Source organism: Mixophyes fleayi, chromosome 2 (assembly GCF_038048845.1).
Source record: "Mixophyes fleayi isolate aMixFle1 chromosome 2, aMixFle1.hap1, whole genome shotgun sequence".
Lineage (NCBI taxonomy): Eukaryota > Metazoa > Chordata > Amphibia > Anura > Limnodynastidae > Mixophyes > Mixophyes fleayi.
In genome coordinates this window covers 357,344,234-357,611,070 of record NC_134403.1, presented here as the reverse complement: position 1 = coordinate 357,611,070, position 266,837 = coordinate 357,344,234, and the positions used below count along the sequence as shown (strand labels likewise).

General features: G+C 41.7%; 5 protein-coding genes across 12 annotated transcripts; 4 read left to right on the top strand and 1 right to left on the bottom strand.

The window, feature by feature from the left end:
- Positions 1–72,501: 72,501 nt before the first annotated feature.
- On the top strand, positions 72,502–77,398 carry SMIM11 (small integral membrane protein 11). Its single transcript, XM_075197216.1, has 3 exons — positions 72,502–72,615; positions 75,631–75,814; positions 77,251–77,398. The coding sequence occupies exons 1-2, from the start codon at positions 72,595–72,597 to the stop codon at positions 75,811–75,813; spliced, it is 204 nt and encodes a 67-aa protein (XP_075053317.1). The 5' UTR covers positions 72,502–72,594; the 3' UTR covers position 75,814; positions 77,251–77,398.
- A 6,028-nt stretch (positions 77,399–83,426) lies between these two features.
- On the top strand, positions 83,427–92,299 carry ATP5PO (ATP synthase peripheral stalk subunit OSCP). Its single transcript, XM_075197215.1, has 7 exons — positions 83,427–83,549; positions 86,199–86,249; positions 87,652–87,762; positions 89,116–89,245; positions 90,569–90,681; positions 91,844–91,930; positions 92,122–92,299. Exons 1-7 carry the CDS (start codon positions 83,520–83,522, stop codon positions 92,233–92,235), a joined length of 636 nt encoding a protein of 211 aa, XP_075053316.1. The 5' UTR covers positions 83,427–83,519; the 3' UTR covers positions 92,236–92,299.
- Positions 92,300–108,443: 16,144 nt separating this feature from the next.
- On the top strand, positions 108,444–108,800 carry KCNE2 (potassium voltage-gated channel subfamily E regulatory subunit 2). Its single transcript, XM_075197839.1, has one exon. It carries the CDS (start codon positions 108,444–108,446, stop codon positions 108,798–108,800), a length of 357 nt encoding a protein of 118 aa, XP_075053940.1.
- A 29,361-nt stretch (positions 108,801–138,161) lies between these two features.
- ITSN1 (intersectin 1) lies at positions 138,162–246,433 on the bottom strand. Of its 7 annotated transcripts, none has more exons than XM_075197208.1 (41): positions 246,232–246,433; positions 218,251–218,313; positions 217,317–217,409; positions 213,089–213,152; positions 210,145–210,305; positions 209,154–209,333; positions 205,156–205,249; positions 204,466–204,566; positions 203,345–203,408; positions 202,766–202,903; positions 201,529–201,641; positions 200,903–201,165; positions 200,294–200,443; positions 200,061–200,201; positions 199,702–199,789; positions 198,855–198,994; positions 193,900–194,021; positions 190,993–191,124; positions 188,563–188,694; positions 186,825–187,039; positions 186,269–186,396; positions 184,978–185,216; positions 183,062–183,221; positions 182,428–182,633; positions 180,953–181,035; positions 180,177–180,343; positions 179,316–179,361; positions 171,767–171,888; positions 170,562–170,679; positions 169,867–170,058; positions 150,819–150,940; positions 149,253–149,359; positions 148,457–148,640; positions 147,529–147,627; positions 147,019–147,186; positions 145,424–145,636; positions 144,729–144,850; positions 142,444–142,526; positions 142,134–142,217; positions 141,763–141,936; positions 138,162–139,497 (listed from the first exon to the last, which is right to left on the bottom strand). In XM_075197208.1, the coding sequence occupies exons 2-41, from the start codon at positions 218,279–218,281 to the stop codon at positions 139,349–139,351; spliced, it is 5,388 nt and encodes a 1,795-aa protein (XP_075053309.1). In that variant the 5' UTR covers positions 218,282–218,313; positions 246,232–246,433; the 3' UTR covers positions 138,162–139,348. The 7 variants fall into 7 exon arrangements, with proteins under 7 accessions (XP_075053309.1, XP_075053308.1, XP_075053310.1 ...); XM_075197207.1 differs by having other exon boundaries at positions 246,272–246,433; XM_075197209.1 differs by lacking the exon at positions 209,154–209,333 and having other exon boundaries at positions 246,272–246,433.
- A 3,900-nt stretch (positions 246,434–250,333) lies between these two features.
- CRYZL1 (crystallin zeta like 1) lies at positions 250,334–265,190 on the top strand. 2 transcript variants are annotated; one of them, XM_075197206.1, is made up of 14 exons: positions 250,334–250,436; positions 251,226–251,297; positions 251,850–251,927; positions 252,552–252,624; positions 253,944–253,988; positions 254,449–254,517; positions 256,696–256,829; positions 259,830–259,941; positions 260,529–260,549; positions 261,109–261,207; positions 262,258–262,376; positions 263,116–263,228; positions 263,958–263,996; positions 264,767–265,190. In XM_075197206.1, the coding sequence occupies exons 2-14, from the start codon at positions 251,232–251,234 to the stop codon at positions 264,864–264,866; spliced, it is 1,068 nt and encodes a 355-aa protein (XP_075053307.1). In that variant the 5' UTR covers positions 250,334–250,436; positions 251,226–251,231; the 3' UTR covers positions 264,867–265,190. The 2 variants fall into 2 exon arrangements, with proteins under 2 accessions (XP_075053307.1, XP_075053306.1); XM_075197205.1 differs by having other exon boundaries at positions 250,335–250,592.
- Positions 265,191–266,837: the final 1,647 nt, after the last annotated feature.

The window sequence follows — 266,837 nt, the reverse complement described above, 5'->3', positions numbered from 1 at the left end:
CTATACTACACTGTACTACAGGGCATATATATTATATATACTATATATATCCATCCCTCTCTCTGCCTACACTGTACTACAGGGCATATATATTATATATACTTTATATATCCATCCCTCTGTCTGCACACTCCCATTGTACTACAGGGCATATATATTATATATACTGTATATATCCATCCCTCTCTCTGCCTACACTGTACTACAGGGCATATATATTATATATACTATATATATTCATCCCTCTCTCTGCCTACACTGTACTACAGGGCATATATATTATATATACTATATATATCCATCCCTCTCTGTGCCTACACTGTACTACAGGGCATATATATTATATATACTGTATATATCCATCCCTCCCTCTGCCTACACTGTACTACACTGTACTACAGGGCATATATATTATATATACTGTATATATCCGTCCCTCTGTCTGCCTACACTGTACTACACTGTACTACAGGGCATATATATTATATATACTGTATATATCCGTCCCTCCCTCCTGCACACTCCCACTGCCTACACACTTCTATACTACAGGACATATATATTATATATACATACTTTATATATCCGTCCCTCCCTCTGCACACTCCCACCTGCCTCATAGTACACACACTTCTATACTGTGCTACAGTACATTTATATATGTATATAATAATACAAGTTAACCCGTGCATGATACTCATGCATTCTAGTCAAATCAAGCTACTTAAGGTGTTAAAAAGGTTCTTGTCATGCATTTGGGGCTAGGCCAGGCCTCCTCAGGGGAAGAGCGTTACTTCCCGACGCAAGCGCCCTTTTTTAACGTGGTTTTGTCCACATGTCACCACCTCATCCTTCATCTTTATCGCCACATCCTTCATCTTTATCGCCACATCCTTCATCTTTATTGCCACATCTATCCAGATGTCTATCCAGACACAGGGATCTCTCTCTGCGGTCCTGAGTATCACACTCCTCTCGCTCTGTCACCCCTGGCAACAACCAACCACTCCCCACTGTCACCCCCGGCAACCACCAACCACTCCCAACTGTCACCCCCGGCAACCACCAACCACTCCCCACTGTCACCCCCGGCAACCACCAACCACTCCCAACTGTCACTTCTCCTTCAAGAAATATATATATATATTTTTAAAATCTTTATAAACACTTTTAACAATTAACAAATTAAATTAACAAATTAAAAAACATCTTAGTATACCAAATTTCAGCCCTTTCTGAGTTTTTTTTCCCCCACACACACTAAGAATTTAGTAGGTCAGTATATAACTCCGCCCAGCAGGTGGCGCTGCAGCTTGGTTTTTTTTTTTTTCACACACACACACAGACTAACACACCCTACCAGGCTTTTATATTATAGATATCCTCCCCTCCTGTTTGCACACTCCCATCTCACCATCTCATATAGTATACACACTTTTATACTATACTATATATAATATATATATACGGTATATATATATATATATATATATATATATATATAAATAATGCATATACATACTATATATATCCGTCCTTCCCTCCTGCACACTCCCACCTCACTGCCTCATAGTACACACACTTCTATACTGTACTACAGTACAGTTATATATGTATATAATATATGTATATATATATATATATATATATATATCCTTCCTAGTTAAGTGGGCAGAATTAGGTCCAAAACGCCCGCGATTCACCCGCTGTAAAATGTTGGGTTTTGCGTCATTACGTCACAGGGGTGGGGCCAAAATGCTGCGATTTTCGGAGCCCCGCCCCCTGCACACCCACCTTCCCCGGCAGGCTCCCGGATCATACTTGCCATAAGTTGGCAAGTATGAGCTGTGCCCCTCCCCGGTATCATTAGGTCTCCCACACTTTGGTAGTAATGCATTCCCCCCCCCCCATTCATACCATGAATGTTGTAGTTTGGACAATGTAAATAATGTAGACGTTCCAGTGGTTAGGCATTGGCATTGTTCAGTAATGTTCAGCTAGGAATGCACAGGTATGAGAGCTGCACAACTCTTTCTAGGTGAAAATCAAATATTGTGCAAGGATGATATGAAGGTTATTTATTTTTTGTGAAAAGAACAATGCTCAGTGTAAACATTTATTGCTGGAAAATATACCCATACATAATACATAATAATAAGTGTCCTTTTTCACTATACTGCAAATGTCAACAATTTATGTAGCACTGTGCAATTTATAATATAAACAATATACATTATAGCTGTAAACAAAGGAAAACCTGTATATCTAGCTTCTTTTCTGGATAAACAGGGAATGGTTATAGTACCATGGTCAAGTAGATTGACTTATGGGTATTATTACAATTTTCCATTATTGTTTTCCTTTATTCTACACAATTCGCTCAACCCTATATGACTCTTAACATCTACATATTGATAGCTTAATACACCAAATTAAAGATCTAGGTCTGTAGAGTTGAAAAATATTGACGTGTTAATTGGTTTGTCAGGCAAGGCCCTCGCCTACCAGCTGTGCAGCGGGGGCGGCCGCCTATCACTTCCTGCCGGGGGCGTCCTGTTGCCAGGATGCAGGGACATTTGAGCGTTGCTAGGCAACGAGGTGCTTCTCCCCCAGCTCCTATCAGCGGCCAGTTCCTCCTCTGATCATCCTCTTCCTCCTGCTCCTCCTATCAGCATTAGGCAGCCAGTGTTTAAACCAGGCCTATCCAACCTGCGGCTCTCCAGGTGTTGTGAAACTACAAGCCCCAGCATGCTTTGCCAGTAGACAACCTGTTGATAGCTGGAAGGGCATGCTGGGACTTGTAGTTTCACAAACATCTGGAGGGCCGCAGGTTGGACAGGCCTGGTTTAAACCTTCCTGCCTCCAGCGTTCCATTGCCTTGCTTCTAGTTACTGACCCGTTTTGCTATTTGACACTTCTCCTGGATTGTGCTTTATGCTTGCTCACCTGGTTCTGACTTCGGCTTCTCTGACCTCGCTATCTGGATCTCCCTCGGTACCACTTTGCCAGTTTTGGGCTGACTCGGATTGTTTGACCATTCTCACCACCACTACACTGGTAACTGTTCTGGAGAAACGCGACCTTGCAGCCAAGTCCAGACCTCCTTGCGGGGGACCCTGGTGAAAACCAGGGGTGCGTTAGACTCTGCGCCTCATTGTTTAATAGCCTCAGTACCAGTTAGTGGCTCCATCCTATTCGCATTCCTAACACGGTTGCATCGTTAATTTAGTCATTACATTTCAGTTTAATTTAAGGCGGCTACCGCCGGGTTTCTCTAGTTTATGTAAATACCATATAAGTGTACACTGTTAGTAAAAGGTGCATTTGACTGAGGTTGGAGCACCGATTATTATTATTCTTTATGTTCATTCATATGTGCATTTTTTATTTAGTGGCTGTTTGCAGTATTTCTTTATCCTTCATGGCAAGTTTCCTAAAATTAAAAAATCTATTGGTGTAAGCAAAAGTTAGCTCCCCTCCTCTGGTGACCAAGCACCAATCAATTCATTATCTTTTTTTTTTTCTTAAATGTACTAACTGCACAGCTGTTTATGGATAGGTAGAGTTATGTAATTCAGTATGCATTTTATTTTTGGAATGTAAATCTGCTTTAACCATGCATAAAAAGTGTGTTCAAAAACACTGTAAACATAATTTACTTTTTACAATTACGCATTACTACATCACTGGAATATATATATTTAGCCTTAAGATCAGGGGTAGTACAATTTTGAGCCGGGCTGACTACGGGCACACAGTTCCTGGCTGCAGCTTGCCAGGCAGGCAGAGGACGCTCTGCAGCCCTTCTGATTGTGTGTAAATCAGTAAACTCGTTCATCTTCAGTGCTGCTTGAGTCTGAGTTCCGGACATAAATTGAATAGTTTCCCCTATCGATAGGCAAAATTTAAAAATGTAACTTAAAAGCAAAGTAGATCTGGATATTCCCTAATCAACAACAATAACATAGCTGCCAAATGTTCCTAATTTTCAGGAACCATCCCAGGTTTTTAAGATTTTCTCCTGTAAATTTTGGTCCTTGAACTGTCACTGTATTTCAATTCTGACCAGCTGTCTATCCCAAGCATGTTTAAATTGCTCTACTGTATTAGCCTCAACCACCTCTGATGAGAGGCTATTCCACCTTTCCACTACCCTTTTGGCAAAGTAGTTTTTCCTTAAATTTCCTCTGAACCTGCTTCCCCCCAATATCAGTGCATGCCCTCATGTACTAATACTTTTCTTCCTTTGAAGAATGTTTCCCTCCTGTACCTTGTTATAACCCTGGATGTATTTGAAAGTTTCTATCAACCTCCCCATTCCCTTCTCTGCTCCAAACTATACATATTAAGATCTTTTAGTCTTTCCAGGTAAGTTTTGTGCTGTAGACCATGCACCATTTTAGTTGCCCTTCTTTGTACAGTCTGTAATGTATTTAAATCCTTCTGGAGATATGGCCTCCAGACCTGAATGCAGAATTCTAGATGAGGCCGTACCAATGACCTATACAGTGGTATTATTACTTCTATCTTTCTGCTACTGATTCCTCTCCCTATACAACCAAGCATCTGACTTGCCTTCCTCATTGCTTTGTTATATTGCTTACCTGCCTTTAAGTCACCTGAAATATTGTCTCCTAGATCCCTTTCCTCCTCAGTAGTTCCCATTATAGTGCCATTAATTGAATATTTAGCCTTTGGGTTCTTGAGACCCAGGTGCATGATTTAGCATTTTTTTGGCATTAAACTGTAGTTGTCACTCTCTTGACCATTCCTCTAGTCTACCTAGATCATCAATAATTTGTTTTACCCCTCCTGGTTTGTCTACCCATTATCTTTGTGTAATCTGCAAAAGGCATACTTTCCCTCCAATACCATTTGCAATGTCTCCAATAAAGATATTTAAGCACTGGTCCAAGTACAGATCCTTGGGGTACTCCACTGGTAACCTTTCCCTCCTGTGAATGTACTCCATTTACTGTAACTCTCTGTTTTCTATCCTGCAACCAAGATCTTATCAATTCTACCATCTTAGAATCCAATCCCAAGCTTTCGAGTTTATTCAACAGCGATGTGGGACAGTGTGAAAAGCCTTACTAAAATCTGTATAAGACAGATCTATGGCCCCCCTTGATCTATTACTTTAAAAAAGTCCATAAGATTTGTTTGACCTCCCCCCAATAAATCAATGCTGTTTGGGATCCTGTAAGTTACTGGATTTGAGATATTCTACAACTCTTTCTTTTAATGTTTCCATCAATTTCCCTACTAGTGATGTAAGGCTCACTGGTCGGTACTTACCTCTTCCTTGCTCCCACTTTTGTGCAGTGGGACTACATTTGCTCTTTTCTAGTCCTCTGGAATTACTTCTGTAACTAGTGGCTGATTGAATAATTCTGTTAATGGTGTTACCAACACCCCTTTAAGCTCTTTTAGTATCCTTGGATGTATCCCATCTGGCCGCATTGATCTATCCACTTTCAGTTTTGAGAGCTCTGTTAGGATCTTCTGCTCTGTAAACGTACTTTTATAAACCTTATTTTTATGAATATACTTGCAACTTAACAGTGGCCCCTTCCCCTCTCTTTCTGTCTGTATGTCTTTCTTTCTGAGCAAAAATAATTATTAAGATGATCTGCTATTTCCTTGTAAACCCCAACCTCACTCTCTGTCTTTAGTCTTATCATTCCTCCTTTTGTTTTTCTCCTTTCACTTGTATACCTAAAAAAAAAGTTTTGCCCCCTTTACCTACTGACTGGGCCATTTTCTCTTCAGCTTGTGGCTTTGCACATCCGATTACCTTCTTAGTCTTCTTCTGTCTAAGAAGATACACACTTCCTTGTCTTCGTTATTCTGAGTCTGCTTATATTTCCTAAAGGCCATCTATTTTGCTTTCACAATATTTGCTACTTCTTTTGCAAACCACACTGGCTTCCTTTTCCTTGTAATTTTCCTAACGCTTTTGATACAAAGGTCAGTTGCTTTTAATATTGCACTTTTTAATTTTTCACATCTCTCCTGCACTCCTTTCAAGTTCCTCCACTCTGCCAAAGAGTCACCCACACATTCTTCCATCTCTACCAAGTCAGGCTTTCTAAAGGTCAGGCTTTCTAAAGGTCAGGCTTTCTAAAATCTAACACCTTTGTTTTTGTGTCGTATGAGTCAGTCTCTGTCTTTATATTAAACCATAATGCTTGATGGTCACTGGATCCTAGGTTCACTCCCACATTTACATCAGATATTTTGTCTCCATTTGTAAGAAGAAAGTCTAACATTGCGCCCTTGGGAGTGGGCTCCCTCACCATTTGCTTGAGCCATACTCCCTGCTAGGAGATCAAAATGTCCTTACTTCTAGTGGAATTTGCAAAAGACCCCTCCCCGGTCACATCCAGTAGATTAAAGTCTCCTATGATTATTACCTCTCCTTTTAATGGCATTTTATTTATGTCCCGCAATAGGTCCCGGTCCAGTTCCTCTTCCTGACCTGGTGGTCTATAGATCACCCTAGTACGGAGAATAGGCTGTTCCCTCATTTCTATAGTCTCAGTTTTTTCTTCTCAATACTTTGTTTAAAGTTGTATTTATGCTTTTTTCGCATACATTGCACTCCTCCAATTCTCCCACTCTGTCTTTCCTAAATCATCAGCAGCATTAGCTATTATATATAGCGCCACTAATTCCGCAGCGATGTAGAGAGAATACGCTTACATCAGTCCTTGCCCCATTGGAGCTTACAGTCTAAATTCCTTAACACACACACTCACACAAACACACACACGGGTCAATTTGATAGCAACCAATTAACCTACTAGTATGAGTAACCCCTCTGCTAGTTTAAATAGTTCCTGATGAAGTTTCCAAACCGCTCACTTAGAATTCTGGTTCCCCTTGAAGATTGGGGCAAGCTGTCACTTTTGTATAAGCCCATATCATGCCAGATGACATGACTGTGGTCTATTAATCCAAATGTCTTCTCATAACACCACTTCTTTAATTCTTTAGCCATCCATTGAAGTTTCTGATGCAGCGAGTTCTGTCCTCACCTCTAAGCACTGACGTTACTGCTGAGAAAGTTACAATGGACAATGACATCCACCTCCCCATCTCATTCTTGCTGCTTTCACAATTCTTACCATGCACTCTTTATCCCTTGGGGCTGTGGGTTCAGGTAAGCACCTGACTTGTATCTCTACTTCAGTAGCTTTTCCCAAATGTATGCATCTTATAAATCAGTCCCCCAAGAGAAGTGTAGGCCTTTTTGGAGATTTAATTTTCCTGTCGCCATAATTAGTAGAAGTTCCCATATCCTCATGTTGTCTATTATCTATATTATTTGTACATTATAGCCTAGTTTAGTAAATATATTATCATGTGGATTGTGGTCCATGAGGCTCAGTACAATTTAATGTCCTTGGAATTTATTTTAAAATGTTGGCAAATATGCAACAAGTGATTATTACTTTATTGAGTCACTATTTAAATTATTACCCCAGCAAATCAGGAACCTTATATATTATATGGATTGATATATTGAATGATTGGTGGCACTGAAGGATTACAGTTATCAATAGTATCTCAGTGCTGAACTATGGTTTTAGAGACTTATATGTTTGGTCTTAAGACTCGGTACAAGACTTTCCTCAAGGTAGACTTTGCTGACGGTATAATTAGAAGTTCTAAAGTGTTTAGCACACCTGTGTTATCTATAGCAAATTATTTTAACCCTGCACTAGCCCCTGTGCAACATTAATATCCCCCACATCACATTAATCACCTAAAGACACATACGTATCCTTGAAAGCTGTGGGAGGTAGCCTGGTGAGCAGAGGGGAAAGGTGGAAAATACAGGACAGAGAAGGGTAATTATGAGGAAAGGGGTGTGGAGAAGATGAGAGAGGAGGAGAGGTCGGGAGAGAGTCAGGCCTGGGCTTAAATGGTTGGTACCAGAGGAGGGGCCAGTCACCAGGAAGTACGCAATGATGATAAGCCTAGGCGGTCCCAACCAGGACTCCCAGCCCGCCACACCTCGCAACATTTGCAGTAATTAATCACCAAGTACATTTCAAGGTACATGCCCACTCTTTCTTTCGTGTCCAACTGAAAATACGTAGGGTAGAAAATGTCGCTTCAAACCCAATCCTACTACCAGTTTAGGACCATCCCCATTATTAATATAAATGTTTATATTTTTCTACTAAATTACTGCTTGATCTGCCAGCATTTATGGCTTTAATTAATCATGAGAGTGACTGAACATTGAGACTTCTTTTATTATATGTCACTATCATAGATTTTAACGTTTTTATTGCATTGAAAATTATCTTACATTAAAATGCCTGCTGATATGTTATTATAGACAGGTGTCTCTTTCGTTAATTAAATGTATTGTTTTAACTGCGATTAAGGACAATGGGTGGCGCTTTGGAAGGGTAGTGGGACACCCATGTGGTCCATAAATTGTATCAGATTGCCCATCACAGCTTTAGCTACTATTGGCAGCAACAGTGATAGATGTCACCGCTACTGTCTCCTGGGTCTGTTTATTAAAGGGCGAAAAGCCCTATCTCTGGCGAAATGCATGGGGTAGTCCACATGTACTGCAGTGCTTCGTTTTTTAAAAAAGGATTTATTTAAATAAAGCCTTTTTTTTAATTGTGAACACTTTAAATATTAAAAATAAATATTTTTTTAAAAAAAATTCCTTCCACCAAGAGGGGCTCAAAGCCCAACTCTTTCAGTTCCGCTGCGCTTGTGTGAACCGGCTAGGCGGGTCATGCATGTACGTATCCCCTGGCTCAGCAAAGAGGTACATTAATTATACGTTAAATGATAAATTACAACTATAGGTGATCTTTTATCGCGGCAATAAGCTAACTAACTTTCGTCAGAAATGCGGCAAAAATAAAAATCGAAAACCTAGTCCTGCCAACTATCGCGTTTTGATCATTCCTTTAATTGTGACTGAAGAGGATCTGTAAACTACTGCTAAACCGGGAACATTTCCAAATATGCACACTCTCCACCTCTTGAAATTTATATGATTATTTGTTCCATAAAATAGAAATCTAATTTGAATTTGTGCGCGGACCCTGCTGCCATCCAGCGTTCTGTACTGAACGCCAAATCCACTAACATCCAACCAGCTCTACCCATCATAGGAGCAAAAATTGTCTGAAAATCATAATGTTTTGCTCCTCTAATCTATGGGCATGTGCATAGAACTGGATATAAAGATAATTACAAAAATTATTGTACTGTGCTTCTTTTCTGCTTTGTAAATACCCCTCTGAAGCTCCAAAGAAACAGAGCCCCTTGTGGACAAAATATCAGGGTAAAACTTCATGAGCGCTAGAAAAGATGTCCATGCATAGGAATACCCACACTTTCATAATTATGAGCTCTGCAAAACATATCCAAGAATGGTAATACCCACACTTTAATCATTGTGAACTCTATGAAACAGGTCCAGGCATGGGACTAACCAAACTTTAATCATTATGTGCTCTGCGAAACTATTCTCAGGCATGGGAATACCCACACTTTTATCATCATGAGCTCTACAAAACATGTCCAAGCATGGGAATACCCACACTTCAATTATCATAAGCTCTACAAAACAGACTTTTATGAAACATTTTATTTCAGTACAATGTCCCTCTACACTAAGATCTTGTTCATTCCCAATAAAAAGCAGACTTTTTTTGCAGCACTGTTTGAATGACATGATACTAAATATTTCTAGCCCAGATATGAGCTGTTTCCATTGTGTTTAAATTGCAATTTTTATTAAGTAAAATAAATATGTTGGGTTTTTTTATTCAGATAATTTGTATTTTATTAATTCCCAGAATGTTTAATGACTGAGCTGCAAGATGTATGCATGGCAGGATTAGCGAGTTGTGCGTCTTACTTTGTCTAACTTGGACAGATCATTTGATGGTTGGGCTGATGAACAAGATGAACTTGGCGTCTGACGTTACCAAACATCGACTGAGAGGATGTTCCGGGCTGTCGGTTCTGAATCTGAGCAGATTTTCATTACCCGTCACGGCGGCTGCTGCTCACTGAAGTGGCGCACACGGCGATGCCAGGCAATTTTTGGACAAAAGCTATCGAATAACACAGCAAGTAGCCAACTTTTACCGGTAGCCTACTATCTAACAGGAAAAATAGGTACAATTTACACTTACGACTCCTTACGCTTTGAGAGGTGGAATAGGCAAAGGGAAGGGATGGACAGGCACCAGTAATTGTGTGATCAGGTAATTGCTGCTCAAGTAGACCCGGTCGCGGAAGTAGATACTAGTAATTTCATTGTTTTTCCAATAAGCGTTGTCTTTGTGTGGTTCCAAAGCACAAGCAATTTATTTAGCAAAAAGCAAAAGTTTAGCAGTTCAATAAATAAGTACAGTACAGCCGATATCAAATACATACATACATACATAGGCACGATGATGATGATGATGACAGTCAGAGGCACAAGCTAGCCACTTCTGATTGGCTGATTGTGGATTAACCTCTCTAGTTCATGGTATTTAAATCTTTAATGTGGCTGCTATGTTTGATGAAGTCATGACCATTTATTCGCATTATTATATTGTTATTTCCATTTGCACTGCAGTCGGAAGGAAGATTTCCATTTAATTTAAAGGGGTAAAATAACAGATATTTGTATTTAGTTGAATGTGTATTTAAATACATTTTATATGGAGAATGCGACTTTCGCATATATTAATAACTGAGACACAATTCTCTCTTGTGTATATTATTATATTGTGTGCAAATGGTAATGCGAAAGTCACATTTACTAGTAATTGTCAAGCTGCATCTGACCTCTACCTGGAGTAAATGCTGGTTATCTACAGCTGGATGCGTGCGTCTATTTCTGTGTCCCGTCAGGGCGCAAGTGCAAACTACATGACCCCTTATATGTCTAGCCCCTGATTGGTTCTAATTAATCACATGAGGTAAGGTTTATTCCTTCATTGTTCAGATCTGTGGCATGAATATATGAATATACTGTGTTATAAGAAGCCTCTTATAGTATTACTTTTTCAATCTTCCATGGCAGGTACCATTTAAACCCTCATATTGTGCTTTTGAATGTTCACAGCCAATGAGGATGATTGGTCCTTTACATGTGGTTGGAAATTGTGACTGATGGTTTTGAATTATTTTACCCAACTATTGATAAGAGATGACTTACCCCAAAACTGGTACATTATTTTCTTCAGTAATTAAATTATTATTCAACGATCATATTGACATACCCTTCCTTCATAGACAATAATCTACTGGACAGACTAAGGATGGGTACACACTACAGAAAATTTCTCCCGATGCGATATCGTTAACGATTTTATCAGCGACTGAAAGTCCCGATCAGCATGACGATTCATGGGTGCATGCTGTACATAGTTTACAAGATTTAACTTCAGATCTGTGCTCTCATCAACCATTGGCTGAAAAGATTGTGACTCTGTAATCTCTGTATCATTTACACGTACTGCGCAGTGCTTTACTAGTGATCTATGGACACTGCTGGACGTGAGCGCATACACACTGCAGAATCGGAACGACATCTTTCCATCGTTTATAGAGATTTTTAGCCCGTTTCTAAAACCAAATCAATAGATACGATGTGCTTTGGGACGATAAAACATGATCATTGGAGCGTACACACTAATGCGATATCGATCCTAACGTTCGTTTATCGTGCGATAATTGGGTGAAAAACCTGTAGTGTGTACCCAGCCTTATTCCATTAATGAGTTTGGTTGACTTATTTGCTATACGGTCCAGGAAATTAATCTGTCCGGTATCCACTAGAAAGTGTGGATTAACTGCATACGTGCCGTGGAGACGAAGGTGTCCATTGCAGAAGCGTAAAAGGATCATTTTGGTGGCAGCTGAAGTGGTTCCTCATCTTTTTGGTGTTGTGACATGTCTGCTGGCTTGACTCTAGTTTTGTGATTTCAATCTTATTTTGTTTTAATAAATAAAACCAGAATTGGGAATTAACATGAGTATAGTTAAGAAACTAAGCAAAACCTAAATCCTTTCAATTGCAATTGATGTATACTTTGCATATAATCTATCACACATTTTACCCCTAAAGTCTTGTGATGCATACTGCCTGGTATCATAACCAAACAAATATACTAACTACAATATTGTATAAGGAATACAATGTATCGACACCCTGGTTGGGAATTACTGGGTTAAGGCAACAAGATGCATTAATGTTTTGTACGACTAACCTTTAAACAGGGTACAGCTGTACATATTTTTATGGTACAAGGAATTTTTAATCTTGAATTGTTATATATATATATTTTTTTTGTGTGAGTGTTGGGCCCAAAAATAATAAAAAGCACGTGTTGTTTAATCCTCTGTTGGCGTCTCTTCGCTGCAGGAGGTTAATAGTAGCAGACGTGCAGAGCCAGTCCGTGCCCCTACTGGCCCCCCTGCTGGGATTGGACTCAACTCCTGCGTCCAAGAACATCACACTTTACTTTCACAATCTTAATATATTGCTATAACACATATTTGATGCAAGAAATGTTCTGTGACTTTCTGCTCCATGGCAGCAGACTGAAAGAATCTATTGTATGCATGGCACATTCTTACAGCTCGGAACGCTGATTTCTGATGGAACATTATTTTGTATTCTACATATCCCTAGGCGCTAATTGACGTAGTCAGGGATTAAAAGCCAGGTACACAGACTGACAACCTGATTTTAAAGTAGACCCCTCAATTTACTAGGAACTGGGCATTTTCGGCATTATGCATTAGCAATGCCAAGTTGTCATTAACATTATCATTTACACGTACTGCGCAGTGCTTTACTAGTGAAATAATAGGCTGCATTCTCATAAAAATTGTTTCACCCCAAAAATGGCTGCCTCCAGTGTGTGTAGGTGGCAAGTAGATTTTAAGAAGGCTCTCCTTATTTTATTATATACAATGCTTTCAGTAACCTTCTATCCCAATACATTTTTCTTTTCTGCCTTAAGACTGTCCAAAATTAAACTAAACTTAAATTCCAGAATTAGGAATTCGCATCCCACGCTTAAAGATATGAGAAACAATTATTTAAATGTCTATAAAAATGTGTGTTTTACAGTCAGCAACTTAATTTTGCTGTGTGGGAATCATCATCATCATCACCATTTATTTATATAGCGCCACTGATTCCGCAGCGCTGTACAGAGAACTCATTCACATCAGTCCCTGCCCCATTGGAGCTTACAGTTTAAATTATCTAATATAGACACACACACACACACACACAGACTAGGGTCAATTTAGATATCAGCCAACTAACCTACCAGTATGTTTTTTGGAGTATGGGAGGAAACCGGAGCACCCGGAGGAAACTACAGAACTGGAAGTTCACATTAATACATTGACAGAACAGCATGCAACAGCAGCGCAAAACATTTACGCCTTTGGCACGATATTGTGGCACCTTCAGGCTACTTACCGGCACCAGCCAAAATGCCAGTCAGAGCCTGTCAGGATGAGAGCATAAATCAGATATGATGAAATAGAATATTGAATGTCAGGGCCCAAATAAAAAATTGCAGTGATACATAAATGAACCTGATTTTCAACTCAGATAAATGTTTGACCAAATGTTTTTTAAAAGGAAACAATTAGCCCAGTAGGAGGTAATTAGGTTGGAGAAACCCTTTGTGAGGAGATCAGCTTAAGATATGCAGATCACAGACATCCATTGTTTTTTATCATGTATTCCACTTCCTAATTGACTTCCTTTCAATAGGTAGTGTAAATGAGAGAGCCAGATGTCTAGGTGAGATTCTTGTAGACAAAGACAGCATTTGAAGACTGCCTATAAAGATATATAGAAATATGAGCTTCAAAGGAAAACATCCTTATAGTTCATATTTTGGGAAATATGGGTGGTACTTCATACTGAGGAGCAGAAATCACACCAGGGTTTTGAATGACATAACTGTGAGAAAGGTATGTCACATTGTCATAATTCCATCATATTTGGTATTTAAATGTGCGTGAAGTTATGACCAGTTTATTGAAGGAGAAGTTATGTCTCTGGGATATAGCTGAGAGAAGTTACCAAAGGTCAAAACTTTAGGAATCGTTTTGACCAAATCCTAAGTGCATACTTGCCAACTCTCCCGGAATGTCCGGGAGACTCCCGCATTTTGCGAGAGTCTCCCGGACTCCCGGGCGAGTGTGGCAATCTCCCGAATTCTGCCCACTTCACTAGGAATTGCCCACTTCCTAGTGAAGTGGGCAGAATTAGATCCCAAACGCTGCGATTCCCGATGAATCGCGGCGTTTAGCCCCACCACCCGCTGTCAAATGACGCAATTTGCATCATGATGTGACAGGTGGCAGGGCCGAAATGACGCGATTTTGGCCACCCCACCCCCTCATGCCCCCCTCCACTGGCTGGCTCCCGAAAGGGAGCTGAAGAAAGTAGGTAAGTATGCCTAAGTGACTCCTAGGGGACATCCCTGCCCCCATATTAGCATTTAACACTACCCCTATGAAGACTGTCCTATTTCATTTTGGTTAAAAAAAACTGTGTTGGGAAGAGCAGGTTATCATAATTTTTGGGAAATCAATTCACATTGATAAGCTGTCCATTTTCCAAGCCAATTTCCCTTGGCCAGAAAAGGCAATTTATCTAAGTGCTACTCTGAATTTAACCCCTTTTATTTTAAATTACTTTGCTTGTGTATGTTATCTTAATCTATTAATTGTTTATTAATTATTTTTGATATCTGTATGCCCTGTAATTTTGTATATTAAATGTATAATTTAATATATTGCGACCTTGATACTCTAACAAATCCATTAGCCTGTTGAGAAGAATATGGCTCATCCAAGTTAACCCTTTGAATGCCAGTGTGTGATTTGTTGATACATTTGATTAACAAGCTTACTGTGTGCTTGCATTTACATTTGTGTAACAGTCTGGAGGTGTGGAGAGTTAACCCTTTGTTCGCTGGTGTGGGTCTTGCTAGTCTTTGGGCAGCTAGAAGCTTTGGGTGCCAGTGTGGGACAGTATATTGGGGTCCTATTGCCCATATTCAATAGGTGGTGTCAAACATGAAGTGTGTGAGGTGTGAGCGCTGTTTGGGGGCGGTTCAGTAGGTCTATAACCTGTGTGATAGGTGGAGAGAGACTGTGGGCTGGAATCGTGTGTGACCTCATACAGCAAACACTCCCAAAGTCACGGCAGCTGGGAGCGTGTTCGTGACAGAGCCCCATTCAGCAACAGTGGGGCTGCAGACAATTTCTCGCCTCCTCCATTTTACTGAAGCTCACATCGTAGCTGTTGTCGTCGTAACCAAAGGAAGCCTGGGATTGGTTCAAAATCTGGGGTGCTTCCTATTGCTTACAATAACAGCAGTCACGGACTGATCAGTAAAGAGAGCTTTAGTAAGCCGTGGAGGTGAGGAATTATATATGGGGACTATTACATAATGTTGCTATGGGGCCCACTAATGTCTAATCACACCCATTATTTATTTATTTATTTGCAGATTTTCTGCCTCCAATATATGTCTATTTTTAATGCTCCTGTACAGCCGAAGTGTTTTTTGCTTGGTTATACAAGGTCCAGTGGTATTATTTCACAGTGGTTACCATGGTAGTTAAATTGTACAGTTTTACGAGGTGCAAAGCTAGCAATGGCAAAAGTCCCTGTACGGTGAACAGTTTTGCTTGAAACAAATATGCATGTTCTAAAATGATATTTAGAGTCAAGTGTTTTGATATTTTACTTTTTCTTGTACTTTCAGCTCTTTATGATGTATTTACTTTTGCTTTTGGATTGTTACAAAAAAATGTGATTATAAGGAAGATTAAAGGAAAGCACGGTGGTGTAGTGGTAAGCACTTCTGCCTTACAGCACTGGGGTCATGAGTTCAATTCCCGACCATGGCCTTATCTATGAAGAGTTTGTATGTTCTCCCGGTGTTTGCATGGGTGTCCTCCAGGTGCTCTGGTTTCCTCTCACTTTCCAAAAACATACTGGTAGGTAAATTGACCCGTGTGTGTGTGTGTGTGTGTGTGTGTGTGTGTGTGTGTGTCTATTTTAGGGAATTTAGACTGTAAGCCCCAATGGGTCAGGGAAGGATGTGAGTGAGTTCTCTGTACAGCGCTGCGGAATTAGTGGCGCTATATAAATAAATGGTGATGATGATGATGAAGTCCCACTTTTGGATACTTTCTGTCAGACTGAAGCTCTTACCCATTTATGCAGAACTATGGTGCTTGTATATAAAAGAGCAATCCAGTTCACCCAAATGATCTGACTGATCCTTATCTAATAGGTGTGGTCACATCATACAACCAATATGGGGATGATCAAAGGGATTAATTCAGGTATGAATAAGATTCCACAGTGAGACCCTCTGATTCTGTTAACTGGTTATCTATAAAATAGGGAAAAGGACATTTACATTTATATCCCTATGAACGTACCTATCAAACACACCATAAATTACTTCATCATAAAAATCATCATGGAAACTGTCAATTCTGGGTATCAGAAAACTTGTGGAGTTATTTATTAATAAAGAGCAATTCTGCAGTAACCAGGGGCAGATTGTCTATAGAAAGGGAGTGGAGGTCGTGGTCCCAGGGCTTTTTTCAGGACAGCCCGGCCTATTGAGACTAACCCCAGCATTGCTGTACCTCATTGTATGAGCTGCATTGAGGCTCAGCACCTTGCTTTGAGTGGCAGAGCGAGGGATTGATCCATTCCTACTTTCCCCCCTTCCTCCTAACTTTCATTCCCTCTCCACACCTCCCCTGCCCTCTACATACACGGGGACTGAATGGGAAACAGACAGAGGAGTCTGGCTCCCACACCATTCAAAAGCCTGTAAGTGGGTTGAGGGTGTACGATCTTGTGAGGACAGATAGGACATTATTATGTGGGGGCTGGAGGGAGTATTAATGTAATGTGGTGGCTGGTGGGTGTATTAATGTAATGTGGAGTTGGTAGGGTATTGTAATATATACAGTAGGGGCTATGAATGCAATGTGGTGGTATTTGTATTAAAAGTAGGGGGATATAATTTAATGTCAGGACTCATTGGAGAAATCAATTTAAATGCTATTATTTTGTTATTGGGGCTGGTCTGCTTGGGTGGAAAATGGGGGAGCTATTTAATAAGTGTACATTTTATTTAATTTAATGTTGGGGCTGGATGCAAGGACATAGTTTATTTATTAAATGTGTATTTGTTTATTTTCACTGCTGGTTGGATGGAAGGAGGCCGATTTATTCAATGTAAATGTTATTAATTTAATCATGGGGAATGAGGCCTAGAGTGTTTACTCATCGCTCGGTTTTCCAGTAGGCAAATAGTACCTGTTTCATCTGATCTAAACAAGCAGCAACTTGCTTAAGACACCAGCGGCAGCAGGTAGTCAAAGCTGACAACTGTCCTGATTCTGGTAGGACAGTCCCAAACTTTTTAGTGCTGACTGCAAGGACAGAAACAAGGTATATCCCACTCCACACTGCTATGCTCATAAAGGGGCAACCATGTCCTCTAACAGTGGTCCTTGCAGCATTGCCGATGTGTTTAAAGGGGAAAGGGTTGGAGGGCTACCTAGCACAGTCTCAAGTGGTGGCCTGGTCCCTTCTATGCTGGCCCCATTCCATGCCGATTTGACCCTGTCTACCAATAATTTAACCCCCTCCTACAACATGAAGCCATTTTCATAATATTTTCTAGGGCCCCTTTAAGTGTACAATCCGTCTCTGGCACTGCCCTATAGCAACAAGTCAGACATTTATTTTTACATTCTAATTTGCAGTGAATCAAGTGAGTTGTTGGCTATACGTTACTGCATATTTGCACTAGAGAATAAGGCTGGGTACACACTACAGTGTTTTCAGCCGATTATTGTTACAAAGCACATGATATCGTTTCATTTGATTTTTAACTGGACTAAAAATCTCGTTCAATGATGGAGCGATATTGTTCCAACCCTGCAGTGTGTATGCACTCAGGACCGGAAGTGTCCATAGATCTCTATGGAGTGTGCAGAGTCACCATCTATTCAGCCGATGGTTATGACAGATAAAGAGCACAGATCTGAAGGTAAATCGTGTACAATATGTTTAGTGTGTACACATGAATTAGCATGCATTGGGAGAAATTTTGTATAGTGTGTATTCAGCCTAACCCCCAAAGATTGATAAAATAATGGCCATACAACATTGCTATGCAGGCCATGCACAATAGTGAAATGCTGGGTATCTTTTCCTCTAAGAGGCAAATAATTACCAGCGCACTATGGACTTCTCATATCTAGGATTGCTACTGGTATCACTCTGCTACTGGTATCTTTCATATCTAGATCTACACCTCGGTCAGAAGACTAACTGAATGTATTTATCCAGACAAGCTCATGTGTAAGTTTCCCATTTCATACTGTATTCACCTACAGAATAAGCTTCAAGCTGTGCCACCTGCACTTGCTAATAATTGTCCTGGCTCTAAGAGACTTAGCAATTATACACAGGAAAGGTGAACATTAAACTTCATATTTTTGATGTCCAAACCACAGAAGTGCCATTGAAAGCCTGTTTCTCTGCATAAAGTATGATTCTATTAGTGGGCCGTATGTGCGGCCAGGGGATTCAGAAGCGTAAAATAGCTTCAGCCAGGGGCGTAACTGGACAATTGTGGGCCACATACCAAAATTTTGTAAGGGCCACCATTTACCGCCCAATGGTGAAAAGTCACACAGGATTTTGACAGGACTGGTGGGCCTCCCTCAGCTTTGAGCCACAAATCAGCCGCACCTCCTGCACCTATTGTAGTTACGTCCTTGGCCATGGTACAACGTGCCTGGCCACACCCAAGTACACCTGGACACGCCCTGATATAACAAAGACTCACTGCCCTGACCTAGTAGGCAGCCACACCCGTTTTGCTTGCCAGGAACCATGATTTTTCTGTTAAAACTGGGTCTATCAGTCTGTCTATATATCTATCATATTTATTTCTGAATTCAGAATCTATGGATTTTCTCCTGAATTTGGCATGCCCTAACTACAATGCCAATGATCTGTGCCTAGTTCCTTACTATATTGCTTGTCCTTATTTCTTGCTTGACTTATGACAACATCTTCATGCTGCCTAGGCTAAAAATTAGACATTTTAGTGCCCTAAGTGAGAGATTACACTGAAACAAATATACCAGTATCATGGCCACCGCCGTCCCACTGAGGCATGATTAGACCTTTACAAGCAGTAGACCACCATTCGAACCCTTCCCCATACCCCATCCTTTTTCCCTACTGCGGCTCTTTGCAGTCTCTGAGCTGAGGCCAGGGGGATGAGAAGGCAATCTAGCTAAACAGACTGCACAGCCGCACAGCTCAGTACTATAAATCATAATCATGCTAATTAAAAATATTAAGCAATTAATCCCACACTAGAACCTTGGCTTTGCGCTCTGGGCTTTAGTTCGTAGTTGCAAATGTGTCATTTGCACATCGACAGCCACTGTGTAAATGCAACAGGATCAGATCAAGCGCATCACAGATGTCTTTTTGACTTCCTACTTACTCAGTTGGAGCTTTTGCAATGGCTGATGTTGTAGTACCCTTATTGCCAACCGATGACTGTCCTGATATGAATTTAAAAACATATTGGGCTATGCTATAATAGTATTGTCCCCAGGGAGCCCTAACAGTGCAGGTTTTCCAGGTCACAAGTGATATAATTAGGACCACCTGTGGATCTGTTACAATGTGTCAGTCAGTAATGAACACACCTGTGCTCCAGCAAGGAGATATGGAAAACCTGCACTGTTAGAGGTCCTGAGGACCAGGTTTGGTAAACACTGTACTATAGTAAGTTGTGTTATTCGTCACTAGTTAATTCTATAGCTTTTCCCCCTCTCACTGACCTGCATTGAAACCAACTAAGCATCCTGCTTGAGATTACTTGTCTCATAATTGACTGCAGTGGGGAGTACTGTTCCTGATTCTTCACAGAAAATAATACCCACCATGCTGCTAATGGGAACAGCAAGACATTTCTTTTACGAGTAATTATTGAAATCAATTTTATATCTCAAATATTACATCTTTTTTTCATTTCATGATAATGATATATTTCAATAAACAGATATGGGCAGCTTGTTGGCAGCTATGAGAATACATCCTATCCATTCACTAGGAACTAGTGACATCATTAAAATATGAGACCTTATGTGGCTCATCCCTTAGTGATGTCCGTTGACCTAGTCCAGTGGTCAGGGAACAGGGGTAAATTACCCCAAATGGGGTAAAAATTAAATTCCTGGGGGTAATACTGGCGATTCACATGCTGTCAGTTGGATTGTAGACCCCTTTAAATGTGAAATTGCTGTTGTACCAGAAGAGCCTCCAGGGTTGGCAGAGGCACTTCTTGAGCTTCGATGCAATAATGAAGCACGTATTGCATTTGAAAACAAAGCAGATCTGTCATATTTTTGGATGTCAATAGCTGCAAAGGCATTCAAACTTGCACATGAGGAGGCAGTCAAAAAGTTGCTGCCTTTTGCTACAACCTACCTTTGTGAACAAGGATTTTCCACTCTCAGAAAAACAAAGCAGAGAAATCGATTGGACGCTGAAGACTGTATCCAAATTGCTCTGACATCAATATGCGCCAATATTGATGCTCTCGTATCAAAACTGAAGCAACATCATTTCTCCAAAACCTGAAGTTTTGAAGTTGAAGCTTTCAAAGAAATTTTGAATAGATTCAATAACATTTTGAATTCCAATAATTAATAATAAATGATTTCCTTCCTTTCAAATTAAGGGGGTAACGTCGGCGTATCTGAATATATTTGGGGGTAAAAGGTAAAAAAGTTCCCTGGCCCCTTGCCTAGTCCATTGGCAGGTTGAATACTTGTTCCGCCCATACAATGGTTGCCACGACTGCCTGTAGGTGACAAGTACACTTTAAGAAAACGTTTCCATTATTAAATCCCACGTGTCTATAATGGCTCATACAGCAGAATGGACTAAAATGCTGAAAAACAGGAACCTCACAGTTACTACATAATGTCTTATCTTTCATTTTCAGATTCAACAAAAGAGTTAATCCTCGGTGGATTGTAAATCTGTCAATGGCATGTGTTTCTTATCCAGAGCTCATTTATTTTACACTTACAATGGGTATCTGAATTTCAGTATTGCAGCACATCAGATTATTTGGCTCATGAGCATATTTGAAAGTCTAAACCCTAATAAATCCAGCTCTGTTTCTTGCTGTGACCAACTTACAATAGTTGGACAGACTTCTTGACGGAGACACAGTCGTGGACTTAGGTTATAAACAGCCCTGCGGCTTCTAAATGAATATTTTCTTTTCAGTAATAAATATCTTGGATTTATGTACAAGCCAGAGGGTAAGCTGCAACTGTCAAATAATAAATGAGTAAAGCCAATATATATATATATATATATATATATATATATATATTAATATATACTGAATTAAATCCGACTCTGGAGTATGTAAGGAGGACAGTACACAGAAGCCTAAAGTTGCAACGGTCTAACTGATTGGCTTGTAGTCACTTCTGTAACAGAAACACTGCACAGGTTGGTGGATTCTATTACAGGGGCGCTGTGGGCGCCGGTGCAAGGGGAATTGGCTATGTTTGTTTTTTTAAATGTTGGTAATCCCCAGCAGACAATGACAGCCACATCATCTGCATATTACGTTTGCTGTGGGCGCCAATGGGACCACCTCCATTCCTGTGCACAACTGGCCCCATGCTGCCTATTCTCATACAGAGGTAGCATACGGACCCTCTGTTACCAAGGGGGGCGCAGCATTTTCCTGTGTGCCCCCCTGACCTGTGCTCTTCCTGACCTCTCCTCCATTGGGTTCATTCCCCATTCTCATAGCTGTCTGCATCCCTCCTGCACCCCCCCCCCCCCAGTGTAGATGTCTCTATTGATAACCCTGACAGTGGTAAGATTACCCAGCTGTCACCTGCGAAGGCTTCCCCATGTGACCTGCACAAGTATTATGGCGAACTTGTACTGCCGCATCACCTGCTCTGTTAACAGATAACTGACTACAATCATTTACTCATTTGAAGAGTGCTTTATTCCTTTCTGTTATGTATAAAGATTTTTTAAATATCTCTAATTTTTTAAAATACATTTGAACTCATCTTAAAAACTTTTTTTTTGTTTAAATTCCAGTAAATAATTTTTTTAAATGTATTTCTTGTAACATGTGTTATTTTAGTATACTGAGAGACCGTAAAATATCATAACATATTTACTTTGTATAGCAATGCAAGCTTCCCACGCAGATGGCCTCCAGAGAAGCTAACGAGGAGTAACAGACAGGAAACAAGGCTAGCTTCCCACGTGGATGGCCTCCAGAGAAGCTAACGAGGAGTAACAGACAGGAAACAAGGCAAGCTTCCCACGTGGATGGCCTCCAGAGAAGCTAACGAGGAGTAACAGACAGGAAACAAGGCAAGCTTCCCACGTGGATGGCCTCCAGAGAAGCTAACGAGGAGTAACAGACAGGAAACAAGGCAAGCTTCCCACGTGGATGGCCTCCAGAGAAGCTAACGAGGAGTAACAGACAGGAAACAAGGCAAGCTTCCCACGTGGATGGCCTCCAGAGAAACTAACGAGGAGTAACAGACAGGAAACAAGGCTAGCTTCCCACGTGGATGGCCTCCAGAGAAGCTAACGAGGAGTAACAGACAGGAAACAAGGCAAACTTCCCACGTGGATGGCCTCCGCTCCCTGCACTGCTCCGGTGAAGCTACAGAGGATTGGCAGACAGGACACAATGCAAGCTGCAATGTAGGTAGGCCTTCAGTCAGTGACACTTTACCTTTATCAGCGCCTCTCGCTCTTCAGGTTTGTGAAACTACAAAGCCCAGCATGTCCTGCCGGAGGGCAAGCTGGAACTTGTCGTTCCGAAATAGCCGGAGAGCATAGTTTACACTGGCAGACAGCCAGCCCACATAATACACTTATAGTAGAACCTAAAAACACCGATGCTCATGCGCTATGGGCCAATGCTTTGCACCCAAAATTTGACAGTCCCTGAGAACACTATAGTTACGTAAATGCTGCCTGTCTTGTGTGCTTCCACATCCTCCGTGAGCAGGTCACAACCCCTCGGGTTGCTGGCCACACCTGTTCACTGGCACACACACTATTTTATTGACCCCTACATTTACAATCCACCAGTGGGCCCTTCAAGACCCAGTCCGACACTGCTCCCCACAATGTTTTGGTTTTTTTACTTCAACTTTTGCCCCCTCACCTGCCACACTTCAGTATTTGGGGGGAAGGGGAGACTTCTTAGCATGTGTTTACTACGGATGCCAGGGATTCACAATACGCCTCTAATCACAACAGTAACTTTAAAGGGCATGCTGTTTAAGCTTATAGGGGCACCTTAGAAGTATTTCTGTCATTGTTAAGATTTGGGATGTGTATTCTGCATTCAGGGCCGGTGCAAGGTCTGTAGGCGCTCTAGGCAAAGTTTCAGCCTACCCCCCCTTATTGGCATGAGGTGCCAATAAAATAATCTTTTTCTCCACCATAGTTTTAAAATCAAATAAAGAGCATGAGGTGCCAAATAATAATCAGTGATCATGTGTGAGTGCGGCGGGCGGAGCGGCCCAGGCGCATCCATTAAAAAAACACTCCGAAAAAGCAGGCGCCATTCCGCCACTGTACTCTGTCCCAAACACCGCTGACTAGATTAGAAAATCTAGTCAGCGGCGCCCTGCAGGTCCCGGCGCCCTAGGCAACTGCCTAAGGTTGCCTAATGGAAGCGCTGGGCCTGTCTGCATTAGATGTTTCACTACAAAACCAGAAACCTGCTCATTCCAGACACCAAATCTGTCACGTTTTTCCAGTCTGAGATGCCACCTCATAGACAAGATGGGTGACTTCTGGCAGGAAGCAGAGGAAAGCCAATCTTCGCATAGGGCAAATCTCACTCATTATAGGCAAGTAAATGGTTAAATTCCTGTAACAGAAACTGAAGATAAAGTAAACAGTACCTTGAAGATATATACAGTATGTAGCGGTCAGTTTTATGATCACCTAGTTACATACTTACCAACTTTTTTAAGTTGGTGTCCGGGAGACTCTCTGTAGCAGGTGGGCGTGCAGGGGGCGGGGCGCCAAAATGATGCCATTTCGTAATGATGCAAATCGCATCATTTGACAGTGGGGGGCGGGGCTAAACACCGCAATTCACCGGGAATCGCGGCGTTTGGGATCTAATTCTGCCCACTTCACTAGGAAGTGGGGCACTTCCTAGTGAAGTGGGCAGAATTCGGGAGATTGCCACACTCGCCCGGGAGTCCGGGAGACTCTCGCAAAATGTGGGAGTCTCCCGGACATTCCGGGAGAGTTGGCAAGTATGCCTAGTTATTCACAGTCAGGGAGTGGCTGGCAGATTTTAGCCCGTGGGGCAAGACTGTACTCAGCAGCCTATTAGGAACATTTTAAAGGGGGAAAAAAACAGGTGACCCGGCCCAAGGTAGCCCACTATGGGACCGCCCGGGGGGCAGATACCAGCCTGCCCCTGTTCACAGTACACTTATTTATCATAATTAACAGTATAAGGGAAAGTCAGTATTGCTGATCAGCTAAATTGCAGTGGTTTCCCTAAAAGCTGACGACTACACTCACAATACTGCTTGTTCTGTACTGCTATGTGCCTGTTAATAAATGACTCTGATGAACACTTCCCCAGCAGGATCTCACACAAGTCTCCTAACAGGCACTGGGCCTCTCCATGTTTATTGCAGAGTTTCTTCTTCTCCTTTCCAGCCTGTTGCTCTCTCCCGTCCTCTTCACCCACTTGCTCATGCATTATGGATGCAGGACTAGAGGAAATTTCCACTGCTGTTTCAGCTGTGCTTTCCCGTTCTCTGCTGCTTGTCACAGAACAGGAGCACTGAGAGCCTGGAAGAGACACTTCAGAAATGTCACACGCATAATGGAGAATCCTGGACCTTAATGAGACAAATGTTTTCTCCCCCGTCACCTATGAGCAGTGGAGGCAGCCATTTTCCGGGTTGAAACATTATTCATGAGAGCGCAGCTTATCAATTCACTAGGAAATAGTGACATCACTGAGGCGTGAGGTACTGTTGAGGCAAAGTGCCTCATGCCTCCTCAGTGATATCACTAAATCCTAGTTATAAAAGATCGAGTGAAAGAAAAAATGATGTCATCAATAAATAATTTTTTTCAGTTTCAGGTGAAACCGTCATGAGATGGCGTTAACAGAACAAGTAATGCCGATAGCAACATTATCGCTGGCAGTGATAACGGATGGCAGAGTTATACATGAAGCATAGGGAAAGTGGTTAGATACAAATACAAGGGGCTGGATGGGACAAAGATGACATAACAGTTTTATCTAACTAAGATTTCCCATTAATTTAGGGGATCCGAAATGCATCTACCCCCAGCTAATGCATTTTCCCCCTGGACTCTTGTCAGGTGAGCTGTTCCAGAGCCTATCTATCTTGCATTATAGAATCACAGCAGGTGTGTGGCTTAGCTTGTCCGTGGAGCAAAGCTATGAACATTTAACAAGTTTAGGATTCCAGTGGCTCCTATTATCCTTTATTAGATAAGTCTATCACCCTGTGAGACTCATATTTCAGTTTTACAAGATCGTGAAGTGGTATATCTGCTCATCGGACAACTGAGGCCTACGATCCTGTCACACAACCATGTGCCCTCTGCGGGGCGACTCTCTGGTGTTATATACCATAATTACAACGTTTTGTGTCCATACACATAGGCAAACCGAGGGGGGGGGTTCATAGTGCCTGGAAACCCCCCTCCAAGCCTGGTGCAGGGTCCAGTCACCTCAATTATAATTGAGGTGGCTGGACCCTGCCCCCCTTCACACGGCTCTGCTTGAAAAGGGAGAGCTGCGTGCACCTAACAGTAGTGCACGCAGCATTGCCCATGTATATTATGGGGATAGGAAGAGTTGGAGAGCAGCCAATCACTGTCTAATATTATAGCAACGCTCCCATGCATACTTGTCACGCCCACTGGCGGCGTGGTGTGGAAACCCCCCTCTACAAATCCTGCGTTTGCCTCTGATACACTCGTTACTGTTTATGACCATATGGTTCTTATATGCCTGTTGCCATTTTTACTTCTGTAGAGTTTTTGTCTTAATATCTGTTGCAAAGATTTCACTGCAATTCTCTCCATGACTAAATTAACTTTTCACAATCATTACCTAGTTCCTCCTCATACCACTGTACCTTTCTATTGATCAAAGTTTAGGTGAGCTGTTTGGGTTCAGGAGGAGTATACCCCATTCATTGTTAAAATAAGACCAAAGTCACACAAATAGGGTCCTTTCACCTATCCCCTTCCCCAATGGGTCTGATTCAAAGGGCAGGTTTTTATATTCCACCTAGCCTTTTTCATCTGTTCCCATGCTTCCTCACCTCTCCCATCGCCCTCTCCTTCCCTTAGCGCATGAAAAGTTGTTGTCTAGCTACCCAGTGGTTCTGATGGTCTTTTTTTGATAAGGGTATTACACCCCTTACTAGTACTTCTAATCATAGATAAATATCTATTAAAATTATGACACTTAATGTAAAAGGCCTAATCTGCCCACAAAAAAGGTGCTTCAAACCATAAAACAAATTAAAGCGAACATAATGTTTCATTGCTTTCCGCCACCTAGAGCTTAAATCTATGTTCTCCACCTCTCACCTACCAGCCACAAAAAGGAAGAGCATTGCTATTTTTTATTGCAAAGCAATTTACCATAATCCAAGACCCTGAGGGTATAGGCAGCACAGTGGCTCAGTGGTTAGCACTTCTGCCTCACAGCACTGGGATCATGAGTTCAATTCCCGACCATGGCCTTATCTGTGTGGAGTTTGTATGTTCTCCCCATGTTAGCGTGGGTTTCCTCAGGGTGCTCTGGTTTCCTCCCACACTCCAAAAACATACTGGTAGGTTAATTGGTTGCTATCAAAATTGACCCTAGTCTCTCTCTGTCTCTATCTATCTATCTGTCTGTGTGTGTGTGTGTGTGTGTGTGTGTGTGTGTGTGTGTGTGTGTGTGTGTGTGTGTGTTAGGAATTTAGACTGTAATCTCTAATGGGACAGGGACTGATGTGAGTGAGTTCTCTGTACAGCGCTGCAGAATCAGTGACGCTTTATAAATAAATAATGATGATGATGATACCTCATCCTGGTTGGGGAGCTAAAAAAAACCACCTTACACATTAGTTAAAATATTATGTAATGTTAGTATTATATTAATACCTTAATATATTAAATGTAATGTTATTTAGCACTGTACATAAATGACATTATATAAATATACATGGAACCTCAAATATTAATAAACCTAATTGAAAAATCTGCATAAGAGCCATGTATAATGCATCCATGTGAAAGTGATACAGGCAGTGAATAGTAATTGAAACACTTGGATGTGGATTGTGCAATAATTAAAAAAATAACATATAAGTATGGTCAGAGGAACAATGGTGGAGTGTCCTGTGGCCTAGAACTCTACAGATCTAAGAGCTACTGAGTGATCATTTTCATAATGTAATAATTTCCTAAATGACAGGAGGCGGTGGTAGTTATTACAAGCAAGGAGCCGCCGACTGTAGAATGTTTTTTTAGGAAGGCTTCTACATTCTACAGCTAGCGGCTCCTTGCATTGCCGACTTAACAGTAGGAATATAAGTGTCGGCCTTCAACATCTGTGTGCCATGATGGTTTCCTCCCGCAATCGTTGCCTGTCACCTTTTCAAGGAGTCTGTATTTGCAGTATGTCGGTAATGAGAGCCTTCGCGATCAGCATGTCGGGGTCTTGTCGGTTATTTCTTATTTGCTCTCTCATACCCCACCCACAGGAGGGGGGTCTTCCAGGATAACAATGCACCAATCCACAGAGCACGTGAGGTCGTCCAGTGGTTTGATGACCATGACTCTGCTGTGATCATATGTCATGGCTTTCTCAGTCACCAGATCTGAACCCAAATGGAACTGGAGTGACTCTGGAATCAGTGTGCAGTAAGGTGCTGCGTTCATCCTGCACAAATACAGTCATTTAATAGACTCAAAGCCATGGAGCAAATAGCAGCACACGGTGACCCAATATTCTATTAAGTGACTTTACATTGGTGTTTCCATTATTATTTTTTTTTGCAACTTCCTTTATACAGCATTTAATTAGTTCTACAGTCTTAGACTGGGAGACACAAAACAAGAGAGAGGGAGGAGTAAATGATCATAGGTTTTGAAGGGATTATATTCTCACTGTATTGACTGTCTGTTCCTGATTTACAACACTATACGCACAAGAAAGAAGCATTTTGCAATCCCACCTCCATGCTGGAGATCAACCTTACACTTGTATCTCTTTGATGGAAGGAGTAACCATAAGGCCAATGTTCAGGTTATAAATATTTAGTGCATAGCTCACAACAATGCAGAATGGAAAATAGTGATGTATTTGGCCACACCCCTGATTTACCCAACCCACACCTGATCTGCCTATACCACACCCATTCCATGCAAGACCACACCCATTTCATTATTTTATTGGTCTCTGGATTGTTGGTAGGTATGTTACATGATGTAGCAGATTGACATTTACCTTCAAAGGTGAGAAGGGCATATAACACAGGACTTGTGTGGTGACATCCCTCAAAATCTGACCCCAGTTGCACCTACAGCACAACCAAACCAAACGAGTGTGTTTTGTCCTTTTGTCTGATTTGACATAGTTCACCATGTGCTCCCACCCACCACAAAGTCGTGTGAAACGCTCTGCTGTAACAGACATTGCTGCTAACATTACAGTTTATTGATCTAAACCCATGATTGGGATGTGGTATGGGTTATTACAGAAATATGTCAATATGCAATGAGCAACGTCTCAATTATTTTCCAGTTCCGACATTCACAGCAAGGCAAGACAATAACATTCTCCTTTTTCTGCAGACTGTCAACACAAAATTTCATGTTTGGATCCCTTATTCTTACAAGATCTAATACCACAGATTTTTTCAATTCTCAAACCAATGAAAGAGAGGAGAGCATAAAACTTTCCAAGCAGATGACCCTCAGAATTTTCCATATACCAAAAGTTTGGACCTCATACAGTGTAGCGTACAACTGGGTAAAACCATAACTGTCTGCTTCAGAGGCCGATAACTGAACTGTTGGCAATATTAAAGTAATTTCATTGTTTTTCAATAATTGTCTAAGCGATTTATGTGGTTCCAAAGCACAAGCAATTTATTTAGCTAAAGCAAAGTTTAGCAGTTCAATAAACAAGTACAATACAGACGATACCAAATACATACATACATACATACATACATATGCTGTGCTCAGCTGGTACCAGCTACAGTTCTTCAGTCCAGAAGACTGTGGTCAGTGATGACTGTTTTAGCTGGTCCCAGGGAGCTGTATATATACATTCAGTGATTCAGAGAAAACAATACAGATGATGTGGCATGCTTCTATAGGTCCAGGCTTCAGGAGGGTCCAGTGTAGTGCAGGTCATAGGCCAGTTCAAATTAAAATATCCAAAGGTGGGGGTCTGCTCTCCAGATGATGACTCAGATTTTCCCGCCCAGAATCCAGTTGAAACTAGTCTATTTACACTACATAGACAATATCATTCTAATCATTTATTTCCTATAATCTATAACTACCATACGCAATGTGCGTTCTGTTTGGCGATTGCACCAGATGTCTGCGAATAAATTGGGGATTAGAATGATACTAAACATGACATACATCCCATGACCTGAACTTAAAATATCACTAAAGTGTATATATTACCTTATAATATATATGACTATAAACCAAATACCATCTGCTCATAAACGACTGTGGAATGTAATATGAAATATATAAATAAATGAATGTGAAAGTGCGAGTGTATGCATGCATGTTTTATCGTGCAATCACGCCATGACGCAAAACACGTGGCGTACTGATCGCAATCGCACGGTAAAACAATATTAATCAATATACTTTCTTTTATCCAGTTATATGACTTCGACAGCAAGCTGGTAAAACGTCTCTCTATAACAATGTTGAAGGTTATGAATGTTAATGATACAGCTGATTTAGGCATCAGGATTTGGAGGGCAGGAAAATGTAGCGTAAAATAAAAAATAATAATTAATTTCCTGACTGCTATAGTCTATACCAGTGGTTTCTACCTTACATTTAATTACTAAAGTTATACTGTATGTTTTTATAGGTTACCTTACACTGAAATGAATGTTTATGTGTTTTTCAGGAATGTGAGGGCACCAGCCCTGTTGTTGGCACAGTTAGCAGCAATCTCCCATCCACCCTGATTCTTGCATTGACCGATGTGAAGTCATCGTAGAACAAAAGTCATTTCCTTTTATTACCAATGTTTTCAAAGGCTTATACGGTCACAGACAAAGCTGTATATAGCAACAATGGACTGTGAACCTCCACATGGCTCGGTGGTAAAAATCAATTCTTAGGATAAAAATGTCAAATTGTAATCATCAACCTTCTCTAGTATCTGGGAAAAGACACGCCCTGCAATCCTAGCAATATACTAAATACACTAAGATACAGGCATATTTATAGTAAAGGTCTATCCTAGCCCCTTACAGGACATACAAATGGTGGCGATGTTTCTAAGCAGAATCTGTAGCAACTAAAGTTGCTTGCAAAGGAAAGAAACTGTTTCGCCCTCTGTAACCACAAGAGAGCGCTATGTACAGTTGGCATAATAAGAACAATACTAAATAAAACATCTAATAAAGTCTACTAGAAGGACTTCATTTGAGGAAGATGGCTGCTTATTCTAAACATAAGTCTATCTGGCAAGGTCGTAAAATATATCTGTATATTAAGGATAGACTACATGTTGTAATAATAACAGTATGGGATGTCATTAGTCATAATTAAAAATGCATTTGTTAGCCATCTTGAATAGTATTAAAAGATTGGCTCCAGCATCCTTAAAATAATACAAACATTTCAGTTAATTTTAGTCCAAAATGTTGCACAAGCCCTAATGTACATCTGAACGTCATCTGTAATTTAAAACACAGATGTCTCGTTAGTCAACCTTTGTGAATGCAATGCATTATGGGTGATCTTAAAAAAAAAAAAGGCTGCCATTTTTGCTTCTGCTTAAGATTCTATAACATTTTCCTGTCTTCAGTTATTACTAAACTAGTAGTAGTTAGGGGAAAAAAACTATTGAAGGTCGATTTATAATGCATTCCAATAATACATTTATTACAGGACAATATATACCTCCAAATTATCTTCTCCATACAAAAACAAACTCATTAGGTGCTGCGTTCCCACACAGTGCTGCCATTTTGTGGGCTGGGCCAGGATTCATGAGGATACTGCCCATCACTGAGTTGATAGCGAATCAATAAGCTGCTCTTTTTTTTATGTAAAACTTTGTTAGGCATAGGAAAAGGAAAACACATATAAAAGCACAATGGTCGAGCAACAACTGATTTGCAAATCAGTGTAGCAGTATATCGCCAGGACCGTAGACAATTTTTTTTACCTGAGCCAGGTTATGGGGAGCTAAAGTGGGTGGAAGGGACCAAGGTTATAGCCTCCGAGAGGCGGTATCTCAGTTAGGGGACAGGTGATCCCCGTCAGGTAGGAAGAAAGAAAAAAAAAAGTAGGGGGCAGGGTTAGGGGAAAGGAGGGAAAAAGGCACGTTGTCAAATAAATTTGGGAAGAAATGGTCTATCTAGTTAAAGTGTTCAAGCGGAGGTCAGAGGGGTCCACACCATCTTGAAAGTGTTACGGATAGTGGCTGTGATGCTTTCCATTCAATATGTGGACCATATAATTTGTATGGTTGCGGATATGGAAGGCGGGGAGGTGGTTTTCCAGTGGACGGCTACAAGGCAATTTCCTGCATTCAGAATGTACCAGATCAGTTTTTGTGTAGGACGAGGTATATTCAGGATAGGCCTGAGCAAAAGTGTGTATAGGGCCAAGAATACGGACTTCAGTGATCGATTCTATGAGCGAGTGATTGACTTGCCGGTAGGAGTGTATTTTCGGGCAATCCCACCATATGTGCATCAGGGTGCCCCGATGACCACACGCTCTCCAACAAAGGTCAGGGAACATTGAGCGGATAGAGGTGGGGACCCAATACCATCTATACAATATCTTATATGCATTTTCTCATATCCGACTGGATATTGAGGTTTCAGAGAGGTTGACTTTAATCTTGGTCCACTCTTTTAGATCCAGTGTCCCTTTCCCAGGCCAACTCATGGGGATCCTCGGGATGCTTATTGTGTAATAACAGGAGCTGATATAATAAGCTGCTCTTATGAACATTGTATTGACCTATAAAATCACTCCTGACAACGTCTACATTTTATTGTCATCATTGAACCTGAAGCGGTATATATAGTACAAAGCCGCAAATACAATTCATGCCGGTTCTCAAAAGTCCATAAGAAGAACACGCACACAGAAAATACTACAAATCCAAAAATTCCCACCCCCAACATTTGCAATGATAGCACAGGTCAAGGTTTCACTTAGTAAATGATTGTAACATCTCACCTCTCCCTCCGTACATCTATTTATTTATTTGTCTGCTGTTATAAGACTGGGTCGTGTGTTGGTTATCTTGTTGATAAGTTGTAATATTGTAGGTAGTCAGTTTGCTAATCTAGGAGGTATGATAATATGTCAGTATACTGAAAGTATGATTCATTGGTTTGGACTTTGAAGCTATCATGAGAAACTCCTTTTTCTTACAGTATTTGAGTGAATGGCTGATGCTGGCCACACGTGGGCCGAATGTTGGTCAACACGATGACCATGGCCAAGCTGACTGCTCAACCCAATGAGCGAATTGCTTTGAATGATTCTGACTGGACTATTATCGGGCATCAGGCTTGGCAATTGGTAAGGCAAACACGGCGGCTCAGTGGTTAGCATTGTTGCCTCACAGTGCTGGGGCCATGGGTTCGATTTCAAGCAGGTCTCCGTCTGTGTGGAGTTCATCATCATCATCATCCTCACCATTTATTTATTTAGCGCCACTAATTCCGCAGCGCTGTACAGAGAACTCACATCGGTCCCTGCCCCATTAGAGCTTACAATCTAAATTCCCTAACATACACACAGACACGCACACAGACAGACAGACACAGACTAGGGTCAATTTGATAGCAACCAATTAACCTACCAGTATGTTTTTGGAGTGTGGGAGGAAACCGGAGCACCCGGAGGAAACACACGCAAACACGGGGAGAACATACAAACTCCTCACAGATAAGACCATGGTCGGGAATGGAACTATTGACCCCAGTGCTGTAAGGCAGAAGTGCTAACCACTAAGCCACCATGCTGCCCAGTTTGTATGTTCTCCCTGTTATTACATGGTTAATTGGCTGCAGACAAAGATAGACCCTAGTGTGTGTGCGCTTGTGTGGTAGAACATTTAGACTGTAAGCTCCCATGGGGACTGAGGTATTCTCTGTACAGCAATATGGTGGCATTCTATAAACAATAATAAATAAATAATATTGCTGCTCATATCTCAGCGTGTGTGGACAGTATCATTATTTTATTAGATTCATTTTGCTCCAACTACATCTCTGTGTGAAAAATATATATAGTATATAATCATAGATATCTCCTGCATTAGGCTAAGTTTCACATTAAACCGCAGTCCCCATACTTTTCAATGGTGTGGACCAATTTAACAGGCTCCAAAAATTCCTTGCTTTTCGGAGCTTGACCTCAATGGCTAAGGTCATCTGCAGATGGCGTTATCCGTTCTACCCTATAAGGAGATCATCTCAGGATAGGGATCTTTATATCGACCTCCGGCATCCTTCCTGCTCTCTCGTCCGGTAACTACCACAAAATGGCTCTGCGCCTGCGCAACTTAAGTTCAGAACCCGGAGTCGTTGGGTAAGTAAAGTCATCGCCGCGACAGCCTCCTATCGGATGATATTTTAATAAATGGTCGCAGAATATCATTGCGATAAGGGATTATATTTAATGGGGGGGAATATGTGGCCATTAATAAATAAGCCCTGACACTGACATGGTCAGTGTTTATTCTATAGTTACTACAGACGCTCTGCTAAAAGTTTTATGAGGAGGGGAACGCCAGGGGCAGGGTGGGGGGATTTTTTTTTCAATGTGTTTAGAAGGTTTTATGCTCTGTGCTCCAAATGACAGAAACAGCACTTATCTGGAAACCCCGATCCCTAGGAATTCCACTCAATAGATGCCGCACCTGTCATTTAGAGGGATTGTACACACTGCGTTCTGCTAAAAGCAGGGATCGGCAGCAAAGCGCTGAAAACAGGAGGGACGTTTAGTCCTGTCCAGGACAACCTGTAGATGGTTGTGAGAGACTCGATGGCATTAAATACCTTCTCCGCTTTTAAACTATCAGCTGCCAATCCTGTCAAAAAATAGGGATTGTTTCATGCAGACTGAGGCTGTCATGATCCATACTTATATCTTCTTTCCTTCTCTACATAATAACAGACACTAATTGATCTATAATTAATAAGATTTTATATTTATGATCTTACAAAGTCTGCCACATAATTGTTTAGGGTGATTTGTCAGTTTAAGCCATATTTACAGTGTTTCAGAAGTCTGTCTGTCTGCACAAACCATGCATTAAACTGCCAAATTACCATAATTACCATATGTCAAATCATTTCAATGAAATCAATATTTGTATAAAATATTTCTTTTAAGTTACAAACTCCCTCTTTGTTCTGCTGCTGCACCCAGGCTGCCATAGAACATCACATCGGGCAGGTCGTCATATAGGCACAAGCTGACTTTTAAGGACAGCGAGTACCGGATGGACCATCTGAGAACAGGGGGTCCGCTGGGCCATCGTTAATCTAGCTCTGGGCTCCTCTAGTCCCCTCATTCTCTGTCCTTTGTAATTTCTGACATGTATTGGGCTTCATGCATTATCCACCCAAGTCATGACCACAAACCAAATGCCCAAAATTTGGGACCCTCCAGCAAAAAGCAAAACTGTTTCCACTTTGAAGGGCTTGTTCGGAATGTTTGAATAGAACTGTTCTGAATAGAACAGGCTGAGCAACAGAGGTGTTGAACTTGAACATCTTGAAATGCCTGCTTCAGGACGGGTCACCGTGGCAAGACCAGATAGGTATAGCCCAATAAACTGCTAGATTTACTGCAGATCGTCCACAACTCAGTTAACAGCTGAAAGCCAGCAGATCCGTTTAGAAAGTGACTTGAATGACAATGTGACTCACATGGTGTAAATATACTGATTTTCCCTGTTGCTAGGCAACATTGCAAGCTCTGCGTCAAGCCTCTCTACCTGTAGAGCCGCATTACCTTACACACAGCAATATAAATGACACACAGCTTCTTTCTTCCCCAATCCTAAAATTAAGAAGCAAAGCAGAGGGGCAAGGAGGAGGGGGCGGATATTTTATGTTTTTCTTTTCAGTGATTCATCAGCCTCAGAAGGCCATGGTCACGTGACTGATAGAGCAGTGGAATTTTACAAAATGCCTTGTGATTTAATCAACATCTCCAAATGCCTCACACCCCTTTATGTACAGAGAGAGAGAAAATCAGGGACAGCTGACTAATGACGAGACTTATCATATGCCAAACACATAACAAAACGGAGGAATAAAAGCCCACAGACAGCACTGAAATTCCAATTCAATTAATCAAAAAGAAACCTTTTATTTGGGCACATTTCTGCACTAGAAATAATGTGGCAGGGAAAGTCTGTGTGGCAATCCAGGGGTTAATATAAACCACTGTTAATAGCATGTGCAAAAATCTTTAGATTAATTAACCCATGCTGTTTTCGCTATTCCGCTAGGTGTTGGGTTTGTCCATTTTTGAATATTCACCCTTTCCTTTTGTACTTCCCCTCCTGGACCCACCATTGTTTATGTAAAAGGGGCTGTCCTGTGGGCTGAGTTGTCCCACTGCAGCGAATAGTGCGGGAGAACTCAACCAATAAAGTCATATTCAATAAAGGTGAAGGGAATGCATCTTTATTGAATAAGAACAGAACGAAACGAGTTCTCACATTGCAGTCCAGCTCCCTGCTACAGTAGGAACAGATGTCTCCTATTGGCTACAAGGACATTAAGTACGGATGGAAGGGGATTTCTCCAAACGTAGACAATCTTTTTGAAACTTCCACAGCCCGCAGTGTGGCTTAAGCCACGTCCATTCCACATGCTTTTCTCCTGCCTGGCCACAGACCGAAGTACTGATAATTCTTTAATATAAAATCCTGACCATGTTTGACCTACGATCCCTTTAGCTCTTGTCATGGTCATTCTTGAACCACTCTGTGTTGTTATTGGCCTGTGCTACCATCCCAAATTTCATTATTATAATCCATCACTCCAGCAGTTTGTTTGGGCAATTATATTTTGGCTCTAGTTCATTTGGGCAACAGTTTGTTTAGGCTCCGAGTTATTTCGAGCACCAACCTGTGGTTACAGATATTTGGGTGTTTTGTTTTGTTTTTCTTATTTTGCTCTCTTCGGCTGAGCTTCAATTTATTGGTATAGGCATTAAGGATTTGAGTCAGGGTTTGGGCACTGATTAGGTTGGGGATGAGGGGCCTGATTCATTAAGGATCTTAAATGAAGAGGATCCTTATTTCAGTCTCCTGGACAAAACCATGTTACAATGCAAGGGGTGCAAATGAGTGTTCTGTTTTGCACATAAGTTAAATACTGACTGTTTTTTCATGTAGCACACAAATACTTGATAGCTTATTTGTACACTGAAATTTAAAGTTGATATGTGTGAGTTACATGAAAAAACAGTCAGTATTTAACTTATGTGCAAAACAGAACACTCCTTTGCACCCCTTGCATTGTAACATGGATTTGTCCAGGAGACTGAAATAAGGATCCTTTTCATTTAAGATCCTTAATGAATCAGGCCCGAGGTTACAAAGTGGGGCCTGGATTAGATATCGGCAGGGCCAGATTTACATCATTAAAGCATATTCACTAACCATCTCCAAACTACACAGCACTGACACAGAGAATTATGTAGCTATATTTGACCAGTTACAGAGCAGAATATAATGGTCCTCTCGTCAGTTCATTCTTCTTGGTTTGTAAAACAAAAGGAAAAGTTTTATATACAAGCTGTGAAAAGAAAGAGCCTTATATTAAATCCGTACATGTCTTTTTCTTTATTAAATATAGTTTAGAGCATATGCTTAGATCAGAAATATTCCGCTTTTTTGTTATTGGAATAAGTTGATTTATAAAGAACAGACATACCTTCAAACAAGTATTATTGTTGAATTAAATATAGTTCAATTTATAACCTATTATTGCAATCCAGAGAGATATACATTAGATTAATTTTCCATTGAATGATGTTAATCTTCTTTATCAGTTGAAGGAGGATAATTTATCTTGTTTTAATAAAAACCTGGAATTCCTGATCTGTTAATCCTTTTTCCCTCTAAGCCTGCTTACATACAGCGTCCCTCAGTCTGTGGTATATATTTGAACTAAATTCAATCCATCACAGAACACATCTCACACCGGAAGTTGAATAGGACTAATTGTCCTCTAAGAAGAACTGCCCATGAGACGCTGTAACTTAGCGTTCCATGAAAGCTGAAGAGCACCGTGTGTACACAGCCTTGGGATATGTATATAATGGTATTTAGCCAGAGTATATCCTGCATTGTTTTGTGCTGTATTCTCTCTACTCTCAATCACTGACTTCCGTACGTCGTCCAATCGATTGTTGTCCTTCACTCACAAGTCTTCTTGTTCTCCACTAAAACCGTAACTTGTACTATGCAGATAACAGCTGATATCTGATTGGTTGTTATGGTTTTAGTTTACACCTTTGGGAAATGTTGATAAATAACCATCACTGTCTGGTGTTGTAATGCAGCTTCCACTTTTTCACTATTGTATAATCCCCCCATCATTCTTCTTGGCTGAAAGGGGTATGACCTTAACCCTCTGAGGTGGGTCATTGTCAGATATGGATGTGATTAGGGTACATCGGTGTGGCTTGGGCGGATTGGGTGGGTGTGGCCACTTTCTTCCCAATTTTGGACGGAAAATGTTAACAAGTCAAGATGTCTCGCTAGAATGTCCAAATAACATTTATGCTCTGTTTTATCGGTGTGTTTCTAACTTCCTTAGTGTTTACTATGTTTCACAGCTTGACCAGTGATCCCGAAACATACCAGGGCTTATTATCCAGTAAATGAATACTAATAAACGTTAATTTTTAGAAATACATATTAGTATTAACGTAATATAAGTAAGTCCTTAGATTTGTCTCTCACCATGAACTACAAAAAAAAGTGTCACAATCTGCTTCTGGCCGCAGTTCTGCATCTCCTCCCTAGATACTTCTGTGCCTTCTCCTGATCCTGCCTTAAGCGGTCATCAATGGATCCGGATCATGCTCACCTGTCTCTGGCCTTTAAAAGACTGCCTCTCCCAGCAATCTGGCCAGTTCATCAATTGTATTTGCAGCTGCTGCTTTCTCAGTGTAGTTCCTGTGTTTTAATCCTGACTGACTTCCTGGTATTGACTACTGCTTGTTCCTCTGTTTTGCACCTCAACATGTGACCCAGACCCCGGCTTCGTTTTGACTTTATTCCTCCCTGTTATCGTTGTGGACCATCTGGCTTCTGACCCCTGGCATGTCTGACCCTTTTTTTTGTCTGACTCTCTCTTGAGTCCTCCAGTGTCTCATGCCTCCTGGTTAACCTGGACATCCGTGCTACCTATGTCTGCAGACTATTGCTACTACCTGGTAAGCCTGTCTGTTTCTGCCTGCACTTCACCTGTAATATCTGCAATCCACCAGCTTATTTGCTATATCTGGCAAACCAGACATCCAGCATCTTCAGACCACAGTATAACTTGGAAAACCAGAGTCTTCATGTTCTCTGTTTTATCTGGCAAAACCAGACATCCAGCATCTACAGTCCACAGTATAACTTGGAATACCAGAGTCCCCAGCTTCCCAGTCTAACCTGCTTACTCTGTCTAACCCGTGCCTGCAGTTAACCTGTTGGGCCAGGTATCCAGTACTTCTGTCCCTTAGCTGCCTGGGTATCCTGGGATCCTGTTTTCACTGTTTCTATGGACTTGAGTTATTTGCCTTATCATTTATTGTATCACAGCTTTACCTGTATGACCTGTGTGGAAAATAAAATTTATTCCATTTCATATTTCTCTCTGTGGTGTTCATACTAGGAATCCTGACACAAACCCGTTAGAGAAACAATCAGCTGCTTAAGAAAGAGAGAGTGCAATTTGGGATTTCCTGTAGTGCGAATATGCAGCAACTAATCAGACTTGTGTTACATTACCTAACTTGTAGTCGATCAATAAAAGCTAATTGTTACTCAGTTTAAAGGATAAAGCACATCTTTATATTTGTTTTTAGTAACTAAACAACCTGCATGGACACCATACTTGCCTAATCTCACGGAATGTCCGGGAGATATATGAATTTCGAGAAGTCTCCCAGACTCCTGGAAGTGCGGGCCTCCGTCTTGGATCTCACACATTCACTACTGAAGTTGGCTAAGGTGGGGCCTGAATCATGTCATCATAGCCCCGCCTCCACCAGATGACGCCGCAGGTCGCAGCATTGCACAGAAGGGGCGGGGTCAGGCGGCCTTTGCCACTTCACCTCAAAGTTGGCAAGTATGACTGACGCAGTGCTAGCAGGGAGTGAGGGTGTTACCATTTATCAGGGCCTGATTATCCAATAGGCGGACTACGCTGCAACCTAGGCTACAGTTTTGGGGGGCTCACATTTTTGGAGTTGCAAAATTGTGAAAAGGGAGATATATAAACTGAAAACAGAAGAGAATATTTGTTCTTTAAAGTAAAAAGAAAATATGAAAGAAAAATGTAGTGAAGTTACAATATTGATATATTAAAAACGGATATAAATAATATCATCATCATCATCATTTATTTATATAGCGCCAACATATTTGGTAGCGCTTTACAATTAGGGACAAACATAGTAAACTAATAAACAAACTGGGTAAAACAGACAAAGGTGAGAAGGCCCTGCTCGCATGCTTACAATCTATGGGACAATGAGAGTTTGACACATGAGGTTAAGTCTACATTTTGCATTTCGGCCCAGCCAGACTGCAAAGGTAAAAGTGACTCATGAGCTAAATGATCCTGTCACACAACAATGTTGGTCAGGGGGTAGTTGTCTTGTGTGAAATTGTGTAACGGATGGTAATAGGGTAATGCAGTGAGGTTAAGAGGGTGGTTAAGGAATATTATAAGCTTGTCTGAAGAGGTAGCGCTCCAAATATGTGCAGCCTAGTCAATATAAAATAAGTCAAAGATATACACAGTATTATATGTAATTATATTATACGTACTTAGGGCGCACACATGTATATATAGGAGACACAGACAATCTTCAAGGGCAACTAGTTATTGCCCACTGGGAAAATGTGTTTCGCAACAAATCTTAGTAGGTGACGAACTAAGGCATAAACTCATAAATAAAAAACATAGTGTATAGTATGTCCATAATAAATTGCCCTTCACCAATGGAAATACAGTTATCCTAAAAAAAAAATTTTGTACAGAAACCAGTTTCCAGTTATATGTGTAGAACACACTTCAAACAAGTGAAACGCGTGAGGACTGTTGATCTTTCCCCCCATATTTAGCGTGCTTACTAAATACATTCTTGATTTATCGTAATGTATCCACCAAGTCAAACTTCATGTAGATTCTTTCCGAGATATGGACTCCACATATAGATAATCATAAAGGTATATCTAGTACATTACCTTTTATTGTTTCAGATAAAAATATGTAAACAAATACACTCACATAACAATGAATGACATATAAAAATTATCCTTAGAAAATCAACCATATAAATCTAGGTAGAATTCCCCTTCCAGAAAGCCCATCCAAGTGACCATGAAGGAGGGTACAACTGATAATGATACGAGCTCCTCGTTCCCTCAATGACCAAATAGACAGATCCCCTAGTCGGCGGGTAAACAAAGCTATTTTGCAACGCGTTTCAACTCATCCATAGAATCTTTAGATAAAAGGAGAACAATTAAGAACTGTATTAAGACCTCCTGGTGTTAAAGTCTTAAGTAGATAAATCCAGCACACTTCAACTTTGGCAAGTCTACTATTTGTATATATATTTCTCCAATGATTTTCAATTTTTTGAGTACCACTAAATTGTTTAATGTGTCCTACTCCACAAGCATGTTTGTCTACCAAAGTCTGTTCATTTCCCCTCTCTAGCAAAGATTCCTTAGTATCTTTAATCTGACACTTCAAAGTATCTTCTTCTGTACAATTCTTAAAATTACAAAACCCAGAGGAATATTTTTTAACCAATTTTGATGAGGGTTACTATTAAATTGGATATAGCTATTCGAATTTGCTGGGTCTTTTTGTATGTTTTTGTGTGGATATTGTTATCCTTAATGTAAATTATTATATCCAAAAAGTTAACCAAAGATTGACTATAGTCAAAGGTAAGTTGTATATGTGATTCATTGGCATTTAGATAATCACAAAACACAAGGAGGTAATCTTTCTCACCCTTCCATACAAAAAAGATGTCATCTATATATTGGTTCCAGGTCACCAGCTTCACCCCAAAGTCATGCTCTTGCCAAATCCATGATTCTTCCCAATGGGCCATGAGCAGATTAGCATTACTTAGTGCGAACCTAGCTCCCATGGCTGTACCAATATACTGTACATAATAAAATTCTTTAAAATAAAAATGATTATGATATAAAATAAACAAGATCCCATCAATAAAAACATCTTTCAAATATTATGAATATGTGGTGGTATTGAGACAATTCTTTATTGCCTCTAAGTTATGTCTAATAATGGTGTACAGCAAACTGACATCTGCTGTAACTAGAAAATTACCAGGTCGCCATTTAATCTTCAATAACTTATTAAGAAAATCCCTGGTGTCCTTCAAATAGGATCTAGTATTTTGAACTAAGGGTTGAAAATGATAGTCAATGAATTCAGAGAGTTGTAGTAATAGAAACTGTGCCTGCAATAATTGGTCTACGTGGCCGGTTGAGGAAAAGAGAAGAGACAAGGATGGCGACAGCGGCAGGTGTGACAGCCCCCTTCATATAATCACCTTCAGTAGTCCTCGTACATAACTCTGTTCTGCTCTACAGTTCTAATTTGGGCAGCATGGTGGCTTAGTGGTTAGCACTTCTGCCTGACAGCACTGTCATGAGTTTGATTCCCAACCATGGCCTCATCTGTGAGGAGTTTGTATGTTCTCCCCGTGTTTGCATGGGTTTCCTCCGGGTGCTCTGGTTTCCTCCCACACTCCAAAAACATACTGGTAGGTTAATTGGCCGCTATCAAATTGACCCTACTCTCTTTCTCTCTCTCTCTCTCTGTCTGTGTGTGTGTGTTAGGGAATTTAGACTGTAAGCTCCAATGGGGCAGGGACTGATGTGAGTGAGTTCTCTGTACAGTGTTGCAGAATCAGTGGCGCTATAAATGGGGGGGGCGAAGATTGCTGTGATCCTTTTAAAAAGTCAAGTGGAGCTGAGTTTCCAAAACACGGGAACATGAACATGGTGGGGGGGGGGGGGGTAAAGGAAGACGGATTTTAAATTAAGGACAAGTTCTTTTACCTACCGCTTATTAACCTAGCATGATAAGCGAAGGGGCACTACGAGCATATTAGCTTAGGACAGCCTGGACCCTTAATCAGGACCTGCCATCTATAATGAACACGAATGACAATCCTGATGTCAGCACATATTGTCTGGAAAGGAATATAAAAATAATGTAGGAGTAAAATAAGCAGCTGGATCATCTCATACTTACTATGAAAACATTGGTAAATTTTTGTTCCATTCTATCAAGAAAAAACAAACTTATCACATGCACATTATTACTCTAAAACACTAATATTGACACTGGCTTATTTTCCTCATTCTCTAAATCTCGCAGTCGCTTAACAGACACATTAATAACTTATTTATTTTTTCATTTTCAGAGCCAAGAATTTACAAGCAACAATGATAAAAAACAAACCTCAATAACCATAAACTGATTTCAGACATGTCCCCTACAAGATCTACAGCTTGGCTGCATTATGGGAATTAATTTATTACTTTGTAACTTCTAAGCCATGTTTTTCCTTATCAAAGAGAGCAATTGACCCTCAAATAAAAATTAAATCCGAAAACGAATTTGCCAACTCGGAAGTTTATGGGATCAGACAATAGTTGTGGTCACATAGGTTCTCTGCTCAAATTTCTTAATTGTGCTGCACATTTTATCCAGGCTACAGCAGATATCCGATGATAGAAAAGCGTGTTTTGTGATCTCAGTCATGCAGTTGTTGCCCAAATGCACCTGTTTATATGGTAACGGGCATGGATAAGTGAGCCAAGATAAAAACATCTTTTAATGGGAGAAGCCAGGTGGATCGGAATGTTCTTGCTTAGTGTGGGCTAGTATCACATGGGCACCTAGTATTATGTCCTGTGACAGGTCAAACAAAATGGCCGCTGAACTCCATTTTATTATTCTTGTACTATTATTGTTTTCCGGAATATGTCTATATACATATATCAGCTAGGCGTTGTCCCAGTGCTAATTGCGCATGTACTGAAAAGTCCCGTGTAACGTCACTGCTTTGCACCTACGTAGAATAAGTAAAACCATTTATTACTCAAAGCTGTACCAATAAGAAGTTCTTAATTCTGTTTATACCTTATAAGTTAGTAATATCCGGCACCCATAGTTTTCTCTCTATAAAAGCTGATTTTTGCTGCGACACAAATTGCCTCGTCCTGGACCGTCTGTAATGGTGCCCGACATTTGTCTATCCAACTCCAGAGAGATGAGAGTGGGGCCCTGGATAATTGTTGATTGAACAGATTTCTAAGAGAACTATGGAAGCTAGGTATATGATTATTATATTTTTACTAGTTTGCAACCTGAAAGAACCTGTCACCACAAACATGCCTACATGCAAAAACAAGATTTAAGTTTCCGTGAAGATATAGTTAAACAAGAGCACACATTTATGGGGGCACTCCCTGTTCAGCAAGGCACCCCACAGCCTTGTTAAGGTGTACTGGACTAGGTCCTCTTCACCTTATTGTATTCATTCCTCACCTCCTTCTTGTCTGGGATGTCCTCAATTTTTGAAGTGGCCGTAGATAGATAAACCTGTGGTCAATGCGATCATATGGAAATGCGAGGCCCTGTGCCATGTCCATGGCTGCCCCCATTCCAGTAGATGGGCTATTGTTACTGCCATTGTCACTTCTCATTGCCAACCACTCCAACCATCCTGATTCTTTCTCTGTCCTTGTTCCCAACTTTTACGTGTATTAGAGGTAATCTCTGACCTCCCACTATGCTTCCCACTCCTCACCCCCTCTAATTCCTCTCTAGCAGAGGCGGACCTAGACATTATTTTTAGCAGGGGTGATCTATCATAGGCACGCCCCCTCCATTCTAATTGGCTGGCTCCAGTTGGCCCCACCCCAATTGACCACGCCCCCTGGATCCGCCACTGCTCTCTAGTCGTCGCTGCCTCCTCCTCTCTCTGGTTGTCCCTCCTCTCCCCCTTCTATCTGGTTAAAGCTCCTATTTCCACCTGACTGGTTCTCCTTCATCTTCCACTCGATCTGGTCCATCCTCCTCCACTCCACAACCTAGTTGTCCTCCCCCCTCTCTCTGGTTCTCCCCCCAGTTCCCTCTCAGTCCATCTCCGGTTCTATCTTGCTCCTCTCCCTCTCATTCTTCTTTTTCTCTGCACACACCCATTGTCCTCCTCTCCCCAGTACCTCTCTTACCTTAACTCCAGGTAGCAGTCCCTCTCCTCTGGAAATCGGAGCTGCAGTTTCCATATTAAAAGGCCAGAGTGAGACGTATGCTCATTTGTGTAGCGTATCTTTGCGTTTTTCCACAACTGCGCATGCTTAGAAAATGAACTACGTTAGTGTGGCTAATCAGACCTGCAACTGTTTGGCATTTACCACTCTTTACGCCTGAAGAGGCATGATGGGGGAGGAAAGGGGTGTCCTAACGTAGACACTGTACAATAAGGACGTGTTTGAGCAATTACATGTGGATTCCGACTGGGACGAGGTCCCAAATGCGGCTGAAAAAGCGTCTTTACTTGCGGGTGGTCAGGAGCAGGTGTAAGTAGCGGATGATGATGACAAACATCCGAACTAGCGAACCGCTTGAGATAAGAGGTTTGAGAATGATTTGCAGATGCTTACTGATACTTTAGTAGCCGCTCGGCCATAGAATATGATTTGCCGTGCATGTTGTAGCAAAAATTAAAAAAATGTTCCTGGTCTATTAGCAAAGTCATTCAAGTTTAAATTATGCAACAAAGCAATTGCATACGTAACATATAAAATAAAAGTTTTTTTTGCAACTTGGACGCAAGTATCCGGCGGACACTCTGACACTCATTCAGTCCAGGACACAACTTCAAGCGAATACAACATACATACGCTTACATGTGTGTGTGACTTTTTCGATCATAAGTTACCCTTAAGCTTATGTTCCACTCTGAATCAGGTCTAGGACATAATGAGCCCAATACCCTTAAATGGGAAGCCGCGGTTCTGCCGATGGGACCACCAGAGCCGCTAAGCGTGTGGCCCAGTTAGTGAGGGCACGGCTGCAGGTGACAAGAAAAGTAGGACACGGATAAATATGTTCAGGTGCTAAATCTATAGAAAATCTGATCCAGGAGGAAACAATTTATCCTTAGCCAAGTCCTTGTATAAAAATATAAACAAATAGCAGCTGTTGAAATGTGGAAACAGGAAAAGTGTCATGATGCGAGGAGCAGGAATGGAGGCAGCAGGAAGCCACACACTGAGCGTTATATAGTGGAAGGAGCAGGGTCCCCCAGAACCACAGAGTATAGCAGGAGATAAGTGATGTGTTAGTGAGTACAGTGCTCAATGTGACAGGGACAGTGACATGATGTGAGGAGGGGAATGGAGGCAGCAGGAAGCCACAGACTGTGAGTTACATAGTGGAAGGAGCAGGGTCCCCAGCAGCACAGAATATATAGGGAAACAAGTGATGTGTCTATGAGGACAGTGCTGCATGTGACAGGGGCAGTGACATGATGTGAGGAGGGGAATAGAGGCAGCAGGAAGCCACAGACTAAGAGTTATATATTGGAAGGAGCAGGGTCCCCCAGCAGCACAGAGTACATCAGGAGATGAGTGATGTGTTAGTGAGGACAGGGCTGCATGTGACAGGGGCAGTGACATGATGTGAGGAGGGGAATAGAGGCAGCAGGAAGCCACAGACTGAGAGTTATATAGTGGAAGGAGTACTGTGTCCTAACATCACAGAACAATGAAGTTAAGACTCTTGATTCAGGAAGATTGTGGTGTCACCTCTATTTGAAATAAAGTTCACACATTTAACTTCTTTTTAGAGATGGGCGGGTCCGGTTCTCCGAGAACCGAACCCACCCGAACTTTGGGTATCCGAGTACCGAGCTGAGCAGCTCGGTACTCTCCCGCCCATTCCGAATCCAAATCGAGGCCGAACGTCATTGTGACGTCGTCGGATCTCGGGGCTCGGTTCTCGCGATACTTCAACTTTATAAATACACGCCTCCACAGCAATCCATCGCCATTTGACAGAGGGAGAGAGCAGGGTGTAGTCATAGGCTAATTAGAGCAGGGACAGAGAATACAATATTGTTCTTGCACTTGCTCTAACCAAAATCGCTAGTGCAGAGAGGAGGATAGAGGTTTATTATTTTTTCTTCATATTTGGCACTCCCCAGCGCTTTTGGGGTGTCCCCCATAATTGTGCATAAATATTTCTGGCTGTCAAAAGTCATATCTGTCAGCAGTATCTACTAAATAATTTTTAGCACTCCTCAGTGCTTTTGGGGTGTCCTCCCTAATTGTGCATTAATATTTCTGGCTGTCAAAAGTCATTTCTGTCAGCAGTATCTACTAAATAATTTTTAGCACTCCTCAGTGCTTTTGGGGTGTCCTCCCTAATTGTGCATTAATATTTCTGGCTGTCAAAAGTCATATCTGTCAGCAGTATCTACTAAATAATTTGTAGCACTCCTCAGTGCTTTTGGGGTGTCCTCCCTAATTGTGCATTAATATTTCTGGCTGTCAAAAGTCATAACTGTCAGCAGAATCTACTAAATAATTTTTAGCACTCCCCAGTGGTTTGCGCTCAGAATGGATTCAAAGCAGTCCACATATGATCTGAATGAGCAACCAGGTTCTGTCACCAGTCCTGATGTTAGTGTTCCCAGTACGTCATCTGGCCAAGGCGATGTCAAACAACAGAGTGTTTTCAAATTAGTGCAAAAAACAAAAACCAAAAAAAAATTTACTGTATTGAAGCGAAAAAGAAGTGTAACTGAGCAAAAGTTAAGTGACGATAAAAAAAAAATTGCAAGCATGCCATTCTACACACGCAGTGGCAAAGAGAGAATGAGGCCTTCACCTTTGGCTATTAGTGGCAGATCCCAAAAAGTTACCCAGCCTACAATTGGTGCACAACTACTGTTACGCGTCAAAGCCGAGCTGCAAGATAACAGTGAGGCATTACAGGAGAATATTTGCTCTGATTCACAAATGACAACAATCCCTGTGGAGAGTCCATCCAACAGTGGGATGTCTAATCGTGAGCATTCTGCTGATGTGTGCCTTAATAGCCCGAGTGTAGCCGGTGATACCCAAATTGAGGATGCCACTTTGGAATTAGAAGAGGATGAGGGGGAGATTTGTGTAGGCGACGAGGGCGCTAATGATGATGTTGATGATTATGATGCAGACAGATACCAAATTGCCTTTCTCAATTTCTATTTATATTCTAGATTATATAACGGCTGAATAGTTTTCTATTTTACTCCTAGTGGAGAGATCTGATGCAGACAGATACCAAACTGCCTTTGTCCATTTCAATTTATATTGTACAGTATATAACGGCTGAATTTATTAGTATTTTATACAAGTGGAGGGGGGCCTAGAGAGACAGAAACCAAACTGGCTTTCTCCATGTCAATTAATATTGTACAGTCTATAACGGCTGGATTTTTGGGTATTTTATACAAGTGGAGGGGGGCCTAGAGAGACAGAAACCAAACTGGCTTTCTCCATGTTAATTAATATTGTACAGTCTATAATGGCTGAATTTTTTGTTTTTTTAAAAAAGTGGAGGGGGCCTATAGAGACAGAAAGCAAACTGTCTTTTTCCATTTCTTTACATATTTAACTATAAGTGTAGGGTGTAATATAGATTCAAAGACGATGGCTGCATTGCCAATATGCATAGATGGAGAGGAAGACAATCTGTTTTGTGTGTAGAATAAACGAAGGCCTACCAACGAAGAATTAAACAGTTTTTTTGGATGATTTATTACCTCAACAATTAGATTACTTATCTCTAAAACAGTTGGAGCACTAAATTGGGTTATTTTAGGCACAAAAACATGTATTTTCCAACAAAATAGCAAAACAAAACCAAACAAAACCAAAACCAAAACACGCAATGGCGGTTTTGCAAAACCAAAACCAAAACCAAAACACAACGGTAATCCAGATCCAAAACCGAATCCAAAACCAAAACACGGGGGTCAGTGACCATCTCTACTTCTTTTTACACATCCTTGGAGGTCATGAATATGCTTCGGCCTATAATTTCAATGGGGGGCTTTTGCATCCTCCATACGCACTTTATGCAGGAAAATAACTTTTTAGGCACATTTTACAACAGATAAGAAATACAGCCCCAATGCCCCTAGGCCCAGATTTGTGGAAGGACCACATAAGCCTAGACCTATAGTGACAGAATTATCTTCCATCATCTCGCCACTTTTTTTTTTTTTAATCTATTTTATATGTATGTGTTAGCAATGGTCGGGCCACATAGAAATGTATTTTTTTAAAAAAAAATGGAATACAATTATGTCATTTTACATTTGTGATTTCTGTACGCTTCCTATGATACCTCGATAATTATTTGCATCTTTCTCACATTTTAATAATTAATAAGATGTATGTCTTTCCAATTGAAACAGACATTTCATGGGATGATTAATGGAGATTGGTCACTGGGCTGGTTGCTCCCAGAAGGGATCCACCAAGATTGGGTATCTATAATAGACAAACTATGACCGGTCAAGCCCCTTAGTTCTGAGAGGACAGGTTGTAACAGACAAAACCGAAGTCGATAAACAGGAAAACAAAACAGGACTCTTGAAGCACCAGCAGAGAAACGGAACTCCAACTTTGCTAGTGCAAAGACTGAGGGCTTTATAGAGGCTGCATACAGGTGAGATCTTGTTTCCGAATTGACTTGACCTTTAGCAGGAGTGCTGGTTGCAGTAAGTGATAAAGAATGTGTAGGTGTTATTATTAACGCTGCACTGCCACCTGTCAGCTGGAGCGAGCATTGCGGCTTATCCCCAAAATCATTGGTGTAATTTATAGCTGATATTAATTTCCTTATAAAAAGGCACCATAGATAACATTACCAGAAACTAGAGATGGTCACTGACCCCCGTGTTTTGGTTTTGTATTCGGTTTTGGATCTGGATTACCTTCGTGTTTTGGTTTTGGTTTTGCAAAACCGCCCTTGCGTGTTTTGCTTTTGGTTTTGGTTTTGTTTGGTTTTGTTATTTTTGAAAAAAATACAATTTTTGGGGTCTAAAATAACCTAATTTAGTGCTCCACCAGTTTCTTAGATAAGTGAGGTAATTCTAAAGCTAATAAATTATTAAAAAACAGTTGAATCCCTGGTAGGCCGTCCTTAATGCGAACACTTGTCTGCAAATTATACAGTCAAACCTGGTTGTCTACCTCCTCCATCTTTGATTATTGGCAATGTAGCCATCATCTTTGGGTGTATATTAGACCCTACACTTGTAGTTGAATATTAAAAAAGCAGCCTGCACAGACTGTGGAGCTAGAAAGTAGAATTAAATGGACCACGGTACTTTGGTGGCTATCTAAGGCCCCCCGCCTTCCACTTGAAGTTGAATATAAAAAAAGCAGCCTGCATAGATTGTAGAACTAGAAATTTGAATATACAAAGAAATGGACAAAGGCAGTTTGGTATCTGTCTGCATCAGATCCCCTCTCCACTAGGAATAAAATAGAAAACTATTCAGCCGTTGTATAATCTAGAATATAAATAGAAATTGAGAAAGGCAATTTGGTATCTGTCTGCATCATAATCATCAACATCCTCATTAGCGCCCTCGTCACCTCCATAAATCTCCCCCTCATCCTCTTCTATTTCCAAAGTGGCATCCTCAATTTGTGTATCAGCGGCTACACTCGGGCTGTTCAGGTACACATCAACAGAACTGCTGAAAGGGCCCTTCTTTATGGGTACACTAACAGAATGCTCACAATTAGACATACCACTGTTGGATGGACTCTCCACAGGGATCGGTGTCATTTCTGATTCAGAGCAAACATTATTCTCCAATGCCTTACTGTTATCTTGCAGCTCGGCTTTGACGCGTAACAGTAGTTGTGCACCACTTGTAGGGTCGGTAATATTTTTGGATCTGCCACTAATAGCCAAAGGTGAAGGCCTCATTCTCTCTTTGCCACTGCGTGTGTAGAATGGCATGTTGGTAATTATTTTTTTTTATCGCCACTTAACTTTTGCTCAGTAACCCTTTTTTTTCGCTTCAACACAGTAAATTTTTTGGGGGTTTTTGTTTTTTGCACTGATTTGGAAACACTCTGTTGTTTGACATCACCTTGGCCAGATGACGTACTGGGAACACTAACATCAGGACTGGTGACAGAACCTGGTTGCTCATTCTGATCATATGTGGACTGCTTTGAATCCATTCTGAGCGCAAAGCACTTGTAGTGGTAAAAATTATTTGGTAAGATGCTGCTGACAGATATGACTTTTGACAGCCAGAAATATTTATGCACAATTATGGGGGACACCCCAAAAGCACTGGGGAGTGCCAAATATTAACAAAAAATAATAAACCTCTATCCTCCTCTCTTCTCTAGCGATTTTTGTTAGAGCAATTGCAAGAAGAATATTGGATTCTCTGTCCCTGCTCTAATCAGCCTGTGACTACACCCTGCTCTCTCCCTCTGTCAAATGGCGATGGATTGCTGTGGAGGTGTGTATTTATAATGTTGAAGTATCGCGAGAACTGAGCCCCGAGATCCGACGACGTCACAATGACGTTCGGCCTCGATTTGGATTCGGAACGGGCGGGAGAGTACCGAGCTGCTCAGCTCGGTACTCGGATACCCAAAGTTCGGGTGGGTTCGGTTCTCGAGGAACCGGACCCGCCCATCTCTACCAGAAACACAATACAGCCAAACAACCAGCAAAGATGCAACAATAAAAAAGCACACAGGCTCTATAAGAGAGATGAAGCAGAAAGGCAGATGTGTGTACCACCTAGAGCAGGAACCCAGTCAAGCACAAGAATCAATTCGCCAGTCTATTATACAATTATAACAGTTTTGCTCCCTATGGTGCTGCATGTTCTAATACTGAAGGCTGAAATTAGCTGCTGCTATAACACTGGATAGTCATCTTACTTGACATTGCTTTGTCCGTTCGCCCATCTCCCAGAAGCCCTTGCTAAACCGATCACTTTGTGCTGCTGTTGAAAAGTTTTTGGACCTTTCTACGAAACATGTCAATGTTTTTATTATCTTCTGTGTTGTATGTACAGAGGAGATCTTGGAATATGACTTATTTCCACAATACATGCGTTGTGCTACTGCTGGAAATAATAGGCTCATCAGCTGTACTTGTACTGGGACTCCCAGTAATAAACTGCTGAAAACGTGTTTAAAGAATTATTTTCTACTTTATTTTTCCCCCCTGTTAAGCACTTCCAGAACACGGTCTGCACAACTAATTGAATCTAATTACAGCCTAAAATAGGGCCTCTATGGGGAGGTCTTGATGCAGATCCAAAACAGAAATCTGCAATTACAGAATGATTAGAGCATCGCTAGACACTTCTCTGCTTGCTGAAGCCTAGTTTATACCTGAAATAAGTCAGTAAGGAGACATCAGCGCTGTGTATTTGACGCGTCACATTTCTTGCTAATGTGATAGGTTTACTATTCTGTTTTTACTATGTTTCCGCTCACTCAACAACACACACACCCAGGGCCGCCATCAGGGGGGTAGAGGGAGTACAGCAGTATGGGGCCCAACAGCAGAGAGGGGCCCCACCGGCCCTAGGCCCAGACAAATTTATTTGGGGAGGGGACCTCCACAGTGAATTAAGAGAGGTAGCGGGCGCCATTTCTAAGCAGCCGCTGCTCCTGAGATGTGAGAGGTGGTGTGGGGAGAGACCTCTGAATGGAATTAAGGATGCGGCAGCGGGCCCCCTTATAGGCAGCGAGTCTTACTCCGCTCCCAAGATGTCGGGGCCCCACAACTGCCGCCATTTGCTCTAGTTCCAGCCGCCCAGGTACCCAGCTCCCGGACAGAGAGCCGCGACAAGGCAGGGGAGGCTCCCTGTAGCATCACTGATGTCATCTGATTAATGACGTCACAGCGCTGTCATTGGAGAAGAGACGAAAGGAGACAGCAAGAAGACGCAGAGGGGTAAGTAAACTACTGCAGGGATTAGATAGAACCGGGGATGGGGGGTGACTGTAGAGAATGGGGGCGGGAGGCAAATGTTAGGTAGAGAATAATTTATAAATGACGGTGGAGTAGGAGAACGATGGAGGGCAGGGCCATCTTTTCCATTGGGCATGATGGGCAGCTGTCTGGGGGCCCCACGGGCAAGGGGGCCCCATAGGCACGGCTCTTAATGAGAATAAATAATCCTGCAAAAGAAAAAAACCTGCAAAAAAAACCTACAAGGGTCACTGAGCAAGTACATCTATCTATCTCTATCTCTATATATCTATATCTATATCTGTATCTGTATACATCTATATATCTATATCTACATCTAGGGGCCCCGGTGCACTGCTTTGCCCGGGGGCCCATAATGTTGTTAAGATGGCCCTGATGGAGGGGGGCCCTTAAAAAGAGATCCGCCAAGGAAAGATCAATCTACCTGCTAAGGAGCTTCTACACCCAGGGGTCCAAAAATAGGATGAAAAGTCTAAACAAACCGTCTATCATGGCCAAATGATGAAGAACAAAAAGATTCGAAATATAATGTTATAGAATATGAAGTACAGACAGGGGCAGTCCTAAATACAAGTTAAGACAAAATGTCCATTACTTTTCTTTTATAAAAGATATCTCCTTAATATGGTAAAACCTTAAAATAAGAGGTATGCCAATATGTGTGTCCTGATTGACTGGCTGATTGGATAAATAGCTATTTAAAGCAGTAATAACACACAGGTTCTTTATCTTTTTTGAAATATCAAGTTAATTCACTTTGCAGCACTCATCTATTTTTTCTTTGCTGTCCTCCTACAAATCGTTAGCTCCTTTTCAAAATCTCTCTGGAGGGAGTATAACAATTTGACGGCAAGACACAGGCTCTCAGAATCTCACCATGTCCTGTGAAGGCAGAGAGGGAAGAAAGAGTTGGAGGATGTTACAGTAAAAATCGAGTTCATTGGGGTATTTCTAACCTCTATATACACTACATCATGTGCCATGTGACTGTGGTTGCCATGGTAGTCCCATAACACTGTGGAAAGTTTGCAGAATTATAAGTCTGAAGAAAAAAACCATGGGGAAAAGGTTCTGCTTCTTATAGCCTGCCACAGTAATGTATGTTAAAAAAAAAATTAAAACCAAAACTTATTTTTAATGGAATTGATGCTTAAACCATATAGGGCCTCATTTAGAGTTAAATTTGCACCTTGGCAAAATCATGCTGCACCACAAATTTAAAGTGAACATATTTAGGGGGGGAAACAATCAGGAGCGATGTGCCGCTGGACATCAACGCAATGTCAGAGGTTATAGTTTATTACAGTAAGGCGTGCAAGGAAAAATGAGCTGAGATTCATTGCAGCCTAGTGCCTTCACGGACCATTTCGAAGGCACGCCACGCCACGCCACGCCACGCCACGCCACTCCGAATTCAATTCCTCTCTTTGAATTGGGAGGTTGTATGTCTAACTGAGTTCTAACTGCAGTATGAAAATAAAGTTGTCCAGCATTTCTTATATTTATTTTTTAATAATATTGCTCCATTAGTACACATACTGATCAGTGTTTGCTATGTATTATACTAGCGTTTGTAGGCTTTCCGATGCGCTTCAACACAGAAACACATGAAAATGGAACTTCATCATCATCATCAACATTTATTTATATAGCGCCACTAATTCCGCAGCGCTGTACAGAGAACTCATTCACATCAGTCCCTGCCCCATTAGAGCTTACAGTCTAATTTCCCTAACATACACACACAGACAGACAGGGTCAATTTTTGATAGCAGCCAATTAACCTACTAGTATGTTTTTGGAGTGTGGGAGGAAACCAGAGCACCCGAAGGAAACCCACGCAAACATGGGGAGAGCATACAAACTCAACACAGATAAGAACATGCTGTGTTCCGAAAAACACCAATTCAACGGAAGGTGAGTGTCCCCTATCACGTTTTACATGTCTTTTTAAGTTTTTACCATAATATATTGGTTGTTTCTTGAAATTGTCTAATTTCTTTCATTAATATTTCACAAAAAGCAGTCGTGTGACTTCATCATAAACACTTAAATTACTAATTATTAAATGTTAACGCATTTTGTGCTCCAAATGTATGCGTAAAAATTCTGTCGCAAAAATGACAGACATACATGTGTATGTTCATCTATGTGCATCTCAGGATTTAGAGAAATATATAATACACCGCACCAAGTAGGTCATTATGACTCCCTAGATATGTACACTTAAAACACGTATTATCATATAATTTATATTGTGTACTAAGGGAGGGTGCTCTCTAACACTTATCTAGATCAAACATTAATAAAGAGAAGCGGAAAAGGAAGGTGTGTTTTTTATGAGGCACTCAAATGACAAAAATAATACATTTTAAATCTTAATCTTTATTAATTACCATTAAATACAAAATAATAAACATGTTGGAAAAACTTTGAAAGAAACTTGTAGCAAAATATTTAAAGATGATTATCGTTCTCCCTCGGATTGGGATAATCCTCTGGAGGCTATGCTTTCAAAACCTCCCTTAACTCACCAAGCCATCTCACAACATTACTCCTTGTTGCGAACTCAATTGCATTAAAATCATTCTAAAACTGGCCTTTCATTATGGCAGGAAAGGTTCCCTCATTTGACTCCAGAGGTTGTCTTAAAGGCACTGGCCAACTCCATTAAAATATTACCGGCCATGACCTACACAGAAATGTTTCTAAATATTTATCATAGAGCATATCTATCTCCATCTCGTCGGTTTCAGATAGGACTATCAGAGTCCCACTGTTGTCCGAAGTGTGGGTTTCCAAGAGCGGATCTGACACATTGCTTCTAGGAATGTCCCCCAATTAAAAGATTTTAGACTCAGATTTGGAGATTCTCTAATACACACTTAGTAAACTATGCACCTCTGTCTCCGGAATGGGCGATATTTGGTAGTTGCAAGGTTAGCAAGGGATGTAAGAAACTATTATTGGCAATTTCAGCCGCGACCAGAAAGAGCGTACTCCAAGTCTGGGCCCAAAATTCTACTCCTATGTTCTCTCTTTTTCAAAGAAAAACTCTATCATATATTTCGAGTGGACTGGATAGAGACTTCTTTACAAAAAGAGGTTGAGTTAAACAATTATTTGACACATGGGAGAGTTTTATAGCTCTTTTAACTCACATTATACGAACACAACTTTGGAACAGTTTCCATAATACGGAATGGTTTGAGTTAAGAATGGTCTCTGCAGATCCTCCAATAAATCTATCTATACCTACTGATAATTAGATCTTGTTTAAAGGGACATATGTGGAATAAATTGATATGGAATGTTGATTTCTCATTAGACTGTGTTACGAGCCGCGGCGGTGCCCAGCCGCCGCGACTCACTCACCCGCGTCCCGGCCGTCGCTATGGTGACCGGGACGTCACTTCCGGGGGTTGTCCCGGCCGTTGCCTCGGCAACGGCCGGGACAACATGTGCGCCGCGTCTCAGCATGGACAGCAGCTGGGCGCACGCGCTAAACCTACAGCCACACACCTGAACCTGGTTATGACAGCCTCTAGGGCTGATTACTGTTTGGCTGCTATTGGTCACTGCCTCTTTATACGGCAGGGAGGGCTTGGCCTCCCTGCCGGTTATAGTTCTGCCTGTCAGTGTTTAGCCTGCTCCTGTACCTTTGCTCCTGAATTACCTGTTGTTTGGATTACCCGTGTATGACCCCTGGCCTGTTTCTGGACTTCGCTGTCTTGCCTGTGACCCTGACCTTTTTGGCGTGTTGACTATTCTCTCCTGCTAGTGACCCCTGACCTTGGCCCGTTCTCTGGATTACGCTCTGTCGTTACTCTCCGCTCTGGGTTCCCCGCAGCCAGTACCCATCTCACGACCCTCAGCTGTCTGCGGCCAAGTCTGTCCCCACCACTAGGGGCTCCAGTGAATACCAGACTCCTGAGTAGACTCCGGGTTTTGTGGTGCTGACTGCTGGGGTTCCTAACAGATTGTAAGTGAATTGTGAAGACATAGGTGTATTTTATAATGCATTTAATTGTACTTGTCATATTTTTTATTACCTCAATAAAAAATTGAAAAGGAAAAAAGATGATTATCGAGTGAAAACCATATTATATCACTGTTAAGATAGGTAGCATAATACTACCTACGCTGTTCAGATAGATCTTATATATTATCCTTTAATAGACAAATATTATTTTTCAGACATCTTAGATATATAAATGAAAATTCAATCCATAATTCTTGCTGAGTCAGTCTTTCTATATTTTAAATTGAATAGTCTTCTTATATATGTAAAGACTGCATAGAGAGTTCCTAATCATGTGCTATGCTTTTAGTCCGCATATATAAAACCAAAAAAAACCCTCACAGTTAGTGAGTTAGCACCTATATAATTGGTATTCTCAAGTGCTTAATTATAATTCTGTGAGGGTAGGATTATTCCTCTTATACTTTGTTTCCCTTTCGAAAGCACTAGGGGCCTGATTCATTAAGGATCTTAACTTGAGAAACTTCTTATTTCAGTCTCCTGGACAAAACCATGTTACAATGCAAGGGATGCAAATTAGTGTTCTGTTTTGCACATAAGTTAAATACTGACTGTTTTTTCATGTAGCACACAAATACTTGATAGCTTATTTGTACACTGAAATTTAAAGTTGATATTTGTGTGCTACATGAAAAAACAATCAGTATTTAACTTATGTGCAAAACAGAATACTAATTTGCACCCTTGCATTGTAACATGGTTTTGTCCAGGAGACTGAAATAAGAAGTTTCTCAAGTTAAGATCCTTAATGAATCAGGCCCAAGGTTTTCTCAAAGTTATCCCCTTAATTGCTTGTATTATAAAGTATATTTTGTAGTATAGAGCTCCTATAATCTGATCAATTCGATAGATTAGTTCAATATGGTTCTAATAAAGCTTGAACGTTATTCACACTCCTATATGTCCATTAAAAGTCTATCGGGCTAATCTCCTTTATCATGAAATGTCACTCTATTAGCACTCTATTAAAGGTTTACTGGATGAATAAATGAACAAATATATAGGTCTGAATACATAGAACAGCGAGCGCGGCGTCCGACGATGCGCGTTTCGCTATAAGGCTTTTGCCTCGTTAAAGAGGTTCCATGACATCTCTAGGGGGTGGACTACACTAATGTGTACATACACACACTGAACACAACTATCGCTTGCCTGTCTCCGTTCTGCCTCTCCAGGCATAAGTATAAGATATCCACAGATCTAAATATGGACACAATTTGGTGCACAGGTTCATTATGCCCTTCAGTGACCACCTACATTTTTCCCAGCGGTGTCAAAATACTATATACCCAGATAGAGCACAGAGATTATGCTAGGAAATTATGACAGACTTTTCTCTCCAGCAGGGTGGAATACAACCTGGTGATTGCTACAAAAAGCCAAGCCTATTATTTACATTACTAACCATAAACCCAGCAGTCTGATCACCTTGACGCGTTTCTGTGTGATGTTATCAGCCTGCATTAGGAAAGGCTGATAGAGCTGTTTCCCGTTTTGTCAGAGAGAGTTCCGTGTAGGAGAGGCACCGGATTGGTTACAGCCAATGAAAGCACAGGCTTATAACAGCTCCCAGGACCTGACCAGTGTTGATGTCATCCTGACTGTACTGCCTGCTTCATGCTCATGTCTTTACAGGTAGCACAAAAAAAATGAGGAGGTGATCACTGCTTGCCAGGGGCGGAGGAGCAGGATACACAGTAGCCTGTGGTGCTTGGAGACCTATTCTAATCCAGCAGTTCCCAAAGTGTGCGCCGTGGCTCCCAGGGGTGTCGCGGCGCTGTCACAGGGGTGCTGCAGCCAGGAAGAGGGAAAAAAAGAACAAAAAAAAACAAAACTTACCAATCCGGCGGCATCCGGGAACCCAGCATCCTCCCTCCTCGCTTCTCATTGAATGTCGGGCGTGAAGTCATCACACCCCACATTCAGTGACAAGCGGCAGGAGAGAGGAGGATGATGGGTCCCGTGCGCCGCTGGATTGGTAAGTGTTTTGCTTGTTTTTTTTGTTCTTCTTTTCTCTTCCTGGCCCCTGGGAGGGGGCAGAGTGAGGGGATGCAGAGGGGGCACAGTGTGACTTAAATGTAAATTATTCTTTAATAGAAATATAAATGAAAAAATATATTAAAATATTCTTTTCCCTTGGATTTATGTGTATTATTTTTGCATACAACTAAATAAGTATTTTTGTCCTGACCTAAATACTTATTACGTTTTTTTGACCCAACTACTTCTAAAACAGGACTGCTCGGTCATTATTTTGGAGGGATGCCTTGAAAAAATGATGGAGACTCTAAGGGTGCCGTGAACTGCAAAAGTTTGGGAACCACTGCCCAGGGCCATCTTTTCCATTGGGCACGATGGGCAGCTGCCGGGGGGCCCCACGGGCAAGGGGGCCCCATAGGCACATCTATGATAACCTCTGACATCAGTAATGAAAGAGGATATCTTTCACTAGTGTCTATATTCCTCATCCATGCCAGTTACCGATAAAATGCTTCATATTCACCCATACACTGTGTTTCAACAATACTTGCACTTTCTCTCATTCATTCTCCTTCAAATTTACCTCAGCTAAACAATACACAGCATAATATACATAAAGCACGGGCTACTGAACCTAACCCAACCTCTCCCCCACGCTGGTCACATGTGGCTCTCCAGCCGTTGCTGAACTTGAAGTCCCAGCATGCCAGTAACTATAAAGCAAAAAAAAAAAAACCCTTGCACAGAAGAGCTTACAATCAACATGTCTAGATCACACATTGACAGCAGGATTTAAAACACATATCTACCTGTATCTTTAACTAGAATTTAACAGTAAATGCAAGTATGCAAACCTTAACAAAATGAATCAAATTGCAATTGTTATATAGTTCCAGTCGAAATTACGATTTGTCTACTACCATAATATAGGGGTAGACATTTCAATTTTATGGGAAAGAGAAAGTATTATTTGTGATGCAGCTCCCCCTAGTGGTAAAAATAAATGGTAGCACCTGATAAGACTAGAACAGAAAGGGGGTTAACCACTCAAAGAAAGTTGTTTATGTGATATACTCATGGCTACACAGAATCTAGTTTTGTCCTTAATATACACGTTCTGGTCCCTTGCAAAATCACATTCTGGACAGATCAAAATGATGCACAATGTTGTTTTCACAAACAAGAACAGTCAACTGTGAAGAGCAAATGAAATGTAATTTCCTCTTGGTAGCCGCAAAGTAACTGTTTATGCAGATTCATTCCTTTACTGTTTCCATGCAGTTTAGGTGGTGTTGTCCCTGCGTTTCACCACCCTTTATGTATTTTTCTTATCCAGATCCCTTATTATACTTATATTTTAACTGCTACTAGTTCTGCAATGATCCTGACTGTAAATAGTTATGATCACTGAGATCTGCTTCCCTGCCCTCTTCTGCCATAGCAGGTTTATTATATCTAAGACTATATTTTGCACATATATCACATTGAAGGTAAACAGAATTCTGGAACTCCATCAACCGCTTATCACCAGACCAGGGACTAGCTCACTACTAGAATACGGCAACCTTTTTCTATCAGTGCACCAGCAAAAAATCTTTTAAAGCCCAGGTGTGCCAGCTGTACATGTACATACATATATATATATATATATATATATATATATATATATATATATATATATATATATATATATATATATACACACACACACACACAGTGGGTGAAATAAGTATTGAACACATCAACATTTTTCTCCGTAAATATGATATTTAATGTGGCTATTGTAATGAAATTTACACCAAATGTCAGCAACAACCCTTGCAGTCCACACATGCAATGACATCAAACCCTAGTTGTCCATAAATTAAGTTTTGTGTAATAATGTGAAATGACAAAGGGAAAAAGTATTGAACACGCTTCCTGAAATTTATTTAATACTTTGTACAAAAGCCTTTGTTGGTAATGACAGCTTCAAGACACCTCCTGTATCGAGAAACTAGTTGCGTGCATTGCTCAGGTGTGATTTTGCCCCATTCGTCAACATAAACAGTCTTCGAATTTTGAAGATTTCGTGGGTTTCTTCTATTAACTCTGATCTTTAGTTCTTTCCATAGATTTTCAATTGGATTCAAGTCAGGTGATTGGCTGGGCCAGTCTAAGAGGGGTATTCAATTGTTAGCGAGATCCCTGGAAAACGAGCGCTCGAAAAATATTAGCGTTAATACGGTAATTACTCGCTGAATTTCATCTCGCAGCTCCCTGAAATTCAGCGAGTAAACTACCGTATTAATGGTATTTACGCGCATATTACCGTATTAACGCTAATATTTTTCGAGCACTCGTTTTTCCGGGGATCTCGTTAACAATTGAATACCACCAAGAGCATTATTTTCTTTCTCTGAAACCAATTGAGAGTGTCCTTGGCTGTGTGTTTGGGATCATTGTCTTGCTGCAATGTCCACCCTCGTTTCATCTTCAGCATCCTGGTAGATGGCAGAAGATTTTTATCAAGAATGTCTTGGTACATTTTTCCATTCATCCTTTTTTCAATCATATGCAGTATGCCAGTACCGTGTGCAGAAAAACAGCCCCACACCATGATGTTCCCACCTCCAGACTTCACTGTTGGTATGGTGTTTCTGGGGTGATGGGCAGTGCCATTTCTGCTCCAAACATGGTGTGTATTATGGCATCCAAAGAGTTCAATTTTGCTCTCATCTGACCACACTATATTCTCCCAGTATTGTTGTGCAGCAAACTTTAAACGAGCTTCAACATGTTTTTTCTTCAGCAAAGGAGTTTTGCGTGGGGAGCGTGCATACAGGCCATGGCGGTTGAGTGCATTCCTTATTGTTTTCTTTGAAACAATTGTACCTGCTAATTCCAGGTCTTTCTGAAGCTCTCCACAAGTGATCCTTGGTCCTTGGACAACTCTTCTAATATTTTTTTTTACTCTTCTGTCAGAAATCTTGCGTGGTGCTCCTGGTCGTGGCCGGTGTATGGTGAAATGATGTTCTTTCCACTTTCGGATTATGGCCCCAACAGTGCTCACTGGAACATTCAGCAGTTTAGAGATCCTTCTGTAACCAATGCCATCCGTATGTTTTTGGGTTTTTTTTTAACTCTTTATTTTCAACAACATGAGTTACAAACAATCCAAAGTGAGAATACAGAGGTACTGTATACAAAACAGAACATTAATCATAATTGGTATGATCCAAATGTAAGCCTTGGTAAGGCCCGTGAATAGGAAACCCTATGTTGTTGTGTTTTTCCTGAGTTTTATTGAAAAGAAAAAGGAGAAAGGGGGGAGATAGGGGGGAAGAAAGATAAAGAGAGAAAAAGGATAAGAGGGGAAAGGGACAGAGGGATAACTCGACATATACCTTCCGATGGGGGAAGAAGCTAGTCCGGCAACCCCCCGAGAGGAAACAGAGCCCACACTATAAAATGAATAGAAAATGCAATTCACTGGGTGGCGGGCATTGAAGTCAGACGGAAAGAATACCAGAAGTCCCACACCTTATGAAAATTTGGTATTTTGTCGTGAAGAAGGCTAGTAATGTATTCCATTGAGGCCATATACCAGACCCGGGAGACTATGCTGTGGAGACTTGGAGGGGAAAGGGATTTCCACTCCTTAGCTATTTGCAGACGGGTTGCTGCACAAATATGCTGCACAAGCTTATCTCCATGTTTGTTAAGGGACCGAACCCGAGAACACAGCAGCATAACCAGAGGGTCTGGCAAAACCTCAATCTCTAGTATTTTTGTGATAAGGTCAGCAACCTGGGACCAAAGATTAGAGATGCTGGGGCACAGCCACCAAATGTGATAGAATGAACCAACTTCCCCACATCCCCTCCAACAGAGATCAGAGCTTCCTGGGTAGATTATATGTAGTCTCGAAGGCACAAGGTACCATCTTGTGTACACTTTGAATGTGTTTTCCCTTATTGATGTGTTGATGGATATCTTGGCGATCCTAAGCCTGAGCTGGGAGCCAGTATCCCACTCCCAGGCCGTCTCAAATGGTTCAACGATATCAGTTCCTGGGTTCAGGTAGGCGTGGTAAATCAGAGACATCAATCCGGATGCTCCGGCACGGACCATACAACTCCTCTCAAATGGTGTGGGCAAACGTAACTTGGAAGTCCTACAAAGAGATTGTATAAAACTTCGTATTTGGATATACGCAAAGTGCAAGGAAGAGGGAAGACCCTTTTTTCTCTCAAAGCTGAAAAAGTCTGGGGAGCGTATACTCCTAGAATATGAGTGAACTGATTGATACCCGCCTCCTGCCAAGGACGCGCGAACGCCTTGTGGTTCCCTGCCAGGAAGTCTGGATGATGCCACAGCGGAGTGAGAGTTGAGGGGAACGAGGTGAGCTGCCATTTACTGTGCAGTTTGTCCCATATGTTAAGGGTGAACTGAATAGAGGGGTGGACATAGACTGAGGCCGGTCTCTGACTCCGAGGGAGCCAAGGAAGAGCATTCAAAACATAATCTGGAGTGAGTGCATTCTCCAGGTCGACCCACCTCTTAGTCCCCGGGGCAGACTGCCAGGAAATGACATGGCTAAGGTTAACTGCGTGGTAATAACGGTCAAAAAGCGGAAGCCCAAAGCCTCCCGAATGAGTAGACTTAGCTAAACATGAACGCTTAAGTCTCGACTTTTTCCCTTGCCAAATGAATTTACCACAGATTGTTTGCAGGTTAACTAGAAAAGTGCCTGGTACTGGTATGGGCAGTGTTTGAAACAGCTATAAAATTCGAGGTAAAACGTTCATTTTTATGACACTGATCCTACCGAACCAGGAGATAAAAAGCGGGTCCCATTTTATAAGATCTTTTTTTATGGATTCAAGAAGAGGAGTAAAGTTGGCATGAAATAACTGACTAACTTCCTTCGTGATCTGAACTCCTAAATAACGTTCCATCCGTATGTTTTGCAACAATAAGGTAGCGAAGGTCTTGAGAGAGCTCTTTGCTTTTACCCGTCATGAGATGTTTCTTGTGCGACACCTTCATAATGAGACACCTCTTTATAGACCATCAGTTGTGGCTGAACCAGCTGGCAGGATTGCTTTCTAATTACTGAGATTTCAGCTGGTGTCTTGGCTCTCCATGCCTTTTTGCACCTCCCTTTCTTCATGTGTTCAATACTTTTTCCGTGTCATTTCACATTATTACACAAAACTTAATGTTTGGACATCTATGGTTTGATTTCTTTGCACGTGTCAATTGCAAGGGTTGTTGCTAACATTTGGGGTAAATTTCATTACAATAGTCACATTAAATATATACACTTAATGTGGCTATTGTATTAATCCTTCATAGCTGTGCCCCCAGTACCTGTAATCCCTCGTAGCTGTGTCCCCAGTACATGTAATCCTCATAGTGGTGGCCCCAGTACATGTAACCCCTCATAGCTGTGTCCCCAGTACATGTAATCCTCATAGCTGTGCCCCCTAGTACATGTAATCCCTCGTAGCTGTGCCCCCAGTACATGTAATCCTCATAGCTGTGCCCCCAGTACATGTAATCCTCATAGCTGTGCCCCCAGTACATGTAATCCTCATAGCTGTGCCCCCAGTACATGTAATCCTCATAGCTGTGCCCCCAGTACATGTAATCCTCATAGCTGTACCCCAAGACAAGTAATCCTCATAGCTGTGCCCCCAGTACATGTAATCCTCATAGCTGTGCCCCCTAGTACATGTAATCCTCATAGCTGTGCCCCCAGTACATGTAATCCTCATAGTGGTGGCCCCAGTACATGTAACCCCTCATAGATGTGCCCCCAGTACATGTAATCCTCATAGCTGTGCCCCCAGTACATGTAATCCTCATAGCTGTGCCCCCTAGTACATGTAATCCTCATAGCTGTGCCCCCAGTACATGTAATCCTCATAGTGGTGGCCCCAGTACATGTAACCCCTCATAGCTGTGTCCCCAGTACATGTAATCCTCATAGCTGTGCCCCCAGTACATGTAATCCTCATAGCTGTGCCCCCTAGTACATGTAATCCTCATAACTGTGCCCCCAGTACATGTAATCCTCATAGCTGTGCCCCCAGTACATGTAATCCCTCGTAGCTGTACCCCCAGTACATGTAATCCTCATAGCTGTGCCCCCCAGTACATGTAATCCCTCGTAGCTGTACCCCCAGTACATGTAATCCCTCATAGCTGTGCCCCCGGTACATGTAATCCTCATAGCTGTGCCCCCAGTACATGTAATCCTCATAGCTGTGCCCCCAGTACATGTAATCCCTCGTAGCTGTGTCCCCAGTACATGTAATCCTCATAGCTGTGCCCCCAGTACATGTAATCCCTCGTAGCTGTGTCCCCAGTACATGTAATCCTCATAGCTGTGCCCCCAGTACATGTAATCCTCAAAGCTGTGCCCCTAGTACATGTAATCCTCATAGCTGTGTCCCCAGTACATGTAATCCTCATAGCTGTGTCCCCAGTACATGTAATCCCTCATAGCTGTGCCCCCAGTACATGTAATCCTCATAGCTGTGCTCCCAGTACATGTAATCCTCATAGCTGTGTCCCTAGTACATGTAATCCTCATAGCTGTGTCCCTAGTACATGTAATCCTCATAGCTGTGTCCCTAGTACATGTAATCCTCATAGCTGTGTCCCTAGTACATGTAATCCTCATAGCTGTGTCCCCAGTACATGTAATCCCTCATAGCTGTGTCCCTAGTACATGTAATCCTCATAGCTGTGCTCCCAGTACATGTAATCCTCATAGCTGTGTCCCTAGTACATGTAATCCTCATAGCTGTGTCCCCAGTACATGTAATCCCTCATAGCTGTGTCCCTAGTACATGTAATCCTCATAGCTGTGCCCCCGGTACATGTAATCCTCATAGCTGTGCCCCCAGTACATGTAATCCTCATAGCTGTGCCCCCAGTACATGTAATCCCTCGTAGCTGTGTCCCCAGTACATGTAATCCTCATAGCTGTGCCCCCAGTACATGTAATCCTCAAAGCTGTGCCCCTAGTACATGTAATCCTCATAGCTGTGTCCCCAGTACATGTAATCCTCATAGCTGTGTCCCCAGTACATGTAATCCCTCATAGCTGTGCCCCCAGTACATGTAATCCTCATAGCTGTGCTCCCAGTACATGTAATCCTCATAGCTGTGTCCCTAGTACATGTAATCCTCATAGCTGTGTCCCTAGTACATGTAATCCTCATAGCTGTGTCCCTAGTACATGTAATCCTCATAGCTGTGTCCCTAGTACATGTAATCCTCATAGCTGTGTCCCCAGTACATGTAATCCCTCATAGCTGTGTCCCTAGTACATGTAATCCTCATAGCTGTGCTCCCAGTACATGTAATCCTCATAGCTGTGTCCCTAGTACATGTAATCCTCATAGCTGTGTCCCCAGTACATGTAATCCCTCATAGCTGTGTCCCTAGTACATGTAATCCTCATAGCTGTGCTCCCAGTACATGTAATCCCTGAAGTCAGCATCATTCGTCCCACAATGGAACCTGAGAGCTGCTTCACTAAAGCAGCCGAAGATGAATGAAATTGAGCAACTTCGTTTCGGCCACCTTCATCTTCTACAGTGAGACAGGTCGGAGCTCCGGCGAGCTCAAGCGTGCCAGACAGAAGTGGTCCACATGCCATGTCTGGCATGCATGCCTGGGGTTGCTGAGTCCTAGAATATTTAAAAACATACACTCTTAGAGGGAATGAAAATAAATGTATTTTTGATGAAGCCCAGACCTGGACAATTCTACCCAAAATGTAGGAGCCAGCAATTTTTGCAATAAAAAATTTGTAAACTACATAAAAGTGATTAGGGTGAGGTTACTGACACACTGGCAGAAATTGGCATCATCGCCTTACAAAGACCAAAAAAGCATCGCTTGACAAGTCATATGGTAAACAGCCCAAATGCCCAACATATTATACACGGCGTGCGTCCAACACACTCTGTGTACGATCGTTGCTATTATTGGATTTGCCCAATCCAGTAGTACTACACAGCATTAAACATCATGGGCCTAATTCATTAAAGAAAGGAAAGCAAAGAAAGGAGTAACTTTGCACCTGGGCAAAACCATGTTGCATTGGAGGGGAGGTAAATATAAAATGTATTTATAGTTGGGGTAGGGCATGTCCTAGATCAACTTTAAATTTCAGTGTAAAAAAAAAGCTATCCAGTATTTGTGTGCTACATGAAACAACATCCTTTATTTAACATATGTGCTAAATAATAAACTAATTTGCACCCCTTGCATTGTAACATGGTTTGTCCAGGAGAAAATGTACCCCTTGTTTTGCTTTCCTTTCCTTAATTAATTAGGCCCTACGTCTGCTAAATTTCAATAGGCGATTGTAATTGTTCCTGGAGAAATCCAGACTTGGGCTTGATGTTCCTTGTTGGATCTAGGCGAAAATCTGAAGGCCCTAAAAATATAATTTGACTGTTCAATTCAACTGTGTAGATTACAGAGATGTGTGCACACATTTGCGTTCACAGAAAATGCACGCCTATACTCCAATATAGGTTTTAGTGTACCTCAATTACGGAGCACTCTGGGCAGAAACATGCTATTTTGCATGCACTTTTATTTATTTTTTTTCCTAGTTTTCTGTATTTGGAGCTCAACTCTAAGTTATATTTATAAAGTAGCAAAATGGTAGAGATTCTGCTAGTGACAGCTTACAATATAAAAGGTGCGATGAGATGGAAGAGACAATAACTCATTGAAGTGTATAAGGTACTGTATGAACATTGGTTCTATAGCGGTGGTACAAGGTAGGTGGAGAGATGAGAAGGATTCAAGGTCAGATTGATCTCCACTGATGTGGGTAACTAAAAACAAAACCACATAGGCATAAACGATTCAAAAATCTTTTCTCTTAACTATTACAGTTATTAATACCAGTATGAATTGAGCGGAAACGCTACGTCCTCCAATGGTTTGGACAACAGCAAGTCCAACACTTTCAGGAGGCAGCCATTTTGTGTGTGATGGACCAACATTCGTGTGAATGCAGTCTATCAATTTGCTGGAAACCAGTGACATCAGGTAAGGCACATTGCAAACAGACTGGGCACAGCCTAATAAATATTGTTTCGGGCCCACAAAACCGCTTCAATTTTAATATGGAGGTATATGACATGGTGGGCGATGTCAGAATAATGCTTATGTATGGACGTTCATGAATGCCGTGATTCTCCTCTACGGCCTAAATAAACTCCATGGGAATGAAACTGCTCCGTCATGTAATGCTTTCCTAATGAAATGCTGCCTTCGTTTTATGAGGTAAACTATTATTCCAATGTGATGGGGAACAGAGCTTCTCATTGGCTCTTAGTACTCTGACTGTGGAACAACGCTTTCCTCTAAGTATTCAGAAACACAGGTTTTACACCACCATTACCCTGACTTTTTGCTGAACTTTGTTAAAGTAAGATGAGGTGGGGGGTGAGGGATGTACAAGCACATCCAGGAACCGGTAGATACGCTCTCTGGCAGAGTGTATCTAACCAAGTGAATGCAAATAGGTAGGGACTTCTATTGGAAAATTAAGCCCCTTAGGATATGTTTATATTTGAATCTTGTACTGATCCAGGTCTAGCCTCTCACAAAGTTTTCCTTCTGTGTGGCCAACTGACATAATTATTACGCTTTTTATTCACACATTTTAAGTTTATTATATAAACAGAAACCTCATTTTCCATAGCACAGTACTATGGAGGCTGTCCTGGGCAATGTTACAGAACCATTTAACCACAAAACTGACATTTTCAGAAATATCCATGAAGGCAAAATACATTGCTCAGTGTTACCCTCCGAGTCATCACTATGCACACTACATTACAGACAGCTGAACATCCTCATATCTTCAGGACAGTGTCCTGAAGGGGTTAAACACAGGCCAAAAAGTGGATACTGCAGACAATCGCGTTGCTGTAACATCACTGATTTTGCCCCACGGTATTAGTCCACGAATCCATATGCTGTATTTCTGCTCAGCAGATCAACAAAGCTGTCAGTCACACTCTGCCTATTACAGGACTACATCCCTGCTAACATGACAACCTGTTATACAGGAGTGAGACAAAGTATGATGAGCGTATTTACAAAGTATAGTATAAACACTCCAGTTATTATACATATACACACTTGCTTCCAAACAGCTCTGACCAATTGAGACACGGACTACACAAGGCTTCTGAAAAGTGTCCTGTGGTATTTGGCACCAAGAAGTTAGCAGCAGATCCTTTAAGTCCTGTAACCTGTGAGGGGGGGCCTCCATGGCTCAGATTTGTTAGATGCTCCCATCAGATTGAGATTTGGAGGCCAAGTCCACGCATTGAATTCTCTGTCATGTTCCTTAAACCATTCCTGAACAATTTTTGCTGTGTTGCAGGGCGCATTATCCTGCTGAAAGAGGCCACTGCCATCAGGGAATACCGTTGCCTTGATAGGACGTACTTGATCTGCAACAACGTTCAGGCAGGTGGTACGTGTCAAAGTAACATCCACATGAATGCCAGGACCCAAGGTTTCACAGCAGGATATTGCCCACAACATCACACTGCTATCAGACCAGGCCACCTACTTCCATCGCTCCATGGTTAAGTTCTGGCACTCACATGCCCATTGTAGGCACTTTAGTTGGTGGACAGGGGTCAGCATGTGCACTCTGACCGGTCGGCAGCTACGCAGCATGCACTGTGAGCTCAGACACCTTGCTATCACCTAGCTTATACTTAGGGGCATATTTATCAAACCTTCTAATACATTATACAGGGATGGAACTAATTATCTTAGTACAGTACTTGTATTGGTGGGTAATAGCTTTACTTGAACAACACAATTTATATTAACTAAACACATCTATATCAACAATTAGGTTAGTAATGCTCATATCCATATAGAAGTGGGAATCACTTGTCATGTTAAAGTTGTATTAGTTTCGTTGGCTTTAGATTTTTTCATTCTGCCAGGGTATCTCTCCTTCAGGCGACACAAAATAGCTTGCAAAAGAATTTCTGACGAGCATGCCGCTGACAGGCCCCCGGACAGTGCTCCAAGATACGTCATGTAAGGGGTTGCTAAGTACATGCTCAAATACAAAACCGTCTCTTGAAAGCACCAGGTTGTGCAGAACGCAAGCTGCCTTTATAATACCTTCCACAAAGTTAGCTTCCAGTTGAATAGGAGCATGGAAGACGCGCCACTTGTTGGCCAGTATTCCGAAAGCGCTGTCAATCATCCGCCTTGCCCTAACTAGTCTGTAATTAAAGACCTTCCGTATGGGAGTTATGTTTCGGGTGGGGTAGGGTCTCAAAATGTTCTCAGACAGTCCAAATGCTTCGTCGGCAACAAAAACGAAGGGCATGGGCGGACCATTTGTGTTCGACAGGGCACTATAGTCTGGCAAATGTAATTTTCCGTCCTTCATCTTGCGACCCAAGACAGACTTCTTAAAAATACTACAGCATCCGGTAGTACCGTAGGCCCCAACATCTATGGCGATAAAGTTGTAGTTGCTGTCCACTAAGGCCAGCAGCACAAGAGAGTGCTTACTCGAATCCCAGTGCTTTGCGCCGCTGTTTGGCGGCATCTTCATTCGAATGTCTTTTGCGTCTAAAGCGCCGACGCAGTTTGGGAAACTGGTTGTGGCGTAGAAATCGTCAGCTATTTTCTTCCAAGACTCTGTAGTCGGCTCCGGCATGAAGACACCAAGCAGCGTGTCACATATAGCTTTACAGGTCTCTCGTACAATTAACCTGATGGTGGCTTTTCCGATGAGAAATCGAAAGTGCAGAGAGGTAAAACTATGTCCTGTGGCCAGGTATCTGGAGATTTAAACAGAAAACGGAAAGTCAATGGCTGAAACAACGTCATACACAACATGTAGTACCTTCTACATAAACCATACACTGATATATGAATGCCTTGATGGCACCCAGAATGTTGAGGAAGGAAAATATTAAAAGGTCAAACACTAAGAGAGGAAATGTCATCTTTTTTAGCTTCCAGGCAAATTTGCTCGTTTTCATTACCTCAGGTTACAACCACAGGTACCCTGAAATCTGAGCAATTGTATTTACATCATAGATCTGAATTTACATCCAATGCAAAAAAACAAATCTGCCTGTGACATTGTTTCTGAAGGTAGAGTTGCACTTTAAAGTGCACCTATTGTCTACATATAGTGGAGGCAGCCATGTTGTGGTGGAGTGAACCTATATTCAGCCTATCAATTCACTAGGAACTAACGGCATCACTGCAGCTACTGGCTCCTAGTGAATTAATAGGCTGAATATTGGTTCAGCAACATAAAATGGAAATCTTTATACTTCACATATTTTATTTAACTTTGGAAGTGTAACAGTGATTGAGACAGCAAGACTCAAAAAGACAATTACTGTACCTCTGGTTGAGTAAATGTCACAAGCAATCCAAAATATTGTATATTTACCACAGTACTGAAACAATTATACAGATAAAGGGCAACAGACTCTGAGCCGTCACCTGCTGTCTTCAGCTCCTTCTTGTTTTATTGTCATATTTGTTTGTTATAGCTTTTAACAAAATTATAAGGTATTACAGATGTGTCTTTCCTTGAATAAATGTATTGTTTTAACATATTACCTAGATTAGGGGTAATCTGCAGCACTTTTGAAGGATACAGGGTCACCCATTCAGTCACTGAAGTGTATCAGGTTTCCTATCACTGATCTATACTCATGAATGCTTTTGCATGCCTCTTTTTACAGTGGTTATTTTATATTTTATATATAAAAAAAAAACAAGGCGTTCATCATGAGGTAAACAGTATTTGTTGCCTGCAAACAGTACAGGGTGATGCTGTGCATTTTAAAAGAGGTAATAAGTTATTGGAACGTCAGCCCAAAAGCTCCAATTACCCGTGTCAATCACAAAATCCTACCAGCCCCATTTATTTATTTAGACTAGATAATATTATATAAGACCACCTACTTAATAGTTACACAAAGCCGCTCCTCAGGAGATATTGCCAGTCTCATCTTAGTGTCACTTCTAATGAGGGCCGGCCTCAAATACTCCAGCAGTTCATCAAACGTTCCCACTGACATTTTAAAATAGTTAAAGAATCTTTTCGGGCACTTCCGTAGGTCTCCGTAACGAAGGTGAAACTGTCCCTTAGAAAACCGCTGGCTGGTCAGTGGGTGCACCCAATAATTCCTGACCGTTTCTCTCCTACGTTTTTTCTTCTTGGACACGACATAACCAAGTACCAATAACCAAAACTGTATCTCGTGCTCCATTGTCATCTTGATGCCCAAAAATAGGGACAATGAGCAGAAAAATTCAAATGCAAGTACAAAACAAAGTGAAATCTCAATTCACTCAAAGCAGAGGCATTCTGTGGATATACCAGCAAAATGACTTAAGTTATACAATTGCAGTAAATATATAAATACAAAAACATGGGAAATTAGAACCCGTGTACAAATACTACATTTTTTTCTAAGTCATAAGAGTGTAATTCTACAGATATTATGTGCTTATTTTTGTCTCTTATTGCAGCTGGTCCAGTGACGTTGTGCTTGAAAGACCGAATAGAACTTGGGCACCTATAAAAATACTACTACATCTGCTGTCTCTGTCAATCTAGGACATGGCCTGAAGTTTCCAGAATAAACAGAGCTCCTCCCAGTGACAAGTACAGTTCCAGGACACATCAGAACCCTCCTGCAAGCAGCTACCACTTTACCAAGTCTTCCAAACTGCTGGGGTGACCCACTCACAGATATAGCAGGATGCCAGATGTCAATTGGAACGTGAGCAGAGATAGATACAGTTTGCTTTGTTGTAAATAACCATATAGGATGTTACTGGATTCTGGGGAAAGGTGCAGGGACTGGCTATGACATGGTTACATTCCTTTATTCCAGAAAAGCCACAGATTGCTGCTAGTATCATTATATGTGGCTGCAGTGTTGTGGACCCTGGTACAGAGCTTGGGGGATAGGTATTGTTGCACGGGTGTGATTATAATGATACAGCTTGGTCTTGCAGAAATGCACAGCAGGCTCTTACCAGTACCAAGGCCCAGGAAGCCTGGCTGCTGTCTGAAGAGCTGTCTTCACAGGCTCCACACTGAGCAAAATCAGGAGAAACAAATGCAAAAGAGAGAGTTGTCGCTATTTGCAATGCCCAACTTGGTTTTGTTGCATGCAGGCAGCAGTCATTACCAGACGACACATTTGCAGTCTCTATCTTCCTTTCTCTCTCTCGTCTCTCGAGTAGAACGTTGAAGAACAAGAAGAGAAGCTTTATGTTTGCAATCTTAATAAAGTGTCTGTAGTATAGTGGCCAAAGTTGTTGTGCGGCGGCCATTTTTCTGAAGCTCAAACTAATGTAACCATAAGCTATCGGCACAGAAGGAAGCGCTCCTGAGATGGAGACAAAATAGTAACAAGTACATGTCTTCCTCTAGTGCTTAGTACTCTGTGCTTGATTAAAAGCTAAAAGAATATTTTTTTAGAGTTAAAATTAACTGTGTTTTAACGTCATGTGTCTTACATGGCGTTAATTACACGTATTGTGGCCAGGTAAATGTGATAGGATATAGCAGAACAGTTTATTAACACAATGAAGTGGATGAGCAGTGTATTAAACACAATGAAATGGACTAGCTTTCTATGTTGTTAGTTTTATCTCTTTTTAAACTGAAATATTTTTGTGAAGAGATCTTATTTAATTAAATTGATACCCAGGGTTAAAATCATGTGCCCCTGAATTATTTCACTCCCACTGACAATGTGCTAATGATGGGAGATGAAGTTGTGGAAACAACTGAATTTAGGTTAAACTTAGAAATTACATTTGCAAAATTAAAAACTTTACATTGAGAAATAACAGCAGTTGACCATTCCAGGGTGAATTAATACAATATTTATCTACCTCTAGATGGTGTCCTTTACCCTATATTTGCATAATATAATAAGAGTTTTCAAATTTCTATGACCTCCCTTTAAATATGTCTCATGCATTGTAAACAAGTACAATGAATATCAATGTTAGACAGTAGTAAGAATCTGAATTATTAATAGTGCTGTAAATGTGAGTCGGATATCCGCTGTGCAGTAAAAAAAAAAATGTATTTGTTTTCCATATGATCACATTTGCAAATAAGTAGCCATTATTTGCAAATGTTAAAATAATGTGAAGAACCCTCTTCAGCCACCATTGTGCTTTATAAGCGAAGGTCCTTCTGCACTATAAATAAGCCAGCACCTGTGCTTTGAGGGCTGAGGAAAAATTATAAAGCAGCTGTAGCCTACGGCTTGTCAATGGCCCTTGTCTGAGAGGCAGCAGCTGGTTTGCAAAGGTCAGACCTTATAACGCCAAATAGCCTTCAGCTTTTTTTTTTTATTATTTACTCTCTCTAAATTTTAGGCGATTATGAACCACAATTTTAAGGGGCTATTTAATTAATTACATGGTAATCTTTTGCTCTAAAACGCATGGAGAGTTTATGGTAACATATATTGACCTTTTGTGAAATAGCTCCAAAAATGTTTGCAACTGTACCACTGTAATTGAATATTAAATTGCATGGATTCTTCTGCTGATTAAGACGAGAGTATTGTCATTGCTTTCAGATGCACCATTCAAAAGTTATGACCAGATGATAGTGTAGTACCCATGTATGACCTGCATTGTGGTTGCGGTCAGAGGATTTATTTGGAACCTCTACCCTATGCCCTCTGTATAAGCTTATCTGCTAAATAAATGGGTCAGTTGAATGAATCAATACAGCGCTGACAAAGAAATATAATCAGTAAATAAAATTTGGTTTTTTTAATACTTATTTATCAATTGTGACGTCCTAATAATTTATGACGATGCATAAGGCAGAAAATCCTGTGGCACCAGAGTTGTTAAAAAAAACAACAAATATTTATTGCACCAATATTACTAATACATAAAGAAACCTCCCATTAAAACGAATATAAAACATAACAACTGGCAGCACGGTGGCGTAGTGGTTAGCACTTCTGCCTTACAGCACTGGGGTCATGAGTGAGGAATTTGTATGTCCTCCCCGTGTTTGCGTGGGTTTCCTCCGGGTGCTCCGGTTTCCTCCCACACTCCAAAAACATGCTGGCAGGTTAATTGGCTGCTAACAAATTGACCCTAGTCTCTGTCTGTCTGTGTCTGTGTATCTGTCTGTGTCTCTCTCTCTGTCTGTGTGTGTTAGGGACTTTAGACTGTAAGCCCCAATGGGGAAGGGACTGACGTGAGTGAGTTCTGTGTACAGCGCTGCGGAATTAGTGACGCTATATAAATAAATGGTGATGATGATGATGAACTGTTGTTCACATGACACAAGTAATCATTATAAAAGGTGATTCGATTCCATAAGAATGCTCATATAAGTCACGTATAGAACACAGATGATGATCTAGTTGTTAATCTAACTTACCTTAATCAGTCAATACTTAAATAATATCTCTTCGATTTCTTACTAATCCTGGAGTTTGTGTTCATCCAAACTATCCAGAAATAAATGTTCAATTGACTACTTCCAGTAGCTACTGGTAAAAATTCATTAAGTGCACTTATTTGAGAATGGAGCAAAAACTCAGATCCTGACTGTATGTCCCGTTCAGTAGAGTCTAAAAAAATCCTTTAGATGATATCCTTTTAATACCAAATGTAATGTTTGTTTGGGCGTTTCTATAGCAACAATAAATATGCTGTCTATCAGACCTAAAATTGCACAGCACACTGATACAATTAAAGAAAACGTTTTCTTTATTGCTTAATTCATTATTTCCTGATTGCAGGTGTTGGACAATTTTCCACTGCTGATGTACATATTAGCAGCGAAGACTCTAATATTGTGTCTGGGGTTTGCTGGTGTTAAGATATACCAACGTAGAAGACTTGAAGCTAAAATGAAGCTTGAGGATGAAGCAAGGCTGAAACAGAAAGCAGAGAAAGACGAACTTGAGAAAAAAGATGACTGAGGTAAGGAAATGTTTTTGGACTAGACTTCATGATTAATTTTTTATTTTGTTTTACTATGAGCATTCATATGAGCTAATAATGAGAGATATATTGCAAGTGTGTGTGTAATTTTTCTACAGACAGAACACTCCCTTGGGTAAATGTATCAAGCTGCGGGCTTGAAAAAGCTGAGATGTTGCCTATAGAAACCAATCAGATTCTAGCTGTCATTTTGTAGAATGTACTAAATAAATGATAACTAGAATCTGATTGGTTGCTATAGGCAACATCTCCACTTTTTCCAACCCGCAGCTTGATAAATTTATCCCCCCTGTCAGTAATACTAAAAATGTCTGATAACAACAACTTGGAATCAACGGCACTGTAAATACACTGTCAATTGCCTCAAGTTCCATCAAGGTATGGAAACTAGAATCTGGATCCGTTTATATATCTAGTGCACTGAAGCTCGGAACTTTATTTACAATGTCAGATATATGGCCATTTTATTGTATTATATGATTTATTTAAAAAAAGAGAGATTACACACTCAAGTTTTTATTTTAGTTTTACCTGGAGATTAAGACCGGATGGTAAGAATTGAATCTCATATGCAAAAAATAGAAAGTTAATTTTATTGTGCAGTTGGCCACTTCCGGGGACCACGTTTACAAAGGCAAATGTTTAAAACCAAGGACTAACCATGGAAATGAGCGACAGCCTGTAAATCCACTGGAAAACAGGGACATCGCTGAAATGTGCCCATTTAATCTGCTTAGCCAATGAGGAGTTCACTAGGAACCAGTGGCATTACTAAAACAGTGGTTCTCAATGTTAAATTTTAAATTTTCCATGAAAAAAATTAGATTTGTTTTTCAACACAAATTACTGTGGCGGGCTGTAAAAAGTACCTTGGTAATTACCTTTTTCCCTTGGTTTGTTTCTTCAGCCTGTTAATGATTGATAATTCCGCAGAGTTTCCACAGTGTAATGTGACTATCATGGCAACCACAGTCACTTGACACATGATGCTGTAAGCAGAGAGGCTTTGGAATGCCCATCTGAGCTCTGATGTCACTGTGATATCCTTGCCCTCCTCCTCCCCTCTTTTTTCACGTGACATGCTAAGAGCAGGTGTCTTTATCTGGTAGCCATACTTGTTTTTCGCTCCAGAGAGATTATAAAAAGGAAATAATGATTTGTAGTAGGTTAGCTAAAAACAATGACTTAAAAGCATGCATCTGAGAGTCATTGTGGGATTGCTAATTTAATAGGCTTCATTCTCATGCTTGTTGGTTTGGCACACAAATGGCCGCCTCCACTGTGTGCACTTTAAAGACTTTTTTTATATTCTTTTGTTGCTTTTTTCAGTATACAGCCATTTACATGCATATAATATATATATATATCATTGGACATATGCCTAATTTAATGTAATTATTTATATTCCTATGCAGGTGATTTCATCCCTTGTGTGGGGGTACTTTCCGGTTTTCCTGGGATGGATTGAATACAGAATTGTGCACTGTTAAATTATTACTTTGTATGGAATATTAAGCAATATCATTTTGTATATAATAAATTGTAAAAAAAAAATGAAAAAAATTATTTGTATCTGTTATTATTAATATAGCTTATTTATATTGTGCCAATAATATTACACAGCGTTATTCATGTAGTAGATATGTAATCATTTCAGTCCCTGCCCCATTGGTGCTTACAGTCTAAATTCCCTGACACACACAATATGGATGTCAGAAGACAATTAACTGCCAGTATTTTTTTGGACTGTGGGAGGCAAGAGGAGCACCCATAGAAAACCCACACAAACACAGGGAGAACATATAAACTCCACACAGATAGGGCCCTGGTACAAACTCCACACCCAGGGCCGTGAGGCTGCAATGCTAACCACTGTGCTATTGTTATCTCAAATTAACCACAAATATACCCCAATCCAGTAGTCCTCTTATGCTATCTGTTATCATATCCAACAATGTCCATCTAAATGGCATTGCATGTGACACTTAATCGTTTGCTTTACAGCAACAGAGTGTCCCTGGAAATTGTATTAAAATGTTCGCTAATCTGCTTTGGGTGTACATCAGTATTGTTGCATGTTGTGCCTATACCATACTTGCCCAATCTCCCAGGAATGTCTGGGAGACTCCTGAATTCTGGGTAGAGCAGGCCATACTCCCGCATTCTTCCCACTTCCTAGTGAAGTGGGCAGGATAGGGGCCTACATGGCGCGATTCGCTGTGAATCGCAATATTGTGGAGTACTCTTCAGAGTACTCCATTGTGAGTACTCTGAAGATGTGATGGGGCAGTGCCTTGTAATACAGAGCTGGTCTGGAAACACTGGTGTGCAGAATAACTGCTGGGGGAGGGAATCTGTGCCGGATTTCAGTTTCCAAAGAACTAGATTTCTTGGGATCCTTGTCCATGGGGGCCAAAGCTGCAACCTTCTGAGAGTCTAACACGCCCCCCCGGCGTTCACCAGGGACCCCTGCAAGGAGGTATAGGGCTTAGCTCCGTGAGACGTGCAAGTAGCGGCCATCGTAGACAGTTCTTAGCGAGGTAACTGGTGAGTAAACAAAGAGGAGATAAGCAAGCCAGGTCAGAACCAGTGCAGAGAACAGAAGTACTGAAGGAGAATCCAAAGGGTTAGTCAGGAATAGCTGAGGTCGTACCAGAAGAGAGAATATAATCCAAAATCGTAAAAACAGAATGAAAGTCAGGAGACCGGTAAGAACCAGGGGCCTGATTCATTAAGCATCTTAACTTGAGAAACTTCTTATTTCAGTCTCCTGGACAAAACCATGTTACAATGCAAGGGGTGCAAATTAGATTTCTGTTTTGCACATAAGTTAAATACGGACTGTTTTTTCATGTAGCACACAAATACTTGATAGCTTATTTGTAAACACTGAAATTTAAAGTTGATATTTGTGTGCTACATGAAAAAACAGTCCGTATTTAACTTATGTGCAAAACAGAAATCTAATTTGCACCCCTTGCATTGTAACATGGTTTTGTCCAGGAGACTGAAATATGAAGTTTCTCAAGTTAAGATCCTTAATGAATCAGGTCCCAGAACAGCAATACCAATAGAAAGGAATATCCACAGGAGCCTAGAACCAACAACTAATATTCAGGCACTAGAGTGGGGATAGAGAGGGACTTAAATACGCAGCAAATGAGAAGGGACGGTCAGCAAAGAAGCTGAGTCCCCCAATTCCAATATCCAGCTGGCGTCCCATTGCTTGGCAATGAAGGGCACCGAAAGACTTAGCCGAAAGACGCTTCCCTTTGCCTGCCAACGGAAGACTCTGAAAGATTTAGCTGGAAGATTCATCGACATAGGAAGTAAGAGGAAGGAGTCTGTCCATGTGAGGATAGGGTGTCCCCCTGTGACTAGAGTCCCAAGGTTAACTAACGTTAGTCTTGGGACTTTTTTAGTTGCATAAACATAACCGTCTATTTGATTGGCAGATGGGTGAGATTGCCAGATGTAGGGCATATTGTCTTAAATCTACCTATTGGTGTTGAATTGCCTATTAACAACAGTATACCATCATGTTATTCGAATATATTGCTGTGTTTTGCAGAAGAAATCTGCAGAAATATTACCACCCTATACACCTTATGACTATCCTGTTGATCTATTACCTTGTCCCCCAGAGGCAACGTTCTGCGGGAATATATAGAGGACAATTTTTAAAGGTGATCTTATTTGTCCTTCCACTTCTCCTGCCGGAGAACGGATTTTAGTTGATAATAAAGATTGCGGTCTCTGCCCTTGTATTGATTATTGCAGTCCAAATAAAGCTGCAGTGAAGTTACTCCTTAAAAGTGATCTATTTAATTAAATGCAGGTAGCTAAAATCTTCTCTAAACCTAATTTAAGAGACACATATACTGATATGGACACGGGAATGAATGGTAAACAACCTTTATCAACAGAGAAGGGCAAGATGAATATTTTGTCATGCCATTTGATCTCTCTAAAGCTCTAGGTGTTTTTTCAGGATTTTGTCAATGACAGAGGCATTTATCTTGATGATATATTGATATTCTTTTCCTCCATAAAGGAACATCAACCACATCATCATCATCATCACCATTTATTTATATAGTGCCACTGATTCTGCAGCGCTGTACATTGGAGCTTACAATTCCTTAACATACACACACACAGACTAGGGTCAATTTTGCTAGCAGCCAATTAACCTACTAGTATGTTTTTGGAGTGTCGGAGGAAACCAGAGCACCAGGAGAAAACCCACGCAAACACGGGGAGAACATACAAACTTCACATAGATAAGGCCATGGTCGGGATTTGAACTAATGACCCCAGCGCTGTGAGGCAGAAGTGCTAACCACTGAGCCACCGTGCTCAATTAGTGTTGGCCAAGCTCAGGGAAAATTCTTTGTATGCTAAAATGTAATGTATTTCAAAACTATTAATGTCTCATTTCTTGGATACATAATATTTTTTAAGGTTGGTGCTGTTCTTTCTCAATACTTTGGAAACCCCCCAAAAAATCTTCACCCCTTATTTCTCCAGGAAATGTTCTTCTATAGAAAAGAATGACAATATAGGTAACCCAAGACTGCTAACAGACAAATGGGCATTTAAAGAACTGTGCAATTGTGGTTAGGATGTACTCTATATCCTGATATGTTATACTAATAATAAAAACTTAGAATACATTGAATTAGCTAAAAGATTGAATTCCAGGATGGATAGTTGGTCCTTGTTTTTCTCATGATTCAACTTTAACATTATTTTTAAGCTATGAACGAATGCTGATGCTCTGACCAAATCATCATTACTCTGTGTCTCAGATCTGTCAAATCCAACAAGCCCAGAGACTGCATTCGACAAACCTCCTAAATTACTGTATGTTCAAGCAAGTTTCCATCTATGCTGCCTAAAACATATATATGTATTATATATATATATATATATATATATATATATATATATATATATATATATATATATATATATATACACAAACACCCAGGTTTCAATTAGACTGTCCTGTTACTTTATAGCATAGTCTGATAATCTAGGTGTACAATAAATAAATAAATATTCTCTATGTAGCTGTGTCTGAAGGATTCAATGATATTTGGGTAAAAATTCATCTTTTGTTCTACTTACCTTCTACCAAAACAACTGGCCATGATATTTCTTGTCATCAATTAATTTTATTGAGATTTTTTTAAAAAAATTAAAGGGTAAAGAAGAAAGGGAGGGGAGGGGTGAGCATGGGAAAAGAATGGATACATGGGTGGGATAGATACAGCTTTATGACATATCCCATATATGATAAGACGTAACAACATTCCAACAATTGTAAAGGCCATGCTATTTCTAATCAAGTATCATGGAATTACCTCCAATACAATGTCTGACAGAGGATGTCAATTAATTTCTAAATTTTGGAGCGCATTCTGCATATTAGTGTGAAATTAATTGTGTTATTTTCCCTCCGACCATCATAAAATCAAAGACCAGGTGAAAGGACTAAACAATCCTTGGAACATTTTTTAAGATGTTACATATCTGATGCTCAGTTTGATTGGGACAAACATTTAGCATAGTTCATTCACAATAATTCACCTCATTGCTCTACTGGTAGTTTGTGTATATGCAGGGCCGGATTAAGGGAATGGAGGCCCCTGGGCCAAGGGGGCCTCCATTCCCCCCGTGAGGGCCCCCCCATGATCCGAGCCGCGCCCCGCTCTTTACTGAGGAGATCTCGTGAGAGTGAGACTCACGAGATCTCCTCAGTAAGGAGACTACAGCGCGCCGGGGAAGGACTGCAGTGAATGTGCTCAGCAGCACTGATTGCATCGGGGGCGCCCCCGCCCCCTGGCCGATCAATACTGCTGCTGAGCACTTTCAAGGGCCCCCTGGATGCCCGAGGCCCCTGGGCTGTAACCCAGTTATCCCTATGGTTAATCCGGCCCTGTGTATATGCCAAACATACTAAATCCATACTTGCTAACTCTCCCTGAATGTCAGGGAGACTCCCTGAAATAGGGGTGATCTCCCTCACTCTCTGAAGAGTCTGGCATTCTCCCTGATGCTGAGCCAGTACAAGACGTGGTTGGCTTCGCCATCTGTGGCATGATGACACAGTTCAGAAATTGTGTCCTATGTCCATGTATTGACGCCTATGGAGGTGGCCATTTTCATGGAGACCAAGATTTAATCAAAGACTGACAGGTAAGACAACATGATTTCAGTAATGGAGACAGAAATGTAAAAGACACTTCAGTCTCTAGAGATTTATTAGCTGCTTTTCTTTAACGCATAGTTGCCTATTATCCCGGAATGTCCGGGAGACTCCCGCATTTCTGGGAGACCTCCTGGGAGAGCAGGGCAACCTCCTGATTCTCGCCCCCGCAACAGATAAGTGGCGGCAGGGGGACCTAATGACACAAATATTGCGTCATATTAGCCCCGCCCCCTGCTGTAATTGGCCAAAATTGTGTCAATCGTCAATGATGCACCTCGTCAAGCCCCACCCGCCCCCACGCCCACTTCCCCTGGGAACTCCCTTAAGCCAATGAGGAAAAGTTAGCAAGTAGGACTAAATCAGTGTTAATTCTCCTCTCCCCTGAAGTACAAGTTCCATAGTTGAGCACGTCTGACAAATCTGAAAAGTGGTGTCACAAATTTAATACACACACATATATATCTGTACTGTTCCTGTCATACCCATAGATTGTAAGCTTGGGAGCAGGGCCTTCTCACCTCTTTGTCTGTTTTACCCAGTTTGTTTATTAGTTTATTATGTTTGTCCCCAATTGTAAAGCGCTACGGAATATGTTGGCGCTATATAAATAAATGATGATGATGATGATTCTACGTACATGAAGCGATTCTTACTGTCTATTATTATTTAATTATTCTCTGGGCTTTATAATATTATTAATATTATCTTTAAAATTTTAAAATGTAATCTCTGTTGAAGAGGGGTATTTAAAAAAAAAGAAAACATCATAGCACTGTAACCGAGTTCAGTGAAGTATCCCTGGAAATTTAATTTAAAATTGGCAACTATGGCCTAATTATAAAAGGGGGAGAGCCAGGTTGCCCACGAAAAAAACACCATTATCTTTATCACATTCCATCACACTGTATATCAAAGGGGGTTACCACGACAGTAACCTTGCAGCCATTAAGCGCGGTCAACGAAGGCTCTCGATGCTCATACATGGTTGAGCTTATTTACCAATTATTATGGTATTGTCAGAACAAAAGCAGTGTTTTTTAATACTTTATTCTTAAAGTATTTTATATTGCTTTTACATATTTAAATGATATTCATTATCCAAATAAGAAATAAGGTTTACTAATATATGTTAAGAAACAAAACAACATTGTAAGTGGATACATATAATATTATTTAAGTGTTTTTTGTTTAAAATGTATTTTATACCTAAATAAGCTGAAAGCACCAATGAGCGCAGTCAGTTCTTCTGAGCATGCGCACACGGCTGTTAATGGCAACGCGATTTGTCGCGGTGCCTCACACGCATACGTAGTATCATACCACCTTCCTCGTACTACATTAACCGGCAGGCATCGCGGGACGGCAGTGCATGACGTCCTTTATATTTACGTAAGTGACGCATGACGTCACCTGACTCGTGGGAGGCGCCGGTTTGACCTAGAGCAGCAGCAGCAGCAGGAGGAGAAGATGGCGGCGGCCGGCAGGATCTCCTTCAAGGTATAACCGGGTTAGGGGGGACCAGAGCTATACCTGGGGGGAGAGAGCAGAAAGCGCCGACTAAGGAGTGATATCCGTACACTATGCGCCGACTAAGGAATGATGGCGGCCTCCTGTGTGACCCCGGAGTAATATCCGTACACTGTGCTGACCCCTATGACTTGTACTGCCTGTCACACTGTCATTACTTGTCCCAGCACTGAGCATGTTCGGGGCCTATTATATAATATTATATAATTACTGTATTGTGTGTATATTATGTATGTAACACGACCATATGATGCATTCCATCTATTCCTCATTATATATATATATATATATATATATATATATATATATATATATCCTTTAGATTAGCAAATGCATTGGCATGCTACACCTGTATAAGCACGGGCAGTGCATTTCTTGCATCATTTTATAGAACTGTATTAAGTTTAAATAGGTTAATGAGTGTAAGTTGGCCCTGACATTCAGTGTTAATGGTAGGCATCCTTCCTACACTTAAATTACATTGACAGCCTAACCTAAGTCCAACACTCCTTGCATAATAATAATTACATGGCATGTTTTTGCTACATTGTGAAGCTGTGCATTGTTTTTTTTTTTCAAGCATTGTATCTGTTTAACAAAATTATAATAATAAAAAGTAACTAATGAAGACGAGGCTGATTCCCACTGTCAAATTGCTGGCCCAACAGTATTTAACCCTTGAAAAACTGCAGCTACTTATTCAAAATGATACAATATGGTGACTTTGACCCCTGATTTCATGCCCATAACCTTGTTGGGTCAGGCGAAATACTAATGCATTTTGTATAAGGGACCCCCTGTAGTGTTAATTTGATGTGAAATCAGTGAATCCAAATTGATTTAATCCTTTAAAAATAAGCTTTTATGAATAAGAAGCTGGAGCACGAATTAGAAACAAATAAGAAGCTAACTTCAACCTCATCTAATGAAGACTGTTCACTGCTTGTGAAATACATTTACTTGTACACATAGGTCACTGAAAAAGTGCCCTACAGTGCCAGTAGAGCTTTGGGTCTACCCTGCTCTTAGATTTTCACCAAGGAGCTTTGGTTTGCAGGGAAAGATGGCTGTGTTTTATGTAGGAGCAGCGGTTGACAGGCGTTGGGCATAGTGTAGGTGTTTATACTGAATTATGGAGTAGGTGCACCAATAGCCCTTGTTTTTCGGAAGGTGAATGAAGGGGTGGGAAGGGTGCACTTTTAGCGATGTTCCTTCACGTATGGAAGGACACCGGGCCCTTGCATTCTTTAAAAGACTTCTATGTTGCACAAGCTCAGAGCTTTGACTGCCTTCTGGTCTCGTGCTATAGTTTCAGTGGGACCTCATTTGAGCCTCCATGCTGCACTTAAAGCAATGTGATAAAAAGTTAAACACACAATTGCAGCAAGTAAAACAGTCCCAGTGTCCTCCTCTCATGATAAAGTAAGCTATAAATTAATATAAACCTAATAGTATTTGAGTGAAAAGTACAAAGGTTTGCTATTAAAAGGGATGGTGTTAAGGTGGTAGAAAGTTGGATTTTGATTGTGACGTTTAAAGTTGTTTCCTAATGTGGCGTCAGAATTTTCCATCTTCTCGCAGACCTTGGTGCATTTATAGATTGCAGTTTTGTCTCCTGAGAGCGAAGGGTAATTCATGCCTCTCTAATTGTGCTGGTAGACTATCTATTCTAGACATACCTATGCAAAACCAAGGTGTTTTGTTATGCACATGGGCTTCATAAATGACCTCTACAATGTTAATCTTATATGGTAGTTTATGCTTGGTGCTGTAGTTCAGTAGCTAGTAAACTGCAAGTTTATTCTATCAATACTACTTCAAAATGACTGGCTCACAATTGTCCATAATGAAAAATGTAAAACTAGAAGTGTTTTAATTGTTGATGAGCTATAATGATTGTTGCCAATAAACTTCGATTAAGTTTCCAAGATTCCGTACTTAATGTATGTTTTTAGATCTCTGGTGAACACCTTTGTCAAGGAGATTCTATGTGCCATTGTTCAAGATTATAAAGAGGTATACGAGACCCAAACCTTGACTTTAACTCCATGGTAGGCCAAGAAACTATTGAAGGGATTAACAGTGAGGCAGTATTATCCTTCAAATGACCCAGCAAATATGTTGATTCCCTGTGGTAATGAGTTAGTAACTGGGTGCCTACTTACTTTACAATAGGAAGTACTTTAAAGCCCGGTCAGATCATGACACTTGGCCTGAGTGGTAAATTGTAGGATAGTTTTTCGATATTGCCAAAGACTGGGGTAACCAAATCAAACCGTTCCAGCCATTCTGCTCTCAGGCTGATCGACCGGATCACATGGCCGCCTGTTAGTGTGATTGGCTGATAACTGTACACTGAGGCAGACAGTAGTAATCTGCCAGCTGGATTTATAGAAGTCCCTGAAAGTGAGCCAATCCATTTCTACTGGGCTTTATGACTTGCTGATCACTTTGGGGCCACACAACATTTTGGAAAACCAACTTGCTGATATCCACAGCAATATCTCTGTGTGGCCAGTGTGAATGGGAGAATTGAAAGCCAATTATCTCTGTAGCATAGTGTGTATAAATCTGTTCTACAGTTTGATCTTTAGGCTAACTGCAGCATTTCTGTTTTAGGTGCGCTCCTTCAGCACTAGTGTCTCCAGACCAGTTGCCAAGTTGGTCAGGGTAAGTCTGAAATCTGGTCAGTTTGTTTATAGTTAAATATTCCTCCTTGGGGCATCTACATGGGGATTTTACTTTAAAGGATAGATTGTATTCTTTAGTACAAAATCTGTGTAACAATCGTTCCATGTAATCGTAGTTTGTGATCGGGCAAAACAAACATCCGCAATGGGATAGCCAATACTGACTTGTAACATCTAGTGATACAGTGCTACGTCTTATTGTCTACGCAAAATACAGGCCAAAGCTGGGGTTGTGGCAATGGTGATTTTATAAAGAAGGTAACACAATGCAACTATAGCTTTTGACAGTACTGCAGAGGAAAGCCAAGTATTCCTCCCCTCCTTTAGACAGCTGTAACGTCTTGCACATATTTAGGACGGTGCCTGATTGAATCATATAAAATGTAGTAAGTTGCTGGGTCCTATCCCTGTGTATGAATCCACCTATCTACACTGTATTTCTGCATTGCATGTCTGCCTAGCTTTCTGGAGCAGTCAATAAAAACATCTATATTAAAGCGACACTACCACCTACATTTTGCAAACCCGCTAATTCTCCTGGTCCAGCCACGGTGCTGCTCCATGCAACTGTTTTTCCCAGGGCTCCTCTGGTTCTGTAATACAGAACCAGCAACTCCATTCAGTTTGTGAGTGGGAGGACCAATCAGAACAACCCCTTGAACACATCTGGGGCTGAGAGAACCACTGAGGTCTGGGGAAAAACTGCCCCGGGGCTCCAACTAGGGAAATAAGCAAGATAGTAATATATAGGAGATAATGCCAACCAAAGATAACTCCGATTTGGCTGTAAACTGTAATAATTAGTAATACTTATTTGGGTAAAACTTATTTGGGTTGTGGCACTCGGATTTCTGCAGCAGCCCAGTGACGCTCCTCTTCTTCAGTGGGTTTCAAACAGGGATCTGAGATATGGGAGTTTCTCCAGAGGTGAAGCATTGACATACCTGAAGTAAGGCCTGGTCCAGGAGGAGTGAGGAGAATGTAACAGACATTGGGTAGAGAGAGGGAATGTGCGTGTAATATTCAGTATCACTGAACTTACTCAATTAATCTCAAGCACACAGCTTCACTGGCTCCTTTTTAAAATGATCAGTTGGATCTTGGGATTGAGTAATGAGTCCTGACTTCTACTGTACGTGATACAAGTCTTCAGAGACTGCAATAGCATGTTATTATTATAGGTATGTGAAGACCAGGAGTGTTACTACCAAGGGTGCTCACCCAAAAGTGTCCATTCATCCATCCTGCTCTATACTAAGAACACTCCCTTATTGGATCAGGCAGCAATGTTCTTGTCGTCGTCCCCCCTCCCTCCCCTGTGGAATTCCCAGTGCATGTTAAAGGAAAGCTTTTGGATAATTATTACATTTCTTTTGTTTCAGCCCCCAATCCAGGTGTTTGGCTTGGAAGGCCGCTATTCCACCGCTCTCTACTCCGCTGCTTTCAAGGAGAAGAAACTGGATCAGGTTGAGAAGGACCTGACCAGAGTGTCGGTGAGTTAGAGGCTGTCCTCAAATAGAGAATAAATAAATGTGTGTCACTGGTTTGTAGCGAATAGACAGGCTGCATGTCTCAGCCCACAAACTATGCTTCCCGTGTGTGTAGGTGATTGGTCCACTTTAAAGTACACCAGTCACCTACATACAGAGGAGGCAGCCCTTTTGTGGGTAACACCAGTTTCTCCTTCAGCACTAGCTGCCACAGTTGGTTATGTTTCGCTTCATGGAGATAAGATCCTGTTTCCTGTTCCCCTGGCTTTTGCCCTTATTTGCACTGATTACTTTTTTTTGTCTTCTTTACTTAAACTAATATAATGGACTGTCTGACCCTCATTTCATACATGAATCTCTCATCTGCACCTCTGTCCCCAGCATTAGCTGCAGGTCGAGTGACCTAGGGTAAGAAGGGTCTAATAGTAGCTGTAGATCCCTCCAGCACTCACCAGAGGGATACTGGTACACACTGCAGTGCATTCCTGTTTGGGAGATGGTGGAATGCCTTCTTAGCCTTTTGAGGGGCAGCAGGTGGGTAATTCCTCTTTGACGGTGTAGGACCACTTGTGGCTGCAAGTTCATCTGCATTTGTGATCGGGACCTGCTCATAGGACTCTAGAGTAACAATAACTTATGTGTGGTCAGCGTGTCTTCAGTGTTTGAGTCCTGCCCCTGCTACATCCTAATGGGAGCCCCCTCGGGGACTATTTGGATGTAAGAATGGAAAATAGTCTGAAAAAAGTGTATATTACTGAATGCGCTGCACTGAATTATGGTGACTTTGGGACATCCCACCGACACTGTCCCCCTTACCCATCCAGGGCCACATGTCCTTTTTATTATGTTTTACTTTGCTTCTTTTTATCTCCTTGTTGGGCTTCTTAAGTCTGTATAATGTTACCAGTATAAACAGTCTATTAATTAGTTTTAAAAATATTCGCCTAGTCGTGATTATGAACCATATATCTCAATACAATCTGCTTATATTGTCCCTATGTTTTTTTATATTGATCTATATCTGTAACCACTGCTACACAACAGTTGCTTTTGCTCCTCTTAAAGGTGGAGATGAAGTGTCCCTGTTTCGTGCAAACAGTGGATGATGCCATGTTTGCTGAGCCAACATTCATACAAATGCAGCTGGTGCCTCATGAATATTGGTCATGAGGTGCCTTAGTGCTGCCGGTAGATCCTAGTGAATGGATTGAGGCTACATTATCATGGATAAGTGGTTCAGGCCATATCATGGCTACCTGCACAGTGTTTTATGGTAGAACCTCCTCTCTCGCTTGTTATAAGTTGCCTATTATCTCGCAATGTAGTTATGCACAAGCAACATATGTTGTCTTCTAGACGCTTCTTAAAGACCCCAAAATATCTGCAGTTATTACTAATCCCCATGTCAAACATGCTGTGAAGCAGAAGACCATCACTGATCTCTTGGCAAAGGAGAAGTTTTCCCTGGTCACCAACAACTTTGTCAGTGAGTATCCATGTTCTGTTTATGCACTCTTGGCTCCCCATTAAACTAACAATGTCAGGCTCTGAGAGCAATCCATTATACATTTTGGCGTAAGAGAGCGAGGACAGTCCAAGCTGCCAGCTAACCCCAACAAAATGCCATGAATACCAAGCAAAGATGAATTTTGGAAAAGGTCATTTGTTTGAGCGAAATGCGTTGGTGTGAAAGTCTGTCCTCAGGAGTGTAGATGTAAAAGAGTTGACATTAAGGGGTATATTTACTAAACTGCGGGTTTGAAAAAGTGGAGATGTTGCCTATAGCAACCAATCAGATTCTAGCTGTCATTTTGTAGAATGTACTAAATAAATGAGAACTAGGATCTGTTTGGTTGCTAAAGGCATCATCTCCACTTTTTCAAACCCGCAGTTTAAGAAATATATCTCTAAGGGTCGGTTTACTTCAAATAAGGGTTCTAATTGTTTCAAAGTGAAAGTTTATGACACCAATGCCCGGGAGTAAACATGTAGGTGGGCACCTCCTATGATCTGTTTGTCTGAGTCCAATATGACCACAACAGCAGGTATCGGTGTGGTGACCTTTTAGCTACGGTTATATCATTCTGCAATGTGGGACTAATTCCTTCCTGACACACACACAGGGCAGGTTGTGCAAGCGACACACTAGAGATACATTTATACATTTACTGGCACCTCTGTTTGAGCTCCATTAAGAGTTCTGTACATACAATTACATATGTTTTGAAGCTGTACTTTTTTCCTGTAACTTTAAGGTTTATTAACCTTTTGATCATCGGGAATAATAGTATGAATGAGGACGCCTTTTTAATTCTTCTCAAGCCAATTTGCCTTAATGGTGTCTGCCATTTGGTTATTGATTTAATTATCCTTTTTTTAATCAGACAAATTATAAGTGTGAGTGTTTTATGACTTGATCTATGACCCACCATTTGGTATTCCTTGCTCCCCATTTTATCAGTGGTTCTTGTTACCTCTGTTGCAATAATGATTTATAAACCAGGTATAAACTAGATCAGGGTTTCCCAGTCCTCAGGGCTCCCCAACAATGCAGGTTTTCTGGATCACATGTGACATAATTGGGACCACCTATGGATCTGTTACAATGTGTCAGTCAGTAATGAATACACCTGTGCTCCAGCAAGGAGATATGGAAAACCTGCACTGTTGGGGAGCCCTGAGGACTGGGTTTGGGAAACCCTGGACTAGATGACCACTTTTATTTTAACATCAGATAGCTATTTACATGAATTATAGGATTCTATTAGACATGACACTAATTCTGTCACTCCTCGCTTTTGTCTTGTAGATTTGCTGGCTGAAAACGGTCGTTTGCGTTTTACCGCAAATGTGATTGCCTCCTTCACAAAGATCATGAGTGCGCACCGGGGGGAGGTGGAGTGCTCTGTCATTTCCGCCTCGGTAAGTCAGACACGGTCTATTGTTGCTGATTGCGTTGGGGTTAGGGAATCTGTGACTTTGTCTTGCCTCAGCAGTTGTAGCAGCACACGTTGCTCAAATATGAATGTTACTTAGGATTTGAGTCTTAAGATTATAAATATTATATTATTATAAAATCCAGATTGTATTTATTAAATAAAATAGAATTAAATGGAACATGGTTTGACTGCCACCTAAGAGGGCCGGGAGTTCCTACAGCTCTGGGGATAGTCCATCTGGCTGAAATTTCTCCAGTCATGACTGATTTCAACTTTCTTTGTGCCCTCTGGTCATTAAGATCGACCTTTGGGGCAGTTTAGCCAGCCCGTCGGCAACTCCGAGACTTTCAGCAACATCCAGCTGGAGTAGCCGTGTGTGGCCTACCACCTGATCGTAGCCTGTGTCTTGTCCTGTAGGGCATCTATACATACAAGTACCACTATTGAATGCACAGGGTGAATGGTATACTGTCTCCCCTGGTGCCAAACTCCCCTCGCCAAGCTCATGAGAATCGGGACTCCACTCTGAGTTTGGCGGCAGCAGGCAGTCTGGTTCATTACTGCACACAAACTTTGATGGTGACATGGAAGATTAACCCCCCTTATGAAATACGCAAGTCTGCATCTATAATACGGCTTCATTGTAGGAGCCTTCCAGGTAATTTAATAATAGTGCTATATTCTCATATGTCATCCAGAGTGTCTGAATTTTGCCTTCTCAATCAAAGACCAGACCTCCATCCCATCAAGGATCTATGGAATGATTTAAAAATTGCTGTTGACCAGGAGACCCCAAATAGACTCTCCGCTGTGATTGCCACTAAAAGATTGTGCTGTCCTTTTGGTTTATATTTGACATTCAAAAGTATTTTGTTGATCAGTGAAGACCATTCCCAAATCCATTCTCATTCCGTGAGAAAGGGTGAATGACACCAGGAGGGTGAACACATTATAAAGCCACGTTTATTTGTAGAAGTTTATATGAACTTGCACATTCAAGGATTAGTATTGTAAATATTTTCTGCTACCTAAAACATGCAGTGCGCTCCCTGGATTATTGCACTAAAGAGCTCCTGTATTATTGTCTATATCTCTTCTGTACACTGTCACATGTTGGTTACATTTTATTTATTTTTGCATTTCAGCCTCTGGATGAAGCAAGTTTAACAGACTTAAAATCTGCCCTCAATGGCTTCCTGGCAAAGGGAGAATCGTTGAAACTGGAGACCAAGGTAAGCGTTTTATATGAGTGATTACACACGGTCCAGATCATAAGCCGTCACCTGTTCTCAAGCAGCGATTCTCTATCATGCACCTGGTATTAAATCTTTATATATTCTGCATGCTCTTTGTCTAATTAATTTTGTGACATGATGCACACCTCAGCATAGACATATTGATCATATGACAATCTTTATTTCAGGCGGACCCATCGCTCCTGGGAGGAATGGTTGTCAGCATTGGGGAGAAATTCATTGATATGTCTACAAAAACAAAGATTGACAAATTGAGCAAGATTATGAGAGATACTGTGTAAATGCTGCGGCTGACTCTGAATTGTTTCTGATGCCCAATAACTCAATAAATCATTTTACCAAGTATTATGTGATCCATCCTTCTTCCTTGTCATTAAAACACATCACCGTCACCAGTACTGCTTGCTAGCACGTGTAACTGAATATATATATATTATATATATACCATGCAGTAATTAGAGATGGCTTATTACACACAGGATGGACCAGGAGCTAAGAGGATGTAGGTGAGGAATGAGAGAACTAGCAACGCATGTGTGATAAGCAAATCCCGAACCACTCAGAAACCAGACACTCCAACCACTGATTGCAATTTTGGTTGATGTTCAGGAAAGTCTCTAAACCTAATTAGTAGTACCACCAAAAAAAGGATACAGCGCCTGTGTCTCACATCCATAGAAAATAAATATATTAAACGAAGACTGCGTATCAATAAAAATACAAGTAATACAGAAGCACATTAAAAACTGTGATATAAGTATGCATGTATGTGGTAAAACGGCAGATAGAACTGATGTTTAATAGATTCTATTGGTCTATATTGAAGGAGCTTGTTATTAACAGTTGCTTAGGTGAAAAAGCACAAAATGCAAATAGGAACGAAGTTCGTTCCACAGTTTAAACAATAGAGATACTGAATAAATCGGTTCTTATGTGAGTGCAAATACATGATGTATACTGGAATTCTGAGTCTTAACTGTGGATCTAAACGGTTCCACAGTTGTTGCACAAGGCCATAGTAATTAATATCCGGAAAGGCCGGTAAAGTTAGTTATCCAACTAACAAGATATTCTTCTTGTCGAGAATTCTCATCCATCATCTCAATGATCACGTTGCACTTACTGTATACCAGAGTCAGGCTTCTATTTAAGGTTCTATAAGGTCCACATAATGACACTGTTAACGCACTCAACTGTCTTCACTCCATAGGGAACCAAACGCCCCTAGACAGCCTATCTCGGACCACACCAACAGGGCATCTGTAAATAAAAATGTTTGGTACAATGGTTGCTTGTTATTACGCATCAAATCTACAGATTTTATTTCATGTCAATCATTTTTCCCTCAGCGTGAATCAAAAGAATATCAGACCTGATAAAATGAGTTTTGAAAGACCAAATCCTATCCAAGACTTTATTTTGTGGTAGGTAAATTAGGACAGTCGGTAGGATGGATGTTCCAGATAAAATTATTCCCCATATTGAATTGGCATACCCGATCTCTAGCCCAAAATAGAAAAGAATGACGGCTGAACCATACAGTTTTTAATCCTGAATTTGATAAAGATAGAGATTATTTGAACGATTAAATGGGACCTAACAAAAACTTGATAAAGAAACAATTAAACTTTGTTTTTTTTTCCCCAAAATAAATTCAAATAAACAAAATCTTTAATGGAACTGGTTAATAGAATATGCTAATCATGTTACTTAATACAGGATGGTGCCAGCGATTTAATAGAAATCCCTAACCATCAGCTGTAACCTTGTACCAAAAGCTACATATCCTAAAAGCCATTCAAGTGACTGCAACTCAATGCTTAAAAGCATGCAGGCATGGTCAAGAGGTTCAGTTGTTGTTCAGACCAAATACCAGAATAGGGAAGAGATGTGATCTACGAGAGACTTTTACCATGAAATGATTGTTGGTGCCAGCTGAAGAGATTTGAGTATATCAGAAACTGCTGATCTGGCATATTCACACACAACAGTCTGTAGAGTAAACAGAATGGGCCGCAGAACAAACACATTGAGCGATTGTTCTGTAGGCGAAAAGACTTTTAATGAAAGCTCAGAAGAGAATGGCCAGGCTGGTTCAAGCTGACTGGAAGGTGATAGTGACTCAAATAGCCATCCATAGTGATATGCAGAAGAGCACCTCTGAACACACAGCACGTCCAACCTTGTAGTGGATTGGCAACAACAGCAGAAAACCGCACTGGGTTCCGCTCCTGTCCGCTAAGAACAGGAAACAGCCAACAGTGGGCACAGACTCCCCAAAACTGAACAGCTGAAGACTGGGAAAATGTCTCCTGGTCTTCCAGCAGCATAACGCGTCATGACACAAAGCACTAGTCATATCAAGCTGGTTCCACAAACATAACAATGAGTTCAATGTACCGTGGTGGAACTAGATATTTGCAGTATGAATGCAGCCGACAAACCTGCAGCTACTGTGTGATGCTGTCATATTATTACCATGGACCGGAATCTCTAAGGAATGGTTTCAGCAGCTTGTTGAATCTATGCCACAAAGAATTTAGGCTGTTCTGGAGGAAAAGTGGGTCCTACCCAGTACTAGACAGGTGTACCTAATAAAGTGCCCACTGATTGTACTTTCATATATTAATCTATAGTAGTGGGTTTAGTTGCTATTCAAAGGAGAGATGTCACTTCCCAAACTATGCTGGGGAGAAGGGCTTAAAAGAAAATGATCACAAATATACACTTGTGTTTATAACCTATATGTATCCGTGGATCTACAAACCACAGAGGTCAACGACTGCTATGGCGCACATATTTGTAAATTCCATGTTGCATATTACTGGCCAAATTGTACACGACTAAATACATATCTTAAACAATTTTTTCAAAATTTCTATATTTTGTTTTTAATTTTGTTTTGATTCTTGAAAGAATAATATCTTTATGTACCCCAATAAAAGTTAAAATAAAATAGCCCTTTGATTTAATATAAATGGAAAGCGTAATTTTATGATGTGTCATATTGACCCAAACAGTACATCTGTAGACAGGAACAGAACAGCAGGGTTGAATGTTTCCACAGAAGCTTTAATCCTCTTTTCTGAATTTTGTGGGGGGGGGGGGGGGGGGTTCCAGTGCTCTGGTATCAAATAATTAGCTGCATTGTTGAGATGTTTAAGAAGAGAATTTTACAAAGATGATATTCGGATGTTCGACAAGGATAAAAAGCCATAAACCAGTCAGTCAGCTTTTTTTTTATTTTTTTTTTATGGTTTTCTAACATTTAGTTTGCACCTTGTATGACAAATTACTGAGCGCGTTTGTTTGTTTGAATGGATTTGGTGGTATTCTATCCGGTTTGTTCAAGGCTGCTGTGGTTGTTGAGGCGCCCTAGATTTAATTTTGTTTTGCTGAGATTTATTGTCATGTTGTCGACAAAAGTAGAACTGTCAGGTAGGTTACTTATGTTGGTGGGTGGAAATATTATTAACTCTGTTTTTAAAAGATTTTGAGTTGGCGAGAGGACATCCAAGGACCATCATCTTAATTTCCCTAGATTACCCTATTGCCATCCTCTACACTGCTAACGCAAGACAACAACCTTCTGACCAACATTGCAACACACATAGCCCACTCAGTACTTTTACCTTTGCAGTCTGGCTGGTCCATTGTGCAATATGATGTAGCACATGCCCTTGTGTTTCTAACTCCCATTGTCCTATAGATTGTAAGCTTTCGAGCAGGGTTCTCTTACCTCTCTGTCTGTATGTATTACCCAGTATTGTCTTATTAATGTTTGTTCCCAATTGTAAAGCGCTACGGAATTTGCTGGCGCTATATAAATAAATGTTGATGATGATGATGATGAAATGACAGAAAGACAGTCAGTGACACGGGACAACACAGATGGTGAGAGATCAGGAGAGGATAGATGGATTTGTGTATCATCCGCATAGAGATGATATTGAAATCCAAAGGAGCTTATTAGTTTTAATAGAGAAGTGGTGTAGATAGAGAATAGCAGAGGGCCTAGGACTGAGCCTTGTGGTGCTCCAACTGATAAAGGAAGCGGAGCAGAGGTGGATCCAGAGAAATTAAAACTGAAAGAGCCATATAATGCAGTTGGTATATGGTGGTGATTATTTAAAGTCTTGTTCATTTTGTGGATGAGAGTCTGTGATGGGCAACACACTTCAATGGACACATGGGCGGCCCTTTAACCTTCAAAAGGGCCACACGTTGCCCTTATTCTCAGTGATGTGCTAAAGCAATACATTTAAGCAAAGAAAGAGACCTATCAGTAATAACATCAGCAGGCGTTTTTAAACATCTACAAGTGAACCAGATATACAATTTAAAATACATCTTTTATATTGATGCAGAATAAAGTCCCATTCTACATCTGTATATGTCACACTGCTCTAAACCTGTTTCTTCATCCATATTTAATGATATTTCAGATTCATTCCTGTGAGGACACCGTGTGGTGACACACTGATATAACACTGTGTTGTGTTTATTCGGGGGAATTATTAAAAGCATGAATACTGCTTTATAAAAAGAAATTAAACAACAGACAGACAAGAGGACAACGACACAGTTTTGTAACTAGCTCTTCAGACAACTGCAGTGGTTCAGATGAGTCATCTGGAAATTGTACTATTAAAAATTAAACCTATTAGGAAAAGACTATTGCACAGGGTTACCCTGTACAGCAGGCTCTTAACGCAGGCTTTCTGTGGAGTTCTCTGTGAAAGGTTTTAACTAATCTAGATTCAACAGACTTCAATGGTTAATGGTTATATAAGTGCCCCTGCCTATAATGTTATAGGTTAGATACATCCTCTAGAAGAGTGTACCTAATGGTATCTGAGGCTGAAGACAGCGGCTGTGGGGTGGCATGCAGCACTTTACATATATTTGTCTCTCACAGCAGCGTTATCTGTTCAATTAAAAAAAATGACCATTTGCCTAGTTTAGTGACAAAAAGTCATGAAAAGTGGATTTATCTTTATATCTTATATATTTTAGCTATTTTATCATTTCCGGTTGATTTAGCTTAGAGGAAACATTGCAGACAGTGTAACTAGATTACACAATTGTAGGAAACACAAATGGATCATATGACATTAAACTCTGAGCCAGTATTGGTACATTGTTAAGGATATTTTCCTTTGTATCAAAATACTTTTCCATTTTATTTCTAATTTGGAGTCAATAAAAGGGGGTAATTTACAGGATTGTAGATATTGGATAAGTCAAATATTTTTATGTTACAAAATAAGGACAGCAAAATTTCTAGAACAAATGCAACATTTTTATAAATGTTACGTAGAAACAATGGTAAAAATAGTGTTCATTAGTTTCAGACTCACCAGACACTCTTAAGCTGGGTACACATCTATGTAATCATCATACAGATCACATGATTCATGACCATTTGTCCAGAAATTGCTGGAGTGTATACGCTAATACGATCATATTTTATCTTATCAAATCACACCATATCTCTCTATTGGTTTTATAAATATCCTGAAAATCACGTTCCAACAATGGAACGATGTCGGAGAAATGTGGAAGTGTGTACGCACTGACCACCAGCATTTTAGGTAAATTGTGTAGGTGTATACATATGAATCAGCATAATCATCGGGACTTTCAGTCGTTGGTGAAATTGGTACTGAAATCGCGTCTGAAGGAAATGCAATAGTGTGTACCCAGCTGTACTCTAAAGGTCATCCAGATAAATTGCAAATCACACTGTGGATTTGGTAAAATCCCACTAATTCAATAAAGAGATCAATACCATATTTAGTAAGTGTATATGTATGTGTATATATAGATATAGATATAGCATCATCATCATCATCATTTATTTATATAGCACCAACATATTCCGTAGCACTTTACAATTGGGAACAAACACAGTAAACTAATAAACAAACTGGGTAACAGAGGTGAGAAAGCCCTGCTCGCAAGCTTACAATCTATGGAACAATGGGAGTTTGATACATGAGGTTAAGTCTACATTTTGCATTTCGGCCCAGCCAGGCTGTAAAGGTAAAAGTGACTCATAAGCTAAATGATCCTGTCACACAACAATGTTGGTCAGGGGGTAGTTGTCTTGTGTGAAATTGTGTAACGGGTGATAATAAGGTAAGGTAGCGAGGTTAAGAGGGTGGTTGAGGAATATTATAAGCTTGTCTGAAGAGGTGGGTTTTCAGAGAACGCTTGAAAGCTTGTAGACCAGAGGAGAGTCTAATTGTGCAAGGGGGAGAATTCCATAGAGTGGGTGCAGCCCGAAAAAAGTCCTGTAACTGGAAATGGGAGGATGTAATGAGGGTGGAGGAGAGACGCAGATCTAGTGCAGAACGGAGTTGCCGAGTTGGGGGATATTTTGAGACAAGAGAGGAGATGTATGTTGGTGCAGCTTTGTTGATGGCCTTGTAGGCAGGGGAGGGCTGGGCTGGGGGGCAGGGGGGCATCTGCCCCCCAGGCCGGCCCCATAGAGGGCTATCTTGGGCCGGGGCAATGGGCCACCAGCATTTTTTGACCTTTAAATAGGTTGCTGAGTTGAGTCTTGCCCCCTGGGCTGAACTTTGCCAGCCCTCCCCTGCTTGTAGGTTAGTAAAGGTATTTTATATTGGATTAGGTTGAAAACAGGCAACCAGTGTAGAGACATACAGAGTGATTCAATAGAGGAATATATATATATATAATTATCTGTACAGCTCTAAGAATTTCTCCACCATTCTTATACCTGCATTGTGCAGTGTCGTCATGTGCAGGACATTTACCATCCTATAGTGGGACAATCTATGTAATATATGTACTTATATCGCTCTCCTGAGCTATGAAGCAGTTAGTGCTCTGTTACAGCGTTTTATTCAAATAGCATCGAGTGGGATTAGTTTTGTGAAGTGAGGATTAAATGTAATCCGAGAAATTCCCTTATTTTCAGCCGTGTACGTGCTATGGAGCCGCTGACATTCCCACAGCCGGCCAGAGAGAGATCAGACATCACTGCGCTCATTACAGGGTAAGTGCGTTTACTGGACGGTCGGATGTAATAAATGTTACTGAGGCCTTTAGTGCTTGTGACAGTAAGTCAGAGATCTGTTTCTTTCACTGTATAAAAAAATATCATTTTTCCAATGTTATGTCATATGTAGCTGAGGTTTTCTCTAATACATGATCCCTGGTCACTCTCATTACGAAGAAAATGTTGGTAATCCCATTTCTGAGGATATCACGTCGGCTTCTTCTGCATCTCAAGGTCACAGATTCAAGGTCACAAGAAGATCATTTAGGCAGCTGTTATTATTTGTGACATAACATAGTGATAGTGAAAATGTGCCTATTAACCATGAGGAGAAACACAGTGTATGCCAAAAATACCACTGATTTGCCATTAGGGGATATTTATTTACTAACATACAATAGGTGCAGCCTTGCACAGTGCCATATACTATAAGCATTACCTCACACCAATCAAAGCTAACTGCTGATTGGTTACTTTGGGTTATATGCAGAGCAAAATAAGACCTCTGACATGCGCAGCGACCACGCGGATTAAGCGACAGTTCCCGGTTTATAAATCTGTGTATAGTACGTGTGAGTACATTATAGCGCATGTTTAAAGCGTTTTTCTATTCTGGATCAGCAAATGCCAAAATCTCACTTTTACACGTGATGATTGTATGACGTTGTCAGATGCACTTTATTTATAACATGGGAATGTTTACCCATTATAGCTGTGTGCACCTGTTACAGTGCCCATCATTCCTAAACGTGTGTACTAAGGGGTTTGATGCAAATATTAAGTAAAAAAACAAAAACAGACTTGTGCAGATTTATTAAGGTAACAAAGCAACTCAAACAAATAAATACATGTAAATAATAGTAATGCTTTGTATAAACACTATTAGTGTAGATATTGTTATACAGATATAGTGTTCAGTGTAGATAGTTATATAGATACAAGTTAACCCGTGCATGATACTCATGCATTCTAGTCAAATCAAGCTACTTAAGGTGTTAAAAAGGTTCTTGTCATGCATTTGGGCCATAGCCCAGGCCTCCTCAGGGGAAGAGCGTTACTTCCCGACGTAAGCGCCCTTTTTTAAAGTGGTTTTGTCCACATGTCACCACCTCATCATTCTTCTCCATCACCTCATCCTTCATTTTCATCGCCACATCTATCCAGATGTCTATCCAGACACAGGGATCTCTCTCAGCGGTCCTGAGTATCACACTCCTCTCACTCTGTCACCCCCGGCAACCACCAACCACTCCCCACTGTCACCCCCGGCAACCACCAACCACTCCCAACTGTCACTTCTCCTTCAAGAAATATATATATATTTTTTTTAAATCTTTATATACACTTTTAACAATTAACAAATTCAATTAACAAATTAAAAACATCTTAGTATACCAAATTTCAGCCCTTTCTGAATTTTTTTCCCACACACACTAAGAATTTAGTAGGTCAGTGTATAACTCCGCCCAGCAGGTGGCACTGCAGCTTGGTTTTATTTTTTACACACACAGACAGACTAACACACGCCACTAGACATTTATATTATAGATATTATAGTGGTCAGTGTAGATAGTTATATAGATATATTATAGTGTTTAGTGTAGATATTGTTTTATAGATATATTATAGTGGTCAGAAGTATCTGCACACAACAAGCTCTTCGTGTGTAAGAATGTTAGAGGCTTCTGAAGTACGTGCTTGTAATTCATTCCTCAAATCCCGCTGTACACAAGATTATATGCAGTACAGGAAATAACAAACACAACGTAGTCTTATCCTACTTAAACTGGAATCTGCAGATGATAACGGGGCTGATTCATTAAGGCACGCAAGTGGAACGTAAACTGCGTTTTTTAAAACGCACCTAGTTCAGGCTCACGTCTGTCCGTACTCAGCAAGGAGCGGATCTGAAGAAACATCTCTTTGATCAATATGTTATTGATGTCTAACATACATAAAATGCATTTTTACAGTAGACACTGATTGCAAACACATGTTCTATGTCAGGCGCCGCTCGGCGGCCGCCCGCCCGTCCACACAGAGCGTCTGGTTGCCTAGCAACCAGACGCGTCACTTCCCCTTCCGCCCGGCCGGCCAGCTCAGACCTAGAAGCGTCCCCGTTGCTAGGCAACGGGACGCTGCATGAAGAGAGTGCTACGGCGCTGCAGGATGACTAGCGCTACGGCGCTACAGCTATGACAGCACTAGTGCTGAGGGCATTGGCTAGCAGCACTATTTAAGTCCCTCTGACCTCACCTCCTGTGCCAGAGTTTCAGGTCCTTTCCTGTCCTCCAGCGTTCCAGTGTTCCTGTGTTTATCTGTTTCCTGACCCTTGCCTTCCTCCAGTTTATTGCCGTTTGCCTGTGACCATTGTGACCCGGATTGCCTTGACTACCCCTTTTGGATCTCCCTTTTATACCTCGCTGTCAGAACGTTATCGACCCGGCTTGATTCACACCCCGTTCGGATTCTCCTTGTGTACCTGCATTGCCCGCACCGTTGCCGAACCTGCCTGTCTGACATTCCTCTCGTGCTTCGCTATCTGACTCGTGGAAGGACCGGGACCTGCGTGTTTCCTGCAGCTAAGTCCATACCTCCTTGCGGGGGTCCCTGGTGAACACCAGGGGCACGTTAGACTCCGCACCTTCCTCCGAGTAGTGCCAACGATAGCAGGTACGCTATACTAGTCGTGACATTCTAGCTGTATACACAGCCGTCATCACTAGTAATCAGCACTTACACCTGACCTGTAGCTGGTGCAAATGATAATACAGAAGATCACGTAACTAAGAGATGCTCAAAGCTTGAATTGGACGTAGCTGCATTTAGAGCTGTGAAACTTTGGGCTCATTAGGATAAAATTATCTAAAATGTTTTTCACCACCTTACAAAGGTGGCAGCCTTTTGTAGTCTGAAGCAGTATGTCTCTGTTTCTTAAAGAATCCATACGCTGCATTTTCATGAATACTGCTTTAGTCAACAAAATGGCTCCCTCCGTCCTGTAGACGAGCTGGGTATTCTTCCATTCGTAGTTCATATATACAAAATGGGGAAGTACACTAGGACTCAGGGCTTATAATAACGGGGCTGGCTAGGCCTCTGTCTAAGGTGAGCTGTCTTGATGGTGACCATACCTATTTTGACATCTGGACTAACAATTTTCTACACATAAATACACTCATATATCACATGCTCCGTTTTTATAATTGCATCTAGTTGTTAAACTTAATTTAGGAATATTTGGGACATCTGTACATCTGGCAACTTGCCGGCAACTTGACGTCATCGCTAGAGAGCTTTGTAAAGTCACTCTTGACGGTCTTTGAGGCGACTCATCAGAACATCACCCTGAGAGACGAGAGGTCACAGAAGACTATGAGCCAAGACGACATCATTGGAGCCGTCACCTTCATCATGGTTTTTATAGCCATTTTTTCCTTACTAATTGTTTCAGTCTTGGTGATCGCCGTCAGGTCCAGGTCATACGACCAGTTGGAAGAACAATATTTTAATAGCTGCAATATGGTGGAATCTGAGGCAACAGACTCCGAGTATTTCCAAGGTCCCTCGTGCCTGATCCATGAAAACAGAACAGCAGATTAACTCGGACTGTGCTGATATAACGATTGTTCTGTGATAAAACTGCCATGTTCAACACTCTAGAATGTATATTGTGATAGGAAGGAGAGGTCTGTGAGAGGCATTGAGACATTTCAATTCTTAATGTACAGAGCATGTATGAAGTAATAAGTCACATGATGTATGTCAATAAGACTCTTCATTTCAGGAGCACTGACTTCTGGGTAAACCATTCATGTGGCAGCCTGTCCTGTCTCCACACTACCTTGTGACCATGGCCAGTGGGTGAAGCATTGGCCACCATGAACATGGCTTACCCAGAAGTCAGTAGCAAAATAGGTTGATTTGCATACACGTCCCAGGGGAATTGGTTAATACTCTCCCTAACACGTTTTTTTATTGCTGCATCAGGACTATAGATATTACAGAAACATAAGGATTGGGGATAAAATGCATAAACTGTCCTTGTAATTTGGAAAAAATAAAATACTATTGAAGAAAAAAAAAATGCATAAACTGGAGGTACTACCATTGTTGGGAATTGCTCTACATGATTCTGAGAAGTCATTGTAGTATTTATATTTATTTGTATTTATAGATAAGAAGTATTATTAGAGATGAGTGATATTTTCATAATTGTTCCATGAAATATTCACCTCGTTCTGCGTTAGTCTGTGAGATTTAGCACGATTCACTGGTTGAATTTGGCCTTAAATGTTCCTATTCCTTCCTCCAATACACCACACGGGAGGATGAACTGTCATCATTCCAGCCATATTCACAGACTTTAAGCAAAAAGAAAATATGAATGTATAAATCCTGGACTGGTGGGATTAAACAGAATCTGAATAGGAAAACCCAAACTCACCAATTGTATCTCTGGAACGTTCAGCGTCTGTCAAATTGCAAAACCCGATGTTACAGTGTAACTTTAGTGATCTGCAGTCATTAGGTCTATTACATACAGATTGATGCATCACTGACACACTCTACAAGGCTGCTAATGTACAGTGCGAGGTTCTCCTTGTATTACTACCAGGGTGATGAGCAGGGCCGTAACTAGGGCTGTGCGATGGGAGGGGGGGGCAATTTAGGAATGTTTTAGGTTCATTTGGTCAAAATTGAGGACTAGGGGGGCGGCATTTGTCTTTCTCGCCCCGGGCGCTAGAATTCTAAGTGACGGCTCTGTGTTACAGCTCATCACTGATGAGCTGTGTATGTGATGTAACTCGTGCCAGTTACTGAATAAAGGGCATTTTATTATTAATAAAGTGTCAACATCATCCACAGATCTGATATGATAAATAATTAGGTTTAGAGGTTGTACAACAATACAGGAGAACCTTTATAATTAGAGGATCCTATTACCAATGACTAATGGGGCAGACAAGCAGCCTGGCTATATTGATTTCACCCTTTACGTCCATTGGCATGGGGAAGTCTATTTCACAAGTTTTGAAGTTCCTGTACTGCCGCAATGCCCATTCTGTGGTATTGCCATTCTAGAAAGGAAGGTGTCCTTCCAATAAAGTATTTTTTCATGAATTAATGCTTTTTAATGTTTTTCTTTTGTTCAATTTTTTAACATTTTGTGGCCTTTTTTCACCTTAAGTGGAACTGAAAGCCCCAATCTGGTCCTTCAAATATAACCCTTTCAGGGGTTGGCTGCTCTGGGGTGGTCATCTGCCCAAACGATTGGCCGGTGCTATATCTGGCATCATCGTGACCACTCCCCTCTGGGATCACTAGGACCTACCCCCATGGAGCAGGTCGAGGGAACCCCCACAGAAAGCAACCAAGTGCCAGGGTGCTTCGAAGGGGGTAGTGCCGTGCAGCCAATCAGCAATAGCACCGTGTGAATTAGCCACTGATTGCAAGAGCTCTCCCGCTAACTGTGCCTCCTCTGTCATAGGGAAAAGAAAATATTTGTTAAACAACAATGCAATAACTGGGAGGACGGGAGGGGTTTCGTGAAGTAAAGAGGGAAAATGACTAGTGGAGGAAGAATATATAGACTCAGCCTAGCCCCTCCCCCCTGCATCCCATAGGCTGCAGAATGTCACGTGACAAACAGATACGTTTATATACGTTCAGTTTAAGGCCACACTTGTCATTAATAAACTATCTCCAAGTTAGCATGTCTAACAGCATAGTAATACACAAGGTAGGCATAGCTCCCTCCCCAATAGGAAAACAGGGACAATATAACCCAGAAACATAATGGGAGGGAAATGCAGGGAATAAAAGCTAGAGATATAGATACAAAATACAGCTTAAGTGTAACCCTATGTGATACATAAGGAGGACGTCACACAGCTCCACATTGGTGTTTTACAGCTCTACATAGACTATAATGGAGAGGGATCAGTGTATAAATGCTGGCTATTACTAGAATGTGACATTATTCTAAGGGGCCTATTTATCCAGCCTTAAAGCCTGCGGAAACGGCTTTTTAAGTAAAGTGGTAATTTAACAAGAGCCTAATACAGAAGATATCAAGGTTATCTCCTGCATTAGTACCACACAGAACCGCAGTCCCCATAATACTTAATGGTTAATCCCATCTGAAGATACCATCTGAAGAATGTAGTCAAATGAAAAATTCAGAACCAAGTCAGTTACTGGAAATATAATTTGTGTCTCGCTTTTTTGTGGGATAGGAGGTCAAAAAATATTGTCCCAAAGATCATAGGAAAAAAATGGAATACAAATTTGCAATGCCACTTATAACCACCAGATGGCGATACAAATATTGATTGTACTGTAACTAGTAAACAACATTAGGGCAGGATTCGGATATACCATACCAAGGTGTATATTACATGAAGTGGAATGTCTCATTTTACCCCCTGCAATAGTTTCCATTTAATTGTACCTTTTGTATTGGGAAATCCCCTCCCCACTCTAAAACCCTGTCCTTGTCTCTGTAATCATGTCATTTTAAAACAAAGCTATTGGATATTTGCCCTCAGATTTATTTCCTTCTACTTGTGTCAAGTGAGCAGGGGACGTGCTAATGTCTGTGGTCTAATGTCGGAGGCAGGTAACATCATAGATATAACTATGGAAAGTAAGGATGACAGATCAATGGTTATATTGATGTACATAATACCAGAATGTTCTTTATTAATCACCACCCACTATAACTGGCCCCTATAGGTAACACACTCACAAGACAAGTCTTTCAGATTTCCACATGTAATCAACCTTTACAACTCTCTCAAACGCAGTTCCACATCAGGAAGAATGGGGGAAATTAACTCATCCCAATCAATAGTTTGGCACCACAAGAAAAAGAAAAACCGAAAATATCTAGTGCAGTATCTTAAACAATCCAGAAAATATTTTATTCATACACTTAACATAAACACATTAAAATGGTTAAAATTACTGAAACGTAAGCTGAGAAATACAGGTTCCCCTACCAGAAACATAGGGTGGTCACGCATGTACTGAAAAGATGTTGTAGTCCGCGGTATAATACAGATGACATCTCATGCAAATGATGGTATCGAGGAAGAGTAGTCTGTCCCAGGTGGGAATACACTTCACCAACGCGTTTCGACATATTTAAATGGTCTTTTTCAAGGTAGTGTCACTATCTTGACCATTTAAAGGGGCCATATGAGACTTTACATGTTTGTCTCTGGGCGAATTAAACATGCGTTGAGCTGTGGTGTATAATTTTGATCGCTGCTTCTTCCATTTAATCTGGTGCACATCAACACAATCGAAAACTACATATTCATCTCTAAAAATGCACTTCAACCATAAAAAAATAATAAGTATTAACAAGGCTTAACTACTTCAAACTTCAGTGGGTATGTAACTCAATAGCTGGGTTATTGTTGTAAATGTTTATTGCAAAACAATCTAAATAAGAAGTATTTCCCTACAGAAGAGAGTGTGGGGATTTTTTAAACCATCAAACAGGTAAATTACAAAAACAACTGCAATTTACAGGCTCCAAGGACATGGATAGGATATCGCATGACCAAAATAAACCGTTTCAGAAACTAGGAACAATGCATATTTATGTCCTATACTAATATTTGTGCGTATATTGTAGATAAGATAAAGCTGAGCAGTTTATATAGCGCAGGTTACATGTGACTGGGGGAAGAATGGAATGATCAGGAGAGAGGAATTCATCTTATTCCAATACTGTAAGTACTCACTATCCACCTGCATATCCATTCCTGTACATGATATAGTTGCCAAATCTAGTGGATATATTATTATAATATATTGAATATATTAATTTCTTTAGATATGGCTGTTACTATTAGAACTTTCTGGGACAAGTTCAAACTTTGCAATGGGAAATCCTTTATAGCACATTGGAATATATAGTATATGGTATCACAGTACAGTAGTATATAGTATTAAACATTAAGAGAAAATAAATACAGACAACATTTTTAGAATTATTATTGTAGCACAGAGAACACACGGGGTAACAAGTAATTTAAATAGCATCTTTTTATGCTAGTTTCGCACCAAACCAACAGAATGCAAACCGCCAAGTCTGTGACCTATACAAGTGGTGCAATGTATCATCATCATCATTTATTTATATAGTGCCACTGATTCCGCAGCGCTGTACAGAGAGCTCATTCACATCAGTCCCTGCCCCATTGGAGCTTACAGTCTAAATTCCCTACACACACACACACACACACACACACGTCAATTTTGATAGCAGCCAATTGACCTACTAGTATGTTTTTGGAGTGTGGGAGGAAACCCACGCAAACACGGGGAGAACATACAAATTTCACACAGATAAGGCCATTGTCGGGAATTGAACTCATGACCCCCAGCGCTGTGAGGCAGAAGTGCTAACCACTTAGCCACCGTGCTACCCCAATGTAGGAAGCAGGGGTTTGCAAAACTGCACAGAAAGGTGCAAATTATTTTAGATGTGGTTTTCATTGGCGATGTTGTGAAATCGCAGGCATATTGATTTACAAAGGTGCACGATTTACATTGATCACTAATATACAGCCACACACACAAAGTGGCCAGCAAAATACATTTAGAAACGTCTTATGATATGTACCACTGTAAACATGACACATAGATGCCTACAGAGCACAGATGTGGCAGTTATCAGTGTACACATGTAAACTTGCACCAGACCTATTAGTACACACAAAGATACATGTTAGTAATAATTGGATGCATTGCAAATGGTTAAATAAGGAGCGAGCGGGTTTTGCATAATGTGTAGTTTACAAACCACCTGCAGTTTGCATATTTTAAATCTGTGATTTTATGTAAACAGCAGATTCATGAATACTGTGTTTTAAAACTGCATCCAGATTTAACTATGACAAGAAAATCCCCCGCATGTTGATACATATCCCCCATAGACTTAGACCTCTAGAATAGATGGTACCTACAGGAGTCTGACCATCTGCCACTAAGGTGTTGGCTAAAATTTGGTTTCATTTAACATCAATAGAAGTCATACAATAGAATATAAAATGAACAGAGCATAATTGGGACAAGCGCACATACCATAAAATCCATTGATAAGAGACAACTATAGACTGAAACAAGTCCACTTAAATGTTTCAGATCACTCCACCCATAAAGGATAATCACAGGGTTTCTTTGTCCAAGAACCCCACAGTTCACCCAAGCCGCAGCTGGGAAAAGTCAGTTCTCCAGTGATTCACACCCTGGTGAACTTTGAATGACTATAGTGAGCAGTGTATGTGTATAGAGAACGCTGATATGGTGAAGGTTTACATACATGCCCTGCTATCCGTGTACACCTCTTGTGCAGTAACATGTATCACACATATGTGTCTTTTCCTACCTTTGACATGCTGTGTAATAACAAACGTTTTTGGGTTCCTCGCAGAATCATCAAACATGCCCAACCCAGGAAACTTTACAAAGACGCTGGAAGATGCCTTTAGGAAAGTCCTTGAAGATTACATGAATATCTGGCACAACAATGTGACCTTGGAGGACAACGAGCTGCAGGAAACACTGAATGCAGAGAACTTTGACTACGTCATCCTGTACCTGATGGTCATGATTGGGATGTTCTCCTTCATCATCGTGGCCATTCTGGTGAGCACCACACGGTCAAAGAGACATAAACACCTGGACGACCAAGATCCCTACAGCAAATACATTGCCAATGACTTCTCTGAGAGGAAGAACCAGGCAACTGTAGTGGAGAACCCAGGTGCCAAATCATTTAATGCCCCTATGTCACCATAATTAACTTTAAATGCCCTGGAAAGGGGCGGACTGAATATCTGCAAGATGAGCAGGAAAACTAACGCTCGGAGGTTGGGACCAGACTACGACTCTCCTAGATAATCATAGTTTGCAGTTTTCTGTCTGATATTGGACATGGTGACCAGACAGCTGTTTATTATTACATTGAAAGCAAAACAGCTGGTTTATCACTTTTTGTTTTCTTATTAAACTATGATATGCCTATAAGGATGGATACTAGTATTCATGAGAAGAGAATTTAATATATCCAGACTAATCTCTAATTATTCTCCCATGACTTCTTACTTAGCACACGGTTCCTCTTCTCATGCACTTCTCCAGAGCTGCCTCTCTTATCTAGTACTCTCTCCCTTCACCAGAATCTGCTCCAGTTTTTCAGATTACTGAAAACTTTTTGTGAGAATCCTGTTCCTATTTTTCTCTTGGATTCATGGCCTCTATTTGAGAGCTGTATAATCTGTGGGTCAACATGTAATCACCCCCATTGATGTTCCCTGACTGATAGACGGGCAAAATATTATTTTTGGAAGAGTCACTTTTGAGGTCCAAGAAAAATTATACGCTGATACTTGGGGGTCCCAGTACAATGACACACTGACACTTGGGGTCCCAGAACAATGACATACTGACACTTGGGGCCTCAGAACAATGACACACTGACACTTGGGGTCCCAGAACAATGACATACTGACACTTGGGGCCTCAGAACAATGACATACTGACATTTGGGGCCTCAGAACAATGACACACTGACACTTGGGGCCTCAGAACAATGACACACTGACACCTGGTGGTCTCAGAACAATGACACACTGACACTTGGGGCCTCAGAACAATGACACACTGACACTTGGAGGTCTCAGAACATGACACACTGACACTTGGAGGTCTCAGAACAATGACACACTGACACCTGGTGGTCTCAGAACAATGACACACTGACACTTGGAGGTCTCAGAACATGACACACTGACACTTGGAGGTCTCAGAACATGATACACTGACACTTGGAGGTCTCAGAACATGACACACTGACACTTGGAGGTCTCAGAACAATGACACACTGACACCTGGTGGTCTCAGAACAATGACACACTGACACTTGGAGGTCTCAGAACATGACACACTGACACTTGGAGGTCTCAGAACATGACACACTGACACTTGGGGTCCCAGAACATGACACACTGACACTTGGGGTCCCAGAACAATGACATAGTGACACTTGGAGGTCTCAGAACATGACACACTGACACTTGGGGATCTCAGAACATGACACACTGACACTTGGGGTCCCAGAACAATGCCATAGTGACACTTGGAGGTCTCAGAATATGACACACTGACACTTGGGGGTCCCAGAACATGACACACTGACACTTGGGGTCCCAGAACATGACACACGGACACTTGGGGTCTCAGAACATGATGTGCCCGCCTGTGCGCCCCCCGGGCTGACATCTGCCAGTCCGCGCCTGGTTAGAATGTATGGATTATATTGCTCAGCATTATGAGGCTTTTTGTGCAGAATATCTCATGTTCCAAATGCGTTACTGATTTTTTTTCTGTAAATAAAGAGGTAAATAAATTGACTGGTTATATTTTCCACTTTAAGATACAAGAGGCAGCCAGGTCCGCCATTAGGGGCATTACGGGGTTACGTTAAGGGTTCCGGACTGTCTAGGGGGCCCGCAGTGGCCTGCCCAGCCCAGCCCAGCCCCTTGAACTTTTTTTTTAACATTATATTTATTTTTTATTTCCGGCGACGAGGTGGACGTCATTTTCGGGCTGTGGGCGGAGACCTGTCTGTGTCATTTGTACTGGGCCCCACAATTTCTGGCAGGTTTCCATGAATTAGGCCACTGCTGGGGTCACTTTCTTTACTAGTAGAATCTGGAGAGATTACACAGCACGGCCCAAACATTGTTATTACTGCAATCAGGCCGAATTTATAATTTGCAAATTATTTCTTTACCCTTCCAGGTATATGTTAAAAAAAAAGTGATGAAAACACAGGGCACCCTGTGCCCCTTGTAATTCTGCCTCCCAAGGCCTGAGCCTATGTTACGTCCCATAAATCTGAGCCTGGCTTCAAGTTAGGTAACACAGAGGAATAGGTAGGTTGCTAAATCCAGTCTTTTGGCTATAGCACAAGGTGCAAGTAATGGAACGGGAGCAGATATCTTATTTGCAGAAATTACAAAGTATTAAAAATGACAAAGTTTACTTCCATTTTATAGGTGCCTCTACCAATAATGGCTCTAACTGCAAATCAGTGAGAATACCAACCACATGGGTCATTTACTAAACATTACATTTAGGTGCAGCATTTGCACTGATCCACCGCCACCAATGAGACATGCTCCTTCTTATCTAATTTGCATTAGACAGATAAAAGCTAATTGTGGATTGATACATGAGGTTCAGTACAAATTCTGCACGGTAACAGGAATTTAATAAATGAGCCCAACTGAGCTGCGCACAAACACTGCCATTGTCAGTGGATCATGGAAGGTTGGCATGTAATTATGAGTCTACAAAAACGTTTAAAAGACCATTTAAAGGTACACACACATACTCATTGACACCTGCATCACCCTATCCCCAATTATAGTAACCAGGTAGGACCCCTGGGTCACATTCGCTGTCATCGTGAGCATTATGAGTATGACACAAGTGCGAGGAACACTACAGTAGACTCTTCTGGTAATACTACATATAACAGCCTCTATAGTCAGTGCTGGAGAGCAGAGCATGGCTTGTTGGCATGGCAACCATAGGCTATCACAGGGCCGTAACTAGGGCTGTGTGATAGTGGCGACCGCCCAGGGCGCAACGCGGAAGGGGGGTGCAGTTTAGGAATATTTTAGGTTTATTTGGTTAAAATTGAGGGCTAGGGGGGCGGCATTTGTCTTTCTCGCCCCAGGCGCTAGAATTCTAAGTTACGGCTCTGGGCTATCACTTTACTTAGATGCAATGAACCAGAATGAAACTCACCTTAACTAGGGGTGGAAAAATGCACTGCCGGATCCCATCACAAGGTCTGGGTAGGGGTCCGGCGATGCCGAAGTAACTTCCTGGGCTCCCCGCTCTGCTCTGTGTAGAAAGGGGTTCTCTAATGAGCATGCTTGGTCAGCACATGCACCATTCAGAAGAGGACTCTGCTCTTTTAGAGCATATCGGCAGCCCTTGATGGGTGATGTAGGGGCCCCCCTCAGCTCTCCCCATAGCAGCGGAAACGCCTGCAACATATGATTCCTAAACCATATTAACTGCCCATAACGCTGGTCACTTATGGATACCCGTCCCGCTGCAGAACTCTGACCACTAATTCTTGTAATTTCTGCCCTTACTGACATGCGGAAAAGCGTACCTAGTACAGTGCAAAATAAATCACATGGAAACAATGGCCCATAAATACAGATATCAATCACCTTCATTGTTTACCTTGTTTCTTTGCTCACTATGGACGTTGTTTTACATGGCAAAGTTGCACTAAATACTTATCTCACACTGAGAACACAAACAGTGTGTAACCTTGTATAAACCACTTTCTTTGATATAAAATTATACATTTTCCCGGAGTGGAAAAAAATGAAACAAGAAACTTCATATACAAAATCTATGAAGTGATACAGATGTCAGCTGGGAGCACTGTGAACAGAATATTACCAAACATGTAAATGCCAGGATGATACTGAAATCACCAGGAGCTGTCTGGAGGTAGGTTTTAATAAGACCTCCATCCAGGATTACTTGCAGACCCGTGGGGGTCCAGTGACTGGATCCCCAACTTATGGAAGACGGATAACGCCTGGCCCATGGTCAACCATGAAATCCATGATCTTCAGCACCTTATGGGTCAAGCGATCTGATTGGATGGCCGTAGCTGCCAGCTGTCCCTAGTTTCCATAGAAAGTCCCAGTTTTTAATATTTTGCCTCTGGAAAATGTTGTTGATGGAAGTGTCTGTTCTCAGTATTGCCCAGCTACCCGTGGACATGTCAGATGTAATTCATACTTTCCAAGCTTTGAATGTTATTATTTATTGAAGAGGAGAATATAACATTCAGAAATCATGCAATCAGCTAAATATGACATCATGGGTATTGTAGTGTTCTGTGTCCGCTGAGACAGCTCAGTGACCCGCCAAGATGCACCGTCTCAGAAGCAAAAAGTCTCCTTGGACATTATTTTAAAATGTTGGCAGCTACGGACCTCTCTTCACATGGAGCGTTTCATTCCGCTGTCTTTACACAGCAAATTGATGAGGTGGCGGAATTTCAAACTTCCGAATTGTATGGTTATTATGGTTTATTATTATTGTTGATTTATATAGCGCCAATCGTATTACACAATGCTGTACAGATAATATGTAATCATTCATATAATTCCCTGCCCATTGGAACTTACAATCTAAATTCTTCCCTCTACACACACACACACACACTTTTATTGCATCGTGAGGACCAATGTGTGGAACATAGGGACACCCCTTTCCTTTTGCTTTGTTAACAGGACAATCATACGGGTGTATGTAAGAGCTGTGTGTCCCAGTTACCGCTTGAGAGTTTCCGTTTGACTTATATCAAAGAATTGACATGAACGGCCTTGTGGGGAAGGTTTTGTGTATTCCGTCCGTCTGAGGACATCCATACACCCGCATACAGCAACTACTAGCCCAGGTCAAATAGGTGACAGTCATGGTCAACCACTGTGTATCTGTAATTTTTATTCTCTTTTCAGCAGTTACATGTTTCCTTATGTAGAACTCTATGATAGAAACTCTTATTTCACAGTCACCATCACACAGAACCTACATTCTAGCTGTAACCAGCTGTCACCTCAGAGACATTCTCCATCTTGTGGTTGGCCTAGCAAAGTTGATTTTGACAAGCACAACTGATCGTTCAAATAGAAAGCAAAACAGTAATAGTTGTTTCAGATAACCCGTTGTGCAGAACTGTAAAAACTTGTTCAAATCCACTGTTCAATTCCCATAAACTGTCGGCAAAGCACTGAAAAACAATGAATACTGAGTTCAAAGATTTATTAAATAAGTTTAATTTATTGCAAGGGATGCTTAAATGGCTAAACAAACACCTAAGAACCAGCTGTAAAACTACTACTACAGAGTTATTAAAGAGACATTGCATCCTAAAGCTAAAGAGACCTTGCAACACACAAGCCACTTCAGTACTACACTGAGGGGTCTTTGCATATTTATTCACCGCTAAGATGCACCAACCTCAAGCCGTTTCCGCATCCTTTAAGTGGAAAATTAGCTTGATGCATAGACCCCTGAATGCGATAGATACAGCTGGAAAGTCATAGCAGCTTCTGCAACTAATAAGAGCTGATTAATAAATTGCTTATTAATAATATTTAATTGCCTCTTTGCTGGGGGGTAGTACTTCATTGCACATCCAGAAAACAGAACAAGAGGTCTCCCTTCACACTTGAGGTAATTTTAGTCTCAAGATACTTACCTGTGAGCCCACACAGACACACACAACACCGTCTCCAGCACAACACACATAGGTCAGATAAAAGATTTCCGACTTACCGTCTGGATCGACTTCCATCTTGTCCAAGTTCTTGCCCTTGTATTGATCCAGTCTTCTAATCTCGAGAGCCGATAACAGTTTGCTGATCTTGGTAAGTTGGAGGGTACCAACTGGGAGGGGGTAATACCGCTGGCGCACCCTGATGTCGTGGCCAAGGCAGTCTGACTATTGATCCAATTCTGTGTTTTTTAGGTTGAGAACCTTTGAGTGACAACATGCTTACAAAGCTCCGTGGAAGATAGTGTTTGGGGATTTTTAGGTCCACACTCTCGGGCAAAGAGGCGCATGCAATCAGGGCCTCAGAAAAATGACAACACAGAAGGTCTGGCACAAATATAGACATTTTCGGCAGCCACTCTAATTTCTTCAAGAAGTTCCATTGCACTTTGCATTGCTGGTGTCAGGGAGATTGCAACTTTTCTCCAACGTTTACCCCGGATTCTTTAACTAGACAGAAGCCTGAAATCACCACAGGTAAGTGCTTATTGTGAAGGCTAGACACTGCAGCATAGAAATAGGTTACGCACATATATTGGGGTACATTTAGAAATACCATGAAAAACAGACCGGCATTAATTAATGGACAAAAGTGTCCTGTCAGTGCAGTTTCTGTACATGTTTCTTGTAGGAAAAGTTCCACTTTATTGTCACAATTAACCAGGGTCTCATTATTCAATAGGCAGACAAGGCTGCAGCAAGATTTTTGGGGGTGCAAAACTGCAACAGGGAGGGGTATAAACTGTAATTCATTTTAAAATATAAGAGAATAATTGTTCTGCAAAGTAAAAACAAAACACAAAAGAAAAATATAGTAAACTCAACATATTCCTATAGATATAGGCTGAAGATAATGAGTCACCCTCAGACAGGTACTTAAGGATAAGTGGGAAGGAGAGACAAGGGTGGCGACAGGGATAGGTGCGGCTGCCCCCCTCTACCTTAACCCTCATTAGCGTGTAACGCCCCCTGCGGGGAAAGACAGGGACAGACACAACAGAAAAGAACTCACCTTGTAAACGATGGTCACCTCCAGTCCGCTTCCGATTTCCCAGCTGCGATCTAATCCCAGCAGATCCGCAGCCGCAGTCACCTCCAATCACGTCCCTCTAAGATAGAGGCAGAGATTACGGCCGTGCCTACCAGGTAAGGGCTGTCCGAGACTACGGCAAAGAACAAGGGCACAGTCAGTCCAAGCTCCTTGCCGCCTCCTCACTTTGTTCTTGCCAAGACGCGGGGAACTACAGGCACTGAAGGCCAAGACTAATCCGAGGACTAATCCCGCCTCAAGTACCTCACACACCTGCCGGTGAGGGCCTAACCGAAAGGGGGAATCGAGCGTGATACTCACCGGGACACTCCCACTTCCGATCCGGTTCTCCTACACCTTCCCGACTCCTGCGGATGACAAGAACACACAGCCTCCCTCTACGCTCTCCGTGAAACTAAGATGGCACCCACAAAACTGGACTAACTACAACGGCGATCCGACCCTAACAACGTTCTAATGGTCGGCAACGCAACTAAGTCAAACACTATGACTAACTAGATGAGGTGCACTAACGGAACTACTCAGTTACACGCTACGGGGAACACCAGCCGGTGTTCACAGCCTAAACCGGAGGGCGGTTCCTAACCCCCTCACCCAGGTCGTACCAAGAAGCTGCCTTCTTGCTATGGAGTCACACACAGGCCCTAAGTACGGGTTCTTTAAGCCCGGCTGAGGCTCAGTAGAACAGCACACTAACCCGCGGGCCGACTGCCGCACGGAACAGCCGATCGAACTGAACCGCCCGACTGCCTGTACTCGGGTATCTCACACGTGTCCCTACGTCCGGAACCACAGGTCCACCTGCACGGAACCGGCCTTGAGGACCCTTGATCAGAACCACGGCCGCCCCTGGAACTGCCTCAAGGTGTGCTGCACTGCCACCAACTCACTCAGCCACCCCCCTCTGGGTACCAGTGTGACCCCGGGGACCTAAGGGACAGGAAAACTACGTGTGTTCTCCCCTGACTATGTGTATGCTGGTACTTACACTTGTCCCCCACAGCACGGGTTAGCACAGGAAAACCACAGGAAACAAGAGCCTACCTTTAATGGGGGCCTGACGTCTTGCCCCTGGACACAGTTAGAAAGCACACCAAAATACTGTAATGTAAACTACACTCGCCACACAGACAGAATAAATAGATACAGTATACAGTACCTTGCCCGCTACTTACCCGAACACACCGCTGCTAGCCAACCAGCAGGTTGCTACAGCACCACAGGAGCCTACGCTCGACCGTACCTCCTAACCACGTGTGCTCACCTCACACAGGACCGCGCCTACTCTCACGAGGCTCCCACGCCTCTATCACACACCACCAGGGCCTTATGCCCTACACACCATGGGTCTCTGCCCAGCTACACACAGAGCCTTGTGCTCTGATTAATGGGCCTCAGCCCCCTCTCTACCTCAGGGCTCTGAGCCCACTCACTAGGGCCTTATGCCCTACTACCTAGGGGGTCCTAGCCCCTGCCTGAGGCCTGTGGCCTCCCTAACTAACTGAGGGCCTTGTGCCCTTAATAACCTACAGGCTACCAGCCTCTAACCAGGCCCTCTGGCCTTCCTATGGCCTCTAGGCCCCTAACTACCTAAGGGCCTTGTGCCCTTGTACCTGGGCTCTCACGCCCCTGTCTGTCTAATAGGGGCTTGTCCCCTTTATATATATATACTAATGGCCTACTGGCCCACTAACTCGTTGGGGCCTAGTGCCCAGGTCCCTGGGCCTTGTGCCCCTAATTTACAGTGCCACGGGCCTTGTGCCCGACTGTGCCCACGGGCCTAGTGCCCGAATTCAACGTTGAGTATACTTACCTGCTCTGCGCAGGATACTCAACTTGCCACGCCGTCTTCTTCCTTTCTTCTCCGGGTCTTCCAGACCCTCCAGCCGGCGGCGCCTCTTCTCCTCTTCGGCGCTGTTGAGGGCTGCTTGGCGGGGGCGCTCTCAGCCCTTACAAGGGCTCCCCGCCGACGATCTCCGCTCCGGCGGCTTGCTTGAAGTCTTCTGGCGGCAGGGTAGCTCACGGCCCTTACAAGGGCCCCCTGCCGCCGCTGCCGCTGGTCTTCTTGCTGGACGTCTTGCAGAGACGTCCTCTCTCTTCTCCGCCGACGGACTTCTGGCAAAATGGCGCCACCCGGCGACTTATATAGTCGCCGGCGTGACGTCATTAGCCGGCGCGAGCGCTGATTGGCTCGCGTCGGCGCCAATCTTTTGAATGGCCGGGCGCGAGCCGCGATTGGCTCGCGCATCCGGCCGCTGATTGGCCAGCGGGGAAAGATGAGCCCTGATTGGCTCATCCTTCCCCCGCGCACAGGACCTGCAAGAAAGAAGTTATACTCACCGCCGCTGGATCGATGGACGGGTGAGTACTTCTCCTCTTCTGTCTTCACCCACTTGCAGGGCTCAGCTACCGGGGGACTCTTCATCCCCTTCCCGGGCACCAGGCACATCTTCAGCCCCTCCAGGGGCATAGCGCTGCCGGATATCTTCGCCCTCTTCACGGGCACCGGCTCCGGCATCTTCTGTCCCTCCACAAGCGCTCGTTCACATCTCCGTTCCTCTAAACAGTTCTGATTTTAATGAATTGAAATGACTAACAAAGATTTCCCTAACCCGTTTAAAATGTGAAGTGGAACCGAGTTTCGAAAACATGTGAATGTAAACATTAGAAGGGGAAGCTAAGTTTTAAATTAAGGACGAGATCGTTTTTACCTTTAGCCTGGCGTGGAAGGTGAGGGGTGGCTATCAGCGTATTAGCCTAGGGCGACCTGAACCCTTCATCAAGCCTTGCAATTAATATTGCCTTTTGTAAATGCCAACCTGCAGTCCAGCCGATAAGCTCCGCCCCTTCATTTGTAAATCCCACAGAGGGGCACATGCACTGACTGTATTATAGGTACTGTACTCTACCCAGAAATATTTTGCAATGTACTTTTAGCAATGACCCCAATAGTAGCTGCGGCAAAACAATAACTACATATAGTAACGAGAGCCCTGAAGAACTTACCTAGAGGTCAATTGTCAGCTATTAATTGACTTTACCCAGCAGTGCTGAGGACACAGCGTTACCCTACTTTTGGCTTCATGACCAAGATGGATTCCATAGGTGTTATTTGTTGTTATATGCAAGGGGGAGGGTATAATTAAGATGGAATCGTTAAAAACTACTTAGCCTTGGCACCCTGGCCCACATCTGGTGGTCATGCCCCCTAGTGGGACAAATTCCACAAACTCTTGAACAGCCTATTGGAAGTCCCAGTAGTAAGGGACCCATTGATGGTTATTTTATGTTACCTTCCTTAGGACCTTAATGCGTTTTCCAAGAAACTAGCCTCGCATATGTTTTCCGCAGCCGAGTCTCCCCCCATCCTTCTCAACACTCAAAAAACAAAGCAGGCCCATAGTAGCCATGGAGAAAATTACTTATTACCTCCATAACAGAGGCCATGTATTTGCCAAGGTATTGGCCCTAAGGCTCCTTGCAGAGAGCCGATCTCAGCCCTCATCTTCATTTCCTCCCTGAGTATCCATCACCGATCCAGGTGTGGTAAGCAGACCCCATAGACACACTCACTCCTCCCTGAGGATCCGTCATCGATCCAGGTGTGGTGAACAGACCCCATAGATGCACTCACTCCTCCCTGAGTATCCTTCACCGATCCAGGTGTGGTGAGCAGACCCCATAGGCGCACTCACTCCTCCCTGAGTATCCTTCACCGATCCAGGTGTGGTGAGCAGACCCCATAGGCGCACTCACTCCTCCCCGAGTATCCGTCACCGATCCAGGTGTGGTGTGCAGACCCCATACAAGCACTCACTCCTCCCTGAGTATTCGTCACCGATCCAGGTGTGGTGAGCAGACCCCATACAAGCACTCACTCCTCCCTGAGTATTCGTCACCGATCCAGGTGTGGTGAGAAGTTCCCATACACGCACTCACTCCTCCCTGAGTATCTGTCACCGATCCAGGTGTGGTGAGAAGATCCCATACATGCATTCACTCCTCCCTGAGTACCTGTCACCGATCCAGGTGTGGTGAGCAGACCCCATACACGCACTCACTCCTCCCTGAGTATCCGTCACCGATCCAGGTGTGGTGAGCAGACCCCATACACGCACTCACTCCTCTCTGAGTATCCGTCCCCGATCCATGTGTGGTGAGCAGACCCCATACACGCACTCACTCCTCCCTGAGTATCCGTCACCGATCCAGGTGTGGTGAGAAGTTCCCATACACGCACTCACTCCTCCCTGAGTATCCGTCACTGATCCAGGTGTGGTGAGCAGACCCCACAGACGCACTCACTCCTCCCTGAGTATCCGTCACCGATCCAGGTGTGGTGAGCAGACCCCATACACGCACTCACTCCTCCCTTGCACCAAGTAGTTCATTCTCTTCTAGTTTAGCAATACGAGACACCTTACCAACTTTCAATCCCCTTAAGGTAATATATCAAGCATATCGCTCTCTCCCTACTAATGCTGTACCCCCTCCATCCCCTCCCTCCTAACCCTTCATTCCCTGTCCACCCTATAACCTATTGGTTTTCTGATTGTATTCTTAAAATCTTCATTTATCTGTTGTATGGTTATTGTTCCAGCAATCTTTTACCAGCTTTGTTACAACTACATTCTGGTCTGTGCAAACAGTTTTGGTTCTATTATACCAATATACGTATCTATATATTTGACCATACAAAATAAAGAATTGAAAAACCATTGATAGCCTTTATATGCTTTCTAAGTGTGTAACTGTGACAAATTTTTATTTTTTTAATTCTGACATCACTGCTAAGAATTTGTGGAACGTGTATATCTATTATATTTCCTTCTACATTGTGCAATCCTACTGTGGCATTCAATACATTGTTTTGTTTTGTTTTAATCCATGTTATCTATATGTCAATTAAAATTTGGTGCAAAGTGCGTATTTCCCAATGGCACACCCTTGTGTAATGAAATAATTTTTAAATAGACCAGGGTTTAATCACACCAGGGATGTTGTACTGCCCTCAGGGCTGGAGAATGGACAACGTTCGTCATAGTATCGATCTCCTCCATCCAGATTAGACAGAGGATAGCACTGACCCCCACTGTAAACGACAGGAGATCGTGAAGGAGCAGAGTTCCGTGCTTGACCCAAGCGCGATGAGTTTGATGACATCATGGGGACATTATTATTATTATTGTTTTTATGTCGTTGGAGAGTGATCTTGTACAGATTGGGAGGAGATTCGCATATGGCAATTATATAGGCGTTGTCTTCAGGCTTGTTTTCCACCATCGTAATTTTGGTCAAGAAAGATTTCAACAAGATTAAAATACAGATAAATCCAAAGATATAGAGCCAGTCTCCGATGGATAACCCCACCCCATAGTCACCAGTGGTCTTGTTTGGGAGATTGTGGGAATGTCGATCAACGCAGCTTATAGAAGATGGATGGACATTCGTTCTCGTTGACCACTCGATTTGGCTATAGTTGAAGTTGTCATCTTCCTAGAACAATAGAAAATAAACACTGGGCTTACCAACAGAACACATTGTGTTAGGGATGTTTCATACCTTCCTGGCTGTTAATGTGCTTCAAACTGCATTAATAGTTGGATGAATGATTTAGTACAGGTTCCCTCTCACCAGAAGCAGGCTTGCCACCCAGAGGTGTTAAACCAATATTAGTGATAGTTCTAGCAGTTGCAAAAAATGTAGTACAGAAATATACATCAACACCCTCGTTCCCGAGCAAGATTAAACACAAGTTACTTGAATACTTGAAGTTTTCTACTTTACTGTTCTAGATATTGAAAAAAGGGTTCATCTAAATAAATGATGCCAAATAGGGTGTATGTGTATATAATATATATATATATATATATATATATATATATATACACACACACACACATATATATATATATGTATATATATACACACATACATATACACACTCTGTGCGGCCACTTAGATACACCTGTACAACTGCTCGTTACTGCATCTAATCAGCCAATCATGTGGCAAAAACGCAATGTATAAAAACATGCAGAGATGGTCAAGAGGTTCAATTGTTGTTCAGACCAAACACCAGAATGGTGAAGAGATATGATCTAAGTGTCTTCTACCATGGAATGATTGTTGGTGCCATACGGGATAGTTTGAGTCTCTCAGAAACTGCTGATCTCCTGAAATTTTATCAACAGTGTTTTGAGTGTACAGAGAATGGTGTGTGAAACAAAAAACATCCGTTGAGCAACAGTTCTGTATTTGAAAACGGCTTTTCAATGAGAGAGGTCGCAGGAGAATGTCCAGCCTGTTTCAAGCTGACAGGAAGACGACAGCAATACAACTCACCATGCGTTACAAAAGAGGTATTCAGAAGAGCATCTCAATGCACAGCTCGTCCGAGGTTGAAGTGGATGGGCTCCAGCAGCAGAAAACTGCTCTGGGTTCCACTCCTGTCAGCTAAGAACAGGAAACAGAACACTGAGACTACAGTGGGCACAGGCTCACCAAAACTGGACAGTTAAAGATAGAATAAAATGTGAATCCATCCTGTCTTGTGTCAATGGTGCAGGGTGGAGGTGTAATTGGGTGGGGAATCATTTCTTGGCACACATTAGGCCCTTTAATACAAATTTGGCATCCTTTAAATATCACAGCCTACCAGAGTATTGTTGCTGACCATGTTCATCCCTTTATGGCCACATTCTACCCATCTTCTAATGGCTACTTCCAGCAGGATAACGCGCCATGTCACAAAGCAGACATCATCTCAAGAGGGTTCAACAACATGGCAATGAGTCCATTGTACTCCAATGGCCTCCACAGTTTCCATTCAAGATCATCATCATCAGCTATTTATATAGCGCCACTAATTCTGAAGCACTATACAGAGAACTTACATCAGTCCCTGCCCCATTGGAGCGGAGCACCCAGAAGAAACCCACCCAAACACAGGGAGAACATACAAAACTCCCATGGTTGGGAATCAAACTCATGACCCCAGTGGTGTGAGGCAGAGGTGCTAACCACTGAGCCACCGTGCTGCCCCTAGATTCACAGTATGAATGTGCAGCCGACAAATCTGCAGCAACTTTGTGATGATATCATGTCACCATGGACCTCTAAGTAATGTTACCAACATGCTGCTGCATCTGGAGGCATTGGCCAACCCATGGAACGTGTACAGTGCATGTTGACCAAGTGTATATACCACGTGTGAACCACATTTCACCATGTGAAAAAATATAAACATTCATATGAACCACAGTGAGATTTAAGCACAATTGTGTCTTTTAGTGTCTATACCTATATATCTTTCTCTCTCTGTATATATATATATATATATATATATATATATATATATATATATATATATATATATATTGAACAAATTATTGAAAATTACAACCAATGTAGAGCATATCACAATTTATATGTTTGTATATTTAATTTTTGCCATAAAAAAAATTCATGGTATAATTATTGACAATCTAACTTTAAGTACACACATAGAATCACTGACAACCAGCTCCTTGTTATCAACAATAATCCTATGCCTTACTCTTATGAATTTAATAACAGAATTGAGAAGCTCCATGTAGTGTTAAGCAGAGTGATAATTAAACATGCAGAGCTGGCCTTCGTTAACGCACCTGCCTTCCACTGAGGTTAGAGATAATCACAGACCTTTATATTCACAGATTTCTCCAAAAAGTTATACAGCAATGTCTACATGTTATTAAATAGGAGAATACCGCAACAAAAATGAACACTTCTGGAAATATTAAATACCCACCTGGTCTGGGTGCACTGATACAGCGGCCATCGTAATGAGAAGCGATTCTCTCAAAACAGTGCTAATAAGCAGCATTATTTGGACTTTATGGTGTAGTCTAACAATGTAACACATAACATTAAATGGTATTCCTAATATGTGTGTTTCCATTTCATACTCTGCAATGTGCCCAAATGCCTGCAGTGCACACTTCTCTTACAGGATGCTCTAAATTACTGGTTAAAGGTTAGTTCCATTCCCCCACCAGGCTCCTCCCCCAGCAGATCCAATCTGCACCTCCCATAATCCTTTTGGAAGAATATCTGGCTTGAAAAAAATACCTGGGCTAAGTGATGCAGGTCAGGGTGTAAGAAAAACCATAGCTGAGCTCAGGTGTCAGTGGATTTTATTTTGTCTTAGATGAAAATGGAGTAAAACTTCCTTTAAAAGTTACTATTGCTGAATATTTCTATAAGAAAAATCACCATTTCAACTTAAGTTTGTTTGCTAATTAAGCAAAATGGCAGTGGCTTAGAATAACACCAAAGAATAATTTTTATAAAATTGGCCACCGCCCTCCTCCCCCCTGCAAAAAAACAACAGCTAGGACTAAAACACCATAAATAAACTGGCTTTATGCTGAAAATGTTGATGAATGTGTTTTATTGTAGGAAGATGCTAAGAAACAAAGACTAGCAGTAACCTATCACTATTCTCAGTTAATCTAGTGTTTTTGTGTTGGACATCTTTTTTCCTCCCCCCATTTATGACTACACTGAAAAAAAAAAGATGAAGAGATGAAAAGAAGATTAAGTAACTGCAGTAGGGACAAGTGTTCCAGAGCAAGGCAGAAAACACACAGGGCACCACAAGCATAAAGCATCCAGAAGAAACCCATGCAAACACAGGGAGAACATACAAAACTCCCATGGTTGGGAACAGGGCCTGATTAGCCAACAGGCTGACCAGGCTGCAGCCTGGGGCGCTGGGTCAGGGGGGGGGCGCAGCGCTGGTAAAAGTAAAAGAAAATTTCCTTCTTTTTTTTTTCCACCCCTTTGTGGCCGATTCAACCCGTCCGCTTCCCCCCCCCCCCCCTGAAATTCCTACCTTATAGGGTCCGCTTCTGTGTATGTCCGCTTCTGTGTAGGTTAGCAGGCGGCAGCTGACAGCCTCTGCTTAGCTGTCAGTGCGGCCGCGGTGCGCTGTTTAGTGTGATCACGTGAGATGTTAACATCTCACGTGATCACACTAAGCAGACAGATCGCGCCCGCACTGCTAGAAGGAAGGAACATCGGAGCCTCGCACGGGACAGAAGAGGACCAGTCCGGCAATCTTCAGGGTAAGTTAAAGTCAAAAGCAGGCTGCAGGGGCATCGTTATTATTGTCCATGGGGGGGATTAATGACTCAGGGAGGGGGAATAGGCTGCAGGGCATCGTTATTATTGTCCATGGGGGGGGGATTAATGACTCAGGAAGGGGGGACAGGCTGCAGGGCATCATTATTATTGTCTATGTGGGGGGGGGATCATGACTCAGGGAGGGGGGAATAGGTTGCAGGGGCATCATTATTACTGTCTATGTGGGGGGGGGGATCATGACTCAGGGAGGGGGGAATAGGTTGCAGGGGCATCATTATTACTGTCTATGTGGGGGGGGGGATCATGACTCAGGGAGGGGGGAATAGGTTGCAGGGGCATCATTATTACTGTCTATGTGCGGGGGGGAATCATGACTCAGGGAGGGGGGAATAGGTTGCAGGGGCATCATTATTATTGTCTATGTGCGGGGGGGAATCATGACTCAGGGAGGGGGGAATAGGTTGCAGGGGCATCATTATTACTGTCTATGTGGGGGCGGGAATCATGACTCAAGGAGGGGGAATAGGTTGCTGGGGCATCATTATTATTTTATGTCTATGAGGGGGGGGAGATCATAACTCATGTTGGGGTGGAAAATAGACTACAGGGGCAACAATATTATTAATTGTCTAGGAGGTGGGGATCATGACTCAGGGGTGGGGGGGGGGATAGGCTGCAGGGGACATCAAAATTATTAATTGGCTAAGGGGATTAATTAGCTGACTGTCAGGGATTGGTAGATATCAGTATATGACTGCAAATAATTTTCATATATTTTATTGCCTATATGTGCCTGTACTAGGGGGTAGTTTTATTTTGTCCTAATGGAGTGTTGTGTTTGAATCATTCAGGGTTAGTTAACATTTTGCATTATAATAAAATTTTTGCACATTTTCAATACAGGACCCCAAGGTTCCAGAAGACAACTGACAACAACGCTTCAAGAACAAGCAAGGGCAAACATCAGGTAGTCTACGCTGCAAGATCAGGTAAGAGAGAACGGCACAATTTGTCTATCTTTGAATGTGTAATTTTACTGTCGTAACATTTTAATGTGTTTGCAGAGATTCATTAAGGAAAGTAAGTAAAAAAAATGAGTAAATTTTCTCCTGGGCAAAGCCATGTTCCAATGCAAGGGAGTTAAGTTAAATACTGGCTGTTTTTTCATGTAGCACACGGATACTTGTTAGCTTTATGTTTACACAGCACTTTAAAGTTGATCTAGGACATGCTCTACCCTAACTATAAGCCTGTCCCCACAATTTAACTTACATCCCTCTCCAATGCAACATGGTTTTGCTGACATGCAAAGTTAAAATTTTTTGGGGATTTCCTTTCCTCAATGAATCAGGGCCTGTGTGTTTTTATGTATTAATTAATATTTTACAATTTTTTGCATATATATATATATATATATATATATATATATATATAAAAACAGACACACACATGTATGTACACGCACACACATAGTGGTGAATTGGGCTGATAGGCTGTGGTATTCCATACATCCACTTCTACTGCCTTAAGTGTAAAACTGTTCTAAGTTTCCACTTTGAACACTGTGTATAAACATAGACATACAGGTATGGGTTGGGGCGGGAGACGCTCGCTCGTGCGGGAGGAGGGGGGCAACAGATGTGTTAGCCTGGGGCGGCTGGAACCCTTAATCAGGCCCTGGTTGGGAATCAAACTCATGACCCCAATGGTGGGAGGCAGAGGTGCTAACCACTGAGCCACCGTGCTGCCACTAGATTCACAGTATGAATGTGCAGCCGACAAATCTGCAGCAACTTTGTGATGATATCATGTCACCATGGACCTCTAAGGAATGTTACATGTATGTAGGAGATTAAAAAAAAGAAAAAGGGCTACACATCCCTTAGACAGAGCTGCAAGTCTCACATAGAGGGCTGTCTGTTTGGCAGAAATAGCTGCCAACCTTAAAGAGAAAGCTGCCAGTCTTGCTGAGAGAGCAGACAATCTATCAGGAAAAGCTGCCAGGTTACTAGCAAAAGCTGCCAGGACAGCATCATCATCATCATCTATTTATTTATTAATTATTTACAGCAATAAACTGCCAATTCCAGAGGGGAGTCTGTCATTGCCAGGGTACCTGTGCAAGCTGCCAGAGGTACCAAGGGAGTCCAGGTCCAGCAAAAAGGAACATAGAGAGCCAAGTCCAGCCCAGAGGTCAAGGGAGAGTCCAGATTTCTTCTAGTTGTTTGCAGAGAATCTTGTTCCTTTTTCATTGTTCCAGGTTCCTGCTAATACTGCTGTTACATTACTGTCTATAGAAAAGAGTCACTGGAGAACCAGCCAGGCCTATGACCGTATTTAAAAAGCCCTCCAGGATTACAGACCCGTTCAGTGTCTGCCACAAGCGCGAGTCACCCACCATATGCTGCACGGCACCACGGGGCTAGTTGCTGGCATTGCGGCCTATTTTAGCAGAGGCTGAGCTATGAACTGTCTTACACTGCTGGAATTACTCCTCCCTCTTATGTAGCATTTAACAGTGTTATTGTACAAGGGACCACTCATATGCATTTCACATATTGACATGTATTCTTGTTCCAGGGACAGTATGCCTTGGTGCTAGCAATTATTGCACTCGCTGGATATACCACTCACATCCTTATCTTCTTCCACAAACTAGTGGTTATTGGGACAACATCTCCCATTCTAACTATGTTGTGTAGAGTGAGAGTTATCACCTTCATAGTCTTTTATAATAAATGCAAAGGCCCTAATTCTGCATTGTTCTTGCCTTCCTCATCATAATTGTGTAAAGGTTTTTGATGTTGTATGTTACTTCCTATCAACCAATCTCTCTCACTGTCAATAACACCACAATTTCCTCAGTCTCCCAAACCCACTGCTTTGGTGTCACACTTAACTCCACCTTCTGCATTATTCATCACATACAGACTCTCTCCCGGTCCTGTCAACTACACTATAAAACATTGCCGGAATATGCCCTTTACTCAATACATGTTGAATATTCAACATGCTATCAAAACTCTCATCCATTCTCTCATCATCTCCCATCTTGACTACTGCAACCTCCTGCTATCTACACTTCAATCCATCATAAATGCTGCTGCAAGACTGATCTTCCTCTCTCACCGCTCCACATCTGCTGCACCACTTTGCAAATCCCTACACTGACTCCTTGTGTCCACAAATTCAAATTACTCACCCTTACCTACAAAGCCCTCAACACCACCACCCCTTCATACATCTCAAATCTCATATCAATATACTGTCCCTTCCACCATCTTAGATCTACCTCTGACCTGCGCCTTGTCTTGTCTCTGGTAACCACCTCTCACTCCCGTCTACAAGACTTCTCCCGTGCTGCTCCCCACTTATGGAATTCCCTACCACGCTCAATCAGACTTTCCCACAGCCTTCAAATCTTTAGACGCTCTCTAAAAACCCATCTTTTTTTAAACCTTACCTTTTCCCTGATCATACTATTCACACTAATGCACCCTCACAGCTGCCCAAATCTCCACTCTGAGCCACACTCGCTCCTCTTGTGTCAGCTGTGCCCTCTTCCACTTAGAATGTAAGCTCTCTAAAGAGCAGGATCCTCCATACCCTTTGTTTTCATGTCTGCATTTATTTTGTCTGCCTTGTATGTCCCTGTTTTATGTATGTATTGTTTTCCCTACTGTACAGCCCTGTGGCGTCTTACAAGTCTACGATAATTATTATAATAATAATACCTCATCTTTTGAAGCTTAGGGCATTAGTTATAGACCAGACTTAGCAAGTGTTACTTTTCCAATTCACCCGTCATCTGTGCTGTGACATACATTTCAGGTTGTGCACTAGTTGGTATATGTAGGATTGACTCTTTTTTAAGCCCACAATAGACTGTGATCTTAGCAAAGATTGTAACATTTCACATGATACTGATACACATTCTAGAAGTCTAGAATTTATTCCTGTTTATCACAGTGTGTTATGTAAAAGTATTGTAGATCTTCTAACTGACAATTGTTACTGTTCTTTTATTGAGAATTGTTATCAGATATTGTCATCATTGTATATTCTTTTGCACATCATTAACAAATGCCATTGTTCAATTAATCTTTGCCCAGAACAATATTGTAACCATGTCAGTGTATAGCTGTTCATCTTACAGTTCATAGAAGTCTACTATACTACCCTTATCAGAAATTAAACTTGTTATTTATTTATCACCCATTACTTATCAGGTTACAGGCCTTTGATTTAGACGACCTTTTAATAATGTATAAATTGACTTATCCCCTTTTCCTGGTGTATGTGTGAGTGGGTTGTCGCAAGTCATTTGCAGAGAGTCAGGCGGAGGTTTCCGGAGTCAACCCCTTGTGGACATCGTCTAGATCTACAACCCCCAAGACAGAGCATAACTCAGATGGAGGCACAGCAATTGAGAAATTGAAAAAGAGGTGGTGGGATTATCATGCCCGTGACATTTACCACCTCTCTTCCCACCAGGGGGAGATACCCTGCAGTGCATGAGCTACACAATGTACACGTTTTCAAAGTGTTTTGAACTAGAGTATGGAGCATGAGAGGAACTGGACAGGTGGTAACATTGTTGCAACAAAGTGAAAAACTAACAATAATTGTGGCCTCTGCCAAGTTCTTAATGAGGGAGAGGGGGTGAGAGCCCCGAGTACTAACTTTCCAAACTCGCATAATACATGTCATCTTGGGTGCATAGAAGCTTTAGCCAGTGGTCTGAACCAATTGTGTACATTGTGTATTTCTTGTGATGTAAAACGAGGAATAAAAGATCATGCGGTAGACTCAACCAACCTGCTAAACAGGAGAAGTGTAGGTGTTGCCTATAGCAACCAATCACTTTCCAGCAATCATGTGTCTAGTACATTCTAGAAAAAAATATAGAATCTGATGTCTTGCTATAGGCAACACCTATATACTTTACTATCTTGGAAGGTGTAATAAATCTACCCCCATGTATTCGTTACTTCCTTTCATCTAATCTGGGTTTACGGTTTTTCACTTTTCTTTGATAAGTCTCCCCTGACAGTGTGACCTCCTCACTCTATTACAGATAGCTAAATCGCCTCCCATCGCATTAGCACAACCTGTCCACCTATATTCATCTCATACAGGGTGACAAGCTGGTTCTGCTGGCAGTTGAGTTGCTGGGGCCCCACTACGTGTGCCCGTGTATAAATCCACATATATCACCCCTGTGTAATGAACAGTGGGTGTTACAATAACCCAGTTGAAATGCGATTTGGATGAAAAACAGAACAAAAAAAATAACCCACCTACATTTCTCAATCTACTCTCAATGTATTCTCTCCAGGAACTGAAGATGAAGTCTCTTCACTCATCTCATCATCTGACCCTACAATCTGTCCCCTCGATCCTATTTCCTCCCAACTTCTCTGCTCCCCTCTCCAACCGGTCTCTCTCCACTGGCACATTTCCAACCTCTTTAAAACATGCGCTCATCTCACCAATTCTAAAGAAACCATCTCTCGGTCCAGCCTCTCTCTCCAACTACCGCCCTATTCCTCTCCTCCCCTTTGCCTCCAGACTACTTGAGCGATTAGTGTACAAACACCTGTCTCTCACAAAAGTGTTCAATGATCTACTTACTGCAAAGTCTAAGGGTAATTTCTCCATTCTTATTCTCTTGCATCTCTCTGCTACTTTTGACACTGTTGATCACCCTCTTCTCCTTCACACCATTGGCCTCTGTGACAGTTCTTTCCTGGTTCACTTCTTACCAATCAAACCGCTCCTTTAGTGTTTCTACCACTGGTACATCCTCCCCTCCACTCCCACTATCTTTTGGGGTCCCACAAGGCTCTGTTCTTGGCCCTTTACTTTTCTCACAATACACCTTTACTTATGGGGAACTAATTCACTCCTTCAGCCTCCAATATCACCTGTATGCTGACGACACTCAAATCTATATCTCTTCCCCTTCTGTACTATCTTGTGTAACAAACTGTGTTTCTGCTATACCCACATGGATGTCCCAACTCTAGCTAAAGGCCAATATGTCCAAAAAAGAACTTATATTTCCTCCTTCGAGTCACCACATCCCCTCAAATCTCCAATAAACTTTTATTTCCTAACATGCTACCAAATCTATTATCTATTCTCTCATCATCTCCCATCTTGATTACTGCATTTTCTCTCACTGCTCCATGTCTGCTGCACCACTTTGCAAATCCCTACACTGACTCCCTGTGTCCTCCAGAATCCAATTCAAATTACTCACCCTTACCTATAATGCCCTCAACACCAGCACCCCTTCATACATCTCAAATCTCATATCAAAATACTCTCCCTCCCGTCCTCTTAGATCTACCTCTGACCTGCGCTTGTCTCGACCTCTCATTCCCGCCTACAAGACTTCTCCTGTGCTGCTCCCCACTTATGGAATTCCCTACCACGCCCAATCAGACTTTCCCACAGCCTTCAATTCTTTATACACTCTCTGAAAACCCATCTCTTTTTTTAAGCTGTGTGCACATAAATTTAAAATAAAATGTGTGGATTGTCATTTTTAGACATATTTTAACTTTTTTTGCTGGTTTATATGTTTTAAGGTCAGCAGTAAGTTTACACCAGCCGCTACATATATTCCCCAATTTATTTACTCCTCACATCCAGTCCTGTCACCTCCACTTTAGAAATATTGGCGGAATATGCGCCTTTGCTTACCCAAGATGGAACCAAAAACTCTTATCCAATCTTATCTTCTCCCACCTCTACTACTGCAACCACATCCTATCTGGAATTCCCCTCATCCATCTAGCCCCACTTCAATCCATCCTAAATGCCATGGCAAAACTCATCTCCCTCTCTCGCCTCTCCACTCTGCAAATCCCTACACCGGCTCCCCATATATTCCTGAACCAAATTCAAATGACTCAACCTCACCTAAAAAGCCCTCACACTAACCCTTCATACACTTCACACCTCATCTTGAAATACTCTCCCTTACACCTTATTAGATCTGCCTTGGACCTTCGTCACACTAGGATAACCACTTCTCACTCCTGGCTACAAGACTTCTACCATGTCACTATTTACTATGGAATTGGCCCTCGGCCTCAAATATTGAAGTGTTCTATAAAAATCCATCTCTTTACTAGAGTCTTCCTTATTTAAACCTATACTATTCCTGCTGGTACACCGTTACTCCGTCCTGGTGCTGGTGTCTCAATCTCCATCCTTAGCCTTTGTTTTCATGACTGTTTTTATTTTGTCTACCTTATATATCCCTTTTTTATTTATGTACTGTTTCCTCCACTATCCGGCGCTGTGGACCATTGTGGCATCTTACAAATCAATGACAATGACAATAATGCTTTGAAAGCTTTCCCATAACTTATCTAATGGCGTTACAAAGAAATATATATGTACAGAAAAGATATGAGGACGCTATGTGATGGTGTCTGTTACAAGCCGCAGTTAAACATCCCATTGGAAACACCACCACAGTTCTTGTTGTGGTCCATGATAACCTTCTCTTCATGCCTTCTCCCTCTCGATTTATAAATTGCAGATAGATTTATATTTTCTTAGCAGACATTTGTTTTGAGGGAAGGGTGGAGAGGCGGCAGAGAGGACTACTTAAGACCACCCGCGGAGAAAAAAATGAAAATGTTGAGGTTAGCGTCTCCGTAAGGACAAGACAATCATATTTTATTGTATAAACCCATGTGGAAATACTATTTAGAGATTATTTATTGTGTAATTACATTAAAGAAAACAGAGCCTCATAAATCTCCCAAAAACATTTTTAATATTTTGCCGCTAAAGAAGACACAGACACATTGAAATACTTCACTAATAGATTTAATAAACTTTTATTCCCAACCAAAACAACATGAAATTCATACACCACAGAATAGGCGATAAAATGTTTGATATGTCAACAGGACAGGTGAGGGTCTACAAGTTGCAGTACGGCTGACTTGGCTGTTTACGTAAGGTGCATAGCATGTTTGGCTATCGCATATGCGTTCAAGTTATACATGATGCCCAAGAGACATCCAGCTAGAGAATGCATTGCAGATTATAGAACCATTTAACCCACGCTACATTAATGCTTCTATCAATTTCCAAAAACCATTTCATGGAAATCTGAATGGTGTGCTACAACATGGAACAGTCTCGTTACACTGTCTCCGACAAAATGGCTGCCGGAGATGCCAAACGTATTTTCCCATCTGGCCCCCAAATGGTAAAACGTAGCCAAGAAAGCAGACCTGTAACTTTCACATTTAAACAAAATACTTTAAAGGTATAAACCTGAAATAGGCAACAAATACATGCTTAGTTGAAATAATTCCCTTAAACTTGACCAAACATATGACAAGAGGATTTCTTCTGGAGAAAAAAAGAAAATAACAAATAACTGCTTCTGGTGAGTGCAATATTCAACACCCTTCCTAATAAATAAACAAACACTAAAATATTTAAGTATGAAATGTAAACTCTGATGCTTTTGAAACCTGTCTATAATGTTTCAAAATACAATTATATTACAGTGATCTGTAGGAATGTCTCTCCCACACTTTCTATATTCACAGGCAGGTTGCCTGTGATTCCCCTTATGTTGCTGAACTACAATTCCCAGCATGCCCTGGGACTTGGATCTTAACAACATCTGCAGAGCCACAGGTTACCGAAGTCTGTTTTTAAATGTTAAGCGATTTGTGCAATGGTATGTGTCCATTTTGGACTATTATTAACAAAAGGTGGTATTGCCTATAGGCTAAAGGCATTTAAAAGGATTGCCGTAGTGGCATACGTACCATATTAAAACACACGTACCATATTAAATGTCAATACATTAAAACATCAGACTCTACGGCAGTATTCAGTAGTCTCGTCAATAAACACCGTCCATGCTCTAAGACCGGAGTCGACAGTTGTGGCAACCTAAGGTCCTCAGCAATGAAGCCACAACTAGGGCTCTGAGAGATGCTATAGCCTGAATTAATTAGCTGCTTTTAATCAATACATTTGCAGCTGGAAAGTTTCCTGTATATGGAGTCACTGAAAATTCCACCATATGTGTTAAATACCTACACACAATGGAGGCAGCCATTTTGTTGACTGAATCCAAAACTCATGAGAATGCAGATTTAATTCACTAGGAAACAGTGAGGCAGAAGGCATGACGGTCTCGGGGATGTTGCTAGTCCCTAGAGAACGGATAGGCTGGATTTCCACGATTCATGTTCACATCTACAAAATGGCTGCCGTCACTGTGTGTAGGTGGCGGGTACATTTGAATGACAAATCTATCAATATCCCTACAAAACAGCACAATTAATAAAAGATGTTTTGGCAGTGAAAAGAATAGACTCTTTGCTGACAAATCATGACCAAAATAGCAAAGACGAGATGGCTTATTATTTATCAAGGGCCAAATAATCTGTAACCCATGGCAACCAATCACATTTGCTTAAAATTCTAAAGTAGTATCTGGTTGGTTGATTATGACCTGTGTACTGTAATAATCACGAGGTAAAATACTAAAATAGCTTCTAAAGTGTGACAGGAATGATGTAGAAATAGTTATTACAGGGTACCGTGACATGTATTGCTGATATCTGTTGCAATAAGTAGTGCTCCGGCAACAAACAAAAAAAACGCAACACACGTATTAAATATATAAAGTACACTTTTTAAAAACCCCACATTAGACTCCCCTTGATAAATCTATTTCTTGATATAATTCAAGAGTAAAGTGCATCCCTGGCCTAAATCCGGTGGAGGTAGCCACTTTGTGGATAAAACATATATGAGAATGCAGCCTATTCAATAGGAACTAGTGACATCATTGATGAAGTAGTCTCTTTGTTCCACATGCCTCAGAGATGTCATTAATTAAAAGTGAATTTATAGGTTAATTCAATATTCAGCCGACAAAATGGCTGCCTCCACTGCATGCAGACAAACGGTACACTTTAAAAGCTCTAGGACTAGAAAGGAATTTAAAGTACATTGAGGGAAGGAGTGATAACTCTTCATACACACTGAGGTCTATTTCTTGAAATAGCCCCAGTTAAAGTTGTGCATAGTTTATACATATACTGTATATGTGCTTTTAAAATGGACCAGTCACCTACACACTGACTTGGCAGCCATCTTGTTGGATTTACCTATATTTCATACATGCCAACTCTCACGGAAAGTCCGGGAGATTCCCGAAATTCGGGTCAGTCTCCCGGGCAAGCTGGCATTTCTCCCGCATCCCAATCTCACACCGAGAATCGCGTCATTTTGGAGGACGGGAAGGGGCGGGACGAGGCCAATCGCGTCATTTTGGCCCCGCCCCGCGACACAAATTACGTTTTCGCGGGGGCGGGGCCGGGCCAAAATGACGCGACTGGCCTCGTCCCGCCCCCTCCTGCCCTCCAGTCACGCCCCCTCTCCCGGAAACAAGTTTGCGGGAGTTGGTAAGTATGCTATATTTATTATACTAAAACCCAGTCATTCACTAGGAACAAGTAACATCATGAGAGCACTAAGATGATAAAAGAAAGTGCTTTGTGCCTCAGTGATGTCACTGGTTCCTAATGCTCTCTCATGAAGCCGACAAAATGGCTGCATTTAGTGTGTGTATGCGAAAAGGAACACTTTATATACCAAAGAGTATAAAGTCTTTGTTCACCAAGGGCCACACTTGAATCCCACTCTAGATAACCATGTTTTTCCCCCATGGCTGGAAATTTCAGCCATGCCCTGAACATAAGTGTTTATCTCAATGATACGTTGCACCTAAATGTGATATATAAATATATACATACATACATACACACACACACACTCTATATGCAGGCCCGTGGTTTGGGGGAGGATGAGGTGTTGAGACGGTATAATGCTTTAAATCAACAGGGTGGATTTGGTACTGCAGCAGAATAAACTTCAACTAAATAATTTGAAGAAGTGACACTATACTCAGAGTCATATTTCTCAGTTATGCTGTGCTAGGAAACTATGAATAAACCCCTAATTTAGAAATGGTACGCTCCACATTAGCGGGCCAATGTCCCCTTTTTTGACTTGGAAAAAAAGTCTCACACTGATCAATCACAAAAAAAAGGAAGAAACTGAATAGAAGAATGTATATGAAATGAATACAAAGGTACTTTTCAGCTGCCCCTTGGAACAGTGCTGCCCTATCCAACTGCCTCTAGTTCAGCTTTACACATCGGAGGAAATGGTTAATTTTTACGATTCAGAAACTGTTCAATTTGCAGGAGTTGCATTTAATCCTATGTTGCAATTAGGACAAGTGTGCTGTGAATCCCATTGCAGTCAGCCAGATATATACTAGCGATATTCATTCTAGAGCTCAAACATATCAAATGTGAATATAGCTGGTAAATGGGACATTACTGATTCCACCTTTTGCGTGATCCCTAAAGACAGGATTCAGAAACACTAATCTAGTGTCCTGATTTCTCACCCCTGATATACCTCCTACAGGACATAATTTTCAGATATCTCAGATAATTGCTATTTCTCTCATAATTAAATTAATTCAACTATGCATGGCTAAGCCTCAGTGGTAGTAACGAATGTCCACTTTTAATTTTCTTTATATTATTAAAACACTCAGACCCTACGTTTCTTTCTATGTAACTGAATCCTGTATTTGGTGAGTTTAGTCCAGAAGATACCCTATTAAGTTTGGGTTTATGATATTTCTGGTCACGGTTCCTTTGGCAACAAACGGAAGAAAGCGATGGTCAGAAACGCCACCATTCTCTAAAAAGAGCGCTTAGTCTCTTACGATAGGTCACTGCACACTTGTGATAACTGCTCCATGTTAGTCATTATAAAGATCCCTGCCCACGAGGAATAAGAGATGTTTTCTGCAGCTCTTTCCATTGCCCCTTTTTAATCAGAAGGGTGTTGGAGGAGAGAAGCACTTTGACGGATCTTTCCTGAGCTACACAACAAGTTCCATATAAACCTTTAGAGACCTTCCTAGTGGAATTCAGAAGTTGTTTTAACTCTTAAATAAAGACCAATTGTGAGACGCGTCTATTTAAGAGGGGAACTACCTTCAGAGAAGGACAACAAAATAGATCTGCCTGGAAGACAATTCTCTGAAGGCAGAGTTCCCCTTTAAGACCACAACATCATACTGTATATAGGACGTTTTGTGATAAAGCATCTCTAAGTGTATTAAACTTGATGCTGTTTTCCTGCTGATAAAGCTACAGACTGTCACATTTTCACTGATAAACAAAAGGCTTTTACTGCGATTCCAGATCTGTTCTAAAGCACCAGGGTAATTAGGTAATAATAGTACAATTGGATTCTAGTTGGACTCTTAGCGCAGGTTGTGTGTTCAAGAAGAACTTGTTTAAGGCTGATGAACAAGAATATACACAGGGACTATATAACGATAATAATACAGGCACATATACAACACAGTATTAATCAGAGTTAGCTTACGTTGATAGGAGGGGACAATACTGAACAGCATTGATAAACGAAACCATTATTGTAGAACAGGCTCGGGTAATGTGTGGCTTTCTAGAATGCTGGGACTTGTAGTTCCACCTTCCCAAAGAGCCACAAGTTGTCCAGGCCTATTCTAGAAAAATATATGCGTAATATGTGACTCGTTTCCAATTACCATACATGGACACCTGGTATTATGTTTATTTATATAAATACAAGTGTGTATATCCTTATACCATTTATTTTGGAGGGGGAAGTTCTGTTCGTACAGCACTCTTATTTATGAATCATTATCTTTAAATAAGGATGTACCACATTGAGTCAAACGGCTTAACCCTAAGTACCGCTAAATGCTCAACAATACCATCTACAAGAGGTTAGAATGCCTATAAAAAGGCGAAACGCTGTATATTGTTCATTGTTCAGCTTAATTTCGTACCACAATACAGGGAAAATTCTGCAGAAAAATAAATTGTACAGATCTCCCACATAAATTAAACATTTTACTGTTAAACTCAGACAGGGTTATGTATTAATGTCACAGAGTAGGCAGAGATCTTTGCCCCTAATGTGTAAATTCAAATAGGCATAAAAGACTTTCTGCACAAAATAAATTTTGTCACTATGTTTACAGCCTGCCCAAGGGGAAATAATATATACAGAGCAGAACCGCCTCTTAAGAAAGTGCTAACAAATACATGAGACACAGGAAATTTAGACAGTGTCTGCGACTTCAGATTGCCGGAGAGTTTCATTAGTAAAACTTCCGGGTACAATAATCAAAAAAAACAAAAAAAACCAACAAAATAGGATACATAGCTCAGAGGTCAAATACTAAAAAATATGTCTACAATCTATTGGCGGCTGGTTTAGAATGACTAAAGATGAAATATAAAAGGAATAGGAACCTAAATTTTTAAATTATATCCTTCAATTAATAATCATAATTTTTTCTGCTGCCGTTTGGCAGAAATAAAACACTTGCTAAAGCTGTTTTCACACATCATCTTGTCTATCCAGCCAAAGGTTATAAAATGATTTAGTAAATATACACACATTTGGCTATCACAGCCCCGTCCCCCTTCCTTGACTCATTAATTATAACAAGACATTGCAGAAAGCCTGACTTTACAAATCCGTTAGGTGCGTCAAACTTCTGTTACATTACCAAACAGGTAATTCTCTAGTCTACCATTGTTATCTAATGTAAGACAGCAGAAGATAAACAAATATGACTGAGTAGAAAATTATCTTATTATCAATATAGGAATATAATAGATTAACGTTTGGAGAAACATCTTTAAGGTAAGCCTGATGCAAATATCAAGACAACTAAGGTGCTTATTTAGGACAGCACAATCTAGTGTTGATACCTGATTAGTTATTATAAACCATTCTACTCGCACTCGATTCATTAAATTTGTTTTAGGTGGAGGTTCATGAGATAAGTTTAACCCCCCCCCCACAAATGTTTACTTATTAAACCTTCCACGTGATATTTACAGCAGGGGACCTGTTTGCTCCAACAGCCCCACATTACAACTTTTCTTCCCCCTCGGCCGGACCCAACCACCAGCGTTTTGGACAACGCAAGAATTGGCGGACGCAGGAACAGAGAGCGCTGACGGTAAGTAAACATTTGGGGTTTTTTTTCTCACTGTACTCCTGTGTAGTAAATGAATTACAGTCCTTTCCCACCACCAGAAAAAGACTATAACTGAACCGAACGTATTTCTAAGACGTCTTGGAAAAGAACAACGTACATACAAATAGTTCTTGGCTATTTGGATTAGTTGAATGTTTCTTATCTGTCCTTGGTCTCTGATTTATTTTGGTCAAAATATCCTCTATTTGTATTAGGCAACTCATGACTCCCCAGCTTTTGTGGAACTACAAGATCCAGCATGCCTTGCCAGCTGTCGGAAAGGCTTGTTGGGACTGAGAGTTCATAATGACATGAGTAGCGGAAACCCTGAAAGTAAACCACCCCCTCCCCATACTAGAATGTAATAATTTATTTTAAAACTACACACTGAGTTAGCGATGCCGAGGAATTTACAACATCTCCTAAATATTTATGTCACAGCAAAGGTCATTTGTATTCAGAAACGAAAAAACTATATTCTAAAATCTAACATGAAGTCCCACATATAAAACACAGAAATTTTCTTAGAAAATGGCAATTCCAATTAAAAATCTCTGATGATAAAACGGAGATCCAGATATGGCGACAAACCATTGTGAAAAGGCCCGAGGGCAGGAGCGGAGGAGGACGACATGGGGCTTGTGCGATTCTTCCTAGGGTTCGTCAAATAACTGCAAGTCCAGACGGACGACTATCTCCCCTGTTGGGACTTCATGTAATAGCAGACACTTAGTAACCGGACCCTTTGAGCCTTGGTCTTTCTTTATGTCTGCCACTCGGATTTCCGTTCGCCCCAGAAAATCTGAAACAGCGAAATGCGTCACATTTAGTAATATCACACATTAGGATTATTTGTCTTTAGAAGACCTTAAAATAAACCTGATATCTTAAATTAAGAGTACTATTGGTGAACCTACATTTAGACCAGTGATTCATCAGACTACAAATGGTCATGTGTTTTTTGTTTTTTTTGTAGGAGTTTCGATAAAAAGGACATTAATGAGATGGTTTTGCTGGTTATCAAATCAGGTGAGATTAAGTGAGATTTTCTTTGAAAAGAGGTGATTAGAGCTAGTATTAGGTAGGATAAAATTGTGTCAGTAGAAAGAGAAAAATGAATATGATGATCTAACAATTTTATTAGTGAGGTCGCTATAGACTGGAAGGTGTGTGAGTAACAGGGTCAAGAGGATAGGTGGATGAGCAAGAGCAAAATGATTAGCTTATTACATGGTAGTGCGCAATAAGTTTACAAAGAGAGGCTCATGGAGACACACACAGGATGGTACAGGACCAATGTCACGACTAATAGGTGAAGAAATGATGATTTACAATCAATGAAAAATATTTCCTCATTACTTGTGTCTGACTGAGATTAGGAGTATGTGATGCATATAATACTTTGTTTACATGGATTTGTACATATAGGTGTCCTTACTGAGCCCACTATGTTGTAAGGAGTTATTATAATTATCAGCATATATTTATAGAGTGCCAACATGGACTATATACACCAGATAATAGTGCACGCTGCATCTGGGGTCTGTCCTGCTGTCACAGTCCGTGTTTACGTGCATTGTATGGATATTCTTCATAGAGATCAATGGTCCCTATCCTTAGGTGTTCTGTGACGTACAGAATGACTATAACCAGCAGGGCAGACAAGGCCCCTGCTTCACTAAGTCATTATTCTGCTCACTGTGATCCTACGTTCATTCTCCATAACTTCAGTACAGAGGGGACGTGCGGGGGACCTAGGGCCAAATATAGGAGCGAGGGGTTAATGGCAGCCAGACTAGGAGTGAGAATGATAGAGGAGAAAAGCACATGGTAAGATACACGTACACGTACATGTATGATTACATACAGCGAGACACACACACACACACAGACACTATACATGTATACTTTTATGCAGGTTACAGAAGTCAAAGGTGACTTTTAATAGCTGTAATAATGTACAGCAGGCCATGTATTATTCCTGATGACATCACAACTAATGGATTATAAGCAATGACATCAAAACTCACTGTTTATACAGATATTATTTGCACAGGCTTACACATATATTATGTATGGTTTTGCGTGCGAATAGGTGCTGGGAACGACACTGATACACAGTATATATGGCCCAGTGAGTGTATCGCTCCCAGTAAGTATATCTGTGTCCCAGTATATATATCCCATTGCTGGGTATATATGTCCCAGTATATATGTACCATTGCTGGGTATATATGTCCCAGTATATATATCCCATTGCTGGGTATATATGTCCCAGTATATATGTACCATTGCTGGGTATATATGTCCCAGTATGTATGTACCATTGCTGGGTATATATGTCCCAGTATATATATCCCATTGCTGGGTATATATGTCCCAGTATATATGTACCATTGCTGGGTATATATGTTCCAGTACATATGTACTATTGCTGGGTATATATGTCCCAGTACATATGTACTATTGCTGGGTATATATGTCCCAGTATATATGTACCATTGCTGGGTATATATGTCCCAGTATATATGTACCATTTCTGGGTATATATGTCCCAGTATATATGTACCATTGCTGGGTATATATGTCCCAGTATATATATCCCATTGCTGTGTATATATTTCCCAGTATATATGTACCTTTGCTGGGTATATATGTCCCAGTATATATATCCCATTGCTGGGTATATATGTCCCAGTATATATGAACCATATGGGCAGCACAGTGGCCTAGTGGTTAGCACTTCTGCTTCACAGCACTGGGGTCATGAGTTTGGCCTTATCTGTGTGGAGTTTGTATGTTCTCCCTGTGTTTGCGTGGGTTTCCTCCGGGTGCTCCAGTTTCCTCCCACACTCCAAAAACATACTGATAGTTTAATTGGCTGCTATCAAAATTGACCCTAGTCTGTGTCTGACTGTCTCCCTCTCTGTCTGTGTGTGTATGTTATGGAATTTAGACTGTAAGCTTCAATGGGGCAGATGTGAGTGAGTTCTCTGTACAGCGCTGCAGAATTAGTGGCGCTATATAAATAAATGATGATGATGATGAACCATTGCTGGGTACTGACCGTCTGGAGAGAACTGGTCCCTTTCGAACACTGTGATGCACAGGACGTCCTGCTCCAGGTCCTTGATGAAGAACTGGCAGTTAGAATTCCACTTGGGGTTCAATGTGTCCTGGATGGTCTTCGTGATATGACACTGGGAGCCCATAGTGATCTCACAGTATGGATTACTCTTCCCTGGACAGGATAATAAACACAATTTACAGATACACTGAGAATCTGCAGCCCTGGTAGATATCTCATGCTCAGATCTAATCCCCATGAGGTGTACTGCTGCCTACATAATACATCCATAGACATCTGTTATTCAGTACATTCTCCTATCCACAGACACAACCACCAAGCTCTCTTCCGTGGGAGTACAGCGTTCTTACCATGTGACCTGCAGGGCTTTAACTCGATGCCTTCTACAATGTTCACCATCAGTCTACCAATTCCTGTAGCCCTCTGAGATCGCACTGTTAGACAAGAATAAATAAGTGTTTCTGCCCCATCCATCGACTGCTGATTCCCATATATTGATAATAGTTATAATTCCATAAAGTTATAATTAGTCATATAAGGCTCATGCCATTACTCATATCATGTTTTTAACGGTAAAAACCACTGGGAGCATGGATCAGGGGATCCTACTGGAACATAAATCCATATTTATTACATGAGTAATAAATATAAGAGCTTTACCCAAATACGCTTTCTCCCTTTTCTTCTTCTCTGTCTCTATGTATAACTCTGAGGCGGCTTTAATTTTCTGCACCCATGCTGTCCTGCAGGAAAGAAACACAAGCACCGCTTACATTATTATATATTCACATTGTGATAAAATACATATTGTATCAACCCTGTTCTATTATACTGCGTTCTATAGAGACAAGGTCCAGGCTGAGGTGCATCATGGGATATCTGGGCCCGGCAGAGTTCCCTGTGATTCTGTGTATATCAAATAGCACAGAGTAGACAGTACACTACTGGTAGATGCACAGATCATAGGAATCTCCAACCTCCTAGTCCAGTGATGGCTAACCTGTGACACTACAGGTATTGTGAAACTACAAGCCCCAGCATGCTTTGCCAGCTATCAGCTAGTTATCTACTGGCAAAGCATGCTGGGGCTTGTAGTTTCACAACACCTGGGGGTAAATGTATGAATCCGGGTTCTTCAACACCTGCGAGTTCAGCGTCTTCAGCGCTTAAATTTAAAGCGGCGCTGCCTTGTAAAGGGAAGTTTCCCTTTACAAGGCAGCGCCGCTTTAAATTTAAGCGCTGAAGACGCCGAACTCGCGGGTGTTAAAGAACCCGGAGCTTCATACATTTACCCCCTGGAGTGTCACAGGTTAGCCATCACTGTCCTAGTCATATATACAGATATCTATGTAAGGTGATATTAAAAACACCCATTGGTCCCATTTTTTGGCAGCTGCTAAATCCTTAATAGCAAAGCACTGGAAGGACCCTAGGGCTCCCTCTATGCAAGAGTTACGGTCCTACATAAGACATGTCGCAAGCATGGAGAGTATAACGTGCTACCTTCATGATAAATCATACAATTTCGATAGGGTGTGGGCCCCGTGGTATTTACTAGAGAGCCGTAGCTGCCTATCCAATACGGCTCCTCCTCCTGCAGATGGAATTTAGTTCTTGGGCCGCCTCCGGACCCCCCAGGCTGGATATGGTGCGCTGCTGGTAAGTAATGTTTGTATGCTATTTTTCTTTTTGGTAGTTAATGTAATTGTGTGGCTTAGCTTTTTCTAGCAACGTTCCAACTTTGTTTGCTTATTTATTTATTAGCTATATTGTTATCAAAATTTGTGCCTTCCTACCCCCCACCCTTTCTCTTTCCCCCTCCCCACCAATATAAAAATATAAAACATAGAGGAGAAAGAAAAAAACACCCATTGGTGTACTGAAAGAAGTTCTGCAGATGGTATATGAGTATGAATCCCAGGTTATCTGATTTTTATAGACTGGTACTAAAAACTGCCACTGGATATCCTTTCAGTGTTCCTGTCACTATACACAGTGGAGGCAGCCATTTTGTGTACTGAGTCAATAATCATAAGAGTGCCACAATGTCACTAGGAACCAGTGTCATTCTTATCATGAATGTCTACCTCTGACCTGCGCCTTGTCTTGTCTCTGGTAACCACCTCTCACTCCTGCCTACAAGACTTCTCCCGTGCTGCTCCCCACTTATGGAATTCCCTACCACGCCCAATCAGACTTTCTCACAGCCTTCAAATCTTTAGACGTTCTCTAAAAAAAACCATCTCTTTTTTAGAGGCGACTGTATCCCTGATAATACTATTCACACTAATGCACACTCACAACTGTCCCAATCTCCACTCTGAGCCAGACTCCTTTTGTCTCGGCTGTGCCCTCTTTCACTTATAATGTAAGCTCTCTAATGAGCAGGGTCCTTCATACCCTTTGTTTTCATATCTGAGGTTATTTTGTCTGTTTTTTATGCCCCGTTTCCCTACTGTACGGCGCTGTGGAGCACTGAGGCGCCTTACACATCTACGATGATAATAATATATGTCAGTTCTGTCCACATAATAGCTCCCTGCAGGTATACATTCAATAATTTGTTTATCAGATATAAGGTAATAGGATCCCTACTGAATGATTAAATATACTATCTAAAATGAGGTGTAGTATGGATTGTAAGCTTGTGAGCAGGGCTTCTTACCTCTCTGTCTGTATTACCCAGTATTGTTTTATTACGGTGTTTGCTCTCAATTGTAAAGTGCTATGGGATTTGCTGGCGCTATATAAATAAACAATGATGATAATTATGATGATGATGATGATGATAGTGTTTACAGACCAGGAAAATGTAATAATTTAACTCATTTTAAACTGTGACCCTCTCTTTGCTGAATCTGCTCTGTCTTTATGAAATAAGCATCAATTGCTATCATTGTACAAGAGCCGGTCTCTCTCCACGTTCATGTATGTGTTATTCTCACCTCTCATTTATACTCTCCGCACGAAGCGTGTACACCCGATCAATGTGAGAAATGTGGAAGATAGGCTCATCCCCCGAGGGGTCTGTGGGAAGTTTCACCAGTACTTCATTCAGGAAGATAGGCTGCAGTAATGGTATAGAATGGCGTGTTTAGCATATGCATCTCTTATAACACTATAACATGGGAAGATAGAGTACCACTTAGGACCATTACATAGGTATTGATGGTATGAATGTAGAGCTGTTGGACATGAATATCAGTACACTATCGCAATGATCACTGTATCATATGGCACAGAACTGTGGAAACGTTAATATATGTAATATCTGTGCAACGTGACGTCATCTCTTGGGCGAGTTCTGGAATGATCACATGACTTTCAGTAAAGTACTGTAGTCTGTGCAGAGCTCAAAAAGGTATGACACAGTACACACACTGCATAGGGACATTTAGATAAGGAGCAATTAGCAAACTTTAGTGCAAAATAATTACAGTACAGTAGGACAAATGGGAGTAAAAAAAAAGGGTAGTTATTTAGGAAGAAAATGTTATATGTAGTAGTACTGTATTGTAGCGCCCTCTAGTGGATTAATCTCAGTACAACCGTACCACTCACATCTACCTAGAAAAAGCCTAGAGTTCACAAAGAAATAATAAATAAAAATAAAGCTTTTCCTTTCAATGTCCTCACTCACCGTCTTGTACATTTTGTACTGCAGGTTGGACTTGGGGCTGAACACTTTGTCAGTGCCCGACGAGCCCAGAGGTTTAATGACCTGGGTCAGCAGTAGGAAGTCATTAAACAGAAAACCATACAACTCCTTGTTGCTCTTTGCCTTGTAAAGTTTCCCGCTGTGCAGGAACTTGCGTGGTCCCAAGCAGTTTGTCACAGAGTTAAAGACCAGTTGCTGAATGGAAAAAGGGAGACAAGATCCCATTAGCCACTGAATACCCGATACTAAATAAGTAATATTTTACACCAGTTTCATGGGATAAAGCGCCCTTTATTGGTTGTAAAACATCATCATCACCATTTATTTATATAGCGCCACTGATTCCGCAGCGCTATTCAGAGAACTCATTCACATCATTCCCTGCCCCATTGGAGCTTACAGTCTAAATTCCCTAACACACACACACAGACAGAGAGAGACTAGGGTCAATTTTGATAGCAGCCAATTAACCTACTAGTACGTTTTTTGGAGTGTGGGAGGAAACCGGAGCACCCAGAGGAAACTCACGCAAACACGGGGAGAACATACAAGCTCCACACAGATAAGGCCATGGTCGGGAATTGAACTCATGACCCCAGCGCTGTGAGGCAGAAGTGCTAACCACTTAGCCACTGTGCTGCCCAAACATGGCAGGGCATGCTGAGACCGGTAGTTCCACAACACCTGGAGAGTCACATGGCACCTACCTACCTGGTTTTAACTTAATATCATAACCTAGCGGCATAGAGAGTACATGAATTTTCAGATCCTTGATTCAACAGTATTTAAAGATAACATGTAATTACTGCACTGTCCACATCTACTTCTTTTATTCAATTATATTTGCAAATGGCATGTTGCATGTGAATCCTCCGTCTATACCTAGTAGAGGGCATACATTGTTGAAGCATTCTCTCGTTTCAATCTATGTTATCAGACATTTTTAGCTCCACAATGGTTGCCAACCTTACTGATCTCCCCCTTAGCTCTGTATATTACCAACATGAGTCCATTGAAATCCTTACACAGGCTTCGGTTACAGAGTTATAAATAGTAATGAAAGCTGTACAGCAGGAATATTTTAAGGGAAATATTTCAAAACACCATTTGAGAATACTTATGAAAAAATAAAACATGGTTTAAAGTGCCTTTCACATAAAAATATGTGGGACCTTTGATGGCTTAGGGCCAAGCACGTGACACTTAGGGCCAAAACAACACACATTAGAGGAAGCTGCGTTAGTGCAATTTGTCACATCCTGTGCAGCAAAACTAGGAATAATATCACTGTTAAATATCCTAACATCGTCCCATGTGGATAACATAACATTGACCTGTAAAAGACAACCTCAGATTTTTTAAAACATAGCATATCTTTATTTTTCACTACTAATTATGATTTCAGTAAAGCCTAGAGAACCACAGAACAGTGCACGGTTACACTGAGACAAACACATATTGATATATTTTGTAGAGCGTCTTATACACCCCACAAGTTTACTATGACCCCTTATTCCCTGGAAAATGTTCTGTTCCTGCCTGCGATTTATTATTCTGTTCCTCTGGTGGGGACTCACCTCGGATAATCCCTCACACTGCACGTGAGCCTGAATCCACTCCAGCCGGTCGGAGTTTTCCTTCTCCCTGACGCCCTCGTTGACCTGGGAACAGAGCTCCTCTGCTTTCTCCAGAGCGTGCTTCAAGTGACTGTGGTCTGGGTGATTTTCTGGTGTATTTTCTATAATCTAAATATAAATATGGAAAGTTAAGAGTTCCAGTGAACTGTGACAATTATATTAAATGACATGTCCAAGCATATTAAACGTTCAATGTTAACCATCCTTCCCCCATAAAGGTTTGGTAGAGGTGCCACGTCAGAGACACTTGCTGTTTGGGAGATACCCAGCAGTGTCAGAACAGACTGACACTGCTGCAAGCACCATCTACAATGAATATCTCAGAAAATATAAAATGTTATATAAATAACTATTTCTTTCCACGTGGATGCCTATAGTCACGACCACAGACAGTTCCAGTATAAAGAATAATAAAAATAGTACAGTTGTATCTTGCAACACATTACGTACATTTTTGATGATAAGGGGATATCTTGTCACTCTCTGCATAGGTTTCAGAATGAAGCTGGACAGCGGCATTCCTTTACACCGAGGGTCCATCGCTAACCTCTGAAGGAAAATAGAATATTACAATTTAAAAATAAATATGCAAAACACATTTCCTATGATCACCACAACACAATATTCAATTAATTTTATTTTTAAAAACCTGTTAGCGATCCTTATTATAACACATACTTGCCAACTCTCCATGAATGTCAGAGAGACTCCCTGAAATAGGGGTGATCTCCCTCACTCCCTGAAGAGTCTGGCATTCTCCCTGGTGCTGAGCCAGCACAAGACGTAGTTGGCTTCGCCATCTGTGGCATGATGACACAGTTCAGAAATTGTGTCCTATGTCCATGTATTGATGCCTATGGAGGTGGCCATTTTCATGGAGACCAAGATTTACTCAAACACTGACAGGTAAGACAACATGACTTCAGTAATGGAGACAGAAATGTAAAAGACACTTCAGTCTCTAGAGATTCATGAACTGCTTTTCTTTAACGCATAGTGGCCTACTCTCCAGGAGACTCCAGCATTTCTGGGAGGCCTACCGGATGAGCAGGGCAACCTCCCAGTTCTCGCCCCCGCAATAGATAAGTGTCGGGGCTTAATGAGGCAAATACTGCAAAATCTTAGCCCCGCCCCCTGCTGTAATTGGCCAAAATTGTGCCAATCCTTTAGGGGGCGGCACCAAAATGATGCGATTCACCAAGCCATGCCCCTGTCCCCGGGATCTCCCTGAAGCCAACAAGGAAAAGTTGGCAAGTATGTTATAACACAGATTGCTCTGTAGCCAAGATAGTATTTTTAAAACATTAGAACCACTAACAATCTTGCTGATGGTGTTGGTGCGAGATATCTGTTGATGAGGGTGATCTATAGAACGTACTTTAACAAAGTCTTTAAACTCGGGCACTTCATCGGTTTTCTGTTGGATGAGGGCGGCACCGTTAAGTTGGCAGCTACAGAAGCGGATATACGGTTGCATGTGTGGCAACTGAGCCGTCAAGATGTCGCCTATCATCTTGACGGGCATTTTTTCACCGGACATCTTTTTACGAACACGCAGTGCCCTATGTACAAAGACAACAAGTTAAAGTTACAAGAAGTTATATTCTCACTATGGACGAGGCACCAGCAGGAATTGTTATATCGTCATATTTATTATTAAGACTTGCGCTATGTGACATCTATCGGATCAGCCATTGGCTAACACCACGTTTCCTCTGCAGTTTTCAGATCTATGCTGATGACAATACAATTATATATGCTGATTTGGAATAACGTTTCCATATGTCCAATCAATGGGCGTCTATGCATTTCACATGGCCAATTATGAAATCAAGTACACCGTTTGTGAACAGGGAATCCTAGTCAAATAATGTCTAAAGTCAGCTCCGATTGTTACATGAACAGTTTAATGTTGAACTGTTCCAAAATGTTCTAGGTGAAAAATGGAACCCAGCAGTGATTGGATAGTTTATGATACCAATACAATATACCAGTATGGACAACATCACCCATCTCAATCTTTCATCATGTACCACCAAATTTCAATGGCATATTGCCACCAACAGTATCCTATTCAATGGTGATTTCTACAATTAAAATACAGTCCTTCCCTTGTATTAATCCCATCCATATACAGGAGCACCAGCACCATTGACTGTTGAAATCACCCTTACTTCAGTAGTTTAATATTGCACATGATCAGCTCCTTCCAGTTGACAAATATCATTGCCAATTCTTTCTCCGTCAGTAGCTCAGATTCCAACAAGGGCTTCTGAAAAGTCTGAGAGATAAAGAGAAAGAAGATTCATAGTCAACATCATGGGTGGTGAGTGAGGACAGATGTCTGGAGTCCTCACTAAGAAAGAAAAATTGCTCAGAGATGTTTTTAAATACATCTCTAACCTATATAGTGGAGCAACCATACAGGTAGGTGATGACGGGCCTTCATACTTTTCAAGTTATTTATTGATAATCCCAAAAATATCATCACCCGCCCTGCCAAAACATTTACAAAATTAGTTCTCTAGCTATGGTCTTAGTGGAAGTATTGTGTAGTGTTTAGGCTTCTGGGTATCGTGTGGTGTAGTCCATTATAACTAGAATATATAGATGACCCCGGGAAGACTTTATCAGAGGCCCAATTGATTCATGGATATTCATTCAAAGGGGATTTCTAGAATAGGCACTGGGAGCAAAGGACTCCTAAAATGTACAAGTGGGTGTGCAATATTCAGACATATAGTCAGAAATAAATGTGTGTCTGGCCCTTATAATTATAAACAGTGTATAAAAACTTACATGGCGATGAGTATCCCTTGGGGTATTTTGATGTAGATATTAAAGGAAAGATTTTGTTTAAACACCCCTATTATTGATATTCAGTATAGTATTTCCCATAACCAATCATAAATAACTCTCTACATAATGGTTTTACATCTCAGGTTACAGGTAATCTCCATGACAACCGGGAAGAAACACCATATTCTGTGCTGCAAATTCCTGATACCCCATTGACCTGATGTCACGCTAATTAAATTAAGAGATACCGGACATCAGTTGGTGATATTATATGTGATAGCGGGAAGCAGCAGTCCAGTCTATGGCCACCACCAAGACATGGGACACTTGGAAAGGAGGTGGTTATGGGGGAATCTATACTGAAAGGTAGCAAAAAAAAAAAAGTGGAGTTTAGACTTATACAATAAAAGAGGGGCGAGGAGAGATTGGACATTCTGGGTGGGATATTATATATAGGGGGAATGGAAATTTTGCCTTAACTAGTCTTCAGGATTGTCCTTCTTTGTATCTCATATTCTATAACATTAAAGTAGGAAATGATCTGGAACATCTACTGTTCTAGGACCGAACAGAAAACATTTTTAAGGAATAAAAAAAGGAAAAGAATAGAAATATTTACATCCTAAATACTTCTTAATAGAACATGATGTGAAGTCGTTCCAAAACATTTCTAGATTCCGACACATTCTAGGACTAGAGGGTGTCCTAGACCTAAACCATGGAGCAGATTTGTAACTACAAACCCCACCATACCCCACTGCCAGGCATGTTATGACCAGTAGCTCCACAAAGCCTCGAGAGCCATAGGCAGTCTAAGCCTGGCCGAAGAAATATTGTAGGTACAGTGCGGGAACAAAGACGTGTCTGTGGGTATTGTCAGTGAGTTTCCCATACTAGGACACAGCTTACAAAACTGCAACCCTACGGTCTGTGCAACTCACCTCTGTAACCAGCTGGAGGTCATTCACATAGTTCTCTTCAGTCACTATCAGCTCGTGGATGTAACCCTGTCTCTTTCTTTCTATAGGACTCAGCATGTCCAGGAGATGTAAATCCGCACACCCTGAAATACAGAGAGGAGAGGAAGAAGCTTAACCTTGTGTGTTTCTCATGGTTCACAGTTGTACCGATGAAACAGCAGCAAAGTATTTGGCTGGTTAGTTATATTTTGATTCCATATATTATATATATATATATATATATATATATATATATATATATATATATATATATATATATGTGTATAAGATTCCCACTATAGCTGCGTGAACCAGGATCTTGCAAGAAATATTCATATATTTGCAAACTCACAGCTTGATAAATTTACCCCTTGGACTTTTCTTACACTTACCTGCTTTCGATTATATACAGACAATGATCATTCAGCACAAACAGCTTTGATCAAGACACGTCAGTTATTCAATCCTAAACTGAAAGGCTTTTGTGCAGACCTGGCCAACCTGTGGCTCTTCAAGTGTTGTGAAACTACAAGTCTCAGCATGTTTTGCAGGTAGATAGCCAGCCGATAACTGTCAGGGCATGCTGGGACATGTAGTTTCACGACACCTGGATAGCCCCAGATTGGCCAGGCTTGCTTTAGGGAGACCCTTGAGTATGCATTTGTTTGTGTCATGATCCGCACAATGTACAGCACTGCGTAATATCAGCACTTTATAAATTATAATAGTTTGCACACAACTTAAAAAAGTACAATAGCTAAGACAGGGAAAACCATTTGCGATAGTCTTATTGTGTTTCCATGTTTTAGGCTATTAGTGACAGTTATGAAAACTGGTACAGTAACCCACAGCAACTAATCAGATGCCATTTTTCTAGTAGTTTAGAAAATGAAAACAACCATGGGTCTGGTTGCTGTGGGTTTACATCACCTTTTCTATGTACCACCAAATTTCATAAATACCTTGAGGGATAAAGATACTGGTTTGTGATTGGAGGAAGGGGGGGATGTGTGTGTGTGTGAATGTTTGATAAGAATCCAAAGATGTCGGCATGTAACATTGGTAGAACATCATCCCCTGTGCTTGTCAAAGTCTAACGTTGGTCGTCAGAAGTGGGATTATTGTCACCTGATATTTTCCTCTATAGTTGGGGATGAAAGATCCTTTTGCATACCAAATCTCAAATTTATTTTATACTTGCATAGTGCACTAGGCAATGTGTAAGTAACTATTGTGCTCAAACTGTTCTTTGAGTATGGCCACCTGCAACTTTTCCTAAATACATTGCTTTTCTTTAAAGGTTCTTTTCATCTATGTATTTAAATTATCAGTCAGTTATTATTTCTTTGCTCATACATATATAGGAACACACACACAGCCCTGCAAGTATTATGATAGTAATAGTGAGTCACTCTGAAGTTCAGCGCCCTATACTATTTAATATAGACACAAACCTCTCTGTGACTTTTAATTTAGGCCTTATATGCAGGGGTGCCGAGAGGGGGATGGGAGTACAAATACAAAGTATCTGGGCTCGGGCCGGCCTGTGTAGTGGGAGGAGCCATCAAGCTGGTGTGGCCCCACCCCCTTTGGCAGCTATGGAAGGGGCCCCAAAGAAGTTACTGTACCTGGGCCCAAATACCTCTTGGCAGCCTTGCTCATACTCACTGGAGTCTATTACAAGCATTTTACTAGTGTCTGAATGCTAGTCAGACACTAGAATTCATTGTGTCACCATGAAGACTAGTAGTCTGCAAGCATTGCTGTTGTGTTCCAGTTTTATAATTCGCATTACATCTATTTTTGAAAATTACAGCTGGTAAACACATTGGTGAAGCCTGCAAAGCACTCCTGAAAGCTAGTAAAAAACGGGATATACACTCCTTAACCATGGGGTTAAGTCGGGGGGAGTAGTCTGGCACCCAAAGAGTTAACTTTTTTCAGCTGACAGCATATCACCCCCACCAATTCCCACATACCTCAGTTTGATTACAAAAGCCATTAGGAAGATATGCCAATCAACCAAGACACACCACTCAACAGAGGGGGGAGTGGAGACAAAACAACGAAAAGACGGGGGGGATCGGAGTGTCCCCCAGATGGACTCAGAGAAAAAGATTTATCGTAAGTATAAATCCCGTTTTCTCTTTCATCCATCTGGGGGACACTCCTTAACCATGGGGACTTACAAAAGCAATCCCTCTGAAGGGTGGGACCGCTCTGATCTCCTTGCACGCAGAACACTACGGCCAAAGGAGGCGTCCCCAGATGCAAATATATTAAATTGGTAGAATTTCGTAAAGGTATGGACCGAGGACCAGGTGGCTGCTCTGCACAGCTGGTCCGCCGTGGCTCCATAACGAGCCGCCCAAGATGCCCCAACCGACCGGGTAGAATGGGCAACAATACGTTTCGGCACAGGGAGATTAATACGGACATAAGCCTCCCTGATAGTCAGGGTAAGCCATCTGGCAATAGTTTGCTTAGATGCTGGCCATCCCCGTTTGGAAAAGTCAAACAACACAAATAGAGACTCTGTCTTACGTATCTTTGCAGATCTCTTAACATATATACGTAATGCCCTCACTACGTCCAAATATTTATTTGTCTTTGTTCCAGGAGTCTGAGTGTCCTCTCTCTACGGGACCCTGTAGGTCAGGTTTTACCTGCAGCCCCAAGGCCTTGCTAGGATGCCCCGTACCAGTGGATCCCTTGTTCTTGCGCAGAACTCTGGGATTTCCCTGTCTTTTGTTCCGTTCTTGTCCAGCAACCACCAGCTGAGGACCTACCTCCTCCACTGGTACCTCGAACACGGGAATGCTCCTCTGGGATGGGACCCTGCCCAGGGTAAGGTCGCGAAAGATGTCACCATCTTTCCCAGCAGCTTCAAAGACCTGGCTACTGACAGCCTCTTGTCTGACAGGATCCTGCCTGTCCACTCCATCTAGGACCTCAACTTGTCCTGTGGAGACAACCTTCTGCTGCGTACCAAGTCCCTCACTAGTCTCAAGAAACTCATTCTTAGACAAGGGATTCTCTGTGACCCTTTCAGACTCTAGAAGTTCGGTCATAGACTGAACAACTCGTCTAGCCTTAGCACCCTGAATGGGTGTGACTAAAACCTTTTCCCTTACTGGAAATTCTAAGCCTGTATAGCTTCGTCTGAAGGAAGCAAATCGACAGCCCTGAGCTCTTTCTGATTTGACAGAAGCCAGCGAGGTAATTTTTTCCAAAACCTGAGGTGAGCTGGTCCCATGAATTCTATCACGATATTCTGGACCTACTCGTCTACTGAGGACCCTGTCTGCTGCCGGGCAAACCCAAGCAGCCGTCCTCCCACCCCACCCTCTGGAACCAGAGGTGGGTGGTAGTCATGCTGCTGGTCTATCCGGCAGCTTGGCGGAAGAAGCTCTCCGCACCACAGGGGCAAAGGATGACCTTCCCCTACGGGACTGTCTCCTGGATTTTAACGGCCCCTGGATTGGTAGTCTGGCCTCTGCCAGACCCGCCCCCGTAAGGAGGCTGTCTGAAAGAACTAAACCTAGGCCTAGCCCTAGGTGTTGGAGTATTTACAGGCAAGGACGTCTTCTTGCCCCCTGAAGCCTGTCAAATCCAAGAGTCTAATTCTGGACCAAATAACATCCCACCCGTATACGGGATGGATTCTAATGATCGTTTAGACTCTGAATCCGCATTCCAAGCCCTTAACCATAACGCCCTTCTAGCTACTACAGCTGTAGCTGAAATAGACGAAGCTATGGAGGCTGAATTATGGGCCGCTTCATATGCATAGCCTGCTGCCTCCCTTAGCTGCATGGCCAGAGGCAGTAAATCTGAATCCTGCAATGCAGACTAACTGCCCTGCCCAGACTTCCATGGCCCTAGCTACCCAGGTAGAGGACAATGCTGGTCTGAGGCTAATACCGGCGGCCGAGAAGATTGACTTCAGCAGGGATTCTAATTTCTTGTCAGTCGCGTCCTGTAAGGTCGCTGACCCGGGTACAGGTAGTGTAGTCTGACGAACCAATCTCACCACAGGTGTATCTACCTTTGCCACCTGTTCCCAACGGGTCATATCCTCCTCCTGAAGGGGATACAATACGCCAAACTTCCTTGGCATAGAGAACCTTTTATCTGGATATTTCCAAGAGGCCTCTACAATATCCCTCAACTCAACTGAGGGAGGGAACCTGACCACCTGCTTAGAAGCCTTCTTAAAGAGGGAGCGGTCCAAGGACTTCGTCTCCTCTACTTCAGCAAACCCCAGGGTCTGACGAACTGCTCTTACCAGGTCGTCCATACCCTGGTGCCTAGAGTTTCCTTCTGACTCTATAATGGACACATCTGAATCGTCCAACAATTCCCCCTCCTCCTCTGAGGAACTCTCAGAGTCTGACACTGACCACAGCGCTTTAGCTGTTTGTCTACGTCTTTTAACACTACGCTTGTGTCTGGGGTTCTCCAGTAGATGGGTAAGCCAGTCCAGGCATTTAGCCACTGCTGACCAACCCACCTCTCCCATCTGGGAAACCCCCGGGAGGGCTGGGGAGAGAAATACACCGACCCCTGGGGAAAATGACTTATACCCTGAGAAACCACAGATGTAGCTGGGATCTCAACTGGTTTAGATAACAGATTTACAAGGGTATTAACTCCCTGTGTTAAGGCAGCCGCCCACTCAGGAGGATCTACCGTTACGGTGGAGGTGTCTATAGGCTGTTTCACAGGAGCCACAGTGCAGGCTGCACAGAGCCCCCCCTGATCCAGCAGTTCACTTGTTAGTTTAACATTACATTTTGAACAGACATTATGTTTGGTATGTGTTTTGCTTTTATCTGCCATCACAAGATAAGAAAAACTAAATCACGTTTCAAAATTCACAAACACTTCTCCAATTTATCAGAAAATACAGATTAGGTTATATTAACATATCATAGTATTTCTGATTTAAATAAGACAGGCTTGGAGAACTTTATAGTTTTCTCATAAACAACAGTTCTCTCAACACATCATTGTCTTATAATATACATGTCTACACATGCACACACATACACACAGAAGAAATAAAAGTGATACTCAGCGGGGAAGATATGTGTCAACAGTGCACTTCTCTTCAAATGACTGCTGCAACTGTCCTCCTTTTGAAGCTTGGCGCCAAAAAGGGATCTTCCCCGTGCTCACTCAGCGGGGGAGAGGAAGAGGTGCTTCTCAACACATTCCCCTACCACTGGAATCTCCTTCTGTGTCTCTGCTAACAGTGATTTCCCCAATCTACTTAGGTGAAATCCTGTTGCTTATCTTTCTCACATTTTGCTACCACACCGCAAAATACAGGTACATATTTATCTATGAACCAGTCAAAAGATAGTATTTCTGTTCCCTTTCCTCTATATAGAGAGTATAAGGTATAATTGGTCAAGCTGAAAGGCTGCAGCAGGTTTTTCAGTAATGACTGCAATTAGCACAGAACACCTGGGCCCATTTAGCATTACATTTGGAACAGACAATATGTTTGGCACGCCCAAACACTTCCACAACCTTTATCAGAAAATACAGACTAGGTTATTTAACATATCATAGTATTTCTGATTAAATAAGACAGGTTTGGAAAACGTTATAGTTTTCCTTAAACACAGTTCTCTCAACACCTCATAGTCTTATAATACACATGCATATACAGAAGAAACAAAGTGATACTTAGCGTGGAAGATATGTGTCAACAGTGCACTTCTCTTCAAATGACTGCTACAACTGTCCTCCTTTTGAAGCTTGGCGCCAAAAAAGGGATCTTCCACGTGCTCACTCAGCAGGGGGGGGGGGAAGCGGTGTTCCTCAAACACATTCCCCTTCCACTGGTTCTCCTTCTGTGTTGTTTACTTTAACAGCGTTTTGCCCTTTCTCTTATATTAGGGGAAAACCTGTTAGAATGTGTTCCCCACTAGCGCTACTCAAAGCGCGCCATCCTCATGAATTCACTGCCATCCCCATGGGAGGAGGAACTTGGTATACTCCAGCTGGCTTCCGGGGAACCTCAGCAGTAAAGGCGCTCTCTGCCTAATGGCAGCGCCCGTCCTGCATCAGCGGGGAGAGTTTCTTACCGACTGCTTCCCGCTGTGAAAAGCGCTTCTTACCTCTCTGTCAGCGGGGCCGCCCCCCCCGACAGGCGCTTCTCCCACGAGTCAGCTCCGTTTGCACGGAGCCTCTCGCCACTGTCAAAAGAAAAAAACTGCAAAAGAAAAGGAAAAACCTATAACCAGTGAACCCTGTTCATTGTGTCTCTTGGAGCTCTTCAGGTGCAACCTTCTTCCAAGGGCACCCAATTCAAACTGAGGTATGTGGGAATTGGCGGGGGTGATATGCTGTCAGCTGAAAAAAGTTAACTCTTTGGGTGCCAGACTCCTCCCCCGACTCAACCCCATGGTTAAGGAGTGTCCCCCAGATGGATGAAAGAGAAATATAAATAAAAATAAGTAGTCATGCTTTTTTCTTTTACCAACACAGATGGCCTCCTCCAAAATCTCTGGTGCCAATTAAATGCAGACACCAATGGTTTACGTACTGCTCCTGGCTCTCTATGACATGATGCTTTGGCTGTGGTGGGAAGTGGTCAAACTCGCTAGACAGATTCTGATACTATGATTGGTAGATAACACTGGCCATTCACCAATCAGATTGCTTGGAGCTCCCAGTATGACATCAGCAATGGGTGGGAGGAATTTGCCCTCAAGTCTCCTGAACTCTGGAAAACCATGAAATTGGGAGACTGGAAACTGGAGGTTAAATTCATGAGACTTTACAGGTCTGCAGTAGCCATCATAGTGGAGGTCTGCTACACATAATAGCCACAAGACTGGATGATGTACGCTTTATATACTACCCATACAGTTGCCACTAGGATTTCTCTTTGTGGTGCTGATTGCACCTTAATTATTGAAAAGATAGGGGTTCCAAGCTTTTTCATAGGATTGTAGGTATTAATCCTACAAATCAGGCCAATTTATAGCAATAGATTTACATATTTAAAATTATTTGAAATCACGTCCAGGATTGGCGATACATTTGGAATAAATACTTTAGCGCGTCAAAAACAACAGGCCAGTAGTACAATACCTGAAATTCAAAACAACATTTCAGTGTATAAAACACAGGCTGCGGCTATTCAGTCTAAGTGGAGAGAAGTGCATAATGATCATAATATGGTAGTACATTAGCAGCTCACAAGAGTATAGCACATTAAAAAATGAAAACCAAAACATTGTAAGTTGTATTTAAAATTTTATTGGTTCAATACCGCTCAGAGTGACAAAAAAAACACAAAATAATGTCTGTGAACTCCTCATTCACCATGAATATGGAAACAAGTAAGGGATACTGTACCATTACTGGAAATTATTAGAGGTGCCAGAAGAGTGATTTTTGTACAGGTCAGAAATGTGATGAGACTTCTAATATCTGCAATAATTTACAGCATGGGGTGGTTATTATAATGCACAAGTTTTCCTAATGAAGACTGACATAATGACATCAGAACTCACAATTTCTACAGGTATTAACTCGAGCATTTACATAAATTGTCATTAATTATAGGCATCCCGGATGGGAAGTCAAGTGGCAAGAGGGGAGGAGCAACATACTGTGTCATAATGGTCACTCCCTTAGCGCTGTGATTGCGGCATCACGCCACAGGGCCAAAATGACGCGATTCACCACAAAACACTTAATTGAGGCCCCAGATGCTACCACTTCACTAGAAAGTGGCGATGGGCGGGATCCTGCTCTCCTGGGGGTCTGGGGGAACCACCCGAAATACGCGTGTCCCAAACATTCCGGGAAGGTTGGCAAGTGTATGCTTATAGGTTGATGAATTATGGGCATAAATGCTATTAATGTATCCCAAAACCATCCATAATAAGACAATGCAGTCGCCATTATTATTAATAATAAAAAATTAGACAACTGCAAAAAAAATCATGTAAACCTGGTACTTCTAACAATACCCAAATCCAACAATGGCTAAACCGAAATGACATAAATCGCAGTCAATGTATCCCATATGCACAATGCAACAGACAGTTTATACTGTTAATTGATTATGGGACTTACAAACCAGAGTGGTGGAGTTTTGAGAACACCAGTAGGTGCTGTTGTATATTAAGGTCTCACCTAGGTTGGAGTGTTGTGGTCATTACTGCACTAGTGAGGAATCCATCATATTTATCAGCAAAGCAACAGTGCGTGCTCACTTCTGTACACTGGGTCAGAGAAGGGATACAACCAAGCTTAAGGCTTTCAGTGCATCTCATGGAACTGCTCTGGTGGTGTTTTTGGCAATGGCTTTCATTAACTACTAGATATAACTTCAATATTATAAATAAATTGCATTACAGCATGGAGACATAGCAGTGGTACAGCCTGGGATGATGGATTACCAATGCTGGCTTCAAAATAATTTGTGCGTGGCTTTACAGCTTTATGTGGTGATTCACAGCGTTGTGTAATCACATAAAGCTGTAAAGTCACGCACCATGTATGATCTACAAGTTTTACATTTGGTGGGTTGCAAACTAATTCCACAGGTAGCAAAATGGTCGTGGTGGAGTAAAAAAGAGTTTCAAGCTCTTAAAGCCGAGGGCAAGAAGTCTTCGTAAAGAATCGTATTACTAAATAATTAACCCAATTTTCTTTGCCAGTGTATAGGTGCGATGCAAGAGAAGACTGTAATAGTATTGCAGTAACTTACATAGTAGGCAAACGAGAGGCAGTCAAGAGTCTACTCCCAGCCTACACAGATAGTCAACATAAAACAAACATATACACTGATCAGTCACAACTTTAAAACCACAGACAAGTGAAGTGAATAACATTATCTTGTTACAATGGCACCTGCCAAGGGGTGGGATATATTAGGCAGCAAGTGAACAGTCAGCTCTTGAAAATTGTGAGCTGGAAACAGGAAAAACAGACAAGCGTAAGGATCTGAGCGACTTCAACAAGGTCCAAACTGTGATGGCTAGTAGAGTGGGTCAGAGCATCTCCAAAATGGCAGGCCTTGTGGGGTGTTTCCACTGTGCAATGGTTAGTACCTACCAAAAATTGTCCAAAGAAGGACAACCGGTGAACTGGCAACAAGGTCATGAGCGCCCAAGGCTCAACGATTTTCGTGGGGAGCAAAGGCTTGTCTGTCTGGTCCAATCCCACAGAAGAGCTATTGTAGCACAAATTGCTGACAAAGTTAATACTGGCTATGATAGAAAGGTGTCGGAACACACAGTGCATCGCAGATTGCTGCGTATGGGGGTGCAAAGTCGCATATCAGTCAGAGTGCCCATGCTGACCTCCTGTTCACCGCCAAAAGTGTCTACAATGGGCACATGAGCGCCAGAACTGGACCATGGACCAATGGAAGAAGGTTGTCTATTCTGACGAATCCCACTTTCTTTTACATTATGTGTGCAGCCGGGTGTCATTTACCTGGGGAAGAGATGGCACCAGGATGCACTATGGGAATAAGACATCTGGTGGAGGCAATGTGATGCTCTGGGCAATGTGCGGCCGAGAAATGTTAGGTCCTGGTATTCATGTGAATGTTACATTGACACGTACCACCTACCTAAACATTGTCGCAGTCATACCTTCAAAGCAATGGTATTCCCTGACAGCAGTGGCCTCTTTCAGCAGTATAATGTGCCCTGCCACACTGCAAAAATTGTTCAGGAATGGTTTGAGGAACATGACAAAGAGTTCAAGGTGTTGATTTGGCCTTCAAATTCCCCAGATCTCAATCCGATCGAGCATCTGTGGGATGTGCTAGAAAAACAAGTCGGAGCCATGGAGGTCCCACCTCGTAACTTACAGGACTTAAAGGATCTGCTGCAAACGTCTTGGTGCCAAACACTACAGGACATCTTTGTGGAGTCCATATCTCGACGGGTCAGAGCTATTTTGGCAGCGAGGGGGACCCACACAATATTAGGCAGGTGGTTTTAATCTGGTGGTTGATCGGTGTGTATATTCACCTGTTGTAAACACAGCTAATTAAGAAAACTTGCAAGGATGGAGTACCTGTAATTCACATCCTTGCAAAAAAAGGTAGAGAACTGCAATTAGTTGCTGCTGATGCCAACTGACAGACTATATACTCTACTACAGCATTGTACAAAAGACCTACTATATCATAGCAAAGCTTTGGCTGTAAACAGACCTGAGCCAAACATACCCATCTTCAAATCGCAGAACACCAGAGCTCCTTAGACCTCAGCCTCCCCAAACTCTCTCACTGTAATCACTCCTCTAAAACCTTGTCCTTCCTCAACCTTCCTACAAACCCTGCTCCCAAATATTAGCCAGGTAATACTAAATTAGGATGAGGATTGGGCCTACCCACCAGCGATTTAAGTGAACAGGGTTTTAATACAATTTTAGCACAAGGTTTTGGCCTACTAAACAGCACTCTATAGTAGGCTCAATACATGGCCAAAATTAGCAACAACAACCAGGTGTTCCTACTAATTGATACCATGGAATTGTCATAGCCAGTTCCATTTCTTGTTCAAGAACCGGTCATCAGCAAGCTGGATTTTAGTACTGTAAACTAAATTTATTCCCATAGCTGTCCTTGGGGAACAAAGAACTACAATATGCTTTTCAATCCTCCATGGCAGCCATTACAATGGGTCAGCTCCCATCTAGATTAGATAGAGACAGGTTAAACAGAAATGCCCTCAGATAGTATATAATGCAGCTCCTCCTCTTCCTATAGGTCTTTTCCTGCCTCTATTATTGGTAGGTCAGGTAGTGTTTTGTTATTTTCTGTAGTACGGGGGGGAGCTTACCTTCTTTGTAGCCCCAGCGATGCACCATCCATGGTAAAAACTAAGGAATGAGATGGCTACGCATGGAACACAAGTCTACTACTTCCAGGAGCATAACACCAGAGTAGTAGTTGAAATCTTGCACTAGATCATGGACATAGGCGGTGCACATTCTAAGTTATAGGTCATAGGTTACAGGGCACTAAGAAGGAGGACCAAGAACGACTCCCTATGCTAGAGGAGAAAGGATTACCATCTTCATTTTAACTGTACAGCAGCTGGAGTTCTGCAGTAGAATGGAGCTGGAGTCCAAGCCCAAACAGCAGAAGACCACCCACTCTAGGTAAGTTCCTAAGTTACAGGTGCTTTGCTTAAATTAGTTATAGTTATAGCGGTTAGTAAAGCAAAGTACAACAGCATAGTGTTTGTAGAGTCTGTGATAAATGTTCAACAACCGAATCTGAAAGGACCCTTTGTACTTCGTGACTAAAGAGGATCTGTCTGCTTTGTAAAACATAAAAAAAAAGAGCAAGGTCTCACACAAGTATGGATTTTGTAGAAGGGAATTTAGAATACTCCAGTAATTAATAGGGGGGGAGATTAAAGTAACACCTAGGATGTTTAATCTTGATAATGTGGACATTTTGCTCAAGTACATATACAAGCCTATGGGTAGGGATGAAGACGTTAAAGTTACAGCGTCTTAGAATTCATTTTTGAGGATCGCAGTAAAAAGTGTAAAGTTTTACTGCTACATTAGGTTGTGTACATTATTCATAAGGAACTGATGCAGGTGGAAAAGTATCAGTCTAACTCTAAGAGATTAGAAAATATTTATCTGTTCAGAGATGAAGAAGCACATAAGTGGCTTTTTGTTGCAAAAGTGGATGCAACTGTAGCTAGTATGTCGGCCAGAGCTACAATCTATCTTGAAGATAAGGACCCTCATGGTTAGAAAGATTTAAAAAGACACATATTTCATCTGGAATCACATTGAAGTAAGGCATAGGCAGGACCTCAGTGGCGAACACACTTAGACTGTGGGGAGAAACATTCTATACAGATGTCTAGAGAAAGTGAGCAATACATGTTGATAAGATTGAGGCTATGCATAGAGGCATATAATGTGTGTGTGAAGCATCTTCGGGCACCATTGCTTTTTCAGCAATGTTGATGGCATCAGCATCGGTGGCCAAGAGAAAGTTCTGGCTGTGCCCTTGGGCAGACAGTCAAAAAATAGTCTAGCCAATATCCCAGTTGTAAAAGAAGTGTTCTGAAGGGTAAATCTAACAGTTTGCCACAGGATCGACGGGTAAAATAACGCTACTCTTCCCTGTCTTGTCAACACTTCAAAGAAGTGAGAAGTTAAAAGCCAGGAAGACATACGACAGAATATTCCTACTACATTCAAAGAGCACTTTGGGCATTCAAACGTAAAGAAGGGAGGACAAATCACAGAACTTCGCAATGAATAATGCCAGGATCAGTGTCCATTAAAACCATTAGGGGACAGAATGGCACAATTTGCAGATATAAGGACCCACTCCTTAGTTTTGGACATTATAATAAATGGATACAAGATTGAGTTCCATCAGTAGCCTAGAGGGCACTTCTTGGTCCAATCCAGGGGATAAATGTATTAACTTTCGATTTTTTAAACTCCCCGCTATTCGGCGAGTTTGCAGTGAAAATTTGAAGCAGGAATAGCTTTAAAGGCATTGTTTTGCCTAAAAGTACCCCCAGGACTCCATCAACCCTATCAGATTTGGAAGCCTTACAGGGAAGCCAACAAAGTTAAATAGAACCTCAGGCAATTTAATTTGTTCCTTTAGGCGATATGGACACAGGTTTTTAATAAACTCTTCCTTGTCAGAAAATCATCACAAGCCTTTTGCACTATCCTCAACTTGAAGGCTCAACGGATTTGACCACGTCAAACACTTTCGTATTAAATTTGTGAATGTTATCCTCACTGCTATCAGCAAAATTAATTTTTTAACATCTGCCGAATTCCTATTTTCACAGGAAATTCCTCAGGTTCTAGGTCAATAGTCACCACCTTCAGTTCACCCGTCTGCCCTACGACCTTGCAACATCTCCGAGAACAACTATTATCAAGGTACGAATCACTTTGGTAGCAGAATTAAGAAAGCAAGGTGACATGATATGGCCCTATTTGGACAAAATCCTTGTGGTAGGGAGCTCAAAAGAGAAAGGAGTTCATAGAACATCTCAAGCAATAACTTTACTGCAGGGACATGGCTGGATTATAACCAGGACAAAAAGTGACCCATCACAACAAAGAGTTTTGGGGGTCCAGATGAACACCATACAAAAACAAGGTATCTCTGACAGAAGAATGGGGCCTTCCGCTTAGGTAAGATCTCCTGCACCAATGCCCAGTTTTTCTTCTAAATCTAGAGCGACTAGCTTTGATGACATGGAGGTTGAGTAGAAGATGCTCACAGGGAAAGTCTCAGAACCATGGATTAAGATAGTTTTACAAGAACTCTGCAATAATCGATCATCGAATTTGTAAACCTTTTATCACATGAAAGTTCAATCCAACTACAGCAACTATCAGACATATCATTGGCTTCCGTCAGGATGGATCTGGCCTGATCTACCCTAAGTATTCGAATACCAAAATAGATTTAGAGGAATTGGTTCTTCCCAGCAGTGAAGAGGATCCTATCCCTCTATTAGGTTGTTTGTGGTTCTGTGGGACACCAATTTAGTGCTCAACACACTGATGTCTGACCATTTTGAACCACTGCATGAGGTTTCTCTAAGACACAGGACACTAATAGCGGTGCTACTGCAATTACTTCTGTAAGTTGAATGGGAGAATTACAGGTAGTGTGGTGTAAGGAACCCCTTTCTGAATATCTACGCTGAACGATGGAACTATATCATCAGGAAGTCAGGCTGCCAGCCTTTTGTCCACTACCTAGTGATGAAAAGGAAAGAAAGCTACACGCGTTGAACTTGGTCAGAGCAATTAACATTTATTTATCCAGGACGGAAGGATTTAAAAGCACAGAACAGCTTTTCATGATTCATACAGGGTCCAAGAAAAGGTATCCTACTAAACAAGCCATTTCCAGGTGGATGAGAGAAATTATTATACAGGAATACAAGAGAAATGTGCATAAAGTTCCAGAGATCCTGAGGGTCCACTAAACATGAGCAGTGGCAACGTCTTGGACAAGGTGGTCTCAGGCTTCAGTGACAGCAGGTCTGCAAAGCAGCTGGATGGACACCTATCCATATCTTTGCTAGTCATTATCATCTGGATATCTTGTCATCTATTGCCTCTCAGTTTGGGAGACATTCTCAACAAAGCCATTGAATAAATTATTTGCAGCATACGTGGCGAATCTGCTCTTTTGTAGCCCTCCCTGTATTGCTGGGATGCATCCCATTTTAACAAATGCCAGTGAATTATATTTACTGTTAATCCCAGTTTCTCAACACACTGAATAGCATCTGTTTTCCAGCCATGCTCGTTAGGTTTATGCTTTTCAGAGACAGATTGGGAAGTCGACTCAAAGACGTAGATGAAGAGGAGACGCTGCATTATATATACTGTCTGTCTGCATTTCTATTTAACCTGTCTCTACTTAATCTAACCGGATGTTACCTATTGTAATAGTCAACATGGAGTATTTAGAGGAAAAGGAATTAACGGTAACTATAATTTTCTATTTTTCTTTAGCCACAATTCTGTGAGATAAAACAGAAGAATGTGGTTTTAGAACTTACAAAAAAAGCTGATATTGTAATAATGCCAAACAAGCTGGTAACTGGTAAAACGCTAATCCAATGATCAAAACTCATTCAATTCAGAAGTTCATAGATTTTGTAGATTGCAGTTTATTATTATTTTTTTAAAATAGACTGCAGTAAATCAGTAAGTTATTCTTTACGCCCTCATTTTGAGCCTTCCAGAAGTCCAAATGGATGATTTTTCTAGTATGAGGCCCAGTGCTTGTCTCCAAAGTGTTACTAAGTGTTATCTAAAACCCAGGTCCATTACTTTGCAGTGGAATTTGGAAGAACAATCTTAAAATGTGTTTTACCATTTCAGCATATGCAAATAGAAGCCTCTTACATGCCGTTTTATTAAGTATTAATTTTCGGTTTTCATTTTAGTTCGTACTACAGACGTAGCACAATGTGGCCAAATATCTCCAAAACTACTTCGGATTTGTCTGTAAATTGGAGCACAATGGCTATAACATACAAGACACCTTAAATCAGGCCTGTCCAACCTGCAGCCCTCCAGATGTTGTGAAACTACAAGTCCCAGCATGCCCTTCCAGCTATCAACTGGTTGTCTACCAGCAAAGCATGCTGGGGTTTGTAGTTTCACAACACCTGGAGGGCCGTAGGTTGGACAGGCCTGCCTTAAATGATTCCACGTCTTTCATCTCCTAATGACACTTTAAATTGCTCCTCACAGGGACTGTAGGTAGAAACTTGGCATGAAATAGCCCAAAAAAAAACCAACAACTGAAAAGCAGAAAATATTAATTTTCTCCCCTTCTAATTTCCATTAACTTTTTGGATAAAGTGGTTCCAAATAACCGAACCCATTACCAATATCACTTTTAGAAATGTAGGTAACAGCTTATGGGTCATTTTGCAAGCTCACCAAAAATCAGCTACCGTTTATATCAGCGACAGGACTACTGTATTATTTATATAGCGCCAAACATATTATATGTTGCTTTACAGAAAATGTTTAATCATTCACTTGAATCCCTGGCCCAAAAGGAGCTTATAATCTAAATTCTCACTGAGGTCAATTTTCAGCTAAGTCCAGTTAACCCAGCAGAATGTTTTCGGACCTCTGTGGGGAATAAACGGAGCACCCACAGGAAACCCAAGTGTGCGCCTTGTGAGGGCAGCAATGCTAATGATTGTGTATCAAAGTGTATTTACTGAATGGTGCCACATGGCAGTATGGGTTAGAAAAAAAACCATTTCTAAAAGGGATTCTGCAAGGAGAATAATTACACAACACTCACACTAAAAACTGACTTTTTCCAAAATAACAAACAAGGACAACTCTAAAGCAAAACACACACAGTGAAGTTCATCTTTTATAAGAAGGATTTAATTATCTATACATGTAGTTGATTGTAAAGGCTGTGTTACAGTTGTTAAAGCTGTAGTTTTTTTTATATATTTATATATATTTTACATTCATATCCATGAAAATACTGAAGTGTGGTTGAAGAGGGAGCTTCAGTTACGCCAAGTAAATGGTTGAGGGGCGTTTTGTAACATTTTGAGCAATGGTAGGAAAAGGGGATCAAATACATAATGAAAAGAAAACCGCTACAGCCATCAGTACAAACCACTACATTCCATTTTCCTTTCTCCCCCCCCCATCTCTAGACGAGGCGTTAAAGCAGACGCTAGTGTTCAAATAGTTAATGAGGTGTACAGGACAATATAACATTGTAAGCTTCTAAAAAAAAAAAAAAAAAAAGACAAATTCCACAGTCTAGTTAAAACAAGAATAATACAAAATATGTAAACATTGCAATTAATTCCAGGTTAAAATATTGTATACATTCTTTGTCTCGATCGTACGTGAATAGCGAATGAACCCCTTTCACTCACAGGGTGTGCAGGGGTGACATTCCTTCCTGACCACAAACAATTTAACTTAATTTTGTAAATTGGAACAAGTGGAGAAACACTATATGTATAGTACACTGGACAACTTATCCCTGGTAAATGTAGAAAAAAAATAAAATAAAACGTTATATATAACAGTACAAAATAGAGTTGCGTGTAATCAACTAAAATGTGCAAAATAGGCTGACACTTTTAACACATTCAATGCCGGAAACTGTCATCCATTGAAAATGTTGGGCTGAGAAACCATTGCACGTGACGATAAACTGTCTTTTTTTTGTTTGTTTGTTTTTTTATATCGGTATATAAAATGTATTAATTCTCCACAAATACTGTCTAATACAAGTTAGCTGTATATACCTTCAATATAACTGGGCACATCTAACTACAAGGAACCCTTACGGTCACCTTTCTTGTGCGATTTAAAAAAACAAAACAAAAACACAAAGAAATAAAACTAAAAACACTGGACACATGAAAATAAAAAAAATAATATAGAAAAAGAAAGAACAAAAAAACATTTCATATTTATGGACACAATATTCATAGTACATGCAGCATTCCTTGATAGTGGGTCTTTTTGCAAAATAACATAAAAACAATAATGAAACTGCTCAGTCTGGTATTTATTGTGACTTTTTCCTCTCCGAAGATTAAACACGTGTTCTAGAATGCCGAATTGAAAAGCACGTTTTATGAAAATGTGACTTATTTTATTTTGTCGTAATGGAGAAAGCCGCAAAAGGACCCACTATCCTCTGTACTCAGTGTCAATTTTGCTTCAGGATCTGCGGATACAACGTAATGGTCACATGCATCTAAATGGAAAATGAGGTAAAAATTTCGGTGCAGCGGTCTTCTAGTCAGAAGGCAGTAGATGATCATGCTGGAAGTCACATGATCAAGGCTGCATCTCCCATCATCCCTCTGGGCAGTGATATGGGGATAGTGGGTCTCTTTGAGGACTTTCAAGCCTGAGTAGGGGGATGGACAACATATGATTCCTGGAAAAAGGAGGAAAACAACACATAAGCAAAACCAAAAGAAAAAAAAAAAACTAAAAAAATCTAAAAACAAAATAAACCACTGTACACTACAATAATGACTCTGTATGGTGCAAAATAAACCGAATAAAACAAAACGGGTAGCATGCTACACAAAGGGAATGATGTGGCATATATATATATGGATTACAGGACTACTAAAGAAAACTAATTACTTTAGACCAAAAAAATATTTATGCCACCCCACCCAAATCTCCAACAATCCGTCATTTTAACCTAAGGATTACTAGGTATTCCAGAAATAAATGCATGGCCAAAACTTTAGCAATTAAAGGGAAAGTATCAAGTTTTAATGTACTATATGCCGTAATAACCAAACACTTGGTGGCCTGAACCTATATGTGTGAGAATGTGGGGCTAACTATTCAGTAGGAACTAGACATCAATGAGCTGCCTCCATTGTGTTTAGGCGACAGATGCATTGTAATTTTGCCTTATATGAACCCCCAATCCCATCAACCTTTAGCACGGTGTGGGTTCCAAGACACTAACTTCTGAGGCTACACTTTACTGCATTCATTGTAGGGTTGTCGATGAATCTGATTGGATAGTCCCCACAACATGTCTAACGAGCCTAATTTCCAACGATACAACGCAGGAAAATAACTTGTAAAAGTCTTGGGACTCTTGGGCTGGGCGCGTTGTCAGGTGGGTGATGGTACATACCAAACAGTTTGGTGCCAAAGCACACAACCCCAATGGTTCTAATAGGCAGGGGTTCATCGGATTAAAATAAGGGGAGTTTATCTTTAAAAATAGGTATTTATTTTACAAATGCTTGCCAATTAAATTAGTTATCCATAATTAAAGATACCAATTTTTTGCATTTGTTTTTCTGTTTTATACTACAAAGTAGTTAAAGTACCTAACACACTACGCTATAAACTAAAGGAAACAGAAGAGAACTTTGGCATTCATTTCATTAGAAAAACAGGCAGAATCTTTAAATCTTTATTGAGATGCTTAAACTCTTCCATTTGTAATGCAAGACCCTTAATTCTTTGCCACTAATCGCACTGCAGTGAAGATGATAGTCACTGGCTTTCAGCTACTACTAAAGTCTCTACAAATAAACAAATAAAGTCTCTAACTGGCCAAATCAAAAAAGTACTACATAATTCAAATGCTCACAAAAAATGTACTTGTCTTTTAATACACATTTTATTTACCACTGAAAAAGTAGATCTTGAAGTAGATGATGTAAATAATGATTAGAATAACCAAGCATAACATCTGCCACGTTTCCTACAGTAGTCCAGTTTAATCAGTGAATGGTCACGTGATGTAGGGTGTAAGGTTGGTGATTGGACAGCTGCACTGCGGTCATTTCGGTGCTGTAATGACCGGACAGAGTCCCTTTATATGGTAATGCGGAAGGTCTTCATAGAGACAGGTGTAAGGCAGCAGTGGGCAAAGCTTTGACTTCTGCAAAGAGCCGCAGAATCACAGCAATGCTGCATGTCATTAAAGAGGTTCATTGAATAAGCCCTGCCATTTACTTACATTGTTGGCTGGGGTCCATATCTGTGGTCAGCTTGACGTAGTTGGAGGGGAAGAGACCCACTTGGCCATTCAGTTCCCCTTTCCACCAGTCTGGATCCTCTTTGTTCAGCACGTTGAGGACTTGACCTTTGGAGAAAGCCAGCTCGTCGTCGTTCTGTGCGATGTAATCGTACATCCCGATAACCTGGCATGCTAAAGAAGGACAATGCCCAATCAGATCACTGAATGCTCTGCTCATGAAACATGATCTGATGTTTTATAAGCACTTTTAAAGCCACCCATTGGTTTGGACCTACTCCTTGGGAATTATTTATTATTCGTATTATCTTCACCTTAAACTTATAAAAAAGAAAAAAATAATTTAAAGTAATCCCATTAAAATAGTAAGTTTTTTTTAAAGCCTTTAAAAGTACTGGTGGTGGTGTTTTTTCCCCCTTTTTTCTTCAAGGCGTTATTAACATCTTTCAGTTTGTTATAGGTTTGTGACTACCGGGGTAACCACAGTCACATGACATAAGATGCTGTTAAAAAAAAGTCTATGGGATTGCTGCTTAATATAATAGCGTTGTATTGGCAGATTATGGTGAGGGAAGTTGCAGAGCTCAATGTTTAGCGACACAGATATCAAACATACATACAAGAACTAATACATAATCAACGTGATTTGCACCAAAAGAATATGGCATTATACTTACTTGGTGGTAACACTGCTGGCTTAGGTGGCTCTGTTGGTGTACTTTTATTTGTACCAGGGCTTAACAGTTTAACGTAATTGGCAGGAAACCATCCAATCTGTCTCTTCTTCCCACGAGCCTATACAGAGAGCGGATATAAAAACAGTAATAATCTACAGTAATCCACACTCTGTATACACAAAGCAGCCGTGTCCTGTAGAAACTGATGATTGTTTGCAGGTGATCAGTCAATCATCTCTCAGGATGAGACAGGATCAATAAACCAAAGCAGGGCCGCCATCAGGGGGGTACTGGGAGCACATTAGTATGGGGCCCAACATCAGTGTGGGGCCCCACCACCCCTGGGCCCAAACAAATTTATTAGGGGAGGGCACCTTTGCAGTGAATAAAGGGAGGTAACGGGCGCTATTTCTAGGCAGCAGCTGCTCCTGAGATGTGGGAGGTGGTATGGGGAGAGACCTTGGTGCGTACTTAAGGATGCAGCAACGGGCCCCCCTTATTGGCAGTGCTTCCACCTCCACTCCCAAGGTCTCCGGGTCCCACAGCTGCCGCCATTTGCTGTAGAGAATTGAGAGGGGGGGAGATTAGGAGGCAAACGATGGATAGAGAATAATTAAAAAAATGACTAGGAAACTAGGAAGCCACAATTTCAGGTGGCAGCCCTGAACCTAAGACACGCTGTCCAGCATAATCTTGTTGGTGAATAATTGTTTAGGGGAAAGCGTGCGTATTGCAGCTTTGTTTCCACAGTCAAAACGTTTCCTGCAATATAAATCAAAATACCACTAACCCTTAAATTAATGTTGGTCTAATATTACTAATACACACACACGCACATATATGAATGTTATTAGTATGTGTCACACCATATTATGATACATAGTAGTTTGAATAGTAATGTTGAAAGATCTCCAAGCTCAGACCCTTCTCTAACGTTAGAGGCAGTTTGTAAATAGAAGTTAGTGATATACATGTATACCCCGGTTTTACTATGACTATAACATATATTTACAATAATATATGCCCTTGCTAAACAATGAAATAGAAGCTAGTGCTATCTGTTAGCAGCTACTGTAGACTCAATATGCTGCTAGAGATTCATCTGATGAGCAGAGAGAAATATATTTCCCTTGACACTTCTATATATAGTTATGGTCCAATAGACCGATTGAAGGCACATTGTACATGTCAATAAAAGCACGGACCTGTAGCTCTCCTTCCCACCAGCCTCCAGTGTTCTTCTTCCTGATAAGAATCAGTTGTCCAGGAGCCAATGTCAACTGTTCAGGGCCGGTGGCTGTATAGGGGGCAATAACCTGGGCAATTTCTGTGGGGAAAACAGAAGACTTGTATAGTGCACTCAATAGTAACAAACAAATACTTATTCTATAAAATGCATTTTCAATATCCTAAATAAAAAATGTTTACAGCAGAAGTTTACAAATAAATAATTTTATTTACAAATAAATTATATATATATAAAATTTGTTTTATAGAACTCCAAGAAAAACAATCTGGGTCGGGTTATTAATTAACAGCAAAAAGTTGAAGACGCAAAATGCTTTTTTTATATGGTCGAGTGTCGCCTTGTTCGCCTAACACAGGGGTGGGCAAACCAGTCCTCAAGGGCCATATAACAGTTCATGTTTTTAGGATTTCTGTCTGTAGAAACAGCTGGGATAATTACTGACCCAGCCAAATAGATTAACTCAGCTGTGCATGATTAAAGAAATCCTAAAAACATGAACTGTTATATGGCCCTTAAGGACTGGTTTGCCCACCCCTGGCCTAACACATTCTAGGTCAATACCCACTATACTGGGAACTGCTCCCAGAAAAACACATCTGCACCTACATCTGTGAATCTACCCGACAAGTCCAAACTACCAAACCCTTTATTCCTTTACAAAGTTTCTCTTTTATTCGTAAAATACGGGTTATCTTCATTTATAATTAATTTAATCATGAGAATGAAGGACCTTGAAGCTGTGAGATTGAAGGTGTTAATCGACACACACAAAAAAAAACCATTTCTACTACAGAAGGTGCAAAACATGTCCCACTAGAAGTATAGAAGGAGACCTGATCTGTGGTAGCTCATACAGCCCAGTAAATGTGTCCTCTCGCATCTAAGTCGTAGACAGCAAGGAACACCCCAAACCTGTCAATCCCACCCTCTGATGCCTGGTGCCAACTTCTGCACGCCCGCTTGACCCACAAATGCATACTCTTCCCTAAAACAAGTGCAACTGCGTAAAAGTGCATGAATTCACAAAAAATGCTTTGTGTTGCATTTCTGTAAGTCCGGAGCAGGCCAGACAAGCTGTTATTTTTTTTTGAGTCCCATACTCCCAGTACAGCACCCTCTATACCCAAAGGTGAGCAGTGTCCCCTAAATTGAATGAATGAGAAAATAAGATTTACAGCAAATTAGTGCACTTAGGTAAAACATACACTTATAATGGTGAATAATTACAAAGTAAGCAATATGAACACAGCAAATACAGAGAACAACGCCACATTAAACGAGACACACACAAGGAAATCTTGTTAGCCCATATGTCCGTTTTAGATGCAGAAGGTTATAAATCAACGTGTTTGTAGATCCAAAGCAACCCAGCACATGCGACAGCTTAAGAGGCATCTAGTCATGCATGTCCGTGTGATGAATGGGTATCCCAATTTATGCTATGTTCTCCTTTACCTTTGACACTTTCAAGATTTGATGCCCTTATTACAATAATTAGATGAGAGCGTGTGTGTGTGGTTAGTTGCTGCTGACTGATGAGAGTGGTAACGAGAGCAAAGATAATTCTGTGATCATAAAAACGTGTTCTGGCTGAATTGATCAGTGATCAGATGTAGGATAGACTTTTCTAAAAATACGGCAGGACATTGAAGAACTTACATCCAACTCCAATGTTTTAATGGTAACCAGCTCAATCACCACTTGTATGCAAGGGCAAAAGATTTAGTTTTTTCAGGGATTGTTCTACATAATAGGCAAGAGGATATTTATACTTACGATAAATCCGTTTCTCCGATTCCGTCTGGGGACACTGTTACTATGGGTTGTGGAGGGGAGCGAGGGAGTTGACACTTAGCTAGTTAACTTGTTTAATGTATCCTTGCTGACAGACCCTTCCCCTCTACAATCCCCTGCATCTCCTCAGTTTAATTATAAAGCCCCAAGGAATATTGGCCTATCAACCAAAGAACATACAGCAGAAGAGCAGAAGGGAGGGAACGCAGTGTCCCCCAGATGGAATCAGAGAAACGGATTTATCGCAAGTATAAAAATCCTCTTTTCTCTTTCATCCTATCTGGGGGACACTGCTAACATGGGGACATTCTAAAGCAGCACCCCTAAGGGTGGGACCGCTCTGAAAGCCCGGAACGTAGAGCACTAAGGCCAAAATTGGCTTTGGACGCAAAGAAATTGAATTGGTACAATTTTGTAAAAGTATGGACCGAGGACCAGGTGGCTGCTCTGCAAAGTTGGTCCACTGAAGACCCATTTCTAGCTGCCCAAGATGCCCCCTACGGACCGGGTGGAATGGGCAGTAAGTCTACCTGGCAAACGACGGTTAGCACCGATGTAAGCCTGCCCAATGGTTGCAGTAATCCACCTTGCAATGGATTGCTTCGAGGCTGGCCAACCTCTTATGTGAATCAAAAAGGACAAATAAGAATTTGTGCGACGAATGTGGGAGGTCCTCCTTACATAAATTCGGAGAGCCCTGACAACATCTAAACTTTCCATCGAATTCTGGTCAGAAGACGATGCCCCCCACCTGAAACACTGGAACCACAAATTTCTTTGATCATGTGAAAAGCTGAAATCACCTTCGGTCTGAACAAAGGAATAGTACGTAGAACCGCTCTGTCGTGAAAAACCAAATATGGCTCATGACAAGAAGGGAGATCCTTTAAGCATATCGAGTACCAGGTTGAGCTCCCACGGTGCTGTCGGCGGGGCATAAGGAGGCTAGATATGCAAGACTCCCTGTAGAAACGTCTTAATATCCGGCATGTCCGCCAACCGAAGATGAAAGAAAACTGAAAGGGCCGATATTTGCACTTTTAAGGAGCCCAACCTAAGACCTGCATCCAGGCCATCCTGGAAGAATGGCAAGAACCGGGAAAGACGAAATGACGATGTAGGACAAGGCCGATTTTCACACCATCTGATATATGTACGCCAGATGTGGTGGTAGATATGAGCAGAGACTGGCTTACGAGCTCGTAATAGTGTGTTCACGACCCTAGGAGAGAATCCACTAGACAGCCAAAGGCTGGCTTCAACAGCCATGCCGCTAAAGTCAGCTGAGGCAAGTCCTGGTGTCGGAATGGTCCTTGGAGAAGGAGGTTGTCTCGTAGTGGAAGATGTACTCCTTGATCCACCGCTATCGAAATGTCTGCATACCATACTCTCCTTGGCCAGGGGGGAGCCACCAGTATCACTGGGAGTCCCCCTTGCCTTACTCATCTGAGAACGCAGTGAGTCATGGGTATAGGGGGAAACAGATATCCCAACCGGAAGACCCAGGGCATGACATAGATGGCTACTGCCATGGGGTCCTTTGCCCTTGCGCAGAATCTTGGGACCTTCCTGTTGTGCCTTGATGCCATGAGATCCAGGTCCGTGAGACCCCATCTCCGGATCAGTGACTGGAATACCTCCGGATGGAGTGACCACTCCTCAGACATGACTGCATGGCGGTTTAGATAATCTGCTTCCCAGTTCTGGATGCCTGGGATGAATACAGCAGAGATTGTGGGCACGTTCTGTTCCGCCCAGGCGAATATTTGCGCTGCCATTGCCATTACACCTGCACTTCTGGTTCTTCCCTGTCTGTTGACATACGCCACTGCTGTGGCATTGTCAGATTGTATCCTGACTGGAAAATCCCGAAGTATGGTCTTGGCCCCCCAAAGGGCCATTAACATGGCCTTCAAATCCAGAATGTTTATAGACATGGAAGACTCCTGATTCGACCAAAGGCCTTGAAGCCGTAAATGCAGGGCCACAGCCCCCCAGCTCCTCCGGATGGCGTCTGTGGTCACTATGATCCAAGACCACGGGGCAAAGGACCTGTCTACTGCCAGGTGATCCTGGAACAACCACCACTGAAGAGACACTGTCGCCTTGGAGAACAAGCGGATTTTCTGGCGTTCCAAGTGCAGATGGGAACCTGACCACTTTGTTAAAAGGTCCCACTGGAATTAGCGGGAATGTAAACGACCGTAAGGAATAGTCTCGAAGGTCGACACCATCTTCCTTAGGAGACGCATGCATAAGTGAACGGTTGGACTGTGAGTGACCAAGACTTGTGTAGTTACTTCTCGTAACGACCTGGTCTTCTCCTCCGGGAGAAACACCTTTTGTTCCCTGGTGTCCATGAGGAGCCCAGGAAGATCATCCGCTGATAGGGAATCAATTGAGATTTCTTTAGGTTTACTAACCATCAGTGATCCTCAAGAATCCCGATGGTCAGGATCAGGTGTTGTAACAAATTCGGTGATGTGGCCTTGATGAGGCGGTCGTCTAAATATGGTACTATTTTGACCCCTCTGGAACGAAGACATGCCGCCATCACGGACATGATTTTTGTGAATACTCTGGGTGCTGTGGAAATTGGTAGTGGGCTAACCCCACTGTAAATCGGAGAAGTGACTGATGTCCCTCCCAAATGGGGACGTGGAGGTACACGTCCTTTATATGTATTGATGCTGAAAATTCGTTTGCCTCTAGTCCGTTGATCACTGATCGGAGGGACACCATACGAAATCTGTCCACCCTTAGGTGTAGATTTAACATTTTTAAATTTAAAATGGGTCGGAATGATCCATCCGGCTTTGTGACCAAAAACAAGTTTGAATAAAAACCCTGTCTTTTCTGTCTGTCTAGCACCGAGCAAGTGACTCCTGCAGAAAGAAGAGAAGCGGCACTTAGCCGCATCGCCTGTCTCCTTTCTGGGTCATGGGGTAACGATGTTGCAAAGAAGCGATGTGGGGCTGGACCTGACAGGTCTATCATGTACCCTCTCGTCATGATCCCGCGAATCCAAAAGGTCTTGGGAGGACGGTCAATCATTCCCCCCACACACACACACACGCTCTTGCTGTAGCAAGAAAGGGTGAACAACAGTCAGGATGCCGGTTTTTCAGGAACTTTGGCTGACTGGCGTCTTGAAGAAAAGGACCGACCTCTGTAATAGAGTCCCCTGCTACCTGTCAGTCTGCCCCTAGCCGTTTGACCTCTAACAAAGGGCCCTTGGCCCCCCGAAAGGGCTGCCGAAAGGAGACAAAACAGGGCGGCTTAGACTTGGTAACATTCATTGGGCGAAAGGTGCTTTTACCACTGGTGGCCTGGCAAATCATATTGCCTAATTCAGGGCCAAACAAAGTTGCGCCTGAGTAAGGCAACACTTCAAGAGATTTTTTAGACTCTGTATCCGCGTCCCAGGACCTCAGCCATAGGGTCCTTCTTGCTGTCACCGCGGAAGCGTATATAGAAGAGGAAATAGAGGCTGCATTTTGGGCCCCGTCATAAGTATCCAGAAGCTTCCTTTAGATGCAAGGCAAGGGGAAGTAATTCTGAATCCTGCAGTCCCTCAGCCAACTGTTCTGTCCATGCTTCCATTGCACTGACAACCCACGCCGATGAAAACATGGGTCTGAAAGAGGCGCCTGTCGCTACAAAGATTGATTTTAAATGAGTCTCGACCTTGCGGTCAGTGGCATCTTGCAGGGCTGCTGCACCCGGCACCGAAAGCGTAGTGTGGCGAGCTAAACGAGCCACCGTAGTGTACACCTTTGGGATCTGTTCCAAGCGGGCCAGGTCCTCTTCCTGTAGCGGGTACAAGTTAAGGAATCTTCTTGGAATCGTAAGCTTCCGGTCTGCTTGTTTCCAAGTTGCTTCTGCTATGTCTCTTGATTCCACTGATGGTGGAAAATGGATACCGTGTCTTCTCATGTTTTTGATAAGACCCTGATCCGAAGATTTTGGTTCATCCAAATTTATAAGGTTCAAGGCTGGCCTTACTGCCAAGACCAGATCGTCAATACCCTGATATTTAGAGAATTCTTCCGGATCCGTGACCTGCGCAGAATCAGAGTCAAAAATGGGTTCGCTCTCCTCTTCTGAAGACCCCTCAGAATCAGAAAGGGATAGAAGAGGATTTGTAGACCGAAGACTCTTATTTCTAGAGAATCCCAATTTTGGAGACTCTAGTAAACGGCTTGATCTATCCAGGCCTCTGACCAATGATAAGGACCAAGCTGGTTTTCCAGAGGTAAGGCCTGGGTTTGTGACATGATGAACCTGCCCCAGCTACTTCCGATGTCCCTGCGGACACTAGCATCCCCAAAGCCACAGGAAGGGCAATTTGCTCTGAATCGGTGGGGAGAACAGCAGAAACTGCTGTTAACCCCGTAGGCTTAGAAAGTAGTTGGACCAGAGATGTAACCGACTGCTCCAGGGAAGATGCCCATGCCGGTTCCTCCGATAGTGGTAGTACATTGGACCGGGCCTGCGTAATGAGCGACCCAGCGTCACATTCAGTACAAAGTGCCCCCAGGTCCTTTTGTCCAATAGGTAACTTAACCATGCATTTTGAACAACTGAAATATTTTGTAAGAGGTGCTTTTCCCTTATCCGACATATTGATAAAGAGGAAAACACAGCAGGGCAGTAGAAATACAGTCAGACAAGATATAGATTGAATAAATATAAGTATAGCAACTAATCTATAACAGTAAAAGCTGTATCTTTTAAGCAGCAAATAAAAAAGCATGTAAGTTGGTCAAGTAGAATACAAAAAGATATTACTACTGTCACACATAACAATATAACCCTCTATCCAATATGAATAGAAAGGTATAAAATAATGGTACTTGGCCTTTAAGCTAAGCACGTTATGCAGGAGTGGAGTCAGTCAGCAGTGTCCCCTGGAGATAGTGTCAGGCTTAAGAAGTCTGCTTCCCCGGGCTTCCTTCGGTGCGCAGATGGGTTCAACCATGTATCTGGAATAGGTGGGGGAGCTCTATATTATTTAGCTCAACCCCCCTCCCCCCGGCATTTCCTGCTGCTGTCCTTTGAATCGCCAACATCCACTGTGACAGGCGCCGCATGTAGAAACACTCTTCTACAGAGAGAAACAGATCCGGCAGCTGAAGCCAAGATTCCCCCGTCCGTTCTCTGAAGAGGGAACTTTGTTTGCCCCGGCAAGATGGCGGCCGCCACCGCTCAGAGTACCAGTGCTCTATGCCTGTAAAGGCAGCGCCGGTTTTCAGGAGACGGTCAGTGTAACAGCGGCTGTCCATAGGAGTGTGTTCTCTATGTGTAGAACACATTCCTTCGATCCAATATAAACAGAAAATCATACCTCTAAAAAAAATAAAGTAAAATAAAGGTGAAAACAAATGAAAAAAATACTAGCACAAAAAAATAAGCCCAACTCCGTGGGCACTTAATCTAAACCGAGGAGCTACAGGGGATTGTAGAGGGGAGGGGTCTGTCAGCAATTATACATTAAACAAGTTAACTAGCTAAGTGCCAACTCCCTCGCTCCCCTCCACAACCCATTGTAGCAGAGTCCCCCAGATAGGATGAAAGAGAAATATAATATAGGGGGAGTTAACAGTCTCTAGCCTTATTCATTCCCCTTTACTGCATAAAACACCTGATATACACTGAACGTACATTTATCTATCAGTCACTGTTCAAGATAAAAATACTGATACACACACCTGGTTTCTTTCCAAGGCTTCCTGTTTTTCCTGCTGTCCCCAATCCCTTCAAAGAAACCAATTGTATATTAGGATTAAAGAATTCAAAAAAGGCAAAACATTCTTTTAATTATGAGACAGAGCTACGGAGTGATAGGTCCTGTTTGAAAACTTTACTTTGCAAGAACAAAGCAAATAAATCCCACATTTCAATGAACATATGCATCAGGACATACAGTGTAGGGGGCTGCAGTTTCTCACACAGTCTATTTTCTAGCCCCTAAATACAATGCTCAGCCTGTTTCAAACAGACCGAATGGAAGGTGGCATTGGACTATTACAGTGAATCCCGCAAACTACAGGAAATAGTTTTATTTTATATTCACTCATTTAATTCCTCCACTCAACACAAAATGTTTAGATATGGGCAGAAATATTGTTTAATTGCATGTTGCCTATTCAGGTATCTGTTTAATGTGCACGTGACAGGGTCACTTTAAATATAATGCTCTCTTTATTCCAAAAACTTTGAAAAGAGGATACTGAAGACATTGCAGCAAGGGTGGCGTCATAAAGAGGGTGTTATAATAAAACAAATACATTTTATTGTAGGGATATTCTGCTAAGGCTCTATAAGGGGCAGTGTTATAAATATTTATAATAGTTTATATAAATAAGAGTAAGGAGAGGTTTGAACGAGGGGGGAGAGAGGATAATAGTGGCAGAGGTCGGACAGAAGGATACACACCCGTCAGCTATGTTGGAGATATCGGAGGACTGGTACAGAGATGTCATCCATAAACTTTTTACTTATAATGAAATTATATTCCCGTTTCCTTACATTACAATGTACAGAAACTATGGAGAATTTTGTTGTTTTACCTCTGAATCTTTGAGTCTGACATAGTTGGAGGGGAAGACTCCAGTTTTATCTGCTACTGTCCCCGTCCACCAGTCTCCATCTTTTTTAATGACTACAATCATATCGCCTTGCTGGAAGGTCAGGTCGCCTTGTTCATTGCTCTCATATGTGTACATTGCTATGTATTCTGCAAACAAGCATCTTGTTAGTGATTATACAGCACATAGAGTTGACTTACAGACAGCATTAATGATGTGTAAACATAACATTGCGGGTCACACGAGATTACTATTGTGCAGTTTGTCAGCCTTAACATTCACACAGCTCCAGGGTGCATCTATCATGCCAGTTACAGCAGACCAGGATAACCGGAGAGTTACACATTTTGGATTTTATACAATAGGATTTGATTTGAACAGACAAGTTGCCCACAGTTGGCTGTACAGAAGCTTGCTCTAGATGAAGCTAATCCCCAGTTATTTTCCAGTGCCGGCTCAGGTTATAATGGGGCCCCTGTCATGCGGGCCAGTAGATAGCACAGATGTATTCTGCTCCCCAGCCAAACGCCAAGGAACCTCTTAATATCTACATTTCACCACTGGGTTCCTCCATGTGGAACACATGTTCAACATTAGTGGAGGTGGCTGTTCTATTAATATATTGCAGGTAACGTTGAAGTTGGGAAGGAAAGGGAGTAACGTCACAGTGTGGAAGAGACAGACCGGCTTCACCTCTCGCTGTGGAGAGATGGGACGGTGTATAGAAACGTATCAGTGATCGTCTAGCCTGGCCTTACCTTCTCCTGGGACGGCAGGTTTGAATGCTGGTGATGAGATTCTCTTTAAGCTAGCCGGGCTTTCTGAAGATGTTGAATCAATGCTGTGGTAATAAGAGAAGTTAGAGATGAGATGAGACAAGACATCAAACAGCTGACTGCACAACGTAAACCAAGACCATCAGCAGCAACGAAATGACAATATATGCAAAAACACTATTAAATATCAGACACATGAGTGTCTTTCTACAGGCAGAATCAAGCCAAGATCAGAGCCTATTCCCTTTATCAGTATTTGCCTATGGGCAGCACAAGTCATTTGTGCTTGTGGATTGTCAGGTACTTCTAAGAAATTGCTAAAATAAGACCATTTAAGCTATTTATCACTCTGTATTCCCATGCTAGTGAGCCGATTGCTAGCACTGGTTTTCCTTTACAAGGGACTTCTTCCTACCACATTTTTTTGCACACTCTCAAATGGACATGGTCTAAAAACAGGTAAAAAACAAATTCCCCCCAGGAACACATTTACACAAAATCTGTGATCCAGCTTCATGTATAGCCACGTAACACATCATGTAGTGCAGACAGTGAGGCCAAAGCAAAACAAAACACACACTCCCCTCTACAAATATTAGAAAGAATTTATACTTAAGACATGCCTATATTTTGTCTTCAAGTGCAACGGCAGAGGTGATCTTTTTCCCAGATTCTAAACCCTTGGTTTAATATTCTGCAATGGGCCAGGGACAAGTAAAGGACAGTGCACCTTACAAAACCCTCACAGCCACTCTTGTGCTTGTGGTTTTAACCATATTTGAGCACTATGTGCGTCTTTGGTCACACATGACGTACCCCAATGAAAGAAAGAAAACATAACGGCTCCAGTCTAGGAAATGCTGCGAGGCAATATTACTGGTGACCAGAGTTAATAAAATGCCACCACATTATTCTTACCGGTACGTCTGGAAACCACTGGAAACAGCATTCCACTTACAATGTAACACAGCATATTGTGGTTGGGGGGTAGAATACTATTCAACACATGTTGTAATCCTCCAGAGTAAATACAGCTGGTGTTCAACAGCAAATAAAGAGGCCCGTATCCCTTTCCCACAGGCCTACGTTTGTTCAGCCTTCATTTAACAGAACATCGAAATGCTTAGAAAATGGTGAAATACATTTTAAAATAAATACGTTCAGCCCTACCACTTAGACTTGTACTAACGCTTACATTGTGATCTCACTGTAGTGCAATGTGTCACAAGAAAATGTGGAGGTAAAAAGTTAACACCACGTGATTCAGGTGACGAAATGCCCAGGTAGAACATATATTTATGGTACACACTCTCTCCCTAGTACTTGTGTCGCCAGCAGCTGATTATATGGCTGCCGCTTGGCTGTAAAGAGCTTGGCTTACCCTTAAGCTTAATCATTTTTGTAACTAAATTCCAAACATTAACTAGATATAAAGCCTTAACATGTGTCATACGAACCTCGTGGACTTCCTTAGAGGACCTGAAATGAGCTTCACATATGATTTGGGGAACCAGCCCTTGTGTCCCTGGACCTCACCGAACCACCACATATCCTGCTGCTCCAAAACGGTGATGATGTCACTTTTATTGAAGTTTAGGTGGTTGTCCTTCTTGGCCCTCCAAGGATACAAGGCTTGTGCTTGAAGGCCTTCTACTTTTTCACCCTTTAAATAGAACAAATGCATCTAGCAAAAAATGTGCTACAAATAAAACAAAGAAAAGAAGAAGAACTCTATTGGCCAATTTAACAACCTGGCGCTATGTGCACATGTGCTGTAACCCATAGCAACCAGACACAGGCATACATTTTCGCAATGGCTTAAAGCGCAGTTGTGAACATCTCACCCAGTTAACAAATAGGCCCCAATTATTGAAAAGGTGTAAAATTAAAGGTTTAATGTTGATTCATCACATGCACCATTTTGCGGATTTTGAGCCAATTTACTAGGAACTGGTAAAAAACGCGAGAAATGTGGCTTTAAAAGAACATTTTATCAATCTGGTATATGATAACTATTCCAAGTGACTAGATTCATGGTACATAGGTAGGTGGAATGAATGCGCTTCTGTAGTTTATGGAGCAGTGGCATACCTGCCCTAGTACGGGGGAAGGAGAAGAGCCCGTTACGGTAGCTGGGGTAAAGGCAGAACGCTGCCGGAGCTGGCCAGCACTGGGCACAGACAGCGAAGGCTGAGCGGCCCATGTCTCCCAGTTATCATTTTCTGCCTTCTCGTTGTTATTCGTTGGCCACCTAATGGATATAGAGGAAAGTCATATACCTTACATAAACAAAAGAACACACAATGAACGCAAGCAAACATTTTCACATTCACAGGAATTAAAGTGCACTTATCACCCGCATACCATCCATGTCTTTCCTTCGGTGAGGTCACCGATTCAGAGTGACTTGATAGGCTGTATTCTCATGAACTGAGGTCCAGCCCAAAACTGAGAGTGTGTCTAGGTGACCTCCACACTTTAAAAAATGTCATGGAAAGGAATATCTGTACTTTCACATATGCCGGACAGTCTAAGGGGCATATTCAATTGTTGACTATCCCCGCGGCGTTAAAACTATTACCGTTATTACGCTCAGGGAGCTGCAAGCTGAAATCCAGCGAGAAAACTACCGTAATAACTGTTTTTACGCACACTATTACCGTAATAATGGTAACAGTGCACGGAGCGCGAAATTTTTGGCGTTTCCGCCAATTGAATATGCCCCTTACGGTTAGAAAAAAAAAAAAAATCCCCAAAATAACCAGCAGAATAAGCCTGTAGATTTTGTCATCGTATTATGTAACAGCATTGGTTTCCGAGCTAAATGTCTGAAGAATATAATAATTACATCCTCCAAAGACAGCAGTAAAAATAAAACTTTAAAAAAGCAGAGGGGTCATGAGCTCAATTCCCGACCATGGCCCCTATCTGTGTGGAGTTTGTATGTTCTCCCCGTGTTTGCATGGGTTTCCTCCGGGTGCTCCGGTTTCCTCCCACACTCCAAAAACATACTGGTAGGTTAATTGGCTGCTATCAAAATTGACCCGTTTGTGTGTGTGTGTTAAGGAATTTAGACTGTAAGCTCCAATGGGGCAGGGATTGATGTGAATGAGTTCTCTGTACAGCGCTGCGGAATCAGTGGCGCTATATAAATAAATGTTGATGATGGTGATGAAGACCTAGCAACAAAATGTACTTCAATGTTGGACTCCGTGACATGAAGGGGACTATTTACTAAGAACAAAAGTGCAAAGTAAAGTTACCATGGCAAACAGCCTATAGTGTAAGTTATAAAATGAATGCAAATCTCCGATTGGTTGCTATGGAGACAGTTGTGTAGAATGAAAAAAAAAAAAAAAAAAAAAAAAAAAAAAAGATCCACCAAGTTTATCCCTTCTTCCTCACAATCCTGGTTGGTCCAAGGAAAGGTTAAAAAAAACAAAAAAAAAAAAAAACACACACCACAAAACATAGTTCAATTTGCATTGAAGGAGAAACCAATAGCTTGACCACCACTTTTCTTACATTCTCTAGTGCAGGGTTTCCCAAACCCAGTCCTCAGGGCTCCCCAACAGTGCAGGTTTTCTGGATCACATGTGACATAATTAGGACCACCTGTGGATCTGTTACAATGTGTCACTCAGTAATGAATACACCTGTGCTCCAGCAAGGAGATATGGAAAACATGCACTGTTGGGGAGCCCTGAGGACTGGGTTTGGGTTAGGGTTAGGGTTATATAACCAACCACCCCTGATAGATTTCAGACAGAGTGTTGGAAGAGATTATATTTGTATATAATAGTTTGGAATTCCCCCCCTCAACAGGGGTGAACAGGTATCACTGCAAGTTTTCCTGATGTTAAAATAGAGGACCTGTCTGACATGGATCTGGTATGAGCATTTGTACAACAAAGAATTGTCAATTTCCCGGTGCAAGAGCCGATGCCCCTGAATACCAGTCTGATTGTAAAGAGCTTTGGACGATGCTGGAGCATCTGAGTACTTACGTTGAACTGAAGTCTGCCCAGTTGTTGGCATTTGTAGAGGAGTCAGTAAAAGCTACCGATGTGGCTGTGGACGGTGTCACGTGGACAGTGGTTTTGGCTGTAGTGTCTTCTACTGGTTTTGCTGTACTTGGAAACTCGCTCTCAGGCAGTCGCTCGGCGTAATTGGCAGGAAACCAGCCCGTTTTCCCTTTCAGTTCACCCCCAAGCCACCCAGGCTCCCCCGTTTGGCTCTCATCCACCTGTGGATAGAGAGAGAAATGAGCTCACGGTACAATTACTTTGGAAAACGTCTGTGTGAATGTTCTGCCAGCTCACCGCTACATACACCGAAGCACGTAACAAATCTGTAGAGCTGGATCCAATCCTGTGTGAAGTATACAACATTCTACTATACAACCTGTATAAGATGGCTTTAATATGTGTCTCCGGTGAAATGACTAAATTGGTAAACACACTGAGCGAGAGGAAAACACAGAAGAGAAGCAAGAAAGCATAAACATTTTAAAGACATTGATAAAGCTGTTAAACCCAATATTATACAATGATAAATTCATATTCAGTATGTGAATCGTTCATACGTCTATTAAACTGTTCCTTCCCTTTGCAGAGAGCTGGCATTTTTTTTTAAAAAAAAACAAACCCCAATTTCTTAGATGAAAGGTTCTCCATCTGCCGCTCTGAAAAGGGGAAGAGTCAGAGGGACAGCGCAAAGCTTCTTGGGTCCGAGTTAGTGGCTTGCAGTCTCCTCGGTAAGAGACATACTTATTAAAGATTGGTGGATTCAAACACAAGGGCGTGACCTGAGAGATCTGAAAATAAACAACTGAAGCGACTTTGAACTATTTGAACTTTGTAATCTCAGCAGCAGTTTAGACTCTGGGGAAAAGAGAAGAGACTTTCCATGATCCTAAAACTACACCTGCAGTGTAAAGTGCGGCTAAGAATGAACACTGCATATATGTTTGATTGCTCAGATGGCAAACTGAAAGTCATATGAAATACACATGAAGAAAATGAATGTAACAAAAATGTCTGTCCATCTGTTTTATACAGTTACTGACATTATATAAGTGATGTAACCATAGCAATATACCAATAAGGTACATCTATTAAAAGGCTAAATCCATCAATTTCTGGGCTTCAGTACCAGCCTGGTTGCACGGTGTAACGGCAGCTCTTGACCTGAGCTATCCTAGGAACGGTTCAGTTTCCTGTCCACCATTTCCGCTACTGCCCGCTTCCTATCCGCTATTTCTGCAGATAATTCCATATTGTTCGCCTCCATTCTCACCATGATAATATCCCCAGGCTGGATAGTGATCTCATCATGACTTCTTGCATCGAAAGGATAGAGGGCCCGGTAATACACCACCTTCACATCCCCCTGAGAGATCGTTAGTGGTCCTTTTTCTGAAAAGACTAAAAGAACACAAAAAGGCATTCAATGTAATTCAGAGCTATGTAATGCAGGCTGCACACTGGTCAGACGTGGCCCATACGTGGTACTTCAGTTATATAACATGTAATCTGTCTGACTCGCTAACATCCACATTGTGTATTGTGGCACCTGTCTTACCACTAACATAGCACGTTCCTCTTTAAGAGGGAGGAAGATTCTCAGGGGCTGTTCTTTTGTGCATTTAGTTGGGAAGCAAATAACCGCTTACAGTAATCTTTTTGGGGGAAAACAAAAGAAAGCCTCCTACTGTATTCCCCACAGGACAGCATAATGCCTGGGCTGAGCAGTAATACTGTGATAAAGCTGCATCCATACCAACACAGTCATCAGCTCACGTCTCACACTACAGAACATTGTAAGAGATGCCCACAAGCCCACCCCCCTGTACCTGTCCATGGCGCCCGTCCTCCAGGCTTCAACGGCTCGGGAGGCTGCTGGAAAGGTTTGCTGGGTTTTTCCAGGATCTCCGGCTTCTGTTCCTCCTCCGGCTTCTTTACAGGTTCTTCTCCTTTCTGCTTCTCCTCATCTTGCAGTAGTTTGTGCCGTGCGGGCTCCTCCTGCTTCACGCGGTCCTGCCATTGTTTCTCCTGCTCGTGGGCCTTCCTGAGTGCATAGGGGAAGGTAATATAGCCATGATTTACTTCCAGATCCACACGTGTAAGGGCTCATTATGCTCTATTGGCCTCCAATGTCCGTTACTATTCTAACGTGTAACACCTACTGTACATGGATTGCCGTCTTGGACCAGCGTCCCTGTATAGCAGGGTTTAATGCAGATCAATAGTGGAGCAAATCACGCGTGTGTACATGAGCCCATACTTCAGTGACGGGCAACGGGTGGCCCTCTGGGCCTTCCCCTGCGGCCCCCAGCTCCTTCCTGCTTAACGGTCACATTTGTTTGTTATAGCTTGTAACGCTTCATTATAATGTTATTACAGACAGGTGTCTCTATGATTAAACGTATTGTTTTATCTTATTACAGGGATTAAGGGAAATGTGAGGAACTTTTGAAGGTTAGAGGGACGCCCATATAGCGGGTGAAGTGCATCAGGCTGCCCATCACTGTCTTACTTGGTTAATTAATGAACTTTCAGGTACTTAATCCAAACTCTGAAAGCAGTGGTGTGCACAGGGTCTCTCTAATTTACACTTCATGTTTTAATGTACATTTGTCATGAGTCAGAAATCTATGAAGACACCAGATCATATGATGAAAGACGGGAGTGGGGAACATGTTCCACCTGAGACTGCTCTACATTCCACAGTCCACTTACTGACTTTCCAAACACTCTCCACAGTTAGTTACACCAAATGTTTCCCTTGTTTTACATTTAACACACCACCTATTTACTGCAAGCCAAGATTAATTTGTTAAAAAGTTACGACTTTACTGGCAAGTATTATGCAGTTTATATAATTAAACACAGATGCAATTTACAGATCAAGGTTAGGCAATCCTCGTCATTCTAGCTTTTGTGGAACTACAAGTCCCAGCCCGTCTCCACTCTTATACTGTGCATTAGTTACCCATACCTCACTCTTCATGCAAGGCAATGAGCACAGCGATTGTGCAATCAACTGCAGCCTTTCCTTTCACACCTGTGCAACAGATCTCCAGCAACATTTCCTTAATGGCTGAGACTGGCAGGGCACAGCTGAAGCGCTAAAGGATGCCTTAACCCGTTTATTTTTCTAGATTGCTGAAACATAAATGAATGGAACAGGCAACACATGCTGCTACATCGCTCAAGATACTGCCAAACTGACCCAAAATTTTACTTTGTGGCAATGCTCAAAAACGATCCGACTGAAATCGGTTGGCCCATTTCTCGAGCATACACAATTAATCCATTACCCAGCAGCTTGTGTGCGCCTTCATCTGCCAACTGCACGAAGATTCGCCTGTGAGATCTGGTCATTCCGCTTGAGTTCCGAATAGCTGAAGATCTAGTAAAGTCCTCTAGTGACCAACCTGCAAACAGACCATCTTGTCGTAGCTCACGGCCCAATGACCAGGATCGACCCGTATGGGATCAGCATTAAACTTTTACACAATCTTACCCTAAACCTGCAAATAATTAGGATGTGGAGAGATTCCTGTCCCTTCCTCCAGGAAACACATGTACCTAAATAAGCTGAACATGCTTTTGATGTAGGTTAAGCTAACTCCTTCTAGTACACGTGCTTCAAACAGCTGTCCTTTCTCTCTGTCTGGCCTGACAAGTGCTGCACGGTCATTACTCGTCTCAGGTAAAACCCTAAACAACAAATACATACACAGTTACATACCAAGCGGTGGCGTGTTACCTTATACAGTACAATCAGTTACATTCATAAGACTTCCAATAATGACTGGTCGGAATATAAGTGTAATACAGAAGGATAGAACTATTCTTAGCTTCAAATGTGTCTATAACTTCAATTGTACATCTCCGCCTGCAACATTTACTAAACGCATTGCTTGATCTTTGTAGCTTCTGTTTAGCAATGTGTTTATATCATCTTGCAGAGTGTTTACATTTGTTGTCCTGGGGCACCACACAAAGCTACTCTCTGGAAACAACTGTATCCAAGGCAAAGAACAGCAGCCAAGCTGTATCGAAGAGCAAGGACCTAAACAACTCTGCTCAGTGATATAAACAAATGGCTGAAAAGCAGAGAGTAGACAGAAAGATGAATAGGACAGGTAGGAAAAGAATGAAACATTTTTTTGCTGCTGCTGCAAAGCGATTTTGTCCCACACACAGACATGATCACCAAGTAATCCTTCCAACATACCACTGCGAGGAGCGCTGCTACACAATGTACTAAGGAAAGAAATGCCACAGGGAAGAGTTCATTTTTAAGTGTGTTTTAGTAGATTTTAAGCATAAATAACAGAAAAGCCCTTATCAAAAAAATCCAAATAATGCTGGTTAAAAGATCCCATACTGTGATTTAAAAAACAAAAAGTTGCAGGAGGCACATATATACTATATAAATAAATTGGTGCAAAAGTGAAAAACTCCTTTAATACATACATTGTTCGGCACTGTCTGCTGTCCTGTAAGTCACAGTTACTCAGACTTACAAAAGGGTTGAAGCAGACAAAGCAGAACTAGAACGTGGCCAAACTCTATGGGGGAGATTTAACTCCGCGTGATGTGTTTCATTAACATCCACGGAGACACACTACCACGATGTTCTGGCTGGAATCTTTGCTCATTTTTCTTGCACCAAAAGGAGTAGAGATTCCCTACCATGGCTGCCAGTGTGCGCAGCCTGATATTGCGGTGATTTCCGGCGGCACATGGAGGGCAATTAAATCCCCCCCCTATGAATTACCCACAAGACATTAGTATGTATTATGATCATAAGGCAAAGGAAAATGCCTTTTACTAACCAATGCCCTCATTTACAAAGGGTAAAATTATAGGCTCATTAACTGATGCTGAAGAGGACTCATTAATATGGTGCTACACTGCTGTAACTGAAAGTACAATACACAATCATAGGTGTTTCTATGATTAAACGTATTGTTTTACCTTATTACAGGGATTAAAGGGTAATATGGGGCCCATTTGAAGGTTAGAGGGCCGCCCATACAGCCTGTGAAGTGCATCAGGCTGCCCATCACTGTCTTACTTGGGTAATTAATGAACTTTCAGGTACTTAATCCAAACTCTGAAAGCAGTGGTGTGCACAGGGTCTCTCAGTTTTACACTTCATGTTTTAATGTACATTTGTCCTGAGGCAGAACTCCAGGAAGACAACTGAACATATGATGCCAGACGGGAGAGTGGAAAATGTTCCACCTGAGACTGCTCTACGTTCCACAGTCCACTTACTGACCTTCCAAACACTCTCCACAGTTGCACCAAATGTTTCCCTTGTTTTATGTTTAACACATCACCTTTTTACAGCAAGCCAAGGTTAATTTGCTAAAAAGTTACTACTTCACTGGAAGTTTATATAATTTGAACACAGATGCACTGACCATTTCCAATTTACAGGTCAAGGTTAGGCAATCCTCGTCATTCTAGCTTTTGTGGAACTACAAGTCCCAGTCCGTCTCCACTCTTATACTGTGCATTAGTTACCCCCATAGCTCACTCTTCATACAAGGCAATTAGCGCAGCGATTGTGCAACTGCTGGAACATAAATGAATGGAAGAGGCAACACATGCTGCTACATCGCTCAAGATACTGCCAAACTGGCCCAATATTCTACTTTGTGGCAATGCTAAAAAACGATCCGACTGAAATCGGTTGGCCCATTTTCGAGCATACACAATTAATCCATTACGCAGCAGCTTGTGTGCGCCTTCATCTGCCAACTGCACAAAGATTCAGCTGTGAGATCTGGTCATTCCGCTTGAGTTCCGAATAGCTGAAGATCTAGTAAAGTCCTCTAGTGACCAACCTGCAAACAGACCATCTTGTCGTAGCTCACGGCCAAATGACCAGGATCGACCCGTATGGGGTCAGCATTAAACTTTTACACAATCTTACCCTAAACCTGCAAATAATTAGGATGCAGAGAGATTCCTGTCCCTTCCTCCAGGAAACACATGTACCTAAATAAGCAGAACATGCTTTTGATGTAGGTTAAGCTAACTCCTTCTAGTACACGTGCTTCAAACAGCTGTCCTCTCTCTCTGTCTGGCCTGACAAGTGCTGCACCGTCATTACTCGTCTCAGGTAAAACCCTAAACAACAAATACATACACAGTTACATACCAAGCGGTGGTGTGTTACCTTACACAGTACAATCATCTACATTTATAACACTTCCAATAATGACTGGTCGGAGTATAAGTGTAAAACAGAAGGATAGAACTATTCTTAGCTTCAAATGTGTCTATAACTTCAATTGTGCATCTCTTCCTGCAACATTTACTAAATTCATTGCTTGATTTCTGTAGCTCCTTTTTAGCAATGTGTTTATATCATCTTGCAAAGCATTTACATTTGTTGTCCTAGAGCACCACACAAAGCTAAACTCTGGAAAGAACTGTATGCAGAGCAAAGAAAACAGCAGCCATGCTGTATCGAAGAGCAAGGACCTAAACAATTCTGCTCAGTGATATAAACAAATGGCTGAAAAGCAGAGAGTAGACGGAAAGATGGATAGGACAGGTAGGGAATCTATTATCCAGAAAATTCCAAAAAACGGGGGAAAATAATAATAGTAATTATTTTATTTTTCGCTGCTGCTGTAAGGTGATCACCAAGTAGTCCTTCCAACAGTCACTGTGAGGAGCTCTGCTACACAATGTACTAAAGGAGAGAAATGCCACGGGGAAGAGTTCATTTTTAAGTGTGTTTTAGTAGATTTTAAGCTCTTATACCAAAAAATCCAAATCATTCTGGTTAATAGATCCCATGCAGTTATTTAAAAGACATAAATTTGCAGGAGGGCACAGGTGTGAGCGGGGTGTGGGGTGCTGTGGCGGGGAGAGGTGGGAGCGGGGTGTGGGGTGCTGTGGCAGGGAGAGGTGGGAGCGGGGTGCTGTGGCAGGGAGAGGTGGGAGCGGGGTGTGCGGTGCTGTGGCGGGGAGAGGTGGGAGCGGGGTGTGCGGTGCTGTGGCGGGGAGAGGTGGGAGCGGGGTGTGCGGTGCTGTGGCGAGGAGAGGTGGGAGCGGGGTGTGCGGTGCTGTGGCGGGGAGGTGGGAGCGGGATGTGCGGAGATGTGGGAGCGGGATGTGCGGTGCTGTGGCGGGGAGAGGTGGGAGCGGGGTGTGCGGTGCTGTGGCGGGGAGAGGTGGGAGCGGGGTGTGCGGTGCTGTGGCGGGGAGAGGTGGGAGCGGGGTGTGCGGTGCTGTGGCGGGGAGAGGTGGGAGCGGGATGTGCGGAGATGTGGGAGCGGGATGTGCGGTGCTGTGGTGGGGAGAGGTGGGAGCGGGGTGTGCGGTGCTGTGGCGGGGAGAGGTGGGAGCGGGGTGTGCGGTGCTGTGGCGGGGAGAGGTGGGAGCGGGATGTGCGGTGCTGTGGCGGGGAGAGGTGGGAGCGGGATGTGCGGAGATGTGGGAGCGGGATGTGCGGTGCTGTGGTGGGGAGAGGTGGGAGCGGGATGTGCGGAGATGTGGGAGCGGGATGTGCGGAGATGTGGGAGCGGGATGTGCGGAGATGTGTGTGGGAGTATAGTGAGAGTAGTGTATGATTGTCAGTGAAAAGAGACATGAAAAGTGTGTGAATGATCAGTAACAATGGTTGAAGTCTTGGTGTGGTGTAACTTTTCTTTTCTTTCTTAACGCCAATTTTTCTCCACTTATGTCTGACCTTTACCTCTCCTATCTCTTCCTTCAGTGTCCAGGCCATTTCTATTGTGTTTTCTCTTTATTCCCACATGTCTCTACCTTCTTCTTACTCTTATCTCTGTGCAGCTGCTCAGACCCCCCTCTCCGTTACCTGAGCTGCAGATGTATGGTCTAATTAGCCGATTACATATGTATTGCCCCCCTCCTCCGCCATTTTACTTTTCTACCATTCCCCACCCTCCTCCTTTTCACCATTTTCTTCTCCTTCATGCCCCTACTCGATCTTGCCCAGATCCGTTCATTTTCACACGCTCCCGTCTTTGGATGGCTCCCTTCCCTGCCGGGGGTATCCCCCTCCTGGTCAGCAGCGCTGGCTAGCACTTGTTAATATCCAGCGACGGCAGGGATTTTACCCCCTTCCCCCTCCCCCCCCCTCATTCACATACCTGCCAGAATATTAGTTTATCCTGCGCCCGGCCGCATGCCCTGGCATAGACCATATTATTTAAATTTTAATAACAGATGTGCAATATCCATGGCCATCTGCTCATATAAATAGCATTTTTAAAGTGGACTTAAATAGCCCACACGTGTGAAGCAGCTGGTCATACATGTGAAATGACTACAGACTGCAATATAACAGTTTTGTAATTGCAGCCTTTACCGACAGCTTCCAGAATAATCTGCCTGGAATAGGACAATAATGTAATGTATGTATATATGGAGAGAAAACACAATAATGATGGAGATTGTTCTGCTGTGGGGACAGTTTGTTCATATACATTTGTGTGCACTGGTGTGGATATATCATGTGTGCAAGTCTACATTTACAACTGCAGAAACAGATAAATACATTGTATATGGTGTGTGTAGCGATAAATGGATAATATTAACAACTGGCGGCGCAGATAGACTTCATTAAACCTTTTGAAGAATATTCTGAAAGAACATGCAAGCGATTTCTTAGCACTTGCTTCATAGGGTTTAATAGCCCTTCGTTCTGGTTGAGTTGCATTCACCACAGCTGCAGGGATCAACTTGTGGTTTAACAACGGTTACTGAACTTCACCATCTAGAGCTTAACGTTCGGAGAGCCTCTGGCTCCCACTCACTGATCTAGGACGTGGTTCATGGATGGGATTATTTCTACAAGCGACGGCAGCACATTTATGTACATGCAAGCCATTATTGCACTATACATGGAGTAAGTCCAGTGTAAATCACCTCTGGGCCTCCTCCTTCTGCTTCTCCAGCTCCATGATTTTCCGCTCCTGCTCCTTCATCTTCTCAGCCTCAATGTCTTTTTGCTTTTCCAGCTGCTGTTTACTGTGCATTTCTCGCAGTTCCTAAAAGAGATATTTGCGTTGTTACTACAAGTCGAAGGTGTCGGTAATTAGTTTTATTGTTCAAAAACCAACACCCAGGCTGATCTGGTGACCTCTACTGTCTAAAAATACTTGATTTGGGAAGAGGAGAAAGGTGCAGCATAAGAAGCTTGCTATAAGGCCAGTAAGTTTTGAGAACTCAATAACGGAAGCTTTTAAAAAATTAAACACTAATTCGCAAAACATGCAAATAAAAAAAATAAAATAAAAAGAGTAAAATCTATTAATATCTGTAATAGTTAAAGAAACCATACAAAATGTGTTAATGCAATAAATTCCCTTTCTATATTAGAGCACGATGTCTGTTTTATTTAGATCATTATTGTACACTTATAGTATCTTAGAGTTATATATACTAACTAAAGGACTGTGCCCAAGTTTATGCAAAGGAAACAATGGGCAAATTGTAAACTTAAACTCTTATCACAGTCAGAGATTGTATGAAAATCAAGCACCTCAAAAGAGTATGTCTCAAAGTGGGAGAAAATAATTTGTACACGACTTTTTGATTTCTATCCATTTTAAAAACAAAAAAAAAAATTATTTTATAAATTGGATAAAAACGGCACCAACTCTTCAAGCAAAGCTTATTTAAATGAAATAAAGTAAAAATAAAATAAATACTTAAGAGAAAAGCAAATTAGTGGATAAGAAGTTTATGGATTCAAAGATTCTAGTTTCTTCTAGAAAATGCAAAAAACATATATTGGTAGTGATTAATATACACAAATGAGAGAATTTCCATGCACTTCTTGCATCATTAAGAACAAATTAATCAAATCTAAATGTGCATCCACCATCACTAGCAAAGAGTTAGTCATTTGTTAGGCTCATTAGCTACCTGGGAATCTTTTAACTGAAGACGAAGTCTCTGCACTCATCTTATCTTACCCCACAACCTGTCCACTCGACCCTATTCCCTCCCAACTTCTCCGCTCCCTCTCCTCCTCTGCATGTCCACCTCTAACTCAACTCTTCAACCGGTCTCTCTCCACTGACACATTTCCATCCTCCTTTAAACATGCGCTCATCTCACCAATTCTAAAGAAACCATCTCTCTCCAACTATCGCCCTATTTCTCTCCTCCCCTTTGCCTCCAAACTACTTGAGTGATTAGTGTACAGACGCCTGTCTCACTTTCTCTCCTCTCATTCCATTCTCGACTCCCTGCAATCAGGCTTCTGCCCCCAACATTCCACTGAAACTGCTCTCAGAAGTTACTGCAAAATCTAAGGGTAATTTATCCACACTCATTCTCCTGGACCTCTCTGCTGCTTTTGATACTGTTGATCACCCTCTTCTCCTACACACCCTTCATTCCATTGGCCTTCATGACAGTCCTTTCCTGGTTCACTTCCTAACTACTGAACAGCTCCTTTAGTGTTTATGCCTCTGGCACATCCTCCCCTCTCTATCTGTTGGGGTCCCACAAGGCTCTGTTCTTGGCCCTTCCTTTTGTTCATTGTACACCTCTTCTCTTGGGGCACTAATTTGCTCATTCAGCCTCCAATACCTCCTCTACGCTGAGTACACCCAAATCTATATCTCTTCCCATGACCTCTCTCCTTCTGTACTATCTCCTGTAACCAACTGTCTTTCTGCTATCTCCACATGGATGTCCCAACGCTACCTAAAGCTCAACATGTCCAAAACAGAACTTATTATCTTCCCTCCTGCCATAATCATCTTCCCTCAAATCTGCCTCACCGCCAATAACACTACAATTTCCTCAGTCTCCCGCTGCCTTGGTGTCACACTTGATTCCACCCTCTGCTTTTTTTCCTCACATCCAGACTCTCTCCCAATCTTATCGACTTCACCTTAAAAACATTCCCAGAATACACCCTTTTCTAACTCAACATGCTACCAAAACTCTTATCCATTCTTATCATCTCCCATCTTGACTATTGCAACCTCCTGCTATCTGGTATTCCTGACACCCATATATCCACACTGCAATCCATCCTAAATGCTGCTGCAAGACCGATTTTCCTCTTTCACCGCTCCACATCTGCTGCACCACTTTGCAAATCCCTATTCTGGCTCCCTGTGTCCTCCAGAATCAAATTCAAATTACTCACCCTTACCTACAAAGCCCTCAACTACACTACCCCTGCATACATCTCAAATATCATATCAAAATACTCTCCCTCCTGTCCTCTTAGATCTACCTCTGACCTGTGCCTTGTCTTGTCTCTGGTAACCACCTCTCATTCCCGCCTACAAGACTTCTCCTGTGCTGCTCCCCACATATAGAATTCCCTACCATGCTCAATCAGACTTTCTCACAGCCTTCAAATCTTTAGATCCTCTTTGAAAACCTATCTCTTTTTTAGAGGTAACCTTATCCACAATAACACTATTCACACTAATGCACCCTCACAATTATCCCAATCTCCACTCAGACATATTTACTCATCATGTTTCAGCTGTGCCCTCTTCTATTTAGAATGTAAGCTCTCTAATGAGCAGGGTCCTTCATACACTTTGTTTTCATGTCTGCATTTTTTTTTTAAATTGTTTTTATCTACCTTGTATGTCCCTGTTTCATGTACTGTTTTCCCTACTGTATGGCGCTGCGGAGCACTGTGGTGCCTTACAAATAAGATGATAATTCTTTTTTACGTATAGGTAGTTATTAACAAAATGTGAATAGTGCACATGAACGGTTGTCAACTGCAACCAACTGGCTTCCACCAACGTAACTCTACTGCTCAAAGACAGACAGCATTCAGAGACTATTATACGACTGTTTCCTCTTGCACTGTGAGCTGCAGCACTAGCTACATATAGGTATCACTGTCTAGCTTCCAAATGCAGGTAACTGCATGGTCCTGAGAGAGCCCCTTTAATTAAGCAATCATCTTCTATGTAAAACTACTTGAACACCAACAATGCACAATCATTCACCACAAAGTCACACTTTTGAAAACTGTGCTTGGGTTGCAAAAGATCCAGTTTATTCATTGGCCAGTTTTCCAGATCCACGTTCCTAGTTCCACTCACAAACACTGTCCTGTCTCAGAATTCAGTTACGTCATACTTCAGCCAAGTATTCATCATACTGTAGGACACAACGCTGGCAAACAGCCTACACTAAAAGCAACGTCCCAAACACAACAGGCCAAAACTAGAGCCGCCTATCAAACAATGACATGCTGGAAAGGAGATGAATATGGTGACAATTACACAGCCTGCACATACCTGCAGTAATCATGGCAAGACCCAAGTAATATTATAAATCACATAAATGGCAGTAATAACCTTTATTCACTTAGCAACTGCATGTAGCATCCACCAGTCACATAATGTAATCTACTGAACAATACACTACATTTATACTGAGTAAGCAAAATGGAAATTGCACAGAATTAATGATTTTGAATGATTCACCTGTTTACATTAAATACTGACTCTTCACCACCTATTTATAGTACCCCCATAACGGTTCCCATTTCCGTATTAAGTAGATACCAAACCAGTAATTCCAGTAATGACTGAGCAGTGTACAGTATCTCTGCCTCCCTGCTATGCAATAATATGCTATATGTCATAGTTATGTTCTACACATTACAATGTCACCATACTGCTTGATTACTTTAATAGAGAGAAATGTTACAGAAGATTGTTCAGCAATACAGGACCACAGCCAGCGGGTCATGCTTCTCCCGTAAGAGGCCAAGCGCTAGATGACAAGAACGCACTCCTAGATTCTCTTCCCGATAACGCCCTGCATATGACAGAGCTCATTGAGTGGCTTAATACAGCATTAATACAAGCTATGCCAACATTAAATTCCCATCATAACGGATACGGTTAGTCACGTTTCCCATACAGAACAAGAATCATCTCACGGATAAAGAAGGTGCGTTCTCAGATGATACAGTGGAGAATGAAGGGACATTCCCTGTGCTATGACCGTAAAAGCTGTAGATCATCTCCTTTGGGAATATGAACTTCCAACTACCCAATACCCCCAGTCTCGGAACTGGCTCTCTGGAAAGGCCAAAACAAAAACAATGCACTTTTCCCATCCACTTGGAAGTCAATTGCGTTATTAAATCAGAGTAGAGTAACCCTAACAAAAGTCACAATTCCCAAGAAGTTTCCTGACCATGTACTAGTTTCAAGACGAATCTAAAGCCAACGGTCTCAACAGGGCAGCAAAATCCAACCGAACCTTTTCCTCATTGCACTTGTTTCTTGCGTAATATATACTGTTGTATCTGAGCTGCTGTGTACACTGTGTGGCCATACAAATCATCTTATACTTAATACAATGCTACAAAAAAACAGCATTAGAGAATACATTCTATTAGCGGGTTCTATGTGATTGTTGGATTTGTAAAGCAGTGCTAAGGAACAGTAAACCTTTCACAGAGGACTAGCTTTTGCTAATGACAACTGGAGTATGAAAAGAAAGAAAACAAAAGTCAGCGTTTGGTAGATCTAGTAATTAGTGCTCACTAAAGAGAAGATTCACTGGCAAAAACAAACTTATTTTCTTTTCTTTGTTGGATGTCAACAGATGTCTGTTCAAAGTGCCTGGTAAAATCTCAAAATAAATACAAACTAATCAGACTTTAATAGTCATCAATTGTATCCCAACAGCTATAATTAGTTGAAGGGAGGCAGCTATATGCAACCTTCACTTATTTTTATTAATCATGAAGACAATCCTTTAATCACATCATGGCCATTGATAAGCGACACTTAGAGTAGAGACTTTGTAGACAAACTGATGTCATTCTCCTAAGGGGAGAAGAAAGCAGAAGTAGTATTTTTCTCTATTACCTTTAGCTGGTTATTAAAGACATCAATCTCCTGAAGTTTTGCCCGAGTTTCTTTTTCTACTTCATCCAGCTGGTCTATGAGCTGCTGACGACCGATTCCCTTGGCTTCTAGCGCTCTTTTTAGTGTAAGGAGAGAGTCTCCTGGGGATAGATGATAACACACATTACCACCCCGCAAGCAAGTTATAAAGCCAGACAGCACAATCAACTGAAAGATGTGCACATTTGCCCAATATAATAGAAATTTCTTATTGCAGTTTAGAAAGATTAGCGATTGCCAACCCATTAATTAACATTTCTATACTCTGTTAAAGGGAAAGCATTAACATTTTAAAAATATATAGCATATGTCTTGTTCAGTCATTTAACTGTAAGCACCTAGAAACAGATGCCAAGAGACCTCACGGTTTAGCAGCTACTTAACCCCAACAGCTTTACTTTCCCAATCTGCACTTAATGGTTACCAACCATTCCGATTGGTTGGCTGCTGTTGAATGGTCATCAACCATCAAGTTGCAGCAGCCAACCAATCAGCTGCATGGTCACCTGTCCAGTGCAGACCAATATACATATAAACTTAGGAAAGCCTGGGGAAAAAAACAATACAGGAGCGAGAAGCCATCCTCCTGCAGGGTCCCGGATACTGGTCACGTGTGGGGTATATAGGTCAGACAGTAAGATCACATTATTCCCTAGCTGCCCTTACAGCTGCTGGGAGAACATTCGGGGAGTTAATTAATAAGAGCGAGGAATAGAATATTGCAGGTCGTCAACCAAGATTAAATCGCCGCCAGACTGAAGACCGTGCACTGAACAAATCTACATAAAGATATATAGACCAGACTTACTGTGCAAACTGTTTTGTTGAACCTGTTTTAATTGGTCATTTAGTGATTGTTTTTCAGGAATCAGTTTTCCAAGCAGTTGCTGAGACTCCTATAAGCAAAAACAAGACCACCGACATTGTTTATTTGCAGCAGAGGATATTCAGGGAATCGTCCAATGAAAGTGGATGCAGAGTGGCTGAATTGTGGCGCCTGCAAAATTACGTTTCATACCGATTTGTGTGTTAAAGAAATAATTAAAAGCCATTACTAATTGACTGGAAGCATGGCTGGTATCTAGTGCACCAGTACACTGCGTGCAGGTGATGGGTGCACTTATAGCACAGGGACAACGGTATATATGGATAAGAACATGCAGTGACCTGAAGCTGCTGCTGTAAATGTGTGATTTCTGCGATCCTCAGCTCTCGGGACTTGTTTGTACTTTCTATCTCCTGCCGCTGTGTTGTCAGACGATACCGGATGTCCTGAAGTTTACCTTCCAGTTGATGCTTTTTGTCGTTCTTTAGGTTGGATGAAAAAAATAAATAAATGCATTTTTAACCTTATTATTATATTTGGCCTGTGAAATGCCAAATTATTTGCCGCAACTTACCAAAGCTTCCAGCTCAAACTCAAGGGTCTTTTTCTTTGCCTTCAAAATAACAATATCCTCTTGTTCCTTATTCCTTTGGTTCAGGAGCTCCTGGCGCCGATTCCGCTCCCACTCTAGTTGCCGATGACGTTCAAGTTCTCGCTTTGCGGCCTGAAGAATAGGTTTTTATATGGAGAATTCATAAATCGTCATCAGCTATTTATATAGCTCCACTAATTCCGCAGCGCTGTACAGAGAACTCATTCACATCAGTCCCTGCCCCATTGGGGCTTACAGTCTAAATTCCCTAACACACACACACAGACAGACTAGGGTCAATTTAATAGCAGCCAATAAACCTACCAATATGTTTTTGGAGTGTGGGAGGAAACCTGTGCAAACACGGGGAGAACATACAAACTTCACACAGATAAGGCCATGGTCGGGAATTGAACTCATGACCCCAGTGCTGTGAGGCAGACGTGCTAACCACTGAGCCACCGTGTAGTATTTTATTAACAAGCTAATATCTGCTGACGCTGCTCTGATATTATTGGTAAAATATGTTAAAATACATGTAATTTACTTGTGATTACAAAGAGAAAAGCCCATTAGATAATCGGCAACTACCTCTCTCCTTTCTATTTCTTTCCTCCGTTCCTCTTCTCGCTGACGTTCCAGCTCTCGCTGTTTTTCCAACTGCTTCTCCAGCTCCTGTTGCCGCTTCCGCTCTTGTTCCTGGCGCTCTCGTTCCTTCCTCTCCTGCTCGGCCCGTTCCAGCTGGGCCAGCCTCTCCTGCTCTTTACGCTGCTGCTCTAACAGGGCCTGCCTCCGCTTCTCTAATTCAAGGTTCCCACGCTCAAAGTTCTCCCGCTTTTTATCTTCAAAACTCACTGGGAAAGTAAACATGGCGGTAATGTATGGCCCACTTTTATATTATACATTTTACTATATTTTCCGGCTGTTAAATATTTCTCTCACACACACACACACACACACACACACACACACACACACACACACACACGAGAGGGTCTCAAACCACTAAGTGCGACCTCCCTAGATAATGTGGGGAGAAGGAGGTGGGTACGAACAGGGGAATGGGTTACTTCCGATCCTCCAAGGGAATAGGGGGGGGGAAGGGGAAGAGGGGAGCTGAAAGAGAGGGCGGGGGGGGGGGGGGGGCAGAGGGGAGCTGAAAGAGAGAGAGAGAGGGGGGATTCTTCTACATAGAAAAATACTAGACATATTTTTACCTGGCAGCTTTTTGTCCACTGGTTGAGGCTCCTCCTCTGCTGGTTCTTCGGGTAAACGCTGATCGACAGACACAGAGCTCATCAGGGATATGCCGCTACCAGAGCGAACTCTTCTGTAATATTCAAAGAGAATGTGGTCAACAATCTCTTCTGCAAATTTATACAGGAAAAAAAGATTACACATTAACGTACGCAAGTTTAATATAATGCGGAAAGCACAAGATCACTACTAATATCTCCAAACAGATGGATTTTATTTTCTACTGTGTACAGCTCTCTATAGTAGACTTCAGTAGCGCACAGAGTTCGGACTATTTTTTTTCTTGTTCAATGTTATAAGCAGAAGCCATTAAAAAAATCCAGACTACCTGGGAGGTCCACGGGTCAGATGTAGCCCTTCGTGGATTTCCAGTAGCCTTCTTCTTCCCCAACACCCTCAAACTATTGCATCAAATGATTTAATTTTTTTATAGCAGTATTCAGCCAGCGACCACATAGTTCTAACTTAACTGCAACCATGTCCACATCCACACTTGGACAGCAGTGCCCCCTACAGGACAGAAGAAACCATACATTTCACACCTCCTGCACAAAGCAACCAAGGCTTTATCCTCAGTCCTGGCACAACTCAACAGGGTGATTTGGAAATATGTTTTTACCAACTTATCCCCCATTCATGGTAATAACTTAGAATGCCTGTAACATTCTGAAGAACTAGGACACTTGGTTGTCACATGTAAAATAAAAAAGTATATACAGCTGTTTTATAGATTCCAAGAAGTTTGACAGACCACATATAAAGAATGGAAGCCAGTTACATTATAATTAGTAACCATTATGCAATGTTCGCATTCCTCAACCATCGGCTCCCTGTATTCCCCCCTAATTCCCCTAAGAGCATTAAGGGGAGAATAGAAAAGAACCACAAATATAGCATGGGCCCTGCTAAATAACAGCAGTTCGTTTAAACCTCTAAGAACAAAGAAAAGGCAAGCTTCTGGCTCGAAGGCCGCTGTGGAACTACAAGAGCCAGCATGTGCTGCCAGTTTTTAAACTGCAAGTTCCAGTACCCCTTGGGTTCCCTCTGCACTACAATTCCCATCTATTTACATGTATGAAATATATAAAATATGAATATTCTATACCTAAACACACTAGAAATGCCCAAGATGTGCCAGTTTCAGTGCGACCCACATAAATCATGTCCCATGCTGAAGGAAACTACTGTGCTCCTCACCTAAACGATGGAGGGATGTAGTCTGCGGGCAGAACGGGAGGCAGCGTCTGACCAGACATGGCAACGTCTATTAAGTGCATGGCCAAGATGAACTCTTCAGCGGTTAGCTTCCCGTCTTGATCTATGTCCGAGAGATTCCTGGGAAACAGTGGACACATTAGCTTAGAATGTACAATAACACTGGCAGTTATACCAGGTATAATAATAAGGTAATCGCCATAAATAGCGACAGCCGATAGATATAGAGATTCGCGCAGCACTTCCATAAAGGGCAGACATTAAACTCTGATTATAGAAAGCTCTCAATATGGAAAAGACGCTACAATCTTCACACGAACTACAATTCAATTATTGTTTTACACCCATTCATCAAAAAGTTGTCATTGGGTCTGTTGAAGTATAAAGTCAACGCTCTGTGTGAACAAGCATTTTATAGAGACCAGTTTCGTTTATGCTCCGCAAATTATTCTACTGGTTGCTCAGTCGATAGCTGCATAAACACTACAACCTCGGTATCAAAGGTGCACAGTTTAACCACATGTGTAACACAAAACAAATATATATATTCTATATGCTTACCATATAGAAGCCAGCTGGGCTTGTGGTAAACTAGATTGCATAAGTATAGTTCTTGCCTGAGGACCTGAAGAAAAAAAAAAAAGGTCAAAGGTGAAATATATTATTGTGGGTATACATATATTAATATACCATTAAAACAATATATTATATATACATACACACACACACACATCATGAAGTGCCGTGTGTGCTATTAATGTAAGCATACACACAGATGGGGGGGGGTATAAAGAGACTATCCCTGTTTATAACCCGTTGGGCTCTTGGTGTGTGCATGTTGGTGAAGGAATACCATGGAACATATGGTCTCCCAGTCTTTATATGACATACTTCACCACAGAGAATTATTGCATCAACTAGAGAATCTTCTGCAATAAAAAACCCAAAACCCAGCTACAGATGAACATTTAGGGGCATATTGAATTGGCCGCGGTTTGCGCCATGGAAAAGCTATTACCAGTATTACGGTAATAGTAAGCTGGATTTCAGCTCGCAGCTCCCTGAGCCGCGAGCTGAAATCCAGCGAGAAAAGGACCATAATACCGGTATTCACACGCACTATTACTGTAATGACGGTAATAGTGCGCGCACCGCAAGAATTTTGGCTATAACGCCAACAATTGAATATGCCCCCTGGAATTTATGGGACAAACTGACCCCAGAATAAAAGGTGGAGTGTTTTAGACATTTATGCACATTTAGAACTACCTGTATGAGAGTTCCAGCTCCTATTTTCTCCTCTTTATGTACTGAACAATACCACCCATTGCCCCAGAATATGTTGCAAGCCCGACACTTGCGTGCTCCTTGTTGTGTGAAAGATTGTGCAGTGAGGGTAGTTAGTAATGCCCCCTCTATACCCAGCTGGGTGAATAGTCCAGCACAGCAAAGAAGAGAGCATCACTTTCCAGCACAGGGGGAGGACATAGTCCATTTTTACGTTATTGTAGACAACAAACGCTTAGAATATTTTAATTTATAACTATTTCAAATTAGCAAGGACTAGATGGAAAGAGATTACATTCTTTGTTTACTGACACTTTCATAAGTTTCACCAATTAATTTAATTTCGGGAGGAGAAGGAGGGTGGCAGCTATGGCCAGTGACACAATGGTTGTTACCTGTTAAATGACCGCTCATGGTTTTGTCATGGCTGTTGAACAACTGTCTATACTTGAGCCTTGAGGACTGTGGTACAGCCCACTCTGCCACGGGAGGGGGGCTGCGGGAACAAATGTTACATCATAAAAATGTGATGTCCACCACAGCTACACGGAAATACTACACAAACTGTCACACAATTCACATCACATCCACAATTTCACAATTAGATGGTAAATATATAATTAAAGATTTTGACTACAGTTATATAATTCCACCCAAAACTAAATATTCTAAGTAAAGCGGAATCCCGACAGGCTACTTACCTGGGGTCCAGTGTTGTCGTGGGCAACATAAATGTCAGTCTTAGAACACACTAGGTTGGCAGGAGCAAGAAGAAGATTTCAGTGTTGTCTGCCGCACTCTCCTCACTCCTGCTGACCCGGTATTTCTTCAGACATGTAGTACGTTGTTGGGGGGGTGGGGGGTGTGATGGGGCAGGAAGAGGTACAGCGGGTGTGCACAAGAACTCAGGGAACAAAACAGCCCGATTGCTGGACCCCAGGTAAGAAACCTTTTGGGATCGGATTTTACTTAGGATATTCCACCCAAAAGTAAAAATGGATTTGATAACTTGTGCTTTGTGACTGTAGCTGTAATGCTGGCACATCAGCCTAATAAAGGTTTAGCCGAGACACATTCTTACTTACATAGCCACATCAAACGACTGGGCTTTCTGAAGTTTAGTGCTTAATTGGGTGCCGGCACTGGACCGGCCGAATGACGAACTCTTTGGCAATGTGGCTGCAAGGGCAGAAAACTAAACATTACTCTCAACTCTTATTTATGGACCTTTTCAATATTTTCGTTTCTATATCAATGCAAAATACAAGTTACTGATAGGATATTACAGCATGCAGCTTAAGTCAGGCTTCGTTAACAACTCTTCACAGCTATTGAATGGACAAAAGGGTTAATCAGAAGCCAACTACCCGGTTTGTCTAAAAATTACTCTCACACTCACTATTTAACTACCTTCTGCCACCAGCAAGGCTTGTTTTGAGAGCGGACATTCTTAAAGGAGGTCTTTGTTTACTGCTTATCTTATCTCACTCTATACTCAATGTAAATTAATCAATTAATGAAAACAAAACTATTCTCTGTATCCAGCTATGAAGCATTTATAAAGAACTGAACTTGTCTAGTACTTTAAGAACACACAGACAGAACGTTATTAAATTAAGTGTAATATGATGAAAAAAGTCACAATGCATAATGGGATAGATATATATATATCTCAATCAAACAAAATCACATAGTATATAAATCGCAAAACAGTTCAATAAACAGAAGTAAAATAAAAGAAAAAAAGAACACTCACATATCATTTAATCTATGTCACGGTACCGGCAATAAAGGGGACAGCTTCTCAGTAGTAGACTAAGATTTGGGGGCTCGATCTTAACATGAATTTCCTGATTATTAAAGCCAGGTGTATGCCAATAGGTTTTACAACATCTTTTATGACTGGTTTTCCAAAACCATTAAATAGCCAGAGATTCTATAACTACCATATCTTTCCTCAGGAAGATACCAGAGAAAAATATTTTGTACACTATTTGGAGCAATACTTAATGTCTAAGTCTTCTGTAGGAGGCTGGCATTTCTGCTTGACCCAATCTGGTGCACGTAGTGCCTAGAAAAAAACACTTTATTATAATATCTCTCTCTCAAAATACCTATTTGAGAGGATAACATTATCTCTCAATCTATATATACCCACTCAAATAGGTACTGCTTTGATGCATTAGGTTTTCCTCTAGGAGTATATCACAAGGCACTTGTGATGCCTGTATTCTGGTCTCCAGACCAAGCATCTAGTAATGCCGTAAACCTTATGTTACAGATCTGTAGTATTGTGTCCCGCCTCTGAAGAATCAGCACCCAGCTATGAGACAGACTTTAGAGGACACTAATGTCTCCAAAAAACACAAAAACTAATTTCCCAGGCTTTTTGGAGTAGATTTAGTATTTAACCCTTAACTTCTGCACACACAGTGACTTCACGGGACCAAACAGTTGATATTATTAGGAGCAAGCAGGACCACATTTATATATTTAGGTTATTAACTCGTGATCAGGCCATAATCAACACTTGCTCTTAGAGCCTCTCTTCTCTACCTAACTCTTCTCTTAAAAAACTAAAAAGCTCACTTGGGTTTCCGCATCACCGCAATGCGGGCGACACCTATATTATTCTATCCTCATCTTTTACCATCTGTGTACAAAGCACTAAATAAGAGGTAGAAAAGAAGAAAAAAATCCTACAACATATCATTAATAGAACGTCAAAAACTGTTAATAAAAACCTAAAAACTTATTTAAAGCAAGGCCAGACCAATGTGAAGCCAGCTCTCACTTCCAGCAACTCCTTCAGATTTTGCCAGACAATGACAGTGAGGAGCAGCTTCATGCTAATTGCTGGGGCACAGGTCATTTGTGGCGCTCCCAGGTCAAGGGGCTGTACTAAATTTGTGACTGTCCTCAAACTGCTATACTAAAAGCCAAATTATTCTGAAAAAAAATAAATGCTTAGACTTAACCTTTGAATAGGATTACTTTTGTTTTAAGAATCACATACAGATCTATCTACACACCATCATACATGTTTCAATACCTGGTCTCTTTAAAGCCTACTAGAGCAGTCTTCGGACATCTTTGATAGAAAGCATACAAACTCAAACACTTCTATAGGAACACGAGCAACCACAAGATCTTGGGTGGAAGTTCCAAAAGGTAAGACATAGTAGAATACGTGTTAATGGGAAGTACCACAAGGCAGTAACTAGTCAGCATTCTACACCTCTCATATCCTCAACCTTCCATTTAATAGGCACAACGGTATAGGTTATATGGTATACAAGCGCTAGGCTAGACTACACACTTCAATGGTCAATAAATAGATGGTTTCAATGGAATTTTAAGACTGTTGAAATTCTAGGCACCTGTACTTCTTCCTAAAGAAGAAGTACAGTCAACGAGTCAAATCAAGACATTATCATGGAATGGTTGATTTATTTTGTGTTTCGTCTTTAAGGTGTCTTTCCTACGAGTAACATAGCTCCTAAAGAACGGACAACCAGCAGTCTGACGAATAACTGTTCAGGCCACAAATGGCCGCCACCGCTGTATGAGATGACAAACATGTTAATGCTCAAAGCTTACAGCTAAATAATCCCAGAAAATCAATGAGCTAATAAACTCCCAATAAACTTCCAAATCCCATATGTTTTGTCAAACACTTTCTTCTCCGCTGTGTAATCTACAAAGTGCTCTATTTAAGCGATAAGTGTTACTGACAAAATAACAAACACAGATACTCCTCCGTAAACAAACAGATGCTTAATAGCTCATTTAAACAATGTGTTTTGTATAAAACAGCAAGCCTGTTCTGTGCAATAATGCCAATCCCAGATGACATGGTATGGTGAGGCAAGGTGGAGGGCACAGGAATAAAGACTAAAATCAGACTGTTCTTTAACCCCCTTCAAGACCAAATGATATTTTACAGTTTTGCGCTGTGTCAAATCTTTATATATGCGTGTGTTTTGTTTTGGAGTGGGATTTTTTTATTATTTTTTTTAAACGTTGCCTGTGTACCCTGTACATGCAACATCATTTACCCTGTTACCTTTTTCCCCTGGTTAAAGACAACAAAATGGTATTGCCAGCACTGGTAGATTCAGTGTAACCCGTCAGCCATGGTTAGATCGAGGTTACACTGGGTCTACATGCACTGACATGCAGAAGAGTTTTAAGCAGAACTCCCCTGCAGAGAAATCACCAATAAGATCCCGATTGTGGTCATTAATTGAGTCATTAAGGAGAGCAAGAAAAAAAAAAAAAAAGTAAATTTGATCCGGGACAAACCATGTTACAATGCAAGGGGTGCAAATTAGTTTACCATTTTGCATACAAGTTAAAGATTGACTGTTTTTGCATTCCGCACACAACTATTTGATAGCTTTATTTTTACATTGAAATTTAAAGTTGATATAAGACATGCACTACCCTAACTAGAAATCTGTCACCACATTTTTAATTATTACCCCCCCCCCCCCCCCACCCCTCCAATGTAACATGGTTTTGCCAAGGTGTAAAGTTACTCCTTTTTTTGCTTTGCTCTTCTTAATGTCTGCAGAGCTGTACATGACGTTCAATCTATGTATTGTGACGGGTCCTGACCACATCCCAGGGACACCAAGACTGCCAGATGCCTGGTACGGGGCCACAAGCTGCTGTACACGGCCACCATGTTAACCTGACATTTATTAACGTCTGATAGGGGTGAAGAACGAAATGCACAAACAGCATGTAGGAATTGGTTACAAATGCGCTTCTAATACAGTCAAATAACTCACATAGCAAAGTTCAATTTGACATTACTAACATCACTGTACGAGATTCTAAAAATAAACAAGAGCAAGTTGAAAACAGATTAAACTGGTATTCTAAGCGGCTTCATTGTGAATAACAGCGCAAGATACAGTCAAAAGCATTACTGCAATGAACTATCGCTCACTGAAGAAACAGGTTTAAAGGTCTCCCCCCGATATACAAAGAAAGGTACAAGTAAAGCCGTCTAGGATACAGTCTGGCAGGTGTTAATCTAGAGTGTTGCAGTAAGGTTTAGTGTAAAGCAGCATACCCGAGTGAGCAAAAGCAGGAAGAGACTGGATTACGGCTGGCGCTCCATTAGCCAGGGGTGGTACTGCTGTGGCAGGAACAGAGGACACTAAAGGAGGAGACATCCCTACTACTGGAATAGGAGGCATTGGCACAGGGGATACAGCTGCAAGGGGAGGCATGCCAGCAATACCACTCATACCTGGAAAAGACAAAACAGTGCACCGTGTAGATACTTGTACAAACAAAGTCAGACATCCCCTCCGTCTTGCACACAACTGCTTATAAAACAACTGGGGAAAGAGAACCTGTCGTCTGCACACAATGGAAGCAGCTGTTTTGTGGGATGAATTAGTAGTGGTGAGAATGAGGCCAATCCACTCATTAGAAACCAGTGACATTACGGAGTCATGCTTATTAATGTAATGTGCACCAATCAGATTCAGTTTTTTGTAACATTTAGAAGATAAGCGGAACCCCAATTGGCTGCTAGCAGATAAAGGACACAGCACACATAGAACAATGTTATCATAGGTCCCGCACACCATCCGCAACAGAGCCCATTCTGTATAATGTCAGTGTACAACAAATGCGTGGATGACCCTCTTAGCATTAATGGCAAAACAAGACGTGCTTAATACCTGGTAAAGAGAAGTCTAATGTGGACATCCTACATCAGTGCATGGTCTGGTGAGGATCATCGGTGCTCACCAGCACCCTGAGGCCTCCTTTGTAACCTTACAGGGCTCACTGGGTCCCAATACAATTTCCATAGATAGTCGCCAATTGTTGGTGAGCATGCAGGCCATGCACAATAAGCAGGGAAGACCAATATGGGAATCTTCTCTATACAAACATTGAAAGCTGACAGACTAATGGGTCCTGTGTTCAGCCGCAAGGTACAAGACACCATCATACTATTATTTTTAAGCGATGCCACGCAGACGCCAAGTTTTTTTCTCAACATTTTTTTTTTTAATGCAACAAGCAAACAGTCTCTGGTGGATACTAACCAAATCCTGCAGGATTGGGTATGGCGACTAGCGGCTTCAACATGGCAGCAGGGAGTGTGGAGGGCAGGGGGTAACCTTGTAGCTTCAGTTTGATCAGTTTCATAGCTATGGAGAATTCCAGCTGATCCATTCGACCATCATTGTTCATGTCAGCCAAGGCCCTATAGAAAAACACAAACATGATGGAGTTTACAGCTTTACATTCGTTCATTTCTAGGATTACAGAAATAATTATGTGATAAGGCCTTGTAGCACAAACACTGTAGGGATCGCTCACTTTATGTCTGTTGAAAAAGAAAATCAAAGTCTGATCGTTAACAGCAGCTGGAGTACCACCAACGCCAACACACGTGAGCAACAGCCAGCAGCTGGAGTACCACCAACACACGGAGAGATACAACCAGCAGCTGGAGTGCCACCAACACCAACACACGGAGAGATACAACCAGCAGCTGGAGTGCCACCAACGCCAACACACGGAGAGATACAGCCAGCAGCTGGAGTGCCACAAACGCCAACACATGGAGAGATACAACCAGCAGCTGGAGTGCCACCAACACAGAGCAACAGCCAGCAGCTGGAGTGCCACCAACGCCAACACACGCAGAGAAACAACCAGCAGCTGGAGTACCACCAACGCCAACACACGGAGAGATACAACCAGCAGCTGGAGTGCCACCAACACAGAGCAACAGCCAGCAGCTGGAGTGCCACCAACGCCAACACACGCAGAGAAACAACCAGCAGCTGGAGTACCACCAACGCCAACACACGGAGAGATACAGCCAGCAGCTGGAGTACAACCAGTGCCAACACACGGTGAGCAACAGCCAGCAACTGGAGTGCCACAAACGCCAACACATGGAGAGATACAACCAGCAGCTGGAGTGCCACCAATGCCAACACACGGAGAGATACAACCAGCAGCTGGAGTGCCACCAACACAGAGCAACAGCCAGCAGCTGGAGTGCCACCAACGCCAACACACGCAGAGAAACAACCAGCAGCTGGAGTACCACCAACGCCAACACACGGAGAGATACAGCCAGCAGCTGGAGTACCACCAATGCCAACACACGGAGAGATACAGCCAGCAGCTGGAGTACCACCAACGCCAACACACGGAGAGATACAGCCAGCAGCTGGAGTACCACCAACGCCAACACATGGAGAGCAACAGCCAGCAGCTGGAGTACCACCAATGCCAACACACGGAGAGATACAGCCAGCAGCTGGAGTACCACCAATACCAACACACGGTGAGCAACAGTGAGGCTTTTTAAGGCATTTTCCCTGTATTGCGCTCTCACCGCATGAGGAAAAGGAGGTGCCGTGTCCTAAAATTTTAGGACAGGATGGGAGGATTCTATTTGTAATGTTCTTATCTTTAATAACTTGTTAGAAGCATATAAAAAAAATGGTGTGAACGAGGCCTCGATCAGCACACCACTCAGCATAGGAGATCTAGATCTGACAGCCTCCTCTCCAGTGCAGCCACCTCAATCCATTAAGATCTGATGAATACCTATATAGCTCCCAAGCACCATGGGTATCATTTACAGTTAAAAGTAAATCCACCAATTCTTGTACCTTGACAAAACCATGGTGCACTGCGGGGAGGGGAAACTTAAAATGTACAAACAGATTTTTTTAGTTGCGAGGGGGCATGTCCTAGCTCAACCGCAAGACTTGGGAACCCTGGGCGATCTACTATATTCATCTGCCTCTGACACACTAACTTCACTTTATCTCAACCACTCCCTCCCCCAACCTACTGACCATAAAGCTTTTTAAAATTTGTTTAAGCCTGTACAAATTTTTATAACACTTTGGCAGCAGAGGTCACATAAAAATGATATGGTCTATTAATAAATAGTAATTATTTCCATTTAGGGCTTATGTGTATAATATACTGTGCCCATAGATGCAAACACAATGTAAGCAGAAAAAGAACAAACATCTGTAAAGCTTAGCCTATTTTATATTCCTGGAGAGGTTAATAGTTAAGCAACATATAAAACAGATAAGGAGATTGATAAATGCACTAAACACACCAACAGATAATATCTAAATAACAGGTACACTGACACATAAAAAGGCTGCTTACAATCTACATTGTGCAGGAAGTGTGAATGTCCAACTCAGAAATGACTAACACTGCAGGGATTATCCATATAAATGTAATACATTACCACCATCCCCCATTCAGCTGCGCTCACAGATATTACAGTTTGCTAACAAGAATCATTTTATCAGAGGTTGTAATTCCAACGCTGATTTCAATAGATATTTTGGCCGGGTTCCCAGTAAATGGGTCAAACCACAATTTCAATGAGAGCAGAGAAGCGGATTCATGAGCAAATGGGTTTCTTCACACAAAAAAACTGCAAATGTAAATCCTTGTAAGAGGGAAAGACAATTCTCCTCTTATCTCTAGGGGAAAATAGAGGGGAACGGAGGGTTAGGACCACTGGACCCACGGGGGACACCAGCAGGTCCGGCAAACACATTGTAGCAAGTAGGTGATTTATTTACCTCTTTGTACTATACCAAAAATGACATTTACGGTTTTTGGCAGAGTTCTCCCTTATGAAGAATACCCAGGAGGCTATACATTGCATGGCTACAATGCATATTACAGGAGTTCTCTACAAGAACAAAGTGACTGGATACTGCCCATGCACAGTACATAGCGAGATAGCAATACTCCAGCAGCCCGCGCTATGTCGTGTCTGTGCCTGTGCCTAGGGTGTAGCACGATACAGCATACACTACACTGTATTCCGTTACTCTGTACTAGTCAACAAACAGCAGGTTGCAGGGAGAACATCGTCACCACATAGAGAAACCCTTCAGATGCTCGGAGAGCTGGGTGCTTAAGGTCACTTTCCAAGTCACCAAATTGCACTAAGCTTTCCAGAACCCCTTCCTCTAGGATACTCACCATATCTGTGCAAGAACCGGTTGGTGTAGCCCAGACTGGAGGAAAAAATTTCTGGCCTGGTCTCCTGCAGCGAGTAAAATAGAGGGGTCAGAAGACAAAGAAATGCAAAAAACATAAAACAAAATACAGTAAGGTTTAGGCAACGATATGGTAAACATACAACTGCCCTGTACAAACAGTAATACAATCAGGTTTGTGCTTTAATCAGCAGCTGTAGCTAACCTGTGACTCTCCAGCATTATGAATGGCATGCTGAGACCTGTAGTTCCACAGTTGCCGGAGAGCCACAGGTTGCCTAGCTAGTTCAAGTCAAAGGCACCTTGGTGATGTTTACTCTGTGCTATTAAACCAGTCTTCTCTTATCAAAGCTCTCCTCCATTCAACTCACATTTACGTGTTATAGATCAGCGAAACTAAATTCAATGAATGGCAGATAACCATTGACGCAAGCACATAAAACAGACAAGAGCAAGGAAAGAAACGTGCAGTAAGTTAATAGCTAAAGAAAAAGAAGTTCCGCAAATAAAATATATTGCTCAATATAAGGGCTTGGAAAATATCTATTTAACAGAACTTGCGCTGTCTGACATTTTATTTACATATGTTGTGCAGCTGTAACAATTCAGAGGACCCCCAAGACTAGAGAGTTACAGACAGGAAGAAGATTTCCCTATGAACACAGCAACATTTGGCAATCTGGAATAATGCCCGTACTATGGCAAAACTCTCAAGGAATGTTGGCAGTTATGTTATGCAAGTCAAACACCTAACGGAAAATAGGCAGCACCCTGAATGTGCCCAATCCATGCACAGACCAGCCAAAACATGTGGTCGACGTGTGACGACACCCCTTTTATGGCGTAGGGGATGTGGGAGATGGCAGGACTGTTGGTATCGACAAAAGCAGGGGAGGATTACAAGATGTCAATGATACTCCTGAAATACTGAATAGACTGGTTTTCTGTGCACTAACAAACATGGCGTACACCACCACCATTTATATAGCGCCACTGATTCCGCAGCGCTGTACAGAGAATTCATTCACATCAGTCCCTGCCCCATTGGAGCTTACAGTCTAAATTCCCTAACACAGACAGACAGACAGACAGACAGACAGACAGAGACGTCAATTTTGATAGCAGCCAATTAACCTACCAGTATGTTTTTGGAGTATGGGAGGGAACCGGAGCACCCGGAGGAAACCCACGCAAACACAGGTAGAACAAAAACTCCTCACAGATAAGGCCATGGTCGGGAATTGAACTCATGACCACAGTGCTGTGAGGCAGAAGTGTTAATCACTTAGCCACCGTGTTGCCCACAAGATATACATGAACACTAGTGGCAGCGCCCAGGTATTGATTGCTTATGCCCACAGCACTGTCACAAGCAACTCGTCTTGTCTTCCACAACCCCTATGTGATCAGCTACAACCGTGCAAGTTGTCAGTGTCTTATGACAGTCACAGGTAAAGCCTAATATGGAGCTGGCAGCTTCAAGAGAGTGATAATGCGGAGCTGTTGCATGCCATCGATCACACGCCATTGTAGCAAGAAAGAAACGGCTGCCATAACAAAACTATACAAGGAGGCATTCCAATCTTACAATAGATGCTTCAAGAAAATAAAAATACTTTGGATTATAGAACCATTAAACTAATCCATAGATTTTTCTGGGGAAAATAAAAAAAAAATAGCAGCAACTACCTTAAAATGAGGGGAGAGTACTGATCACATTTGAGCAATGATAATTCTCTTTGGCAACAAAAACAAACAAACCATTAGCCAGGATGTCACTACAGATGGGGAGGGGAAGAAGCCTGGAATCTATACGTCAGGTTGCAATTGTCGCGTTAATGCAATTAAGAGTCTGTGAGCTCGGCATGAACTTGCCAAAATAAATTACTGAGGGTAGGAGGAGCGAGCGATATTCGGAAATAGTGCAGCAATTCCTCAGAATTAATCAGATTCTGAGCGAGATTAGCAGGAGCAGATCCCATTAACAGGAGGATGCAAAAGACAGGACAGTATTTCACAATTCCTGCCCACTGACAATGCAATTTCTACACTGATCACATCTCAGCAGGGGTGCAAGGACTGAGGGCAGAGAAATAATAATAATAAAAATAATCTAGCAGTTTATGGCACTCGGGTAAGATCAGTCTTTGCTCTGTAGTCAGTTACATCATTTCATTGCAAAGCGGATTGCTGTTACACCCTGCTTCCAGAATGCGAAGCAACGTAATGCTGGCAGAGAACTTTAACTACCCATGATGGTAGTTAGGCTACAAGTGGCTTTACAGCTCTTGTGGAACTACAAGTCCCATCAGGTGCTGTCAGGAGGCTGGCAGGGCAGGCTGGGGGTCCAAGTTCTGGATAACAGGACACAGTGCAAGCATCAACACTGCAGCTTCAGAGACGCTGTAAACTAGCCTGGAGCCAGTAAGAGACTGAACCACCTCCGTGTTTATGGTTAATATTGTATCAGTTACGCAATATATTATATACTTATTTTTTCAGACGACAGCTTGCAGAGGTTTGGTTGACATGGTCGGATTAGATGCATTTTTAGCGATAACTGGACAGACTGTGTGTCTATGTGTAAGAAGGGCCAAACAAAGTAAGTTGAATGTGAAATTTAGGATGTTCCTACATTCCTTTAAAAATTGTTTATCTGTGTGTTCAGCTGGGTCCACACTACAGATTGTTCAACCAACAATAAACGACTATAAGGTCCGATATCGCATTAGTGTGTACGATCCCACAAACATGTTTTAACGTTCCAAAGCTCATTCTATCGTTTCACTTAGTTTTAGAAACTTCCTAAAAATCATTATGAACGATGTTGTGCAAATGTGGAAGTGTGTACGCACTCACGCCCAGCAGTGTCCATAGATCTCTATGGAGTGTGCAGAGTCACAATCTTTTCAGGCAATGGTTAGGACAGATGAAGAGAACAGATAAATCATGTACATATACATACTGGTAGGTTAATTGGCTGCTTTCAAAATTGACCCTAGCCTCTCCTTCTCTGTCTGTGTGTGAGTGTGTGTGTCTATATTAGGGAATTTAGATTGTAAGCTCCAATGGGGCAGGGACTGATGTGAGCGAGTTCTCTGTAGAGCGCTGCGGAATTAGTGGCGCTATATCAATAAATGATGATGATCCTATGTACACATGAATCTGCATGTTCATTAGGACTAAGTTGTTGTTAAAATAGTTACAGAAATCGCATCTGCAGTAATTCTCTGTAATGTGCTCCCAGCTTTATTCTTCGTCTTAAGACAGCCAGTGTGAATTAGTAACTTGCTAACCATACAGGGAAACTGTAAAATTAGAGTAAAGGTCACTATGCTCTGTAATGTGTTTGTTAGAAGGTATACAAGCTTGTGCTTGTCTGTATAAAGGACACATTACTCCCTACTTCAGAAATGTCCACATCTGGGGGTAAATGTATCAAGCTGAGAGTTTTCCGGTGGGTTTGAAAAGTGGAGATGTTGCCTATAGCAACCAATCAGATTCTAACTATCATTTTGTAGAATGTACTAAATTAATGATAGCTAGAATCTGATTGGTTTTTCAAACCCGCCGGAAAACTCTCAGCTTGATACATTTACCCCTGATGTGTATTAAACAAACAACTTCATATTTACTTCAGAAGACTTTAAAAGACCAGATCCCAAACTACAAATAGGAGCTTGTCCTGGCCACCAAAATCAGTCTTCAATTAAGTCCATCCTCAGTCAGGCCCTGGCACCCGGGATTGTCAAAATATAAAGCGGTCAGTGGCAATCTGATCATGAACGGGAAGATTCCTGGGGACACACAGGCACCGATACTGTCCCAACGTGATTAAACCACATATGCGGCCAGTTAAATAATGCATCATCAAGTTAAAAAACCTTCTATAGCCACTTTATTGTATATACACATTTATATTTCCAATCTACTACATTTTTAGCCAATGAAATACATGCTAAATAAAGTCATACAGATCAATATTGTATGAGCCACATTTAAGTGAACCTTGAAGCAGAGTCTAAGAGCAGTAACATGAGAGGTAGAGGTGCACAAGCAGGCCTCAAAACACCAGTCTGACACACCCGAATTAAGGTAACAAGGGTCTGCAAGACCACATGACCATGAATATAATCCACAAACATACATTACTAGCTGGGCCTGAGGGCAGATTTGGGAGCCTCAGACATAAGTTTATTAAAGATAATTACCGGTGATATACCCCCCGGTTGGCTTGAGTCCGTGGAATTGCTGGTCATGTTTCGCTCTCTCCTCCACAGTTATTGCCCAGATGTCCAAATTCCCTGTTTGGGGGAATAAAGAGATATATACATAATAAAAGTAAAAACTGCACGTTAACAATAATGAGGGATGCTAAACAACTTGCTGAAGATCAATGATAAGGATATGCAAGAAGTCCTACAGGACTGTGATAATGATCTGTGCAGTACGATCCTGTCTAGGACTCTCACATATCACAGACTGATGTACAGTAAACGCACCCAACCGGTCGTCTGTACATTCCTCAGCCATCATTTACACCATGAGTCACACAAGCAATAGTATAGACACAGGTTGATTCAATGCTGTGAACCTACACACATACATTTACAAACCAAATCTTAATATTCAGTTGTAGATTGAATCAATTAACTTATAAATTCACTGTACTGCTGGAGAAATTTTAAGACAATCTAGTCTATCAGAAATAAATTGGACTGAATCTGAAAAAATAAAGCTTCAGCCGCAAATGCGGTTTTTCTGTTTATCTTTAGAAGACAAGAAGCTTTTATTGTACAACACAGTGAAACATTGTGGAACACACTATAATACAATGGCATTTTCCTCAACCCATCCAATCTGAATTGTAACAATCTGATTAAATAATTTGCATTGGAATTCAATACAGGGATTTCACACACACACACACACGGGAAGATTTCCATGCAAATCAATACAAATAAAATTGTATGGCAGCATCGTAATCTGTGTGGGTGCCTTAACCAATCAGACATCAGATTTCATGATGCTGGTCCTAGAAGGATAAAGCCAATAGCTGATACATATCGGAGTTCTTTAATTTCTTATGCACATGTAAAAAGGAATGGTCACGTTTATAAGGGGTATACAAAGTACCCGTCTTACCCCCAAATGGCGCAGCGGCAAATTGAGCCATGGTTGTGCCCCGTTTAGCTTGCTAGATGGTGCCTGCAAAGAAGAAAAGAAAAATGTTCATCTAGTACGAACTGGAGTTTAAATTAATCAAAGTTCATTGAAAACACAAAAACAATGGCAGCGTTACAAAGAAGCAAGAGACACACTGTTTGGTCAGCAGCCAATTACCCTACTAGTATGCTTTGGGAGTGTGGGGGGAACTCGGAGTACCCAGAGGAAACCCACGTAAACACGGGGAGAACATACAACCTCCATACAGATAAGGCCATGGGCAGTAATCAAACTCATGACCCTAGCATTATACAAGAGGTCTCTCAGGCATACTCATGACTATCCAGTCGTTGCAGAACTACAAGTTCTAGCACTGTAGTAGATACATCTCAGAAAGTCCACGCCGACATCAGTATCATGCAGAGAACATATATTCACAGTAGATATGCTAGGAATCGGCATACACAAGGTTAGAGCTGGATGTTTCTAGGCTGTCAGAACACATTCTTAGACAAACAGCACTATACAAAGTAACGCTATTTTGTGCAATTTGCTTCCCATCAACCCACAAGAGACCTTGTTTCAGGATTATCCCAGACTGCACATATTAATTAAGATCTAGTTTTGGACATCTACTGCGTCATGACAAGCTCGTTTTAAATATTACATCAATCGACAATGGTGGAATTCAGTTAACCTGTAAACGTACTCAGGTCTGCCATCAGGGGATGGAGAGGACACGTCTGTAGGGTGCATACATCCCTTCCTTAAGGCATATGCTGATCTGTGTAATGCCGAGACTGTAATTACCAGGGGCTGCCTGGCCAGCCCCAGCACTCCATACAGTGGCAGCAGATTTATGGCATCCAGTTACAGATTACTTTTATTGTCTTCCCAGCTCTCTAGACACCCAAGGTGTAGGGTGAGTGTGTAAGTAAATACAAGTATTACTGGGAGACAACACACTCAGTGCTGCGCCTTACCCCTCCCTCTTAGGGTCCAAGACACTTTAAATCTGTCACTTCCTTACTCCCACAGCTGATCTGTTATCACTGGTTATCTGCCTAGCCTGTCCCTCCTCACTCTCACCGCATCCCACCGCAGACACCACGAGCAGGAAGGCTAAAAGCAGGAGATCCTGCAGATTTACTCTATGTTCTAATTTACACTGGATTTTAAGCTTAAATCTGCAATATCTGCATTAGCTCTGTCACATACTTGAGCCCAAAACTTGCACTTAATGATCTGGACCTTGCAACTACTTCACATAGTTCTACAGTACCTGATCTCCCATTTCTTCCAAAAATGCCAGTATGGATATACTCCTTTAATGCGCGTTTTGTTCCTACATATCATGTGTTAATAGTGCAATACAGAGCATGTGTGTGTGGCTGGATCACTTATAAATAACTTCTTGTATAAATGTATTTCAATTAGTTGTGGAGTGCATCAATGTATATCATTGCAAGTCTACTGATTTTTGCATTACAAATGTTTTGCTCTCTGGCGCAGTCGGAGGAAATTTGTTTTTGTAAGAATGGAAGAAAGGAAGTCCTATGCCAATTTGGCCTTTTCATTAGACCAAGAAAGGAGGAGGTTGTTACCCTTTCATCCTGTGTGTTAGAGAGATAGGGAACAGCAAGTAATTTAGGAAATCACTGATTGATGTAAATTTTGTTAAGTTTAAATTGCCTTTAAATCCAAGTTTAGAGAACATATTGTATCCTGATGCTAATCGCTAAATGTAGTATCTCAGGCTTTGTGGTGCCAGGTAGGAAAGGGGGCTGGTTCACCCCTTGCCAACACGTGTGTCAGAAACAATATATAGAGAGCTCTGTTTGACCATGTAATGTATTATACCATCTGTACTTCTGGACGATCACTATTAACTCCAACTAGTTTGTAATGGTCCTTGCAAGTTCCCTTTGAGCAAATAGCGCAACAGTTGGTTACGGACGATGAGAAATAAAACAAAAAAAAAACAGGGTAAACTTTGAAACATCCCTTCATGCTTCTTCCCCCGACAGACCGGTGGCACAGTAAGCCCATCTGGTCACAATATGTGCATAGAAAGCGGAAATTTATAATCATTTTTCTACAAACACGAGTACACCAACTAGAAATGTACATTTAAAAAACACAAACTTCTACCGACAGCTCTGCATGTAGTTATGCACCTACTGAGACGGAGATGTGATCTGATTATTATGGGTCAGGCCTCGGTGCAGCTAATCTTACTGCATTAGAAAACATGACTGATCCTATACTTAGGAAGTATAAACCAATCAGATTAAGGGTTGTGTCAATTCCCTCCTGTTCCATGAACGGAGGCGACACAGAGCCGCACACAGAGATCATTGATATCTACAGAAGACATTCTCAGAGCACACACACGAGACTTACAGAAGCCGAGGATTAAACCGGGTCGGGGGAAAGTAGCCCACGCTCTCTCTTACCCATTGCTTGTTCATCACACTCTGCTGTACAGCCCCCGTGTCTGTACTTATGGCTCAGTGTGTATTCAGCTCTCCTTCATTCATAAAACAGATGGAAGGGAGATGGATAGAAGATGTGACTTACACATTACTGATCCTCCTCATGTCTTCAAAGTACTATAATTATCCTTCACGTACAAAGAATAGTCACACATTGCAGCACTGTACAATAAGGAAATCATGTTAAAGACAATTCCATATAATGATGTAGAGAGCTCTACATATACAAGCTTACTATGTATGACTAACATGCACTTCAGTGGCAGAGAGGTATATACAGTACGGTCAACTTTATCAAGACATACTATCGCTATTCGATATTAAGGGAAGAAAATACAACAACATTCCTGGTGCGGGACTTTACCTAGCTTCTACTGCTTGAAGACCTCGGTTTGCCTGGATATTAATTTTGTCCAAGTCCTATTATCTTATGTAAATCTTAGTGTGATATTTCATATACAGTGGTTTGGGGATAAGGCCTAATGGCACAAAATCGGGACGGACATCACTGGAAGGTCTGGTCGAACATAAAGATGACAGATACAACCCCCAACTTGGATCATAGTCTATAGAGAGACAACATAAATCTGTGTCTATTGTATGCATTCACCTGCAATAGGCGCAAGATGTTAAGAAAACATCTGAGGTCTGAGTGACCTTAACCTGGCAGAAGTTACATCACCGAGAATATGTACATTTCACCTCTCACAATGATCTGCTCCAGTTTTTCTCACTTAATTTCCAAATGCAGAATTTGGAGCAAATTCAACAACGAAAAGATTTTATTTTTTTAAATCAAACTGGTGAACCATCGTCAGGGTGATGGGTGCCCAGGGCTCTCTGACATGCAGAGTGGGTGAAGGGTAGCCCGTCTGGCCCAATTCCACAGAAGATCTACTGTAGCACACATTGCTGAAAAGGTTATGGGGCTCAGTAGCCGCAGACAGGTCAGAGTGCCCATGCAGACACCTGTCAAATGCCGAAAACACCTACAATGAGCATGTGAGCGTCAGAAGCGGACAATGGAAAAAGGTGGGCTGGTCTGAGGAATCACATTTTATATTATGTGGACGACAGAGTGTGTGTGCGTCATTTACCTGGGGAAAAGATGGCACCAGGATGAACTATGGGAAGAAGACAAGCCGGCGGAGGCAATGTGATGCTCTGGGCAATGTTCTGCTGGTAAACCTTGGGTCCTGGCATTCATGTGGGTGTTACTATGACACGTACCACCTACCTGAACATTGTTGCAGGCCAAGTTCACCCCTTCAAGGCAACGGTATTCCCTGATGGTAGTGGCCTCTTTCAGCAGGATAACGCACTCTGCCACACTGCAAAAATTGTTCAGGAATGGCTTCAGGAACATGACAAAGAGTTCAAGGTGGGACTTAGCTTCCAAATTCCCCAGATCTCAATCTGATCGAGCATCTGTGGGATGTGCTGGAAAAACAAATCTGAGCCATGGAGGTCCCACCTCGCCACTTACAAGACTTAAACGGTCTGCTGCTAACGTCTTGGTGCCAGATACCCCAGGACACCTTCAGAGGTCTTGTGGAGTCCATGCTTCGACGGGTCAAAGCTGTTATGGCAGATCGAGGGGGGACCTACACAATATTAGGCAAGTGATTTTAATGTTGTGGCTGATCAGAGTATATACATACATACGTACATATACACATTAGCCATTAAGCCCAATGCTACAGAGAGCTACACCAACATCAACACGTTGGCTATATCCTTGCAGTACCTATACTGGAAATAGGCAACCTGTGGCTCTCACAATCATGCCAAAATAACTATTTTTTTTTATTAAAGAGATTTGTCTGGTCAGGTACTAACCGCTGATTTTTTTACTTCATTAACCCACGTTCAATGAATAAAGCCCACATTAAGTCAGTAAATAAATGGAATATATTATACAAAACATTCTGTCTCAGGAAATGGGTTATGCTGACAAGATTGCTACGCTGCTATTGTGGAACTATTTTTGAGGTCTCAGAATGTTCAACCAACCATAAGGTGCCCAATACAGGCAGTGATTTGGATTGCAAATTTTATAGTAACTTTTTGACCACACTAACCAGTTCCCCCCAAAAAAGTATTACCTATATTACCCAAAACTAATAATGATATTGATCAGCACTGCTGGAAAACCTGTTCGGCCGATGATAGTCATCGGTGACCACAGAACCTTCGTCCTTCCTTAACAATGCCTTAATCTCCACTCTGGGGGTTTCCCTGCCTTCCGTGCCCTCTTGGGCTCCGCCGTATGCGGGACCTTCCCCTCTCCCCTCCCCCGCCCCTCTAGCTGTGCTTTGAGATCTCGGAGTTACTGTGCATTTTGTTTACTGTATCGTGCTGTCTCACCTTTGTATTGTCACTTTGTTTGTCCCTGTACGGCGCTACGGATACCTAGTGGCGCCCTATAAATAAAAATTATTATTAATTATTATTATTATTATTATTATTATTATTATTATTAATAATAATAATAATAATAATAATAATAATAATAATAATAATAATAATAATAATAATTGCACACATTGGTTGCCAAACTGGGCATAAAAACAGGTAGGTTGGCAGCTTTGAGAGAGAGGGGAGAATCAGGAGATCCAATATACAAAATTAAAACCACAGCCGGCTCCCGATTGGATGGCAAAAAGCACTTGACCAATCAGAAGCCAGTTGATTTTTTTAGTCAGTGTGTCAGACTTGAATAAACCTTCCCCTCTGTCTCTTCATGGGAAGTTTGTTACAGGAGTGATAAGATCATCATTACCAAACTTCAGTCAATTAAACTTCCTGACATAACGGCTTTGTCATAAGGTCAAGCATCATCCTAGATTAGTCCAATATGGAGTACGATGCCCAAACTGCAGATTTTCTGATTAAACAAATTAAACCAAATATTCCTTTATGTCCAGCTTTAAAAACACCGGTAAGACAAACCGCTACCAAACCATAAAATCAGAACAGCTCACAATCCAGTAACTTTTAGGCAAAACTGCTGGGTTCAAACTCTGACATTTTCTATATCACCACAGATGTATCACATTCATTGTTCATACTGACCCCTAAATTCATCATAATGCACTCCACCCCTGCCTAAAATAATACTTCACCTCATTGACTATTATGTAGAAAGCCGATAGAAGAGTCAGCTTAATTTACAAAAGACGAAAGAAAAGAATCGGACACAAAAAGGTTCAAACAAAAGCATTGTGTCCAAGACAAGGAGTCACTGGGAAGATGCCAACGCGCCATGTGTGAGATGTACACTCTGTAGAAGAGGAGAAAGGTCTCCGCTAGCTTCGTATATAAAGGTCTGGTCCAGCTGATACTGCCAAGAAAGGATGGTATTATCCAGAAAAACGCTACAGTTTCAAACCATAATTGGAGACATTGACGGAAACTGGTTCAAAGGGACAAAGTGTTATTGTTGCCCAATGCCACCCAGATACTTGCAGTTCTACAGTGCACTGAACCGTGGAATCACATCCTGCAATAATGCCAAGTAATATGTCACCATGTGACGTGTATTAGTACAGGGCACTGCAGCTTTAACAGCAAATGGTCAAGGGGAATAATTTTTCTTGACATTACAATTGCTGTATGAATGCAAATTATCCTTCTGCAATCCACAAATAGCCGACTTTTGCAGCATCTCTACTCTTCTGTTCTAATCAAAAATTAAAGTTGATCTTCTACATCAGGGGTGAGCAACAGACGGCCAGGAGTGCATTTACCTGCACCCCCCATACAGGGCTTATTCTTTGCTTTGTGGGGTAAGGTCTGATGGACATGGGTGTCTGAGAGCATGTGTGCGCCTTTTGTGTGCAAATGAAGGTTTGAAGGCATGTGGGGCTATTTTGGAGCAAGTGAAAGGTCTGAGGATAATGTGCCGCCCGTGGGGCAGTTGGCGGGAATGTGCTGCCCTTGAGATGTATATCAGGTTGCCCATCACTGTTCTACATTAACATAACAGCACATAAAATAGTATTTAGACAGCATAGGTTAAGCTGTATGCAGTTAGTCATTTTCTAGGGAACTAGGATTATTCCAGGGTATTAATAATTGGAAAGATACCATAAACTGGCAGGAAATTACTCACTGTATTGAGAAACGTTCTGGGACCTGTAGGAAGTCCGCCAGCTTTCAAACAGGGATCCCTCGGTTGGATCTAAGACAGACCCTGTATATTAACGGTTAAGCCATTATTGCAACAAGCAGAAGACAGAGGGAAGGGCCCAATTCTACAGCTTTTCTTTTTCTCATTGTACGTGCGCCAATAACTGTATATTGCAACTAGGCATTTAAACATGTAGTACTATTGATGCTAGATTTTTTTTTAATTATTATTATTATTATTTTTAAAAAAACCAAAACAGACAACAGGTCCAAATTAATGTATAATCGGTATAAATTAAACATGTCCTAATCTGCAAAATGCCTAAAAATGATCAATACTGCCCAATGTCTGTTTGCGATTTAAAAAAAAAAAAAGGTTAAATTATATTGCAAGCATGAAAAGCATTTTTCAGACCAGGAGTGTTAGGTATATAAAATCCATGCAGTTTTGCTTAGGATCGGCTGATTTTGTATAGTTGAGCAAAATTCTGGTGAAATGACAACAGGCGGAACTGGATGTGTTCTGCGCTATGACTGTACAGTATTTCTAAAATTCACATGTTGCTGTTTATGTAGCCTACATATAGCGCTAGGAATTCTCATTCAAACAGGTCTAATCCCTGCTACAATCGGTTATACCAAAGATGTCTGCAGACATCTGGCCCTATAGCTCCTTCATGTTCTCCCTGTATTGGAATGATATTTAATGTTACTGTGCTACAAAAAGAAAGCTCCATTTGTCTCGGAAACAAAAAAACCACAAAAACAATGTGCAATTTACTATGGAACACAAAGCAGCTAAAACAAAATACTTTCAGTTTAATAAACACCAAGCAAAACTGTGAAATGTGGTCAGGTCATGACATATGGAAAAACACCAACAGCAAAGGGTTAAATAAAACAGTGTATAGAGCAGACATACATAGTAATGAATAGGACAACACATTGGCTGTGGACATAATTTCATTTTAACGTCTCTGCGAGAAGACCGTGTACCTTTATTTCTGTGTAGCAAAAAAAAAATAAAAAAAAATAGGAAGACATTCATTCCCCTTCTTTGGTGGTCTGGAGGTAAAAGCCCTTAATAATACTGAAACTCCGACAATTCAACAGCTTTCAGGCCTTGGAAGGCGGTGAATACAAATCAGACATTAAACCAATAGCAATCACTATCCAGGAAGCAGAGAGTCAGAAATGACACACAGTGAACTGCGAACATCTGAAACCAGTTACACAGACAACTTTTACTTTCAGAGAGCCCTTTCATTGGGGAGCACGGATGGGGGGGTTTGGGGACAATAAAAACTAACAAACTAAAAAAACCTAAAATTAAGCATGTAATATAACTAAACAAAACAGAATGAAAAAGTTTTCGGCTCCAGTTTATGTTCAGTTTTCGAGTTATTTGCCAGGAGATATTTTTAATAATAGACTATCAGGAGTGTCCAACCTTTTAGCTTCCCTGGGCCACATTGGAAGACGACGAGTTGGTTTGGGCCGCACATAAGATACACTAACAATAACGATAGCTGATCATCCCAAAAACCGTAGAAAACATAGTTAACATATATATATATGAGAAAAAAGTGATTAATATATATATATATATATATATATCACTTTTTTTTCAAATCCCCCTATACTTACCTTTCAATCGCCCTGTTCAAAAAATCCTCTCTAGTTATTATAGTATAATCAGTTTTTGTATTTTTTCAAAGCAATATCAATAAAGTGCATTTAAGCCAGGCATTGTATATCAGGGTGCCCTGACCAGGCCTGCGGTACCTGACATATACATCACTGTGACCCCAAATTGTGACCTGTTTTGCTAATTACACCCCTATGTTAGTTAAGGGATAACAACTTATAATGGGCCAAAGATAATAATATATAATGCCCCATTAGTATTACAAGTAGAAGTATGTAGCAGGGAGATAAGGTCCATGATGCTCCAGGACCAGGTGACTTTTATTCACTGGTCAGCGTCCCTTGAAATAATAAAAAAAAATCTCCCTTAACTTACCTGTTAATCGGCTTGTTCTCCTGTCCTCTTCTCTTCTCCAATTCTGTGCTGCTGATTGTTCTTCTCGCGCGGGTGACTCCTCTGTGCTGCGCTCCGCAATGGATGTTGGGCGTGATGACATCACGCCCGACATTCACTGCGAGCACCGCACGGAGGAGGAGACAAGGGAGGGAGCCGGAGTACCAGCTGACGTGACCGCGTGACCGCAAGGTAAGTATTTTCTTTTCTTTTTTTGCAGGATTTTCTTTTCCATTAACAGTGCTGCCCCCTTGCCACAACCAAAACTCCTTCTGGGCCACATTTACAGGCGTGCTGGGCCGCATGCGGCCCGCGGGTTGGACAACCCTGCACTAGATCATTAAACAGGTCCTAAATGTAGGAGTCAGCTGCAAACGTTAAAGAAAAATTGTAGGAAAATAATAATAATGTCCACATTCTAATTTTCATCATCGGAGAATGTGACTGTGCAAATGTTTGGTCACCTTTCTCTTCATTTGTTAATACTTTAAAAACAAACAATTTCACTAACTCGGTAGACCTTAAATGAAGCCACAAAGACCTTCAGGAACTGAAGAACTATGGGCTCCTTTAAGCAGCTGATCAAGAACATTAAAAGATAAAAGGATTACTAAAAAGCTGGGGAACCGTATAAAACACTATCTAAACACGTCCACCTTGGAATTTCCACCATCAGAAACATTAAGAAATGGAAGTTAATGGGAACTGTTAAAGTCAAGGGCCAGATCTGACCCAAAAAATCTCCGATACAACTCTGTCACTTAATTATTGTGTTCATTATCACACGTTTTCCCAGTGTATGTGTGTGAACGAGCCCTCTGTGATTCCTAAAGAGTTCAATTGGTGCCCATCTTCCATGGCTCATTACAAGTCTAACAGATAAGGCTACCTCGCTCCTTGATCCCACCTTATTCCGCTGACCTCTGTGGAGATGAAGTTGAATACAGCATTGACAAGTTCATCACCTAGACCTTTATACCAGTGTAGGGAGGTCTGGTAACGACAACATGCTGAATCAATAGACTGTTCTCAAGATCCATCATCATCATCATTTATTTATATAGCGCCACTGATTCCGCAGCGCTGTACATAGAACTCATTCACATCAGTCCCTGTCCCATTGGAGCTTACAGTCTAAATTCCCAGACAGACAGACAGACAGACAGACAGACAGACAGACAGACAGACACTAGGGTCAATTTTGATAGCATCCGATTAACCTACCAGTATGTTTTTGGAGTGTGGGAGGAAACCTACACAAACATGGGGAGAACATACAAACTCCACACAGATAAGGCCATGGTCGGGAATTGAACTCATGACCCCAGTGTTGTGAGGCAGAAGTGCTAACCACTTAGCCACTGTGCTGTCACTTGGAGAGATATGTAAAGCACAATCTGCACATCACATGCAAAAAGTCGTACCCGACAGCAAAGGTCGTCCATCGGCCTCCTCACAGCATTCAAACTCTGAAGTAGGCAAAACAATATACCAAGATAAGCCAGAAACTTAATGGAACAAAGTACTCTGTATATGGGCAGCACAGTGGCTCACTGGTTAGCACTTCTGCCTAACAGCGTTGGGGTCATGAGTTCAATTCCCGACTATGGCCTTATCTGTGTGGAGTTTGTATGTTCTCCCTGTGTTTGCGTGTGTTTCCTCCCAAAATCAGATCAAATTGACCCTAGTCTGTGTCTGTGTGTGTTAGGGAATTTAGACTGTAAGCTCTATTGGGACAGGGACTCGTGTGGTTGTGTTCTCTGTACAGCGCTGCGGAATTAGTAGCGCTATATAAATGATGATCATGGATGAAACAAAATGTAACTTTTTGACCTCAAAGTTAAATTTGGATACAAAACAAATGAAGCATTTGAAGAAAAGACCACCTTGTTGACAGTTAAGAATGGGGGTGGATGTATTATATGTGGGAGTAGTGTGGCAGCAAGTGGCATAGGAGATATTATAAAGAAAGAATCCTAGAAGTCAATGACCCAAATTTAGTTAAGAAATTGAATCCAGAAAGAGGTTGGATATTTCAGCAACGAAACCATCCAAAATATACCTCAAAATCAATCATGGAGCAGGCCTACTAACAGGGAGGAAAGATGAAGGATTTGGAACAACCAGACTTGAATATTATTTTTAAAAAAAACCTGTGGGGAGATCTCAACCATGAGATAAGAATATCTCAGTCAGAATAGTTCTGCATACAAGAGGGGGAAATCCTAAAGAAACAACAGAAAGTATCTCAGCTGGTTACAAGAAACACTCTTACTGGACAGAGTTACCCGTACTAGCCTACTCTCCCAAATGTCCGGGAGTCTCCCGAATTTGAGAAAGTTCTCCCGGACGAGCACTCACCTGGATCCCGGATGGGGCTGAATGCAAGAGTCGGCAAGTACGGAGTAACCAAACTTATGCACTTGCCATATTCATCTTTTATTCCACAAATAAATAGTAATTGTGTATTACATTGCTCACATGTGTGTTGTGTTTACATTTGTACCCAATTTAGATCCCAAAATCTGTTTCTGGGGTTCCCCAATTGTTAAATATGCAATACATTCTACTGGGAACTGGCTTTTAGTGTCACAGAAAAATGGCTCAACGACACCTGAGGTTCCAGAAAGAGAGGAAAAAAAAAAGCAGAGTAACATTGCCCTATACCATGCTGCCTATGCTGTTCAAACCAATGGCAATTAAGCACATGTCCAATTGGTGTCTGCACCACAATGAATAGAGCCCCAGATCGTGCTTAGGACACAACATGAGCAATTCCTGAAGAGGCGCTATCTAGATGGAATGCGCACGTCACCTGCTCCTTAGACCTGTTCCTCTTAGTGGTGATATTCGCCTGTTTAAAATCTGTGGCACTGTCAACACACAGAAGCAGTAAAAGGGAAAGGTCATGTAGACTCAGACAGCTCAACCCTGGTTTCCATTAACAAGCGTGTTCAGGATTGTTACAGGATGGGCTAAAGCAGCACATCCTTGCACTCCTGAGCATGTATATTACTGAGACAAAAACTTGCATGAGCCACCAGAACCGAATAGTAGGAAAAAAATAAAAATATACAAATGGTAAGAGCAAACAGAGCAGATGTGAGTGAATAAAAGCAGATTACTTACAGCTCAATATGCAGTAACGTTTCAATGCTCCCATCCTTTTTAAGGAACCTCCCTTGTATCAATGCCAAACATATTACTTCTTGAGAACGTTCTTGCACATAATCTTACTATGCAAAACTCGCCTTTGCCAAACTAATCATGTTTGACTCAGCTGCCTGCACAAGCTGACTCAAGCACAGAGAATCTGTATCCAACTCACTTCATGTACAGCTCCACCCAGTAAGATGTGACCTCAATATGTATATGTAATAACGCAAGATGACCTGTACAACCTTCCCATGCTTGGCAGAATACGGCAAATCATGTAACAGTTTTACCCAATATCTTTTTGCATACTGTTATATTCTTCTAAGGCCCTTTCACTCAAGTCATTGGGGAGATTCCGTGCAAGGTGCCTCCGGAATGTCCACAGAGACACCTCGCCCCCCCTCCCCCCCCGATGCTACTGCAGGAGTCTCCGCTCATTTCTCCCCTCGCACCCCACAGAGATGTGCAGAAATTTGTATTTCTACAGAGTCTTGATTTATGATTTATAGAATTATGTGAAGGGTCTATGGGGAATATGGGTGGGGGGCAGGTATGAGGAGCAACTTGTAGACTAAAAGGAAAGAATATTCACTTTAAAATTAAAACAGTTTTAGTGCGGATTCCAATGTTGCAGACAAAAAAACTTTCCGTTTGCTTTTCAATATTCAAGACCACAGAGATATAATTAGGGAGGACTTAGGGATGCTGAGTTATACGTAATCCACGGTTCTCATACTTCATCAAAAAAGGTCAATGTTTTGTTTAGAATAGCCCGGAGGCCGATATTTTCCGGCCTCAACAGATGCTCAAAAAGAATCCAGCCTAGGATCACTAGGAACTAAAAGGATACTGAAGAGGCGTAAGGTGCCTCATTCCTCGGCGTGTGACTAGTTCTATTAATGAATAGACCTCATGCTAAAAAGTGTTTTCACATACAAAAATGGCTGCGTCCACTGTGTGAAGTTGGCAGGCACAAGATAATATTGCTTATTCTGCAACCAAACTAATCATAAAACCTACCTAATGGGGGTATTCAATTGACCGCAAGATTTTTTTATTTCTCGCACGGCGTAAAAAAAAAAAAAAAACACCCCCGGGTTTTTAACTGGTATACTGACCGTTTTTAGCTAACGCAGCGTGAAAACTTGTGCAATTCAATTAAAAGAGGGAACGCTGCTCCCGCGCGTTAATCATTGTGTTTGCGAGTTTTTACGCGGTCATGTATAACACAAAAAAAAGGACTGACATACATTTTCATACATTAGATTGCATTACACAACCATTCTAGTTGATAATATCTACGTTACAGTACTTTCTTGAGCATATTTTTTTATTTAACTATTTTTTACTATAGAATCATCTATACCATGTCAAAACACATTAGTACAAACATATTTGTACCAAAAACATACATAAATATATTTAATTATTGATTTTTATTTAATTATTTTGTGTTTTTTTTTCATTTCATTAATTTTCACAAGAAAATCAACTTTTACATCTTAGGCAATAGTGATAAACATAGTTTATTTTTTACTTTTTTTTCTAATTTTGACATGATTTCAAACAGTTTTCACGTTTTTAATTTTTATCACACCCCAAATAGGTGCGAGATAAAACATATTGGCCTGTTTAATGCGCTGCGTTAAAAAACAATTGAGTAGCGGCTGCCTCTCGCACACCCTATACTTTCAATAGACCTTCTACTGGAGCGCGAGAGGACCGCTTGATGGGGAAAAAAAAATGGAGCGTTAAAAATAGAATTGCGGGTAAAGTTAACCTGCTCGAAAATAATAAAAAACAGCATTAAGTCATTTTTAACGCGGTCAAAATAAAAACCAAAACAACTCGCTGACAATTGAAAGTTTCCTTTACCACAGAAATGTTGTAATACAAATGCTACAAAAGCAAATAACCTCAGAAATAAACCACAGTTCTCATTCATTGGGGTAAATGTATCAAGCGGAGATGTTGCCTATAGCAACCACTCGAATCCAATCAGATTCTGAGTGGTTGCTATAGGCAACATCTCCATTTTCAAACCCGCCGAACACACGCAGCTTGATACATTTACCCCATGGACTCAGTTTCATATGGAATGTGTAAAGATCAGACCTTTCAGAAAGGATCTTCGCTTTGTGGCTAGATCTATAGCTTCTCATTAGTGAACTACCATAATTTATACAGACATTGTATGCTCCGTTATCCTGTAAGATATAAATCATAAGCACAAAAGTTATTTTCTACAAAAGAGCTACTAACACCACTTACAACATTAAAATTCTGATATTTGTACATCTGTATTTAGAACGGAGATCTCTGCAACAGACTTCCTGTCAGTAATCCAACTACACAACCGGGATCAGCAACTTTTGGCCTGCAATGGCTGATCACACAATAACTTGTACTTCCCTAATGGAAATACAATGTCAAACAGCTCAAATTCTGGAAATTATATTTATTATATATATATATATATATATATATATATATATATATATATATATATATATATATATATATGCAAATGTTATTGGTATGTCTAATGTAATGCAAAATGTATTTAGGGTTTCAGTGTCAGAAAAGCTCGCAAATAAGTGTCATTAACAGTCATAACCGTGGTTGACTTTCTATGCAAACCCGACTACCTCATTCCTGGACACCAGTTGCCAGTGACAACACAGAGATCAGTGTGCCAGAGCCAAGACATCCAGGGTAAACACAGCTGCTGCCTCTCCCATGGATCTGCTCAGAATGCAGACAAACCTCTCATGTGGGTCTCTGCAGCCCTATAGAGAGGCAATAGGTCAGAGGTCAACTGCTTATCGACACTCAAAGGGTTAAGCGGCAGGCGTGAGAAGAGGATGCTGACTCAGACAGAAATGTAAAAGTATCTTTTGATGGTACAGTTCATTGAAAATTTGTGTTATAAATAATATTAGAGACCTCTACTAGTGTCATATTTGCAGCGAATGGGGATATTTACACATACAGTAGAGGTAGGCACCATGTGACTTTCCAGCTGGTGTGCAACTACAAAACCCAGCATGTCCTGGCAGCCAAATTTCAACAGAGAAGAACCAAGCCTGTTGCATACTAATTGTGAGCCACTAGGAGAAATCAGTGGTCCTATAGAATATACAGGGAACAAGCTGGCAAGTAGGTGAAGTTGCTGACTATGGGCAGCAAGGTGGCACAGTGGTTAGCACTTCTGCCTCACAGCGCTGGGGTCATGAGTTCAATTCCCAACCATGGCCTTATCTGTGTGGAGTTTGTATATTCTCCCCGTGTTTGTGTGGGTTTCCTCCAGGAGCTCCAGTGCCCTTCCACACTCCAAACACATACTGATCAGCTAATTGACTGCTATTAAATTGACTTTTGTCTCTGTGTGTGTGTATGTTAGGGAATTTAGACTAAGCTTCAATGGGGCAGCGACTGATGTGAGCGAGTTCTCTGTAGAATCAGTGGCGCTGTATAAATAAGTGATGATGACTATTGCTAAAGGTTGTCCATTTGCAATTGTGTATATATGCGACTGTACACTTACGCCCCCCCACGTCTGTATTTTAGGCTACACGCATCTTAATGTAACCTTAAATCTAGAGTACAGATGCGCCTGGAGAAACGATACAGCAACCATCGTCAACTGGACAACTGCCCGTCTTGTGTAGGCGCATAGTTAATGTATGGTAAGGAACAGGTTTCAAGGGTACCAAAATAAGATGCATTTCAAATGGGTGCGCTTAACTCCTGTATGTACACACTCACAGTACAGCACATTTTATGTTATGTGCGAAATTATAACGCACAAACATGGCCAACTGTAAATCGCCCACTTTAAGCGTATCTCATCACCAAAATATTACTAAAATTTTTTCTCCTGGGAACGCCAATGGTTCTGGGGGTACCTGTGGTGATATGGGGTCAATATACTAATAGTGCGTGTGGGCATTACAAGCCTCTGACTAAATACCATCCGTGTCTCTGCCGCATAAAGCGCTATTTGTTAATGTTCATTTAAAATGACCACATTCTTTTCCGTTGAAAGCGGTTGACCAAACATGAATCAGTAAAATAAGGGAGACGTGGAACAATACTACAACAATAGTCTCTTATTGTCCCTCTCTTTTTGGGAGTCACTCATGCATTCTACCAATTTCATGATCACCTGGCTGCATGAAGCACTATGTAAAGACATAACTCCAACGTAAGTCAACGTAATAAAATATAAGGTTCTCTGGACTGAATCATTTCAATAAGCCAGACTATTTAATGATCTACAGAATTTATTTACATCTGAAAGTTTCTTTAACTAACTTGAACCATTGCATGCCAGTTAGGTGAACGTATTGTGAGTCCTGCCAGGTTATTTTAGCCGTAGAACTTCGTTTTGCTGAAAACCAGATCTAAAAATAAATGTACATAAACAGCCAGATCATTGTTGCTAAATTCTATCCCTGGCGCCCTCCAAATAAACAGTTCTACAAAATGCCAAACAGTAAGAAATAAATTATAAACAACAGGAGTGTTAAGTAGAAAGGACTATGTTTAAATGGTGCAGCACAATTTGAACAAATATTTGAGCCAGAAAATACTAACCCTGATTCACAAAACACTGTCCTGAAACAGATAAACACAGAGGACTACAAGGGTGCATGCTTGTAATACATGTATATAAGGATACCAGCTAGACGTCTGAAAATTCAGAAAATATTATGTTAGTCAGTCACGCTTCCAATAATTCTTTTAACACTAACATGTGATTTTGGCTCCCAAGCTGGAAAAAGTGTGCAGGAAATAAGAACAAAATAATTTTTCAGGACGATAAAACAGACAAGTGGCTGCAGATCTAATGATCACAAAGGTCTACCTGAGATGTGAGTAGTCCCTTTAATCAAGGACGGTCCTACAAGAGCTCCACAGAGCAGGATATCATAGCCTGGTTATAGTACATAAACCACTCACACGTGTGCGAGGTTAGTGGTGTGAAGGGAACAGGCAATGGACCAAACACTGAACGAAGGTTATATGGTCACATGAATAATCCTTCATAATGTTCTTTACACATTCATACAGTGTCAACCTGCAGCCCCCTACAGCTCCCAGAGCTTGTTACCAATAGTGAAAGCTTCTGCAGAATACCCTTCTCACTTCCTTCCACTAATCTCTACATCAGTATACTGGAAAGCTGACCACACACGATTTTCAGATAGAAAGATTGAATCTGGTTTTGGCATAATGACTAGTATTTCCTGAGTGACCAAGGTAACATGTCAATGATCAGATGATCATCAGTGATCATTTCCTGAACTGAGTGTGATGTTGTTTGCGGAACACTAATACTGACCAAACCTATCTACGGGAGAGGATGGGTTGCATCCTGGGCTGGACAAAGTGTGGTATTAGTGTGGTGTGAATGAATATAAATGTAAGTGTAGATGACATATAAAGACTTGTGCGATAGGGATGATAGATGAACAGGAAGGAGAGATGCAGCTCAGGGTGATACAATATAGACACACACGCACTAGGCGTATTGTACAAAACGCAGAGACCCTCATATCACGCACAAAGCATCCTGGATCGGATAGTTATATGGAGTTTACTATGAACAAATTTGCCTTTTTTCTGCCAACTAAAATTTACGCTGGATGTTTAACTATAACTGTTCAATAATACAAAGGGGGGTATTCAATTGTTCGTCCGGACCTCAGAAAGACTCGCGCTCTAAATCTATTACCGTTAATACGGTAATTACGCGCTGAAATTCAGCGAGTAAATTACCGTATGAACGGTATTTACGTGCAATATTACCGTATTAATTGTAATAGTTTTAGAGCGCGAGTTTTTCTGAGGTCCGGACGAACAATTGAATACCCCCCAAAGAGTTTCTTACAGGCTTGTTCCCACCACTGCTTTCTAATCTTTCAATTCTATGGTCATATTTCAAATTTTAGAATGCAGCACTTCCAATTTCTCCATCATTCATGAGCGCAGCCATAGATGTATTGGTAAAAATGCATTATAAAAGCAGAATTACAGCATGTGTTCATTATCACACGTTTTCCCAGTGTATGTGTGTGAACGAGCCCTCTGTGATTCCTAAAGAGTTCAATTGGTGTCCATCTTCCATGGCTCATTACAAGTCTAACTAACAGATATGGCTACCTCGCTCCTTGATCCCACCTTATTCTGCTGACCTCTGTGGGGATGAAGTTGAATACAGCATTGACAGTTCATCACCTAGACCTTTATACCAGTGTAGGGAGGCCTGGTAACTACAACATGCTGAATCAATAGACTGTTCTCAAGATCCATCATCATCATTTAATTTATTTATATAGCGCCACTAATTCCGCAGCACTGTACAGAGAACACACTCACATCAGTCCCTGCCCCAATGGAGCTTACAGTCTAAATTCCCTAACACACAGACAGAGGGAAAGACTGTCAATTTTAATAGCAGCCAATTAACCTACTAATTTGTTTTTTGGAGTGTGGGAGGAAACAGGAGCACCCGGAGGAAACCCATGCAAACACGGGGAGAACATACAAATGGTCCGGACTCAAACTCATGATCCCATACTTACTTGATGAGCATGAAAGAAATTGTGGCTGTCCATGTTAAATGACATCAGTGGAAACAATACAGTGTACATGCCTGATGCTCCATAACATTGGAATAAACATAAGCAGGTGAACATACTATTTAAAGATTTGCACAATACTTTCTATGTTTCCCGTTTCCACAATACAGTGACACCTAATTGTTAAGGCAGGCTATAATTTTCTTCGCATTTAAAATACATTTTGTATTGGCATTAAGAGTAATTATCCAATATAAGTGTTGTGTAATAACGGCTGGCATCAATCTCCTCCACTGGCAGATGACTTCTGATGTACCAGGTAATGAATAGCAGCACATTATAAAATGATTTGTAACTGGATTCTGTCCTTATGTATTGATCTCACATTTGTGGGCAGCATCAGGACAAACATTGCTGGCATTATGGAGGATGCACAATAAGCGGAGAGCCTGGTCACACGATGGTTACTGCAGCCAGATGATTACATAGGCTGACAATGGTCACGTTCCCACATGCCCGACAATGGTCCTAGCACTGTCTGCAGGATCATTCTCTGGCATCTGGTTAGTGCTATAATGTTCTTATTTCTCTATTCATCTATCACCTGAATATTACACAGCACTGTACTACTGCTAGACATCAGTGCAGATGAAGTGGACACAGGTTTTTTCCCATTATTTAATTATCTTTTATTTTTAAAGGCACCACACCGCAGCGCAGAGAACGATCAATGAAAAGGTTTTAAAATCATTCGTATCAACTGGAGGGTATGGTATTAAACAGAATAGAATTCAATTCAACAACTAAGAAAATAAAGTTACAGAAAACCATTAGCTCTGTGCATAAAATATGTCATTCTTTTCTTTGATCAGACTATCAGAAGTCCCCTTGTATAAAGAATAAATAACATTCACCAAATGTACACAATTTACCATAGCATGAAAGATACCCTGGGATATTTTACATTGCATTTTCATTTACAAGCTATTGTTCTCTGTAATCAGCTGACAAAGTTTAATTTGGTGGGAAGTCTTCTGTGTGCAAGAAACACTTCCGCCCGTGATCCAAAACTTCATGTCACACATCCAGAAGAGCTCCTGAAACTTTTACAGATATATTTTTAGATGTTACCAGTGCTTTTTTTTATATAAGCAAGTTTATAAGTAGAGTTCATTGACAGAATCATCAAAGCTAAACAGCCTGAGTGAATCACAAGTTATATAATCAGACAAATTATATTTTTACCGTCAGAGGATGAGTAACATTAAATTTGTCTTATTGTTAAGCTCTTACATGGAAAACCATTTTGAAGCTGCTCCTTTGCCTACACAGTGGATGCAGCCATATACTGTAAACCAATATTCAGCGTCTGAATACACGAATAACATCACTGTGTGCACTTTAGAGATTGAAAATAAAAATGATTGGTTGCCAAGGGCAACAGTACTTTTCCCTGTGTACCAGTGGGGCAGCATATTGGCTTAGTGGTTCTGCCACACAGCACTGGGGTCACGAGTTCAATTCCCAACCATGGCCCTGTGTGGAGCTTGTATGTTTTCCCCTCGTGTTTGCGTTGGTTTCCTGTGGGTGCTCTGGTTTTCTCCCACACTTCAAAAAAAACAAACATACTAGTAGTTTAATTGTCTGCTATTAGTCTCTCTTGTTCTGTGTGTGTGTGTGTGTGTATATGTTAGAGAATTTAGACTAAAAGTTCCCATAGGGCAGGGGCTGATGTGAGAATTCTCTGTACAGCGCTGCGGAATTAGTGGCGCTATATAAATAACTGATGATGATGAACATCTGCCAAGTTAGGTAAAATAATTTAGAAGCATTGCAAAACACAACCAAATATTGTTAGGTTTATAGGGCCAGTATAAATCGATGTGACCTGAGGGAAGTTGTAAGGTTTTTCACCCGATTATCGGACCAAATTACATGATAAACAACCGTTCGGCCCAATATTGCATTAGTGTGTATGCTCCAATGATGAACAATTAGTGTTCCAAAGCTCATCGTATCGTTTGACTTTATAAACTAACTAAAAATGTATCTCAACGATGGAACAATGTCCTTCCTATTCTGCAGTGTGTATGTACTCACTAACGGCAGTGTCCATAGATCTCTATGGAGTGTGCAGACTCATGATCTTTTCAGCCGATGGTTATGACGGATGAAGGCCACAGATCTGCCGGTAAATTGCGTATAGTGTGTATAAATGGATAGGCACACTGATCGGGACTTTCAGTCGTTAGTAAAATCGTTAATGGTCTCTTATCTGGAGTAATTTTCTGTAGTGTGTACCCAGACTAAACACGGGAATCCACTGGAATGTAAAGCGAAATAGGGGGAAGAGCACACAAGGCAATTTGTAGCTGACCACATTGGATTTTCTTTTTTCAATTATTATTATTATTAATATTTTGTACAGATGCTGGGAGCATGTACACTGTCCAAGCATGGTGGTCTTAGAAGGCAAAAAAATAAATAAAACTGTAAAATAAACTTAAGAAAAAACAAACATGGTTCTTCTCTGAAAACAAACATACCCAGCTCTATACACTACATCTGTTTGAGCTTTTGCATTACTAAAACATCCAATGTACTGAGCACAACAATAATAATGTCTATGGCAGTACAAAATGCTTATCTGAATATTTGTTGTGTAAAATTTGGAAACAGGGATTATAAAAATGGCTCCATCAAATGCAGTACAGAATGCAGGGACCACAGCAGCACAGATTATTTCAGACTTGTGCGCTGATCTTGCAAGAGCCAGCGACCTGTGGTCTCACACTATTACATTAGCGAGGACAGGGCGGCTGTTTCAATTACTAGATTAAACACAATTAAAAGTCGGCCAAGCTGCTTTATTAGCAACTGTTCCCAATTACAGACACTGGTTGTCAGTGCAGGTAGATGTATAGGCCTACACTCTTATTCACATCAGTCTGGCATGATATGTGTACAATGGAATGCTGCAAAGTAGAAACATATTGAAAGTTTGTGTTATTTGTGCGTACAAATTGTTAAACAATGTATTCATTGGATTGGGCAGCACAGTGGCTCAGTGGTTAGCACTTCTGCCTCACAGCACTGGGGTCATGAGTTCAATTCCCGACCATGGCCTTATCTGTGTGGAGTTTGTATGTTCTCCCCGTGTTTGCGTGGGTTTCCTCTGGGTGCTCTGGTTTCCTCTCACACTCCAAAAACATACTAGTAGGTTAATTGGCTGCTATCATAAATTGATCCTAGTCTCTCTTTCTCTGTTTGTGTGTTAGGGAATTTAGACTGTAAGCCCCAATGGGGCAGGGACTGATGTGAACGAGATCTCTGTACAGCGCTGCGGAATCAGTGGCGCTATATAAATAAATGGCGATGATGAAATGGTGATGATTGCATTTATTGTCATGTAAACATATGGCATAAACGAGCATGTGAGTGTGGGAAATAAAGTGTAATTGTGACAGGTTTTGGGAGTGGTGTGTGGAATTGGTCCAGCACATTGTAACAGTCTGACCTCTCAGAGTTTGTGTAAATTGGGCGATTGACTCTGGTGATACAAAACTCTTAGACAAAGCTCCTAGAACAGAATCCATGCAGTCATTTGTAAGCTGGCTGCAAATCAGCTTAAATACAACAATGTAAGAGAGAGTTAAGGAAACCACTAAACATGGCAAACGAAGGTCCTGCAGTATGAAATCATGGCTGTTCCAAAGGCCTTATGTCAGCAAATTTCTCAGGTCAGTGAATGAGTTTTGAGCCACAATATATTATACAGCATATTCTGGTAATAAGAGTTATGCAAGAAAAGGAAAAGAACCTCATCCACAGGAAAAGGAAGGACATTTCCAGAACAGCACTTTCAGCAAAACCACGTAGCCAACGCTGTCTCACGTGTCACAAAGGAATTGGCAGCAGCTAAAATTATGTCATTTTACTTTAGATTTCACAGGTTCAAGAATTCTGCATCAATACCATCACGTGCCGTTACTATTTTCAGTGTTCTCCCCAGAAAATGTTGACAGTCGGGTGGCATTAAGAAGCAGCCGGGTGGGGGCAGTGTAATACTTTGCAGTAATATTGAAAAATGTTGGGGGTTATTGCCCCCACCTGCCAGGACTGGTGGTCAGTGGTCTAACACACACTGCTGGCTGAGTGCTCACATAGGGCCTGTTCTAATAAGAGAAACAATGGTTTATTGTATTATAACAGGACTCTGCTGGGCCACGAGAGCCGGGTGGCATGTAAACATAGCCGGGTGGAGCACCCGGGGAATAGGTGCTGGGGAGAACACTGAATTTACATTTTTGTCTCCCAGTATCAGCCATACAGTACGTCTGCTCGTAAATCAGATGCCTGACAATCCATAACCCTCGCCATGAACCACTGCAAAAATAAGTGCAGAAAAAGGGAAATTATAGCCGACCCAAATTTACTGTTGTGCACGTCCTCTGCAAGTTACAAATTATCACAGTAAACATCGAGTCCTGAGGCTCTTGCATGCAGAGAATTTTGTCTTCAACCGAGTGCCAATGACAGCATAAGAATGAGATGTTCTAGTTTGGTTGGTTTACACGGCATTCAAAGTATGTCAAACAATCACAGCCCCAGACCGTACGGACACCATGCTGATAGTAAACTGAGCAGCAAAATACAAACTACACTGAAAGATCAGACACGTGCCGGAAGCTATTGTAACAGCAAAAACAAAAAGGGACGTTTAAAAATTAATTTGAAACCATCAATCTGAAAAAAGGGACTGGTCAGTGTAGTAGTTTAACTGAAATGAGGCATCATTAAAAAATAAAGCAGAACGTATTTCAGGCTAGATCGTCTTCATTCTAGTAATCACTATGAAATCTCTATTTCGAAATCTTAATATACCGAAAAAACGAACAATTTAAATGGTAACGCCACCTAAAAATATAAATTTCTCTGTGCGTGTTTTTTGTTTGTGTTTTTCTTTCTTTGTGGTGGTTTGTTTTTTTGGGTTGGGGGGAGACAGGTTTTGGAGGTAATTTAAAGAAAAAAATGAAAATAATTACAATATATAGCCACAAAGTTAGGTGGAGGGAGTAACTTTACATTAAATGAACAAGAGTTATGCCAAGAAATCTGGGGGGAGGATCTCTAAGATTTATACATTATCTTGTCCATTTGCATATCTAGCAATTAAAGTATTCAAAAGTGCATTTCTTTCTTTCCATCAACACAACAAAAGCATATTGCTTAAGTGAATGAGCAAAAAAACTAAACAAAACTAAATCTTAAAACGTTGGTATGATACACTGTGCGTTGCATACTGGATCCCTTTGAGAATGGTTTGAGGCCCTCCAGCATGCAGTCATCTCCCATTACTGCCCTCACAGCGATCCAAGTTGTGCGCCGCTGCCATAAACAGAGCAATAAAGTTTTGAAACGAGCGATTATTTAAATATCAGACAGTTCGTTCAGTCTCAATCATCGCACAAACCATGAGTTTAGTTGGGGGATAAGTGAAGTTAATATCCGCAGACACAAAGCTTGAATCATCCAACGGCTGAGTACATGTGAATTTACAACCAAGCCAATAGACTTTGCCTATGAATGTATTGCATCAAATTATTCATTACACATGCATGAAACAATAATCATGCAAACCTATCAAGCACTCATACAGGATGACAAATTTTGTATGTACATGGCCAACGTTTCTTAATTAGTGAAAGGATACAGCATAATAATGTGTCTGATACACTAAAATGTATCACTAATTGGTTGTGGTCATCAAAACAAGCAATAGTCATTTATAGGGTAATTACCATTTCTATACTATGATTACCAATACACAAAAACAACTTCTACTTTGTTAACATATTTTCCTCATTCCCCTCTTGGCTTAAAACAGGTTCTCTTCTGCCCAATTACCCTGTAATTTCCATATGAATTATTTCCCCATTGCCTACCATGGTACCTCCTTTGCATTCACAACTTGCCAAGTTCCCCCCTGACCCTTATTTAAACATCAATGGAAAGATATTCCTTCAAGGCAGCATTAACTAATGACTACACAACACTGACATAATGGGTTCACGATTTTAACTCTAATGCATTTTCATTTACCGCTAATACATCCCTTGCCGCCACTGCTGCGCCTTCTGTACAGTACTAATGCAGTGGCTGAAACAAGTACATGATGTATTGATGATATACATTTTAAAACCATTTATGGTCACCAGTTTTGGTATGGCCACAGGTGCCAAGGTCTCCAACGTATTCAATTATAGATTAGATAAACAGCAGTAATTATTTGTCTTTCACAGTCCACTCACATCTGTAGTCTTTGTTTGCACATAATTTCAGGAGCTAGTTCATCATTTATGATCAGAGCGTCACTGAATATGACAAAAACAAGAAGTATCACCAATTTATGTAGAACACATCACAAGCAACAAGTATGCTTCGTTTTGTAGTGAGAAATTCACTTAAAACAGTTGCAGAACTAAGTTCATTACCTAGAAGAGCTAACTACTGTATATTTTAGGACAAAGGTAGGCAACCAAGGGCTCTACAGATGCTGTGAAACTACAAGTCCCAGCATACCCCATCAGCCAGCTGGTACTTGAAACTCAACAGTATATGGAGAAGTATAGGTTGAACACCTCGTTTTGTACCAAAGTGTCAAGCAAACATGGGATTATCCAAAACACTGACGTATGCCACCCTAAAACCCATCAGTGACAGGTGTATAGGGCTTTCCATATCTTGTACATCACTAAAGGCCATTTCTCAATAAATAGTAAGCTTATGCTAGCTTATCAAATTTAGTTTTATAGGAGTTTGAAAGCTCATTGCAATAAAGGCCATTTTAGTTGACAATGACAAATTCAGCAGCCTGATGAGCTGTGTAGCTAAAGTTAACCCTATTTTGTACCATTGAGTAAATGAAGTAAAAGTTTACTTGTCAGATACTCATTAAAATGAGACATCATAGAGACATCAGGCAATAAAAACACTTATGAACCAGGAAATCTCTATTTAAACACGGTTTACCTGTTAAACAACTTGCACATACTTAAGAGTTCATGTTGGTTTACAATATGTAAATCAAATACCCTTATTCTGAACCTCACTGCAACATCTAGCAGAGGACACTCCTATAGCAACTACTGTAAGGAACATGTTCCATTCATTTGCCTGTTACTGTATGTCCAGCTACTTCACATATATGTTACATATGAACATTTCAATGGCCTCCCAGGATGACCTAGACCACTGGATGTAAATGTCGTCATTTAAACCTTCTCTTGACCACTGTCACATTACAAATATCTGGGTACAAAAGTCTTAAACCTGCAAATTATTACCACTTTCATTGTTTCAAACGATCCAGATGTTTTACCTCACACCCCAAGGACATATTCCCAATAGTGTCTACGGCACATCTGGATGAAACTATAACAAACACCCCTCCGTCATCTCACCGACACCTCAACAACAGATGTTATAACTACCACAACACAGAGAGAACCCTCCATCATCATTTTACTGACAACTCTGGCTGCAGATGTTATAAGTGCCACGCTATAACATTTTCACAACTTCATCATCTTACACCTCTAGATGTTATAACTGCCACCCCCATCATCTGTCACCCTGGATGCACCCTATAAGGTGATCCTTCATCACCTATCATACACCCCTGTACGAAGATGCTATGGGCAGCACGATAGCTTAGTGATTAGCACTTCTGCCTCACAGCACTGGGGTCATGATTTTAATTCCCAACCGTGGCCTCATCTGTGTTGAGTTTGTACATTCTCCCTGTGTTTGCGTGGGTTTACTCCATGTGCTCCAGTTTCCTCCCACACTCCAAAAACGTACTAGTAGATCAATTACCTGCTATTAAATTGACCTTGGTGTGTTTATGTTAAGGAATTTATACTGTAAGCTCCAATGAGGCAGGGACTGATGTGAGCAAGTTCCTTGTACAGCGCTGCATAATTAGTGGTGCTATATAAATAGCTGCTGAAGATGATAACTGCAAGCCTCCATCATCTCTTCTACCTCTAGATACAGATGGTATAACTGTCACCCTACAGAGCGAGTCTACAATCATCTCTTGCAGCCACCTCTGGAAGCACCCTATAAGGTGACCTTTCATCATCTATATGCAGATATAACTGACACCTCACAGTAACTCCTCCATCATCTCAATGACACCCTCTGTATGCAGGTGTCACTACTGCCATCCTACAGAGTGACTCCCTCCACCAGCTCTTGCTGGATGCAGCCTATAAGGCGACCCCTTATCTTACACCTCTGTATGTAGATTATATAAATGACAGCCCAGAGGGAGCCGCCTCCATCATCCCCAGCTTACACCTCTGCATGCAGATATAACAGACACCTCATAGAGTGACCCCTCCATCATCTCACTGACACCCCTTGTAGGCAGAGCATATTCCTAGCACCCATGGGGTGACCCCTCCCTCATCTCACTGACACCCCCTGCAGGCAGAGCATATATCTAGCACCCATAGGGTGACTCCTCCATCATCCCCAGCTTACACCTCTGCATGCAGATATAACGGACACCTCATAGAGTGACCCCTCCATCATCTCACTGACACCCCCTGCAGGCAGAGCATATCCCTAGCACCCATAGGGTGACTGCTCCATCATCTCACTGACACCCCCTGCATGCAGAGCATATCCCTAGCACCCATAGGGTGACTCCTCCATCATCTCACTGACACCCCCTGCAGGCAGAGCATATTCCTAGCACCCATAGGGTGACCCCTCCATCATCTCACTGACAGCCCCTTCAGGCAGAGCATATCCCTAGCACCCATAGGGTGACTCCTCCATCATTTCACTGACACCCCCTGTAGGCAGAGCATATCCCTAGCACCCATAGGGTGACTCCTCTATCATCTCATCGACACCCCCTGTAGGCAGAGCATATCCCTAGCACCCATAGGGTGACTCCTCCATCATCTCACTGACACCCCCTGTAGGCAGAGCATAGTCCTAGCACCCATAGGGTGACTCCTCCATCATCTCACCGACACCCCCTGTAGGCAGAGCATAAACCTAGCACCCATAGGGTGACTCCTCCATCATCTCACCGACACCCCCTGTAGGCAGAGCATATACCTAGCACCCATAGGGTGACTCCTCCATCATCTCACTGACACCCCCTTCAGGCAGAGCATAGTCCTAACACCCATAGGGTGACTCCTCCATCATCTCACTGACACCCCCTGCAGGCTGAGCATATACCCAGCACCCATAGGGTGACCCCTCCATCATCTCACTGACACCCCCTGCAGGCTGAGCATATACCCAGCACCCATAGGGTGACCCCTCCATCATCTCACTGACACCCCCTGCAGGCTGAGCATATACCCAGCACCCATAGGGTGACCCCTCCATCATCTCACTGACACTCCCTGCAGGCTGAGCATATACCCAGCACCCTTAGGGTGACCCCTCCATCACCCCCTTACACCTCTGTACAACTGATGCCAAGCCCGCCCCCTCCCCTATATAAATGAATGGGTCCCACCTTCCCGGGTCACCCAGCCTCCATTGGTCGGGCCCCTCACCTCATAGCTCCCAGCAGCTGGTGTGTGGCCCGGTTCAGGGAGAAGGGCTCCGGTCAGACATGCCTCTTGGCTGCTGCTGGATGCGGTGTGCTCGGGAGTCACAGCGCCCTCACCCACAGCGCCTCCGACACACCATAACCCGCTCAGTGCCGCCCACAGCGCCCAGCCAATCACACGCACGATAAACCACGCCCCCTCCCCAACCTCAGCCAATGAGACCGCTCGTTTTATTTCTCGCGTATCTGCGGCAAGGGCTTGTGACGTCGGCATCCGGGTGCCCACAACACGTGACTGCGACAATAGTTGCCGGCAGCCATTTGTAGTCAGGGCGCTAATCCTTTCTAGCATCTCCGTTTTTCCAAGACATAAGTAATACATGGTAGGAATGGTAGGGGTTTAGTATACACCACGATTATTGTCAGCGGTTTATTTTTCCACATGTTGTGTTTCCCATGGCTGGAAGTTAATCATTAACTAGATTGAGCAGTCACTTTCTCCTTGGTTTCTGAAATTGTCTGATAAAGGCGGGGTGGAGATCGGTAAACTTGCATATTGGTTTTTGTTTCAGATGTGAACATGGTGTGTGATAAATAATACAATATTCGACCGGTGCCAGAATCAAAGATGGCGGCTGAGTAGTACGCTGTCGTATCACGTGATGGTGAGGCGAGCTTTGGGATAATTATAATAGGGGACCAATCGTGGAGTTTTGAACACGCCAGTTTGTGACGTAATTAGAATCCATGGGCGATTCTAGGTCCGCTACTTAAAGCAATTGTCTCCCAAATTTAATTTTTTTTATTGAAGCTTGAGGTGCGTGCTCCAATCACCCAGTGCTGTGCAAAAACAGTGCTGGGGGCTTGGGACTTAGACCCTTCCCAAAAAGGAAAGGACCCCTTTGCTCCCTATCCCTCGAAGCCAAAAGGCCTCTTTGGAGGATAAAGATTCTTCGGACACCCCTTCACCGAAGCTAGGGGGTGCCCCTTTACATCCCCGACTCCTGGAGCCAAAAGGCCCCTTTGGGAGCAAGGGTCATCAGGGCTGCTTGGGCAGCCCCCTTTACCTCGAGGTTGGCCGAAGCTTTCCCTGGGGGGGCTGGCTCTTCAACTCTCCCCATAAGAAGAGAGTCTCAGACAACTGAGGGAGAGGGGTTCCCCTTAGGGTCAAACCCAAAAAGGTGCAAACGGAAATCAACTAAAAAATGAAATCCGTGCAAAACAAGTCCTGTGCTGTATATAAGTGTCATAGTTTCAATAAATAAAAAAGTGCCCATAAGCCCCAGCCTGATGGCCAGAGGGTGTAAAAAAAATTCTGGCCCAGCCAAAAGGCCAGGACCAAGAAAGTGTATAGTGGTGCAGGGTTCGCTCTCAGTGTATTGTGCTCCGTGCCTTACTCTTTGCTCGTGATAGTGGGCCGCCACCACCCGTGCATTTTCAGGTCAACTCCGGGCCCTGTCCCCCGGAGGCACAGACACCTCGAGCCACCAAGTCACCGCCGGCCTTCTGGCATCAGACCAAGGAGCCCCATCCCTTCCAGGTCCTCTGTCACACCCCTTCTAGGACAGGAACTACACTTGATCTTAGCTAACAGGCCGAGAAGCAATTGTCTCCCAAATAGCCCAGATGTAAGGGGGGACATGGATGGAGATTGGTGCAAAGTAAACAGTGCAGCCATTACTTTCAATAAAATGCTCTCTTACTGAACCCAGTGTGTTTTACTTATTACTTCATACACAAGTCTCAATGTGGTAAAGCAGTGTAAAATATTACAACTATACAATTGTGTAAAATGCACAGAGGATGCTAGTGCTGTGTTATCTCTGCAGACATATGAAATGCCCAATAATATACACTGAAAAATATATACTTGTCAGCCAGAAAGATAAACCATGTATTTAGTAAAAGTTGCAGGCAGGTACATACAAAGCAATAAGTTGAAGTCATATGAAATCGTCCGACCCATTTAAAGTGTAGCTGGTATCATGAGTTATTATTTTTGACCAGATAATAACATTCTACCTTTGTATTAGAACTGCAGTTTGTTATAGAAAAGCTTACTAGAAGTCGATAAATGTCTTTGTGTAAGCATAATATAATAAATATAAATGCAAAAATGATTTTCTGCATTGAATGCACAGAACAATTTACTGTTCTATTCAATATTAATATTTTGTTATAGACAGCGTGGTTTTATATGGAGATTATAGGCTCAGTTTAAATGCATTAATTGATGGAAAACTGAATGTATATGTATAGCTAAAACATTGCTGAGACATTGCTATGTCCTTTATGCTTAAAAACCGAGTTATGCAAAATGACGATAAAATTAAAATGGGATAAAAGTTATCAATGAAAATGTTGTATTTTCACTTTAAGTTGACAGTACATCATTAATAAAGTATATCATCATCATCATCTATTTATATAGTGCCACTAAGTGCTGTACGGAGAGCTCACTCACATCAGTCCCTGCCCCATTAGAGTGAACCCATGACCCCAGTGCTGTGAGGCAGAAGTGCTAACCACTAAGCCACTGTGCTTATTCACTGTTGTTGTCTTGTAGTTATTCTTAGGTGCTTATGTTTCAGGAGCACATAAAGCACAGCATTCAGCTTCTTAAAGGATAACTATCCATTAAAAGCAAATGAAAAACATGTAAAAGACTGTGTGCGAGGCAGATGTCCAGGAAGCACTTTGTCTGGCTTGACATGACAATTTTTCTGACATTGTTATCATGTGCAAAGTTGTACAATGATACATGTGATTTTATATGCAACTTGTTACAAAGCAACTTCTTGAATGTTGCATCTGCTGTACAACGCCACACATTTTATGGAAAACCCTAGCTTAAGAACATCCTGGATAATAGATCCTATACCTGTACAAGGTTTGTATGGCTAAGTAAAACAATTTCTTTATGCTTTATGGATAACAATTGTAGACACGGAGGTTTATAACTGAGTTTTGGAGTCAAGGGGTTTATTTACTAAATTGCGGGTTTGAAAAAGTGGAGATGTTGCCTATAGCAACCAATAAGATTTTAGCTGTCATTTATTTTGTACTTTCTACAAAATAACAGCTAGGGGCATATTCAATTGTCGGCGAGATTGCCGAAAATCCCGCGGTCAGCGCACAATTACCGGTATTACGGTAATTGTGCGTGGAAAACTGTTAATACGGTAATTTACTCGCTGGATTTCAGCTCGCAGCTCAGGGAGAGATTACCGTATTAACGGTATTAGTTTTTCTGCGGCGGAACCCGCCGACAATTGAATACCCCCCTAGAATCTAATTGGTTGCTATTGGCAACATCTCCACTTATTCAAACCTGCAGTTTAGCCCCAAATGTTATCAGTAAGGCTGGGTACACACTACAGGTTTATCACCCGATTATCAGGCCAATCACACGATAAACGACCATTAGGTCAAATATCGCATTAGTGGGTACGCTGCAATGATCACGTTTTATTGCTCCAAAGCTCATTGTATCCTTTTTTTTTTTATTTTATAAACGGACTAAAAATCTCTATAACAATGGAACAATGTCACTCCAATCCTGCAGTGTGTATGCACTCAGGACCGGCAGTGTCCATAGATCTCCATAGAGTGAACAGAGTCATAAGCTTTTCAGCCGATGGTTATGACAGATGAAGAGCACAGATCTGAAGATAAATCTATTAAAACGTGTATAGTGTGTACACATAAATCGGCATTCCGATTGGAACTTTCAGTCCTTGGTAAAATTGTTAACATTATCGCATCAGGAGAAATTTTCTGTAGTGTGTTCCCAGCCTAAAACAGTAAAATTGATATTCACATCTATATAAAGTGTACATCAGTCTAAAAATATAAATTTACATAAAATAGTGTTTAAATGTTTATAGTTTTTGAGTTGTATACATTTTTTAATGTACTGTGTTTTTTAGAATTATTTGTTATTTAATACAAATGTATGTAATTTGTTACATAGGTAGGCTGAATAGTTTCCATACACTCCACAGCGTGACTGCAATCAGGACATTGTGTAGCAGGCTGCACTGACAATAAATAGTTAATGTGGGAGGTCCCGCCTCTTTGCACTAGTGCCCTTCCCCCAGTTCTCTCTTGCACAGTTTGGCAGCAAAACAAGGAAAGGATTCTCATTCATTCAGCTCAGGTGACCCAGGGTAAGGAGAGGCCAGATCTAGGAAGAGGCTTGACAAGAGTTCCTGTTGTTTTGGGTTTTTTTTGCACCCTTCTGCTTAGACAGTAGTTTTGTGTCTGTTTCCGCATTCCAGACATATGTCATATTCCATCGCCTGTGGGACCTGGATTATCAACCGGTATGGTACTTATGCCTTGCACTGTAGAACTGTTGTTTGAGATGCTGCAATGTTTTAAGACAATGCTGCATGACCACTGCATAATAACTTGTACACAGCATTAGATGTGATAGTGATTCTGCCTCAGTGGTGTCTAGACTGCCCTTAGTCTATGATAAGTGGCTAACATTTATATCTAGTGATACATTGATGTCACCTATGTAATAAGATATGTGGTCACACATTAAATAAGTAACAATGAAATAGACTCCGTGATGGCTGCTGAGCCATTGTAGAATTAGATCTTGTAATGCAATGTTTACTCGTTTGTACAATAGGGATGTAAATCTCAGTATGCGAAAAAGGGAATTACTTAAAATCGTCATCATTTATTTATATAGCGCCAGCAAATTCCGTAGCGCTTTACAATTGGGCATGTTTGTGGCTCTGTATCCAACCTTTAATTTTTTAATATGAGAGGGCGTAATAACAAAGCTATGTGGTCAGGGCACCAATAATCCAAGCTACACCTAAAAATAATGTTTATTTATTGGTAAAGGGGATTTGCACTGGGATACTTGTCCTATAGGCTGTAATTGTGATCTTCTGACACTGTATAATAAATATACTGTATAATGATCTTCTGTATTCCAGGTCAGTATGAAGGGGTTATACTACCAAGTGACCGCATCACAAGATGAGGAGAAGTTTGTGTTTCAGGAAAAGGTACTTTCTGCAGATAATTGGCGGCTTTTCACATCCACCCCGTTTTATTCAGGAAAAAATATTTCCATAATGTACATAAAGGAACATTTAATGCTAAAATTCATATAAGAAGCTACAAGTACAATATTGAGTTAAAATATATCCAGTATACATATTTGTCATATGATACAAAGACAGTCCTGATCTCCCTACTTTAGTGACTTATTATGCAATGAAGAAAGGGTTAACAAGCAGAATATTATAAGAACGTTGTGTATAGAAAATGCCTCTGGTATCCTCTTAAGTTTCTACTACGTTCTGCTATAGCAGATGATTCCAGCATTGGTTACCGTTCTGTGCCTGCTCGTAAAACTGCAATTATATATAGAAATATATTCTGCACCATTTAATGACAGTAAATGTCTTACTGAACTAGTGAGAATCTAAACTTACCCAGGGTACACAACACTGTACACTTACTTTGTTACTACGGTAAAGTTTTATTACAATTCTGACCTGCTTTTTTTGTTTTTTAATCCTCAGTATTTCTTCATTTTATTTTTTTCTTGTCAGGAACCTGTCTCCTCTCCCAGTGACTACCATGTGAAACTGCAAGTAAAAGCATGTGCACTGAGTCCTGTCGATACTAAGGTAACATTAAACACACTGAGGCTCACAGCACAATACACAAACGGTGCAGGCTGAAGTTAAGTGCGTAAAGACTCCAATTGGACATTGCATAAAATACATGAGGGATACAGTGTATTGTAGGTTCGTGTATAGCAGCTTCTGTCTTGTAACTGATATCAATGTTTATTAAAGGATCATTAATCCTAAGGTGCAGGTCTCCCTCTATAAAATGTACAAGTATACATACAAAAGCACCCAGAAAGTAGCAGGAGTGTATGTACGTGAGGTCAGGCTGTGAACATGGGGGACATATTTTTCCAAGCACATAAGACTTCCTGTCTGTGAGCCTTTACAATGACACCTTAGTGGGTCTTCTGAAGACTTCGATGTCTGATAAGGAAGAAGAACTTTCACTCAGTGGCAGAACAAGAATGCATTTAATGGCAGAGACGTTGTCAGCGAGGTATCGGTACAAGATGCCTTTGCACATGGTATCAGCTTGTTATAGGTTAAGTGGATATTTGACATTAAAAAACAGAGTCAGTCCTGCCACAATTAAGTCTCATTGCAGACCAATAATAATAATGTAATGTGTGAATTGCTTTTTTTTACAATTAACTGTGTTTTTCTTTCTCCTGAAATTAGCTAATATCAAAGTTATATCCAGAAAAAGAACTAGCAGCAGTGGGAAGAGAAGTAGCTGGAGTCATTCTAGAAGGTAACAGATGACAAACATACCGCTTGAAATGGACTTTTATATTTGTTTTATGTTTTTTGTCTTTTTTTTTTTTTTTTAACTCTCATTTTAGATAAACTTCTAGGTAAAAATGTAGGTTATTGTGCAGAATGTCCACAGAAAATAGATTTTACTGCTGTTAATTATTACAGATATTGAAAATCACAATAAAGTTCTGTAAGCTGCAGATAATCCACCTCCCTAAAGAACTCCTCCATGTCTTACACACATCCTTATCATTTTCAGTATACAACATTATATATTATATGAGTAGACTGTAAAGGAACAGCTTTGGGTATATTTACTAAACTGCGGGTTTGAACAAGTGGAGATGTTGCCTATAGCAACCAATCAGATTCTAGCTGTCATTTTGTAGAATGTAGTAAATAAATGATAGGTAGAATCTGATTGGTTGCTATAGGCAACATCCCCACTTTTTCAAAACCACAGTTTAGCAAATATAGCGCCTTGACTCCAGAACTCAATTATAAACCTCCTTGTCTACAATTGTTTTCCGTAAAACATAAAGAAATCGTTTTACTTAGCCATACAAACCTTGTACAGGTATAGGATCTATTATCCAGGATGTTCTCAACCTACGGTTTTCCAGAAAATGTTTTTCCACAATTTGGAACTCCTATTAAAGTGCATTTATGAATTACCCGTCTTTTCCCTCACTGCCTCTGTCATACTCCTCTACACTAGGGTGATCCTGCCACCTGCATACATTGGAGGCATCGATCAGGTGGGCTGATCCTGTATGCAGCCTATTAAGTAGCTAGAAACCGGTTACATCATCGAGACACTGCCTGACTAATATTCATGAGGCCTGACTAATATTCATGAGGCCTGACTAATATTCATGAGGCCTGACTTATATTCATGAGGCCTGACTTATATTCATGAGGCCTGACTTATATTCATGAGGCCTGACTTATATTCATGAGGCCTGACTAATATTCATGAGGCCTGACTTATACTCATGAGGTATTGGATCCTGGAGAATTGATAGGCTACATTTCCATGAATTTTAGTTCATTCCACAAATTAGACGCCTTTACCTAGTGTAAGTGACACATCTACTTTAATGTGTATAGCAATGCTCCTCACAGTGACTATAGAAGAAGTTATTTAATGATCTTCTCTGTGTGTTTGACATCACAGGAGGGGAGCAGTCATATGCCTCTTTTCTTTCTGCTCTTTAGAACCTTCTAGATAATGGCTTCTGTATAATAGATCCCATGAATATCTTATAAAATACAGTTTATGCCATATTGTAAATGTCCTTTGGCTTGTTCTAGTGGGGTCCAAAGTGTCCTTCTTCCATCCGGATGATGAAGCTGTAGGTAAGGATGATTTTTTGCTGTACTCCATAAGAAACATTTGTCCCCAGAATTTTACAGAGGAATTCCTGCCCCATTGTACATGTTAGATATAGTATGGATGTATGAATTCCTCACAACAATCCACCTATTCTTTTTTGGGGGGATTTGTGTATATTATGTAGGATGCATCAAAAAGTCAATAACCTAACCAGTTCTTTGCATACCTCCTTACTGTCACAATTTGCGGGCAGAAAAGGGGCAGGCTTAACAGAAAAGTGGGTGGAGTTTTACCCCAAATTTGCCCATTTGTGGGCAGAGTTTAGGTGGATTGGGGAGGGGCTTATTTTGTACCACTTTCGGGATTCTAAATGTTGGGAGGTACCGTATGTGTTTGTATGAGAGGAATCCTCATAGCTTTATTGACAGCCACTATAAATAATGACACATTCTAATAGAAATTGACCAGCATTTTGTCCACCAGGAATTTTGCCACTAGACTGTGAAGAGTCCGGTTTGTGTGAAGTCATCTGGGTTCATGAGCATCATTTAGGTGAGTTCTTTTATGGTAAATTGTGTGCTGGTTCTCTCAGACCACACCCTTGTCTACCCAGACCACACCCAGATATTGTGACCACACCCTCTTCTTGCAAGTCCTGTATCACAAAACAGGCGTTTTGGGGGGAGGGGGTCTGCATTGTTCCATTCACTCACTAGATGGTTGAATATATTATGTAAATTTTTTTCTCAAGGAAATTTTTTTATTCCTACAATAAAAATGCTTTAAGCTCTGCAACTGAGTTTGTATTTTATTTGTAGTTCTGTGATTGGTTACGAGTCAAAGTAAAACTATGTGAAAATCCTCTCTTACAATATATTTTTAAACGTTATTACTATAAGTAGTTATTGTCTCTGTGGTCCCATGAAGCTGCTTTTAAAGTGTCTCCTGAATAAAAACAAACCACAAGCTTAGATGTGAGAGTATAACCTCAAAGTCATTGAAAACACATTTATTTAAGTATAGCTGCCCATAACGTGATTCATTCACACACAACTTGCTCGGTTTCTATTCTCGTGTTTTAGAGGGGCCTTCTACACCTCCATGAAAGTAAGGCACAGATTTTGTCCTCCCCCCATAGGCTCCTAACGGGTTTAAAAGATAAACACCCGTCTTATTAAAAAATGACCAGTTAATGCTCGAAAAATTATGTGTGCTCCATTTTCTACATTTTTGATACAGAAAAAAATCCAAACACTGTAACACAGAAGAGCTCTTACACACCAGTCCATTCTAATACCCCTCTGGTGGTTATAAACACGTGGAAAGTGCGTTATAAATAGGAGTCAGTGGTGTCGTTCACACCGCTGTGTTGTAGAACTGCGCTGGGTTGTAGAACGCAGCGTGCTCCATTTGTTAGGAACTAACGCACACTGAAAATAATGGTCAAAGCTCAGTCCATGGAAAACATGGTAAGAAGTATGTGACAGGAAAACGCTTAAACCGAACATGCATTTTGATGGATTTTATGCTTTTTCCAGTGGATATCTCTGAACCACCCCTTGTAGAGGTAGAGCAGCTCTAGTCCATCTCCCCTTGGCTGTAGTTTTACTTTGGTGGACTAAAGCTTCCTCTTATCACCTAATATATTAATTACTTCAAGTAGAAATCCGTGGGGAAAAAATCTAGAGTTAGCACCTGTCCCTCCCACACAGCAGGAACTGCGTCTGTCCTGGAGAAACCCGCTCCATCCTACACTCCCATGATCCTCCTGGACTCCCAGCTTGCACTCCTGTGGGTACCGCTGTATAGAGAAGCTTGGACAGGTGATTACATCCACACTCCAGGCTAGGGGCTCTATAGCGTCTGGCTGGATTGAGGTTCTCCCAATCTGTGGTTCAACTAGCTGTGCGCAGGGGACTCACTCCCCAACAAATTCAAAAAACAAAGTTTTATTTTATTTATTTTTAAGAAATCATTAAAATATAGATTATAATGTACTTTTTTTTGTACCAAAGATCACAAGAATATTATTTTCCTGCATCCATTTTGCACTCTTTTATCTCACAGAATAGCAACTTCCTTTCTGTGAGTGTGGCATCCGTGGTTTGTTTTTCCACCGCTACTGCTTATGTCTCCTGTGCGTCCTGGTTTAGGGCTCTGTTCTTCCTGAATGCTTTGTCCAGGGTGAGCCGTCTTTTCCAGACATGAAACCTCTGATCTACAAACTATGCCACCGATGCTGGAAATTGCTTTATTGAAACAGCGTTCTGGTTTAAAATGTCTTTAGTTGGCTGCGTACAGTTCAATCTGACTTCAGGGCCAATTACTGGATATATGATCAGTTTCACCAGACATGGAAGATACTACATTTCCTGCCAATGAGTGACCAGATGTGTTTGTGGCTACTGCTGGTGATATCACAAGTCTATCATTGGCCCATCTGATTTCTCCACCCTAACAGATCAGTTTCAATCAGATTGGATCAGTCAGGTTGGGGCTATGAAGTGGATGGTGGCCATATTTGGATAACAATGACTAAACTGGCCGGCCAGATCTGTGTGTGTGACCAGCGTAAGGCATCAACGAGCTTTCATTGAAGGCTTCTTGTAAATTTGTAGGAGTGAACATGTTGGTACATGGTGATAGTTGCAAATAATAATTGTTATAACTTGGTTAGATAAGCTGCTACTCATCACTGAGAGTAAGATGTGTCGTGTTTTGTTTTACCAGTTCACAAGTCTGAGAAGGTGAGCTGGGTGGAAGCGGCAGGAACTATATGGGATGGTTTGTGTGTGTATACCGCCCTGCACTCCCTCGCACACCTGACAGCAGGGAAGTCCGTGCTGGTTCTAGATGGAGCAAGTGTACGTATGATACCTCTTCTTCTGTCTCCACCTGTAATGGATGTATCGCAGACCTCAAGGGGCACTTCAGTGTGTTCTATCTAGCTCACAGCTATAAATCACACTTTCCATAGGGTTGGCACTTGGTCCTCTGCATCCCACCCCCATCCCTACATTAAAAAAACCCAAAATACTGGGCCTGATTCATTAAGGAACATCATTCGCAATACGTGCCGTATTTTGTGTAAAATAGCATTGCGCATGCCCAGAAAAGGACTATATGTCATTGAACGCAAGAACATCCAGTTTCATAGGTGGGGGGGACTGAGGGTATTCACGTAGTCAGTGTACAGTAAGGACGTGTGCACGTAGTCAGTGTACAGCAAGGACGTGCCAAGCTGGAGGGCACGTAGCAGCGTCCGATTCAAGCTTTGGGCATCTCAAAGGTTCATGTGTTTCATCCATAGCGCTTGCATCAGCTACAGGTCTGGTGTAAGTGCCGAGTATTAGTGATGAAGGCTGTGTACGCTAGGACATGTGTTTCATCCATAGCGCTTGCATCAGCTACAGGTCAGGTGTAAGTGCCGAGTATTAGTGATGAAGGCTGTGTACGCTAGGATATGTGTTTCATCCATAGCGCTTGCATCAGCTACAGGTCTGGTGTAAGTGCCGAGTATTAGTGATGAAGGCTGTGTACGCTAGGACATGTGTTTCATCCATAGCGCTTGCATCAGCTACAGGTCAGGTGTAAGTGCCGAGTATTAGTGATGAAGGCTGTGTACGCTAGGACATGTGTTTCATCCATAGCGCTTGCATCAGCTACAGGTCTGGTGTAAGTGCCGAGTATTAGTGATGAAGGCTGTGTACGCTAGGACATGTGTTTCATCCATAGCGCTTGCATCAGCTACAGGTCAGGTGTAAGTGCCGAGTATTAGTGATGAAGGCTGTGTACGCTAGGACATGTGTTTCATCCATAGCGCTTGCATCAGCTACAGGTCAGGTGTAAGTGCCGAGTATTAGTGATGAAGGCTGTGTACGCTAGGACATGTGTTTCATCTATATCGCTTGCATCAGCTACAGGTCTGGTGTAAGTGCCGAGTATTAGTGATGAAGGCTGTGTACGCTAGGATATGTGTTTCATCCATAGCGCTTGCATCAGCTACAGGTCTGGTGTAAGTGCCGAGTATTAGTGATGAAGGCTGTGTACGCTAGGACATGTGTTTCATCCATAGCGCTTGCATCAGCTACAGGTCAGGTGTAAGTGCCGAGTATTAGTGATGAAGGCTGTGTACGCTAGGATATGTGTTTCATCTCTATCGCTTGCATCAGCTACAGGTCTGGTGTAAGTGCCGAGTATTAGTGATGAAGGCTGTGTACGCTAGGACATGTGTTTCATCCATAGCGCTTGCATCAGCTACAGGTCAGGTGTAAGTGCCGAGTATTAGTGATGAAGGCTGTGTACGCTAGGATATGTGTTTCATCTATATCGCTTGCATCAGCTACAGGTCTGGTGTAAGTGCCGAGTATTAGTGATGAAGGCTGTGTACGCTAGGATATGTGTTTCATCCATAGCGCTTGCATCAGCTACAGGTCAGGTGTAAGTGCCGAGTATTAGTGATGAAGGCTGTGTACGCTAGGATATGTGTTTCATCCATATCGCTTGCATCAGCTACAGGTCAGGTGTAAGTGCCGAGTATTAGTGATGAAGGCTGTGTACGCTAGGACATGTGTTTCATCCATAGCGCTTGCATCAGCTACAGGTCTGGTGTAAGTGCCGAGTATTAGTGATGAAGGCTGTGTACGCTAGGACATGTGTTTCATCCATAGCGCTTGCATCAGCTACAGGTCTGGTGTAAGTGCCGAGTATTAGTGATGAAGGCTGTGTACGCTAGGATATGTGTTTCATCCATAGCGCTTGCATCAGCTACAGGTCAGGTGTAAGTGCCGAGTATTAGTGATGAAGGCTGTGTACGCTAGGATATGTGTTTCATCTATATCACTTGCATCAGCTACAGGTCAGGTGTAAGTGTCGAGTATTAGTGATGACAGCCGTGTCTGCATGCTAGGACATGTGTGTAAAATCAGCAGCAACTGTAAAAATGTAGTTTATGTACAGAAGACATTAATAACATCCTAATGTATTTTATGGGGGGATTGAAAAAACACAGCTTTTTTAAGTTATAATGTTTTGTCATTAATTACTATATTATTAACAGGTGACATTAATTGAATTTATTTTTTTTTCTTTGCGTTTTTTTGGGACCTATTTTTTTTTTTATTCCACATATGTATCCGACGTATCCTGCAATGTATTGTCTGTTAGAGCAGAGCGGACCTAGACCCCTATTTATCAACAGACGTATCTTTTATTTATGTACATTTAAAAAAAACAAAAAACACATTGCATTAGTTTTGCGTTCCTTGATTAATCGGGCCCATTGTGTCTACAGAAAGCAGTTAGATGTTTTAACAAACAATAAAAAAAACACAATTCACTAATAATTATTTTTTTTCTATTATTTTCCTTTACGTACAAGCTTAATTAATTGTATTGCATTTTATAAATCCTTAAATACAAACTTATAAGTTGGAAAAAACAAAATCATTGGTATTTAATGAATGGATAGGCTGCATTCTCATGCATTAAAAGTGATCTGACCCTGGTTATTCTATTGTTAACCCTAAGTGTGCCCACACACATAAAGATTCTATAATAATTTTTGTTTATATAGCACCATCCTATAATTGAGTGTACAATTTGTACACTCATGCACAATGATTTTCTATATCAAGCATGCACAGAAAAGTGTCCACCTACATAGAGATACACTGGGCAAGCTACGTTTTTAAGCTTGAGCAATATTTTCAAACAATCTTTTCAAAAAGGTCTTTTACACCTAAATCTTTCCCAAAATTAACCCCTAACCTAACCATAATACAAGTCATCTGAGTCCCAGTTCCCGGTGAAGCCTCTCCAAACTCAGTGATAACGACTATGAATATTTTTGGTCTATCCCGCAGCCCTTTGGCACGCTGGCTGTTCAGTTGTCCCATCACAGAGGAGCCACCGTGATCGCAACCGCACACAGCGAAGAGGACAAACAGTTTCTGGAAAAACTCAGGCCCACAGTAGGTGAGATCTGGCAGATATAAATCAATACTAGAAGGCGCCGGGCGTTCAAGAGTTTCACTTAAATATTCACTCAGATGGGTTTAGTTATCTTGTACTTAAATCAAGATTTGATTACAAAAATGAGTTTTGGATACAGGACACGGGGAACGTTTCTGAAAACCATTTAAGCTTCATGACCCAGATTCACCCAACGTGTCCAAATCTACTACTTTATTTACCAAGGACATTGATCCCGCCAAATACACGATTGGCAACCGAAACATAAGCGAGCGCAACTGTAAAGTCTTGTAAACGCTTTATAACAAATATTAAATAGTAATAATCACTGGGGACTTATACTAAATCAGTCTCTGATTAATTTACCTGCTTTTTTTTTTTTTTTTCAGCACACATGGTGCAGTTGGACCAAATTTAGTAAACAAGCCTGATTGCTCTGTGTATGGTCAGCTTAAGTGATAGAGCAGATATAGGTATCTAGTATTACTAGTTTCATAGCTTTAAAAAAAAAGTAGCAGTTTGATTACATTGTTTTGTCAATTTGTGGTGTTTTAGTTCCTAAAATGTATCTTATCTTTATTTTTATTTAGGAATACGACAGCCGGTAGTAGGTAAGTATCATATTCATCATCATCATCAGCAGCAGCTATTTATATAGCACCACTAATTCCGCAGCGCTGTACAGAGAACTCATTCACATCAGTCCCTGCCCCATTGGAGCTTACAGTCTAAATTCCGTAACACACACATACAGACAGAGAGACTGGGGTCAATTTGACAACAGCCAATTAACATACTAGTATGTTTTTGGAGTGTGGGAGGAAACCCACGCAAACACAGGGAGAACATACAAACTCCACACAGATAAGGCCATGGTCGGGACTCGAACTCATGACCCCAGTGCTGTGAGGCAGAAGTGCTAACCACTAAGCCACAGTAAAATCTATGATCAATATCTGTATAAATGATGAGCTCTGACAAATAGACACTTTACTATTGGTAGCTGTTGGTCATGTGACCCTCTCTTTCAGTGGTTGCACCAAATTTAGTGATCCAAAAGATACATATGAATTAACAGCTTGATTGGGGAAGGTGAAGTAATTGGTTTTTCTAATACAGTCAATGAATGATGTCTCCCTTACTTGCATCCTATGTCTTCTCCTTTTCCAGCTTGTGTTATAGATATGTCTAAAGGCAACGTTGACCTGGCAGACAAATGCTTGGAGGAGACTGGTGGCCTGGGAGTTGACATTGTTCTCGATGCTGGAGGTCAGTCATATATATTTATACCTTAGCAACGTTTTGAAAAGCAATAAAACAAACCTGAGAAGCCATCGCAATATTTCTACCATTGTTTGTTATTATTCATTATTATTTATAAAGCACCAACATTATACTTAGCAATGTAAAATGCTGTCCTCTGTGTTGTGTGGCGATCACAAGGCTGCCCACTGTATTGTGTGGCAGTCACAAGGCTGCCCTTTGTGTTGTGTGGGGATCACAAGGCTGCCCTCTGTATTGTGTGGCGGTTACAAGGCTGCCCTCTGTGTTGTGTGGCGATCACAAGGCTGCCCTCTGTATTGTGTGGCAATCACAAGGCTGCCCTCTGTATTGTGTGGCGGTCACAAGGCTGCCTTCTGTATTGTGTGGCGGTCACAAAGCTGCCCTCTTTATTCACTGTATTCTCTGTGGTCACATATTGCTCGGTTATCTACATTGTACCTATGGTCTTCATGTACCTATGGTCACGAGAGCTTACAATCTAAATGGAAAAGTGAACCAGTGATGCACAAGGCTGGGACATCATTTAACTATAAAGATCCTGACATCACGTTGTACTATCGGGTTGGAGTTTAGGACACTTTCCTGCTGATTTACTCATTAGTACGAGGGAAAGCAGATTGTGGCTTCTACACGTGCGTTTGCCGCACACCTAGTGGTGGGACTACCTCTATTGCAAGGAATGCAATGGCTACAGGGCTGTGAGGTGAAGAGGGGTCCTGCAGCGGTGATAGTTATTATTTGGGGATACAGACTGTTTCACCATTGTCTGCACCCACTATTATCTCAGAGCCTGTGCGGTGAAGCCCTGTGCCCAACAATTTTGTTATTGGCAATGTCGTTTTCCACCCCGGTGCCACCCTCTCTACTGTCTATAAAGTGCAAAAGTGAAGTCTGAGGACAGATGCAGTAATATAACTAGAGGCAGCAGGGACAGGACTATAACTTCTGGAAGAAAGAGACAGCGTCTGGCAGAGGTTAGCAGAATTACGATCTAGAAAGCAGAGTTCATGTACGTTATTTCTCTTTTGTTCCCAGTGATTCTGTACAACACAGAAGACCCCATTATAAAACCAAAGCTTCTGGCGCACAAACATGACATCATCACTCTGCTCTCTGTTGGAAGCCACTGGGTGACCAGAGAGAAGAACCTCCAGGTAATATATAGCACAGGCCTGGCTCTCGACGTGTTGTTAAACTACAAGCCCCAGCATGCTTTGCCAGTAGCTAGCCTGCTAATAGCTTGCAGGGCATGCTGGGAGTTGTATTTTGACAACACCTTGACAGCCACAGGTTGTCCAGGACTGATATAGCATATCTATATATACCATGCTGCTGGAGGGGGGACACCAGCAGGTGGTGTGTAACGATGGCCGGGGCTGTACTTGGTAGTTTATGATGTATCTCTCCTGGGGAAATGTAGCATGCTGGACTCGTCACTGCACCCTATACATCAAAAATAAATATAGTCTGAAAAAAAATTCCAAATATATTTGGCCTGATTCATTGGGTAAAGTAAGTAAAATAAAATGAGTAAGTTTTCTCCTGGACAAAACCATGTTACAATACAAGAGGTGCATATTCGTTTATTATTTTGCATATATATATTCGTTTATTGTTTTTCATGTAGCACACAAATACTTGATTGCTTTATTTTTACACTGAAATTTAAAGTTGATCTAGGACATGTCCTACCCCAACTATAAATCTGTCCCCACATTTTAAATTTACCACCCCCTCCGATGCAACATGGTTTTGCCCAGGTGTAAAGTTACTCACTTTTTTTCCTTTCCTTTCCTTAATGAATAAGGCCCACTGTGCTTTAGTGATTTGCGTAACTGAGTCTTCCTTATGGAGATCCCTAGTGTTAAACCCTTTATTTTCATTGTGTTACAGCTGGACCCACCTGACAGCAACAGTCTTTTCCTAAAGGGAGCGTCCATTTCTTTTCTCAATGAAGAAATCTGGAACTTGTCCAATGCCCAGCAAGGAAAATATCTCCATATCCTTATTTTGTGATCTAATAACATAACAACTACAACCTGGCTGAGGACTTGGTTGATTCATAAAGATAGATCTGATGACTGATCCGTGTTCCACGAAGCCGCAGGCCGCTGTGTACACTGATACCACGTCAGCCACTGAGTGCTGGACATCCGCTGGTTTCCAGAATCTCCCAGTGATTGTATAAAGATACAAAGTCCTGGGATGTATGTATGAGCAGGTATAGAGATCTTCATATATAGTATTGATGTTGTGACATTTAGGGACTTAGTTTAAACTAGTAACACAATGAAACTATAATATTTTGAAGGCGCAATACTGATAAACATTAGTCATTAAACTTTTATAAACCTATATTGTGATTTAACCTGAAGGCTGTGATTGTTTTTCTCAAGTTTATTTCAGCCACACAGCACTGACCACTTCCGAATCGTGAACCATGTCCCCCACGGGGCTGTAGAGAGGGTATTTCTACAGATCATGAGGGGGGCCCCAAATTACACCCACAGTGCCGCCGGGGATTAAGTTGGTGGGTGGAAGGAGTCCCTTTAGGATGCACGGTGCCCTAACATTTGTAATTGTAGTTCATGTCTCTTATTATTGTCTGTTTCTGGAACCTTAAAGTCTTTAAATAAACCCAGGTACTTGATTCTAGTTATGTTATTATGACCAATTTACGTGCCTTATTTCCGGACAAAATGCGATCCTTCCTTAACCACATTCTCACATATCCTGAAAGATGTGATGGACAAACTAGCAAGTGGGATATTCAGGTAAGAGAATGAAACATCATGTACTAATACCAAATGGTCCCAGAGAAGGAGATGGATTATGGTTTAGTAGAATATCTGGAATTCTGGGCATGTCCTTTAATATATTATGTTTAGTGATGGGGACAGAAGGCTGGTGAATGCATCGCTGGGGTTTTGGAGGTGCAGAATTGCAGCCTTTATAATTCTAGACTAATGAACCAGAGGAGGAAGAACCGGTTTGTTAGGAACCGCTAAGTAAATGAACACAATCTGCAATCTTCACACTGTCCGTAGACTGAGGAGTGAGATGTGGATTATAACCAGTGCAATTCATTCAAACCCTATGAGGAAATATCACATTGACAAGGGATGAAGTGAGCTTGGGGTGTGAAGCCGCTGCTGTATATTCCTGAGTCTTTGGTGAAATGTTCTTGCCATTTAAGGTTAATAACACACTTGGGGTGAGGGTTTGCTGTGCTAACTAGTGAGAATGTAAACTCAAAGATTGGTCTGGAATGGAGAACCGATATGTACAGTTGATTTCTGCAAAACAAGTCTGCAAGTCTATCATTCCCCTCTGCTTACTCAGAGAAGAACTCACCCCTCCTTAACTTGGCAATCTGCTCCATGGTTAAGTATAACCACAGTTATTTCAGGTGTATTCTTCAGCTCCGACAGAGCTGAATAATATAAAAGAACACAACTGATTTGTATTTTTGTAAAGCAGATATGTACATTGTGTCTGCTTTACCCACAAATTGAACTGTTTTGTCCATTTCTTTTTGTCCTAGACCTCAGCTGGATGAAGCCGTCCCGTTGTACGAGGCAAAGGTGTTCATGGAAATGGTTCAGAAGAATGAAGTAAGGAAGCGGCAGGTTGTCCAGCTGTAACAGCGGGTATGTTCATGTAGTAGAAAGCTGGCGCATAGCTGGACGCTTTATGGAACACGCCTGTTACAGTGACGATGTCATTAACAACAAAGTATTATCGGATCTATAATTTTTTCTTTCGTTGGATACATTTTAACTGTCAAATGTATGATCTGAAGGGGATCAGTTGCAGGTTTTTCATAAAAACATGGATTGTCAGAACATGGAGTCACAATACAATTCCAGCAAGCAATGGACTATTTACTTTAGTGGACATCATTTAGGGATTTTTGATATGTAATATATTGATATGTAAATATAATAAAAATTAACATTCGATTTAAATTTAGGTTATTGCCTCATTTTTCACCCCCAATAAAATTGATGTGTATAGCTTGTGCTTATTCTTTACGTCTGCAGTAAACTGCATGCACGGGTCATGCTGAGAGCAGATCTGATTTTTAATTTAGTTAATATTTGTGACAGGTTTATTGGATGGACGAGTCAGACAACTGCTCACTTGTAGGAGAGACAGAGTTTGACTGAGTCTGCTAAAATAAAAATGTTCTTTTCAGCATTGTCCCTGGACAGGGCCACTCTACAGAGATATTTGGGCAAACTCAAAGAATCTATAAGGACATTTCTTCGGATCCATGATCATCGCTGGAACAGTGAGGAGCGGTAAAGGAGACTTCCAGACAGCGCTGGGACATATATTAAAATTAGCCTCTCCAAAAGAAGGGGCTTGTGGGTTTATATGGAATTTACATCTTACTGCTAAATCTAAGGGACCCTTCTCCCTTCTTATCCTTCTTGATCTCTCTGCTGCCTTCGATCTATAGGTCTCTGTTATATTGTCTTCTCGTCTCACCAGTCCACTCCCTTCTTTTCCTTCCTATCGAAGTTCCCTGAGCATTCTTTTTTGGCCTCTGCACTTCACCTTCAACACCTCCTCCCTTAGTGACCTCAACAGCTACCTTTGACCTTCATTATCACCTGTATGCTGATGATACCCTAATCTATCTAAGCTATATCCTTCCATGATGTCTCTTGGTCATCTCATCTCAGCGCTTTCTTTAACTCAATATTTGAGGCTCAAATAATCGTCTCCCCCGTCTTTCTGCTAACAACACTACTGTTCTTTGTCCCTCAAGTCTGCTGCCTAGAGGTCATCATGGACTTCTCTATCAAACCTCACATTCCGCCTTTCTCCCAATCTTGACACTATCACCTCTGGAATATTTCAAAGATCCGGCCCTTTCTCACCATGGAAGCCATCAAAACTCTTATTGACTCCCTTGTAATCTCTCGCCCTGATTACTGTAACTTCCTTCTCTCTGGCCTACCCAACCCCCGCCTTGCCCCTCTTCAGTCTATTCTCAATAGCGCTGCTTTTCTATCTCTGCTGTCCCTCTGCCAATTGCTACATTGGCTCTCTATGGCCTCCAGAATTAAATTTAAACTTCTCCTCCCCTCCTACATCTCCAAACTCATCTCTACCGACTTCTGCCACCTCCCTACCACACTGATCACCTCTTCTCACTCCCGTCTTTATGTCTTCACCCGGCTGCTCCGCACCTGTGGAATGATCTTCCACACCCTATCCGATTGGCCTCTACTCTCCAAGGCGTAAAGTGTGCCCTTAAAACTCATGTCTTTATTCAGGCCTAACTCCTTTGCCTTGGCTATCACCTCCACTCCCCCCAGCTAGTTCTACCCTATTTGTGTCTTTCCCCCTTCCCTTAAGAATGTAAGCTCTCATGAAGAGGGTCCTCTTCCCTCGTGTTCTCCTTCTACCTTTGCATCACCTTCTGTACCTATAGCCTGCTTCCCTAGCACCAATTTCCTGAGCCCAGATATACTTCACGTTGGACATTACCATTATCACTCTCACTCACTGTCCCATACATAACTTGATCTGCATCTCCAACATATCTGTGTGTTATTTGTTACACAGAGCTGCGGTCCTTTTGTGGTGCCTTATAGATAAAG

Excerpts from the sequence above, each read along its gene's own strand:
- CRYZL1 (XM_075197206.1), top strand. The coding sequence starts at position 251,232 with ATGAAGGGGTTATACTACCAAGTGACCGCATCACAAGATGAGGAGAAG. Across the intron at positions 260,550-261,108 it reads AATACGACAGCCGGTAGTAG|CTTGTGTTATAGATATGTCT; the intron begins GTAAGTATCATA and ends CTCCTTTTCCAG. Across the intron at positions 263,997-264,766 it reads CTAGCAAGTGGGATATTCAG|ACCTCAGCTGGATGAAGCCG; the intron begins GTAAGAGAATGA and ends TTTTTGTCCTAG.
- ITSN1 (XM_075197208.1), bottom strand. The coding sequence starts at position 218,281 with ATGGCTCAATTTGCCGCTGCGCCATTTGGGG. Across the intron at positions 149,360-150,818 it reads ACCTCCAGCTGGTTACAGAG|ACTTTTCAGAAGCCCTTGTT; the intron begins GTGAGTTGCACA and ends TTTATCTCTCAG. Across the intron at positions 145,637-147,018 it reads AGTGTGAGGGATTATCCGAG|CAACTGGTCTTTAACTCTGT; the intron begins GTGAGTCCCCAC and ends TTTTCCATTCAG.
- SMIM11 (XM_075197216.1), top strand. The coding sequence starts at position 72,595 with ATGCCAGATGTCAATTGGAAC. Across the intron at positions 72,616-75,630 it reads TGCCAGATGTCAATTGGAAC|GTGTTGGACAATTTTCCACT; the intron begins GTGAGCAGAGAT and ends TCCTGATTGCAG.
- ATP5PO (XM_075197215.1), top strand. The coding sequence starts at position 83,520 with ATGGCGGCGGCCGGCAGGATCTCCTTCAAG. Across the intron at positions 83,550-86,198 it reads CCGGCAGGATCTCCTTCAAG|GTGCGCTCCTTCAGCACTAG; the intron begins GTATAACCGGGT and ends TTTCTGTTTTAG. Across the intron at positions 87,763-89,115 it reads AGGACCTGACCAGAGTGTCG|ACGCTTCTTAAAGACCCCAA; the intron begins GTGAGTTAGAGG and ends GTTGTCTTCTAG.
- KCNE2 (XM_075197839.1), top strand. The coding sequence starts at position 108,444 with ATGCCCAACCCAGGAAACTTTACAAAGACGCTGGAAGATGCCTTTAGG.